This window comes from Notothenia rossii (genome assembly GCF_949606895.1).
Source record: "Notothenia rossii genome assembly, chromosome: 5".
NCBI lineage: Eukaryota > Metazoa > Chordata > Actinopteri > Perciformes > Nototheniidae > Notothenia > Notothenia rossii.
The window spans coordinates 32,627,822-32,853,251 of record NC_136903.1 but is presented as its reverse complement, the minus strand read 5'-3'; the positions used below and the strand labels follow the sequence as shown (position 1 = coordinate 32,853,251).

At 41.3% G+C, this 225,430-nt stretch overlaps 6 protein-coding genes across 24 annotated transcripts in view; 3 read left to right on the top strand and 3 right to left on the bottom strand.

The window, feature by feature from the left end:
- Positions 1-31,696: 31,696 nt before the first annotated feature.
- Positions 31,697-101,911, bottom strand: hipk3a (homeodomain interacting protein kinase 3a). Of its 4 annotated transcripts, none has more exons than XM_079682039.1 (18): positions 101,532-101,911; positions 97,423-98,417; positions 97,021-97,212; positions 96,639-96,820; positions 75,399-75,522; positions 56,034-56,153; positions 55,398-55,484; positions 54,844-55,028; positions 54,540-54,705; positions 54,109-54,232; positions 53,867-53,961; positions 53,578-53,735; positions 48,790-48,930; positions 48,357-48,710; positions 47,421-47,582; positions 47,062-47,336; positions 43,744-43,889; positions 31,697-35,890 (listed from the first exon to the last, which is right to left on the bottom strand). In XM_079682039.1, the coding sequence occupies exons 2-18, from the start codon at positions 98,413-98,415 to the stop codon at positions 35,378-35,380; spliced, it is 4,017 nt and encodes a 1,338-aa protein (XP_079538165.1). In that variant the 5' UTR covers positions 98,416-98,417; positions 101,532-101,911; the 3' UTR covers positions 31,697-35,377. The 4 variants fall into 4 exon arrangements, with proteins under 4 accessions (XP_079538165.1, XP_079538166.1, XP_079538164.1 ...); XM_079682040.1 differs by having other exon boundaries at positions 48,790-48,933; positions 53,578-53,732; XM_079682038.1 differs by having other exon boundaries at positions 48,790-48,933; positions 101,512-101,910.
- A 2,983-nt stretch (positions 101,912-104,894) lies between these two features.
- On the bottom strand, positions 104,895-124,065 carry tcp11l1 (t-complex 11, testis-specific-like 1). Of its 5 annotated transcripts, XM_079684198.1 has the most exons (11): positions 123,916-124,061; positions 123,665-123,769; positions 123,334-123,472; positions 119,756-119,888; positions 118,883-119,003; positions 117,852-118,072; positions 116,411-116,547; positions 110,914-111,089; positions 110,645-110,826; positions 108,953-109,125; positions 104,895-107,225 (listed from the first exon to the last, which is right to left on the bottom strand). In XM_079684198.1, exons 3-11 carry the CDS (start codon positions 123,467-123,469, stop codon positions 107,002-107,004), a joined length of 1,503 nt encoding a protein of 500 aa, XP_079540324.1. In that variant the 5' UTR covers positions 123,470-123,472; positions 123,665-123,769; positions 123,916-124,061; the 3' UTR covers positions 104,895-107,001. The 5 variants fall into 5 exon arrangements, with proteins under 5 accessions (XP_079540324.1, XP_079540323.1, XP_079540322.1 ...); XM_079684197.1 differs by having other exon boundaries at positions 123,665-124,065; XM_079684196.1 differs by lacking the exon at positions 123,665-123,769 and having other exon boundaries at positions 123,770-124,065.
- Positions 124,066-124,897: 832 nt separating this feature from the next.
- LOC307039588 (DEP domain-containing protein 7-like) lies at positions 124,898-136,830 on the bottom strand. 2 transcript variants are annotated; one of them, XM_079681814.1, is made up of 12 exons: positions 136,614-136,830; positions 134,475-134,660; positions 134,179-134,320; positions 133,979-134,074; positions 133,105-133,289; positions 132,706-132,907; positions 131,863-131,990; positions 131,161-131,322; positions 130,228-130,370; positions 127,755-127,880; positions 126,924-126,999; positions 124,898-125,338 (listed from the first exon to the last, which is right to left on the bottom strand). In XM_079681814.1, the coding sequence occupies exons 1-12, from the start codon at positions 136,678-136,680 to the stop codon at positions 125,142-125,144; spliced, it is 1,710 nt and encodes a 569-aa protein (XP_079537940.1). In that variant the 5' UTR covers positions 136,681-136,830; the 3' UTR covers positions 124,898-125,141. The 2 variants fall into 2 exon arrangements, with proteins under 2 accessions (XP_079537940.1, XP_079537941.1); XM_079681815.1 differs by having other exon boundaries at positions 131,869-131,990.
- On the top strand, positions 136,830-177,216 carry ccdc73 (coiled-coil domain containing 73). Of its 7 annotated transcripts, none has more exons than XM_079681808.1 (23): positions 136,849-136,886; positions 137,570-137,685; positions 138,780-138,819; positions 139,722-139,811; positions 140,169-140,309; positions 144,246-144,317; positions 144,473-144,544; positions 144,634-144,669; positions 144,861-144,935; positions 151,277-151,315; positions 161,718-161,853; positions 164,331-164,410; positions 164,603-164,725; positions 164,866-164,925; positions 165,149-165,253; positions 167,084-167,194; positions 167,387-167,527; positions 168,336-168,552; positions 169,079-170,448; positions 172,001-172,091; positions 172,268-172,401; positions 175,512-175,597; positions 176,740-177,216. In XM_079681808.1, the coding sequence occupies exons 4-23, from the start codon at positions 139,767-139,769 to the stop codon at positions 176,909-176,911; spliced, it is 3,306 nt and encodes a 1,101-aa protein (XP_079537934.1). In that variant the 5' UTR covers positions 136,849-136,886; positions 137,570-137,685; positions 138,780-138,819; positions 139,722-139,766; the 3' UTR covers positions 176,912-177,216. The 7 variants fall into 7 exon arrangements, with proteins under 7 accessions (XP_079537935.1, XP_079537934.1, XP_079537933.1 ...); XM_079681807.1 differs by lacking the exon at positions 136,849-136,886 and adding an exon at positions 136,966-137,067 and having other exon boundaries at positions 137,541-137,685; XM_079681809.1 differs by lacking the exon at positions 137,570-137,685 and having other exon boundaries at positions 136,830-136,886.
- On the top strand, positions 153,741-159,703 carry LOC307039587 (uncharacterized protein). Its single transcript, XM_079681813.1, has 5 exons — positions 153,741-154,739; positions 155,455-156,036; positions 156,126-156,269; positions 158,190-158,445; positions 158,672-159,703. The coding sequence occupies exons 1-5, from the start codon at positions 154,035-154,037 to the stop codon at positions 159,331-159,333; spliced, it is 2,349 nt and encodes a 782-aa protein (XP_079537939.1). The 5' UTR covers positions 153,741-154,034; the 3' UTR covers positions 159,334-159,703.
- A 39,242-nt stretch (positions 177,217-216,458) lies between the features above and the next one.
- The window catches only part of wt1a (WT1 transcription factor a), a 27,771-nt gene continuing 18,799 nt past the window's right edge, over positions 216,459-225,430 (top strand). The window contains exons 1-4 of one of the 5 annotated variants that reach the window (XR_013808637.1): positions 216,459-217,386; positions 221,030-221,152; positions 222,653-222,724; positions 223,321-223,423. Coding sequence is in view for 4 of the 5 variants with exons in the window: in XM_079684193.1 (XP_079540319.1) it covers positions 216,915-217,386; positions 221,030-221,152; positions 222,653-222,724; positions 223,321-223,423 (770 nt within the window). In the remaining variant the exon portion in view is untranslated. The remainder of the gene's footprint in view (positions 217,387-221,029; positions 221,153-222,652; positions 222,725-223,320; positions 223,424-225,430) is intronic. The other 4 variants (XM_079684193.1, XM_079684192.1, XM_079684195.1 and 1 more) reach the window with 4 other exon arrangements.

Sequence of the window (225,430 nt, the reverse complement as noted above, 5' to 3'; positions counted from 1 at the left end):
ACACGTACAAACTGAGAGCGTTCAGATAGATAGGACCTAAACCAGCCTAAAGCAGTTCCCTGTATGCCAACTAAGTGCTCTAGTCTTTGCAATAGGATATCATGGTCGATAGTATCAAATGCAGCACTAAGATCGAGCAAGACAAGAATAGAGACAAGTCCCTTGTCTGAGGCTATTAGAATGTCATTTGTGACTTTAACCAGAGCTGTCTCTGTGCTATGTTGTATTCTAAAGCCAGACTGAAAATCTTCAAATAAACCATAGCTTTTTAAGTAATCACACAGCTGTTTTGCGACTGCTTTCTCAAGAATTTTTGAAAGGAACGGAAGATTAGAAATAGGTCTATAGTTGGCTAAAACCTCTGGATCAAGGTTGTGCTTTTTAAGAAGCGGTTTTATCACTGCTACTTTGAACGATTGTGGAACATAGCCTGATAATAAAGACATATTCATAATATTTAGTAAAGAAGTGCTAATTAATGGAAAAACTTCTTTTAACAGCTTAGTTGGAATCGGGTCTAAGATGTTGATGGTTTACAAGAGAGAATCATTGAATTTAATTGTTCAAGGTTTATGGCTGAAAAGCATTCTAGTTTGCTATCTAATGTAATATTAGAACTTACGTTTCCGGGAGCTGTTGATAATACTATACTGGTCAAAGGCAAGAGGTCATTGATTTTGTTTCTAAGAGTAACAATTTTATCGTTAAAAAAGCACATAAAATCATTACTACTGAGTGCTATGGGAATAGAAGGCTCAGTCGAGCTGTGGCTCTCTGTCAGCCTGGCTACAGTGCTGAAAAGAAATCTTACATTATTCTTATTCTCATCTATTAATGAAGAGTAGTAAGCTGCTCTCGCTTTACGCAGTGCTTTCTTATATTCATTGAGAGTAATATGCCAAATTAAACGAGATTCTTCAAGTTTAGTGGAACGCCATATCCTTTCAAGTTGTCTCGACTTTTGCTTTATTTTGCGGGTTTCGGCATTATGCCATGGAGCTAATCTATGTTGTTTTATTTTCTTCTTTTTCAAAGGAGCAACAGAGTCTAATTTTATTTGCAGCGCATCTGTAGCACTATCAACAACATGATCAATTTGGGGTGGTGTACATTTTGTATAAGTTTCCTCCCTTACATGCAGACATGCTATCGAGTTAAGTATTGGTGGAATCTCTTCCTTAAATTTGGCTATAGCACTAACAGATAGGTTTCTGCTGCAAGAGCTTTTGACTAATGCTTTGTAGTCTAGTAACAGTACTTCAAAAGTTACTAAGAAATGGTCGGATAATGCAGGATTATGCGGTTCGACTAATAGTTGCTCAATTTCAATACCATAAGTCAGAACAAGGTCGAGAGTGTGATTATAGCAGTGGGTTGGTTTATTTACACTCTGACAGAAACCAACAGAATCTAATATAGAGTTAAATGCAACAGTAAGGCTATTTTTATCATCGTCAACATGAATATTAAAGTCACCTACGATAATTACTTTATCTGTTTTAAGTACCAAAGTTGATAAAAACTCAGAGAATTCTGATAAGAAAAAAGATAAGACTTTCTTTAGAAAACTGTTATCTTACAATGCTCTCATAGGGAGGGCCGCATCCTCCAGGTACGACCTTGGCGGGATGCTACCGTGTGGTACAACAGGTCGAGTTGACCAAACCATTTCTAAGCATAATAAAATCATTTGGTTTTACCATATAAAGTAACATAAGAAATTGCCACTACAGTGGATACCACCAGGTGCCCATGCACCCACCGGACATTCCCAAGACAGCAGTGATAACACCTTTTGGACTTTTTGAGTTCCTGCGGATGCCTTTTGGACTCAAGAATGCCGCTCAGACGTTGCAGCGCCTGATGGATTCGGTGGAATCTGGGTGTGACCCTAGATAACAAACTGTCCTTCACTGCAAACATCGCTGCTACAACCCGCTGCTGCAGATACACGCTTTACAACATCAGGAGGATACGTCCCCAGCTGACCCAGAAATCAGCGCAGGTTCTGGTCCAGGCTCTCGTCATCTCACGCCTAGACTACTGCAACTCCCTCCTGGCTGGTCTACCTGCATGTGCCATCCGACCTCTGCAGCTCATCCAGAATGCAGCGGCTCGTCTGGTCTTCAACCTTCCAAAATTCTCCCACACCACGCCGCTCCTCCGCTCCCTTCACTGGCTTCCGGTAACTGCTAGAATCCACTTCAAGACACTGGTACTTGCGTACCATGCTGCGAATGGATCTGGCCCTTCCTTCATCCAGGACATGGTTAAACCGTACACCCCAGCACGTGCACTCCGCTCTGCATCGGCCAAACAGCTCGCTGCACCCGCACTGCGAGGGGGACCCAAGTTCCCATCAGCAAAAACTCGTGGGTTTGCTATCCTGGCTCCAAAATAGTGGAATGAGCTCCCCATTGAAATCAGGACAGCAGAAAGCTTGCACATCTTCCGGGGCAGACTGAAAACTCATCTCTTTCGACTCCACTTCGAGCGATAGAATTACTAACAAAGCACTTATATACTAATAAAGGACTGGCTTATCTAAAGCCAGTTGAGTAGCACTTTAAATGTTTGGCTCTATGAAACCTGATGTACTTATATGATTCTGTTTTCTTCAAGGTTGTATCTTCCTGGTCGAATGCACTTATTGTAAGTCGCTTTGGATAAAAGCGTTTGCTAAATGCAATGTAATGTAATGTAATGCTGCGGGACCTGCCGTTTGTGTTTGTCTACCTCAACGACATACTCGTTGCCAGCGCTTCAGTGCAGGAGCACCTGTCCCACCTCCGAGCCCTTTTCACGCGGCTCAGCGAACACGGATTAATCATCAATCCTGCAAAGTGCCAGTTCGGGGTGTCTGACATTGATTTCCTGGGGCACCACGTCACCAAGGGCGGTGCGGCACCTCCGCCGGCGTAGGTGGAGGCTGTTGTGGCTTTTCCTCGCCCGCTCACAGCCCGGTCGCTCCGTGAGTTTCTGGGGATGGTAACCTTCTACCACCGTTTCATCGCCCGGGCCGCACACATCATGCGGCCGCTGTATGAAGCGTTGGAAGGCAAGACCCCCGTCCAGGCGACGACTGGACAGCAGAGGTGGACGTCGCTTTTGCTGAGGTCAAAACCGCATTGGCTCAGGCGGCTTTGCTGGCACACCCATCATCTGCGGCTCCCATCTCCATCACAACGGACGCGTTGGACTACGCGGTCGGCGCGGTGCACGAGCAGTGGGTGGAGGGCGCTTGGCAGCCGCTCGCCTTTTTCAGCCGCCAGCTGACGCCCAGAGAACGCAGGTACAGCGCTTTTGACCGAGAGCTCCTTGGACTTTATTTGGCCGTGCGGCACTTCCGTTTCATGCTGTAAGGCGGTGAATTTACACCGTTTGTCTACCACAAGCCGCTCACCTTCGCCATGTCAAAAGTGGCGGAGCCTTGGTCGGCACGTCAGCAGCGGCAGCTGTCCTACATATCAGAGTTCACTACGGACATTAAGCACATGGCTGGCAAGTCGAACGTGGTTGCTGATTGCCTCTCCAGAGTCGTCATTGGTGCCGTCCAGTTGGGCCTGGACTATACTCGCATGGTGGCCGACCAGGTCACAGATACCGGCGTCCAGGCTCTGAAGGTGGAGGGTGCGGGGCTGCGCTTGGAGGACGTGGTGTTCGGTGACGAGGGCGTTACCCTCGTGTCTGACGTCTCCACGGGCCTGTCGCGGCCAGTCGTTCCCGCCAGCTGGAGGCGCTCTGTGTTCGAGGCGGTGCAAGGACTGTCACACCCCGGCGTTAAGCCTTCGGTGCGCTTGGCGGCCGCGAAGTTCGTCTGGCATGGGCTGAAGAAGGACGTGAGGACTTGGGCTGGTGAGTGCGTGGCTTGTCAGCGCGCTAAGGTGCACCGCCACACGAAGGCCCCTTTGGAGCGTTTCCTGGTGCCTGAGGGGAGGTTTGACCACGTCAATATCGACCTGGTTGGTCCATTGCCGTCCTCTCAGGGCTTTTCCTACCTCCTCACCATGGTGGACAGGACGACCCGTTGGCTGGAGGCGGTCCCCCTCGTTTCGACGTTGGCCGCAGACGTTGTTCATTGCAACGTGGGTGTGTCGTTTTGGCACCCCGTCGGACATTTCCTCAGACAGGGGCACTCAGTTCTCGTCCGAACTCTGGAACGCCGTGGCAGGCGGTTTGGGGGTTAAGCTGCACAGGACTACCGCTTACCACCCTCAGGCTAACGGCCTCTGCGAGCACTTCCATCGCTCCATGAAGGCGGCCCTCAAGGCCGGACTTACGGACGGTAACTGGGTCGACAAGCTGCCCTGGATGATGCTGGGCCTGAGGACCGCGCCTAAGGAGGATCTGCAGTGCTCTACAGCGGAGTGGTCTTCCGACTACTCAGCACGGTGCGCCAAGGTCTCAAGTTCCCACGGAGCTATGCTCGGCTGGGCACGTCTTCATACGTCACGACGCACACAGAGGCCCCCTGCAGCCCCCTTACGATGGGCCTTTCCGGGTCTTGGAGCACGGCGACAAGCACCTAGTGGTCAACATGGGCGGCAAGGCTGAGCACATCTCGGTTGACCGGGTGAAGGCTGCTTATTTGGACGTGGACCGGCCGGTGGTGCTGGCTCGACCGCCGAGACGGGGCCGCCCTCCGGCTTTGATTCCTATCAGGGAGTTTGGACCATTTGTTCCGGTTCCTCCTCTGACGGGGGCCGCACAGGCGGAGGTCGCTGTGCCGGCTCCGGTGCGCAGGTCTCGTGGGGGTAGGCGTGTTGTTCCTCCCCGCCATACAGATTTTGTTTACGAGTGAATTCTGGGGGGGCTTGTGTGGTGACACCATGTGGGACCATAATTCACCTTGCTTATTGTGTTGCCACACGGACCCTTTAGTGGGAACACCTGTAGCTTTAGCTTCTATTCCTGCTAGCTCGTCAGGCAGAGCAGTTCATGTGTTAACCTCTCTGATATTAATGAATAATAAAGATTGGAACTCCATTCTTAATACACTGCCTCCGACTCCGTTTTCACGGCACTACAATATGTACATTTAAATACACATTTATTTATTTCAAGAGACTTTTATTTCATAAAAACACATTTATTTATTTCAAGAGACTTTTATTTCATAATGACACGTTTATTTATTTCAAGAGACTTGTATTTCATAATGACACATTTATTTATTTCAGGGGACTTGTATTTCATAATGACACATATTTATTTCGGGGGACTTGTATTTCACAATTACACATTTCCATTTCTTATATGCAAATCAACGGGGACTGGTTAGCTCACAGATCCAGACCAAAGCAACAGCACCACAACACTGACTCAATAGCTCTTGTTTCACACTCCAGTACTCTTAAGGCCCAGATACACCGGCCAGTCACCTGAGAAGTCACCAATGCCGACACCGACTGTTGCGTCGCCGGACTCTCCTGCGTATTTGCCGGCTTCGCGCACTGGAACACACCGCAAATCCGAGCCGAGCACGTATGAACTGCGCATGCGTGAGTGGCAATAACTCTCTTTACCAGCAGGCAGCGGTAGTGTGTATTCATCATTCAAAAGAGGCAACAACCGGAACAACCGGAAGACAGAGAAGAAGAACAGACTCCGTTATATAAACAAATAACAAATAGCGTTTTTCTTTCCATTTTCACTCTCGTCCATTGAAAACATGAACGAACAGGAGCTCTATAAACCGATGAGGTGAAATAGCCGTCCGTGTGTGTTCCATCTTCCATTTTAAATCATTTGTTTACCTCCCTCACTTTCGTTAACGCTTCTCATGCACTGATTCGCTAGCTGAACAGCCAATCAGTGTTATCCCTTTGTCCGACTTCCGGTGGTGTTCCTGACGCCGATTTAACATGTTGAATCGGCAAGAAAAGGCGTCAGGTCGGCAGAAAAGACCCGACGGTGCGGCGCAAACCACTCCGAATAGGGCGTGCCCACGCTCATGTTCGGCCTGACTCCCATTTACTGCCGATTTCGGGCCGGTGTATCTGGGCCTTTAAGTGGTTTGCAAACTGCCAATAAACCAAACCGGTTCCGGTTCAAGAATCATTCTTGTGCTTTTCTGGTGCTTAACTGGTTCTTCTCTGGTTCTGCCCCTTTTCCAACAAACCGGTTCCAGAGCCAGTTCCGGGCTACAGCCTGATTTAGCTCTGGTTCTTCCTGTTTCAGCCGCAGCGGAGCCGGCTCTAAACACCGAAAACCGGTTCTTAGCTGACAAGAACCAAAAACCACGCTCACGTCGGAAGGGGGCGAGATTAACCTGAGCCATAATAACAGTTTATGGCGAGTTTGGAAAATGAAAGTTGTAACAAGCAGTAGTGCTGAGGAAAGTGACTAGAACGCAATTCCAGACATTTGGAAAAAAATAACACACTTTATAAAGTCAGGAAACACTAACCAGTAACCAGGCTTCGTGTGATTCTGTTTATTCGTACCTTACCTTTTACCATCCGTTCGCTGTTATTGATCATTTTGGAGAGCAGGCAGACGTTTTGTTTTGCATTATAGCAGCTATCAGATGGAATCAATACATGGGCTGCACAGGTTATTATGTCCGACTATCACAAGTAGAATCATAATTTTGCAAAACAAAGATGGCGCTGCGGATGGCTGCTTCGATGTTTTGGTGCGCTCTGTTTTGTCTTGTTTTGTGCGTTAATTCAGTGTTTACATACTGTACAATACTGTACCGAACTCTTTCACCAGGGAAGAGCTCCTAAACATTAGAGAAACAACTTCCGCGGATTACTTTCCCACTTTTCTCTGTTCTTCCGTGGAATTACTGGACATTCTCGTAAAAGGTAGCCTCACCTGCATTCGAGCACTCAAACGCCACAGGAGAGGGAAACGGGCCGGGACACTTGTGCGCCTCCGGAGCCGCGGACTTCGCACGCCGCTACCCGGAATATTTCTCTCCAACATGCGTTCCATAAGCAATAAACTGGACGAGCTTCAGCTACTGGTTAGTAGAAACAGAGAATTGTCTTCATCTTGTGTTTTGTGCTTCACTGAGACCTGGCTGTGTGGATCGATTCCGGACTTGGAGCTGCAGCTGGGAGGCTTCCAGCTGTTCAGAGCGGATCGTGACACAGAGCTCTGGTAAATCAAAAGGTGGAGGAATATGTTTTTACACAAACATTGGCAGGTGCAACGATGTGACAGTGATTCTGCAGCTCTGTTCTCCCACTCTGGACACTTTTATCATCAACTGCAAACACTGTTATTCCCCCCGAGAGTTCTCCTCATTCATACTGGTCGGTGTTTACATCCCACCGCATGCGAACGCACAGGAGGCGCAACGCACACTCGCCGACCAGATACTGTGTGTGGAGAGGACTTATCCGGACTGCCTAGTTATTGTTCTTGGTGACTTTAACAAAGGCAACCTCAGCCACGAACTCCCAAAATATAAACAGTTTATTAAATGCCCCATCAGACAGGGGAATATTTTGGATCACTGCTACACCACCATCAAGGGAGTCTGACGCCGTCTCCCGAGCTGCGCTGGGCCACTCTGACAACACCATGGTCCACCTGATTCCTGCCTACAGGCAGAAACTCAAACTGTGTAAACCTGGAGTGAGGACATTCAGACAGTGAGCAGTAAAGTTATGGAGGAACTTCATGCGTGTTTGGACTGTACTGACTGGGACATGTTTAGGACTGCTACTCAAAGTCTGGATGAATATGCAGAGGCTGTGACGTCATACATCAGCTTCTGTGAGGACAGCTGTGTACCAACACGCACCAGGTTGGGTTTCAACAACAACAACAAGCCCTGGTTCGCACCTAAACTGAAACAGCTAAGATTGCAAAAGGAGGAGGCGTTTAGGAGTGGCGATAAGTCACGTTTTAGAGAGTCGAAGTACGTCTTTGGCAAGGCGGTGAGAGATGCTAAACGACAATACTCTGAGAAACTCCAACATCAGCTCTCAGCAAACGACTCTGCTTCTGACTGGCGTGGTCTAAAGGCCCTGACACACCAAGCAGTCACCAGAGAACTCGCCGATGCCGACGCCGACTGTTGCATCGGCGTGTTCTCCTGCGTCTTGGCCATGTGTCGCACTGAAACACACCGCAAACACTTCAGCCGAGTACGTACGAGCTGCGTATAAGTGGGTGCCAATAACTCTCCTTACCAGCAGGCGGCGGTAGTGTGTATTCGTCATTAAAAACAGGCAACAACCGGAAGACAGAGAAGAAGAACAGACTACGTGATATAAACAAACAACAAATAGCGTGTGCGTTCCATTTTCACTCTCGTCCATCGAAAACATGTTTTGTGCGGTACTGGAGCTATCAGCCATTGGAGTGTTGCTTGTGGAAGACATTCTCAAGCAACCGTTTCGCTTCTCATGCACTGATTCGCTAGCTGAACAGCCAATCAGAGTGATTTCTTTGTCCGACTGCCTGTGGCCGACGCACGGCCGATTCAACATGTCGTGCGTCGGCCGAGAAAGGCCAAATAAGGCGTGTCACGGCTGACGGTGCGGGACACACCAAATTGAGTTTGGGCGACAGGGCATGCTTCGTCGTCCGACTAACGAAAACGTTAGCCTTAAAAGCCTTAAGACAGACCACAAACTACGAGCCAAAAGCCTCCCTCTCCATGATCGACCGACGCCTTGCAAACAATCTTAATCACTTCTACTGCAGATTTGAAGACAAAGAGTTCAGTCCTGACACCATCCCCCATGACACCTCGCAAAAGCTTCAGTCTCACACCTCCACATACCCCTCCCCTTCAGTATCTCACTCCCCCACACCGCTGACCTACCCCGACACATCAGACTCTCTCTCAATCGATGAAAGGGATGTAAACAGACTATTCAGAAAACTCAATACCAGAAAAGCGTCTGCCCCTGACAATGTCTCCCCCTCCACCCTGAAGCTCTGTGCTGATCAGCTGTCTCCTGTGTTTACTGACATCTTTAACACCTCACTGGAGACATGCCACGTCCCAGCATGCTTCAACACCTCCACCATCATCCCGGTTCCCAAGAAAACAAGGATCACAGGATTAAATGACTACAGACAAGTCGCCCTGACCTCTGTGGTTATGAAGTCCTTTGAGTGCCTTGTCCCACCTGAAATCCATCACAGACCCCCTCCTGGACCCCCTGCAGTTCGCCTACAGAGCCAACAGGTCTGTGGACGATGATGTCAACATGGCCCTTCACTTCCTCCTCCAGCACCTGGACACAGCAGGAACCTACGCCAGGATCCGGTTTGTGAATTTCAGCTACGCCTTCAACACCATCATTCCGGCTCTGCTGCAGAACAAGTTCTCCCAGCTGCACGTGCCCGACTCCACCTGCAGGTGGATCACAAACTTCCTGCCTGACAGGAAGCAGCACGTGAGGCTGGGGAAACACGTCTCTGACCCCCGGACCATCAGCACCGGTTCCCCTCAAGGCTGCGTTATTTCCCCTCTGCTCTTCTCCCTGTATACCAACAGCTGCACCTCCAGTCACCAGTCTGTCAAGCTACTGAAGTTCAGACGACACCACCCTCATCGGACTCATCTCTGGTGGGGATGAGCCTGCCTACAGGTGGGAGATGGACCATCTGGTGATCTGGTGTGGGGAAAACCACCTGGAGCTCAACGCCCTAAAAACAGTGGAGATGGTCGTGGACTTCAGGAAGAACGCAGCCCCACCCGCCCCCATCACTCTGTGTGACTCCCAAGTAACTGCTGTGGAATCTTTCCACTTCCTGGGCACCATCATCGCCCAGGACCTCAAGTGGGAGCAGAACATCGGCTCCCTCATCAAAAAAGCACAGCAGAGGATCTTCTTCCTGAGGCAGCTGAAGAAATTCAACCTGCCAAAGACGATGATGGTGAACTTCTACACCTCCATCATGGAGTACATCCTCGCCTCCGCTCCTCCATCATCAAGTCAATCCTCACCTCCTCCATCACCATCTGGTACGCTGCAGCCACAGCCAAGGATAAGGACAGGCTGCAGCGTGTCATCAGCTCTGCACAGAAGGTGATCGGCTGCAATCTGCCATCCCTCCACGACCTGCACTTACTAAATCATTACATTATGTTTATCTGTGGGGATTACAATATTGACCTGTTGAATCCAAATAAGCATAAAATGCAGTGGCAAAGCGTGTCTATCACAACTGGACCTTCTGTAGACACAAACGCCCCCCCCCCCCGACCCCGACCCCCCCCCCCCCCCCCCACCACGCACGCCGCAGCAGCAGCCACCGCAGCTGCTCTTGTCAGATTTAAATGCACAACAATGCATACTACACTCAAGACAGACATTAACGAACCATTCATCAAAAAGTGTGTGGAAACAAAATGCAACCAGCTCAACGAGATGCATAACCAGCAAATAAAAAGTAGTCTCACTCACCAATGGTCATCATCACTTAAAGACGAAATCCATCCTCCTGTCCTTTTGGATGAATTTTTCGATCACCTGGTCATAAAGCTGATCACTACTTTTCAGATCCAAAAGAAGTTGCCTTTCAATAGCCATGGAAGCTAATGCAGAGAGTCGGGATTGTCCTGTTCTGTTCCGTGCATATGTTTTTATCCGTTTGAGGGCGGAAAATGTCCTTTCCACAGATGCAGTGGTGACGGGGATCGTCACAACCAGACATATCAGTGCATATAGTTGATGCATGCTGTCACAAAGTTCTTTTCGTTGGAAAAAGAAAAGGAGGTCAGATGGGTTCTTTCCCTGAAAATCTGTCATACAATACATCACAGACAGTCCTGTTTTCAGCCGAGGCAAGTCAAAGTGCGGCCCGTACAGTAGCTCTCTGTGAGGCTTGCGAATGCAGTTTCAGGGAAGTTGCTGTGAAAGCTGGTGAACTGTTGAGGGTCCAGAAGAGAAAGGAATGACAATTTTTCGTGATCTTTAAACCGATTTTGCACCTGATTTAAAATGTTCTCAAGAATGCCATTGTGCAGCTTCTTGTAGTGTGAGCGAGAATCTCCGTGGGCTCTCCATCCAGTTGGCAGGCCGGTGTCCTGCACAGTCTCATCATATATTTGACCAAAACGATCCCTCTACCCTTCAATGCAAATGCAAAACTCTTCCACCCTTGTCAGACAAAACTGCATGTTGAATGACTTGTTCTGTAAGATGTCGAAGAGCACATCTGCATGCGCAAATACCTCGTTAAAAGTTGAAAGGAAAAATCCAAATTCAAAGTTGCCCAGGTTTGATAGGTAGCCATCAGCACTGAGAATGGCAGCATCATCAAATTCCTCGTGGTGTTCAACTATTTAGTCAAACAGATCTTTAAGAGCATCCTTCTTTTCAAAGACAGTGCACACCAATCTTGATGCAAAATTCCACCTGGTTGGTGCCACCCGTGGCAGTCGCTTCTGGCATATTTCATCAAGCAGCTGCGTTCGTTTTGGTGATCTAGAAAAGAACGCAGCCAGGCCAGAAAGGTGTGAGAAGAAAATTCTGCATTCTTTAATTTTAACTACACCTTGAGATAAAACCAAATTAAGGGCATGTGCATAACAGTGTATGAAAAGTGCCTGTGGGATCTTTTCCTTGACCTTGGCTTGGACTCCGTTCAGCCCCGATGCCATAACGGCAGCACCGTCATAGCACTGGGCTACAAGTTTGTCCATGCATCCATGTTCCTCCAAGAAACCGAGGGCCATGGCTGCTACATCCTCTGCCCGTTTCTTCCCTGTCACATCCTCAAATTTGACGAACCTCTCTTTTACGCCACTGTCTGTTACAAACCGAAGAACAAACGATAACTGTGCAGCATTGCTGACATCCGTTGTTTCATCCAGCATTAAAGCTACGAAGGGTGCTTTACTTATTTCCTCTTTGATGGTCTCACCCATCACTTCGGCCACAGCACTTATCAAGTCGTTATGTATTTGACTCGAGGTTCCAATGAACACCTTAGAAGTGGACAAATGGTAGTGCAAGTCTGGATCATATTCTGCTATGAATGTAAGCAGCTCCAGGTAATTACCTCGATTGGCTGATTCTCTGCTCTCATCATGGCCCCTGAAAGGTAACTCCTGTTTCCCAAGGAAAATCGCACAGTGGATCAGACGTTTCAAAATCTCCCGATTTTTGTTCACCTTTTCGTTTTGAATGATAATTTCTCTACGTCTCTGTTCGTCCAGCTGTAGATCAATCCTTGTGTCTCCAAAAGTCTTCATGGTGACCGTTGCCTTAAGATGCCCTGCTGTGTTTTGGTGTTTTTGTGCAGCCTTGGTTAAACAGCTCAGATTATCTTAGCCTTTCCAATTCCATGCCCCCTTTTCGGTCCCAAAAAGCAAGCACTCCCAGCAGTAGAGCCTTTTGTGACTAACTGAGCCCGTAAGCCACGGGTATCTTTCCCAGTTGCTAGCCTGGAAATGGTGAACATAGCCTTTAGCAACTTGATTCAGCTCCAGATTTTCAGGCGTTGGGCGCCCTTTTTTTACAATGTCCGTCTTTTCAGTGAATTATCGTCTTGAAAAAGGAACCGACAATAATTCTGCAACAATATCTTCTTCACCTGTTGCCATGTCAACGTTAAAACGAATAAAACAGAAAATGAATTGTTACGTCCCATCTATATCCTGTGTCTCGCACCTGTCAGAACTAACAGGCCTTCTAGCATACCCTGCACCGTGGGAAACTCCGAAAGAATACGCCCATTGGCTACAAATCAATATATGATTGGTTGATCAAACTGTCAGAGTGTTCGCTCTCATTCATTTCAACGACCAGGGCCTTCTATCAAGGATACAGAATATCCACAGATGCAGAAACAGATCCGATTGGTTGCATTTCTTTTCTAAAATGCGTAGTGCAAGGTCCGAGAAGGACAAACAAATCAACGTAACACTGTTTATTACAGATCAACAACACAGATACGATTCTCCTTTATAAAATGTATTTACATTTTATTAAATTGTATTTATATAATGAAATCGATAAATGTATTTTTTTTTATCTGAGTTATCAGGGTATTCTCTGAATACCTTGAAGGCCCTGACGGTTCGCCACTGATAAAATGACAGAACACTTCATCAATACATTGTACAGTATGGGTTTGTATCCTAAAATTACCAGACCTAGTAGAATCACTTCTCATTCTGCTACATTAATAGACAACATATTCACAAACATTATGGAAAACAATACGGTAGGCGGACTATTATATAGTGACATCAGTGATAATTTACCTGTTTTTATTGTCTATCACTGCAGTTCTAAGAAACCTAAAGTCGCCAGCCATTTCAAATACAAAAGATTGAGAACTGAAGATAACATAATTGCATTTAAGAATGACTTACTAAATCAGAATTGGAGGGTAGTATATGAGAGAGACTGTGAGCCTCTCTGCTCACACAGGGTTCAAATAGGGACGGAAAGAGCAGGTTGGTTGAACACAGGCGTTTATTAACTCCAAACAAAAATATACGCGGGTCTCAAATGTTGCCCGGGTGGGAACCTTCACAGGTCCTTTGGCGACCTTCCAGGATCCCGCCTACTGCGAAACAGACCAGAACCAGGTTACGACATGCTTCTATTCCGGCACTGATTACCTGATTCCGATCAGCTGTCTGGCCTCCGGCCGAGCCACTCCCTTCACTCCAGCAGCCAGCGCCCAAACCACCCCCGCTGCCACATACCACCACCGCCCGACTCAGGCCGGGATCCCGCCGGCCGCAAGCTGACTCTCCCCCCCCCCCCCTCCGCCGAGCGAGAGAGGAAATCAGCCACGACCATCCGGTTACCCGGCCTGTGGATCACCTTGAAGTTGAAAGGCTGTAACACCAGATACCACCGAGTGATCCGAGCGTTGGCATCCTTCATGCGGTGGAGCCACTGGAGCGGGGCATGGTCCGACCAGAGGGTGAAAGGGCGCCCCAGGAGGTAGTACCGCAGGGCGCCGACCGCCCACCATGGCGAGGCACTCCTTTTCCACCGTACTGTAGTTCACCTCCCTCTGGGCGAGCTTACGGCTAATGTACAGTACGGGGCGGTCGACCCCCTCCACGTGCTGGGACAAAACGGCCCCCGCCCCACTGTTCGAGGCGTCGGTCTGCAACACAAAAGGGAGAGAGAAGTCAGGAGAATACAGAAGCGGCTTACCACAGAGGGCTTTTTTAACCCTCTCAAACGCCAGCTGACACCGCTCCGTCCACTGGACCGGATCTGAAGCACCCTTTCGGGTCAGGTCGGTCCGGGGACTGGTCAGCTCCGAAAAGGACGGAATGAACCGCCTGTAGTAGCCGGCCAGCCCCATGAACCTCCTGACCTCTTTTTTCGTCTTGGGCGCCAGACAGGCTGAAATGGCGGTTGTTTTCTCTATCTGTGGCCGCACCTGCCCGCCGCCCAAGTGGTACCCCAGATACCGTACCTCCCTCCATCCAACCGCACACTTCTTCGGGTTGGCCGTGAGCCCCGCCTGCCTCAGGGACTCGAGCGCCGCCCCCACCTGCTGCATATGCTGCTCCCATGTCTCACTGTGAATGATGACATCATCCAAGTAAGTAGCAGCATATGCAGAGTGGGGACGCAGCACCCGGTCCATGATCCGCTGGAAGGTGGCTGGAGCTCCGAACAACCCGAAAGGAAGTGTGATGAATTGGTATAAACCATACGGAGTGGAGAAGGCCATTTTTTCCTTAGACTCTGGAGAAAGGGGAATCTGCCAATAGCCTTTGGTTAAATCCAGCGTTGTGTAAAAGCGAGCAGTGCCTAGCCGATCCAGGAGTTTGTCGACCCGGGGCATTGGATAAGCATCAAATTTGGACACCTCGTTCACCCTGCGGTAGTCCACACAGAACCGGATTGACCCGTCAGACTTACGTACCAGCACGACGGGGCAACACCAGTCACTGGTGGACTCTTCTATCACTCCCATCTCTAGCATAGCCGGAAGCTCCGCCTGAACAATTTTCCTCCTGTGTTCAGGCAGCCGATAGGGCCGTGAACGAATGGCCACGCCCGGGGGCGTTTCTATGCGGTGGTGTATGAGAGAGGTGCGTCCTGGCAGCGTAGAGAACACGTCGGCAAACTGCCTTTGCAACGAAGCAACGTCTGCTCTCTGGCCCTGTGAGAGATTGTCGCCACAACAGACCGGGGCTACTTTGTTGCTTTTAATGACCTCCGGTCCCAACTCATCTCTCTCAATCACCGTGGTGGCCAGAGAAACCGACGCCACCTCCCTCCATGCTTTCAGGAGGTTAAGGTGGTAAATCTGTGTTGCTCCCCCCCTGTCAGAACGCACCACCTCATAATCTACGTCCCCCACTCGTCGTGTGACCACGAAGGGTCCTTGCCACTTGGCGAGTAGTTTAGAGCTAGAGGATGGGAGTAATACAAGCACTCTATCTCCCGGTGAAAATTGTCTCAGTTTCGACCCTCTGTTGTACAGGCGCTGCTGACGTTCCTGAGCCTGGACCAAATTCTCCCGTGAGATCTGCCCCAGTGAGTGGAGTTTTGCTCGCAGGTCCATAACGTACTGTATTTCGTTTTTACTGGTGCTTGGACCCTCCTCCCAGTTTTCCTTAACTAGGTCCAAAACACCCCGGGGCTTCCTACCAAATAACAGCTCAAAGGGACAAAATCCCGTGGAGGACTGGGGCACCTCCCGCACTGCAAACAACAGAGGATCTAGCCATTTATCCCAATTATGGCTATCTTCGTGAACGAACTTACGAACCATGTTCTTTAGTGTTTTGTTAAAACGTTCCACCAGGCCGTCGGTCTGCGGATGGTAAACACTAGTCCGTATTGAATGGACGCCCAATAGTTCATACAGCTCGCGTAGTGTGCGTGACATAAACTGTGTGCCCTGGTCAGTCAGGATCTCTTTCGGGATCCCGACTCGGGAGATAATGTGAAACAGTGCCTGCGCGGCGCTCTTTGCAGAGATATTACGCAGCGGCACTGCCTCGGGATATCGCGTTGCATAATCCACTAGGACTAGTTCAAAGCGATATCCCCGTGCACTCCGGTCTAATGGCCCGATGAGGTCCATACCAACTCTCTCAAAAGGCACCTCAATCAATGGTAACGGGCGCAAAGGCGCTCTGGGGATGGCCGGCGGGTTAACCAGCTGACATTCACGGCAAGATGCACACCACCGCTTCACATCTGCACGAATGCCCGGCCAATAAAATCGGGCCATTATCCGGTGTAGTGATTTGTCGTACCCTAGGCGACCTGACATGGGGTTATAATGAGCCGCCTGGAAAACCATTTCCCGACGGCTTTTTGGCACCAACAACTGGGTATTTATCTCTCCTGTCTGTGTGGCACGGCTTACACGATACAGCCTGTCCCTAACCACCGTAAAGTGTGTGTGAGTGAGTGCTGCGTTTGGGTGTAGCAGGGAGCCATCAATACTCACTCTACCTGGCCGAAGCGTGCTGAAGGGTCTCGTCCCTCGACTGTCCGAGGGGGAAATCCTCCACGGGAAACATCAGCGGGTCCAGAGGGACCTCCGCGGCCCCCTCCGTGTCCGTTTCCCCCTCGATGTCGTCAGCCGCCTCCGACTCTCCGCTAAACACAGCACACAACTCACATTTCCCTGCCGTCCGTGAACGCACCCCCATAGCCCCCGCTAGCTTAGCAAACCCCGGCCAATTCGTTCCCAAAATCAGAGGGTGCGTAAGGCAAGTGCTAACTCCAGCCCTGACTCTATGCTTTTTCCCCTTATAAGAAATTTCCAGCGTCACCTCCGGGTACTGGTGAATATCCCCATGCACACACCTCACCTTCACCCACGATGCTTCAATCAATGCCCCAGGCCGAACCAGATGCTGATGGATCATCGTCTGATTACAGCCCGTGTCCATCAGAGCCTGGTGTGTACCCCCCTGTATATGTACATACCGGTATACGGTACGTCCCTTCCAAATCGGGGGAGGCAACTGGCGGTCCGGCAACCCGAACCAGCTGTCCGACCTCCATGAGAGGACACTCCCGTCGGAAGTGGCCGGGCTGCCCGCACCGCCAGCAATCCTGCCCTGACGTCTGAGGAGCCCCCCGTGGTGCCGGACGAGCAGAAGCGTAGGCCGGACCCTGGGGAGAGATAAAAACAGGAGGGTAAGGTAGAGCTAGGGGGGAAAGTGTCGGGGCTGCGGGGTTGGGGCCGTGTGATGGTGGGGAGGGAAGGGCAGCTGCTCCAGGAAACCTCCTCCTCGGGGCTGGGACGGGTCTGCCCGCTGAGACGGCTGGTGGTCGGGGCTCCTCTTTCATGCTCCGTCGAGGAAGCGACGGCTGCTTCCAGGTTGGCGGGGCGATGGCACTGGACCCAATTCGCCGTCGAAGATGGCAGGCCGGCGATTAACTGCTCCAGCGCCACCTGCCCGACGACTTCCTCAGCGGAGCGCACCCCCGGCTGGAGCCAGCGGCTCGCTGCATCCAGGAGCCGCTGCGCGTAGGAGAAGGGCGGGTCAGCGTCCTCGAAGGGGAGGGCCCGGAACCGGCAGCGATGTCCCTCTGGCGTGCTGCCAAGCCGGTCCAGGATGGCCTTCCTCAGATGCCGGTACACATGCCGAGAGGCTGCTGGCAGGCTGTGGGCGGCTAGCTGCGCACTCCCAGATAGCAGAGGCAATAGCCGCGCTGCCCACTCCTCCTCCGGCCACCCGCACGCCGCCGCTGTGCCCTCAAAGATGTCCAGGTATGCCTCCGGATCATCCTCTGCCGTCAATTTCTGGAGGGCAATTGAAGGCGGTCGGGCCGGGTTGGTAGCGGGATCGGCTTCCCGAGCGGCCGGACGCTGCAGCAGCTCCCGTAGGAGAGCCCGTCCTCGCGCTGGCTCGAGGCGATCCCGAGCAGAGCCTCGCTCTGCTGTCGCTGTAATGCTGTGGTGGTCTCCTGCATGTGAGCGAGACGTTGGAGGGCCTGACCCAGCGGGGTTTCTCCTTCCGACATGATGTCCCTGTTCAGGTGCCACTGTGAGCCTCTCCGCTCACACAGGGTTCAAATAGGGACGGAAAGAGCAGGTTGGTTGAACACAGGCGTTTATTAACTCCAAACAAAAATATACGCGGGTCTCAAACGTTGCCCGGGTGGGAACCTTCACAGGTCCTTTGGCAACCTTCCAGGATCCCGCCTACTACGAAACAGACCAGAACCAGGTTACGACATGCTTTTATTCCAGCACTGATTACCTGATTCCGATCAGCTGTCTGGCCTCCGGCCGAGCCACTCCCTTCACTCCAGCAGCCAGCGCCCAAACCACACCCCGCTGCCACAGAGACGATATTGACAAGGCCTATGATGAATTTCTAAACATTTTTAAATCACTTTATGACAAAAAAGTGTCCTGTGAAACAATGCAGAGAGAGACACAAACAAACTCACAGTGCATGGATCACTAATGGCCTCAACAATGCCTGCAAAAAGAACAATACACTATATAGACAATTCATAAAATATAGAACTTCAGAAGCAGAAAATAAATATAAAAGATATAAGAATACATTAACCAATATTCTGAGGATATGTAAAAAAGAATACTATAATAAAATATTAAAGAATAATATGAAAGGTTTATGGAAAGTATTAAATAGAGTCATTAGAAATGGAGCAAAAAGTTCAGGTTACCCTGAGTTTTTTGTTGACAAAAATAATGTTATTAATAATACAGAAGATGTGGTTAATGGTTTTAATGAATTATTTGTAGATGTGGGGCCAGATCTTGCAGAAAAAATTAAAACCGTAGAAACAACTAAAGGGGAAGATACGGACCTCTGGAATGAAAACAATAGCTCTTTCTTCCTCACACCAGTCGAAGAAAAATAAATCATAGATACTGTACAAAAATGTAAAAGCAACTCTTCGACCGATTGGAATAATATTGATATGATTATAGTAAAAAACATTATTGAAGAAATTGCAGAACCATTGACACATCTCTTTAACTTGTCTTTTCAATCTGGTAAATTCCCAAATAAAATGAAAATAGCAAAAGTTATACCATTATATAAAACTGGGGATAAACACCATTACACAAATTACAGACCTGTTTCATTTCATTTCATTCACTCTCTCAGTTTTCCAAGATCCTTGAAAAGCTTTTTACAAAAAGACTTGACAATTTCATTGAAACACATCAGCTTTTGGACGATAGTCAATATGGATGCAGGAAAGATAGATCAACATCTATGGCACTAATGGAATTAAGTGAGGAAATAGAAAACTGCATGGACAATAAAAAACAAGCAGTGGGAATATTTATAGACTTACAAAAAGCATTTGACACCATAGATCACAACGTTTTAGACAAAACTGGAACGGTATGGCATCAGAGGGGTGGGATTAAACTGGGTGAGAGATTATTTAAGCAACAGACAACAATTTGTTGAAATTGGTGAACATAAATCAGAATACATGAACATAACTTGTGGAGTACCTCAGGGGTCCGTTTTGGGTCCAAAGCTGTTCATAATATACATCAACGACATTTGCTGAGTATCAAATATATTGAAATGTATTTTATTTGCAGATGACACTAATATTTTTTATTCCGGTGACAATTTGAAAGAGCTAATGGAAGTGATAACAGCAGAAATGATTAAAGTAAAACATTGGTTTGACACAAACACATTATCATTAAATATAAGCAAAACAAATATGATGTTATTTGGAAAACATAAAACAAATCCACTGGTGCAATTAATACTAGATAACGTAAACATAGTAAGAGTATATGAAATGAAGTTCCTTGGTGTGGTTTGAGACCACAACATCAGCTGGAAACCTCATATCACTCATGTAATCCCAATATTGGGAAAAGCCAGACAAATTCTGGACTACAACTCATTGTTTACTCTATACAACACACTGATATTGCCATATCTGATTTACTATGTGGAGATTTGGGGAAACACGTACAAAACCAACCTTCAGCCATTATGCACATTACAAAAAAGGGCTGTAAGAGTTATCAATAATGTTGGATATCTTGAACACACTAATGTATTATTTTTGAAGTCACACATATTGAAGTTCACTGATCTGGTTAAATTTAAAACGGCACAAATCATGTACAGAGCAAGACATAATCTACTTCCTAGGAAATTAAAAACACTGTTCATAGACAGAGAGGGCGGGTATAATTTGAGAGGAAATCTACATTTGAAACAACTCAAGGTCAGAACAACTCTGAGAAGTATGAGTATAACAATCTGTGGGGTGATTTTATGGAATGGTTTGGAGCAGGAGTTAAAACAAAGCACAAGCATAATTCAGCTTAAAGGATGTACAGAAACACTTTTTGGGAAAACTATGAGAATGAAGAGAGGTGATTGAAGATGAGAAATGTGTCGTATCTGTATGTAAATATGTAAGTAGGAATAACTTGCATAATGATTTAAAGGACAATCATTGATCAAGTAAGGGGTGGGAATTAATAAGCATTTGCTTCCTCCTGCTCCCTTTCGGACTCATATGATTTATTATTATTATTAATATGAAGACTTTTTTTTGTTGAATATATAAATATTATCATGAATGTGGATAAATACTGTATTTTAATAATATGGTATTCTGTTTTTCACATTTTTTATTTTGTATTTCTTTAATCTGTTCAAAATAAAGATTGAAATTAAATGAATTTCCATGTAAATGACTGCTTTATTTTGATTTGTATTGCTATTTAACTATATTTTATTACGGTGTAAAAGATTTTCTGTTTTATATTACATTTCTTGTTTTTTATATTTTACGTATGCACCATGACATCAAGTCAAATTCCTAGTATGTGCGAACCTACCAGGCAATAAACCTGTTTCTGATTCTGATAATGAAAAGGTCAAATGTGCCTGTAGAAAACGGCTTATGCCACAATAGGATAGCAACAAGTAGTCAAGATAGTCAGTTTAGCTTTGGTTGCTGTTGCATAACTCAGAATCAGAATACCTTTATTAGTCCCACAGAGGGGAAATTTGCAGCGTTACAGCAGGAAAGAGCCACAGACAGCTTAGTGTTACGTCTGAAATGCGTTAAAAAAAGTACTAAGTTACAATATAATAAACAAACAACACAAAAATATGCTAAAAAAAGTACTAAGTTATAATATAATAAACAATAAACAATATGCTAAAAAAAGATAAAAACTAAAAAAGTTACATAATTTTCAAAAATACAGACCAAAAACAAATCAAATCTACAAATCAAATCCTGTAACAGTTATTAGGATTTTGCTGCCTGGTATACATTACAGTTATTAAAGATGGCATATGTATATAAAGTATATATTGCACATAAAGCACATATTGCACATAGTTTGACGGTATTTAACAGCAGCAGTTACACAATCTACAAAATACAAGATACATACCTTGTAACAGTAACAAGGGTTTAGAAGCCAGGTATAAATTACACAGTTATTAATGGCATATATATATTGATTGATTTAGTGGCCAGGTATAAATTACACAGTTATTAATGGAATATTGCACATATTGCACAAAGTTGGTTTGTATTTAGCAGCAAGGGGTGTTAAAGTCTGTGTTGTGGTGTGTGTAGGAGGGTCTACTAGGGGCAGTGCTGGTTGTAAAGTCTGACCGCTGCAGGAAGGAAGGACCTGCGGTATCTCTCCGTGAGACAGCAGGGTGCAGCAGCCTGTCGCTGAAGGTGCTGCACAGTGAGGACAGGGTGTCCTGGAGGGGGTGGGACATATTGTCCAGCAGGGAGGACAGCTTGGCTGCCATTCTCCTGTCTCCCACCACCTCCACAGTGTCCAGAGGACTCCCGAGGACAGAGCTGGCCTTCCTTACCAGTCTGTTCAGTCTCTTCCTGTCAGCAGCCGAGATGCTGCTGCCCCAGCAGGCCACACCATAGAGTCGTAGAAAGTCTGAAGGAGTGCCCCCTGCACCCCGAAAGACCTCAGTCTCCTCACCATAAATAGTCTGCTCTGACCCTTTTTTTACAGAGCAGCAGAATTATCAGTCCAGTCCAGTTTATTGTTCAGATGAACACCCAGGTATTTGTAAGATTTCACAATCTCAATGTCTGCTCCCTGGATGTTCACTGGTGTCGGGGGGGAGTGTTGGCGCCATCTGAAATTCACCACCAGCTCCTTGGTCTTCGCTGCGTTCAGCTGGAGGTGGTTCCTCTGGCACCAGAGGGTGAAGTCCTGCATCAGCTCCCTGTACTCCCTGTCGTCCTCGTTGGTGATGAGGCCAACGATGGCGGAGTCGTCAGAGAACTTCTGCAGGTGACAGGTTGCAGTGTTGTGGGTGAAGTCTGCAGTGTAGAGGGTGAAGAGAAACAGTGCCAGCACCATCCCATGGGGGGCCCCCTTACTGCTGATGATGGTGTCTGATTGACACTCCCTGGTCCTCACGTATTGTGGGTACTGTCACTGTTGGTGAGGTAGTCCAGGATCCAGGAGGTGAGGTGATGATCCACCCCCGAGAGCTGCAGCTTGTCCCTCAGGAGCGCGGGCTGGATGGTGTTGAAGGCACTGGAGAAATCAAAGAACATGATCTTCACAGAGCCCCCAGACTTCTCCAGGTGGGAGAGGGACCTCTGCAGCAGGTAGATGACGGCGTCACCCACCCCGATGGCAGGCTGGTAGGCGAACTGCAGCGGGTCCATTGATGGTCTCACAAGGGGCCGGAGGTGTCCAAGGACCAGCCTCTCCAGGGTCTTCATCAGCTGTGATGTCAGCACCACTGGCCGGTAGCTGTTGAATTCCTTGGGGTGAGGGGTCTTTGGCACAGGTACCACACAGGACGTCTTCCACAGTTGTGGTACCCTCCCTTGCTTCAGGCTCAGGTTGAACAGAAGCTCCACAATCCCACACAGCTGATCTGCACAGGATTTGAGGAGCCTCGAGCTGATGCCATCTGGACCCCCCGCCTTCCTCGCCTTACACTTCTGCAGCTCCCTCCTCGCCTGGTAGGTTGAGGAGGACAAGGTGTCGTCAGCGGGTGGAGAAGAACCGGGGGTTGATGTGAGAAGTGTCAGTGAGCTGATGGCCGGGGGCTGAGTAGAGGTGGGAGAGGTAACAGGGCAATTTCCAGGCAGTGGGGACAATGGGGGGTGCAGCAGGGGGGAATGGATCGGGGGGGGAGGCGCAATCAAATCTGTTGAAGAAGATATTCAGGTCTGCGGTCAACTCAGCCGTCTCTCGCGTTCGCTTGGTCAAATTTTTGAGTGTGCAATTAATTCCGCCTTTATGGTAATCACTGTACAAGAGTAAAACAATGCATGTTTTTTTCTGCTTTATTTGCAATACAACTCATTTGTACCATACGTTCTTAATACAACTGACACTGTTTGACTCAGTCCTAGTTTGACTGCTACAATAAAATGAAGTAGGCTACTTTTACTGTGTACTTTTTGGGTAATACTCTCTCAAAACAACATCATGACATTTCTGCTACATTTGATTAGATAAAAGGATTTTTATCCATAAGTTCTTAATAAAATTGGTACTGTTGGACTCAGTACTTGTTAGACTACTTCCACAAATACAATTAAGTACTTTTACTGTGTGCTTGTTGAGTTCTACTCTGTCAAACTCCCTTCCAGAGTACAATAATGCATGTGTTAAGCTATCTTTGATGAGAGATAAAATGATATTTTGCCATAAGTTCTTAATACAATTGGGACTGTTGGACTCAGTACTACTTGGACTACTCCCACAAGTACAATAAAGTATTTTGACTGTGTACTTCTTGAGTAATCCTTTGTCAAACTCCCCTCCTGAGTACAATAATTCATGTATTCTGCTATATTTGATGAGGGATAAAATGATTGTTTGCAACAAGTTCTCCATGGAATTGATACTGTTGGAGTCAGTACTACTTGGACTAATCCCACAAGTACAATCAAGTGTTTGAGCAATCCCCTGTCAAACTCCCCTCCTGAGTAGAATAATGCATGTTTTCTGCTATATTTAATAAGCGTTAAAAGCGTTCACAATACTGGGAGGCTGTGGCTCAGTGGATAGTGTGCTGGACTTCAAATCAGGGACACTTCACCCCAAATTGCTCCTGTGGGGATTGTCCATACTGAATGTATGTAAGTCGCTTTGGATAAAAGTTTCTAACAAATGACATGTAATGTAATGTAATGTACAGATAATGTTAGACAGAGCATTTTAAGAGGATATGGTAGACAGATGACATCAACACTAGATCCAGATCAGTACTCCAGCAGCAGCATTGTTACCCCTTGGAAAGTCCAGACTATCCTGGATAGCTGTTCACAACTTTCCTTCAGCACAGTGACAAACCCCTGTCACTCTTGTTGGCCTGTTATGATGCTGCTAAAGTCCTTCTACTGCACCTTTTTAAGACTCCAATACAGGCATTTGTACTGTATGTGTTTGGAGAAATGACACAATAAATGGCCCAGATTTGTACACATCGAAATCTTGTAGTGCAGGAAGAAATACACACTGGATAAGCCTGCAGGTGATATAGGCTTTGTTTTGCAATATTTTTTCAAAGGTCACTTCTTATTTAAATAAATATCTGAAATATAGATATTATCTCTTATCAAAGATAGCCGAATACATGAGAGAATGTACTCAGGAAATGAGTTTGACCTAGTATTACTCAAAAAGAAAACGGTAAAAGTACTTGATTGTACTTGTGGTAGTAGTCCAAGTAGTACTGAGTCCAACAGTATCAATTTAACTAAGAACTGTTTGCAAAATATCATTTTATCTCTCATTACATTACATTACATTTCATTTAGCTGACGCTTTTATCCAAAGCGACTTACAATAAGTGCATTCGACCAAGAAGATACAAACTTGAGGAAAACAGAATCATATAAGTACATCAGGTTTCATAGAGCCAAACATTTCAAGTGCTACTCAACTGGCTTTAGATAAGCCAGTCCTTTATTAGTATATAAGTGCTTTGTTAGTAATTCTATCGTTCAAAGTGGAGTCGAAAGAGATGAGTTTTCAGTCTGCGCCGGAAGATGTGCAAGCTATCTGCTGTCCTGATGTCAATGGGGAGTTCATTCCACCATTTTGGAGCCAGGATAGCAAACCCACGTGTTTTTGCTGATGGGAACTTGGATCCCCCTCGCAGTGCGGGTGCAGCGAGCTGTTTGGCTGATGCAGAGCGGAGTGCACGTGCTGGGGTGTACGGTTTAACCATGTCCTGGATGTAGGAAGGGCCAGATCCATTCGCAGCATGGTACGCAAGTACCAGTGTCTTGAAGTGGATTCTAGCAGTTACCGGAAGCCAGTGAAGGGAGCGGAGGAGCGGCGTGGTGTGGGAGAATTTAGCAAGGTTGAAGACCAGACGAGCAGCTGCATTCTGGATGAGCTGCAGAGGTCGGATGGCACATGCAGGTAGACCAGCCAGGAGGGAGTTGCAGTAGTCTAGGCGTGAGATGACAAGAGCCTGGACCAGAACCTGCGTCACTTTCTGGGTCAGCTGGGGACGTATCCTCCTGATGTTGTAAAGAGTGTATCTGCAGCAGCGGGTTGTAGCAGCGATGTTTGCAGTGAAGGACAGTTTGTTATCTAGGATCACACCCAGATTCCTTGCAGTCTGAGTCGGGGAAACAACAGAGGTGCCGATTTTGATTGTTAGGTCAAGAGTGGGACAATCTTTTCCCGGAAGGAAAAGCAGTTCAGTCTTTTCAAGGTTGAGCTTGAGGTGATGAGCAGACATCCACCGAGAGATGTCTGCTAGACCAGGGGTTCCCAAACTTTTCAGCCCGCGACCCCCAACATAACAGTGCCAGAGACTGGAGACCCCCCACTCTCGCGGGAATATCTCCGCAATGGAGCGAGCTTAAGTTTCACTTTCAATTGCATGATATAGCCCAGCGCAACACCTCCGTCAAGCATGTTGCCACTTGTTTGCAACATTTTCAGGCGATTTGTAATCTGTAATATGTGTTTTTTAGGATTTCAAGAAGCATATAGAACAAACAATGGATGTATTTTATAAACATTTATCCATGCTGAAAGTAGATTTAGATGTGTTAGGAGTGAGATAGAGATTATTATCTAATATATGCATCTGATGAAGCATTGCATGAAGTCTGTTGATGATCAGAGGCTGTTGTTGGGGCTGCATAAACGTTTTTTTATTTTTGTTTTGTAGACAGACCATGCAGGCCTCAGAGAGTTAAACTTGGGCCTGTGACCATAGTTTTATTGTATTTTGTTTTGAAAATCCACAGCGGAGGTTTGTGTCGTACTACATGCGGTGTATTTCGCAAATCTCTCAGTAGCCAACAATCTGTGAGTCTGTTGGCTCGGACATAAACTCGTGTTTAAAATAATACTACATAATAAATGTAGTCTACATTTCATAATAAGAGGTATAAAATGAAGGATTATTTGAATTATTTGAAGTATTAAAGTAACGTGGTATGGCAGGAAAGTTCAATCTGGTATATTCCTTTTAATGTCACCTTATATATATTCATGTGTGTTAAATTAGAAGGGACAAAGTATCTTTTCCCTCCCCCAATATATTGAGGTGAAGTCCTTGTGTTTAGAGAGAGATGTGAGCAGGGGACACCCTTATTTGGGGATAGTGCCAAGACGCTGGAATGTTTCCCTCGTAAAAGAAGGGTGTGCGTTACACATGCTTGGAGCAAATGTGTGTGTGTTTTCATTGCAGTAAATATATGTGCTACATGATTACTGGTCAACTATACCTCTGTTCTTATTCTTTCATGTGCGGGTACTAAATGGCTACAAACATTGTGGAGAAATTAGCTGGACGAAGCTGGACGAAGACCAGACACCAAAAGGTGTCTGGTCTTCGTCAAACTGAAAGAGACTTTTTGTTTCCGGGTTTCTTCTGCTGTGTCGCACTGATTGGGTGCGACAGGCCATGTGTTGGTCTCTGCCAATAAGATGACCTCTGGGGGAAAGCACGTACACACCTCCTCCTGTGTTTTAGTATGAAAGCCTGTGTTTTCCTTTGGTTCGCGCTCTTGTTTTTGACCGGCCGTTCCTGAGACCTGTCTCACACGTGGTAGAACCTGAGCCCGGAGTACTCTGCAGAGTGCTTCGTGATTCCTTTGTATTTGTATTGTTACCTTGTATCATTAAAACAAGATTATTGTTTCACTTGCATTCTGGTGTTTCTTAATCCCTTCCTTTTTACGAATTTACCCAGCTTATCAAACGACACGCGGAGACGAGGTTGGTTTTAAACATCCTCCAAATCTCCAACAAAAACCTGAGAGGATTTAAAATCGCATTTGAACTAAATGCTTATACAATCTGTAGTTGTATTTGTATTGTTGATTTAATGTGTGAACGAGGCGATACAGAGAAGGTTAAGCTGTAATTATTAGGCTGTAATTTGTTATGTACTGTTAGAATGGGTAAGCAGGCCTATTGTTTTTGGATATTTGTGGAGTTAGGTGGTCCATGAGTGTTTTTTATTGGTTAAGCGGTCCTTGGTATGAAAAAGTTTGAGAAACACTGCGCTAGTGGATTGTCAAAGGGAGCCTCGTTGCGGGGAAATTATACAGATGGCTAGTCCGCCCCTGAAAATGTCTATGCAAACGTTATTATTAATAAAAAAATGTAAAATAAAATTATACAGAAAATTAATCCTTTTTTTAATAATTTTATTTTTATTTTTTTTTATTTTTATTTTGTAATCATCTCGCGACCCCCTTCATGAGTTGAGGAGGGAAAATGCAGAGCCTGAAACTCCAAGTTCTTGGAGAGTGCGAAAGAGGATCTGATGATTCACTGTGTCGAATGCAGCAGACAGGTCCAACAGGATGATGACAGAGGAGAGGGAGGCTGCTTTAGCCGTGTGCAGTTCCTCAGTGACAGCAAGAAGGGCAGTTTCTGTTGAGTGACCTGCCTTGAAACCAGACTGGTGCGGATCCAGAAGGTTGTTCTGATGGAGATAACAGGAGAGTTGTTTAAAGACAGCGCGTTCAAGTGTTTTAGACAGGAATATAGCATAAGTGGCATGATTTTGTTCTCAGGAGGGGACTTTGAGAGAGTATTACCCAAAAAGTACAAAGTAAAAGTAGCCTACTTCATTTTATTGTAGCAGTCAAACTAGGACTGAGTCAAACAGTGTCAGTTGTATTAAGAATGTATGGTAAAATGACTTGTATTGCAAATAAAGCAGAAAAAAACATGCATTATTTTACTCTTCTACAGCGATTACCGTAAAGGCGCTATTAATTGGGCACTCAAAAATGAATAGCTGCTGATTTGACCAAGCGAACGCGAGAGACGACTGAGTTGACCGCAGTTATGCGACAGCAACCAAAGCTAAACTGACTATCTTACTTGTTGCTATCCTATTGTGGCATAAGCCATTTTCTACAAGCACATTTGACCATTTCATTATGATTCTGCTTGTGATAGTCGGACATTTTGGGCACAAAGTGAACCAGATTGATGCATTTAACATCAACATTTAAAAAAAAATCTTCCCGGGGAAGCATGCCCCCGGACCCCCCTAGAGGATGTGAACCCCCAAATAAAGCAGGTTAAAATAATTAAATTGCATACATTTTCTTTTAGCAAACACTGAAAACGGTCCCACAGACCCAAACCGCGCACAAAGGTTAAAGCATATCATAATGTGTAATGAAAGAAATACCAATAACTGTATTGCATTGTTTTCTTACGCGCAATTACTTAATACTGTCTTTTTCGTCCTGCATTTATTGTGCCCCCTCAGAAAATAACTGGCCCCAGCCAGGCCCCCCCAGTCAAATTGGTCTAGAACCGCCACTGGCTGGGCTTTGCTGTTATCACTTGCTCAGTGTCATTTCATTTGACCAAATGTCTTTACATAATACATTTAATAGATTTTTATTATTATCCACCTTTTTGTTTTATGTCCTTTTATTTAAAACATTCTTTGAGACTTAATCTTCTGGTTCAAATTTCAATAAATGTAATTTGTATAATCACTCTCTTGTCTTTATTCTACATAAAAATGTTAGAGATTTCATTCAAATCTGTTGATTATTCGTATCTTCCTCAGGCTAGGAATAGTATGTTGAGTTTGTAATGCTAAATGTATATCATTTTCTCACAGGATATAGAATGAGACAACACAGTTTGTATCCATTGTGTATGAATGTTTCAGCTCTTCAGACCAACATAGTAAGCTGTGAGCATGTTCCTAATTGTGTTGGTATGCAACCTAGGTCTGCTCTGTTTAATAAAGCAAATCTGCCACTTTTATATTGTAGAATTTGTTAAATTAAAGCAGTCTTTAATTGTTTGTCCTAATCATAGCAATATATGCTTTTGAAATGTAAAATGTCTTTGAAAAGATAACAGTATACAGTTTATATTGTGTATCACCTTTAGCTTGAAAATACATAGATGTGTTTTTGTATCTATAAAATAAATAAATAGACAGACAGACACTTTATCAATCCCAAATTGGGAAATTATTTAACAGCAGCAGTGTGTTCAGGTATTAAAATATTTAAAGTTGGAATAAAGTATAAACTACACAACACAAGTCTAATGCATATCCATAAGATAAGTCCGATGTTCCTGAAACTCCCCAGGAGACACCAACACTAACGCGGCCGAGTGGACTCTGGAGTTTGCTGTATGAGTTGCACTGTATGATCTGTGGTGTAGTGGGCTGTCACTCAAAAACTGAGTAGCCAATGGTGACACACCCCTGAACGTCCCGGCCAACTGGGAGGTTTGTGTCAGAATCGAAAACAAAAAATGAGGGAGCGCAAACGAGAAGAGCTGCAGCGAGAGCAAAGGTCTGATCGTTGAGAAAGAAGAAACAAGAACTGCAAACAAAAAGATATGTTAAAACAAAGAAAAAAGACTTATAGTTTACATGATCACACAAATGATTTGTTTGCAACTTATAGTTTTATTTTTGAAATTAAATGTATTTTGCTTGACTCCGTTTTTTTTTCTCTTAAACTCTTGATTCTGAGAAAGTGTTGCTTTATCTTTATTAAACAAAACTAATCCCATAAGAGAGAGGCTAAGAAGTTATCTGAATGGCTTGTTTCACTCATTTCAAATTATAAATGTTTCAAACATCTTTTGCTGACTTTCACCAAATGGCAATATTTCTAAAAAATGAATATGTTGTAATTGCCATTATTATAATGGCCAGTAACAATAAGAACAACAGCTATTTAAATACAGTACATGTTCTATTTTAATAGGTTTGCTTCTTATTCCCTGTGAGTTGTCAAAATGGCGGCACTAAACACAGCCCGAATCTGAAAAATAGATCTACTGTATGTTAGCCTTCTTCTTCTCAGATTCTACATCAGTGTAAATAGCATAGACAGACTGTATGGTAGGAAGTCATATTAAAACTGAAAAGTTGTCTACAAAAGAAGATGCTTTGACAAATGTGACTCACTTGAACCTTTAGCCAATGGATTGCAAAAACTTTGTCAACACACATTTGTATATGCACAGGCTGCACACTGGTGTAGCCTAGCTATTACAATAGACTGTAGGCCTATAGTTACATTAATGACAGCACTGTTCCAGAAAATAATACAATGCAGCAATTCATTTGACTAATTATACGCTTGTGTTTGTCAAGTCATAACGACTGTGATAAAAAAAACTCACTATTTACCCCTGGCCATGTTCCCACTCTTTGTTGCAAGTCTATTTTAAATGGAAATATTTATTTCCACATCTCTCTAATAGGCAATGTTCATAATGTCCACCTGCTAGGCTTTAAACTTATCTAAATGCTTGCAGAGAAAGAGTTGTCTCCTTTTTTCTCTTCTCTTTCTCTGTCGCTGTATTCTTTTGTATCCCAAATATACTAACCCATGCATTCCTGGAGTCTTTTGTTGTGTCTGTCACCTGACTCAGGTTCCTGAGTCGTGGCTGTTGCTGTAGTCCTGAGTCGTTGGTCCTGAGTCGTGGCTGTGCCTGTGGTCCCGAGTCGTGCCAGTTGCTGTGATCCTGAGTCGTGGGCCCTGAGTCATGGCTTTCCCTGTTGCTGTGGTCCTTCCTGATGCTGACATTACTTTTTTGATGGCACCCGGGAGATTGATATCGACCTGGATCCATCTTCATCTTATATATGGACACATTAATGTTTCTAGCATTTGGAATGTTTATGTTATAAATATATTATCTTTTACATCACACCCTTTGCACGTCTGTCCGTCCTCTGTTGCTCTCCCCGAGATTTCTTAAATGCTTTCTCCATTAACTTTGGGGTTTCTTTGGAAGTGTTTCCTTGTCCAATGTGAGGGTCTAAGGACAGAGGATTTCATATTCATATTCTGTATAAACTGTAAAGCTCCCAGAGACAAATGCAGAATGTTTGATATTGGGCTATATAAATACACTTTGATACCTTGATAGACACTTTGGGGAATGAAGTTTATCAAATGCTTTCTTTGTTCCAAAATAGGACCAAACACCTCACACAGCCACTTCTATAAACATAGCTTCAAAGACTTCAACGATGAACTCTTCTGTAGCTTAAATAATCCCCCATAAATAATCAGAACATGATATATTATTTACATTCTATGACATAGGCTAAATGTGCCCCTAAATTGTAAAGTATTACTGAATTGTACACATCTATCACTTGATAGTTCAGGGCATTGGGAACACTTAAAATCAACATAAAAAAAACTAAAATGCTGGCCTCATTTAGGCGGAAAGCTACAATGTTTATATTAGCCTTATTTATTATGTCTCAATATTGCTGACATACTTTGAATCTGACGGTAATACCGGTAATCGACATGGATAAGAATAAAGAAAACAGCGATTGAAGCAAAATATCTTTTTTTATTCAAAGTGAATCTTGACATACCATACACCATCAATTCATAATTTGACACTCACTAATAAAAGAGTCACCAAGAAGGAACCTGCTTTTTGTGACAAGGTACATAAGGCTTGGTCACATTGAAACTCACTGAGAACTAGAGGGGGGGAAGAAAAACGACCGCAAACTGCTAAGATACACATTATTACATCCAAACAATAATCATTTTCCCAGTCCTCATATTTTTGTATATTGCACAGTGCAGTTGCTACATTGTCAAACTAGTGTAGCATTAAAGAATACAATTAAATCAAAAAAATTAAAATCATAAAGCCACACAAGATCTACGCATATTTAGAACAGTAACAGTTTCAATTTTAGCGAATCATGTCTACATATTTGTGTCTAAATACAATAACCCGATAATTATAGTCGTGGTACAAAATCTACCTAAAACGTGTTTTCGGAGTCAAATTTCACACAGCTTATTTTTAAGCCAAGAACCCGGAGGAGATGTTCAGTCCTATGTTTGTGGTGGATTTGTCATGCATTTGTGTTTATTCAGGCCCGTGTCTTTAAGTACTGCACATTGTTCTTTGTGAGCGCATAAAACATTCCATGATTTTCTTAGGATTCTGTAAATATGTTTCCAGAACTTATCTAATGCCAACTAACAAAGAACTATAGGATTTTGTGATGTGAAAATAGAGTAATGCAGTTATGATGTATATTTGTACGGCGTGGGATATCACCGAGGTGAGTTCATCTCATCACAGGTGCTGAGCTGACAAAGACTGGAGCCATATGAGAATCAACGCGAGGCTGAACACCACGGGGTTAAAAAAACAAAAACAAACAGAAGACTAAAGTACAGATTACTGTGCCACACATATTAATGATAACTCTAGGCTGTACTGCTGAACAGTGCATCCTCACGTTTGTCTAAGCATCATCAACACAGTAGCATATTAGACGAGCACACAAAACACACCCTTTGCTTAAGCAACATAACCATTACAATGTAATACATAAAGAAAAGCACCATGACAAAAAATATGTGCTCAGCTTCTCATCAATAATTAGAAACATCTGTTTTTTTACATGCTTTTTTGTGTTTAAGCACATTTCCTGGTATAACTACCACATTTTTAGTAGAAATATAACTTTTTTATTTATCCCAAAATATAAGGATTTAATTTGTGTTATAAAAAGACACTGAGCTTTTCTTTTTGTCATGTGGCAGCCATTGTACATGAGGGGACAACTTTGGACCTAAACTTTGAATATAATTGATGGATAAAGCATTTTGAAAGACGTAGAACACATGATGATCTCTCCCTATTGTAATAGCTGCATACAAGAACTATCAACATCTCAATCACAAGACGAGTGAAAACGCTGTGTAGCCATCATTTGCAAACCAAAAACAGAATTGTGTCACAAATACATTCACTATGTGAGAATAAAGCTTTGCATTTGTGTATATTCAGGCCCTGTGTCTTTGAGTACTGCAAGTTGTTCTTGGTGAGCGCAATAAAACATTTCCCTGACTTGTACTTTCTTAGGATTCTGTTAGAAGAAGAGGATTGTTTCTAGACCTCGTCTTAAGTCCAACAAACAAACAACTTTGGGGTTTTGTGATGTGAAAGTAGGAGCTGATCCCCTCAGAAGGAACTAGTCTACAAATGTGCGACTGCTTTGATATGGGTCAGTCGCTTGTTTAAAGAAAGGCACTAGTTGTACAGTACGAAGAGTTGCAAATACAGTCCAATAAAACGGAAATAAAAGCCACGTCATCATCAAAAAATTAAAAACATAAACGACATACCGGTTACAGAATCCAACAGTGAACCCAGCCTACATTTGAAATACTGATCTCACACACACACACACACACACACACACACACACACACACACACACACACACACACACACACACACACACACACACACACACACACACACACACACACACACACACACACACACACACACACACACACACACACACACACACACACACACACACACACACACACACCAAAAAGCAACAGAATATTACAAAAAAAACTTCCACTCCAGCAGTTTACAATCACTTCAAAACAAAGCCAATATACAGAGGCACTAGCATATAGGAATAGCATTCAATATACTATATAAGAGAAAACCCACTTCTATTGTATCTAGTAATCAGGACTACAATACAAAAAAGGCTAGAATGAGATTATTCCTCGAAATTCACAGCTACGAAGTGGCAGATAATCAGTACATAGCAGCTTATTATCTATAGATTCCAAATACGATTAGCCAACATAGCTCAGAAAAATAAAAATTCATTTTTTTTTTTTTTTTTTAAATAGAGATCTCACAATATATTCCAATTTGCAACAGTACGCTGGAGGTGAAAGGAGAAATAGTATTGACCATGCTTTTTATAGAAATGATTAATGAACAGTCTTTGGTACTGATTGGAGTAAAATACCAGCTGATATGACGGTAGACACAGCTATACTATACACTGGAAATCAACAACAACACAACAACAAATCAAGGCTATGCATCCACCCTGAAGGAATGTATTAAAAACTGACAACAGGCTTCAATACATGGACAAAAAAATAATTAATAATTATCAATACACTTCTAACACTCAATAGGCCAGCAATGATACTGTCAGTAGAAACACTGAGAAGCATTTAAAAGTCAAAACATAGTCTATGCCACTCCCAAAAAACTAATAATGCTAAATAATAAAAACACAGCAACCCAGAGGCTATCTAGATTGTATTGCAGTTACAGTAAACAGTGACAATACTGTTATGAATTAAGTACTATAGTGAATAGAAATTGATTATCAAAATATCAAATCACTCTTTTATGTACATTAAAAGCTCATTCAGTCAAAGCCCTAAATGTGCAGCCTCTAGTTAAAGTAAATCCATACTCTGAGTTAGAAAGCAAACTGAAAGTATTAAAAACACATAACCACAAGCGTTATTTATCCAATAAGCCCATCATGTTCAGAGTCAGAAGGCTAAGTGCTGCAAGCCCGTTTTTTTTAATGTACAATCTAAAAAGCTCCTGAAGTAACGTCAGAGACTCTGGGTCTTAAGGCACAAGGCGACGGCAGCAGTAAAGTCTGCCTCGAAACAAAACAGGAGCGTCCGATCCTGTTAATACACACTGGGATGGCTTAACACACAGATCTGAGCGGCTAGCACGCGCTACAAGGCAACAAAGATAAAGGGGGCTGGGGGGGTACCTTGACAGCAACAACAACAAATCCTCTCTCGCCAAAAATTAGATCTCTGATCACTTCTTAAACAAACGAACGACAGGAGGTAATGTGCAACAGACTCGTTCTTAATTATAATTTCCTTATCCTCATACTCTCTTGTGATGCTCTCTAATAAAGCTTTGATTAATAACTGTCCCATGATTTCGCAGGAAGTCCGTCACTTTCTGACAAACACAATCATTGACGTGATCCTACATTTCTACGTCCTCGCAAAATCTGAAAATCTTCAGCATTGCTTCTTTTTTTCTCTTGTACACCCTCCTTCTCACAGGTGTCCGTGTTGTGCTCTGCTGCTGGCTCTCCCCGCCCAGGTGGCAGCGCCGCTCCACTTCCCGTTGCCCCTCCTCACCAGAAGGTAGTGCTGCGGCCCCCCCCTGCTCCTCAGATATAGGAAAACTGGGGGTGGTGGCTGAGCTTGGTGGGGCTCAGAGGGAAGCCTGTGTAGGCGGCGGGGGAGGCCATGTACGGGTGTGGCGGCGGGAACGGTGGCTTGAACTGGTGGGGGTGGTGGTGGGCGTAGCCGGGCTGGTGGTGCGGGTGGATGGTCGGGGAGGGGAGGAGCCTGTGCGGGTGGGGGACCGGGTGTCCGGGGTGGTGGCTGATACCCAGGGTGACCTGGTGCACTATAGCGCCGCCCTGTGGGTGGGAGAGACCATAGCTGTGCTGGAGGAGGGGGGGAGGGCGAGAGGGCAGGATGGGGTGTGGGTGGTGAGCGTTGGGAGGGTAGGACAGCAGGGTGTGTGTGTGCGGGGCGGCGGAGGTGTGTGTGGGGCTGCTGTGCTGCAGGTGTGTGAAGGTGTGTGTGTGCACCGTGGGGGGGATGTAGGCGTGCGGTCGCAGCGGACCATAGTTGCCGTTCCACTCCTTGTTGCTGAGGTTGGAAACGTACGGCACCTGAAAGACATCATGATAAACACTCAGTCTCAGAAAGTCTGTTAAAGGAAAGGTTTCAGTTTTAGGGAACCTTTATTTCCTTTTATTGGTGAGAATAAATCAGAAGGTTGATTAATAGTCTAGCAGGAAGGGCCCTCAGATTTTGAGATACCCCTACCCGAGGTAGAACAAATGACAACAATGATTTTTCTTATCTTTAGGGTCTCCCATTAATGAAATTGATTGTTGTCCAATTTTATTTTGGGGGAAAAAAAGGTTTTTTTGGTTGTTCTTTAGAACTACCCCAATCCAAATTAGGGCCAAATTAGACCAGGCCGAATGTAGGAATGGTGACTAAAAAAGCCCATAACTTGAGAATGACCACTCTTTTCCTCTTCAGATTTGCTGAGGTATGAACCAGGTTGCTGTCCTACATCAACAAATAGTCAGACAATTATTTAACAAAAGAAATACTGAATTATAGTCCTGTAAACTTAGCTTTAGTTTAGATGGAAATTGTACTTTTTGGTGATGGGAACATAGGACTCCATAACTTTTCTCTCATTTATCAGAAAAACAGAAATCCCTAAAAAATATACCATCACTGAATTGTCTACGGTGCTATTGAACACTAACCAGTAGTTGTATGGAAATATCTGGTACAGTTCTATTGCAAATGAGGCCTACCTCTTCTCATATACAGTCACATTCCGAATGGGGGAGAAGTGGCATAATAGCCTATAAGTTAAGAATGCTCACTCTGATGGTCATCATATTTGGAGAGGGAAATACCAGGTGGCTGAACTACATCACCAAATAGTCAGAATAAGAGTAACCCAATAAAATCAAGTGTATTAGTTCTAAATTGCAAGCCTCTAAAACATAGGTGTAAATAGTACAGGTTTTATTGAAACTGGAACCTTAATTCAAAGTACAGCATACAAATCATCAAATAATTCGGTGAGAGGTCAAGTATATAGATACTAGAATATAATGTTAAATGTCAGGTTCCATGTGCAGAACCCCGTACAGGGAAGGCCAACAGAGAGGCACTGGCACTTTCCACTCTTTCCACACTTAGTATCTTTGCAATACTAGTGAGTAATGTCTCTCACTTCTGTATGTGCTGGGCGTTTTTGTAAATAGCACTGGTTGAATGGCCCCATCACTGACAATCCACCCCTTGCCAATAGGACTCCATAACAAGGGTTTGGGTTCGGGCTGCAACACCATAACGCTGTCTGAAACATTGCTCTTTGTACATGTTGTTGAAATGCATCCTCTGTTGGCGGCAGATTTTCCGAGGCTGCATCTGTTGTTGATGCAATTATGAACCTCAGTTCATCCAAGTTTGTGCACATCAGTCCAATTTCCTTTTTCTTTTTTCAATATAGCAGAAGCACAAATTCTCTTGCGACTGGCAAAGACTCTTCCAAGCTGGCAGAGAGTCCAAAATGGACCCGATCTTTGAGCTCGCTGAGATGGGTCTTGAGTTTGGTGAATGATGTTGTCTTTCCTATTCTGTACAAACTACTTGTTCTGCCACAGCCAGTGAGTGCATGACATGCTGGTAGACAGTTAGACATGTAGTTGCCGCACAGCTTCAGGACCATCTCCAACTAAATGGCCTTTTTGAGAAATTCCAGTCCGGTTTCCGTTCCGCCCACAGCACTGAAACAGCTCTGGTCAGGGTCACAAACGACCTGCTGATGGCGGCTGAACCTGGTTCCCCATCTCTCCTCATCCTCCTGGATCTGACTGCAGCATTCAACACTGTCGGCCATAACATCCTCCTTCAGCGCCTCCAATACACCATCGGTCTCTCTGACTCCGCCCTGAGCTGATTCCAGCGCTACCTGTCTGGAAGAACAGAGTACGTCTCCTTGAGAGGTGCGAGGTCCCAGACACACCCTGTCACCTGTGGTATCCCTCAAGGGTCGGTCCTCGGGCCCACTCTGTTCAACCTGTACACTCTGCCCCTTGGCCGTGTCATCAGCCAGCATGGAATATCATTCTATTGCTACGCTGATGAGACGCAGCTACAGTGGGGCAAAAAAGTATTTAGTCAGCCACCAATTGTGCAAGTTCTCCCACTTAAAAAGTTGAGAGAGGCCTGTAATTTTCATCCTAGGTATACCTCAACTATGAGAGACAAAATGAGAAAGAAAAAAAAATCCAGAAAATCACATTGTCTAATTTTTAAAGAATTTATTTGCAAATTATGGTGGAAAATAAGTATTTGGTGAATAACAAAAGTTCATCTCAATACTTTGTTATATACCCTTTGTTGGCAATGACAGAGGTCAAACGTTTTCTGTAAGTCTTCACAAGGTTTTCACACACTGTTGCTGGTATTTTGGCCCATTCCTCCATGCAGATCTCCTCTAGAGCAGTGATGTTTTGGGGCTGTCGCTGGGCAACACAGACTTTCAACTCCCTCCAAAGATTTTCTATGGGGTTGAGATCCGGAGACTGGCAAGGCCACTCCAGGACCTTGAAATGCTTCTTACGAAGCCACTCCTTCATTGCCCGGGCGGTGTGTTTGGGATCATTGTCATGCTGAAAGACCCAGCCACGTTTCATATTCAATGCCCTTGCTGATGGAAGGAGGTTGTCACTCAAAATCTCACGATACATGGCCCCATTCATTCTTTCCTTTACAAGGATCAGTCGTCCTGGTCCCTTTGCAGAAAAACAGCCCCAAAGCATGATGTTTCCACCCCCATGTTTCACAGTCGGTATGGTGTTCTTTGGATGCAACTCAGCATTCTTTCTCCTCCAAACACGTCTAGTTGAGTTTTTACCAACACGTTCTATTTTGGTTTCATCTGACCATATGACATTCTCCCAATCCTCTTCTGGATCATCTAAATGCTCTCTAGCAAACTTCAGAAGGGCCTGGACATGTACTGGCTTAAGCAGGGGGACACGTCTGGCACTGCAGGATTTGAGTCCCTGGCGGCGTAGTGTGTTACTGATGGTAGCCTTTGTTACTTTGGTCCTAGCTCTCTGCAGGTCATTGACTATGTCCCCCCATGTGGTTCTGGGATTTTTGCTCACCGTTCTTGTGATCATTTTGACCCCACGGGGGGAGATCTTGTGTGGAGCCCCAGATCGAGGGAGATTATCAGTGGTCTTGTATGTCTTCCATTTTCTAATAATTGCTCCCACAGTTGATTTCTTCGCACCAAGCTGCTTACCTATTGCAGATTCAGTCTTCCCAGCCTGGTGCAGGTCTACAATTTTTAATCTGATGTCCTTTGACAGCTCTTTGGTCTTGGCCATAGTGGAGTTTGGAGTGTGACCGTTTGAGGTTGTGGACAGGTCTCTTTTATACTGATAACGAGTTCAAACAGGTGCCATTAATACAGTTAACAAGTGGAGGACAGAGGAGGCTCTTAAAGAAGAAGTTACAGGTCTTTGAGAGCCAGAAATCTTTTTTGTTTGTAGGTGACCAAATACTTATTTTACCGAGGAATTTACCAATGAATTCATTAAAAGTCCTACAATGTGATTTCCTGGATTCTTTCCCCCCATTCTGTCTCTCATAGTTGAAGTGTACCTAGGATGAAAATTACAGGCCTCTCTCATATTTTTAAGTGGGAGAACTTGCACAATTGGTGGCTGACTAAATACTTTTTTTGCCCCACTGTATATATAAAGACAGACCCTATCCCACATGCATCCTCACTGTCACCATCATTATCACCGTTCCCATCAACATCCTTTAACACCTGCATTGAGGAGATAAAGGCTTGGATGCAACAAAACTTCCTGCAGCTAAATAGCTCCAAAACAGAGGCTATTTTAGTTGGCACACCAAACCAGGTCCAGTCATCCCCCATAACCCATATCACCTTTTCTGGCCAAATCATACCCCTCTCCACATCAGTTACCAACCTGCGTGTAAGATTTGACCGCCATCTGACCTTTGAAATTATGGTGGAAAATAAGTATTTGGTCAATAATAAAAGTTCATCTCAATACTTTGTTATATACCCTTTGTTGGCAATGATCGAGGTCAAACATTTTCTGTAAGTCTTCACAAGGTTTTCACACACCAAGGTGACCAAATACTTATTTTCCACCATAATTTGCAAATAAATTCTTTAAAAATCAGACAATGTGATTTTCTGGATTTTTTTCTTCTCATTTTGTCTCTCATAGTTGAGGTATACCTAGGATGAAAATTACAGGCCTCTCTCATCTTTTTAAGTGGGAGAACTTGCACAATTGGTGGCTGACTAAATACTTTTTTGCCCCACTGTATATGTATAGAAAACAAAAAATGTAATGTGTGGTCATGGTATTTGACAGGTATGACGGCCCACAGTCAATCAAAGACCTGGAGAGGCAAAGGAAAGGTGCAAGTGATGGAAGGCCTACACATGTTATCATTGGCAAAACAAATGTCCCAAACTACAGGAAGTACTTGAGGAGTATTGGATACAAGACTGCTCTGTGCATGTTTGTGAGCATTGTCGCTGCTGCCCCACAGAGACTACACTCAGGATTTGACGAAGGGGAGGAGGTGAAGAGCATCTGCACAGCAGGAGTCAGTAGTTTGACATCACTGTACAGTGATCAGGAGGAGGCAGTCACAAGGATGGTGCTCCATGCCATACATCTGCATATTCCCGCATCATTGTGAGGTCTGATCACACAGGTGTCGAAGTACTGCTCATATATTATGCAAGCAAATACATGTTTGGTTCATCTCTAGTGTACATGCATGCAGGTCATGGAATGAGAGAGAGATATGTCCCCATCAACACCATATGTGAGAAAATTGGAAAAAAGACATGTCTAACTGTCTACCAGCATGTCATGCACTCACTGGCTGTGGCACAACAAGTAGTTTCTACAGAATAGGAAAGACAACAGCATTCACCAAACTCAAGACCCATCTCAGCGAGCTCAAAGATCTGGCCCATTTTGGACGCTCTGCAAGCTTGGAAGAGTCTTTGCCAGTCGCAAGAGAATTTGCGCTTCTGCTATATGGAAAAAAGGAAATTGGACTGATGTGCATAAACTTGGATGAACTGAGGTTCATAATTGCATCAACAACAGATGCAGTCTCGGGAAATCTGCCGCCAACAGAGGATGCATTTCAACAACATGTACAAAGAGCAATGTTTCAGACAGCGATATGGTGTTACAGCCCGAACCTAAACCCTTGTCATGGAGTCCTGTTGGCAGGGGGTGGATTGTCAGAGATGGGCCATTCAACCAGTGCTATTTACAAAAACCCCAGCACCTACAGAAGTGAGAGACATCACTCACTTGTATTGCAAAGATGCAAAGTGCGGAGAGAGTGGAAAGTGCCAGTGCCTCTCTGTTGGCCTTCGCTGTACTGAGTTCTGCACCTGCTGTGCAGAAGTGTCCCCTAACGTTTCTGAGGAACCTGACATTTAACATTATATTCTAGTATCTATATACTTGACCTCTCACATAATTATTTGATGATTTGTATACTGTACTTTGAATTAAGGTTCCAGTTTCAATAAAACCTGTACTATTTACACCTATGTTTAAGAGGCTTGCCATTTAGAACTAATACACTTGATTGTATTGGGTTACTCTTATTCTGAATATTTGGTGATGTAGTTCAGCCACCTGGTATTTCCCTCTCCAAATATGATGACCATCTGAGTGAGCATTCTTAACTTATAGGCTATTGTGCCACTTATCCCCCATTCGGAATGTGACTGTATCAGAGAAGAGGTAGGCCTATGTCTAAAGAAATCTCATTTGCAATAGAACTGTACCAGATATTTCCATACAACTACTGGTTAGTGTTAGTGTGATGGAGTCCTATGTTCCTATCACCAAAAAGTACAATTTCCGTCTAAACTAAAGCTAAGTTTACAGGACTATAATTGTCTGACTGTTTGGTGATGTCGGACAGCAACCTGGTTCATACCTCAGCAAATCTGAAGAGGAAAAGAGTGGTCATTCTCAAGTTATGGGCTTTTTAGTCACCATTCCCACATTCGGCCTGGTCTAATTTGGCTCTTTTTCAAGGATTGGGGTAGTTCTAAAGAACAACCAAAAAAACGTTTTCTCCCACTGTACACTTAAATGATGATGATGTTGTTGTTTAAAGAAACAGAGCATTCTTTTTTTTGACATTGATAAACAAACAGATAAGTTTAAATACATGAAACAAAAACTATTACTCATATGTAGAATGCACAATGTAATGCCTCTTGCTTGTTAGTTAGAATGACAATGTATCAGATGAATATGATGCAACATCAGCTAAAGCTAACGTAATGGGGTTTGAGAAAATGTAAGCTAGTTAGCTAGCTAGCTAGCTAGCTAGCTAAACCACTGTCTGTGTTGGTACTTCTGGTTAGAGCTTAAGTGATACTACTTTGCATAGTGTCCCCAGCTTTAGCACACTGTACTTGCAAAATAAACAGTTTTAAAGCTTTTGAATTTACAGTTATTAAGTTATAACACTTATTCTAACGTTCGCCAGCCAATTTGATGGATAGATGGCTACCGTCAGCTAGATAGCTACTGTTCGCTAGCTAAATAGTACAATGACAAGTTAATTGAGTTCAGTCTCTTGATTAACTTGTTTTTATAAATGTGAACACTGTGGACCTTTGTCTGGCAGTGAGTAATTGTAAACTGTCCACATGAGTTGTAGTATGCAGTCTGACTTGCTGCTGTGATTTACAACTTGTTGTAGTTCCTCATATCATAGCCAGCTACATCCAAAGGCACTAGAGTTATTAAAATGTCCTCGTTAGATTTTGGGCCATCATCATTTGCCATCCCACCAGCCACTTATGGCGCATTTCCACTGCAACGCATAGCACGGTTTAAGAGTGCCGCGCCAAACCCGGCCTGTTTTTTGTTGCGTTTCCACTAGGGTTAGTTCCGGCTAACGGACTGTTTCACAGTTTTTCTGGCTCTCCAAAATCCAGGTTCTTTCCGGGCCAACAAACGGGCTGAGTATGCTAAACTAGAGAGAGAATCGCTGGCAAGGGGGCTACAACTACAACATAATGAACATATTTGACCGTGATTAAATTGTAATACACGTTTCAAAATGATGCCGAAGTAACAACATACTGATACCGGTTAGTAAAAACCATGAAGTAATGCTTTGACAAGTCTGCAGACAGACGGCAGGCGAAAAAGCTTTTAAAATGCGTGTTTTCTGAATGGAGATTGGATCGACCAGGCTGAGCTAACGTTGTATATGCTCCGTCCACACTCACAACAACGGCCTACAGACATAAATAAACCAGCGACTGTATTCGCCATGACACAGACAGTCTGTGGTTTGTACTTGTTTAACTTTTGTCTAGTTTCTGAACAGATATGAGGAGCTGTGAGCTCTGAGTGCTAACAGCTAACGGCTGATGTTGGTGTTGTGTTTCGCATTGAAGATGACGTCACGGCTCCGCCTACACTGCGTGACTATAGTTACTACCCCAGTTCCTAAACTGTAATGGAAACGCAGCATAAAGTGAGCCTGGCCTACCAAGGCCTAACTATACCGTACAAAGCCGTGCGAGGCCATACAGTGGAAATGCGCCATTACAGAGGATGAATGTGGTACTGTAAAACCATACATACATACGGAACTGACATATGTGTTTGAACCAGAAGTTGGAAAAGGGGCGGGACTACATAAGGTAAATATCAACAGCATTAGTGCTCTCAAGCAGTGAGCTGCTCTAAATAATCAAATGTTACTTATAAACAGCTTTGAAACAGGACTCTGAAATTACAGAAGGGTCCAGCTTCTGCCTCTTGGAGTGACTATTTGCCTATTAAGGCAACCTAAATAGATGTCCGGCTGCAGCATAATCCCCCATTATGTAAATGCAGACAAAGGATGGAAGTGAACTGACCTGTCCAAAGCCCAGAGGGTGCTGCTGCTGGTGCCCACTCATGTTTTTCTGCCGGGAAAGGAGGGGGGCGGATGGGAGGAGGGTGTAAGAGGAGGGAGTGCTCTGTCCTATGAGGCTGCAGCGCCCTTTGGAGCGGGACCAGGACTCTGAGGACGGAACAGAGAGAAGACAGAAGTGAGTAAGGCAAGTATACTTATACAAAAGAAAAAGGGGGCAGGTTTAGTTCACATGGCCTGCAAGTTGAAAGTAAAACTAAAACAAACACAAGCATGCACAAGAGAGAGAAAGTAGAGTTAGATGATTGTGTTCAATATAGATCATTTTAATGGTTTTATTTCAAAGTTCATAGGGACATTTTTTTTTTAAATCACACTATTTATATTGAATATATATTTAAATGAGAAAAATGTTGCTAAATAATTAATCCCCCAATATTGTGCATAATGTGTAAAAAAAAAAAAAAAAAGAAAATCTAATAAATTATTCTAAATGATGCAGCCCTATTAGCATACATTACAATAACTTATCAAGATGCCTCTCAAGCTACATTAATAATATAAACATGAAATTGTTAAATCAACATTGCATTTGTAATAGTGAGTTGTAGTTGCTTTAAATATAGTACATATTTGAGGATTGTGTCCTCAGAGTAGCTTTTCAAGGCAGACAAAAGCCGAACAGATTAGCATAGATGTGAGCGGCCCTCCCAAAAATCTCAACTACACAAAAGTAATTAGCACGGGAGAAATACAATTATGAATTTGAAAATGTGTTCTCCTAAGTGCTGATGGAGGACAATAAATGTAGCAGCACCAATCTGCAGCTAAATTGAACATTTCTGAGGGGGCTGGGCAATGCAGGGCAAAAAGATGATCACAAACAGAATTTGCATTCCACAAAAAAGCAGGCAAAACTGAATTGACCGCAAAATGTGGAGATTAGTCAATCTAGCTAATCTTCACATAATGCTCTCACACGGCCGAAAAAAACCCTGTTCCTTTTTAATCATAGGATCACTGGAGATGCTAAGAATTAGTAGTTGAATTCTTAACATCTGCCAAACATTACGTTAGCTTTACTGATGAAGAATAGCATCTCCATCACTCTTGTTTAAGGATTCATCCATATTCAAACTTTAGTTATAATATGACAGTTTACATAAGGTGGTTGGATCAGAAGTTAAAGGCAAGGGCAACAATAATTTGAGCTAATTCATTTATTTAAAAAGGACATTTTCAAGCATTAGATTTTATACATACTTATTATAATGTCCTTCTTTTTTTTTTTTTTTAACTTAAAACTGAATTTAAAGAAGACACACTAAGCAAATTTTCCGGTTCATATTTGCACTGTTGTCCTCCTGTGACATGTCTCCATGCTTTAATGTTCAAAAATCTCTTTATTTTTCTCATACTGTCTGTGCTGCAGCACCTCTTTTCACCCTCTGTCTGAAACCAGAGCCCAGTCTGCTCTGATTGGTTAGCTGGCTGGCTCTGATGTGATTGGTCAACTGCTTAGATATGTGTCGGGATTGGGAATGTTCGCCCCTTCAAGTACAATATGTTGGAGTGCTAGCTGATAAAAGCTTGAGTGTTACGTAGTGATGTCACCATGAGTAGTATGTTGGAGAGAAACTCCCTCTGGAGGGAACACAGGGATTTTAGCCTTTGCAGACCAATTACATGCACAAGAACCCTTTATAACATCTAGACATATTTTGTATTTTTTTGATGGCCAGTCTATGAATCAGTTAAATATGCAGAACCGAGGACAGTTTTAAAACTTCACTTCTGTGCATTCTGTAACCTTCAGTTTGTCTGATATAAGATCTCACTCAAGCTTCCTTCTTCTCCGGTACTGCTCATAGGATTTCCATAACAGCCATAAATACAATGGTTTCTGGAGAATGATGGCTAAGCTTATTGGACAACATGTCCCCCCCCTACAGGAAACCCTCCCCGCCCAGCATCTTCAGTGCCAGGCTGCTTCACCCGCGGTGTCTCACGGAGAGATACCCCACAAATACAGACAGCTACAATCTTGTGCATAATACCTGCAATGTGCAATATAAACACTTTCTTCCAATCTTCTGTGAAATAATCACTGTTCTGTGAAAAACATACATTTTTATAATATCTCAACACCTTTATATGTTCACTAAGCTTAGAAATGCTGCTACTTACCAGGGTGACTGTCAATTCTGCTGCTATTAAATAATCCTCAAACATGTCTTCTACTGCTAAATAGAGAATATTCCCATTCAACACAGTATCCTAGATTTAGACAAAATATCATAAACAAAGAAAAAGGAACAGAGATTTTTGGCACTCAGAAATGTCCCCAAGGGGGCAAAGCTGACTTTACTGTATTAGTTTTAAATTCACTTTACCGTTTATTAAGGAAAACGACATCTTGGGAAATTAAAAAGGTGAAACTGATGTTGGATCAGTGCCTTAGGGAACCAGCAGAGAAATGGCTCTGACGCAACACCAAATTAAATGCATCCATCTTTCCCTCCACTCCGAGGAGCCAACAGGAAATGTGTTTGCTGTCGTCTCTTTAAAATAAACGTTCTCTCTTCTTCTACTGTGTACAATTCTGCATCACTGATTTAGTAAAAGCATGCAGGTGTTGTCAGAAGGAAGGGGTTTGTTTGAAATACTGAAGCTGGAAGAAGATCCCAAATGATTTAACACAAAGCTGTAAATCCTAATCAGCCCAGCTGAGGAGATCCTTTATAATTTAACAAAACATGCTTGCGATTTTTAGTTCACTTGAATGCATACTAGTTGTAGACACAATTCAAATGATCATTAATGTACACATATTTAAAAGACACTGTCTAGAACTTCATCATACTTGTCTAAAAATATTCCACCTTATTCCCTAGAAACTTTCTTAGAATAAAACTACTACTTTGATGGAGGGAAAGTCCTAAAAAGGGCATCTCAGGCGATTTTAGCACGGCATGCTCTGGATGCATTTTTGCGGTTTTGGTAACGTGGCCAGTTCTCTGTTGGTGTCTCTTGATCACCTGTTAAAGCCTCTATGACCCACTAGGGGGCGGTATGCCCCCACTGCTTCCATATGACCTGTGGAGCAGACACCACCAAAGTGCAGGTAACAGCAGGCATGATGAGGACACATTTTTGTTATGGGTGTTAGTAGTACACAGAAAAACATTTCAATGAGAGCATTTCTCTTAGCTTAGAAAGAAAAACCAGTTTAATAATAGAAAACACACCTACATGTAATATCACCATAAGAAGTCATACAGTCCATAATTACAAAGAGGAATATTTGCTTCCTGTTTCTGACCTGTTCTCTGTGTGCGCTCCTCTGTCCCGTGACTGTTGTTGTTCTGCACTCTCATTGGTGGAACCACCATGGTCCTGACGCCGCGGGGGCTCCTGCACTGCACTGCAGGGGAAGGCAGTGGTGCGACCATGGCAGCCAAAGATGGGCGGTTGTTGTGGTTACTGTTGTCTAGGTAACGGTAGGGACTGTTGCCACGTGGGGATGTCAAGGTGTCTGACGTGGGGGAGCCCTCCACCGTGTCGCAGCCGCTCTCATGGCCGTCATCCTCGGACATGCTGAAGACAGAGGATAAGTCATGTTAACGAGACTGGAAATAAAGAGTGTGTTTGTGTTTGGAGAACAATATGAGGACACACTACCTGTTGGGTCTCTTGCAGGGGGAGATGGAGGGGCTGGACTGCAGGGAGTTGGAGGCGAAGGAGCTGGTGCTGAGGCTGCTGTCGGGGCTGCTGAGGGAACACACTCTCTCCATAGACACACTGGTGTTTCTGCATGCCTCACACACACACTCCTCTTTGCACCTACGGAGAACAACACATTGGTTAGAGTTATTTAAGCTCAGTAAAGTACAATTAATATAAACAAACATTCAGCTACTGAGATCTATAGATATTATAACTTTTGAAGAGGGCTGTAAAATGATTTCCTTTTCCTTTGAAGCCTTTTTTTTTAGTTTCTCCGAATTAAGTTTTGGATGTCTGCCGTCATATTTTATGAGACCAACCCAAAAAGAATTCTGAATGGGAATAAAGCGATTTAGATTAATTTTTGTATTAAATCCTTTTGAATGAATAGACCTGTCATCTTTAATAACTTAAATACATGTAGGCATTAGGGACATTTCCTAAAGGCATCAAATATGATGAAATAATAATTGCACCCTTGGGCCTATATCAAAATTGTGCCAAAACAGAAAAGGCAATACTTTAAAATAAAAACATTTCACATTTAAGCATTTTTTCTCCTCCTTTTTTGCAAAAGCTTTGTCACAAACTAGCCTCGTGCAGCCTGATAAATGTGAATGTTCAACCTGATCTAGGAAAAATCAACCCTAAAAGATTGTTTCTATTGTAGCAATATAATTGTAGTTTATGGTGCAGTTAGAGCGCTGCTAGATTGTCCTAGCAATACAGGTATGTGCTTCCCTTTTTGTACAACAAGCAGAAGTGTGATTTATTTTCATGTCTGAACTTTAACGCTCTACAGTCGTTATCACACGGATCAAACATGTTGGAAGATTAAGATCACTGGTTGATTTTGTTCATCCCATGTCCATTGCATGTAATGTTACTCACCCCCTCAGACGGCACCTCCGAGGCTCTTCGTCTTCCTCTTCCTCCCCGTCAGTCAGGTCACTGCGGATGCTGATCACACTGGCAGCAGGGCTCGGTGTTTCCCCCATCAGAACGGCCACGTGGCGCTGCGGTTGATTGGACCGGTCCTGCTGGCTGTTCCCATTTGGCGCCGCCCCTTTGAAGCAGCTCACTTCCTCCTCTGCACCATTTTCATCTGCGTTAGGGACTACGGGTTGCACCGGCGGCAGCTCCCTCTGAGGCTGCTCTCTGGGGGCCACTGCATGTCCAACAACACTGGCCATCTTGGGGGTCCGACATACTGATGTATGGATGTTTCTGGGGTGGGACAGGTTCCTTTAAAACAGAACAGTTGATGTATTAGACATCCATAAAACATTAAAGCAGATTCATTTCCACAAGGAACACATCTCACCTGTTGTGACTATGTCTGTTCCTCTTATTGGCTTGCTGCGGCCACACAACGTGAGCTATGCCAATGTTGATTGGCTGATGGGCAGAGAGTGCTTGCATCTGATTGGTCAGGAGAGGCTGTTGAATCACTGAAGTGTAATGGCTGCTGTGGGGGGAAAAAAATGTATGTTAAAAAAAAGGTACCAAAAAAGTGCAAGAGGAAGATAATGCAGCCCTATTATACTTTGGCTAAAAATAAGCAACAGTAATAGAAAATATACTGTGCTTTGATGAAAGCAAATAGAACCGTCTCAATTTATAACAAGTATTTGAAATAAAATAAAAACCCAGCTTTTTATGAAATGTCTCTCCTGGTTAAGCATTAGAGCTGTGCATCTTCACTGTTCTCACGATTCCATTACGATTATCCTGTCAACGATTCGGTCAGAAATCAATAACATAAATGTCTTGACATTAAATTACAAGCTAAAATAAATCAAGGCCTAGCCTCCCTATATCTGTGTGTGAAATTGTTCCATCCTCAAAAACAAAAAACTAATGCTTCTGCAGTCTAGCTGCAGCTTAGGTCTTCTGTTAAAAAAAGGACACTGAAGGTCCTGAATGTGGCATCACAAACATGACTTGAGTCTGAACAAAGCAGACAACAGGAGTATTTACAGCAGCATATAAAAACCAAAATAGTGCATGTGGGTGCACACTTACATTCTCTGTCTTACTGTTATATAAATCCCATTAATGTATGAGATTAAGTTAGCTTTATCATATCTTGATCAGAGATCAACATTTGTTTAAGTGAGTAATAAAGTTTCTATCAGGTCACTATCAGCCTGTCATTCATTATTATTATTATTATTAATAGGGAGGGGGCGGGGTTTGGAGGAACAGAGAGGAGACGGTGATCACGGAAGCTTTCCTCCTGCCTTCACAAACTTTACACAAGTATTTATCGTCAGAAAATAGCAAGAGGACATTCAGGCCCCGGCCCCACGAGGACGCATACGGCTAAACGCATAGGATTAACGCAAACGCAAAAAAGCCTCCGTCCACACACAATATTCACCGGATAGTGTCTGTCCACACGAGACAGCTCCGTTTAGCTCCAACCGCTGGAGAAGCGGCAGTACATATGCAAGAGCCTGTACGTGGCGCTGTAACTTCCTCCACAAAGCAGCGAAGAAGCATGGTTGTCATGGTTGCCCTTCTGTTTATTCTCCGCGGTGAGGGCCGAGGGAACCGGGCAGAGTTTTTCGCCAGTCAACGTGTATTAAAGTTTTAATCTTCCGGACAAAATTATAAAAGTGCCGGTCAAAGGTCTTCTTTGTTATTTATTGAGCTTTAAAACAAATGAATAACGACTCTATATAATATAATAAAACACACGGAGCCTCTCTTTTTCCTCCCTCTCTTCGGACAGCGTCAGTGTCTGTCTCATGCAGCAGCTGATCCAGTAATGAGTGACCCGACAGTAAAAATAAACATATTTATAACTAGTTTAGGTAGTTTGAGAGGTAATTAAAATAGCTAAGGGTGATGATCTGACTTGAAGTGTGTGTTTTGCTCCGTTCACCGCTGCATCACAGCGGGAGGAGCTGCAGGTGAGCAGAGCTGCGTGTCTCCGTCCTGTCAGATTAGACTTTACTCGCGTTTATGTCCATATCGAGAGAAAGATAAATCATCTGAATTCAGTGTGCAGTTTACTTTGACGCGGGGGGTATTGCGTCATTATCAGAAAATGATCGTATAGGGCGCACACACGGAGCCGTTGGACCCCCCAGAGCGTTGCGTATGCCGTTCTATCCACCTTGGGACCCGTTATCGTTTCCGCAGTTGTTTACTGTCATATTCAGTCGTCCTTGTGTGGCCGAACGGTCTATATGACACTAAACAGTAACGCAAATGACGGTTTTCGTCCTTGTGGGGCCGGGGCCTCATACTAGGGGTCGACCGATATTCCGCATTTGACCGATTATCGGTATCGGCCTTTGTTTTATCAAATTGCCGATAAAACTTTGGCTCTGATGCTAGGTGCTAGATGCTAGATACTAGGTCTAGCTGCGGCCGCGGACAGTACACAACACGACACTACACTACACGACACGCCCACCTGACACGACACTACGGTGGCTGAGAGGCACTACCGTTAAAAGCGAATTGACGAGATTTACATCATACAGCCCATGTAGTATAATATTTTACAAATTATGAATTACAGCAAACATGTGCAATATCTCCATTATTACAGCTCCGTGGGCTGGCAGTAAGGCGATATGGTCCGTTGTTATTGTGCATCCATGGGTAAAGAGAAACTCATGTAGTACTGAACACGTAACATGAACGTGCCGTGCGGCGCGGTCCCGTGGGTTAGATGCGTGTTCATAATGCATAGGAAAATAACTCTCCGAATAACGTTATTAGCACATTGTACAACTTGAGGAACGAATGTTTTTAATAAGGGCTAGACAAACGTTCATACTGGGTGGTTTATTTAGTTTAAAGAAAAATATCCAACGAGTTACAGACCATTCTTTCCCCATGTTAGTCAATGGGGAAAAGTGTTTCCGGGCCCAGCAACCTAAAGGAAGTGTAGTACTGCCGTTTGGCCAAAACGAATATTCTCATCAGACTCCGGCGCACTTCCTGGGGGCTTGGTTCAACCTCCACTGTCCGCGGCCGCAGCTAGAACCTTCTCAGCCACCGTAGTGTCGTGTCAGGTGGGCGTGTCGTGTAGTGTCGTGTAGTGTAGTGTTGTGTACTGTCCGCGGCCGCAGCTAGACCATATTGCCACTCTCTGTACGCGAGCAATGTCCCGCCCACAGCGCTATCTGATAGGCTATTACTGAAGTGTCAATCAACACTGAAGATTTTCCGGGCGGGAGCCAGCCAGAGAGGCGGGACCTTCTCAGATTACAGGCAGGTGCGAAAGAACGTAGACACAGACTGAAGCAAGCAGCAGCGCTGCGCGGCAGTGCCATACATGTGTTTCGAAGGTAAGTCAGTTGAAAGCCGAAGTTCAATAAACATCCCAATCCCCTATGCTGAAGTTGCAAAAACACCACGATCTTATGATCCAATTCTATCAGTTTCTCAGTTGCACAGGGATGCGGGAAGTCAGTCAGAGTTGGGGGTGCGTGCAGCGTCTCGCAGCGGAGTAACTGTGGTGCGGAGGGGGGGGGGGGGGGCTGCGAGTGGAGCCTCGCAGTTTTTCAGGTTGATATGTGAAGCTCATTAGCTAGCCAACATGTATCTAGCAAATGTTTAGCAAAATATTAGAAGTGACGCTACTAGACTAACATTAGGTCTACTGTAATAGCCTCACTTTTAATATTTTGCAAAACATTAGATAGCGCTAGTGTTTTTCAGTTGCTAGCAGCTTATTGGGATTGTATGCTAGATAGACAGGCATTGTTTTGATATAATAAATTAAGCATTATTGTTAGTTAAGCATGTCAGCCTGCAGCCCCACTTCTAACTCTCTGTCTCTCTCTAACTCATTGCAGATGGCTGCACTAAAGAAAAGGGCACAGAGAGGAAACCAGTTGTAAGATGTTTAAAAGTTAATTAAACATGATATATGCTTAAATGCATTTCAAAGATGTTGTGTTGGAGTTTGTGTTATTCTACATTTTGACATCAAGATTTTCTGATTTTACTGCAAATGTATATCGGTTCCAAATATCGGTTATCGGTCTCCTTGATTACTAATAATCGGTATCGGCCTTGAAAAAGCCATGTCGGTCGATCCCTAATACATACTCTGCAATCCAAGACTTGATTAAAAAAATCCATGTGTGTCTCTGAGCCGCAGCGACACGGACTGATTCAGAGCGGGTCATTCTGCTGTTGGTTCTCGCTGGTGTTGCTGGAGAAAGCAGACTGCTTGTCGCTGTGCCGCTGTCACTTCTGTTCCTTGATCCCTGCGTCACGGACCGATTTCATTTTCATGTGACAGAAAAAAACACTTTATTGTCCAGCCGCGGCCGGAAAATCAAGAAGCAACATTATTACACTATGATTGATTATGTTCTGTCACTGCATCGATGCAGAATCGTCCACGTCCGCATCGCGATGCATCGTAGAAACGATTAATTTCAACACCCCTATTAAGCATATTGAAAGAATGTTGTTTGTGCTTTTTCAGTGTTGTTTTGCCTTCACACTGCAACAGTGATGGTTTGTTTACACCGACGCAAAGAGAGTTCCCCCCCCCCACTGTGATTAGCAATAAAGTCAGTATGATGATGATTGCCCAACTCGCGTGACACTGTCTCGCAGAGCCAATCAGCAGCAAGAGTGATGCTGTCATCCCCGACGTGGCAACAGCACATAGAGCTCACAGTTCCCCATGTATGAACATAAAGTGTGTTTGTTCAAAAATGTATGTGTACAAACCACAGATTGTCTATGATGACATTGCAAATAAAGTTGCTATTTTATTAATGTCTATATGACGTTATTTTGAGTGTAAAACTTGCACAATAACGGGCGGAATCTTTGCTTCTCAACCGGTGTGAGCGCACCATAACAGTTGGACAGTGTCTTACTATGGTAACATGAAGTGTCATGTGGAACGTTTACCAACGGTAATTTCTTGTATTTTTTTAGACATTTAAAAGAACTGGCACACACCGTGTTTAGTCAATAGTAGTTTGTCTCAGAAAGCCAATTGTAACTTGTTTTTTTAGAGCATGCATACAAACTGAATTCAACCCAAAATGTTGATGCGTGGAAGTTTTACAACCTGGAATTTCCCATATTACAAGTTTGTCTGACTCAGAACGGGATGACTCACCCCCAGTCGCTGATTCTCTGTGGGCCGGCTGCGGTGTCGTTGGTTAGGGAGGACTGGGGAGGAGGTGGAGGGGGGTGAGAGGGCGGAGGTCCCACTGTAGTCATCTGCTGCCAGGCTGCTGGGATGAGCAGCTGCTGACCCCGGCTAGACCAAGCCTGCTGCAGGGAGAAGAGGAGAATCAGAGACCTTACATACCATCTGTTGATCCCATGATCCGTTTGAACTCCCCCACAGCAAGGCCTGATGTCAGGGGTCAGATGTTAAATCCATGTTTAGGTCGATGTCTTACCTGAGCAATTACACCAGGTCTCACTGGTAAGGGCTGTATGGGAGGGGCCTGGGTAACCATGGGAACAGAGTACCCTGCCGGTTGGTTGAGGTTACCTTGTAAAAATAAAATAAACAAGAAGAAGCATAAAACAAACAAAAAAGGCTGTGCGTAACAATTAAGAACACTTTAAATGCAATTTTTAAGATAACAAACATAAAATGATCATTATTATCATTGTAATGAGTGTGCAGTGTGCATACCTTGCATGGGGGGAGGACAAAGAAGGAGGGCAGGTGGAAAGGATTCTGTGCATGCAAACTGACCATTCCCAGTCGTTAGAGCTATCCCAGGATGCAACACTGAGGGAGCCGACTGGTTCATAGGCTGCATTAGAAAAGATCGGTAGATGGTGAGTCAAATATAACGTAGAAAGGGAAAATATGAACAAAGATGTATACAGGGAAAGAAGGTAAGCTATCATTCTTGAGTAGCAGAACAACTAAGAACATTTCTAAGATGATATGTTGTCACACGTTTGACCTTAAAGAGGGTGATATTAGGTCATCGGTGAATGGGCAAGATCTAGGCAAAATTCAATACAGGAAGTAAAACATGTCCAAGTCTAACTATAGAGAAAAAGTCCTAGTGGCTAACACACACACAGTATTTGTGTCCATCTGCAGTATCTCACCTGAGTGTGCACTGGTATGTTGCTGTAGCCTAGAGGGAGGCCAGAGGAGGCTGCTGTGGCAACAGGGGGTCTTGAAAAATGAATGGTGTTTTGATTCAGAACATCAAAAACTGAGTTGTTGGGCCGAGCGTGGCACATGTCCATGATGCGGAAAGATGACTGCACGCTGGAGAGAATGAGAGGAGGCAAATTACATAAATGGAAATAAAACTTCAGCCAACATTGCAGGGAAAAAAATACAAAGCAGACAAGAGTGTGTAGGAAAGACAACACATGTTGTGTCGATGTCAAATTGCAGCCTTACTGGTTGCTGTGTGGGTAGTCCAGCAGGTGAGTCATGGTGAGGAAGGGGTGATTGAGGACGCTGGCGGGAACAGTCCTGTCCTCAGCGTTGATCAGCAGCATGCTCTTCAGCAGGGACACAAACTCCCTCCTGTCAGCCTTCTCTGCCTGCATGTCCCCGGTGTCAGGACTCAGCACCAAGTTCACCTGAGGGGAGGAAGCACAGGGAGAGAAACACACTTCATGTGAGAAACATGCAGGGCAACAGGTGTCACAGTTATTTGAGTTGTGCAGGAATGAGTTTTATCAATTCCAGTTTCGTAGTCTAGAAGTCAATAGTTTTTAAACACAGTAGTCAACCCAAAATAGGTTGGCTACTCATGAATGTCGAAAGCTATGCGTTATAAAATGGTGCGTGTTAACAACTGACTAAATGATCTTAGCTTTCGATGATAATGTGCAGCCACACGAACTATCATAGCCTAATGTTAGCTTTTTACTTGCATGTATGCTTCAAAAACTGGAAAGTGTACCCTGCCTTATGTTTCGTGTAGGGTGATTTGAATTTGGACTCACGTGTGCGATGTCTTCCAGACAGCTGAAGATGTACTTTCTGGCCTCTTTGGATTTAAGTCCTGTCTCTTTCTCATGCTCTTCTGTTGTCTGGAGGAGGAATTCAAATGATTTTATTCAGAAACAGTTTAAAAATACAAGTACAATCATAACATACAATGGAGATATATAAAATAAGATGATAATCTTTGATTAGGGGCTGAGACACTTAACAGAAAACATTTAAAATATATAATACTAATACATCTAGAACTGGAGAGAGTTCATGTATTATAGAGAAACATAAACATTGAAATTAAACGTGTAAATGTGTGTGGTCAGAGTGTCAGGCAGTTGGGTTTTTGCTGGGAAGTACTTGGAAAGATAAACATTAGCCTCAAAAGTATTATACATGTATTTAGAGTGAGCTCAGCAGGTAGTCTAAACACGATTTCACATTTCCTGGAGCTTTTCTCAGGGCCTGCTGGCTCTGTCTTGTTTTGAAAAGCTTATGGATCCATTTCCTGTTGCAAATGCACTGCCACTTTATATTTTATGTCCCTTGCTGCATGGAATTTCCCGTGAATTTCTAATGATGTCCATTCTCACATAACCTGCATTTTCTGTCTGTTTGTGTTTGTGCTTGTTGTGTGCAAGTACTTTGAGTCTCCAGGAGGCGTAGGGAGAGTTGGACTCTTTGGAGAAGAAGCGAGAGGTCTTTGTCCCCTTGTTGAGCAGATGCTCGGCAGGCAGGCCCTGAGTCTGAGAGATGTATCGGATCTGAAGAAAGTGGAAAAATAAAAATGTAAAGTCAACACATGAGTAATAGATTTGAGGGTCGGAATGTTCATGCTGCGGTATGTTATATGAATGTTAAAGAAGTTATAAGATCATCAAGACATTAAAAAACTAAACGGAAATTAAATCTCATAGAAAAGTAATTTCACAGAACAATATGTTACAACCTTTGGGCTTCAGAAAATATATTCTCCCACAGACTCCCAAGAACCAGTGGGAAAACGACAGCACATTAGAACTTGCAAAAACAAAAACTGCTGTTTTCCAATCGGTTTTTCTACCAAATGCTAGCTTTGCCTAAGAGCAGTTCTGCTCTGCAATTAGTCAGAGGGCCACAGCTCCCTCTTAACAAAACCAGGAGCCACAGCTACCTCTTTACACACCAAGTTAAGGTACAGAACAGGCAGATTGCAAACCACGGCCCGTAAAACTCTGAAAAAGTTTTGTGAAGCCACCATTTTATTTGCTCGCATATTATTATCCCAGCGCACCAACGGAGAGAGTACTTTTGTGAAAGCAGTTATTATGGCAACACTAAAGAAATCATCGGAGCGGTGGAGTGGATGAGGATGTGTCGGCGCTAGGCTTGGGCGGTATGACGGTATTACGGTATACCAGGGTATTTCGAAATCCCGTCGGTATGATTTTCAATACCGTGACGTCACAGACTGTGCGCCAAATCACAGATGCTTTTCATTGTATTACACTGACACAGAGTTTTGACAGGGACGACATTGGTTGTAATGCACAGCACGCGCCAGCAGAGGGCAGGGGAGGGCAGTCCGTCTTTCCCGCTCTCAGAGCTCAGCACAGAGCTGAGCTGAGCAAGATGGCGGCAGCATTTGCCGGCCCCGAACTCGGACAACTAGTAAAAAAGAAAAATGCCTCTGCGCCTGTTTGGGACTATTTTGGGTTTACTCGTCGCCAGTGACTTCATCCAGCACAACGAGAGACAGAGGCACTTCTTTGGGAATGTTTAAGACGGGGTGAGTGAGTGTTGACATTTTTTAATCCTATGCAACTGGTTGATGGTTTTGTAGTCAAGGTCGGACGGTTTTAAAAACGAAAGCATTTACGTGCTAAACATTCACGCGAGTAATCCAATGAATCAAATGGAAATAAGGTTTTTAACACATGCACGGAATAATATTGCCAAACTAGTTAATGAATATAGCAAACTTTATTCAATAAGTCAAGTATTTACTCCTGGAAAATGTTTATGTATGATGATATATTGTTAACTTAGCTCAAAATGGAAACAACGTCGGACATCTACAAACGCGTCCTGTATCCGATCTCAAAATGTGCCATTTGCACAATGTGTCATGTATGCAGCCCTGGTTTTGCACTTGCGCGCACGTCACGGCACTTTGCGAGCCTCTACCGGCTCGGGCTGCATTTTGCACCGAACATATAATATACCGTTCGAAACATCTATTTGCCGCCGAACGCCACCTCGCTCAAGTCGACCCAAGTCATACCGTATACCACGGTATGATGTCAGCAAGGTTTGACGGTATGAAAAAAATGATACCGCCCAATCTTGCGATTTACTCGGAGGACGCGATCCACAAGCTTCCACTGAAGGCAGTTTCCAACTGCAAAATGTAGGAGCGTTGTTGGGCAAAGTTAGCCGGCCTGGGAACCGTCCACAACGCAAAGTCATGCCGGGACGACGACAAAGGTAAAATAAACTACATGCACTGCACTGTTTTAATCTGCACAATACTGGTCTCAGGTGAACTTTTATTTGCTCAGTAGATCGAGCTAGCCATGCTAGCTGAACTGGCTAATACTGTTAGCAGGCCGGCCCCAAGCTGGCCAACAACATCTAGCAAGCTAGCTATTCTCGGCCGCTATGAAAACATTTTGACTTGTGAATAAGTGTGCTTCATGACCATAGGTGAGGGTAGGAACGAAAATGGCCCGGTAGACAGAGAGCTTTGCCTTCTGGCTCAGCTCCCTTTTCGTCACAACGGTGCGGTAAAGAGACTGCAGTACCGCTCCCGCTGCTCCGATTCTCCGACCCATCTCACGCTCCATTGTTCCCTCACTCGAGAACAAGACCCCGAGATACTTGAACTCCTTCACTTGGGGTAAGGACTCATTCCCTACTTGGAGTGGACAGTCCATCGGTTTCCTGCTGAGAACCATGGCCTCAGATTTGGAGGTGCTGATCCTCATCCCAGCCGCTTCACACTCGGTTGCGAACCGATCCAGTGAGTGCTGAAGGTCGCAGACCGATGAAGCCATCAGAACCACATCATCTGCAAAAAGCAGTGGTGCAATCCTTAGTCCACCGAACTGCAGACCCCCTCCCCCACGACTACGCCTCGAAATCCGATCCATGTATATTACAAACAGGATTGGTGACAAAGCGCAGCCCTGGCGGAGGCCAACCCTCACCTGAAATGGGTCCGACTTACTGCCGAGGACCCGGACACAGCTCTCGCTTTGGGAGTACAGAGATTGGATGGCCCTGAGTAGAGACCCCCTCACCCCATACTCCCGCAGCACCTCCCACAGTGACTCCCTGGGAACCCGGTCATATGCCTTCTCCAAGTCTACAAAACACATGTAGACTGGATAAGCATACTCCCAGGCACCCTCCAGGATCCTTGCGAGAGTAAAAAGCTGATCCGTCGTTCCACGACCAGGACGGAATCCGCATTGTTCCTCCTCAATCTGAGGTTCGACAATCGGCCTGACCCTCCTTTCGAGTACCTTAGAGTAAACTTTCCCGGGGAGGCTGAGTAGTGTGATGCCTTGGCACACACCCTCTAATCCCCCTTTTTGAAAAGGGGAACCACCACTCCGGTCTGCCACTCCTTCGGTACTGTTTCCGACTTCCACGCAACGTTGATGAGACGTGTCAACCATGACTGTCCCTCAACACCCAGAGCCTTCAGCATTTCTGGGCGGATCTCATCCACCCCCGGGGCTTTGCCACTGTGAAGTTGTTTGACGACCTCAGTGACCTCCCCCCGGGAGATTGGTGTCGATCCCCCTTCATACTCCAGCTCTGCCTCTAACATAGAGGGCGGAGTTGTCGGGTTCAGGAGTTCCTCAAAGTGCTCCTTCCAACGCCCTAACACTCCATCAGTTGAGGTCAACAACGTCCCATCCTTACTGTACACAGCTTGGATGGTTCCCTGCTTCCCCCTCCTGAGGTGTCGGACAGTTTTCCAGAACAACTTTGGTGCCGCCCGAAAGTCTTTTTCCATGTCTTCTCCGAACTTCTCCCACACCCGCTGCTTTGCCTCGGCCACGGCTGAGGCTGCTGCCCTTCGGGCCTGTCGGTACCTTGCAACTGCCTCGGGAGTCCCCCGGGATAACAAATCCCTGAAGGCCTCCTTCTTCAGTCGGACGGCTTCCCTGACCACCGGTGTCCACCAGGAGGTTCGAGGGTTACCGCCCCTTGAGGCACCTAGGACCTTGAGACCACAGCTCCCCGCCGCGGCTTCGGCAATAGAGGCTTTGAACACCGACCACTCTGGTTCAATGTCCCCAACCTCCACAGGAATGCCCGAAAAGCTCCGCCGGAGGTGTGAGTTGAAGGCCTCCTGAACTTGGGCCTCCTCCAGACGTTCCCAGTTCACCCGAACTACACGTTTGGGCTTACCAGGTCTATCCAGAGGCTTCCCCCGCCACTCGACCCAACTCACCACCAGATGGTGATCAGTTGACAACTCCGCCCCTCTCTTTACCCGAGTGTCCAAAACATACGGCCTCAGGTCCGATGATACGATAACCAAATCGATCATGGACCTTCTGCCTAGGGTGCTCTGTTACCACGTACACTTATGAGCATCCTTATGTTCGAACATGGTGTTTGTTATGGCCAATCCATGACTAGCACAGAAGTCCAGTAACAAACCACCACTCCGGTTCAGATCAGGGGGGCCGTTCCTCCCAATCACTCCCCTCCAAGTGTCTCCATCATTGCCCACATGTGCGTTGAAGTCTCCCAGCAAGATTAAAGAGTCCCCTTCAGGAGCCCCATACAGGACTCTTTCCAGGGTCTCCAAGAAGGCCGTATACTCTGAACTGCTGTTGGGTGCATAAGCACACACAACAGTCAGAGTTTTCCCCCCCATAACCCGCAGGCGTAGGGAGGCAACCCTCTCGTCCACTGGGGTAGACTCCAACAACGAAGCACCCAACCGGGGACTTGTGAGTATCCCCACACCCGCCCGGCGCCTCACACCTTGAGCAACTCCGGAGAAGAATAGAGTCCAACCCCTATCCAGAAGTAAGGTTCCAGAGCCGACGCTGTGCGTAGAGGTGAGCCCAACAAGATCCAACTGGTAACGCTCCACCTCCCGCACAAGCTCCGACTCCTTCCCCCCCAGAGAGGTGACGTTCCACGTCCCCAAAGCCAGCTTCTGTCGCCCGGGTCTGGTCCGTCGAGACCCTCTGCCTTCACTGCCACCCTTCTGGCAGCGCACCCGACCCCATCGCTGTTTCCCGTAGGTGGTGGGCCCGCGGGACGGAGAAGCGGAGGTGTTGCCCACGTCGCCTTTTCGGGCTGTGCCCGGCCGGGCTCCGTGGCAAGCCCGGCCACCAGACGCTCGCCGACGAGTCCTCCTTCTGGGCCTGGCTCCAGAAGGGGACCCCGGGCTTCCTCCGGGCCGGGTATCCTCACTTCGTGTGTCGTCTTTCATGAGGTCTTTTGAACCAATCTTAGTCTGGCCCCTTGCCTGAGACCAATTTGCCATGGGAGACCCTACCAGGAACACAAGGTTCCAGACAACACAGCCCCCAGGTTCATCAGGGCACACAAACCTCTCTACCACGGTAAGGTGCTGGTTCTTCAGAGAGGTTCTTCATGACCGAAAGAACGAGATCGCGGGTACAAGCGGCCGAGATGGGTTTTCTCCGCAGGGTGGCTGGTGTCTCCCTTAGGGATAAGGTGAGAAGTTCGGTCATCCGGGAGGGACTTGGAGTTGAACCGCTCCTCCTTCGCGTCGAAAGGAGCCAGTTGAGGTGGTTTGGGCACCTAGTTAGGATGCCACCTGGGTGCCTCCCTAGGGAGGTGTTCCAGGCACGTCCAGCTGGGAAGAGACCAAGGGGTAGACCTAGAACCAGATGGAGGGATTATATCTCTTCTCTGGCCTGGGAGCGCCTTGGGATCCCCCAGTCAGAGCTGGTTGATGTGGCCAGGGAAAAGAACGTTTGGGGCTCTCTGCTGGAACTGCTACCTCCGCGACCCGACCACGGATAAGCGGGAGAAGATGGATGGATGGAATAAGTGTGCAATGTTCTGTAATTTGCTTCACTAACTCATGGCACTAATCGTGTGTTTCAGGCGAGGTGTTTCTCTCTGGATTGGAAACTAGTGAGCTTTACCCTCCGGGATAACACGAGATATAACGTAAGCAATTAGCATGCTAGCTGGACATAATGCTACCTCTGTGGCTACACTGAATGAATAGAGAAGTAAACAATAACTTACATTGTAGTTGCTATAATTTCATGTGTCATTTGCAACATTCATTCTACATGTTAATGGTAAAAGCTTAAACAGTTGATTACCTGCATGCCACAAATACTGATGTTCTAATATTTTGCACATTTAAATACAAATGTAATTTAAATTCAATTTATTTTTCCTTTTGTGTATTGATTGTTTTATTATTGATTGTTTTATTAATTTTACTCAGCCATGTTATGTTAGATGTCAATCTACTTACACTGTAACTACTCTGGCCTTGAAAGAAGGTTACGCATCGAACTGATGTCCACTAATCCCTATAAAACAGGGCTTCTCAAACTTCTTAATTCTGATGTAAATTAAAGTGGACCTAATATGCTGTATTGGACAAATATATTCTAGGGCCATACCTATACAAAACATGTCTGTGAAGTTTTTTGCTTAAAATAAAAAACAGTTCACCCATTGTAACCATGCCTCATATTGCTCATACCCCTCTTTTGCAACCCTGTTAGAGAAAAGCAAATTTTGGGTCCTTAGGTTTAAAAAAAAAAAAAAGAGAAAAAAAGAGGAGGCGGCGGAGCTAATGCCTGATCAGAATTCTACCGGCGATAAAGTGAAATTCTGCTGCGATAAAACGTCATCCTGATCTAAACCACATCAAAGATGATTTCTGAAACAGTATGGAGCTCAAATGTTTTTTCTCTTGCGGGTTTATCACAAGGTGAGTTCCTTTTTTTATTTCCTGCTTTTTAAAACACATGTGCTCTACAGTAAAGGTTAGCTCTGAGGGTTAGCGAGGCTTGCTAATGTAAACAAAGACGAGATTACGTCCAAACCACGTCAGGCATTGTTTCTGATTGCAATTTTCTGCGAGTTCCCCGACGCACCGGGGACACATATTTATGTATAAAAGACATCACAAAGTGCATTTTGCATGATAGGTCCCCTTTAACCTGTTAGGCCCGAAGCCTGTTTTTCAGGTTTCAGGCTCGAAAATTACATTCCCAGAACAAATGACCATATCTTCCCTTCTAAAAGGGTTAAATTAATAATCTTTTTTCTCAAAGTAATGATAAACCTGTGAGTTGGATGTAGAAAAGTCAGAATCAATATAGATGTTTTTTATTTTAAAGGAAATTCAGATTGAACATGGTAAATTATAGTGTCTGTCCAAAAGATATGTTGTACTTATAGTGAAAACTAACCTTGGATGATGGGTTAGTAGACTAAAAGCTTTAGGAATCCAAAGTACAACATATAATAAGTACCCTGTATCAAGATTAGGGATGGGTATCGTTAGGATTTTATCGATACCGGTACCGGTACTGCTTATCGGTATCGGTATTTTTCGATACTCTTATCGATACTTTTCAATAATTTGGTGTTAATAAACTAAAAAAAGACAAGGCGATGTGCCTGCAAGATTGCACCCAGGTAAACAAAACATATTACCCGTGCGCAGCAGCTAACCTGCCTGCGAGCCTTTGCTCAAGTCAGATTTACACACGGCGCGGCTGAAGCCCGCTAGCACTATTATTACTAGCAGTATCGCTAGCACCGTTTAAGATTCAATGAGTGTCTCGTTTGCAAATGCTTCATTAAGTTGATTGTGTTACCCACTTTACAAGCAACTAATTGAGTACATAGATTGCACCTTGCACTATTGCCACTAAAACATTTTTAAAGTGCATCCAGACCTTCGATCGCTTCGCTCTGTCCGTCATGCCTGCGGGAGTCTCACAACAATAATAAGAGTGCTGTTGAGAGAGATGAGGAGTGGCATTTACAGTGGCCAATCAGAGGGGTCTCAAACCGGATACATCACACGGGATGAAGGTTCCCAACCAACCAGAATGGTTTAAAGTTAAACTAAGGAAGTAGACGTAACAGATATACCGATAGCAGCACCGTTTGTCCAGCGGCTTAACAGTATACCGATACCGTCCAATCAGGTACCGGTATTGACTTACTACCGGTTCTCGGTACCCATCCCTAATCAAGATTGATGCAAAACAATTGATATTTGACCTTTTTAGACAGATTTAGCAAAAAAAAACCTCTTCTGGGGCCATCTGGTGGATTTTCCATATATCTGGCCCCCCTTGTTCGATTTTGACATCTCTTTCTGACCGTTAGAGCCAATAGAATCCAAGGGAAATCGCCCCGCACACACTCTCATGTTAAAAAAAAAAGGTGGCGTCTTTGCGCATGCTAGCTTGCAGCAGAGGGGAGAAATATCGCTGCTCTGATATCAAGCAACGGAAAAGCTGTTTTATTGCTTATGGATTATCAGAACATTTCAAAGGGGACGCAGTCACATTGGATATTAACCTATGGATTAACTACAGCATTGTTTTTATCGTTTTAATGCCATTGAAGACCAGTTTAGACCAGACAAAGACGAAGGTAAGCCATGTTAGCGTTGTGGGCTACCTAGCGCCACTTGTTTTGATGTACGTTTTTGTTGATGACGTCGCGAGTTTGTATATTTCAGTGTTGAGGTGGGCAACGTTAGATTTTGTGTCTCCTTGCGATCATAAACGATGTGTTGGATGTGCACCTAGGATAAGTAATAAGGGAGCTAGGAGTGATTATCGGTGCAGTAATAGGTTAGCATTTTTCGCTCAGGGGTCATTTAGATGCTTCTTATGAGACTTGTGTTTTGTTTTGGTAAAAATGGTTTGTATCGTCAGTTAGCTGAGATTATTCCTGTTAATCTGGTATAACACATTAATAGGTTCTTAAATATTAAGATCCCCTGAGACACAGTGTCGTGAAAAAAAAAATAAGGTACCCGTCGGCGGGGACCTTGGGGCTTAACAGGTTAATGTATATTTTCTTGTGTCTGACGCGTTGTGAGAATGAACGTGCATATATATTTACTTGTGTGCGTGAGCGTGACACGCATTGCAGACCGCAAGTTAACCGCAAGTTTACCTTGACTTTCTAACGCCATTTTTGCTGAGGTTCAAGGCATTGGTTACAGACAAACATTGCCATTTCTCCCACTAGTTCAAGCCATCATACTGTATGCATGTATTGAATGTGTGTGTGTATACAGGGGCGCCGTTTACTAGGGATGCAAGCGATTATTCGAATATTCGTTACAGTCTCCATAATCGAAAATTATTTTTAAAATTCGATTTTATTTATATATTTTTGTATTATTATTTATGTTTTGGTTTTTTTCTGGCTTAGTTTCAACCAAAATATAGACTAATGCTAATAATAGTAATAGTATTAATAATTGTAAATGGCAATTGGTCACACCAGTTTGTTTTACTGTAAACTTGGAGGAAGCCAGCAGCGCAGGCTGCTGCACTCTGCGCAGCACTGCTGCACTCTGCGCCAAAGTGCTGTACAGAGAGATACATAAAATATAAAATCACACAGCTCAGCTCACAAAACATTAAATAAATAAATACATTTAAAGTAAAAGATACAAACATAAAACAAACCAGAATAAACGTCACAATTAACAAAAAAAAGAGAAACATAATAAAAGATTAAGAAGGTCCACAGCAACGACAACATGAAACACCCTATAATTTACTGCAACGACATGTCGGGAGACCCCCTCAAGGGGGCCCCATGCATAGCATGCCGAAACTGCTTCTTAATTTCAGTTTTGTTGCTCTGCTCCGGGGTTGGGGGGGATGCATGCACCATGTCCAATGTTGTCTCTGTTGACAACCTACTAGGCGATTAAATTGATCTTGTATCTTGCTTATTTCTCCTCTTAGGAAAGCGGGCACGGGATGACAGCTTCCTTGACACCATCATGGCGATGGAGGACCGCCGTGTCATGGTCAGAAAGGAGAATGAGGACCTGCGTGCCAAGGAGATGAACGACGAACAGCTGCTGCATTCACACAAGGCCCAGGAATCGGACGACCAGCTGCTCATGGTGATGCTGCGCCATGCTGACTCGGCGGCGTGCCGGGCTGCGCGCCAGGTGGAGGTGTCGGCGCACCAGGTGGAGCAACAAAATACCTTTCAGGCTGGGCTTCTGGCAGTGCTAAGCGAGCTGATTAAATCCAACAGGCCTTCAATTAAAAAAAGAAAAAAAAACTTGTCGTTGTTGATAAACTGTACAATGACTTGTTGGGAGATGTGTGGCGCAGTGGGTGAGTGCGTTGGTGTTCGGATCAGGGGAGCACAGGTTCAAACCCCACTGCAGTCAGCATGTCGTTGTGTCCCTGGGCAAGACACTTTACCCCAAATTGCCTACACCTGGGACAGTTAATTTTGTATTATTGTGATTATATATATATGCCACTGTTATTAGGGAAGGAAGGGACACTTCACTTTGCACTAAGGTGTGTCTACTGCTGAGCCTACCTATTATTGTTATTATATATATAGCAAACAGTTATTGTTATTATATATATAGCAAACAGAACCACATAATTTGCAGTTATAGAATTTATGGATCACATTACTAAGGCAATAGAAAAGAAAGAATATGCAATAGGGATATTTCTGGACCTTAAAAAAGCATTTATAGGTGTTTTGTGTCTTCTAATTGTGACTGTTCTGGTGTCTTTTTTTAATCCTAGTACAGTTCTGTATTGTTGCAAAGACTGGCAGGTGATCACTTGTGTAATTTATTAATATTCCACTTATTACTTTCCTATCCATAACATTTGTAAGTATGTTGGCAATGAGTGTAGCACTGTGTGATATTATTCTGGTTGGTCGTGTGATTGCAGGATATAAACTGTTGCTATACATAGAATTGATACATTCTGTAGTTGCATTGTGTTCTTGTGGGTTCAGCAAATCAATGTTAAGATTTCCACATACAAAGAGCATTTTCTTGCTGCTTGTGTAGTTATAAAGTTCAGCTAGCTTTTTCTCAAATATGTCAATACATGACTCTGGTTTTCTATACACGCAGATTATCAGAAGGTTTTTAGATTTTTTCATTTCAATTTCTACTGTTATGCATTCCATAATGTTGTCTATAGCAAAATACATATTACTGACAGATCTACTTTTGTAACTTTTGTTAATATAAAGTGCAGCACCCCCCACCTTTAGAATTAGTTCTATTAGTAAAAAACATTTTGCATCCCTCGATTTCAACCATGTCAGCTTGTATCCTCACTAAGCCAGGTCTCTGATATTGCTAGGCCTGTAACTTGTTTCTCCAGTTGCCTTAAACAGTGTTTGATCTTTGATACATTTGAAATGAGGCTTTTAAAATGTAATATTGATCCATCCATTATTCCCTTTCTTTTGAGTTGATCTTCTGTGTAGTATTCACATTGGTTATGGATGTTATTGTAGAAATTATTTTCAGGGTCAATATCCTTTTCAATGTCTTGTGATTTATGTTCCGTGTACTTTAAACTAGGGCTGTCAGTCGAAATATTTAATCACGATTAATCGCATGATTGTCCGTAGTTAATCGCGATTAATCGCAAAATTTGTATCTGTTCTAAATGTACCTTAGAGGGATATTTTTCAAGTTTTTAATACTCTTAATCAACATATGAGTGGACAAATATGCTTTATGCAAAATGTTTATTATCATTTGAACAATGACAAATATTCTCATGAATATTAAACACAACAACCTCTGAACATTACAAATATTCGCCTCAATTCAATCTGGAACCTCTCTCATACAATAATACAATACAAAGTGTGTGCGTGTGCGTGTGTGTGTGTGTGTGTGTGTGTGTGTGTGTGTGTGTGTGTGTGTGTGTGTGATGGATCGTTGGAGCTATGTGCAACTCAAGGCATATGCTCGAACGGGAGCTGCCTGGATGCTGCAATCATGTTGCGCGCACTATCCGTGCTGAGTGTGCTGACCTTTCGTACAATGTCCCGCTGTCTGGCTACCTGCATAAAGTTAAGTGCTCGGCGCAGTTGTCGGCGAAATGTCACTCCTCTGTTTTCATTTAAACAGCTCCTTATATCCGTTAGCGCAGCTAGCTAGCACCATATGCTAACAACAACAACAATAAACGTAAGGTCTCTCTCTCGCGCCACACACACACCCCCTCCCGGTCCTCCCGATGGCCAGTCGATGCCTGCCGTGAGCGTGGAAGTGTGGTCTGCCGCAAGCAGGATGGCTGTCAGCATCAGCTTGTAGATGGCATTTTAAACTCGATGCGCTCTGAAACTACGGGGCAGCAGAGGACAAAAAATACACATGCGTTAATCGCGTTAAAATAATTAGGGGCGTTAATTTTTTTTATTGTTATTAAGGCGTTAACTTGACAGCCCTACTTTAAACATTTCAAGTCCAGTTTTTCATATTCAGCAGGTGAGTGGTTTTTGTCCAAGCTTATCATTGGTGTTCTTAGTGTGTTCATTTCAGTGTGTAGCTATTCAGTTACCTTATGTTGATTTTGATGTTTCATTCCTCAAACTGATCCAGCTCGGTGATGTCCCGGATAATGAGCACTTTCGCCATCTCTGCTGTTGATCCATTTAGTTTTGATACATTTTTTACAATTTGTCAACCATGTTGCTTGAATCTTGTTTGTTTCTTTAGTATACGTGCTCTCATTAGGCGCGTTCACACCGCGGTACTTTTCCCACAAAGGTTCATGAGAACTCTCTAGTTCTCATGAACTAAGTACAAATCGCGTTCACACCGGAATAAGTCCCTGAGGGAGGATTAGGCAAATGAAGCCGATGTCGTCACTTCTTCTTCTTCTGCTTTGGGTTTACTGGCAGACCGCAAACAACTTCCCGGCGTATACTGCCACCCGGAGTCCCCGGCCGGAAGTCCCCGGAGTTGGTACTGCGGTGTGAACGCGGCTCTTGCGATGTCCGCATTCCTCTTCGTAAGGTGTTCGTTAATGTAAAAATTGGTCCCTTTTAGTTTCCTTCCTTGTCTGAGGAGTGCATATTTATTTTTCCTGTTGATGAACCGGATTATTATTGCTGGTGTGGCTGTTGTGTTCTTGCTCCGCAGGGCATGAAAGGCCTCAATATCTCCGCTGTCAACAGATATGCCCTTGCTGTCCAAAAAGCAAAGCACCTGTTGCTCTAGCGACTCACGGTCCACCTCCGGAGCGTCGGCTCCCCCTCTCCCTGCTGCGGTGTCCTCTGAGGCCGCTGCCGCCCTGGCATAGCTCCGGTGTCTGGTCTTCAGACCGCTGATAATCAGATCGTTCATCCTGGTGTACTGTTCGAGGTCGGCCACTCAATTCTCCAGAAAAGTGATATTTTTGTCCATTTCAAATGTTCAGCTCCATGATTTTCTTTTGCTGGGCGGCGACTGAGTTGATTACGGCTGACAATAAGTCGAGAGATTTCTTAATCTCCTACACCTCGTCAGGGAGGTTTGCACTTTTCTTGGGTGCCATTTTTAAAGCCCCTTTTCAGTGTTGCTCTTTTGTTATGTTTAATTTTCGATTTCTGTCAGGTTTTGAGGCAGCACTCGATTGCATGTGTGCACTCACTTCCACGTTGCGACTGACATCTGACGACTAACAATGTTAGGCTGCAAAAATGTGATTGTCATGAAGGATGGGTCATAAACGGAAGAACCAGATGGCAAAAATAAGCAGCCGAATTGGGCTTTCTTCAAAACCCCCTGATTCTAGTAAAAATATATTGTAGAAGATTTTTTCTAATGTGTGGTCTCCTATTCTAAAGCTTCAGCTAGCTCATCAAGATGTCCCATTTCATATATTCCCATTATGTCTTATGACAGAACTTGATTAAACCTACACTCAAAGTACTCATCTTCAATTTCCCTATGTAAACTTGTGACGGATAGGTGATATACTTAACTACAATCACTACATTATTCAGACTCAGCTCTCTGAACTAAAGCTTCTTTTAATTGTGATAAAAACCAAGGTAATGCTCTTTTCAAAAGCTAAAAAGACACCAGAGCCTGTTGTAAATATTGCAACTACGCAAGGAATAAAACTTGAAGTGGTTACCTTTTACAAATACCTTGGTATCTGGCTTGATGATTGTCACTTTTGTACGTCATGTCAATAACCTGCTTAAAAAACTGAGGGTTAGGCTAGGTTTCTTCTACAGGAACAAGTCCTGTTTCTCGCTTGAGGCCAGGAAAAGGCTGTGACCTTTTTACCTGTGCTGGACTATGGTGATTTGATTTATATGAATGCACCTGCCAATTGCCTGGTCAAGTTAGATGCTGCGTATCACAGTGCACTGAGATTTGTGACAAACTGTAAAGCATTAACCCATCACTGTACCCTGTATGCAAGGGCTGGTTTGCCTTCGCTAACTGTACGGAGGTTCAGTCACTGGTACATTTTTATATACAAAGCAATGCTAGGGAAACTTCCATCTTATATCTGCTCCCTGATCTCACAGCGAATTGTAAGTGGCTACTGCCTGAGATCGCATGCTGTAGTTTTATTAAATGTGCCAACTGCTAGGACTGTCTTAGGGAAGATAGCATTTAGATGCGCAGCTCCACTGTCTTGGAATAGTCTGCAATTGAAATGGAAACTGAGCAATCTGGTGCCACTAAATGTTTTTAAAGCTTGGTTGGATGCTACTCAATCGGAAGCTGTTGGTACCTGTTCATGTGGATAGTTATGTAAATTGTAATCCCTGTAATGATGCTGTATGATGTCCTTTTTGTTGTTCTGTTTATGTTTTTATGTTTCATGTGGAACCTACTTGAGCAGGTCTCCCTTGAAAAAGAGACCAATGATCTCAATGGGATATACCTGGATAAATAAAGGTTTGAAATGAAATTAAACGATGTCAGTCGACATTAGGGTTATGTTGTACGTGCAAGATGTGCTTTTTAATGCTTTTGTTCATCATTTCTGGCATCAGTACTGTAAATAAAAAATCCTGGCGGTGCACAGGGCCTCTCTCCTGCTGACAGCGCTGTCAATCGAACACTCAAGTTAAAATAATCCGCAATGTAGTTTTATCCTAGCTTCTGTTTCAAAAGTAGTTCAGCCGGCTTTATTAACAGTCAGCAGCGGAGCATCGGAGCAGCCAACAGACACAAACCACGCCGCTTTTCTTTGTGCTGTTCGGCCCTGTGTTTCCATCACCCTTACATCAACATTAGTTTTGTGGTAAGGTCATTTTGGGACATGACTAAGTTTATAGCCTGCCATGCTGTTATCCTGCATTGGAAGATGAGGCAGCCAACAATATCAGGGTATATGCAGGAATCCAGAGTCAAATTTAATACCTTTTAAGACCTTTTTTAAGACCCTTTCCATACATTTTAAGACCTCATCGCAACTTTGAGTTCTAACCGGTTACATTGGCAACACACTTTACCTCACATTTACTATATTGATTGTAAGATAGCAAAACTAAACAGAGTGCAGACAGACTACTGAAGCTTCCTTTCCACATGAACTTCAACCTCTCTGTGAAGGTCAGGTTTAATGCAGTATGCTGCTTTTTTGCTTCTGTAGACTCTGTGCTCTTTCATTCCAATAAAACTCCTCAGAAACCATTGGAAACCAGTATTTGACCAATAAACAAAACAATTGACAAAACTTTGAACTATGAAATATGTTAAACTTTGGTGAGCTTCAGCGGGGTAATGCCATATAGGAGCTCCCTCACAAATACCCAGGGGTTAAATTGGGCTGGGGCTGTCCGGGGCTAAGCCCTGACACATAGGACGATGCTCTGACGTCATCACCCTCACACATTTGTCATATGTTTACAAAAAAGGATATATATGTTAAGACTTTTCTCGTTCTTAATATAGACTATATTTAGGGTCTATATGTGTTGACTTTACTTTAAAATAGCAGATCTCTGTGACCGGATATAGTTTGGCTTAGACCCCGGCCCCAAGAAGGACGCATACGGTAAAACGCATACGCAAGCGCAAAAAAGGCTTCCGTTCACACGCATTCGATTCATTAACGTGTCCGTTCACACTAGACCGCTGGAAATGCTGGAAACGATGTAGTACATATGTCAGGCCTGTAAGTGGCGCTGCTGCCGCCACAAAATACACCAAAAGCAGCGAAGAAGACCCCGAAGCATGGTTGCCCTTCTGTTTATTCTCCGCGGTGGATGGCGTGTTCTCCTGCTGTATCTCTCAGGTAGTCCACCAGCAGATGAAAAACACCCACCTCTCCGCCTCTTCAAAGGAACGAGGGGACCGTGCGGCAGTTTCCGTAAAAAAAATGTTCCGCCGGTCAACATGTCTGTTAAAGTTTAAATCTTCCGTACAAAATTAGAAAAGTGCCAGTCAGAGGTCTTCTTTGTTATTTATTGAGCTGTAAAACAAATTGATAACGACTCTGTTCTCTGTATAATAATATAATAATATTTAATAAACGGTGACTGCCTCTCTTTTCCTCCCCCTCTTCTGACAGCCCAGCAGCAGCAGGAGACGTGGGGAGAGGGAGGCGGGCTATTTCATCGTTATCAGAAAATGATCATATAGGGCACACACGGAGCCGTTGGACCCCGAGAGCGTTACGTATGCCGGTCTACCCACCTTGGGACCCGTTACCGTAGTCGTTTAGCCCCCCCCCCACCCCACACACAGAGCGGAGCAAGGCAACGAAACTTAAAATGATAAGCAGCATTTTACGGCGCGCTATGCATGGGGCCGCCTAGTGGGGTTTCCCGACATGTCGTTTCAGTAAATGAAAGGGTATTTCATGTTGTCGTTGCTGTGAACCTTCTTAATACCTTGGAAAATGCCGTTTAATACTTTTTAATAGCCTTAATTTTCGCTAAATTGATTTATCAACTTTTAATACTTTTTAAGACCCCGCGGACACCCTGAATATATATTAAATAGTGAGACGACTACAGGGTTGTTTAGGATCAGTGAACATCTCCCTCACAATTTTTTCGTTTCTCACTGGACACAGATTAATTACATGTTTTGATTGTGCTTTCCAAAATGTGCACTGATATTTAACTACGTGCCCTTTTCAATACCAAGCTTGATTGCCTTACTGAATTTGAAGGGGCCCAATTATGCTTAGTTTGAGTTTCATTTTTGTATTTTGTGCCTCTACTGTGACATGTTTACATACTTTAATGTTCAAAAACGTCTTTTTTCTCATACTGCCTGTACTTCAACACCTCTTTTCACCCTCTGTCTGTAACCAGAGCCCAGTCGGTTCCCAAGAAATATTTTAGTTTGCCCGCCTTGTCTTGATATCCTTTACAAAATTCCATGGAAATTCAGTGATCCGCTTTACAGACGGTATGTGTGTTTATGTGTGTGTATGAGAGCACGCACACATGTCTACGGCCCAGAACAAACACACTGACCGGCCAGAACCTGCTGATGGTGCACCGATCACTTGTGTGTGTGTGTGAACTTGTCTATCAGGCTTATGCTTATAAATACATTTTGCTGTGTAGAGTGGAACTGCAGTGAGCCTTGGCATAGCACAGCATACTTTTGGGGGCTCAATATTCACCGGGGTATGGGGGTGTGTGTGTGTGTGTGTGTGTGTGTGTGTGTGTGTGTGTGTGTTTGTGTGTGTGTGTGTGTGTGTGTAGTGATACAACAGAGCTGTCAGTGCTCCACTGGAGTCTCCTTAAAGGTCACATGTCATGCTTTTCCGGTTATCACCCGTCCCCTTGTTTGTTATGAAGGTTTTTCTGCATGTAAACGGTGTGCAGAGTCAAAACCCTCAAAGTACACCCTGTAGCGAGTAAAACTCTAAAACAGAAAATACCTCCCCAAAACGCCTCGTTGGTGAAACGTCATCATGACGTCATCATCCATTTTATTCTTCCGGGTACGTGCTTACGAAAGCACGTACCCGGAACTAAATGGGCCAATCCGTGGAGCCGTTACGTTACGTCCGCGGAGCCGTTACGTTAAGCCCCCGCTGATTGGTCCAAATTGACCAATCCACGTCACACACACACTCAGTGTATGCAGCCCTGCTGATTTCTTCTCCCTGGCTGCAGGCTGATAACAGACAGTTGGGATCGCGCGAAATTCTCTCTGCAGACCCATTCTCACAGCGTTTATCAACCTATAAACCTTTTTCTTACTCAATATCAAGCCACACTTATTGTTTTTATTTCGGCTGTTATTTTGTGTGTGTTCAGGTTGAGTTTGGCTGTGTATCGCTAAACAAGGAAATCACGGAGGACGGGGGGGAGGAGCTGCAGCGAGCCGTTTAGTGGAGAAAGTGAATACTGCTGAATACACATACTTTACAGAGATGCTGTATGCGAAACCAATGTGAGTTTGGAAAATTGCACAGTATTTTTCTATTTTAGTATACCTCAACAATGGAATTATGATCAGTGGAAATGGCCATGACATGTGACCTTTAAGGCAGCTGCTACTAAAAAGTGTGATCTACTATATAGCTTTCTTGCCAGTAAAGCCCACTGATGCATATTAACCCCAAGAGTTAGAGGTCCACTGCAACCCTCATCTCTTTAAATCCAGGCTGATATTTTTGCTGCTGCTTTTAAATAAATCTATTCATATTTTACACTACACTGTCATTTTTGTTCAATTGTATTCTATATCATAGTCTATTTTAGCTTATTTTATTTTTATATTATTCTGATCGTTTTTTTACGACAGTTTTTAATCACGTTATGATGTGATCCCGCTGCACTTTATGTAAATGCATTTTCTGTTATATTTTTTTGTAAAGCACTTTGAATTGCCTTGTGTTGAAAGATGCTATATAAATAAACTTGCCTTGCTTATTCAATTTTTGTCGACAATGTTTGGTAACATAATACCACAACTAAAGGATTGTATAATGTGAAGTTTCTTCTGTGTTATATGGATGATGAAAAAACCCTCCAATAACCGATACATGTATATCCGACAGTGGCTCAGTAAGTAGGGGCTTGGACTGTGAGCTGTAGGGTCGCCGGTTCAAGTCCCCGACCAGACCTAAATATGGAGTGTGGACTGCTACTTGGAGAGGTCACAGTTCACCTCCTGGGCCCTGCTGTGGTGCCCTTGAGCAAGGCACCGGACACCACCCCACCCCCCTCACTCCCATTGCTCCCCGGGCGCTGTACAATGGCTGCCCACTGCTCCTAGTACTTGACTTCTGGTACTAAGACGTGTGACCACTAAAGAGGGTTTCATCCCTCTGATTCTATTATATTCCTTTAATAAACCTTGTTAACCTGTTAAGCCCCATAGCCCCCGACGGCAGGGCTTTTTCTTCACAAAACTGTGTCTCAGGGCTTCATAATATTAAACAACCTATTAATGTGTCAGAAACTCAGCTAACTGACGATATGAACCATTTCTACCGAAACAAAACACAACTCTAATGCCAAGCGTCTGAATTAGCACTAACGCACTGAGCACATGTAAACATGATGGGCTTAATCCTAGTCTTCACAGAGTTGCGTACAGTCAAACAGGGTAATCCTGTAGTGGTCTGTGAATGTGGTGTGGTCCTTTTCCCATGCTCCCTCTCCCTCACAGGGGAACTTCATCTAATGTCCCAGTTGTGTAGTTCAGACTGTACAACACTGTGGGAATATCATAACACATGGCCAAGAACAATTTCCTGATTCACTCAGCATTAGCAGGATTTCATGCTGTATTTGTCGGCCTTCGCTCATACAGCCAGAGAAAAATCAGGGAGCAACAATAAACACGGGTTTAAGTGGATAATGAACGTACTGTTGAGTTTTGGCAACTGGAAAAGCAGACGCTGAAGAATTGTAAATGTTATATTTCTGTTCTGTAGTCTCTGAAAAAGGGATATTTCTGTTTATTTGGTCTTTTGTTAATCCCTCTTTCTCAGAGGGATATCTTTTTATCTCTCCTCGAGTCCTGTGTGCAATTCAGTATCTAGTGCATGCGTGCGTGGTGTGAAGAACGTTACCTGGTCGTACTCCAGCGCTCCAGGGTAGAGGGGCCAGCCCAGAAAGAGCTCGGAAATCACACAGCCCAGTGACCACATGTCAATGGCCTCGCAAAATGGCAGGCCCAAAATAATCTCTGGAGCCCTGCAGAGAGAAAAGAGAGAGGGAGAAGGTTACTCTTTTGGAGATGGTCACAATGTTAAAAAAAAAAACTTGTAAGTCACTCTGTCACAGCCTTGGGGGGACAACATGTCTATGTTATCACAAGAGGGTCGGGGCTAGGGTCTCTACAGCTGATGGTCTGCAGAAAATGTTCCTGGAAAACCAAAATGGTACAAACCCTGTAAAACCACATAAAATCAATAGTAGGGGGACTTGTGGATCCAAAACAACTACTACAGGGTATATGCAGGAATCCTGAAGTCAAATGTAATACCTTTTAAGACCTTTTTTAAGACCCTTTCCATACATTTTAAGACCTCATCGCAACTTCGAGTTCTAACCGGTTACATTGGCAACACACTTTACCTCACATTGACTATACACAGTATTTATTGTAAGATAGCATAACTAAACAGCTTGTGATAACTCCTTATCATAATTCAGATAGAACAAAGCACAAGAGAATGAATTGTTTGACCAACCCAATGCAAGGTTTATTAGAAAAATAAACCACTAGAAAGTAGTATTTGATTTAGGCATTCTTCCCAAGAGATAAAACAGACAGACTACTGAAGCCTCCTCTCCACATTAACATCAACCTCTCTGTGAAGGTCAGGTTTAATGCAGTATGCTGCTTTTTTGCTTCTGTAGACTCTGTGCTCTTTCATTCCAGTAAAACTCCTCAGAAACCATTAGAAACCAGTATTTGACCAACACTTTGAACTATGAAACATATTAAACTTTGGTGAGCTTCAGCGGGGTAATGCCATATAGGAGCTCCCTCGCAAATACCCAGGGGTCAAATTGGGCCGGCTAAGCCCCGGCATATAGGACGATGCTCTGACGTAATCACCTTCGCACATTTGTCATATGTTTACAAAAAACGATATATGTTGAGTGCTGTGTACCTGGACTCACATTCAGGTTCAGGTCCGGACTCAAGTCCAGAGGTTCAGGTCCGGACTTATAAGTCCGGACTTGTGTCAAGTTGTGTGAGTAACTAAAGTGAACTTATTGTGAGCTAATTATCAATTGAAAATAAACTCATAATCAACTCAAATTCAAACTCGTCAGGTTTATTGTGCGCCCTTCCAACTTGTGTTTACACCATGTCTTTTCTAGAACTCTACATGTGTTACTAACTACACAACACAACTACATACAGTGATGTACATACAAGACTCAATATGCAAGAGTACAAGTCTATGTGTTCTTGTTCAAGAACAACAGCATATTGACATTGTCTGGGTCAGGGGTCTGCAACCTTTTTGACCAAAAGAGCCATTTCGCTCCTTTTTCTCCCAAATATTTTTGCCTGGAGCCGCAAAACATATTTCATAGCTTGATAGCTAATAAAGTTGTATTGATTGTTATATCAGACAAAAACTACAGTTGTTTTGCATTTATTAGGCTATTTATTACATTATATAAAACTGTTAACCTCTAATAAGAAACAAAGAACTCCTATAAGGAGAATTACAAATAATACACAGGCCTACTTTAAGATAAATTAAACGCAGCACTTGGGGAGTCCTCTGCACATTTGAAGGAAACAAAATATTATTAAAATAGGCCCACTTTGAAATAAATAAAACATATAGCTGCACCCTAAAAAGAGTTAAAGGTAAGGTAGGTAAGAATGGAGAAACCAGCTCGAGTGCGCTAGAATTTGAAAATACACAACTGGAAAAAATAGGCCTCTTCCTTCAGACTTTCTTACAGAGTCCCTCCTCCAACACACACGAACGCGCATCATCAATGAGGCAACGAGATAAGTTTGTGCACAGATGGAAGGCTGACAAGCAGGTAGGCCATCCAGTTATTTTAGCCGGGTCTATCTATATAGATATCTATATATCTATATATCTATAGATATAGATATATATAGATATAGATATCTATATCTATATCTATATAGATATAGATATAGATATCTGTGTGTGTGTGTGTGTGTGTGCGCGCGGAGAGACACTGATGGATCGTTGGAGCTATGTGCAACTCAAGGCATATGCTCGAACGGGAGCTGCCCGGGCGCTGCAATCATGTTGCGCGCACTATCCGTGCTGAGTGTGCTGACTTTTCGTACAATGTCCCGCTGTCTGGCTACCTGCATAAAGTCAAGTGCTCGGCGCAGTTGTCGGCGAAATGTCGCTCCTCTGTTTTCTTTGAAACAGCTCCTTATATCCTCAACTCCTCTTAGATTGTATTTTCTTGGCTTTTTACTATTGTTAAATGTACTTGAATATAATCCTGATGCTTTTAATGTTTTGTAAAGCACATTGAGCTGACTTGTGTTGAGATGTGCTATATAAATAAATATAATAAATAAGCTTATCACATAACTGTCCCCATGCAAATAAATACGGTCTCTTTAACAACAGGATATAGAGGGCTCATTAATTTAACATTAAACCCACATGACGTGCATGCATCGATAATGCAACAAAGAACTAAATCTGTTTCGCCAATGGACTTTGCCACTTACGCAAATCAAGTGGGACTGGTAATCTTGCAGCGGTAGTGTTAGAGGTGTATAAAAACAATGGGTTATTAGGCCCGGTCACAGCAGCTGCAAATAGTAACCACTGCTGTGACAACCGCAGGGAAATGGTCTGTTGCCAGGCAACAACCAAACGCTCAGGACCATAATGTAACAGTATTACAGGGTGATAAATGGGCCACTGCTCGTTGTTGCGTATGTGTGTCACTGACGTGTGTGCTTCTCTATGTGTGAATGTATGTATGTGTGCAAACACATCAATGCGGATGTCCATCACAGTTACAGCGCAGGCTTTCTAAACGAGGAAATTACACATTGCCATTTCCTATTGCTCCTTTTAAGAGTAAGAGGTCCAGTTATGCAATACCAAACAGAGCTTTGTATTAGACTGCATCAAATATTTACAGAACAATCTTGCCAAGCTGTGACTAAGGCCCCGTCCATACGGAGACGATATCAGTTGAATCCGCTAACGTTCTCTATCGTATCGGCGGTTCGTCCACACGAGTCCGACACGGAAACTCGGATTCGGGATACCCTTTGATTAAAGCTCCCAAAGTGGGTAGGTCTGAGGACGAAACGCTTGCGGCTCCGCATGTATGCCAGTGTTTCCCCTTTATTAAAAATAATAATAATTGGCGACCCTTTTTCATTTTTGATTGTTTGTTATGTGGATTTGTAGTATTTGTGTTACTCTATGTTCAATAAAGGTGTATTTTTGCTAAATCTTGAGACATTGCCACTGTATGTACTGGCAGGGCCGATTTTAGGCGGTCGCCCAGGGCTCCAGATCTGGGGGGCACTGCGCTGGTAGCTCTGGGAAAAAACTATTTTGACCGTTGCCGCTCATCCTAATTTTCGGCCTTGATGTAACAACATTCATAATTAAGTAAATGTAACACCCTTTTCACCCGGTTACACTTTTCATTCGCCCTATACGATGGGCACTGTAAGTGATGAAAGTGGGGGATGTTGGCTTATCAAGCGCCCGCTGCTCACAGCCAAAGTGTGAGCGTGGGAGCGAGAGAGCTAGCGAGGGAGAGAGAGAGAGGGCGCACCAGTAACGGCGCTGTTGTTATTAGAATCTGGTGCTAGCTCCGCTAACGGATATAAGAAGTAGATGTTTCTACAACCAGGGTGGAGGAGAGCTCTCCTGTCAGACTGAGAGGCTCAGCGAGGTAAAAGGACTCTGATGCGGCTTTCACACCAGCGCTTTTCCCTTTCTAGCTCTGAGCTAGAGCTTTTCTGGTTCAGCTCCCGCTTTGTTCACACCACTCAGAGCCAGGATGGTGCTGCCGCTGCTGCGTCATGACGTCACCGTTTACATCGCTGATTTGCTCCTCAACGGCGCTCACAACAACAACAACAACAACAACAACAACAACAACGGGGGACTGCGTCGGGTCGATGATCGTGTTGCTTTTAAAGCAAAGCCAGATTAAATTAAATAACGACTTCTCCAACTTTATACTTTTCAACCTGTGCAGCCAATGTATGGATTCCATCCGATAGCTGCTATAATAAAAAACAAAACGTCTGCCTGCTCTCCACAATGACCAATAACAGTGAACGGATGGTCAAAGTAAGGTACAAATACACAGAATCACACAAAGCCTGGTGAGTGTTGCCTGACTTTATAAAGTGTGCTTTTTTTTATAAGTGTGTGTTTGCCTTCTAGTCACTTTGCTCAGCGCGACTGCTTGTAGGCAGGCATGACGAGACTCTTCAGTCGACCCATGTTCAGGGGAGGTGGGTTTAGTTTCCTGCACGCCTCGACGTAAGAGAGACGTAAGCGACGCCGCCTCATAGCTCCGAAGCTCTTGCTTCTAGACCGACAATTTTTTGGAGCTGGAAGTGAACCAGATTCCGGAGCTAAGAGGCGGCGCCGCTGCGGTGTGAACAGGAAAAAACTGTACTTTTCAGGCTATAACTCTGATCCGGCGCTGAAAACGCGTTGGTGTGAAAGGGGCATGAGTGTTTAGATAGTTAATTTTAGTCTAAGTTATCTCAGTGGGTCTCAAACGGTTTGACCACAAATTATGTAAACACATATTTCCAAGGCACTCCTTTATAATTATTAGGATACATAAAAACAGGTTTGAAATCATTTAAATGTATACTATAGGACAGTAAACCAAAAATATTGTTTAAAGTTGGAGAGATACAAAAATATGCATAAATAAATAAATGTTAACCAGGTCAAATAAGATATGAATGAACAACAAAAATAAAATACCGTAATTTTCTGACTATAAGCCGTGCCTTTTTCCCTATTTTTCTACGCTGCGGCTTATATTACGGTGCGGCTAATCTATGGATTTTTACAGCTAACGGCCACCACCTTTAACTCTATGGGCTCTGTGGCCGGTCCGCGGACCCCCCCCTTTAAGCGGCGGGTTCCAGCAGGAAAAGCTGGAGGCCGGAAAAGAGTGAGACAGGTAGCGCGCAAAAGTAAAAGTGGAACCGAGAGTGGTATGCCGCTGCTGCAGCTTATATTCAGGTGCGCCTTATAGTCCGAAAATTACGTTAAGTTACATTTATTTGTTATTGGCTATGGTAGGTTATTGGTTATGTTCACATACTTATTTGATTAATAAAATGTAAACCGATCTTTTTCATATTGGTGTTTTAGAGTTATACCCCCTAGATCAGGTCTCTAGTAATTCTGCTCAAAGTGCACCAGATTCAAGCATTTTACTTTAACATTTTCAAAAAAATCTTCCAGGGGGGGCATACTGAATACATTTGAAGCCATTTTGACGTATGTTACCGATGTCAATAAGTTTCTGTTTTTGAAGTGTATTTGTCTTTTGTAGAGATTTTTCATTTATTCTTTATATATAAAATCTCGCCTAGGGCAGCAAATTGTCTAGAGCCGGCCCTGGTACTAGGCCTCAAGAGCCTTTCTTGTACTGGCAGACACATAGAAACAAATTGGCGGGGCGCACTTCGCACGTGCACAAACTAAAAGATTCCACGCGCTCCGCGCTCACATTATGCTTGGCCCACGTGCCTTAGCACCGCTGCTATAACCAGGGTATATGCAGGAATCCTGAATTCAAATTTAATACCTTTTAAGACCTTTTTTAAGACCCTTTCTATACATTTTAAGACCTCATCGCCACTTTGAGTTCTAACCGGTTACATTGGCGACACACTTTACCTCACATTTAGTATATTGATTGTAAGATAGCACAACTAAACAGAGTGCAGACAGACTACTGAAGCCTCCTTTCCACATGAACTTCAACCTCTCTGTGAAGGTCAGGTTTAATGCAGTATGCTGCTTTTTTGATTCTGTAGACTCTGTGCTCTTTCATTCCAGTAAAACTCCTCAGAAACCATTAGTAACCAGTATTTGACCAATAAAAAAAACAATTGACAAAACTTTGAACTATGAAATATATTAAACTTTGGTGAGCTTCAGCGGGGTAATGCCATATAGGAGCTCCCTCACAAATACCCAGAGGTTAAATTGGCCCGGCACATAGGACGATGCTCTGACATCATCACCCTCACACATTTATCATATGTTTACAAAAAACGATATATATGTTAAGACTTTTCTCGTTCTTAATATAGACTATATTTAGGGTCGATATGTGTTGACTTTACTTTAAAATAGCAGATCTCTGTGACCGGATATAGTTTGGCTTAGTGAACGTGTGTCTCTTCCTTGGAGGAGCAGCATCGCCCGGACTCGGCTGCTCTTTCGCGGCTCCTCCGTGCAGAGAGTCTGCACTGCAGCGGTGCGACGTGCAGTCAGGGGAGGCACGGAATGGCAATCGGGAGAGTCGGGACTTAAACGCCGCGGACCGGACAGCTTTGATCCCCCCCACAGAGCGGAGCAAGGCAACGAAACTTAAAATAAGAAGCAGCATTTTACGACGCGCTATGCATGGGGCCGCCTTGAGGGGGTTTCCCGACATGTCGTTTCAGTCAATTAAAGGGTGTTTCATGTTGTCGTTGCTGTGGACCTTCTTAATATCTTGGAAAATGTCGTATAATACTTTTTAATAGCCTTAATTTTCGCTAACTTGATTTATCAACTTTTAATACTTTTTAAGACCCGCGGACACCCTCATAACTCCATCCTAGGGGAAACACTGTATGCCCTATACCAGGCCTATTCAACTGGCGGCCCGCGGGCCAGAACCAACTCCCGAGTGGCCCAGCCTCCCGTAGCCAAATTCCTACACTAGTGCAGACCATGAACGCAACACTCCGCGTTGCATAGAAACCACCAAACCACAACGCAGCACGTTTTTTGAAAGTGCATCTACTGGTGCTAGTAACGGTGGTCCTATGATATCAACTCTGAAGCGTAAACAGAGACAAAACGGTCATTGATCTTGTGGAGCAGATTCAAGTCAAGCTGGACCTTTTCGCGACCGACTTGAGCACGGCTCGGATGCTGCATTTTCCGACGCTCCCCAAACACATCACATCTCCGGCACAAATCACGGATGTGATGACAGATTTCATTGCGAGGTTGAAAGAGAACTTTGCCGGTCGATTGGATGGACTTGCTCTGCCCACAGAGGTGATGGGCTTTGCCAGAGACCCCTTCACTGTTGCAATAGAGGGGGACGTATCAACCAGAGCAAAGGAAGTGGTCCCCAGCATCGACAAGGGGAAATATACACTGGAACTTATTGACATGCAGCGCACTAACGGGCCAGCGAAGTTTTGGAGTGATGTCAAAAAACAGCAGTTCCCTAACGTTCAGAAAGTAGCGATCTTTGTGCTCAGTATGTTTGGAACAACATACAAATGTGAATCAAGCTTTTCACACATGAACTCAATCAAAAGTAGCACTCGCTGCTCACTGACTGACAGCACTTTTCACCAATGTCTTAGGATTGCATTGACATCCTATGAGCCAAAAATCACTGCTCTTGTTCAAAACAAAAAATGTCCCTTCTCCCATTGAGAAAGTCAGCGATGACAAATCACAAATGAGGTGATAGTAAGCACCTAGTTTACTATAGCAGGCGTGTAGTGTAGTATTCATTCATATAGTTACCCGTATCCCTTGTTATGGGTTTGTGCACTGAAGGGTACAGTGTGAGAAAAAGTTTTTAGAGAGTACTTGTCCATGGACAAGTGAGTTTGGCAATTTACTTGTCCGAATACATTTTCACTTGTCCAGAATGGACACAAATTGGGGCCACTGGAATCTTCTTCTTCGCCATCGTATTTCACATTTTCCCACGGTTTTTACGAAATCGCTCACGTGAGTGAGCGGTAAGATTTTACTGCATCACACATAGGGCTGGGTATCGTTTAGATTTTAACGATTCCGGTTCTGCTTTTCGATTCCAGTTATTTTCGGTTCTCGATTCCGGTTCTTTGAGAGGGTAAAAATAAGTCCCATGACAAACTGGGAGAAAAATATATTTATGAAAACATTAAGTCAAATCTGTATTCCTATTTACAAATCAGTTCATACTGTTAAATTTATTACGGTTATTGAATACAATTATATAAACATAATCTCTGCATTGTTTTGTTAGTTCTAAGTGGTGCAGTTTAAGAATGTACAATTGGCCCAGTCTCCTCTGATGTTACACTGCAACCTGCCTGTGAGACAGAGTCCAACCACACAATCTGTGTGTCCAACACATGTCCTGCAACACACATGCTGCAACCTGCCTGTGAGACAGAGTCCAACCACACATGTCCAACACATAAGCCTAATAATAATAATAATAATACATTATATTTATAGCCTATAGGCCTAGCGCTTTTCTAAAACTCAAAGACGCTTACACATGTCCTGCAATACACATGCTGCAGCTGCCCAGCTGTTCACTGTTTGTAAAAGTAAATAGATAGTATTTTAATTTCAATAATTTCTATACCCTGCCTTATAAACAATACTGACATCCCTGTGCTCCTCCGAGTATGGGGGTCCGGGGATATGATTACAGCGCGAGGACACAGGGAGGCTGCTTCACTTCATAAAGGAAATGGCGGTCAATATTAACAACAAAGGAGCTAAAAGTCCTAATAACCTTCATTACGTGTTAGAGAAAGAACATAAGAAAGTTTGACAAAGATGAGGCTGTTAAACGGGCAGTGAATCCGCTGTGTGTAGAAAGAGAGAGAGAGAGAGAGAGAGAGAGAGAGAGAGAGAGAGAGAGAGACGCTGAGCTGCACCATGCAGCGATCAGCTGATCCGGAGCAGAGAGAGGGAGCTGCGGTCCGCGGGGCTCGGCTTCGCCTCCTGTCCTCACAACTCTTATCAATCCCGGGAACGGACAATTGTTATTTGTTCCTACTCGGAACCGAGTTTTGCTTCCCAACCCTGCCACTGTGCTACACTTCCCGCCCCGCCCCTGCACAGAAAGCGGCGAGATGCATTTCATTAGGAATCGACAAACAGAACCGAAACTAACATTTCTAAACGAACAATGGCGGACACGTCCAATTTGCGAATGAGTTCTGCCTTTTGTAAACTGAATCTATCAATAATATAACAATAAATCCGGGCGAAAAACGTCACTTGTCCGCCGGACAAGTCAATTGAAAGATCTACTTGTCCGATATTGTAAATAACACGTCCCGGACGGTGGGACGTGTACTTTTTCGCACACTGGGGTAACTTGACAGTTCTTTCTGTATTCATTTAAATGCACTTTGTAATGTGTCTGGGTCAAATGTGACCAAAACGTATGATTTTTTTGTTATTACTTGAAAAGTGAAAAAATAGTATTGCTACAGTACTACCTCTTTGTGTTGCATTGGAGCTCTTTAGCTGTTTTTTTTGTATGTCAGGAAATGTATTAAGACTGGTATTATTATATTCAGTAAATAAACTTTGTGATGTGCCTGGTTCAAAAAACATAACCTGAATATTTGAATTCTAAAGCAAACAAATGTAATGCTACAACTGTGCACTTTTTTTTCAGATTCTGTTAAATTAATGCTAATTTGTTGTGTTTTTATGCACTTTTTGACCTACCTTTGTTAGATGAACAATGAATAAAAATTGCATGTTTTTCATCGCAGTAATATGTGTTTGTTTGAATGTCTGGCCCAGCTGAATTTTGTAGTTATAAAATCTGGCCCAACTGAATGTGTAGTTGAATAGCCCTGCCCTATACGATCATTCCCTGAAAACGATGACGCCATATCCCCGCCTCTCCCGTGTCATTGCTGATGCGTTTCGCGAACAACAATGGCGGATCACAGGGTTGCGTTGGTGCTCCAGACGCTACTGACCATGATACAGATTTTAGTGCAAGATATACAGCTCCTCTACCACAACCATCAGCAACAATAATAATATAATGTAATAACAATAATAATAATAATAGTTAGGGATGCAACGAATATTCGGCCGCCAAAAATTATCGGCCGAAAATGGTTAAAAAGGCCCTTTTGGCTTTCGGAAAAATATCACTGAATGTCAGAGAACAGGGTTACGTTGGTAAGCTAACGTGTTGTTGTGATGACGTAATCAAAACGCGGCGACAAGCACGGCGCGCGACCATGCTCGCGGCTGGCTCACAGCCAACATGTCTGCCGCTTGGAGATATTTAAAAATATCAGAGAAAGAGGCGCGGATTGCGATTTGTAAAACGTGTTCAGCTGACATTTCTCGAGGGGGTGTAACTGCAAAGACTTTCACCACTTCGGGATTACTCCACCACTTGAAATCAAAACACCCGGACAAATATGCGGAGTAAGATCAAATCACAAGCACTGACAGCGAGAGACTGTTCAGCGCTGCCTCTCATGTGCTTGATGAGAAGAGGAACAGACTTATGGCTGATAAAGCAGAGAAGCTAATGTTCATTAAAAAGAACCTCCCACTTTTCCTTAATAAGTAGACAAGGCTGGCTTATCATAAGCTTATCTAGTTCTACATGTCTACTCTATACCCACTTTCCTGAACAATTTTCATTGTGAGTTATAATTCACCATCTCAGGTTATCATTAGTGGGAAATGACAGCAGCACAGTGTTCAATATATTATACTTTCGTTATCTAAATGATGCAATGTTGTTTACATTGCCCATGAGGACAGACCACCTTATTTGCAGATTCTTGAAATTGTAATTTAATTTGTAATTGATTGTGGATTTTGTATCCAGTTTTCACTTTATGTATCTTTATACAATGTTTACTACTTTGCTTATGAGGACAGACAGCCTTATTTACAGATTCTTGAAATTCAATTGTAATTTCATTTGTAAATAGTTACATTCATGTGGATTTATCCAGTTTGCACATTTGTATGCATGCACTTATAGGTGCATTTGTTGTTGTTGAAGGCCTGGCTGTTACAGTCTTTATTTACACTATTTTGTTGTAGGCCTACTGGCCTAGATGTTTATGTAGTTTTAAAGCACCTTGGCTTTGTTCTGAATGCACTTTGTTGTAGTTATCCTACAGAGAAAAGAAAATGGACTTGACTTGGAATTAATGTACTGTATGCATTCAAAAGTGCTGAATAAATGTTTTATGGACCCATAATAGTGATTATTATTTAAGTTAAGTTAAGTTTTGCCATAATCATTTATTTTTCCATAATCAGGTAGCTGAACAACATTGGTAAAAAATGTATACATTATATATATATATATATATATATATATATATATATATATATATATATATATATATTTCTATTAATCATTTTCGGCCTTTCGGCATTCGGTTTTCGGCCGACCGTTTCCTATTTTCGGTATCGGTTTCGGCCAAGAATTTCCCATGTTGATATCGAATTCGGTTTGTTTTTGTCTCTGTGTGGACGGGGGCCTAAGAAAGGGATTGTTGTGTTCTTATTTTGAAAAACCCCACAGTAGTTTTAAATGGTACGATAAAAAGATGACCACAACAAATTGTGTTTGGACTCAAAGGATCAGATCAATTTTTCTTTTTTTTTCTTTCCTGTAGTGTGTTATATAGGTTTTTTGTGCATGTAAATGCCTGCAACGCGCTGGTTGGACTTTGTTTACATTTAATGACATCACTATGTAACAGTTGCAGCAGATTGGGCTCTGGTTTAAGACACAGGGTGAAATGAGGTGCTGCAGCACAGGCAGTAGGAAAAAAACCTTTCTGAACATTGAAGCATGTAAACACCTCACAGTAGAGGCACGGGATACAAATATTAACCTGAAAAGTAGCATTTAACCAGCAGAGGAAACGTAGATTCATTAGAATTATATTAAGCCTGTAGGGAAGTTAGCATAATAGTGTAAACAAGCTAAACACTGGCTGAACAAATACCACTTATTTCAAAATTAGGAAAACTTACAGACAGAAGATTAGCAAGCCAAATCAGTTGATTGCTCAAGTTTACAAAAAAATGATGAAATCAAATAAACTATGAGGAAGAGGAAAAAGATTTAAGGAGGTTATGGTTTAAATTGCACTTTTGTCTTACATCCATTTGTTGTTTTATGTTTGAGGTCAACAAGAAAGCAGATGTAGTTTTACAGCAAGATTTGGCCATTTATTTTGAATAACTTTACAAGTTTACAATAACAAACCTAAAAAAGGATAGTGTGTGTTGTTGTTAACAAACACAGGCCGTAACACACCCACAAACACACACCCCCTGTCAGGCGTTTGGCAGACAGACCAGGTTCCAGAACTAACCGTTTACACTAGAGAGCCGCAATTACACAACAAGAACAAACACTGCACACTGTATGGCAACACACCCCTGCTGTGTACAGAGAACTGAGATAACTAGGATCAAACACACCTCAGGCACGAATATATCCGAGTGTGTCCAACATGAGGAGATGGGACTCATTACAGGACGTGGGAACCCCGTACTGTCTACAAAGCGAATCCATGATAATGATATGCAAAACACTTCACACATTACTGAGGCGTGGGACGTGTTGGAAGGCAGATCAAGTTACATGAGTGTGACCATGCATGTGCAGGAGATTAGGGAAATACCAACAGAAAGCAATGACAAATAAGGGAGCGCAGTAAAAAGTGTTAAGTTGCCGCAGTTTATGAACAAACACGTATGCACCGTGACATGTACCGTGTATAGCATTTATATTTATATTGCATGAGCTTGTGTATGTGTGCTCCCTCTCCTCGCTTTTTTTCTTTTCTTTACGGGGAAAGTTTAGCTGTCATGAAACCAAGGTTTTGTGCCGTTCACAAATATTAAAGTGAATACTCAAAAAGTATTCCATGTTGTTTTGTGATGGGTGAAAACTAATGTGTGTTGTCCACTGCCGACTTCTTTCTGCGGATTGATATGGCTGCATTCAGTCCCTTGATCCTCCATAGGAATGGTCTGTTCTTCTTAACAGCGGTGTGTTAATGAGTATTAACAACCTCTACAATTTCCAAATTGACCTATCAGAATTGAGAATTCAACTAATCCGTGTAATAATCCATGCACGTCTGTCCGTCCTGGGAGAGGGATCCCTCCTCTGTTTCTCTCCCTGAGGTTTCTCCCATTTTCCCCTTTAAACTGTTGGGTTTTCTCCGGAAGTTTTTCCTTGTACGATGTGAGGGTCTAAGGACAGAGGGTGTCGTATTGCCATACTGATATTCTGTACAAACTGTGAAGTCCACTGAGACAAATGTAACATTTGTGATATTGGGCTATATAAATAAACATTAATTGATTGATTGATAATAATAATTTATATCCAATATAATGCCAATATCACAACATTTACAAATAACAATTTCTCTCTTAATCACATTCACGATTACTTTGAATGCAATATCAGATTCTAAATACATGTAATATAGGTTCTTTTAAGCTATAGTAGCTAATATTAGAAATTATAGATCAAATGTTTTTTATGGTGGTATGCATCTTATACATATTTACTCATTTGATTGATTACATTATTTGGTCACAATTTCTGTTTCCGTTCTTTCAGCTCAAGACGGATTGTTTACCATTGTTACTGTATGGCTTTAAAAATGTGCTTAACATAAGCTTAAATGTTCCAAACAACAATTATCTATAAAATAAAAATGTTGAATTTTTGAGCAGAGCCAACTCCAACTACCGACAGTCAAACCTCTGAGGAACTTAACCAATGTGTTTTTACAGGGTACAATGCCAAAGTTAGAAAGGCAAACGCTTTGTTTGTTGTCCACTGCTGACAGAGTATGTTGCACCGTCATGCGGCGCGGTCCGGATGTGTTTTTTCTGTCCTCCCGGGGCGTCATATCACATAGACCGGGAGCTTTTTAGGAGCGGAATGTTTCCTGTCAAGTCACTAGAGTAGCTGCAGTTAGCTCTGAAGGCCGCGCTGCTTTGGCGGTGGAATCCAGGTGGATACCCTTCTCAGCTGAAGCCACAAATAGAACAAATTCTGTGGTAAACACTGTTGACAGGCTAATTATACTTCTATAAGTGCATAGGTTTTAGTTACCCGTCTAAGAAAATACATGAAAAACGATCTGTGAGATGGTTGGTCTTTAATGTAATGTTAACTCGCACTCTGTATTGTAAATTATTCGTGCCAGTTGAAACATTTCTATTTTTAGGGGCAAATGTGGAGCAATACTTGCACTTTAGAGCCCTGTACTCTTGATTTCATTTTGGTCTTTGAACCATTGGTTCAAATAACACTTGAAAAATGTGTCGCAAGGCAAGAAAGCAACACATAAATTCATCAATTAATTCATAAATAGCATTGAAGCAACAAGACAATAGTTAATAGCACTATGATAGTAAGGAAACCTCAGTTTTATTCAACCATAAATATTATGCTCCTAAATCCTGGGCTCAAACAAAGTACATTTGGCAATTTATATTTCAAAAAACAGACATAGAACAAAATGTTTTCTACTATGTCACCAAGATAGAATTCAGAAGGAAATACATCTTTTTTGAAAATGAAATGCTTTTTAAAAAAGGAAAGAAGAAGGGATCGAAGGGGGTAGGATAACAGTGTTTGTTTCTGGACAACATCAGTTTCCCTTTTCTGTATTACTGTGGTTTATACCACAGTAGCAATATGGTAGAGACGGTAACAAGACTATAATTAAGCAGGTTAGGAAAGGCAGTGGTATTTTAGAAAAGCAAGTCCAACCAAGGACAATACTATTGACACATACTGCAAGTGTTATTATAATTGATGAAATGCAGGTAAAGAACAAGGAATCTAGCAACATGTTAATACAAATACACCACTGGTGTTTTATTCATATTGAATGTACTAGCAGCCGGTATGGGATGCACTCGGAAAAACAACATTAATCCACAAATACAGCTAAATGTCTTTATAACTGTTTTACTTCCCCAAACCAGGGGCGGTTCTAGAACATTTTACATGGGGTGGCAAAGGGGGGGCAAGAGGCCATGCCAGGGTGGCATGGGAGGGCGTACAGCACGTGGTATTTTATTGTTAAATCATGCCCTAACACAAGTGTTCTTAATGCACAAGCTACTGTGTAAACTAAATACTGCCGTGATGAAACGCCATATCATTGATTATTTCTGAAACAGTATGGAGCTCAAAGGCTTTCTCTCTTGCCGTTTATACCATAAGGTGAGCCAATCATCAAAACTCATCTCAACATGAGAGTACACCTCTTTCTTTATGTCTACTCAGGAATATACTTTCATGTTAATTAAAAAAGAATGGCAAATGTGCACACCATGTACTATTACGATGCGACTAGTGTAAAACAACACCTTTGTGACACATTAATCACACCTAGACAAAGAAAGCCCAACACAACCTGCCTAAATCTGTAAGCATGCTAAGATGATAGCCATCTTTCCTTCCACCTGAGCTGCCTAACTGAATTATTCACATAGCCCAGTGCTCCGTTTTCATTGTGGCAGCTGGTTGTACGTCACCGGCCCCCGCAGGAAGGGAACAGTCACCTCACCAGGCCCTGCTGTGTCATGCTGCCATGGTAACAACACGTTACAGCATGGCAAGCACTCAACAGCTTGTGCCCGAGACAGTGTTGTGCTTATAAAATCAACAAAGTTCAAGTTTGTGTCAATTTACATACAACAAAAGGTTTGCTATGATGGAATAAAGACACCCACTATAGCAGAGGACTATATTATATTTAGATTGCTGAAATTATATGGAATGCAACTTCATAGGAAACTACAAAAGAATATAATTTAATATAAAACCATTTAATTTAATGGAAGACAATTCCAAATGCTTACACTACCATTACTGGACATACTATTGCTATTCTTTGCTACAATATGTACTACTTGTGTTTTAAAATGTAGATTTTAAAAGAAGAATAAAACACTTTATTAACCCTAAGGGGAAAATCATTTTTTGAATCTGTATAAACACAGAAAAAATACACACAAAGCACAGAACATATACACATTGTTAGGGGTTCTGTGCCTTGCTCAAGGACACCTCAGCAGTGCCAAGGTTTTGAAATGGCCCCTCTCTATCCCTATTTGTATTTCGATTTGGGACTTGAACTAGCGACCCTTCGGTTTCCAAGCCAAGTCCCTCCAGACTTTGCCTTTAGTGAGAGTGTTAAGTGTCAACTTCAATTGTACAACTTATTTATACATTTATGTCTTTAAAAACGGACTTTTGCACCACACTGCCGGCAATGCTAGCCCCTATGGTTCTGAAAAACCCAGGGAAAACCCCAGAGCTTAAAGGAAAAATAAAACCTCCTCCTACCCATTGTGGTGAGGCTAGCATTTTTTTAACAGCCTCACTGTGATAACAATACAGTAGGGCCATTATGCAATGTGAGCACTGGAGACATGCTGTCCTGCAAACCACTCTCCTGATGACATGATGTTTGAACAAAATGACACACACACTGCCGTCGGAATCAAATGACATAATCATATAGGTAGGAAAAACATAGTGGTGACATCTCCAGATCAATGAGGACATTTGCCTCACCAGAGGCCTGTACTACGAAGCCGGATTTTCGCTTAGCGAGCTAACTTCAGGGAAAACTCTGGGTTTCCGGTCCTATGGTTCTCTTCTTAACGGGCTAGATCTCCATGATAACTTATGCTGAACGGCTAACCTGCTCCGGACAAGAGATCAAGTCAGTGAAAGCACCGCCTGCTGACCAATCAGAGCTCAGTGTGCAGAGTTTAAAGCTATCAAGTCATATTACAGGATAAAGGAAATACAGAAAAACGGCCGGCAAAAAATCAACTGACTGTGTGAACGTGAACATAGAATATCACCTCCCATCTTCAGAGCAATCTGACTATTATAACATTAGTTTTAAGAAAGCTTAATTAAATATCTGCCACAACATAAGTAACCGGATCAAAGTAACATTACGTTACATAGCCTACAGTCCACCGCACTGTGAGTGCAGACGTCGATGTGTCCCATTGTCACTCATATCACATCATAATTAGGCCTGTCACGATAATTAATTTAGTTGGACGATACATTTTTCTGGAAATTATTGCGATAAACGATAATATTGTCGGCACCGTTTTAAGACCATTTTAGACATAATGATAATATATAATAATAATTCAAGTACAGCCTTTCAAACATAACTTTTTATTGAACATTCAACATTGCAAATGAAATGTGAAATAATATTAAAATATATAAATTATATATAATAAATAAAACAAATTAATTAAATTATAATAAATGAATTAAATCACACAACCAAAACAATACATTAAATAGTCAGGCTGGAAAACAGAGCTCTCTCTCTCATATATATAAATAAATAAATAAATATGAGCACACATTATCTCACAAGCAAAAAAAACCTCCTTAAAAAAACAGTCAAGTGTACAGTCCACTGTCAAAGACCCAGATGCCTCAACAGGCCATATCCAAATCTGTTTTTCTAAGTTTTCGAGCAAGGAACACCAACATGTTTGCATTGTCGGGCGGGGGCTCTCCATCTCCAGCTGCCGTGTTTGCTCCCAGCTGGGAAAACGGAATGGGGTGGTTGTGTTTTAGGTGGTTTAAAATGCGTGGTATTGCCTGCTTTTGTCGCTACCTTTTTTAAACCAATGCGACACACCGCCCGGCTAATTCAAGTCCGTAGGTTCGCCTCGTTGATTTGGTTTGAATCCAAAATACTGCCACACCGGAGAATCGAGATGTGTAGTTAGGTTTTGTAACCAATTCCATTTCACTTTAAATTCCCCGTGAGTAAGTCACACGTTGTCTCCCGCTTGTCGCTATATTATTAATTTGGCTGCTACGCTGCTGCACGTGCACGCGGAGTGTCCTGACCTGGCTGTGTGTCAGCCCCGCCCCTCACAGTGCCCCTGGCAGCCACAGCGCTCCAGGCTAAAATGCTGGTCACATCTTTATGTAAACGGCAATTTATCGAGCTCAGAAAAGTTATCGAGTCCATTTTTACTTATCGTACGATAAGTCAATTTATCGATTATCGCGACAGGCCTAATCATAATGTATCATATTTCCTTATCTGAGTCAGCTGAGCCGTATCTGGCCGTGCAACACTTACAGTGTCACATACTGTATGCAGAAGTATTATTTTAAGCAACACATTAAGTTGACGAAACACTCGAGTCAAATGTAATTTAAGTCAGATCCACTCGTGTCTTAGACGGGGCAGTGATATCATAAACCTGTTAATGTACGCATTCAAACACTTTTTCTTTTACCAGTGTTGTTTAAGTCATGGATGTTTAAAGTTTAACTTCTTCATATGTCTAATATTATAGTTTACTTTTCCTTCAGGAAGTATGACGCTGCGCTGTCAGTACGCTTGACCATGTTTGTGATTGGTCAAATGCTGCTGGTCAAATGCTGCTGGCCCCTCCCCTTTCATGTGAATGCGCACTAAGCTGGACGGAGAAACCCTGGCTTGAGTTACCGAGTTGATAACCAGCGTCGTAGGACAGTTTAGCGAGAGCGCGTTTGTTTTGGATTAGGTAAACCAGCTCAAACCTATCCAGAGTATGTTGAACTGGATTCGTAGTACAGGCCTCTGGCCTAACAACACAAGAGTATATATACATATGTATACAACACAAGCTGTCGACATAGCTGAATCCACACCCCTACAAACAGAACAAGGGGGAAGGGAGGCAAATAAAGACAAAAAGGATAGATGAATGAAAGTGTTACCAATAATGAACAGAAACTGGCAAGAAGTAGAGATGTTATACTTAGGTAAAAGTACAAAAGTAATGGTAAAAACATAAACTTAAGTACCACATTTAAAATGTGTTGTTATGCATAATGGCCGTTTTCATTATCATAACAGCTGGTACCTAAAACAATCCAGAAAATACTTTAATATGCTATTTATGTCACTTAATTTTTGTGTAATTGCTGCTACAATTCTTTTTTAGCCACAGTTGTGTACTTATTTGTCTTCATTTTGATTGTATTACTAATATCTACTTTTCTTTCTTTTTTATTATTGCATTCCATTTTTAACTACTATGCCACTTTTGCTGTAACACTGTTCATTTCCCCACTGTGGGACTAATAGAGGAAATCGGATTCCAAATTGTAGTTGAGTAAGAGTATAAAGCATATAAAATCTATAACTACTTAGTCAAAGTGCAAGTACTTCAAAATGGTAGTAATGTTCAGTACTTGAGTCACTTTACTTCGCTACATTTCCCCTCTGTGGCAAACATACACACTGATATTTTCAAGTAGCCAGAATTAAAAAGCTAACCCAAGGCTATAAGCAAACTACCGCAAACGTTTCAAAGAGAAACTCCCTCTGGAGGGAACTTTGGGGTTTTATCCTTAGCTGACCATTTATATACAGACAAACCTATAGAAAACACACTACAGGAAAGGGAAAACCCTAAAAAGCATAACAAGGCACCTTTTACTGAAGCCATCGCCCATAAGTTAAAAGTGAAATGTTGTTCTGCGTCATTGCATCTGCAACTCATTTAGCCACTTGTTGGCAACCACTTTTTTTCAAGACAACTAAAAAAGAACATTCAAAAACAACATTACAGGAATAGAACATTCAAAGCTCCTAGGCTTGTGTAAACCAGAGACCTTATTTTAGGCATCTTACCACGAACCCTTTGACTTTAATACAAGGGAACCGGAAGTGCTAGAAAGCCAACTCATTTTCCTGGTTTCTGGGTTTCATTCCTTCAGCTCTCTACAGCGCAGCAGGTTAGAGTACGTTGTGTAACCTACATGAAGCATTGAGCCTTGGCAGCTGTAGTTTAGGCACAAGGACACATACGAGCACACCCAGACACACACAGGAATGTCTGATGTTTTTTCCTGGATCTAAATGTGGGTTTTCACATACCACATTCTCCCCCCGGCCTTCTGTGTCCCAAGTGGCCTCTCTAAGAATCAGTGCCAGCCCCAATTTTAACTGCACTATGATCTCTGCGTTGCCCGTGCTGCCCACGGACAAAACACATATGAGCACACACCAATGTACACTTAACCGGGTCAACTGCAGAACCTTTATGTTATGTAACAAGTATAGCACCACTCTCCTCGGCTTGCAAAGAAATGGGGAAGTTGCACCCAGGGTTGGTATTTTGGTTCTCTGTGGCTCTTCATTTCACATTTTGTTCAAAAACGGTTGAAATACCTGCAAAGACCTTGTGCTCCTTACAGGGCAATACAATCATGACTGTACAGGGTGTAACGATGGGTGTGTGCAGTGGCTGCAGAAATATCTCAATCATATTTGTCATAATTGCACAATATTTAAGGAGCTTCCAATAGTTGATCAGACTGGATCGACCGACTTGCTGAAACGTGTTGCTTAGTGCATAGCTGAATGACACTACCAGCCTGTTATTCATTGGTTAATAAAAAGGAATTAGTTTGCCTTACACCTTAGTTACTAAATGTTCAAAGTTATTTTGCACAACATTATGTCTTGAAGTTCACAATCCTGTTCCATAGGCAGGTTCCTACTCTCACCCTAGCCTGAGACGTGCCCAATATTTCATTTCTGCGTTCCTCGTGTAATGCATCAGCCGTAGAGTTCAGGGCGTGACGCGCTGAACTCGGTGCAATCATAGGTGCATGCAGGCAAAGGGCCATAAAGGAATACGTGTAGGAAAGAGTGAGGGAAACAGGAATACTAAGAGTACAAAAAGTGAAAGACGGAAACAAATACATATGGGTGTAGGGGGGGGGGGGCTGTTCACATCTTGGAGCGCCTTGTTTGCAAGTTAATACAGACAACTTGGCATTACATAAGAGAGAAGGCCTTAACATATAAAGCTGCGGAGAGAGTTTACTAAGCCCCGTGGGAAACACATATGAGACACACACGTAAAGAACCATTACCCTTGGGACTGAATCAGTTAACTGTGTTGGCATCTCATGGTGATAAGTGACATGCCATTTCACTCCAAAAGAAATATTCAGTGAATCTAACTTCTGAACATTTTGTACTATCTGCAACTGGCCGAGTTCCTTCTAAGGTCGATTGGATAGATAACTCAACTATGAAATGTCTCATTCAAAATTTGGCATGGCAATTGTTGTACTTTTTTACAAAATTAAGTATATAACAAAAACAGCTTCAGTAAGTAACAGAACCCTTAAGAAAACAAGGATAGGAAAACTATAAACGGGCATGTTAGTAATCTCCAGCCTCACCCATTGCAGGGTGACTCCCCTGCAAGTCATTTCAAGGTGTATGAGAGAAGAAAAGAAGCATGCACCTGTAGTATCTGGACTGAAGGTAAGTGGAGCACACAGCCTTGGAGACATGGCTGGCTGAGCCAAAATCGATGACTTTGACTCTGTAGGGCTGCCTGGAGGGATCAACCAGCATGATGTTCTCTGGCTTCAGGTCAGCGTGGATCAAACCGAGACACTTGAGCTTCTTTAAGGCTGTTGCCACCTGCAAGATTTACAAGAATAAAATAGATATTAGAATTTCGGCACTGTGATTCTGATGCCAAAGCACAATGCAGACATGTCATTATCTTCTATGGTTACTTGTCTTTTTTTTTACACTTTTAATTGATGTCTAACCTGTACTAAAACAGATATGGATACTGTATCTACGTGTATGGATGTCTGCAGCACATGTCAATTTACCTGCTGCAGAATGGGCCGGATGATTTTGAGTGGCAGGGGGCTGAACTTGTTCTGCTTCAGGAAGTCATAGAGGTTTTGCTCCAGCATCTCAAACACCAAGCAGGTGTGGCTTCGGTGCTGAAAGCACTCGAGAGCACGCACCACATTGTGCTCATCTGCGTTCTCGCTGCTCAACCGGGCCAGGATCTCCACCTGGAGGAACAAGAGAGAAAAACAACACAGACTCAGTAAGCACTGTCTTTGTTGTAATCAAAAAAAGGCAATATAAGAAGTGTTCCTGTTGTTGTGTGCTGATGTGAACCCCCCAGCAGATACAAGCAACCCCATACCATGCGATTCTTCAGTTGTTCACAATTTAAACTCAAACACAGAGACTGGTGCATTTTCTTTACAGATTCTCACCTCGATCTGTCCCTGGCGTGCATAGGATGGGTGGTTCTTCAGTATTTTGACCGCCACCACTTCATTTGTCCCCCGTTTCCAGCACTTCACTACCTGACCGAAGGTGCCCCGACCCAGAAACTCCAACACCTCGTAGCTGTTTTTCAAGGAGCACAGAACCTCGTGCTGAACCAACTGATAGTCACCATCAGCTGATCCGGTTCTGGTCACAGTGGCTCCTGCCGCCGCTTCGGTATTGCCATTAGGCTTGATGTCAGTGCCCCCCCCCCTTATTCCCATGGCGGGTGGTGGCTGAGTGGGCAGTGTCCCTCCACCCCCTATTCTTACAGTGTCTGCATTGATCCCGGTACTGGTTTGCAACATGGCCACAGCGGCAGGAAGTGAAGGTAGAGCAGATACCTCCTCCACTATTTGCATGACGCAGTGGTTCTCCCGCGGATGTTCTCCACCTTCGCTTGCTTTCTGTTCACATCTCTGGTTGGCGCCTGTGTCTTGAATGTTGACGTATCCTCCTCTCGCTTCTACTCTTCTGCCCTCTTCCTTCTCTACTCTGATGCAGGCCCTGCCCAGTGGACCGCAGTCCAAGCCACCTGCTGATGGAGTTCCACCGCTGTCTCTACGAAGCCTCACTTCCTGTGGGCCTCTGCTCTGGCAAAGGGATTCCTGGATCCCAGCTTCACCCTGTCTCTCTTCTCTCTGTAATCCTGCAGTCTGCAATTCACACTCCTCCCTGTCTCCAAGCTGCAGCCCCCTGTGCTGTCTTGCTGAATCGGCACCAGTGGAGGATGGGACAACGTTGTTGGGATAGGCAATACCGTAGTTGACTCCAATCACATAGGTCTTGGACGCAAGTCGTTGCTGAAAGGTTCTGCTGGTGTTATTACTGTGGTGGGCTTCGTCTTTAGGTCTGCTGGTAATACTGTTGCTGGTTCCTATGGCACTTGTTTGAGCTGAGTGCAGGTGTGATGGGTAGACCAAGACTTGTGAGGCCATACCTAAAGATTGGGGACAAAGAAAACACAGGCCATATGTATAATTTAGTCAAGGGTAAAGCAAGTTGACACAATACCGAAGATATAATGTGGGGCATTGATGATTTTTCTAGGAATATCCGCAAGTTAGCATTGCAAGGGCTCACACGAAAACGATAAGTTGAAAGGATCTTAGTTTTTGTTAGGCACTTAGGTACTTGATAGTTAATTTCATAAGAGAGCTGTTTTGTTTTTATGTGTTTTCTGTTTGTGTTTATAGTGTTGTTGGCCCCAGGAACAATAGCCAATGCTTATGTTGAGTCCGTTATGTCTGCAAATGGAGATCGTAATATTGATGAAGACAAAGGTTTATAGGCATTTTCTACATAATTACCCAACATGTTGACAACATTTTTAATAAAAACTCTATTAACTAAACTTTTGTGTAAAGAAAAGAGAATTGGAAGAGAAAGGTAGCCCCCTTTCCTATCAACTGAGCAAGACTGTGGTCTAAATAAAGCCATCATGTCACCCTCGCTGAAAAGGGAACTGGCCCACTGTAATGGGAGCTGGGGGAAGCCTGCTGCATCTCTGGCCTGCCCCTGCACGCTACACTGGAGGCTAGGTTTCATACAAAGTAGAAATGCCAAGCAAGCAGTACCCCAGGGGGAAATGATACATCAGTAAACATGAAGGGTGTTCTGTAACTCTGTGACATTATACCATCATTGAAATGACTGGAACTGACCCCCTTGATGGATAAACCTTCTTTCTGGGACGTGACTGGAATTTAGTTTTGTTAACCTTGCTATTTTTAAAGTTTCCTAATGAGATGACAACCAAGCAACATTGTCATGCTTTGAAAGTAAACTCAAATCAGGCAGGTCTTCCATTACATCCACATGTTGTGAGATCTTGAAGAGATAAGCAAGTATTTACATTCAAAACTGAAAATCGGATTTTATTTTGCACACATGCGATGTGATGTAATAAACACATCTATTGATGTGTGTACTTATTGGATTTGTATTTAATAAATGTGTCTACTCTTTCATTTGTCTTATCTGCTCTTTCCCGCTGTGGGGAGAATAAAGGATTTCTGATGTCACAGATAGAGTGTCATATATGAAATATTGTATCAATTACCAAACCATTTTCCAATTTCAAACAGCAGTATTTCAAAGTTTCTTAAAGGAACGTTCCTCTCCTCCAGCAAGTCATAACACAATGATAATAGGCAGAGGCCAAGCCTGTCAGCCACACTTCCTGCATATTTCTCCTAACAGGGACATACTGTCTGTCTGGGCTTACGCTCAAACTCAGAGGTCATTCGGGTTTTAAGGCTACAACACGTGTTACCAAACACACACATTTGAAAAGCTTGCCGTCTTCAGCACAATGCTGAGAGGCTGTGGCCTTCCTAACTACTGAAGCCCTCACACACACAAGCTCAGACAGGCAGAGAGGAGTGCCACAACGTCAACATGAGAATACAACACACTTATCAAGACTTGTAGGGCTGGCGAGTTTTAACCAACATACTGCCTACAAAAATTAACAAATGATGTTATGAACTTTTCTTTAAACTGAGGAAACAAACAGACAACAGAAAACAAATGGAGCCTATTCTAGTTTGAACTATATCGCCTGTTCTCAAAAACTGAGCTGCCTACTTATGTTCTAACTTCAGACAGAGGTCTCCTGTAACCTGGAGGTGGTTGTAATTAGAATTTCTGGATCAAGATCGTTTTCGAGAAAGATAGTATTTCCATTAAGTAGAGATCAATGTATGCATGGTATTCATAAACCGCTCCCACATTTGATAACCAGCTGAAGCAAGCAACTGACAGAAGTCCAAGGCAATAAAAGCAAAAAAAAACCTACTGTGACTGGTGTGGTGCAAATATGTTTACCCTGTGTATGCTTAACAAGGTGCTATAACCATCAGGCATTGAGGGGCACTGGCACAGCTGTGATACCTCCTGCTCGATCCTCTAACTGCCAACATAGGTAGTCTGATATCCCACACAACCACGATCCAGGCCTGAAATCGAGAGCTATGACACAAGAGGTGTGTGTGTGTGTGTGTGTGTGTGTGTGTGTGTGTGTGTGTGTGTGTGTGTGTGTGACAGTTGTACAAGTATACCAGCTGTATATGCAGTTTGTTACTGATCAATCTAGGAGACAGTTGACATATGGCAGGGGTGGTGTGTGTGTGTGTGTGTGTGTGTGTGTGTGTGTGTGTGTGTGTGTGTGTGTGTGTGTGTATTTGGGGGAAGGGCAACACCAACCTAGACACCTGTTAAAACGTATGTAGTAAATGACAAGCAGCTAAATAATGTGTGTGTTATACTATTTGGTGTATAGCTAACCCAAATGTAGCTTTATTAACCAACCTGGCTAATTTAAACCTACCGAAAGTTACCTATTATTTTTGACGTAAACGTTAGAATTGGTCACTATTTTTTCAAGGTAACATCTTAAAAACACTTTTTGCTACTTCTACATCACTACAATTCAAAAAGGTAAATAGTGTACTTTTACGTGACTACATTAATGTAATACCTTTAGTTACACTGAATATTTGGATTAATAATGGGAAATATAAACAATACATTAATAAGACTTTAGTTACACCTGGAGTAAATTCACAAGCTACCCTGCAGTATACAAAGTCATTAAAAACAGCTGCGCCTTTACAAATACCAGCTTTGATAACACTTTAATGATCAATAATTATAATCAAAACATATCATATATTATTTTGCAAAATGGGTACTTTTATTTTTGGTACTTTAAGTATATTTTGATGCCAATACTTTTTTTACTGTTACTTGAGTAACATTTTGAATGCAACACTTTTACCTGTAACAGAGTATTGCTACACTCTGGTACTTAAGTACAAGGGTACTTCTCCCACCTCTGATTATGAATAACTAATAATCGTCGTTAGCCAAAAACTAATTAGCCTTCACTGCTACAGTTGTCTGCAAAGGGGAACACACTGAAGTTGGCTAGCAAAACAGTTAGCAAACAAGCTAGCTGTAAGCAAAGTATTTTCAACGGTAAAATAAAACCGAAAACATAACAAGTAATGCTGAATTTGACAACCACTTACGTTAATATATGTTGACATACCTTCAATAAGAGCTATAAATAATATCACCCAGAGCGTCAAGGAACAGTCTAGCAACGTTGAACCGCACCACAGTCAAATCCTGCACCGACGCTGCTGCTGCTGCTGCTGCCATCTTGTTCAACGACGAGGAGACACCGAGCGACTTTCCACACATTTGAAGCTCGAAATAACGCAAATAACTGGCTATTACGAAAGCCAGCTGTATTTGATGTTTTCGACAGCCGTGTCAGGTGTCGACCAGCGTTGTTCTTGTCTCTATTCAGGACAAGGAACCTGTATTTCTAAACTTTTGCATGCTAATACGCCGCGTCCCCGACAGAGATAGCTGCTGGCTGTTAGCTGTTGCTGCTGGTTCGGTAGCTTGTTGCTTCTCCGCATGTGTGGAATGTAGGTGGGGGTGGGGGGGGGGGGTTGGTGGTTGTTTGTACGTGTATGTGTGCGCGTGTGTATCACATTGCACTGTGACAACTTTGTAAAAACATGTAACTGTACAGTTCGGAATTTATATCTTTATTATTATTATTAGTATTATTATTATCATTATATCACCATGGAAAACGTATTGTTGTTATATATTGTTCAATGTCCACAGTTTGACTTTTTGTGTAAATATTGTTACTTTATTGCACATTTTAACTTTTTCCATACGTCTTTTTATTCTATTTTATTTCAACTTTTATTGCAACGTTTTTACTTTAATTCTGTAAGATTACATCAATCTTTTTTGTCTTTTTATTTTATCTTGTATTGCACATTTTTTTCTTACTTCCTATGTTAATGTACATCTTTTATTTGTATTTTATTATTGCACTCTTTTACTTTAACTTCGTATTTCAACATAACTATTGTTATTTAAAGTCGTATTGAAAATTTCTATTTTAATTTCTTGTTTGTTTTATATGTCTATATAAATATGGTTATTTTATTTTGCACTGCCAAGTTTTGATTTAACTTCCTATGGTTACATTAATCTTTTTATTATATTTTTTTATCTTGAACTTCACACTTTTACTTTAACTTCTTGTGTATACATTTTGCTATTTCTTTTATTTAACCATTTTATTGGATTGCATTTCTACCTTAGCTTCTCATGTTGACATTATGTCTTAATTAGATTTTGTTTTATTTTGTATTGCACGTTTTTACTTTAACTTATTGTGTTTTTATAAGTATGTTATTCTAAAATGGAGCAACTGTCACAAAACAAAATCTCCTCCACAGGATAATGAAATTATTCTGATTCTGATTTAACTTCTATGATGCTTTAATCCACTAGATACATTAAGATATGTTTTCAAAAATATTCTTAAGATGTGTGTATTTAACCATTAATTCAACTTTATTTAATGATTCATAATAGTTTAATAAGTCAAAATCGGTCTACATTTATCCAATGCTTTTCAATGCCAGCAATACGCTGTAGCTTTTGTGCATATGACAAATAATTCCTTTGAGTTTTCTATCAAATAAAGAGTCTTGCACACAGTAACAGCTGGTGTGGGGGGGTTATAAAAGCACAGGGAAACTGGTTGTTTATGGGTCTCTGGTCATGTATTAAAGGGGAAGCATAGCATGTTGTGTTGACCATACCTATCTTTAGATCTGCAGTTGGTTTAGGTCTTGCATGTAACTGCTCTCTGTCTGGTTCTAATGCAGGGAAGGCCTTTCACTGCACCATCAGTGAAGAACAAATTCCTTATCTCATCTGTTTCACTACACTGTGGTCCAGAATCAAATCGTATCATGACATGTTTCTAAAGCACAAGCAATGTTACCAAATTTGGACAAACATGCAATTTATTGAATAAATGTGCAGGAGCATTGTTTAAAGTGACACACAGACATGTGTTTTTTCACATAATTTATTTGAGTATTACTATTTTATGATACTGTATACTTGCACGTATGCAGAGGCACATATTGATTGTACTTTTGCTGCACTACAATAACAAAATCTATAAAATATATGGTTATATGATATAACGCAATACTGAACTACCAATCTACCCAGTATTTTATAAAGTGTCTAAAAATGGCTTCATGTTTAAAAACTATTAACATGCTCGTACATGTATTTGTTAGAACATACCAATCTACCCAGTATTTTATAAAGTGTCTAAAAATGGCTTCATGTTTAAAAACTATTAACATGCTCGTACATGTATTTGTTAGAACATAACAACAGGATAATTTGTGATTCTATAATAATACAATACTGTAAAAAGAGCAATTTTACTAGTGAAAACATTTACTTTTGGTACTTAAAGGTGGGGTATGTAATTTATTTAAGAAATACTTTTTGTTATATTCTATGGAATGCTCTTAAGTTAAATGTAAGTGTATTATGATTGTAATTTGTGTACTTGTACTTACAATTGAATCCATTACTATGTGATGGAGTATTTTAGGACTGTAGTATTTCTACTGTACTTCTACATTAGTAAAGAGTTTGACCGTCCACCTCTGCCGAGAGTTGCCATAGTCTTTAAAGTGACAGATATTCTGCCCCAAATAAATACAAAACATATATAAAATGTGTTATTTTTTCTTTGGGATTATATTAAAATGTAATATCCTTTTAAAATAAACACCTAGCATCCAGGAGACAGTTTAGCTGTTATTTAAAAGTGCATTTGGTACTGATTGCTATACTTCTTAATCATCCCGTCTCGTCATGTTGTTGCAATTGTTTCTTTAACATGGTTCTTTTTGCACACTCATACACATTTTATAATCCTTTTCAATATAGTTGTATAATAGTTCCATATTTCCTCCTTTTTCACCATCAAATTCCTCTTACTGCTTATGTATGCACCATTATACACCAAAGAAATTCCTTTTGTATGTAAACCTAGGCAATCAACCTAATTCTGATAACACGAACACTTTCAGTAATTCATAAATGTGAAGTTGTAAAGTAAAATTAATAATTCAGCTTTTTCTGGTTAAGGTCTGCTATTCAAGTATTGTTTACTCTGCTTGTAGTTATTAGAAAACACTAGAATCTAAAATAATAACAAAACATGTCATATTAGCTTAAATTCGAGTTCTGGCTCCACCTAGTGTCTTATATGTAAACTACATGAAAACAGGATAAACAGGAAAAATAATGATTTTTTTTTTGTTATTACCACATTATATTCAAATGATTTTCAGCCAAAAAGCTATATAACAATGTGAAGTGGCTTCATCATACAAACTTAAAAAGTAATTAGTGTTATATTATCTGTTCACTTATTTTCAAAAAAGGAGTGTTTCATGGTGCCATTCAGTCCATAGGGTAGTTCGATTCTGCTCTAATACAAGCCAGGAACAAATATACACCAAAGACAAGCAGAAGGAGAAAAGCAATGAGTCATCTGTGTGGGATAAACAATGCTTTATTTGCATGTTGGATGAATATTGAGAGACAAGTATCAGTGTAATTGCAGTGAGCAGTAAATGTTGTAATTATTTGGGGAATAGGCAACGTCATTCTGCCTGGAGGAGGGAAGATAACACTGTCATTATTCTGTAAGAAGGTGGAGGGACTAAACATTATGGAAAGCTAAGTGTTTTTCAAAAGTAAAAACATCTCATAAATAGTTTAAATTAGTGAAAATAATAAAGACAGTTTAAGAGTCTGGTTTCCCTTGAGTCCTTATCAATTTATCCTAGTCATTATACTTTTAATTAACATTTGTAGGACAGACATTGTGCACATACAGTAGATAGAAGTCTTTTTGATAAAAAAAAACAAAACACTATATGTAGGACGTTTTTTTTTTTACAGATTCTGAGGACCCCTTTTGTTGCCTTTTCATTTTAAGAGTGGATCGTGTTATTTTGGTCACATTTTGATACTTCATGCTCCAGTCCTGTGAGGCATTTTAGATGTGGTTCCTGATGAGCCAGTATGAGCCTTCAGATCTGTAAGCAGGCTGCATTTTCGGACCATTTCATATACACAAAGGGTTGATAAAAGTCTTTACGTTTTTATTTTGGCTGGTAAAGACTCCCAACAGACTCGGAAAAGATGCTTCCTCTGAGCGTCTATTATACTGCAAGAAACTGAAATATTTGTTTATTTACTCTGATTAGCCCAAAAACAAATGACTAACGAAAAGGTGTAGTAGTGTATGTATCCTCTCTATTTCCCTTCAATTGCAATGTGAAAGACAGCATGCAGTCACCTGTGTGTGTGTGTTTCATCAGTCCAATGTGTCAGAAGTTTGAAAACTGACTGAATACTTGGCTATGGTTTGTACAGTATTTATGAATGTCTGAGTGTACCAGTCCCAGACAAACATGTATAAATGATGCATATTTGCCGCTACTGTCTTCAGAGTAAGAACGCTTTATGAACATTCTTAAAGCAGGAAATGACTCCTATCCCTGCCAGTATTTACTGTAGGAGAGCTCCAGAATAGTATTACCTGTTATGAGTTGTCATGAGATGCGCACAAAAGTTCTGTTTTAGATTCAATGCTGTTCCCCTTACAAATTCATCCTTTTAAAACATGTGTACCCTAACATAAATGTGAACATTCTTTTGGAGATGTACAAAAATACAGTCAAATAAAAATGCCCTTCTCAAATCTAAATAAATAAAAAAAAAAAAAATTCAGTTCAGTCAAAATGGTATCTTATAAGGAACAGTTCAATATTTTTGGGATATATAATGATTCCCTTACTTGCTAATTAGATGATGACTCACACAGTGAGTTTTCTAGCAACCAGAAGAGACACCAAAAAGTCAATGCTCCCACGTTTAGAAATACTCCCTCAAGTTAAACAACAACTTGTTATTTAGATTCAGGCAGGGGGGGGGGGGGGGGAGTGTGTGGGAGAGACTCCTTTTAGCAAACCATTTACATCCACACAAAAACCTATACAACACAATAAAGGTACAGGGAGACCCCAAAAAGCATAATAGGACCTCTTTAAAATCGTATCATTTTCATCAAGGCTTCTCTCCTTTCATGGAATGTGCCTGCACGCCTCTGCCTGAACCACATTTCCTTTAAACTCCTGACAGGTTGAGACATCTCTAGAGCTCCAATAAAGAAATAAGGACATTGGTATATGCGAAGAACATTAATAGAATATTTCTAGGCCTTAACGCAGAACTATAGTGTGCTTCACTCCGAGAACTGTTGGCCAATAAGGATCCTGCTCTGAGACGGCACACTTTAACACTAAGTATTGTTTTAGTTTTTATTCTAAAACATAGGTTTTGTATTAGCTTGGATAACACATTTTGATAATACTGAACTTAATGCAAGATTGTTACAAGGCCTGATATTTGATCAAATAAGCGACACTGAGTTAATTCAACAGAGATGGTAGTCAGCATTTTACATGTTGTCTTAAGGTGTGGGGGAGCTGTCTTTACCGACTGAACGCAGATTAGCCTCCTCAGCTTGTTAATCTAAATCTTTAACTAGGGAGGGGAAAGTGAAAAACTACACGGTGCTTTCCACTTCCACCCTACGTCTCTGCGCCGGGACTCTCCTCTGACGTGAGGACTTTACTGAAAATCTTTTGGTAGAATGGGGAGAAGACCAGCTTGTTGAAATTGACGAGGCGACTAAAGCGCACAGCGAGCTCCTTCACCTCCTTGCTGACCGGAGCAAGGCCTCCTGGGAGAGGAGGGGGGGCGTTATGTTGATTGGAGTCCAGGGAAGCCAGGAGATAGTTCTGAACACGAGACTCTGAGGAGAACAGAGAGGAGAGGGGATCTGTCACCAACATGTACATTGTAACCCCCGCACCCACACCATGTATTTTCTTTTGTAAGTGTTCAAATGAAGAAAAAAAGACGCATTCTTTATCTATGGCGGTCTTGGCAAAAGGAGCCCTTGAAACAGAGCCCCTCTCGTTCACCATGCTTTGTGGGTTCATGCTTGATGCTGGGTTTTGATCCTTCAAATACACCAAATGTCATGTCAGAATCATCTTTACTGCCATGTAGGTTTGCACATAAATGTGCTATGTATATGATGCATACCTAAACACAATTAGAGGAATTAAGTAAAAAATTCACAAAAATATAGCTTAAAAAGCTTTAAAAGCTATTTGTAAAAAGACAAGGTGAAGAAGAAATATAAATATACAAAAAAAGAAATACAATACAAGTGGCTGAGCTGAGCATAAAAGAAGTAGCAATTTAACAGGAATGTGCAAAATATACATCGTTGAACAATAAATTGTTTACGAATAGTTTGTAATTAATTAATTAATTAGGTTGTGAATACTTTATAAATCATGAATAAGCTTTTATAAGACATGAGATAAACAGGGCAACTGTGACCGGTTGCTTGCCAAATAGTGAGCCCACATGTATCTGTACTGCTAAGCCTTACGTCACGTCCACACGGCGGCGTGCGTTGAAGCTTCAACGCTTCTGCCCGTTCACTTTTAATGGGGTGACGCCACATTTTGCCGAAATGCATTGTGGGAGCGTCGCTACGCATTGCTCGCTGCAAAAGTTGAGCAATTTTCTACTTTTGAAGCTTCGGCGGTAGCGTCAGCCAATCAAAACATATGCCAGTACAAGCTCTAGCCAATCAAACCGAGTGCTTGTCTGTCCGGGGCGGGAGATTCATGTGATTGGTTGTTGGTCGAGTTTCAGACACGCCCGCCGGCAAGCTTCAACGCACGCCGCCGTGTGGACGCTGCGTTATATTGGCTACTTAGCTTACTTTGTCTCCTTCTTCATCAGCTTCCTTGGTATCTGTTGCTCACTGAGTTGATTCTAGCTAAGTAGCCAATATAAGGCTTAGTCCTCTTGCCAAATAGTGAGCCTGTGTTGATGTATGATAACTACGTTAGAACTGGTTTATAAATGGTTCTTAATGATTAATAAAGTGTTTAAGGGTTAGGGTTAACCTTAAACCCTTTATGAATCCTTTATAAGGGTAGTCTAATTGTAAAGTGGTAGCATTTATTCTGTATATCTTGAGGTTTTAATTTGTATTAAAACTAACAAATTAACTAGTATGTTTTTACCTTGTGTATTTATATTGTATAATCTGTAGATATACTGTATGTATTCTATCTTCCTCTTGGGAATACGTATACATTGACTGTTTGGTTATTTGTTTAACTCATTGATCGATGATTAATAATGGAATCTCAGTATTGATCAAAATAATCGTCATTATTATTTTGGCTGTAACAGTGCAGAATATGTATTCAGTGTATAAACATTTACTGTAGGTGTTATTTAACTAAGATTGCGAGGATATTATCATTTAAACTGGCACTTTGAAAAGTCATTGAAAAGTTAGGATGATATTTTAAGATGTACATTTATTCGACTTGAAGGCAACTATTTCATATTACTTTGTGTTATTGTCTACTTTTTGATGTTAATTGTTATATTTGATACAGATAAACATAACAAATCCCAATTAAACCCGTGAGTCCCTGCTCTTACCCATGAGCTTGCGGATGGTGTTGCCGGGCAGGATTGTGGCAGAGATCTGTCCCTTCAGAATGCTCTTCCGGTCAGGAGCGTATGGAGAGTAGCCGTGCTGACTCAGACACTTACTCAGCTCCACGCACATTTTCTCCCCGATGGTCGCCAACGCCTCCTCTGCATTGAAAGACCTTGGGGGGGGGGGGGGGGGGCAATTTTAGGTCAATTTTACCCGCAGCTGGTTTTTGATTGTATGTAACTTTTTTTCAATAAAATATTCAAGTCTTCCAGTCTGTGACTTTTCCTGAAAGTGTGTTATGTAGCACCCTCTGTTGTTAAAAATTGTCAATATGAAGTCAGAATGAAAAAACTGCCCAACATTTTTCCATTTACACCCATATCCGCTAGCGGGTAATATTTACCTTATAGAAAATGCAGCGTAAACATGACGTGTTGCTATAGCAACGCCTTTTGTCTACTGCGGTTCCTTATAGATAGAGAGATAGATTGAGAGAGAGATAGATAGATGGATAGAGAGAGGGATAGATAGATAGTTATAAATAGAGAGATAGATAATTATAGATAGAGATAGATAGTTATAGATAGATGGAGAGAGAGAGAGATAGAGAGATGTGTACCTAAACAAAACACAAGTCTAACACCAAGTGTTTAAATCAGAAAAGTAAACTATATCAGTGGCCATAATATAAAAAGGTAGGTTTTTAGTTTTGAAACATAATATTATTTTTTGTTTAGCTATATCATGCAATATTATTTTGTATACTTGGTGGAGGTCATTATAGGTGGAAGGAAATGGAGCTCAGGGAGAGAACAAAGATGTGTTTTGTTTTTTATGCATCCCAAAATCCTCTTTTCTTGTTGCCATAAATAGATATATAGAAATAGGTAGATGGTTGTAGTTATCAACGCATGTGCAATACAAGAGGTTTCGGTTGTAAAATGTAGTTTAGTTTGCAGTTTATTTTTTATATATTGGGCATCAACTCTAGAAACTACAAAACGGGCGCTTTTTTTGAATTTTACGCAAAGCTTCAGCCATGTCCCTAGCTGCCGCTACTCCACTAATGTCTCTCCCCCCCATCCTGCCTCCTTTTAGCTTGGGCTAGTTGAAGTTGAATGCATCACTGTAAGCTAGCACAGAGTTACAGAGTTTGCCCTGCTGGAGATGGGATTGATTAGCATTGTGTGGAAATGTTGGGCTTGATTATCACAGATATTTATTTAGAGCTGCATTTATTCTGCAGCAGGTGAGAACAACAACTTGGTAGCTGTAACTTCATCCGTTTGGTTTTACTTGCTGGGACGGCACATTTTAGTCAGACATCAGTTAAAAACATTAGCAGTTTTAGCAGTATCTGATATTTAAGCAGTTTACTAACTGCTTTTGGATAGCCATCGGACTATTTAGCTTTAGCTCAATTATAATTCTTATCAAAGTATGTTCACGTTGAACATACTTTGTTTATCGTTGACTAGTAGCAAGTTCGATAAAAGCCGATTCAATAGGCGAAAAACATTGGTAGGATAGAGGGAAACTGTTTGGTGAATATTAATATGTTATTTCATGCAATCCAATTTGTAAATAATCTAAATATTGTCTTAACTTATCATAAGATCATTTTGCCTGACACTCACCAACAAAGTTGTTCAACTTAGTTTTATTGCATTTATGCGTGACATTTAACTCACGGTGTGTTCATGTCGGCCAGCAGGGCACTGACAGTGTTTTTGAGAGTGTCCATCAGCCCTGGCAGGCCTGAGATAGCCTCTCCGGTGGTGGTGTAGATGATGAGGAGCACAGAGGAGAGCAGAACTAGCCGCTCTGCCTCCTGATACATCTCCTGGAACCGGACCTGATCCATCAAAATTGTCTGTGGGGAGGAGAACAACAGGAACACGGGTTCATGTATCAAACATCTATACAACCAGGAGGGAGACATGACAGACTTCATGCTCACCTCTGGGAAGGGGTCTGAGGCATGGTCCCACTTCAGCAGGCGTATATAGGCTTTATTATGAACATTAACAGCAGAGAGGGGGGCGGGGGGGTCAGAGGAGGCAGCAGTAGAACCGTCCGTTTCTCTCAGGCTTCTCACTGTGTCCTCAAGCCACTTCTCAGTGAAGTCTAAGGCATCTAAAGAACAGAGCATTTCAGTTTTAGCTTTACTAGATACAGCCGATCCCTGTTTTCCCACACAAATATATGCAATATCCACCCAAGAAGAAGAAGAAGAAAATTCTGTTTCCATTCTGTCATACACGCACATGTGTTTTTTTAATACAGGTACATACAGTAAATGGTAAATGGACTGTACTTATATAGCGCTTTATCCAGTCTTTAAGACCCCTCAAAGCGCTTTACATACTACATGTCATTCACCCATTCACACCCATTCATACAGAGCAGTGTACCTTACTCTAGGACCTAACATTCGCACACATTCACACACCGTTGGCCATGCCATCGGGAGCAACTCAGGGTTAAGTATCTTGCCCAAGGATACATCGACATGTTGACTGCATGGGCTGGGATCGAACCCACAACCTTCTGGTTGAAAGACGACCACACTCCCTCACAGCCACAGTCGCCCTTTACAGTACACACTTTTTACAACATGCACATAGATATACAAATAAACACACAGTTATATGCACACATGCACATGCAGTTGAGAGGTCAGAGCGGAGGCAGCCAGTCTAGATGGCGCGCAGGGCCGGCCCTGACCAATTTGCTGCCCTAGGCAAGATTTTAGCTGGCGCCCCCCCCCCCCCCCCCCCCAAATACAGACACTCACTATGACTCGCACATGCACGGTTGTGGCATGAGAAAACAGAAAGATATGGACACAAGATGTGTGCAACTCTATTTAGTATCCAATCCATTTGAACATGATTTAAGTGAGAGGGGGACCTCAACTCCTCTAGGGGGGTCCGGGGGCATGCACCCCCGGGAAGACTTTTTTTTTTAATATTGAAGTTAAAAGCATCAATCTGGTGCACTTTGAGAGTAACATCAGGAGATCTATGGATACATCTCTCAACACCCATATGAAACAGAACTGCAAGCAGATTTTCTTTTTCTTTATGGATATTTTACAAATCACTCCCCTTTCAAACTGTATTCTTGTTTATTAATAACAACTTTTCATAGACATTCATATAGTATTTTATACCTGTTTTTCGTCTATTCTCTTATTTTTTTATAGCTATAATGATCATATAAAGGTGTGCCTTTACCTCACTGAGCTGAGGTTATCAGAGCCGCTCAGTCTTTCAGGAGAGAGCTCTCTAAAGCTCTCCCCCCCGCGGACGCTTACACAGTAAATTCTAATGTTGATAAAAGCACACAGAAGCTGTATATGTTTTTTGGGAGTTTGATTTATTTTTAATTAAAACGAATACAAAATTAAAACCTATAATTGCACACTAAAACCATTATTTCAAAAAAAGAACAATTTCACATAAACCTCTGGTTTTTACGGGGGCTGGGGCAGTTCAATTTGATTTTTTTTGGGGGGGGGGGGTGTGTGCCATAATTTATGGGCGCTGTATGCAATATATGCGTAGTTCTGTTAGTATAAGATAATAAGATGTACTTTGTTGATCCAAAATCGGAAAATTGTGTTAAGAAATTAAAAAATATATATTTTTAAAATGTCGAACTCCTTTTTTTTTCTTACCAATTTTCGGCGCCCCCTATGGGTTGATGCGCCCTTAGCATTCGCCTATACTGCCTATGCCGAGGGCCGGCCCTGCCGGCGCCAGTGAGCAGTTGGGGGTTAGGTGCCTTGCTCAAGGGCACTTCGGCAGTGGCCCAGGAGGTGAACTGGGTTGGACCCTTCGGACCAAAGTCCAATCCCATACAGACTGAACCACTGCCGCCCTTACAATCGAGATCACACATTTCTGAGCCCGCATGCTATGTACTAATATTTGGAAGAATAAGCATTATGCAAATATTATATGACCTGTGTCAAAGCAGACGAGCTGTAGCACATGTCAACAAGACAAACATAGCATCAAATGAGATATGATTTATTATCTTGGAATGCTCTTTGAGTATAAAAGATGTTGTGAAGTTTTTGGGCATTTTAAGCATTAAAGTTAACGGTGGGGTATATAATTTATTTCTGAAACACTTTTTGTCATATTCCATGGAATGCTCTTAACATCCCGATAGCAATGAATATATTAAATGCTTTGAGAATAAATACATTAAAAAATTGTGTGTTGGAGGAGGGGCTCTGTAAGGAAGTGGCAGATTTTTCCCGGCTGTGTATTTTCAAATTCTAGCGCACTCAAGCTGGTTTCTCCAAAATTACCTACCCCACCTTTAACTCAATCTAATTGTTTCCAGATTCCTTTATAAGACTTCCAGTCATTAAGTCATCAAGCTTTAGGGGACACCACATGAACTAAAGATATTTCACTTGCTGTGTGTCTTTCCTTAGGTTCAAATATAAATAAATACGTTAATTCTGTACTTTTTTACGCTAAACAAGCATCGCAACACAAAAATGTGTAGTTCTGTTCCAAACATCTATATATAATTTTTCAAGTTTTCAATTGAGATTGGATGTCTTATGTCATATTTTATAACTCCATCACTATAGACGCAAAATCGATTTTTTTGTTATTGTGGTTGTATAAATGTAAGTTATGGAACTACAGGACGGTTGCTACCTCTCTTTGAGAGCATAACACAATGTATGATTGATGAAATGATTGCAGACGAAATGTGTTCAGGGCCGTGGGAAGTAGGGGTGCTGAGGGTATTGCAGCACCCCCTGGTGGAGGACAGGGGTTCGGCACTTCCACAATACAAAAAAAACGAATTTTCAGCTTTGATGTAACAACATTCATAATGAAGTAAAGATAACACCCTTTTCACCCCGGTTACATTTTCCATTTGCCCTGTACGATGGGCACTGTAAGTGATGAAAGTGGAGGATGTTGGCTTATCAGGCGCCCGCAGCCAAAGTGAGAGAGAAAGAGAGAGGGGATACCGCGGTACCGGCGGGGATTGTTGTTAGCTTCTGCTGCGCTAACGGATATAAGAAGCCGTTTCTACAATAATGTGGAGGGAGAGTTCTGTCCTGTCAGACTGAGAGGCTCAGTGAGGCACAGTAAAGGACTCTGAGGGTTTAGATAGTTCACTTTAGTCTAAGTTATCTCAGTGGGTCTCAAATGTTTTGATCACAATTTATGTAAACAAATATTTCCAAGGCACACCTTTATAATTATTAGGATAAATAAAAACAGGTTTGAAATCATTCCAATGTATACTATAGGACAGTAAACCAAAAATATTGTTTAAAACTGGAGAGATTTAAAAATATACATAAATAAATAAATGTTAACTGGTAAAATAAGATATGAGTGAACAACACAAATAAAATAAGTTACATGTATTTGTTATTGGCTATGGTAGGTTATTGGAAATTTTCACATACCTACTTATTTGATTAATAAAATGCAAACCGATCTTTTTCATATGGGTGTTTAGAGTTGTACCCCCTAGATCAGTCTCTAATTGGGAGCTCAAAGTGCACCAAATTGAAGCATTTTACTTTAAAATGCTAAAAAAATCTTCCCGGGAGGGTACCCCCGGACCCCCTAGAGCAGGGGTGCCCACACTTTTTTGGCTGGTGAGCTACTTTTGAAATGACCAGCTAACCGAGGTCTACCAACCAAAAATAAAAACCCAAATTGCAAGGGTTGCTGAATAACACGTTTTATTTTTACATGGGATAACTACAATAGGGCTGCAACAAACGACTAATTTGATTATCGATTAATCTATAGATTAATGAAACGATTAATCGACTATTCGGACTACTACTGTGTGCCTTGCACAATTTCTCAAACGCTCTTATTTAGCCATCAACTTTTAGATTTAGTTTGAGGTTGTTTTAGGCATGTGGAAACTAACAATGAAGACAATAAAGATGAATACTTGATTCAAAAATACATATATTATTAAATTAACTTAACAAATTGTGAACAAAATTAACATTGCTTTTTATTTGAATTAAATAAATAATATTTCACATCAAAAGAAACAACAATGTTTTAACAAATCTTATTAAATAATCTGATGACAGAACTGGAAACAGAATAGCTGAAACTTTAACAAAATAAATAACTCAGTTACCTCTAATCATTAACCCATGTTTGTATAATGTAGTTAACTCCGTGTGTTGCTGCTAGCATACATAACACCTGACGTGGAAACGTTACTCGTGGATGGGGCTACAGAGCTACTCGAAAGACAGTCGAACCCGGTGCATTCCTCCGTCCGAATGTGGTGCACTTTTGCTAAATGTTTAGACAAATTGCTCGTGTTACCGCCCTTACATGCTAAACACTTTTGGTGACGAGCATTGTCCACCTCAAGACGGGTAACATGTAACCACACCTTGGAGCGCTTCTCTCCACCATCTCCTCCGTGTGTTGCTGCATGTAGCAGATGCGTGTGTGTAAACTGCCCCGCCCCCTTGCAAACAGACGGGGGAGAGAGAGATCTCTTCTGGATTGGAAAGATAGAAAATACACCGACCATAGACGCATTTGTTTGTCTTTTTGCATGTTAGAAACGAGTTGGCGACACTAAGACTAAGAGATAATGTTTGTGTAGCAATAATACATGACCTTTCTCTTTCTCAACTCGCTACTCGGAGGGAAGTCGCTGTCATATGCCTTGTGAACACTCCGATAATGCCTCTCCACGTTACCTTTCTTTGGCAGAGCGACGCTTGCTTTACAAATAAGGCAAATAACCTTTGAATGTGACATCACAAAAAAAGATTCTCCCTCCCATTCTGTGTGGAAGTGGTATGTCTTTAGCTTTTTGCTCGTTCCCGCACTCATTTTGTTGTTTGTCTCTCCCGGCACTTGACTGATTTTGTATCGCTTTGCATTCTGTGTTAACAGACTGGAAAGCAATAGGTCGCTTTTTCTGTCAATCAAGTCAACTCCTGAATTAAGTGGCAGGGAGGCCAAAGGAGGAGGGATCAAAACCTGTTTTGTCTATTTTAACGGAGCTGGATTTTTTTTAATTTATGAATGACTCGCGATCTACCAGCATTGGTCGACCGCGGTCGACGTACTGGGCACCGCTGCCCTAGAGGATGTGAAGTCCACCCTCCCAATTAAAACATGTTATAATACTAAATAAAAGTGAAGCCTTGTTATATAAGCTGTCCACCATGTCAATATATTTCTCTTTTTGTAGTGTATTGGTCTTTTGTAGAGGTTTTTCATTACCAGCTAAAATCTTGCCTATAGGGCAGCACATTGGTCAGAACCAGCCCTGTTGTCATCCCCACAGCACCCCCCATTTGAAACATGTTCCCACGGCTATGAATGTGTTTGTTTGTTTTAAATGGTAAAACATATCCTTTAGCTAAATATTTGGAATAAAATGACTAATCTAATGAAAGAGAGATTCCTTACTGGGCTGTTTCTCCACAAACTCCTGGAACTTGCTCCTCTCGTACTCAACAGATTGCTGCATCAGATGAGGCCGGAGGCTGGTCAGGGCAAAGTTGGCCATGTCCACCTTCATCAGGTCCAGCACAGAGAATATTGCCCTAGGAGGGGGGAGGACAGAGGAAGACAGAGGCAGAAAACAGATCACTGTATGTTATGAAATAAAGAAATACCAAAGAGGTTTGAAATTCCATGTCCAACTTGGCTGGGGTTCATATTGTTATTCTTATTCATTAAAGTCTGCATAGATTGGTTAAGGAATGAGTCCTAAATCTGGAAATGAGTTAGCATTCTAGCACATCCAGTTCCCTTGTCTCCAAGTCAATGTTTTATATATAATGGCACATATTATGGGTCTCAGGAATATAACACTATATCAAAAACATATCTATGATGTGTTTAACTTGAAAAAAAGAAAAAGAGGGGGAGCTTGTGCCTGCTCAGAATTCTACGAGATACTCCGCTAAACGCTGCCGTGATTAAACACCATATCATGTTCCAAACCACATCAAGGATTATTTCTGAAACAGTATGGAGCTCAAATGCTTTTTCTCTCACAGGTTTACCACAAGGTGAGTTCCTTTTTTTATTTCCTGCTTTTTTACACATACTCTCTCCAGTACAGGTAAGCTCTGAGTGTTAGCGATGCTTGCTAATGTAAACAAAGACCATATTACGTCTTAAACAGTAGCGCATTGTTTCTGATAGCAACGTTTCTGATAGGGCCCGGGGTGTAAAGCCAGCCCATATTTCCGATATTAACTCATATCGGATGCAAATCTGGATCAGCTCTGTTGTACCCCCGTTTTTAGAGATGTGGGTACGGAGGAAAATAAAGGATGTTTTGTTTTCTGACACTTTGTGAGTTCACACCGGGGACACATATTTAAAAGACATCAAAAAGTGCATTTTGCATGATAGGAGACCTTTAAGACATAATATACGTTAGAAAATAGTTTTACGTGTCAAAAAAGGCAATTGCTAACATCATAACAGCAAACATTAGCCACTGTTATTGTGTTGTCGTGAAGTCAGGCAACTGCGATGTAGTTTTTATTGCCTAACGTTAGCTTTTTCATTCTGGCAATTGCATTTACTCTTCAACTACTATTAAAAGTGGTTGAAAATATGTTGAGATAATTTTCTGAAATAATCCAATGGAAAAATCCCATTGCTTTTTGTTGTAGGAGCCCTTGCGATGCTAACCTCCCTGTCGACACTCAAAAAGACGTCATCCCTGAACCACTCCATTGGGTTTGTGAGCCTGCTAGCTCACCTCTTATCATCCTCTATGATAACGTTGGCCCAGCACAGCCCAGCACTGTAATGGACTGGAATTAAATGTCACCTAATCTTAAAATAAACTGTTCCCTGGAACATACAGGACTAATAATACTTGGCTTACTTGAGCAGAGGCACAATTTCTGTGATCTCCTTTAGCTTTCTGATGTCCTCATCTCTGCAGGGGGCACACTGTGAGCCCATCATCATGACGATGAACTGGGACAGTTGACCAATGTCCACCGCTCCTTTCTCAGCCTGCTGCTGGATTAGAGGCAGATCCAAAACCTCCTCGATCTGGGTGCGCAGACGGACGTTCAACGGCATCACAAATGAGAGTAAAGTCTATATGTGGAGGTTATTGGATGATGATTGTTGTCAGTGGAAAGAAAAGACAGAGTAATCGGTATTAGGGACAGATATTCTACATTGGTATGGCATGTAGTGCTGCACAATCATTGGAAATCGTATTGAATCAAAAATATATTCACTCACTCGCCACTTGCAGTGTCTTATATAGGTTTTAGTGCATGTAAATGTTCTACAAAGGCCAAAATCCCAAAGTTCTCTCCAGAGAGTTTCTCTACCACCAACACCCCTTCTATTGGCCAGCGCTCAAACACATTGTACGTGACAGGCTAAGGGGTGGAACATCTCTAGACAGAGCAGGCCAGCTAACCAATCAGAGCAGACTGGGCTCTGGTTTCAGACAGAGTGTGAAAAGAGATGCTGCAGCACAGGCAGTATGGGAACATTAAAGCATGGAGACATGTCCCATTCTATATTGGAACAACTTTCACGAAAACCAATTTCCCCCTGGTATTATTGAAATGTTTCTGATTCTGATAAACTATATTATTCAGATTTAACAAAACATAATTGTTTGGTACAGATCCTCTTAAAAAAAAAAAAAGTATCACACCGTAATAATTTATTATATCACGAATGATAATTATAAATAAAATGACCAATGACCAACAATATCATTAACAGTTAATGAATCAAAATGAGTTATTTTTATAAACCATTCCCTTCTCAATAAACAGCTGCGGGATCATATCTGAAGAGTTAAAATAGGAACACATATTTTCAGAGCTTTGGAGTCATCAGGGACGTTTTTATTTCCAGGAGTAAAACAAACAACATCTGCCTCACCTCTTTGATCTCCGCCAGCAGTTTGATTAAATGTCCGTACGTCTGTGGCTCGTCCGTCAACTGAGCTTCCAAACACTCCCAGAATGCTTTGTGCATTATCTCTTTCACTTTGTGCTCCAAACTGTACAGGGGCACAGCAGAGGTTGTTACTACAAAACAGTGGTGGAAGACGTACTCAGATTTTCTACTTAAAGGTCACGTATTATACTCCTTTTCAATAATATACGATCGGTCTCAGATATATACAAAACATGTCTCTGAAATGCTGAAATCCCAAACAGACCATGCATGCCATATACCCCTAAAAAAAGTTTGCATTTTTTGGGCCGATTTCAGAATAGTATATATAGTTTTACTGGAATATAGTTACTGGTCCAATAATGTGAATATCATTTATATGTGATGCTCATAAGAGGTGGAGACCACTTTAATTACTTTTTTTATTATTATTTAAAAAATATATAATTCTTTTTTTTTTAAAGTTATCTAAATGAATAATAGTCTATTGTCCATCTTCAGAATCAGAATCAGAATACCTTTATTAGTCCCACAGAGGGGAAATTTACAGCTGCTGTAACAGGCTGCCACTCGCCCGGCGCCGGAACCGGAAAAATCTTAAGTCATTAGTTGTTTTATTTATTTTAATAATATGAACCTGCATATAACTTAAAAGAAGTGGAGTATATAGTTAACCATTTGCCTCCAAAATGTACTATAAGTATTTTGTACCATAAAATGAACATACTGAAGTCCCTTAACATTTTACTGAGGTGCCACTTGAGTAAATATACTTTCCCTGCTTATGAAGCAAGGGAGGAGTAACTCAATAACAGGGACTTTCAAATCAGTGACTCTACTTGACTCAATTCTCACCTCCCCTCAGGAGGCGCTGTAGGTTTGACTTGGAAATCGCTGTTGAAAATTATTTCATGGGCCAGAACCATGTTGGAGACTCCTTTGGCCGTCTGCATCAGCTCCTCCACAGACACAAACTTGGGGGGGCTGGCTGTGAGGGAAATCCATCTTTTAATGATTTAACAACATAAAACATCAGAGGGTAATTTCCCAAAACAATAATACCGTCATACCGCCAACAACCTGTAGTTGAACTAATAAGAAAACAAGGTGCATTTACTCTTATTTTGAAGCAGATATAGTGTAAAAACAGACATACATCAGACACGTTACCTCACAGGATATATATTACTCCTAATCGCAAGCTACTGTACAAATGTTTTATGTATTTAATGTATATATAGTACACTATGTTTATATGTTAAGTAGATTGGTATATTAGAGAGGATTCTTACTTATTCTGGATATGTTATAGTGTTTAGATACTCTGAATACATTTATTTCTTACTGAGAATATGTTGATAATGTTTTGAAATGTAAATTTGTTTATCTATATTTTATTTATATTCTATTCTATTTTTAAGTAATTGTGTAATTCTTGTAGATTGACTGTCAAAATGCTGCTGCTAAAGTATCCATCCATAAGATGGTGAATGTTTTATCTCTGGGTGTCAATGATAATCCAATTTATAACCGAGATAATTAAACAGTCCCAAATGCAGGGCTCTCGACTAACTTTTTTCACCATCCTCCCGGAACCGTCCCGAAATACAATCTAAGCCTTCCCAAAATTAATGTGGACCGTCCCGAATTTAAAATATTAGTTTTTCTACTACTTATCATTAGTTAAAATCATTCAAAGTGACCTTTAACATAAATAAAACATCATACAAATCATTAGATGATAATTCATCAACCTTTTTATTTGAGTAAATCAGTCAATCACATGACAAAGGCCAAATATATTTAAACAAACACACAAACGAGAAAATTACTAATATTGAATCAAATCAAGTCCCATCCAATTATCAAAAAAAATCCAACACTCTGTCCTGAAGACAGAACCCAGAGTAACCACTAACCAGGAGGACAGTCTGTAACACAGTCAGGAGACCTTTACAAACTGCCCCGCCCCCTCGCACACAGACGGGAGAGAGAGATCTCGTCTGGATTGGAAAACTCGAAAATCCATCATAGACGCATGTTGTAGTCTTATTGCATATTAGAAACGGAGTTGGATAAACTAAAACTGCCATATAATGTTTATGTAGCAATAATACATATGACATATTTTTTAAATGTCTCCAGTACCGATAAAAAGTCAGATAACGTCGGAGCTTAACGTTACCACTGTCTTTAATAATTCCGGCCCGGGGACCGTTTAATACCGGGGCTCGGTACCCATCCCTACATGGGGAGAGGCGCAGCATATTGCTAAGGACTAAATACGATGGAGGGTTCTCATCTCAGCCTTATTACCCATAGGGGATGAAGAGGAGTAAGTAAATAAAGAGGCCGGGGCTCCAGGGTCTGGTTCTGCTGTGCGTTTTTGTGATGTAACGGTAAAACATTTCAGAATTCCTCCACGGGATACCATTGTCATTTTACATCACTCAACCCGCGAAATACACTCTCAGTACATAGCCTACTGTAGATAGACCCGCCAATTTGCGGGCCAGGAATTCGCGGGCAGAGCCAGCTGTGCGGCTGGCTGACAGCACATGGGCACAGCGTATGTGTGTGTGTGTGTGTGTGTCTGTCTGTCTGTCTGTCTGTCTGTCTGTCTGTGTGTGTGTGTGTGTGTGTGAGTGTGTGTGTGTGTGTGTGTTTCGCGGGTTGCTAAATGTTTTGCGTGTTTATGTTGACAAGGAGGTTTAATAATTGTGTGCTACACACAACGTGCAGTCGATTTCATTTTCATCGCCGTTTGTAGTAGAGTTAGCAGGGTATTTTTATTTTAACTCTCGTCCCAAATTCGTCCCAAAATATTTTTTTATCCTCCCTGACACTATTTTTTTCGGCCCCGGGACGACGGGACGTCCTTAAGCTCGAGCCCTGCCCAAATGCAAAGTTCTGAATATACTTGTGGAAAAACCTTTATATTGATCGCCCTTATCAGGGCTATAAAGTTGATGTCTGAATAAATGAGTCCTAGTAGTCAGGGAATGACTTTTAAGAGGATGTGCTATGTACTAGGGATGGGAACGATTAATCTAATATTCGAAATTATTCAGGTATTCGAATATGAGTTATGAATATTTTTTTTGGGAGGGGTGCCTAAGTTGATTACATATGATCAAATGGAATAATTCAATGTATACGACAGTGCCATAGCTAAATGTGTTAGGTCAAAAGGTGTGTGTTGCTCCGCTCACCGGTCCCTCACAGCGGGCAGAGCTGCAGGTGCTGATCTCTCTCTCTCTCTCGTCCGTTTATACTTCACTTGCGTTTATGTCCAAATCCATCAGAAAGCCAAGTTATGTTTTAAGCATGAAAGCTGTAGGCCTATAGCTGTCATCTGTTCAAACTGTGATCACCAGTTCAATACATATGACAAATTTGACTTGGTTTCTATACTTATTTGAACATGTATTTATTTATTTTTAAAAATTAAAATATATATATATTTTTTTTATAGGATATGTACATTTTGGTTAGTCGGTTAACTGTTTTTTTGGGGGTCGAATATTCGAATATGCATTTGCTTTCAAATTCCCATCCCTATTATGTGCTGGGTAATTTATCTGCTGGACATGATACAAATGTGATTGTATTGGTATACATGTTCATAGTTTTGCTAACCCGGTAATATAGAATGCTTAAGATATATAACATATTATAAGTATAAACACTTTTTATCAGGTTACAAATTATAAGTATGTTCTTATTCCTTTAAGGATCATTGCAACCTATAGGCTATAAATAAATAAAATAAAATGTCATTTTATCTGAGACGGTGAAAATACTGTGAAAATAACATACTGAGGTATAAACTACATGAGCCATTTAGTGTCCGTGAATATGTCAGATAAACCTAAAAATGAAAAAGGCCTTGTTGGTACATATTGCCAAACCACACCTGTCCTTATTTTAAGTCGGGTTAGAGTGGGTCAAGCTGAGGGGATGATATTGCTGGAGCTGGGTTAACAGCTAAGAAAGGCAATCAGCCCACTGATGAGGGTAGTATGTTTTTACGAGAACATTAATGTTGGTTGTTGTTTAATTTCCCGTTGAGTGCCAGATGTTTTTCAATAACTGCGGAAAATTTGGTAGGTAGCAGATTGAAGTCAACTGAGGTCAAGAACTGGAAAGCTTTATCCTGAACATCCATGTCAAAAGAACTAAGACCAACTGCAAAAGTAGCTTCCTGGGCCACAGCTGTCCAACATCAATTATTTATCCAGGATGCTCGTCGCCCTGATAATATTTGAGCAAATATTCTCACATATGTACATCCTTGTTATTTTTAATCTGAGTTCACTTTCTCTTGGAATGTTTCTACTCCAATAAAACTGATGTTGGATTAGAAATACATGATCCATTTTGACTCATGGCTGTTTCTCTGTGTAGCTGCAGTAAATCATCCTGTTTCTCACCTTGGGGAGTGCTCCCTCTTTGTGGGCTCGGAGTATTTACCCGGATCCTCTTGCTCACTGTCCCCTCAGTGGCATGCTGCGTCCTCTCCTCCTTCGACTCCTTGTCTCCTCCAACTTGGTCATTCTCCTTTTGCATGCTCTGCAAGAAATCAGATGCAGTTCAAGTATCCAATCTGCAGTTATTTAAGGAGATTGCAGCACACACACATTAACTTTGATTTGTATAGAGATGCAGCCTTGCTACATCAGTGAACGGCATTTGTAACATGCTGGGATTTTATATTACATATGCAGGTTTGTTTTTATTGTCATCCATGCATGATGACATCACCTTTAAGGCAGGGGAGTCAGTGTGCCAGTGCGACGCTCAGGTGGTGAATACGGAAGAGGTAAACAGAATAACATCACTGTGCCTTTCTGCAGTAACGTTACTAACCTTGTAGTCAGCGGGAAAAATGAAAGAGCAAAGAGATGTGTTAGCTCAACTTCTGTACCGCTAGCTTTAGTCAACAACAACACAACCTCCTTATGACACAGCTAATCCTTCGTAACCCGGCCGACAATAGGGAAATTATCACTGACCAATGGTTTTACAACTTCAGCACTGCCAGACACCGTCTTCAACAGAAGGAACGTTTTGTTTAAAACAAAGAAACTCAAGCGTACAGAAGTCGCACCCTGTTCTCTTTTTACATGCGTAGGGTCGTCGCTAAGCTAACTGAGCAACACTTCCTGTTTTGGGCGGGGTTAACTTGACGTAACAGCCCAGCCCACTAGCGCACCCAAATAAACACACTGAGTTAGGATTTTATTATTCAATAATACAATTTATGTATGTGTTATTATATGTTTTATTCATAAAGTATTGACCTAGAAGACAATTGAAATGTTTGACAACATTTCTTTCAAATACAACATATTCATACTTTATTATAATCCCCCAATAAAACACCTATTTTTACCTTATTGCACTGTAGAAGTTATAAGAAAATAGAAAAACATCTATCTTTGACTATAAAACGTGTATGTCATGTATTTGCCAGCTAAAAACACAAACAAAAAAGTTGAAAAAACATTACTCTTAATGCTATGTTTCCACAGTAATACACTGACAACTGTTACTATGTCTGTATGAAGAAGATGAAGGTAGAACATCACAGAAAAGGCCAATACAGTAAGTGTTATACTTGTGAAAATGCAATACAGACAGTGGTGGTGGTCCTTGAAATCCACTAAAATATTGAGTTATTTCTGTGTAGACTTAAATGGTTGAAGTGCATGTATGGCATAGAAGCCACAAGTTCCGAATGGTAATTACTACAAGAATCAATTTGATATTAAAGGATATGTGCAATACACAAAGTTAAATCTGGCTGTTACCGATGTGAGCTACTTTAACCAAATGACATACACCCACCAGAAAAAACGTTATACTTAACATGAGACTCTTTTTTTTCTGATGGACTATCTCTCATTGATTCTATTCTATTTGTTTTGTATTACCCTTACACACCCAATTAAACAAATAAGCTTAATCACAGAAACACTTGTTATATGCAAGACAAACACTTATCAACACTTTATTTATTTTGTCAATAACAAAGCAAATACACACATATACAAGCAATTGTATGCTGAAAGAATCTTTGCCCTCTCCCATAAGATTTTTTGTAAGTCTCACATAGTTAAGTCAGTTAGCTTGGGCCGAAAGAAAATGACCAAAGATGGTAATAACTAGCTGCTGGTGAAACTGACTGTAGAAGACTGAGAGATAAAGACTATGTGCCCGTGTAATTGCCTTTACAAAACTAAAGCACATTAACAGCAGATTCACCAAAGTACTTGCTAAATATATCAGGGTGCGCTTGATAAAACTGTCCGAGTAGGCGCTTTTTCTCCTTGGCAGAGACCTTGGGGTCCTGGTGGATGCTGTTCAGTAGAGTCCACAGGGCCTGTTTGGTGGTCTCCTTTGAGTCAGTGGAGACCTGCTGACAGAACGTAAAACCTGAAGGATGGAGTGGGAGAAGTGTTAAGAAGGAAGGAGCTTTGATTAAAAGTGCCACATTGCACTCAATTAGTATTTTTGGCAACCTAGAGGCAATACAACGTTGCTTTTTAAGGGAAATGTGTTAGCAGGCAAATGCCGACTTGCAACTCCAGCAGGTATGTAGCATCAATTGCATTTTCTGGCCAACTGTCAAATGCATCTCTATATTCAGTTTTCTTTAAACTCTGTTTTGGTCTCCTCCATCTCTGTACTTTTTAAAGCATTATACCTTATTTGAGATTGATTAGAGCAGAAAGAGTGAACCAAAACAAATAAAGGTTATGGAGTGTAAAACCCAAAAAATGAGCTGTACAACACTTGGATACTCTGCAGGTCTGCTGGGAAACTCACATTTATGAGAAAGTTGTCTAAATATACAACTCTTTAACAAGTATGAGTTAGTGTTACACTACATTTCACCATCTACTGTCAATAATCCCCACTTCTGTTCAGTGAGTCCCTATAAGAATGTTGAACATTTCTTTAGTTTTTACTAAAATAGTAACAGTGCATTTTGGAAGTGGACACTTTACCTTACAATTAGCTGCTGCAGGGAATATTTCCTTCAAGGTTTAATGGTTGTAAAATAGAAATACATCAAAGTGCAATATGCAAATGTCTGTGATTTCTTAAATAATGTGTATTAAACAATTTAAAGGAGACCTATCATGCTACATTTGAATAATATATTGTAGGGCCATACCTATATAAAAAGGTATAGTTATGTTTTTTTCTTCAAAATACCAAACAGATCATGCATTTTTTTAGCCATGCCTCATTTTGCTCTATTTTCCTCTCCTCCACCCTCTTTGCATGCGCTGCAGCTGACCACGCCCACCTGCAAAGGAGGGGGCGAGTTTGAGCGTCATGTTACCATGCTGTTACCATGCCACGGCAACCCCCTGATAGGTGTAGAGTTGGCCGTATAGGCGGAGCTCCTCGTCACTGATGTCAGATTATTTTAAAATCTGTATCAGTCTGTATCAGATCCGTTGCAGCCCCGTTTTTAGAGATTTGGGTATGGAGGAAAAGAGAGGGTGGTGTTTTCTGACACTTGGTGAGTTCCCGGACACACCGGACACACATATTCATGTATAAAAAGAAGTACAAAAGTGGATTTTTCACGATAGGTCCCCTTTAACCTAATAATAATAATACATATTATTTATCAAGCGCTGTATCAAATGCTCAAAGACGCTTTACAGCGGTAAGAAAAAATAAGATAAGATAAGAAGTCTTATTAAAATCGATCAATAAAACCACATTTGTGACAAGGACATGTCATCAATCACACGTTAAAAGTCAGTCTAAAAAGGTGAGTTTTCGTCAGTGTTTTGAAGGCGGGGGCGTCAGTACAGTCTAATTTGTTGTGGGAGTGAGTTCCAGAGGGTAGGGGCAGCAGTGGAGAGTACTCTGTCACCCCAGGTCCGGTGCTTGAGGAAACAGAACCGGACCTGGGGTGACAGGTGCTTGAGGAAACAGTGACGCACTGTATATTTTTGTGTTAGATTGTCGTTGGATTGACCCTCATGAACAGCCTTACCGTTCACATCAGGCTCCTCCTCCTGTACGAGGCCGGCCAGCTTCTCACTCACTACTTTGTGCAGGGCCCCTGGTATCTGCAGAGAGGAGAGGAAAGTCTTAACGTCAACTTATGTAATGGCAGAGATTGGTTTGTCGATTAAATAACACTTCAAAAAGGTATTTTCTTGAACTTGAGTTATAGTCTTTTCAATTACCACTTATCCTATTCGGTGAATGTCTGAGACGGTCATTTCTTGCAACTCAAAATGACAACACAATATAGATGAGGTCAAGCGATCACAACATATGCTATTTAATCGACTTTTTTTAGGAATGCTTGTTATATAGCTTTAACTGAAATCTCATAACTGAATTATATTATGATGCCTTTCAGTTTTGAGAATGCTATCTCAAATGGTTAACATGGTCAAAAGTATACCTGCTTTAGTAGCATGATAGAATAGTCATTGTGAGCATGTTAGCATTTAGCTTTTAAGTGCGTAGCATCACATATCTTCTTAGCAACTAACATAGCTGTGTACACTCTTAAGTGACTTCATTTTTCACTCATTCACTACTCTTTCAAAAAACTGTATAACTGTTCTGTTGAAGTGAGCAGTAAATTAGATTTATGAACTATATGATTCATAGTACATTCATGTATCGACAGGCTTGGAGTCACACAAATGTATTTTTTGAAACAAAATGTGTTGCATTGTTGAATTATCAACTAAAGTTACTGTTAAACACAATTTTTTTTATTTAGTTGGGGGATTTTTTTCAAGTGCATTACATAGTGCATATTCACCCTAAACAGAGGAGAAATATAATATATGCAGACATTCCTTACCTTGAACATCTCCTTAATGTTGCTGAGCATGAACACCACCATCAGGTCCTCTTTGTCCTTAGATAGAACCCTGCTGTGGAGCATCGCCCTGAAGAAAGACCTCTTCACCGCCTGTCTGTTCTCCATCTTGACAATCAACCGCACATCTTTAATGTAAAATAAAGCTAGGTATGCACTGGCAATTGACAATTAGTGAGACATGTTGAATTTTGTTTTGAAAGTCTTAAAAATGATATCAGTACAGTCCATCATAAAGCAAAAAATCGTCTGTGCAACACGTGTGCTAAAAACATCCCAAAATAAAAAAGGTATGGACTCACAGGAGGCCATAAGGACGTGGACTTGTCTATCGTGCCATTAGAATGGGAGATAAGCTAGCTTTGTTTAACTGAATAGATCATAGGGGAATTGGAAAACAATAACTAATTGACTGAAACTATGGTCACGATATGGGAGGGATATACAGTTTAATTCTTACAGTACAATTTCCATAATTTTTCACATCAATAATAAATAATTAAAATGATCATGTTTCCTTTTAGAGGAACTGTATCAAACAAATGTGTTTTTTTAAGTCTGTAAAACACGTTTTTTGTCGGCCGAGATATATCTGCAGCTCCGCAGTACTTGATTCAAATTGTTAACAGATATTTAGCATTTAATGAACATTGTGGTGCAGTTTGAATAATGCACTAGTACAGCATTTCTCAAACTGTGGTCCGCGGACCGAGAGTACTGCAGGTGGTCCGTGGAAAAAAGCTGAATAAAATCCACTTTTTATTATCAAGGATTTTCGGGAACCACCTCATATGTGACTTGCTCTATTGAAATCAGTCGCATTGACCCCTGAAGACATATTTTGAGTTGTATACACTGTTGGAAAGAGGAGATTCCTAGCTTTCTAATGATATCAGGATTGTTTTTGTACTCCAAATATCAAGCAAAATATGCAGAGTCACCGTAAGGGGGTGAAAAGTTAGGACGATTCTAAGGGCCCAAACAATTTTAGAACATTAAAGCTCTCTACACACGGCGGCGTGAAACTCTATCCAAAAACCAATCACATGAATCTCCCGCCCCAGACACACAAGCACGCGGATTGATTGGCTGGAGCTTGTACTGGCATATGATTTGATTGGCTGACGCCTCCGTCGAGGCCGCAAAAGTAGAACATTGCTCTACTTTTGCAGCGAGCACCGCGAGAGAAGCTACGCTTTGCTCCCACAATGCAGTTCGGCGAATCGTGACGTCACCCCATTCAAAGTGAATGGGCAGAAGCGTTGAAGCGACAACGCACACCGCCGTGTGTAGGGGCCGTAAGAATAGATGTTTAAGTAACCTTTCATCAATCATCAATAATTAACATTAATAGAACGTTATATTGATAATGTACTCACTAAACGTATGATTCACTTAACTTATTTTCTTCCAAAAGTTAATTATCCAAAGCCTCTGTACACCCCCTTCTATTTACATGTAATGGTTTGGTCCTGCCTCAAACGCTGTGCTGCGCCGACACTTTCTAGCAGAGAGTGAGAGCATGTGAGGAGGGATGCTAGTACTTACGTGTGTACGATGTCTCAACGACTCACAAAGTCAGGGTTTCAAAAGAGAAAGGAGAGAAAGACAAGAGAGAGCGACTAAAGGGCGACAGTATGCCACCCAGTTTTTCAAAAGAAAAGGTGGGTGTGGTCCATGAGCATACTTGCCAACCTTGAGACCACCGCGCGGGGGGGGGGGGGGGGGGGGGAAGTTTCATGGGGCCCAAAATCCCTGTCGGCACCCCTGCCTATGATTACTATAGCCTTACATTCACAATGTCAGCGGGAGGGAGGGGGAGCGGCGCTGCGGAAGAGCAGAGTGCGAGTGAGAGGTGCCTGTCATCTTCCCTTTACATGTGTTATGCGTCTGTTTCCTGCAATATCGGATGGTGAAAGAGCTGGAGCTGCAGTTCATGTTCGCTGATGCAGCTGTTGTGTTCTATGATTGTGTGCTACAGATGTGAATATATGGTGAAGGACCAACAGAAAGAAAGAAGTTGCCCGCCGTCCTCTTTGAGAAACATACACAACGCAGGCAGACACCGGTCACACGTGCGACAACAGTATCAGATAGGCTTCAATTTACTTTTGATTGTCTATAATTAACTATAAAAAAATATCGGCGTTTTAACACTACGTTTATATATTTACTTATTTTTACGGTTTGCATATGAGGTGGTCCGCGAAAATCCTTGATAATAAATAGTGGTCGGATAAACAAAAAGTTTGAGAACCCCTGCACTAGTAGATATTTATAACATTATGGTCAATTGTTCAGCCCTAATATTGTTAACGATTAGGGAAATTGTTTGTTGCTCTACTTCAACCGACAACCAAAATATGTGACACGATGATTTTCTATTTGGAGAAAAATATGAATGCGCATTTTAAAAATTCATTATCCAACATAACATTCAGTGCCTTCTTCTCACCTCCTTGTCCAGTTTTATCCCCTGTGGGTCAGCTGCCAGGGCCATAAATGTGAGCACCTTGTGCAGCTGGTCTCTGCAGCCGGGGGGCAGCAGCTTCAGACACAGCTGCAGAGCCTCCAGGGCCATGTTCAGTTTAGCATTCACTGGGAGGCAAGAGACACAACATGTAAGAGATGTAAGATTATTAACATTTAAAGGTCTCCTATCATGCTATCTTTAGGCATATATTATGAGTCTCAGATATTAAACATGTCTATGATGTGTTTTGCTCAAAATACCAAACAGATCATGCATTTTAGACATCCCTCATATTCCTCTGTTTCAGCCCTGTTAGAGAAACACTGATTTTGTAGGGGGACCTAATGTCTGCTCAGAATTCTACCGGCAGATGCAGTTAAATTCTGTCGTGATTAAACACCATATCATGTTCCAAACCACATCAAGGATTATTTCTGAAACAGTATGGAGCTCAAATGCTTTTTCTCTTGCGGGTTTACTACAAGGTGATTTCCTTTTTTTATTTCATGCTTTTTTACACACGCTCTCTCCAGTACAGGTTAGCTCTGAGTGTTAGCAATGATTGCTAATGTAAACAAAGACCATATTACATCCAAAACAGTCGGGCATTGTTTCTGATAGCAATTCTCTGATAGGGCTGTGGGTGTAAAGCCAGCCCACATTTCCGATATTACGTCATATCGGCAGCAAATCTGGATCCGCTCCGTTGTACCTCCGTTTTTAGAGAATTGGGTACGGACGAAAAGAGAGAGGGTTCTGTTTTCTGACACTTTGTGAGTTCCCTGACACAGCGGGGACAGATATTTATGTATAAAATACATCTAAAAGTGCATTTTGCATGATGGGTCCCCTTAAAGATAAGTTGGGTAAGGGTCAGCATTACGCCTTTTTCTGGGATTCTGAGTCAGTTCTTACCCAGCAGGTCGGTGATGGCTGTGTAGATGTCAGTCATGTGTGGGGGCATCAGGGGGGGTCTGTCTGTGTGGCTGTAGTGTTTCACCAGGGTCCCGTACAGCAGCAGCTTACACTGATCCACACCACTCAGGGAGAGGCGAGACTGCTCATCACTGCTGCTGCCTGGGGAGGAAACACAGAAACTCAGACAATGCACTGGAGACAGAATACACACATTGACATGTATATTGTTAACAGAAGCAGTGACGTGCTTTCAACACAAACCTGAAGCACAGTATTAAAACATGAGAAAAACTTATCTAAGAGGCCCTGTTGTGCTTTTTGGGTGACAGATTTTTGCGCATGTAAATGGTCTGCAAAGGCTGAAATCCCAAAGTTCCCTCCAGAAATGCATTTTCCTGGTGCTCCAACACATAGTACATGATATATTTGAGAAACCAGATACTTGCTTTGCTATTGTAGTATAGAGTGGTGCAGTGATGACAAACAATGGAATTTCTGCATTGGATTTTGGAATATTGCAGAAGATCAGTATTTACTGACATATTTTATGTCATAGAACCAAACATAAACATATTTTATGCTTGTGTTAACCATGGACCTTATTTAAGGCGTGAATCGGAAGTGGTAAAATGCAAACTGATTTCAGGTTTAAGACTAATTCCTGCACCACTCTTTACTGATTCTCATCCAAGCCCTTGCCTCCACCGTGTTCACTGCTGTCCTGATGTTGAGGCTCGCAGAGAGGCAGCTCCCGGCTCAGTTCCACCACCGGCTGATCAGGGAGGAAGTCCAGACAGTCCAGAGCTGCACCGAGCCACTCGTCCTCCCTGAGGTCAGAAGGAGCACAATCAGCCGATATTTAGAACTTAATTAATTCATTAATGTAAGCGCAATATTTGGGAAAGGCTAAATATGTAAAAAAATCATTCTTAATGAAGTATTGTGGTGATAAAGAACGATATTCTATATACGTTTCAATGGTAATGTGAACAATGTTTCACAAATGATCGTTGCCTCTAATGCGAATCATGTGGCAATTGTCTCATCGGTCAAAAATAATTGCAATAAGTCAATTCGTGCAGCCCTAATCTTTTACAAATAAGACCCTACATTTAAAATCTTGCGCATGTAAAAGCACAAAATGTATTTTTTATCAAAAATACATTTTAAGTAGCAAATGTTAAACCGTTCAGTAAGTATAATAATACTAACTAAAATCTTACTATACTTGGGTATATGTGGTCAGTTAAACTACTACGCCCCTTTATGGTTTTATACACTATATTTAAAGGAAATTAGAATTCACAAGATTGACCCCATCTCGTATCGTTCTGAATCTTTAAAATACAAATGGAATGGAGTCTTAATTTTAATCTAATACATCTGATAACAATAACATGTGCCTACATAGAAACCACTTGAGGAGGCCGTTACAGAGGAATGGATCATTTCAATATGCAAACACATCTGTCACAAGCTGCCGTAGAATTGCGCACTATTTAGAGCTAAAAGGTTTTAAGCAGCAAGATATTTGGAGCGTACTGGGAGTCCCTGAAGGCCCTGAGGATCTGCCGGGCCAGGTGGTTGCTGCTGTAGATCAGGTTGGGGTTACTGCGAGGCAGCAGGTTGGATGGAGAGGGGGGGGCGGGGGTCTGGCACCACTGTAGCACCCCCTCCAGCAGGGGGAGCTCCACCAGGTTTAACAGCCTGAGCAGAGTCTGCTCCTGCCAGATCTCGTCCACCACTGGGGAGAAGAAGAGACACAAAAAAAGACAATTAAAATATACCTTTTTAGAGTTTAATGACTCCTTTTTGCACCAGTCTCCATTAAATATGGAACTTAATTACAGAACATATGGACATTCAAATATTGTCTATACTAGTGATTGTTATGTTAAATGAGCAGGATGAAATACTCAAATGCTGAAATGAATGTCTCACCTGACTGTGGTAGAGCGGTGTCGTCGGGCAGTCTGCAGGGAGTCAGGCTGTCCATCTGAGGGCCCAGAGACAGGCTGCCAGCAGCAGGAGAGAGGTGCTGCTCTGCCTGCAGGAACGTCTGGGTGCATTTGACAGGTGTTGAAAACGGAACATGCGAACCAGAGGGACATGTCTGCTCCTCCTGCCTGGAATACAAAACAGAGCCATTTCATTTTATAATATTAAATAAATAAATATGCAAATGAAACGAATCCTCAAGTAATATGTTAACGAGACAATATTGATCAAATAACAAACACTAACCAAATAAATAGTTGACTATTATTTCATGTACCCACATTTTATTTTCAGGGTGCTTTTTTCATAATTCCAGATTCATTTATTTCAAGGAACCTTTAAATACATTTGAAAAAAAAAAATATATATATATCTATATATATATTTTCCCGCAAAAAATCTTTAGGGGACCTAAGTCCAGATGTATTACTTCCAGGGCTTGAATTTCATAAATCCACATTTACTTATTTCGAACAGGTGAGTTTTATTTTATAATTCGAAATGTATTTATTTCAGGGGACTTGCATTTCATAAATCCATAATTATTTATCTTGAAGACTTATCTCAAAATTCCACATTTATGTATTTCGGTGAATTTTCAAATGCCTAAATCAGGATTAATTCACAACTGCTTTTAATTATTTAATAGACAGGCTAGACAGGTTAGAATTCAACTTGTTAACCATTTTGGAGGCTGTAGATATTTCTGACGTGGTAACGGACTGCATTATCTCAGGTTTTTTAAATGTTGTTATGTCACTAGTAAACAGGTAACTGTGTATGTAATGTTTGCTATGGAAATAAAATGATGTAGTACCTGTCTGTAGGAGAACTGCAGAACAGTCTTTGGATCCCCTTCACAAGCACTCCTTTTTCCAACTCATCCACCGAAGGAGAACACATACCTACAAACCTGTGTGTAGAAAGGCAGCATGTCAACATTCACAAAAACCTGAATACAAACATTGTGACTGCCAGAAAAATACGTTTTGTGTGTTTGCTTGTTTATTACTGTACCTGTAAAGCGCACTCTTGCTGTCCTGAAACACATCCTGCTTCTTGTCTTTGCCAAACACTTTGGTACCCACTGCCTCAAACACATTACAGTCCAATAGAGCCTGGCACACACACACCACTTTGTCCCGTGTAACATCAGCACCTGAAATTAACCAAGCAGAAAGGGGAAATGCATGGTTTTAGTCTATCAATAAATAGAAAATTGTCTCAAGTCCAATTAAAACCCTCAAAAGAAAATTCCCCGAATGATTTAATGTAGAATGGAATAGACACATTTAAAATCCACAAACACACACCCTCAAAGGCTTTCCCACAGCTGATGTGTTCTGTCAGCACATCCACAGCCTCTGAGCCCAGGAAGCAGTCGCTGTGAGACTTGAGGTGGACTCGCCGACGCGTCACTGTCACAGAGGACCTGAGGTGGGAAAGGATGCTGCTCCACATGGAGGACGACTGGACCGGTTTACTGGCCACACCAGGAGCTAGGAGGAAGGTACAGAGACAGTGAAAGCAGTGGATTTTTACAGATGTGTGCAATTGGTGGGGACAAAGGGGGTCCAATATTTAAAATGTGTCTTTGACATACACTACCAGTCAAAGGTTTGGACAAAAAGTGTTTTATTTATTTTTAAATGTTCTACATTGTAAATTTATACTGAAGACATCAAAAACTATAAAAGAACACATGTGGAATTATCTAGTAAACAAAAAAGTGTTAAAAAATCCAGAATATGATTTATATGTTGCTGGCTACTGCAGAATGCTGTGGTAGCCAATACCATGCTGGTTAAGTGTGCCTTGAAATCTGGTTTATTCACAGACAGTGTCACCAGCAAAGCCCCCCCCACACCATCTCACTTCCTCCTACATGCTTCACGGTGGGAACCACACATGCAGAAACCATCTTCCACCTTCTCTTCTCTGCGTCTCACAAAGTCACGGAGGTTGGAACCAACAATCTCAGATGTTGACTCATCAGACATAAGTACAGATTTCAACTGTCTAATGTCCATTCCTTGTGTTTCTTGGCCCAAACAATTCTCTTCTTCGTGTTGTTCATCCTCAGTAGTGGATATTTGCAGCAATTGGACCATGAAGGCCTGATTCACGCACTCTCCTCTGAACAGTGGATGCTGAGGATGTCTGCTACTTGAGCTCTGTGATGATTTATGTTGGCTCTAATCTGAGGTGCTTTAATTTGCGGTTTCTGAGGCTAGTAACTCTGATGTATTTATCCTCTGCAGCAGAGGTAACTCTTGCTCTTCCTTTCCTCATGAGAGCCAGTTTCATCATAGCGTTCGATGGTTTTTGCGACTGCACTTGAGGATACATTCAAAGTTCTTGACATTTTCCGCATCGACTGCCCTTTATTTCTTAAAGTGATGATGGACGGTCGTTTCTCTTCACTGAGTTGAGTGGTTCTTGCCATAATATGGATTACAACAGTAGTCAAATAGGGCTTTGCGCTGTGCACTAACCCTACCTCTGCACAACACAACTGACGGTCTCAAACACATCAAGAAGGCAAGTCATTCCACAAATGGACTCTTGACAAGGCACACGTGTTAATAGAAAACCATTCCAGGTGACGACCTCATGAAGCTGACTGAGAGAAGCCAAGAGTGTGCAAAGCTGCATCAAGGCAAAAGGGAGCCACTTTGAAGAATCTAAAATAAAAATCATATTCAGGATTTTTTAACACTTTTTTGTTAACTAATTCCAAATGTGTTCTTTCATAGTTTTGATTTCTTCAGTATTAATCTGAAAAGTAGTCAAACATTTAAATAAACAAAAAACACGAATGAGAAGGTGTGTCTAAACTTTTAACTGGTACGTATACCATTTTAAGTAGTGTTATTGGTTGATTGGAATGAGGACAGAGTAAATAATTACACGATCAGGAAAAAACAAGAAACTATCAAAAAGTGTCCCAAAGAAGTTAATGATCAGCGCATGCATCATTTTTGGTGGAGGATTCTTTATGACGATACATATTCATTAAGTCAATATTAACATTGCATTTTATGTTTCCTTACTGTGCAAATAAACCTTTATGAAAGTGTTTTGATTTTTTTACAAAATTATACTTTGAAAAAGCAAGTCAGCCATATTAAAAGTGGTGGGGCACCAGCTTAAATTACACTTAACAGATAAACAAGGTTACACGATCATTTGTGAGAACAAAAGCATGGAGAAGAGGACAGGCTAGTGGAGGAATGCAAAGACAGACATTCTAACTAACCAAAGTCAGCAGATTAAGGGTTGTTTGTTAATAGGTGGGGATTACAATTTTAGGAAAGATTTAGTGTGTTTTGTTTAGTGTATCCTAGTTGCCTTTGATAATAATCAGGCGCATGAAGAGCAGGCCTCCATTAGCTGCAGAAGTCCCAACACGTCGTTGAAATGCTTTACTTTATTGAAATTGATTTACTCACTTTGAGGACGCACACACAACTTGTCTGCCAGGTTCAACGCGGCGGCTCTTTCTTTAATTGAAGACATGTCTGCCAGACGATGGAGCAGCAGTGGGAAACGCACTTCCTACTTTGATAACAGGTGTGTAGACCACCAGGTGAAACAGAGCACGTCCATCGCAGAGGCCATTTCAGTAACGGTGCAATTATAATACATATCGCTAGATGGCGCCAATGGCTAAATCACAGTGGTCTCTCTCACACAGGACTTGCTGGCTGATCGTTTTATTCCAGGTTTGTTTTATAGCCTATACGGTCTGCTTATACATATTTCTATGTCCACTGTGTTGACTTGTCTTCAAATACATGTTTAAAAAAAGTCTCAAAAAACGATTGAATGGAAAATGGGAATAGGAAGTCAAAACAGTTCTGACTCAGTCAGTAGCCTAATGCCGATGCTGCCTCAATTGATTGAGTATGTATAGGTTTTTATTGTACCTTGAATTATTAAATCCAACAAATAGCCTACGTATATTTTGATAAGTAAATTAGCAATGCAAATAAATAGGCAATATGTGACCTTCTCGAGGAGTGCATACGAGTGTTAGCATTATCATCTGTGTTTTTAGGCAGGTATTGTAAATAAAGTTGTTCACACATTTAGCTGCTGCTGTCACTTCCGGCCTGTGAGCCGGTGTGCGAACATGGTCAAATATATCATTTAAATGACCAACAGCGAAAAGAAACTTGGCAAATAAAACACTTAGTAACCTGACAACAATGATCGTTACCGTACATTTGAAGAGCACTGCATTCATGAAAACTGCCCTTTTCCCACTTTTTTTATTTTTATAAACAATTTTAAATCAGTTAAAACATATTTTTTTAAAGATGTAGATATTCGAATTTTTCCTAACATGTTTGTCAATTTTTTAACCACCTAATTAGTTTTTCTGAACAACACTCTTCTGCTAAAGCTGTGCCTCAAAGGCAGTTTACTCTTGGCTTCTCCTGATGATAAGGCCCGAGGGCGCTCTTTGAAAAAAACTCGTCTGGCCTTCCCCTTGTTTGCTAGTTTGGCTAACTATTAAAGGTAATGTAGCAACATTAACAATTCAACATTTACCAGAATATTCCGTTAAAACCATTACACATATAAACCCCTAAAGACATGAAGATATTTTTTAACAAAAATATCCTAAAATGAATTTACTTATCGTTTGGTTTATGTTAGCAACTAGCAGGCTAAGGATAGCTAATATGTTGTTGTATTTAGCTAGCACTGAGTTAGCTTTTGGTTTGGTCTAATGTTTAAGTCTGGTGGTAATTAAAATAGAAAACAGCAATATTATTTATTTTACTTAAATGTCAGCATAATTTGGTTGATTTAAGTAAACATGGATAGCCTAACAATATCCTACATTTATTTGGACTTCAATATATTCTAACTAAAATAGGGGTTAGTAAACAGTTTACAGGTATTTTTCCTTCAAAACACGGTAATATACCCAGTGCTGTAATGTAACTGAGAACATTTACTCAAAAACTGTACTTAAATAAAACATTAAGGTGCTAATAATTGTTTACTTTTAGTTCAGTACATTTTTCATGCTGAACTTTCATTTGTAACTGAGTATTTTTACACTGTAGTATTGCTACCTTTGCTTAAGTAAATAATCTGAGTACTTCTTCCACCTCTGAATATACCTAATTTTAATGGAAAAGTAAGCATTTATTATAAGCTTGCTCATTTGCCTGTATTTGCAATATATTCAGCGAATGGAGTGTTTACTTTATAAAAAAATTGTCAATAGCCTTCTGTGGTTAAGACTCCAGTGGGCCTTCTTCTTACTAGACATTTTAACTGTCTTAGTGGGAAAGCACAGGTGTATTAACCTAATAACATAAAGATGTAATTGTTCCATAAGTAAGCCTTGACTATGGTACACTGAGCTACTGTAGCATGCACAAAAGGACCCTAAAACTATAGCAGCTAAATGAAATTCAGCCATCATTTGTTTTGTGTGTCACTGGGGCTTTCTCTACTGTGACATGATAAAATATCTCCCACCTCCCGTTTTATTGCACTTTTACACCAGTATTGAAGTACTTTAGCTATTGTATTGCTGTTATTTGTAATGTGAATGCTTGTATTACACTCTCAGGGCTTTTGTTTCTTCTCTTTAGGGCATTACAGAACAGTAACTAACAGTAACTCAACCCAAAGGTAATACAGACATTATGTTGCTTGATAGAAATATTCCCATTTAATAGCTTGCAGTTGTTTTAATTTGTCTTTTCGTGGCTTAGATATGGTGGTTAATACCTGCTCAACTGAATCACAGCAGAAGCAAATAAAGACAATGTGGTCTACTCCCTCCCTCCCAGTCATACACATACACATTCACAGTGTGCACATAAGACACACATTTGCTTTGACACACTAACACACATTTCATGTCCCCTCCCTCCTCAGCCTGGGGTCACTCTGTCATTTTATGATAGTAGCCAATTCAAGCAGGGATCATTTAATTCTCCAATGTGATTGATACCAGCTCAGGTTAAATGGGAGGAAAAAGGTCCGTTCTATTAAGAGATCAGTGGCTAGTGTAGACCTCCCACTTAAATAGTCACATTTCCTCTAAGCGTGTATGCAGTGTGTGTGTCACTCAGTTTCTTGGTAATGTTGAGGTGACACAGACAGTTGCAGAAGACCATCTACAGGTCAAATTAAATCACCTAGATAATTTAAAAAGCATTGACAGTGCAATTTGTCCATTCAGTGTTATTGCTCTGACCCCTATTAGTGTCAATGGGCTGGTTCATTTGAACCTCGATGGCTTATCAAGGTGTTATCTTCTCACTGCAATGGAAGTGGTGTAAAACAAAGGAAGAAAAAACCCTTATGGTCATTCCAAAGCCATTAGGTTAGATTGTAGTGATTGAGAAACATTACAAGGGTTTAATGTTCTTGCCTATTATTTATAATAAAAATAATTTAGCAGTAAAAATTGCATATGAGGTGCTAATTAGAAAGCGTGTGAGGGGAAAAGCAGAGTGTCACCGCTTATTAAACAGCCAATTCTATTAACCTTTTTCAACAAAATAGTATTTTTTCTTGATTAACAGGCAGCAAAGAACGACTGGGACCTTGGGCTGCCTTTTAACAACTCTATGGATCTCAGTACTGACTCTGGGACACTCCCCCCCCACACCACTGTAAGTTTCTACTACTGAGTAGAGGACAAAACAAAGAACATCCATCAGCTGATTTGTTTATTTATTTAAATATTACATTTAAACTTAAAAACATTTGATATAAACAATTTGGGGGTTTTGTCTAGGTTTATTTCTAAAAAACAGAACATGGAATATTTACTGTATAATGATTTGGTCTTTTTTCTTTTTTTAAAACACACTTTTTTTTTGTATTGTATGCAGGAAGAAATTACTTTTGAAAATGTTTGTCTTACAGCCTCGGCATGTAGTCTGGTTTTGTATTCTAATATTGTCAAACTAAGTGCTAATTAAGTATTTGAATTGCTAAATTAAAAGCATACATTTTCTTTTGTGTAGGTAAGAGGACTGATGTCGGGGCAGGAACTATCCCTGTCTAATTCTCGCTGTCAGACAGAAAGTGGAAGCACCATCTCACTACATTTGTTGGAGTTTAAAACCCATCTACTTGAAGCTGTGGAGGAGCTGCATATTCGGAGGGTAAAGTAGCAATTAATCAGTCAGTGTGTGTCTTTTTAGATGTATGCAGTATTGTATCTCCAACAGTACTTTTCAAGTACTTTTATTTTGAAGACACAATAAAAAAATGTCTTGGTCTTTCAATGTCAATAGAGCAGTGATTCTCCACCCTTGTCGCTTCTATCCTTTGAATTAGAGTTGTGCATGTGTGTGGCCCGTTTTCAATTGTTTTGACCAGTCCAACAAAAACAGATGTTCCTCCTTCTTTTATTTGTATTTTGAAAAACCTAAATGTACCCGTAAAAAATTGTTTAGCGATACTTGTCAATCAAATTAACATTTACTTTTAATAGAAATTGAATGAGCTTTGAATTGTTTGAGAAGCTATTTTTTAAAAGCTTTATATATATTTTTTAAATATCAACAATCAACCTCAACAAAACGGACACACAGACAAATAGCAGTAACATGCAGCAGTGGCTAATGAGGTATCTACTTTTCTACACTTGCTTAAGTTTTCTGCTGACCATCAGGTCCGAAGTTTCAAAGTTACAGACCAGAGTTGTGAGAAAACCCTTTTGGAAAACTCAACAAAAAAAAATCCAACCTATGCTTTTATATTACCATCAACAAGAAATTCAAGCCTGGAAACCTATTTAAATACATTTTGGCTTTAAGCGCGACTCAGCAAATGTCCTAGGAATAAGTGTTACAGTTTCCTGGAGGAAGCCATCTGCCCCTAATTGGCCAGCTAGATCTGACGCACTGTGTGTTGAGATAGGGGTCAAATAAGCCATTTGACTCCTGACCAATAAGTAGCGAGAACATTTGTTTGTAAAAATAACTAAAATAAATAATAATGCTTCCTGACCTCCAGCAAGTGCTTTCAGCCTAACAACACAGTGTGAGTGTGCTTAAAGGTGAAGCCAGCCAAATGGGATGTTAGTCGTTTGTTCCCATTTAGTTTTTATTGTTATAGTCATGTCAACTGGGACACGAGCGTAACATGTTATATCAGTGTTCCTCCTCGGGCAATGCTGCTACCAAGTACTTTTTATCTGTAGCGTTCATGGGGTGGAGAGGTTGAGAAGGATGCGATGTTGGTGCCGGACATTCCTGAGCAGGTCAAATTCCAATGGGTTTGTTTTCTTTTTTGAATACAAGACAACCCACTGCTTTTGTTTCTAAGAATGTGTTTACTGGTAGACTTAACCCCAAATGGCAAAGCACTTGGATGTTGCCTATACATATGAATTTTATAGAATACATTCTAATTATTCAAAGTGAGATATGAATTAAGACATATTTCTAACAGAGGGAATTTAATCAAATCGGAACATTTTATGACACTGAAAAAAAGCTTTGAAAGGTTTAAAACAAGAGATTTAACATTTGAAACTAATAAAGATTTTTTGTGTATTCATCTTATTTACACAAGACAGAAATTGTGACAGATGACAATAACATGCATAATGGAAGGAATTTATCAATAATTTCTGTTAAAAGAGGCCCCATTATGCTCCTTCCTGTGTTCTAAAGGTTTGTGTGCATGTAAACGGTCTGAAAAGGCTAGTTTCTCCCTCCAGAGCCAAGTTCCCTTCTGAGGAAGTTTCTCTCCCACACTCCCCTCCCTGCCTGAAACGCCTGCATTGGACTCCTTTGATTTCTTCCGTAACATAGTGACATCACTTTTAACACCCACGCTTCTACTGGCTAGCGCTCCAACACATTGTACGTGATAGTCTAAGGGGTGGGACAGTAATTGACCAATCACAACAGCCGACCAGCTAACCAATCAGAGCAGACTGGGCTCTGGTTTCAGACAGAGGGTGAAAAGAGATGCTGCAGCACAGACAGGATGAGAAAAACAAAGAGCTTCTTGAACATTGAAGCGTGGAGACATGTCGCAGCAAAATATGAACCTGAGCATTTGCTTAATAGGGCCCCTATCTGCTCTTTTATATTGAAACTGAAACAAAAAAGCATTGACAGTTTTAAAATTGGGATTTAGCTCTAACCCTAATGAAAAACTTAAGGATAACTTTGTATAAGTTATCCAACTAGAGTAACTAGACTATTAAATAAACCATTTCTATGGCCAGATACTTGCTTTTTTCTTTTTTAATGCCTAGTAAAAAGCATCCATTCAGAACAGCAGTAAACCAGTAAAGGGATAAAATCTATGGCAAATATATGATGTTAACAATCATGCATTTTCAAATAATTAGTTAAATCAAATATTATAAGTAACTTTTTAGCTAAATATAAATCATAAGTGCTCTTAGTTGATCTGCAGTTGCCTATTTAGATTGAGCTCTGCTTAATAACGCTTTCTCGTGTTTTTTTCAACACGTATAGACACAGTGAGGATTCCTCAATGGAAAAATAACAGCTTTAATTCCTGTGCACTCCTTTTTTTTTAAAAGTGCTGGTAGCATAGTTTAATTGGAACTTATAAAATAAACTCAGCGAAGTAACCAGCTCCCACATGCACATAAAACAGTCCTGTGGATATAGAGAGCAATTGACTTTTACCTGCCTTCTCCCAGAGAAGAGGGAGGATAGGGATGGCTTTCCACAAATATCGCCTCCCCTCTAATGTTCCTTTTTCACCATGTGCTTCAATAAAAGATACGGAGGAATGATTCAGGGGAACTTAATGCAGTTTGCAGTTCTGGCTCAACTCCAGAGTTATCCGATTTCAGTCTGTACCATGCCTGCTTAGAAGGTATTTTTTACCATCTACATTTTAAATGACAAATCTTATATTTGTTCAACAGTGGGTACAATTTATAATCTCACAACAAAGGGGATTGTGCAGATCAAAAGGCAAATTGCATAAGTAGACTATCATATTAAATAAAGAGGTAAACACATCAAATAAGTACACATCGATGGAAACAAAACTAAGTAACAGCATTTTATAAAGTAAGAAAATATATAAGAGTAATCGGGTAACAGGAAGTGAAAACATTATTTGTGTGTAAAGTCATATTATACAGAGTGTTGAAGTTGGCAGCGATTAATAAAATGACTAAATGGTATACGTAAGTATACACAGTATACAAATACATTTAACGTCTTATTTCCTTTGGCAGGTGTCTCCAGGTTGTCTGTGTGACTGGTTGTGAATGAATCCTTTATAAAAATGATTATGCGTGATTGCTCCTAGGATTATTAAGCTGTTATGTGACTAGAGCTTTCAAAAATAAACACGTTAGCGGTTGCAATTCATCTGGTACCCCTAATGTGTTAAAAAAAATGAATACAAATTAATCACATGACTAAGTGTAACCCCAACTTCGTCCCATAATTCCTGCGCACATTTTTGCCATGAATCACAAGACGGTAAGCAGCCATCACTACCTTGATGTAATGGCATACCAAATCTATGACAACTGCACTGGTGCGCTTTACGTGTGGTGAAGACGGAGCAAAGGCATTTTGACGAACCATGCTCCACAGAAGTGGAAGAGACACGGTCACCGCTATACAGTAGGAACAGACGTCATTCTCAAGCTGCATTTGTTACACGATTTCTTAATTGCTCACCTAGAGGTTGGGCGCAGAGCTTTGCAGTAAAAACATCTAGGTAGTTTTGTTTCTGTGGTTGCATTCCCTGCTAGCTTGCATCGCTTCATACAGCTCTTATCTGATTAGTTGCGCAACAAAATGTCAGCGGCTTTCAACATTGAGAGCAGCACTTGACGACAGTTTTAATACTACTGGCATCGGGCGGAATCGATTTGTCAATAGACAAAAACAACTAACCTGAGATGTATTAATAATGGAAAAACCCTTGTTTCTCTTACCAGTTTGGCATGCATTTCTCTTTTACAACACCATATGTGTTTTCGATTTATTTCCCCCTAAATACTAGTAAATAATAGTATTGTGAAACTTTAGATTAATCACATGATTACATTTTCTTAGTAATGATGCCTTCCCATTGTTCAGGATGCAGAGACTCGCTTCGAGGATCAGATCAGCAAACTGGTGCTGGAGAAGCAAGAGCTGGAGTGGGAGAAGGTAAAGCTGGTTTTACAACTCTAATATCTGCAATTCAAAACTTACATAGGTGGACATTCACAAAAGATCCGGCTCCTATCGTACAATTTATCCAGAATTTAAACTTTGTTCATCATCAATTACTTTGATTGGTTTTGTCTTTTCCTGTATGACAGGAATCCCTACAACATCAGATTGAAACAGTGGCCAACGAACACACTGAGTCATTCCTCAATGTGAAGAAAAAGGTATGATTCCACTATTTGTTTACAGCTTTTATATCTACAAAGATTGTTAACAGTACTTCCTGAACAATTCCTTCTTTTATGTCCTCAAGCTTCAGGCCAAAATCAGAAACACAGTGGAGGAGAAGGTATGAAGATCTTATTCCCAAAACGTCAATGAGATATTCAGAGCGTTTGATTTAGTTCATGTTTTCAGTGGAGTAGTAAATCCACTCATCTCAGCTGCACATCTCTTCTTGGCCCGTGGGGTAGATTCTCTAGTGCTGTGCTTGGGTATTTATTGTTTTTTGACACTGACGATAATAATATAACATTTCAGGGAAAATACCAGGTCAGTGCTGAGATAAAAGACAAGGAGATTAACAACCTGAAGGACGAGCTGAAGACGCTACAGGTAATGGGATGTGAAACATACACTGCCTCTTGTCTCAGGCCCAAATCCCTACTCACTTCCACTCTGCTTGCGTGTTCTCATGGAGAGTCCAGCACATTAGGGGCCGCTCAAAACCTGGTAGTGTGGATTAGAGTTTATTAACTTTCACCCGGAGTCTGCATCAGTCCTGATTAACCAGCTGTCCATGGAACTAATGTGTATATAGTTCTGTGCAAACATATAGCAAACTGCGAAATACATTTTATTTTTTCTTCGAGTTGTGAACAACTTCAAGGTTACATTGTATTTATTTGTTTTTGTACTTAGATCATACCAGTGTCTAGTTAAACAATTGTTAATTTGACTGAACATTTTTTATATTTTTATCGAAAGATGTTGCAAAAACCAAGCAGCTCATGGACATTAAGATTAAAGAGATGCTGACTCTAAACTATTGTTATGGAAAGTTAAGACAGGTCCTGTTGAAAGGGTCCTCCGTCTCAAATCTTGCCGCTCTATTTACACCCTCCACCTTTTAAGAAGGAGCCTCATTCAGCTGAGAGTGAGACTACAGACGGAGCGTGTTGGGGCTAGTTTGGAATTGGGCCTCTGTCTTATCTATGCTCATTTTCTATTTCTTATGACCCCAGGTTAGAACCCTGCCTGTGTTCCCTTCTAATGTCACCCCCTCTTTTTTCCCAATAAGGCCAATCTGGCCCAAAGAATAATAAGTAACTAAAAAGAAAACTGCCAAATGTTTTCTGGTTCCAGCATCTCTAATGTAAAGATGTAATGATTTTCAGTTTTGCATTAATGCCTTGGTTGGTTGGAGACTGGTAATTGTTCAATTATCAACAGACATAATAGTTAATTAAATAACAACAATTATTTAAAGGGGACCCATCATGCAAAATGCACTTTGTGATGTCTTTTATACATAAATATGTGTCCCCGTTGCGTCAGGGAACTCATGCAGCGTCAGAAAATAAAACCCTCTCTTTTCCTCCGTACCCAAATCTTTTAAAAAAACGGCTGTACAACGAGCGGATACAGATTCCATCCGAACTGACGTCAATTCGCAGCAGACCCACAGAAAGTTGCTAAAGTTGCTAAGTGTTTTGGACATCTTTGTTTACATTAGCAAGCCTCGGTAACACTCAGAGCTAACCTGTCCTAGAGAGCACATGTGTTTTTAAAAAGCAGGAAATAAAAAAAAAAGAACTCACCTTGTGATAAACCTGCAAGAGAAAAAGCATTTCAGCATACTATTTCAGAAATAATCCTTGACCTGGTTTAAACAGGATGGCGTTTTATCACAACCGAATTTAACTTTATCTCCAGTAGAATTCTGATCAGGCATTAGCTCCGCCTCCTCTTATTTATTTATTTCAAGCTAAGGACCCCAAATCTGCATTTCTCTAACAGGGCTTCAAAAGAGGGGTTTGAGCAGCATGAGGCATGGCTACAATGGGTGATCTGTTTGGTATTTTGAAAAAAAAACTTCCCACATGTTTTATATAGGTATGGCCCTACAATATATGTTTCAAATATAGCATGATAGGTCCACTTTAAATATAGGAATCAATAGTTAAAAGCTTACAATATCCGTATATAAATAATAAATACTCCCCACACAGTATATACATACTATAGAGCATGTTGACAAAGCAATCTCACTTTAAAGGTGAGGTAGGTAATTTCGGAGAAACCAGCTCGAGTGCGCTAGAATTTGAAAATACACAACCGGAACAAATCTGCCACTTCCTTACAGAGCCCCTCCTCCAACACACACGAACGAGCACATGACCAATGACGGCACGAGATAAGTTTGTGCAAAGGTGGAAGGCTGACAGGCCATCCAATCATTTTAGCCGGGCCGGCTCAGATGATTGGTCGTGCTTTTTACAGTACTACGGCTTCCACAGATGACATTTTTTGATGGATTTTTTTGTCAAAGTACTTAAGATATTCATTGCTATCGGGATGGTAAGAGCATTCCATGGAATACAACAAAAAGTGTATCTCGAGCCGGTTTCTCAAACTTACCTACCCCACCTTTAAAGAGCAACTTCCAGGTTAAAGACACCTGTGAATAAATGTGTAGGAAAATGATGAATACACTAGATTTTCTAAAAAATATACAGAAATATACACTACAGCGACATCTGGCGTCGTTTTTGTAAGAAATGTTCACTTCCGCATAAAAAAGCCTCGGCACGTGACCTGTGTTAGCTAACGTCACATCACAACATTGTGAAGTTAGCTATCATATATCAGGCTATAACTAAAGTAGCATTGATAATATAGTAACGTTACTGGCAGGACTGTTGATACTGATCCATAACAGAAACTAATGCGCAAGTATCAGCCGTATCTCGCGTTACCTAATGAAACTCCACACTACGTCTTACTGTGCTGTGTACCGGAGGGGAGCCGCGAGATACGGCTGATACTTGACGATCTGGCGGAGAAAGGTTGTGGAGCCTCCGTTGATATGCCGTTGTAAATGGCTTGATGGAAAGCAGGTGTGTAGTCGGGGAGGGTGCACAGCTGATTGCAGCAGGTGAGTGGAGGTTGAGCCGGGAGCCAGGAGTGAGAGCCACCACGCACAAACAAATAACACAGACAGGGGGAAACAAACAAACACAAAGGAGACGGCTGGAGCAGTACAGCCACCACAGCGTTACCAAATGCAACTCCACACTACGTCTTACGGTGCCGTGTACCGTAGGGGAGAGAGAGAGAGAGAGCAGCGAAGGGGGGGGGGGAGAGAGATGTAATCCGGTTTCCTGATAAAGCTGTGGAGAGTATGTGCTGCAGGGAGGTGGATGCACAACGCACCCAATGAACGAACGCTAGCACCGGTCCTTTTCCTGTGAGGGAAACTGTGGACTGCAACCTGCACAAACACAATACTGCACCATGATTACAAATGGTGAAATACAATGTAAAACTACCGAAAAATACGAGCTCACTAAAACACAACCGCTCAACTCAACGCAACTACTAACTATACCCGCGGTCAGAGAGCGGAGATGTTTACCCTTTGTGATGTAATATGACGCGTTTGACGTATGACCTTAAAAAAAAGCAGTTTTTAAGAGCAGAGCTCAAAATTGCTCCTTTCCTTCTGAATTCCTGCCCTTATGTCTCGTTAAACATATCAAATCCTACATTCACTTTTTTAATTGTAATTTTCAAGCAAGTTTAAAGCTCACATGTCATGCTTTTCCAGTTATTAACCGTCCCCTTGTGTGTTATGAAGGTTTTTCTGCATTTAAACGGTGCGCAGAGTCAAAACCCTCAAAGTACACCCTGTAGCGAGTACAACTCTAAAACTGAAAATACCTCCCCAAAACGCCTCGTTGGTGTAACGTCATCATGACGTCATCATCCATTTGATTCTTCCGGGTACGTGCTTACGAAAGCACGTACCCGGAACTAAATGGGCCACTCCGTGGAGCCGTTACGTTACGTCCGCGGAGCCGTTACGTTAAGCCCCCGCTGATTGGTCCAAATTGACCAATCCACGTCACACACACACTCAGTGTATGCAGCCCTGCTGATTTCTTCTCCCTGGCTGCAGGCTGATAACAGACAGTTGGGATCGCGCGAAATTCTCTCTGCAGACCCATTCTCACAGCGTTTATCAACCTATAAACCTTTTTCTTACTCAATATCAAGCCACACTTATTGTTTTTATTTCGGCTGTGACTTTGTGTGTGTTCAGGTTGAGTTTGGCTGTGTATCGCTAAACAAGGAAATCACGGAGGGGGGGGGAGGAGCTGCAGCGAGCCGTTTAGTGGAGAAAGTGAATACTGCTGAATACACATACTTTACAGAGATGCTGTATGCGAAACCAATGTGAGTTTGGAAAATTGCACAGTATTTTTCTATTTTAGTATAGCTCAACAATGGAATTATGATCAGTGGAAATGGCCATGACATGGGACCTTTAAGCATAAATGTAGAAAAAAAAACAACCTGCAAGATGCTCTTTAAGGTTTTATTTGTTGTTCTTTACCCTAAAATCTGAAAATAACTGATTTAAATGTAAACTGTTCAAAGACATAAGTACATAAAGAAAGCCTAAACCGAGTTAATGGGTTTTAGAGCACGCCTCACTCAGTCTAGCTCCCAGAGGGTTGGTCTTCAGGCCTGACACCCAGAGGTGATCTACAGCCCCCCCCTCGCTCCGCTGCACTTTAACAGCCCGGCCGCCTCACAGAGACAATAGACTATTTTTGATATTCTATCTGGGAGACACTGAGAGTGGTGTTGGGATAAAGCGGGGACCGGTGTTCATTCCTGTGACACGGTCTGGTGGACTCCTTTAATTTAACACACATCAGCGGCGGTCGGGATTGAAGTGATTTAATTGCCATACCTTGATGATTGCTAAATTACAATTGTGAGCTCCATTTGAATATCATGGTTCAATTAATCCTTAATTAAATCTAAATAATTCATCATAACAGTGTAAATTAATCTCAATAAATCAGATGGCTTGTGAACATCCATAGTATGTACTGTAGTTATGGGTCACATATATCTTTATTGTATTTAGTTTTATCTTTTTATTGCACATTCATACTTTACACTATGTTTCTATGCATAAATGTTTTTCATATTTTATATTATTCAAAAATTGACTAACGGTCACAAAACCCAATTTTCCCCTAGATTCTTGAAATAAAACTGAAATATTTTTCATAGTTCAGCTTTTATTAATAATTAAGAGTACACATTGAAGGTTACCATTTGGTCATTTACTGGGATTTTTCTTCTCGAACTAACCCCTTGTAAACCATTTGCAAAACCGAAATTGCCCCCCTACATCACTGGCTGCATATGCATATTATGAAGGAATTTTTTTCAATTCATTTTTTTTTTTTAATGAATAAAATAATCTTCATTTTAATTTACTCCTTCCCATGAATCCACTTCAAAGGTGAGAACATGAACCCCACTGATGCTGGTTTATATAATCTTGGTTGTTTAAATGCTCCCGAACATCTGATAACAGCACCTTATTTAAAGGTTACAATTTCCTTTGAGACAATATTTTCTAGTCCTGTTGAATCGCCGTGTAGCTCTGTGTTAGTCTGCAGCCCATGTCCCTTTCGTGGCGAACGCAGATTCAACCTGCGGTCCCTTTTTAGTATCATCTCCTCTATCTCCCCAATAAGGCTATTGGGGAGATAGTTCTCCCCAAGTGAATTCTTAACTTTTTGTCTTAGTTACATAACTGCCAAATATTCTCTGATTCCAGATTCTCTAATGTAGAGATGTGATGATTTTCAGTCTTGCATCAAAGCTTTGGTTGGTCTGCGATTGGTAATTATACATAAAAATAGGATAAATACATTCATCAAAAGTTAAAACATGCAATTGTTGTGTACAATTAATACCTGTTCCATACACAGTATATTAATATTAAATAAAACAATCACAAGGTTAGTTTTTTTCAAACTGCATTTTGTAGATATTTTACCCCCCCGCCCCATAAACCCTTTAGTTCCTATTGTCGATTCTTAAAACCTGAATTTCTAATTCTTTATTGACCTTGGATTCAGCAGCTGACAAACCAATCTCATACAGTTTAATACATTTGTGGAACCTTGATTGAATGTTTACACAAATGTGAGATTGTTGGATCAATGAGCAGAATATCTTGTAGCTGAAGATTTTTGGATTCTGACCAGGTTAACCCAGTGATTTTCAACCACTTTGCTGTGAGAGATCGTCAGCTGTGCCCTTGGAAATTGTCCAATTTCACTTAATCGGTCCAAAACAATATTATTTAGTTGATGCAAATAAAATCCAACAGTACCATGGTCCCAAGCAAGCTGATACGTCATCTCCAGACTAAAAACCCTTCACTTCAAAACAAGAACATGGGCTATTTTGTTTGCCTGCGTAAACAAACTCCCAAACTTTTATGACATAAAACAAGCGAAAGTTCTCAAAGCTAGCTACTTAGGAGCTGAACTCGTAACCAAATTGAGAGACTTGTCATTAAATTGTCTTCATGTTTTAGATTCAAGATTCAAAGGTTTATTGTCATAACATAAACACAACTATATTGTAATTATAAAATGTTTGAAAAACTTAGATCGCAGGTTCCTCAACAGTGCAGTTACAAGACATAAAAAAGACTAATTAGGCTTCAATGTGTCATATAGTAACTTTTTCAGTTATTTGTGTGCTGCAGGATTTTTTTTTTTGACTTTTTTTTACCACGGCTCAAAAGGCTGAAAAACTCTGGGTTAAACTACCTCAAATTCACTCAGAGTAAGCCACGATGCTCGGCTCATCTGAGATGAAATCCTTCATCTTGATTTTCTTCTTCTCTTTCGCAGTTACTGAAGTACAACTTGGAGAAGAAATCCAGTGAACTGGTAAGTACTTTTTTTGTTACTTATACAAATTGTTGATAGAGGAGGGGTGGGAGTGAGAAATATGAAAGAGGAGGATGAGGGAACGGTGCTAAGGAGGGATGAGTTCTGAGGGGAAGAGCTCATCAGGAGTAACGGATAGGGAGTGTGTGACACTTTGAACTGCCAGCACAGCACAGAAGATATCTCTATTAAAATGTTTTATATCTGGGCCTCGCTCGGTTTAACCTTCTTCATATAACGGCGGAGTGAGAGGGAGGCGAAGTGAGCCGGTGTAGAGGAGGGGGCAAGAATGAGAGTGAAGGGAGTGAGGGGGGAAAGGAAAGTGAAGAAAAGAATCCGCTCAGCTTGATACACACAATCAAACTATAACGGCAGTGTGAGGAGCGATAAGGCGCTCTGAGGCATGTGCTGAGGTCATCCCACAGAAAGAGACGTGCAATAGCTCTGTTAAAGTTCCCATGACATGGCCATTTCTACTGATCATAATTCCATTGTTGAGGTCTACTAGAATAGATTTAAATTGTGCAATTTTCCAAACTCACATTGGTTTCTCATAAAGCATCTCTGTATAGTATGTGTATTCACTCTGTCCTAAACGGCTTGTTGGAGCTCCTGCCCCCCCCTCCCTACGAGCCCACTGTGCTTTGATTGTTCAGCTCGCCCACTCTGTTCTGAGGAGTCCACCATCATTGCAGCGGAACATCAGTGGTTATGTGTTATAATGGCGTTTTTTAGCAACCAGGAAATGACAAACAGATGAGAATGCTGCGTGGGGTTTGGGTGCCGTGTTGGCGGGACGTTGCGAGGCTCGCTGCTGCGAGGAGCGGACAGTGTGAGCTGGCTTACTGGTGTGGTTTCCGGTTTGCTGCGTGGGGTCGGCGAGACAGCGAGACACAGCAAAACCAGGCCCGAGCTCACACACCCGCAGCCTGGCTGTGAGTCTGTGTGTGCTCACACACAGATTCACAGTGAGAAATCTGAGAAATCCGCGGAGCTGCGGCTGAGAAAAGATTGAGTGTGTGTGTGTGAGGAATCCGCGGACGTAACGTAATGGCTCCGTGGATTGGTCCATTGGGTCGTCGTTAAGTCACTTGGTTCCCGGAAGAAAAAAATGGGAAAAGAAAAATCTCCAACGAGGCATTTTGGGGCAGCATAGACAGGTCTTTTCTGTGTTAGAGTTTTACTCCCTACAGCAGGGGTGGGGAACCACCGGCCTCCGGGCCGTATACGGCCCACGAGACCATTTGGTACGGCCCTCGATGTAATTTATAAACACACGCAAAAAAGAAAAAAATTTAAGAAATCTAGACCGCAAAATAAAATAAACAAGCAAGTGCCTGTTTTCCTGGCCAAGGTCAGGGTCCTACAGGGTACATAACACGATAACGTGTCATCACGTGGTATATGGGGTATATGTCTCGTCTGACAGGGGTGCAGTTCAGAAGGAGAGCACCAGAACGCAGCTCCGGCACTTCACAAATTGCAGTTTGTGCTCGCATAAGGAGCCGTACACATGCCACAGTTTGTGCGTGGCTGTGTCTATAGTTGAAAGCCCAGTGGCAATCTGTTCATCTGTCATACTGATCATACAGTCAATAACGTTGTTGTTATTAGCATCTGGTTAGCTAGCTATGCTAACAAATCTAAGAAGCTTTTTCTACAACCAGTGAGATAAAGGCACATCTTTATATGATCATTATAGTTATAGAAAAATAAGAGAATAAAGTAAACAGGTATAAAATACTATATGACAGTAAACATAAGTTGTTATTAATAAACAAGAATACAATTTAAAGGGGGAGTGATTTGTAAAATATCCATAAAGAAAAAGAAAATCTGTTTTCAGTTCTGTTTCATATGGGTGTTGAGAGATGTATCCATAGATCTCTTAATGTTGCTCTCAAAGTGCACCAGATTGATGCTTTTAACTTCAACATTTAAAAAAAAATATTCCCGGGGGAGGATGGACCCCCCCTAGAGGAGGTTAGGTCCCCTCACCACTTAAATCATGTCCACATGAAACTAAATACATTTGCACACATCTTGTGTCCATATATTTCTGTTTTGGTGGTAATGCCACAACCGTGCACGTGAATGCATGCGCGAGTCATGGTAAAATATCTGGATTAAGAGGTTGCTTTTTCTTTGCAAATTAATGGGCTGTGATTTTAGTATTTTTAAGCAGAGGTCAATAATTTGTACGGCCCTTGGAGGATGTTGAAAAAATTGAAATGGCCCTTGAGAGGAAAAAGGTTCCCCACCCCTGCCCTACAGGGTGTACTTTGAGGGTCTGTGACTTTGCAGACCATTTACATCAGGAGTGTCAAGCAATCATCAGCAATATGGCTGCGCTCAAAGGGCCGGTTGTAACTTTAAGACTATATAAAAATACATATATAAATATATATAGCAGGGTGTCCGCGGGGTCTTAAAAAGTATTAAAAGGTGATAAATCAATTTAGCGAAAAATAAGGCTTTTAAAAAGTATTAAATTGCATTTTCCAAGGTATTAAATTTTGTAGCTTGTTTGCAATAAGTATATAAATTATATTCTAAAGTTTGCCTGAATTTAATCATTGCGTAGGTGTATAGTGTGATTCTGTGTAGTTATTTTTTTTTTTCATCCCGTTGGATTTTACGTCATCTGAACAGGACATTGCACGCTCACTGATGACTGCTGCTTGATAGCGCGCGAAGGTCAGTTTACGCCAGTTACAACATGGGGAAATGCAAGTTTTCATCCAAATGGTTGGAGGATACGGAGTTCGAACCATGGCTGAGGCCCGTGTCTGGGAATAACCGTGAGGCCTACTGCTGCATGTGTCGGAAGGCGATTAGTGTTGCCTCGATGGGGATCAAAGCTGTCCGGTCCCACATGCTAAGTGCTAGCCACAAAGCCGCTGTGGGACGCAGACAGCAGGTCTCAATCGCGCATTTCTGCGTAACATCACCGCCCCCACCCACTATCGCTGAAGCTACTACAGCCTCCGCCACTTCATCTAGCGCTACTGCTGACCTCCGAGTGATGCTGGGCGCCACTCCAACGCTGCAGGCAGAGGTTCTGTGGTGCTTCAACACCGTAATTAAACACCAATCCATCAATTCCAATGAAGGGATTTCCGATCTTTTCCGAGCTATGTTCCCAGATTCGGAAATAGCCAAGAAGTTCGCCTGTGGAAAAGACAAAACAGGGTACATAGTCCGATTCGGCTTGGCCCCTTACTTTAAAGAACAGCTCGTTAATAGCATCAACAAGGCTGGGCCGTTTGTGCTGATGTTTGACGAGAGCCTTAATCAAGCCACCAAGAAAAAACAGATGGACGTCCACATTCGTTATTGGGATGATGGCTGTGTAAGGGCCAGGTATCTTGGGTCGCAATTTTTGGGACACGGAAGAGCCGAGGACTTGCTGCATCACATTAAAGTAAGTGTATCTCTAGTCTACTTGCATTTCATGTTTAGGGCCTGCCTGAGCCACGGGTCTTTTTTTCTTCAATCCCAGGTCTTTTTTTATTTTCAAAACATATATTATGAATATGAGTTATGTGCTTTGTAAACGACTGAATCTTTTGTTGCACACATGGCTATTTTTGGAAGATTTGGCATCTTTTCAGACGCTCTTAGGCAATTAGCGAGTATTATTTAAGATGCGACTAGAAACACATTTTTACGACAAAAGTTATTACCGGGGGAAATGCGAAAAATATACATAAAGATCTATTATATGGTAATTTAGCATGCTGCTCAGAGTAATCTCAGTCAGCAGCAGTGCCGTATAGATAGAATAGATAGATTATATTATACGGCTCTGGTCAGCAGCAGCACAGCGTCTCTCCCTCTGGTGAGAGTGAGTTACTATGGTTACGGGAACGCTCTGTGTCTCTGTCGCCCTGAAACTTTCTCGCGATTCACAGTGGGAGGAGAGAACGGAGATACCACCAGTAATGTGTTTCAATTATAAAATGTAAGTTAATATTGCAATCTTGCTTCATGACATTTGAACACCAAATAAATGACTAATTTAAATGTTATGAGTGACAAACCTATAGTTGCACCTTACCGTGCATCTGAATGACCCTGTATTTCAAGAATACACTTTCAAGGATTGTTGTCATTAATTTATTACTGTTAATTCACAGGAATGTGGTGCACAACTGAAGATGAGGCAGCTTATGTCTGTCAGCATGGATGGACCCAACGTCAACTTCAAATTGGTGAATCTTCTACAGAAAGAGCACGCAGAGCTCTATGGAGGTGCTCAGCTTGTCCTTGTTGGAAGCTGTGGCCTTCACACTCTCCACAACGCAGTAAAGGCCGGTTTTACGATGTGGCAGCTTGAAAGGCTCCTGAGAGCAATGCACTACCTCTTCCACAACGTTCCTGCGAGGAGAGAGGACTTCACCAGTCTGACAGGGTCCTCCTGCTTCCCACTACCATTCTGCGGCCACAGATGGGTTGAAAATGTCCGTGTGGCAGAGAGAGCGGTTGAAATTTGGCCGATGCTACAGAAGTACGTGGATGGTGTCAAAAACAAGAAGATCCCAAACCCTGCCACAGCCTCTTATGACACCATTGCGGCAGCACAAGGGGATCCACTCATCATAGCCAAGCTGCAGTTCTTCTTTGCGATATCCAGGACCTTCAGCCCCTTCCTGTTAAAATGTCAAACTGATGAGCCAGTGATGCCCTTCTTAGCTAAAGACTTGGCTGAGTTACTGAAGGTAATAATAACAGTAATTAAACTGAATTTGATTAATCCACACGAATGGTTCTGTCATTGATTTCTTGTTATTTCTTTATAATATGGTAGAGTCTACTGAGACGGTTTGTGAAGAGTGAACTCCTAGAGGACATCACCCCCCTGAAGCTCACCAAAGTCGATGCAGCTGATGAGAAGAACTGGGTCTCCCCGATGAATGCTGACATAGGCCTTGGTGCTGAATCTGTCATCAAGGTAATTTTGATATATTTTCAGAGACGTACTGTATACAGGACTGTCTCAGAAAATTAGAATATTGTGATAAAGTTCTTTATTTTCTGTAATGCAATTAAAAAAAACAAATGTCATACATTCTGGATTCATTACAAATCAACTGAAATATTGCAAGCCTTTTATTATTTTAATATTGCTGATTATGGCATACAGCTTAAGAAAACTCAAAAATCCTATCTCAAAAAATTAGAATAGTTCCTCAAACCAAGTAAAAAAAAAAGATTTATAACAGCAAAACACAATCAAACATTTGAAAATGTCCATTAATGCACTCAGTACTTGGTTGGGAATCCTTTTGCACGGATTACTGCATCAATGCGGCGTGGCATGGAGGCAATCAGCCTGTGGCATTGCTGAGGTGTTATGGATGCCCAGGATGCTTCAATAGCGGCCTTTAGCTCATTAGCATTGTTGGGTCTGGTGTCTTTCAGCTTCTTCTTCACAATACCCCACATATTCTCTATGGGGTTCAGGTCAGGGGAATTTGCAGGCCAATCGAGGACAGTAATGCCATGGTCAGTACACCAGTTACTGGTGGTTTTGGCACTGTGGGCAGGTGCCAGATCATGCTGGAAAATGAATTCCTCATCTCCATAGAGCTTTTCAGCAGACGGAAGCATGTAGTGCTCTAAAATCTCTTGGTACACAGCTGCATTTACTCTGGGCTTGATGAAACACAGTGGACCAACACCAGCAGCTGACATGGCTCCCCAAACCATCGCTGACTGTGGGAACTTCACACTGGATTTCAAGCAACTTGGATTTTGCTCCTCTCCAGCCTTTCTCCAGACTCTGGCGCCTTGACTTCCAAATGAAATACAAAGCTTGCTTTCGTCTGAAAAGAGGACTTTGGACCACTGTGCAACTGTCCAGTGCTTCTTTTCCTTAGCCCAAGTCAGACGCCTCTTCCGTTGTCTTGAGTTCAGAAGTGGCTTGACCATGGGAATACAGCTATTGTAGCCCATTTCCCGGACACGTCTGTGAACAGTGACTTTTGATACCTGGACTCCAGCTTCAGTCCACTGTCTTTGAAGCTCCCCCAAATTCTGGAAGCGACTCTTCTTCACAATGCTGTTAAGGCTGCGGTCATCTCTCTTGGTTGTGCAGCGTTTCCTGCCACATTTCCCCCTTCCAAAAGACTTTTTGTGGATGTGCTTTGAAACTGCACTCTGTGAACAGCTTGCTCTTTGAGAAATTTCTTTTTGTGTCTTACCCTCCTGATGGAGGGTGTCAATGACGGTCCTCTGGACAGCAGTCAGATCAGCAGTCTTCCCCATACTTGTGATTTAGTTTACTGAACCAAGCTGAGTGTTTTTCAAGGCTCAGGAAACCCTTGCAGGTGTTTCGAGTTAATTAGACGATTCAAGTGATTCGTTGAACACCCTACTAATATACTTTTTCATGATATTCTAATATTTAGAGATAGGATATTTGAGTTTTCTTAAGCTGTATGCCATAATCAGCAATATTAAAATAATAAAAGGCTTGCAATATTTCAGTTGATTTGTAATGAATCCAGAATGTATGACATTTTTGTTTTTTTAATTGCATTACAGAAAATAAAGAACTTTATCACAATATTCTAATTTTCTGAGACAGTCCTGTATGTATAGATCTATACAGTTATGGGCCTACTATGTCTTTGCTCTACCTGTACACTGATCCAGCCAGTTTAATATGATAAATTGACCTTTTTACCATTTTATTATGCTAATGAAGGGACATTTGTTAAAAAATTAAATGAACTTGCATTACATATTGTGTAGTTTCAAATAAATGTATATTGAAACTCATTTTGTCATTTCAATGAGAGGTTGATATAAACTTTATTTTGTAAATCATCCTTTCTGCACAATTTACAGTCTATGTATTATTTGTCAGGCACTTCAGAGCAAACCAGGAGGCAGAGTAGGTGAGCTTTCTGTGCTCACGTTCAGGAAAGAGTGCATGAAGGGCCTGGCTGCAATGGTCAAGAAAGTGCAGGAGAAAAGCCCCCTCAAATTTCCAGTCGTCAGGAACATTGCATGTTTGGATCCCACAAACATGAGCAGGGATCCAGAGTGGTGCATCAGCAAGATGAAGAGTGTAGTCCAAAGATTCCTGGAGGACAAGCAGTTGGCAGGAGGAGTTTCAGCTGGTAGGAACAAGTATTGTTTAGGGACAATAGAAGCTTGTGTGGATTTAATTATTACGCATTCTTGTTTAAATTTGTTTTAGGAAATCTACAATACACTGTGCTTTTTATGTGTACAGATGCTGCGAGCTATGTATCTCTCAAACAACGGATGAAGCAGATGAATGTGGAATGAAATATAATGACATATGAATAATTACTTCTTTCCCTTTCTCTGTCAATGTTGTAGGTGATGTGATCGTCCAGCAATTTCAAAGATTTCTGTCTGTTGAGGGTAGAGGTGAATGCTTCCTCTCCTTCCAGCCATTTGAGCAGCGGCTCGATGTTTTCCTGCACAAAGCTCTCAGCACATACCCTGAGCTGCGGAGATTCTGCCAGAGCCTTCTACTTCTGTCCCATGGTCAAGCCACGGTTGAAAGGGGGTTCTCTGTCAACAAGGAGGTTGAAACTGTCAACCTCCTTGAAGAATCCCTGGAGGCACAAAGGTTGATCTGCGACCAGGTTAGTGTCTGTGGGGGCGTTCTAAAGGTGCCACTCACTAAGGAGCTCCTGGCTTCTGCAGCCTTCGCAAGATCAAGGTACAGGATTTACCTGGATCAACAACAGAAGAAGAGACAGAGTGCCACACAGAGCCTCAAGAGAAGAGCAGTTGAAGATGAGCTACAACAGCTCAAAAAGAAAAGGAAGATCCTAAAAGAAGTGTGCGGCGTCCTTCAGAAAGATGCTGATCAACTTGCTGAGCAGGCTGAGGGAAAAGCTGGATCTTTAATGGCTCAACTGCTAACAAAGTCCAACACCCTCAGGAGGAGGCACAAAGAGAAATGCATTGAGCTGGAACAAACCGAAAAAGAGTGGGACAGCAAAGCAAATGAATTGAGGCACATGCCATGATGGGTATTTGTGAACTCCTACATGGCATTACCCCGCTGAAGCTGACCAAAGTTTAATGTATATTTCATAGTACAACATTTTGTCATTTGTTTTGTTTATTGGTCAAATAATTTTTCTAATAAACCTTGCATTGGGTTGGTCACAAAATTCATTCTCTTGTGCTTTGTTCTATCTGAATTATGATAAGGAGTTATCATAAACGGTTTAGTTGTGCTATCTTACAATCAATACTGTATATAGTAAATGTGAGGTAAAGTGTGTCGCCAATGTTAGAACTTGAAGTGGCGATGAGGTCTTAAAATGTATGGAAAGGGTCTTAAAAAAAGTCTTAAAAGGTATTAAATTTGACTTCAGGATTCCTGTATATACCCTGATATAGGCAATAATGTATTATATTACATTATTGCCTCTGCATTGGATTATTATCGGATAGGTTAATAACTTCATAATTAACTACGTCTGAAAGCAGTAGTCTGGGGCAAATAATTGCACGTCTCTTCAGTGCGCATGTCACAAAATGATTCAAAAAGAAAAGTCAAATTCTGAAAAAAAAAGTTTAATTTGAGATGCATTGTGTGACATGTAGTTTATGGGCAACGTGCTTCTGTAAATCATCATGTAACCGTATAATAAACATATAATATTCTTTGCAAGCTCTTGTGGGGCCACAGAAAATGAAGTCACGGGCCGGATTTGGCCCCCGGGCCTTGAGTTTGACACCACTGGTTTACATGCATAACAAGCTACATAACACACAAGGGGACGGGTAATAACAGGAAAAGCATGACATGGGACCTTTAAACCACAATCCCTCAGTCACAAAAACAGTGACAAGAAGAGGATAGTAATCTGACAAAATGTGTAACTGCTTTTGGCCTCCTCGGATTTTGTGCCTGGCTTAAAACTTTGCAACCTTTATGAAGCATTCCTATTTTTTAAAGGATAACTCCTTTCGTTAATGAAAAGGTTCAAAATGCTTTTTATCCTTATGATTGGCTTTTCCCAGACCTAGAGCCAGCAGCAAATCAGCCTACCAGTAAAGATCACTTATTTACATGTTGTTTTTTGTTTGTTTAATTCATATAAATAACAAGGTTTGGAAATGACAATTCTGGGTCTTACAAGGAGTTATGTGCCAGGAAGGTAGGAAGTTAAAGCACTTTTGCATTGTGGCTAATTGGTATTACTACAACTCCAGGTCAGTCATGTCATTGGGACCAAGAATACTTGTTTCCCATTGACTGAAATTATAAAAAGGAGGTATATAAATCAGAGTACAATTTTTTTTAATTTTATTTTTTAAATCTAAATCAACTACCCTTTACAATAACTTGAACAGCCATCATTAAATCATTACAAGTTGTGAAATTTACTAAAAGCCAAATCTAGAGTTATTTTTCCCTCTCCATTCATTTGAGTGAGCCGGGACCAGGCGTGTGGCTACCGTGGTGAACCAAATTGTTGGCAGGGCTTTAGGAAATCGCACAAAAACAGTTTGCATTGTGTACGGGCCCTATCAGGGCATTTTGACTGCATGCGCCACTGGGCACATTTTAAAGGTATGAACGGGGACCGCCTCTAACGATGTGTCCAGTTCTCTTTATACATCCATGTGATGGGCGAGATGTATTTACGGTGACTTCCTGGAGCCTTTAGATCACTAAGTGGATTCTGCGACCTCGGGTTTTACTCTGCTCCTATTCTTTATTTTAGGACAAACTAACCAGCCGCTGGACGTTACTTGATACTTTAAAGACAGAGTGTGTACAAAATCTCCAACCAGGATGTGTGTGGCAAGGTTGTTCCCTAATGTTTAAACCATTGCATTCAGTGTCAAAACTGTTTGTAGGAATCAAAAATATGCTTTTTTTGTCAATAAACACAAGGCAATTTCACAAAAGCCAAATTCACGTAAGGCAATTCAGACCTATCTTGTCACATATCCCTCTTTGATACAACAAAAAAGTCATGCTTTTATTTTAAGAGGGGGCGTAGGGAAAGACATAATATTGTGCCCCTGGAGCAGTTTTGGGGTGTTGGTCTTCTTGCTCTAGGACAAACTGGCACCTCTCCATCGGTCCAAACTCTGTGCTTCAGTCGTGATCAGGTTGTAGATTGTAACAAGTATTACAATCTACAAGTATTCTAAGTTTTACGTGATTTTACATTAATAAAAACATAGTTATGAATATAATATCCAGTTTCTGACCATTAAACCACCCTAATCATACACACAGGTCCTTTTTAATAAGAAACATTTCCACAATGTATCCTTGTTGAGGATTGTTTCTTTTTCGCATTGTTTCTGTGCTCAGGACTTGTTTTTATACATAGGGGGCACTTGTTTGTTTTTTTGGTCTGTTTGACCTATACCTATTCCACAGGAGGTGAAACTAGCCCTGCAGACCCGGTCAAAGGACAGCCACCTGAACCAGCTGGGAGAGGTGGAGAAGCGTTTCAGTGCTCTGTCCAGGCAGTGTGCCGTGGTCAAGCAGGCCCACGAGAAACTGGAGCAAAATGGTAATTAAAGGATGTAGGATTGTAGGTATGGATATGTAAACAGAAAGGTGTCTATATATGCTGATGGATGATGGGTTACAAATTCTACTTTGCTGAAAGCCTGAAAACCAAGTGTTCACTTTATTAGAGGCCTTATTTAGCTCCGATAACAGCCTGGATTCTTTAGGGTATAAATGTAACAAGGTGCTGGAAACAACTCACAGAGATGTTAGTCCCTGCTGATTTGACAGAGTAGAGTGACTCGGCTTGTGCAGAGTTTTTTGAAGTTCTATAATTACTGCAAATATCCACTTTCACTTCATCCCAAATACATTATTTTTGGGTCAAATCTGGGTAATGAGGAGAGGTCACTGTCAAGTTTCTTTAAATGCTGCTCCAGGATATTCCATACAGAGAAAACTGGCTATGGAAAGACCTCCCATGCCAGCTACAATGTTTAGTGTTAGACTTCGCTCAGTTGCTACCATGGGGCTTTATTTTAGCCCATAACGCATTCCCACAACAATAATACTAGCAGCCTGTTGATATGGCTACATGGATTCATACTGTTGACAACAAATATGCACCCTGCTGTGAAATGAGACATTTGGCAGTAGAGTTACCAAGAGCTGTTGTAGCCCAGGTGCTTTGTGTGTTCTGATATGACCTTTTGACAAATAGCATGTTGTTTTGTTGAGTGGACATCCAGTGATTGGAATATTTAGTCTTTATCACTATTTATTGTTTACATTTAAACTTTGTAGTCTCAAAATCAAGCTTTTCATGTTCAAAGCTGCTTAAATCATATCTCTTGCCAGTTTTTCCCCTATATACAAATAGTGGCGGCGCAGCGCCGCTGCTGAAATATGAGCGCCACTGCTAGGGGGCGCCAGCATGGTACCCAAAAAAAAAAAAAAAAGGTTTTACTTTTTTTCTTAAAATAATAAGTGGCGACCCTTTTTCATTTTTGATTGTTTGTTATGTAGATTTGTAGTATTTGTGTTACTGGCATAGGCGGTCGCCTAGGGCGCCAGATCTGGGGGGCACTGCGCTGGTAGCTCTGGGAGGGAAAAAATATTTTTGACCGTTGCCGCTCATCCAAATGTTCGGCCTTGATGTAACAACATTCATAATTCAGTAAATGTAACACCCTTTTAACACCGGTTACACGTTTAATTTGCCCTGTACGGTGGGCGCTAGGTTAACTAGGTAAAATAAGATATGAATGAACAACAAAAATAAAATAAGCTACATTTATTTGTTATTGGCTATGGTAGGTTATTGGTTATGTTCACATACTTATTTGATTATTAAAATGTAAACCAATCTTTTTCAGATGGGCGTTTTAGAGTTGTACCCCCTAAATCAGGTCTCTAGTAATTGTGTGCTCAAAGTGCACCAGATTGAAGTATTTTACTATAAAATGTTAAAAAAAAAAACTACCCCCGGACCCCCCTAGAGGATATCACGTCCACCGCTCAATTCAAACATGTTCATACAATACTGAGTACATTTGAAGCCATTTTGACGTCGATTACCACTGTCAATAAGTTTCTTTTTTTGCATTGTATTTGTCTTTTGTAGAGATTTTTCATTTATCTTTACACATAAAATGTCGCCTAAAATCTCACCTAGGGCAGCAAATTGTCTAGAACCGGCCCTGGTACTAGGCCTAAAGAGCCTTTCTTGTGCTGACACATAGAAACAAATTGGCGGGGCGCACTTTGCACGCGCACACAATAAAAAATTCCACGAGCTCCGCGCTCAAATTATGCTGGGCCCACGTGCCTTAGCACCGCTGCTATGACTCCATCCTGGGGGAAACACTGCTTGCCCATTCAGTCAAAGAGAAATAATACTCTGCACTGCCACCGTTTTAAAGAAGAAACATTTTTACTTTTTGACTCCTTTTTAAAAAAAAGTTTGCTTTTAAAGGGGCCATTTTATGCTCATTTTCAGGTTCATATTTGTAATTAGCGCCTCTCCTGTGACATGTCTCCATGCTTTACTGTTTAAAAATATCTGTATTTTTCTCATACTGCCTGTGCTGCAGCACCTCTTTTCACCCTCTGTCTGATTGGTTAGCTGGCCGACTCTGTTGGAAGCTCACAACTTTGCCAAGTACATTGTAACATCTACATTGCCTGTTTTTAAACACACTTATCTCAAATTCTATTTCCATTTCAAATTCACTATCTCTGTTAATGTAAATGTAGGTATACTGCTGGCTCATTTCGCCTCAGTCATCTTTAATTTAATACTGAAGGTATTAGAACTGAAGGTATTAAATTAAACATTACATTACACATTTACTGAAATGCTTAAGGACCACTACATTGAAAATATTCAATATAGGTGAATATATAAGTTATTGTTGCTTTTCTGAATCTCTTCGTATCTCCCTACATGTGTGTCACTCTCACACATTAATGTAAGACTAATTCAGTTGTGTCATATAGAATGTATTAATGACGTCTTACCTTGTGTACTTCTTACAGTTGATGAGGCAATGAAAATAAATAAAAAAATGACAACTGCATGTGAAAAACAAGAGGCAACCATTGTTTCACTAAAAAAGGTATGTAGAAAAGAATGTTTAATGATTTAGCATTTTTAACTGCATCCATAGTCAATACTGTAATACTGTATTCAATCCATTACATGGTTGTCTAAGAAATAACCTGTAAGAAATACAAATGTATTCACAGAAACTAATCAACTTGGATTATTCTCTACTTTTACAATTTGTTCATGCATGGTGCTTTCTCAGGAGGTGGAGGAGGTTAGTAACAAGCTGATCAAAGCCAAGATGTCTTCAGTGAGATATGATCAGGCCCAAAGTCCTACAGGCAGGGAGCAGCATTTCCAGCAGCTGCACCAGAAACTCAACATGGTAACAATCAGTGAAAAGGATCATAACAGGAAGATAATAGCCTCAAAGCAATATGATACTGATCAAGATCACACTGATAAATAATCACACTTAGCAGGTAAGCTAAAAGTATTTCATTATTATTCTGTATTTCTGTTTAGGAAACTGAAATGAACAAGAAACTAAGAGAGGAAAATGAAGCTGTGAGAGCAGAAAAGCAGGTACAAAACTAGAGACAAAACCTGATTCTTTTTCTGCACTGATATTTGTGTGGGTGTGGTCATCTTGGAGGATTCATTTCTGTTCAAAATACAATTAAAAGGGTTTTTTCTTTCACTGGAGGAAGTGAAAATAAGCTAGAAGCACGCTTCATTGGTCGATGAAGTGTCATGTTGCATGACTTCATTATGTATAAAAAAAATGTATATGTGTGTGTTTGTATAGGAAGTGATGAGGGCTATGCAGCACGCCCAGCAGCTGCTGCTGTGTCAGACGCAGACAGTCAGCAGAGTCGATCTGGAGATGAAGACACAGAGAGAGCAGCAGCAGGTCACACACTTTCATCCTCTGCTGATTCATGAACATAACTGTTCATATTGTTCCCATAAACATCAATACAGATTTGTAGCTCACATGCTACTGCTGTCCATACTAAAAGTACTTTTTAATTAGATTAGATTAGATGTACTTTATGGATTCCAAATTGGGAAATTGTTACAGCAGGATGTTTACTAATAATAAAATGAACAGGAAAATATATAAATATCCACATTAGAAATAAAAAAGAGTTCTATTGAGTATCTATAGGACTGGCCATATACCCATCTTCCAGAATGGGGTTTATTTAAAAGACACCTACAGCTGTTTACAATTATAATGGGCTGTTAACAGGAAACAGAAAGAAATTATTTTTATGCTTTTCGGGTTTTCCCCTTCCTGTAGTGTGTTATACGTTTTGGTGAATGTAAATGGGCTGCAAAGGCTTACACCCCTGTGTTCCCTCCAGAGGGTTTCTCTCCCACACACTCCCCCATCCCCCCCTGCCTAAAACACCTCCATTGGACTCCTTTGTTTACTTCTGTAATATAGTGACATCACTTTGTGACACTCGTGTTACTATTGGCTAGAGATCCGACACATCACGTCATGATTTGTTAAGGGGCGGAATATATCTTAGCGATTGATGAATCACAACAGAGCCAGCCAGCTAACCAATCAGAGCAGACTGGGCTCTGGTTTGAGACAGACGGTGTTTCTCAATGTCGAGGATGCTTCCTTGGTAGGACATGTCTTCGGAGTCACTTCCTTCAGAAGCGAGGCAAGAATCCTTCCTAGCCTCGGAAAACAAGAATGGTGGAACAAGCTTACAGGTTACAGGTTACAGGTGACAGGTGAAAGGTGAAAGGTGACAGGTGACAGGTAACGGGTTACAGCTAACGGGTTACAGGTGACAGGTAACAGGTGACAGGTGTGCCTCATATGCGAGGCCCCGCCTTAAATGGAGCGTGATTTCCGCCAAAGATTTGGAAATTGGTCCCTGCACAAAGCATTGTGGGGATTTTAAGACCGCGGAGGATACACAAGTGCAGCCTCGAAATATCTCGCTACGATGGAAACCTGGCTTGGTAGAATTCCAAGGACCTGGACATTGGAACAGTCCTTCGGCGGGACTCGATGACGTAGCATCCTTGAAATAGTGGCTCTGGAGCAGCCTTCCTTGACATTGAGAAACACCCAGAGGGTGAAAAGAGGTGCCGCAGCACAGGCAGTATGAGAAAAATAAAGAGATTTTTGAACATTAAAGCATGGAGGCATGTTACAGAAGAGACACTACATACTGATATGAACCTGAAATTAGCATAATAGGGCCCGTTTAATTGTTGTTCAGTTTGATGCCTTAAAATAACTAAGTCAACATTTATTTTTATGATAGAGAATGTGGTGTATTTTTACAGGTCGATCCATGTATTGGCCTCACAAGGGCTTTTTCAGGGTCTATTTAAATGATTATGGAGTCAATTTACACAAGGACAGAAATAAATAACGGCCATAGTTTCTTCCCATCAATGTGATGAATGTGCTGTTGTATATCAACACATATACATAAGTGAATACGGTCCCCCCCCTCGCCTTTGTTTACCCCATTTATGGCTTTACACTTTATTGTTCTCTTTTCTTCTCTCTGTTCTCTCATTTTTTATTCGCCTATTCATTCATTTATTAAAATCATTATTAAAATGACACAAGCCAACTGATTTGTATTAGCAAAAAGTCCTTTCTCTATCCCTGCTCTGTTTAAGACCTTCTGTTCACGTTAAATAAACACATAAAAATGTAGTATTGCATTAAAAATCCTATGGGTGATTAATTTTACTGCAGGCCCTTAAGCAGGAGCACCGGGCGATGCGGGAGAAAAGCAAGGCCCTGGAAGACAAGGCGGCCCGACTGATGGAGAGCTACACGGCTTCACAGAACAGCTGGGACAAAGAGGTAGAAGAAAAAGTGTGGGAGAAGCAGTGTGATGTTGACATTTTTATATGACACAAAAATATTTTCACAAGGTAGATTATAATGCCAGAAAAAGAAAAATGGAAGTGATTTATTGTTGTTTGCTTTACTGAAACATCTTGAAAGAGAAATCATGTCCCTTTAAATCTGTCTCTGTGCTTTTGCATTCAACAGAAGGCCATGTTTCTGGGTCGCATCAGGAGTGAGCAGCAGGAACTTCTAACTGTGAAAGAGGCTAACGTCGAATTTCATCAGAAAAACTCTGAACTGTCCTCACAGGCTTCAGTGCAGGCTCAGCATAGAAAGGAATTGGAGGTACAAAACATTATATTCATCATAATTAAATCCTTCATTATTATGTTTATATTAATATTCATTCATTTTATTCTAGAATGTTGCATCTATAACAACTTAATTTTCCCTCGGGATAAATACAATATTCTTATAATTAGAAAAACAATAATTAATAATAATAATAAGGCTTTATTTTATAGCACTCTACCTACAGATGATGAGGCTCAAAGTGCCTTAACAATCTGGCAAATAACATAAGACAAAAAAAAAAGAAAGGATATTCAATTTAAGTTAGAGGTTAAAATAATCTGCACACATGAAACCTGTGTACCCACTCCATTCCGTAAACGGAAATGGACACAATTAATAAATACAGTACTAATATAAAAAGATGTAAACGAATAAATTGAGCAATTAAAATAAAGGCCAATAGAGAAGGGGCTATTGTTCATATAAAGTTATGTTAAAAAAAGTACGTCTTTTAAATATGTCTGTGACAAAGACAAAACAAACTTTGTTGTTGTGATATGAACTTGTGACAAAGGTATTTCAGTACCGTCGCGATGCTGATTAATATATGACTGAATTCTTAAATGAGTTAGTTTGTGAACCTGTATGTGGTGTCACCTACTGTAACAAGTGTGAATAAAAGCAAATGTAATTGAACAAAGGAACATCCAACATGTGTGGTTGATAACAAAAACACTTAACAACATCAACAAAACTCCACTACATCCATTAACCACACCTCTGATGGGGTTGTGTTAATAGGTGAAATAAAAGCAATTGTTTAGCTTCAACTCCTGCCTTTTTATTTTTCTATACACAGATGAGAGACATCAGTCCAAGCCACAGTGATTCTACAGAGGTCTTCTCCACTTTAGTGGAGGGAATCAGAGGAGAGGAAACTCTTAATGAACCCTTCTCCAGCGCAGAGCTTAGCTCTGGCAGCTTGCAGCACTTGGCCTCCATTCAGACCAGATACCCAGACTGTCTGGAGGACAGTGGAGCTGCGACAGAGATAGTCACCACTGGAGCAACTGGAGGTCAGCCAGCTACATACAAACATACAGTAGATAAACATACACAAATAACTTGTTTCATAGTGAGACATCAACACAGCATTTCACTAAGATCACACAAGCAGTTTGTTAAAGGAAAACAAGACAGCCATATTCTGAGTGGTGCCAACATGTATCATGGTAAATGTTTTAAAGCACAAAGCTAAAGTGGCAAAGTGAGGACATCTTTTTGTAGGATCCGAAAGTTGGCATCACAATTTTTAAGATGCATAGAAGCTTCAGACATTCACCAGTGGGGTATTGCCTGATATATTTGATCTCTTAGAATGCAACGTGAAAACCTCTAAAACCACCGTTTATGGGTATCCAACTAAAAACATCTTTAAACATATTTTTTACTTTGAGACAAGGGACCTGACATTGTTTTAACTCATTTCCAGGTTTGAGGACTAATTCCTAAGCCAATCTATTACTTTTATTCTTGAAGCTGTGGCATTTAATGACTGATACAATTTGACCAACTGTTGAAAATCCTTTTTTTTTTCAACAGTAGTTGCTGTATCAAGCCCCGTCCACAGGTCTATTGATGTTTCTGTGGACTCGCAGATCGAAGAGGGGGAAAGAAACGAGGAAGAGCAGTGTAATAGAGAAGAAGTCCTAGGAGAAAAGAGAGGAACGCTCATGGCCCAAACAACAGATAGAGCCGACGGAAGAGAAGATAGCCTGTTCTCAGCAGCAGATGCAGGGGACCCCAAACAGCCTGAAACAGAAACAAACGATATAGCAGAGGGAGAAGAGACATGTGGAGCGGAGGAGAGAGGAAAGACAGGGCTGCACACAGCAGAAATCCAGATACGGGTCCAGACGACTACTGATATGACTATGGAGAAGAGCAACACACAGCAGGTTGTTGACTCCATGGACGCTGAGCCACCTCTGACTGACTGTGAGCCCTCAGACTGCTCTCACAGTCTTCCTCAGACAGTCAGTGAGAAGGATGCTGACTACAGCCATATGAAGAAAGAATATGAGACCAGGAAAGAAGGACATTTGGTCTGTTCTGATGAGCAGCAAAGTCTCGGTCTTGAGACAAACGTAAATCAACAAATGCAACGTCTCGGTCATAATGAGGTCCAGACCTTTGCTGAGTCACTCGCTCATCCGCCAAGTCCCATTCCAGTTTTTGAGAAAAAAACGGAAGACAAAATATCCGAGATATCATCAGCCAATAAACCCACTGATCTTTCTGTACCATTAGCTGCTCAGTTGGATGGTACTGTCAGTATCCAAGAGTCGGAGCGAGTTACAACACAAGCGAGTAACCCTTCTGACATCACCAGAAACTTGAAGCTAACAGATGAAATTGGTGATACGCCTGTGAGGGAAGAATGTGTGTTGGTGACAACAGAGGTTGAACAACAAGCATTACCTCAAAGTCAGGACATCTCAGAGCAGAATGTACAGCTGAAGTCTCCTGTAGCCAATGGTGATGATGATGGTGATTCAAATGCATGTAAAAAGAAGGAAGACCAGTCAAATGCTGAGACACTTGATAACATTGAGGATCCTCTGGAAAAATCAAATTTGAAGGACATCTTTGCTGATATCACAATGGAAACTGTTGACCTTGAATCTCAGGTTGAGACTCTTAGCTGTCGGGAGCAACTGAAAAATGACAAAATAGAAGATGCAGGAGATGCAAAGATGACTACAAGTCAAACTGATTTGAAGCTGTTCGTCCATCAAAGTCATGGAAGTAATGCATTGCCGGGCAATAGCAGCATAAATGTTAATGAAATGCTGCATGAGGGTACTTCAGAGTTGTCTCTGCCCAGCAATACGACTTACAGGTCGTCCTTGGACTGGGCCGGTGCTAAGAGAAAAAATTCAGAAGCCTCCACCTTACATCCGTCTGCTCAGGTATTACAAAAAGAAAATGCTAGAATTACCATTTGGTGGCCTTTAAGTGAGATTGGGATTGGTTGTGGTATAAGGAATTTAACTTTAGTTTTTACAGCTTTATAAACTGTACAGAGCAATACTTTAAAGGTCCCATGTCATGCTTTTCCGGTTATTACCCGTCCCCTTGTGTGTTATGAAGGTTTTTCTGCATGTAAACGGTGTGCAGAGTCAAAACCCTTAAAGTACACCCTGTAGCGAGTAAAACTCTAACACAAAAAATACCTGCCCAAAACGCCTCGTGGTGAAACTTCATCATCCATTTGATTCTTCCGGGTACGTGCTTACGAAAGCACGTACCCGGAACTAAATGGACCAATCCGTGGAGCCGTTACGTTACGTCCGCGGAGCCGTTACGTTAAGCCCCCGCTGATTGGTCCAAATTGACCAATCCACACACACACTCAGTGCAGGCAACTCTGCTGATTTCTGCTCCCTGCTGCAGGCTGATAACAGACAGTTGGGATCGCGGCGAAATTCTCTCTGCAGACCCATTCTCACAGCGTTTATCAACCTATAAACCTTTTTCTAACTCAATATCAAGCCACACTTATTGTTTTTATTTCGGCTGTGACTTTGTGTGTGTTCAGGTTGAGTTTTGCTGTGTTTGGCTATCTATCGCTAAACAAGGAAATCACACCTCCACGGAGCTCAGCGCGATTCACAACTTATCGACCAATCAGAGCACACTGGACTCACAGGGAGGGGGGGGGGGAGCTGCAGCGAGCCATTTAGTGGAGAAAGTGAATACTGCTGAATACACGTACTTTACAGAGATGCTGTATGCGAAACCAATGTGAGTTTGGAAAATTGCACAGTATTTTTCTATTTTAGTATACCTCAACAATGGAATTATGATCAGTGGAAATGGCCGTGACATGGGACCTTTAATACTTGTGCTGTATTTGTGTAGTGTTACAGTGTATTTATTTTCAATTAATGTTTAAAATAAGTAGTTTATCCTATCTGGTTGACTTGTAAGGTGACACAAAACCATAGGTGCAAGGGAAGCGTATTTTGGTAGACTGTCCTAACAAGTTGCATCGCAAGGGCTCCATTGACATAATGCTATTGTGATTTTTAAATCTTACACATTTTGTCCAGTAGGATAGGATCTACATATTAACACCACATTGCTGCACGTCATCAGCGCTAAGCTAACGGCAGCGCCATGATGTTAAGTACTCTCATTAAGCCACTCAAACATTTACCAGTGGGGTATTATATTATACTGATGTACTTTATGTTCTAGGACAAAATGTGAAAAGCTCTTCAGCGTGTGTTAACCAGAGAGCTTATTTCAGGCATTTAACCAAAAGCTCATTCAAAAAAACGTTGAGTTCGAGACGATAGACCCAGGGTTTTCGAAAATCCTTATTGATTTCTGTTTTTTTTTACTCATAACTGAACCACTTTATTAATGGATACTACTATTGATAATGGATACACTATATAATTGGTATTTTTATGATGGCTTTTTTGCTCCATATCAAATATTTTTGTTTCTATTCAGGGACCTCCTATGTCTGAACAGAATACAAGTGATTCCAGTGGACTCAGACACTGCACCATACCCTTGTTTCTCAAAAGCAAGCGCACCAAAGGTGATGGTTGCATTTGTGCTACATTCAAAAATAAAGCATCTCTCCAAGTAGTACTGCTCCACTTTTAACCTCTTACATAGTGACCTCTCAGTGTACATCTGTATTTCATACCATCACCAATAATCACTCATTCTTACCCTCTTGCCGTTCTTGCCTTCTCACCTCATTCTTTCTAGTCCCCTTGGTGATTAGCAAGGTGTCGGATCTGTTGAATGCCTCCAGTGTCACTGGGACTGCAGCGTCCACACAGAGACAACAGCAGGGAGAGCGGAAAGATTCGGGAGAGACCTGCAGAGAAACAACAAACATGGTCAGTTACAGAACAGATTATGAAGTAACAAGCTGTTCTTTCGTCACACACTTAAAGAATGAAAATCAACAATCAGCAATCTACAGAAACAGGCTTCTGCTTGAATCTGATCCCAGTATTATTGCAGGGCCATATTCTGCTCATTTTCAGGTTCATATTTGTATTTTGTGCCTCTACTGTGACATGTCTCCATACTCTGATGTTCAAAAAGCTCTTTATCTTTCTCATACTGCATGTGCGGCAGCACCTCTTTTCACCCTCTGTCGGAAACCAGAGCCCATGTCTACTGTGATTGGTTAGCCCAGGGGTTTGCAACCTTTTTGACCAAAAGAGCAATTTCCCCCTTTTCCACCAATTTCTTTGTCTGGAGCCGCAAAACATATGTGATAGCTTGATAGCTTACAAAGTTGTATATATTGTTATATCATAGACAAAAACTACAGTTGTTTTGCATTTATTATTTATTACATTATAGAAAACTGTTTACCTCTAATAAAAAACAAAGAACTCTTATAAGGAGAATTAAAAAAGATACACAGGCCTACTTTAAAATAAATTAAACACAGCGCTTGGGGAGTCCTCTGCACATTTGAAGGAAAAAATATATAATTAAAATGGGCCCACTTTGAAATAAATAAAACATATAGCTGCACCCTAAAAAGAGTTAAGTGATTGAATTATGACTGAAGATCGTCAGCTGTCTTTCTCTTCCGTTTTTCTCCTCGATGCGTAAAGGCTGTAGCACCTTTAAAAACTTATCTCTACATATCAAACATGCCGGTAAGACAGCATCGTTTGCTGTGAAAGCATATAACTCAGTCCACGCAGAATTAAATCCTGTGTTCCTCCGAAACTTTTCTTTGATTTATCCATAGTTCGCTCATCGAGCAGGAGGTCAGGTTATTCGCCTGCAAGAAAAGGCGTAGGTGCGGGACCGTAGCAGGATGTGACGCATAGTTTAGTTGCCCAATTAAAAACCTTTTTTTTTAAATGTGTATGTGTCACAGTACCACCTCAAAATACAAGATACGAAACATTTTCAACCGTGCAACAAAATATAAATAGTCCTACAAATATTTTTATATTATTTCCTTCTTATTTTTGTCTAAGCTCAAGGGAGCCAGAACAGAGGGCGGTTGCCGACCCCTGACTTAGCCTATCGCGTACAATGTGTGTTGAGCACTAGCCAATAGAAGCGCCAGTGGTACATAGTGATGTCACTATGTTACATAAGTAGACAAAGGAGTCCAATGGAAGTGCTTCAGGCAGGGGGGGAGAAACTCCCTCTGGAAGGAACACATGGTTTTTAGCCTTTGCAAAACACTTACATGTTCAAAAACCTATATTCCACACTACAGGAAAGGGAAAACCCCAAGAAGCATGATAGGGCCTCTTTTTACAGCACCGATAAATAACATACCCCTTCTATACTGTATATGTATTATATATATATTTTCATTTGTATTGATGTGGATTTTTCTCATATTTCTTTGAAGAGATCATCATTCTGTGTGTAAATGTGTAATCTGTAAATGTAAAACACATTCCACAAATGCTACAAAATTGGGAAACTCCTCAAAACACACATTCAACAATTAAAAAAATAAAAATGTGAAAATGAATTGATTTGAATAAAAAGCATTTCTGAATATTTCATAATATGAATATTATAAGTGTATTCTAAACTTGTTGATTTGAATTTTACACAGGTGCATTTTACACATTCGGACACTTTTGGATGGCCTGCTGACATCTTAGTTTCCACATTTATAGTAAGAGTATAGTAACTGCTGTTTCTGTTTTCAAAGGCAATTAACACATATTCTTTAATTTATTGTGTAAATATGACACAATGAGGTTTTGTGTGTGTTTGCTGGTTTTTTGTATATGATCTAATTCACTTTTTTTGCATTTGTGGAAGGCTAATGAAAATGTACAGATTACAGCTTTATACATGGATTATCGATCTGTTCACACAAATAATATTGAGACAATTTAACTTCATATGATGTATGAGTGGATACATATAGATATATAATCCCAATATATAGCTATGTAGATCATATGATTTCAAGTAATATTAGTAATATTACATCACAGTAATACACAATTATACCTTGATGCTGAGCAGCAGGAAACGGCCACATTATGTGGTTCACATAGAAACACATGAGATGCTCTATCAAATAATTAGTTTGAGGTCATTTCGTTTCCACAGATTCTAAGCTTCATATTTTAAAAAAACTGTCTGAGTGGACCCCATGGGAAATGAAAGCTAGAGCTTAATGCATATGTCTGTTATATCAACCTGACATCTCTAGAAAGTAGACGTAAAGCTTTTTCAACATTGTTGTGGTGCAAAGAACTCAGAATGAGCTAGCACATAAAGGCCAAGGCAAAATGTACAGTAAGATATAATAGATGTATAAAGCTTTGACAAATGTCCGGCGGTGATTGAAAGGAGGTCGCTGATGTACCCTGAACTCGAAAACGTCCCGTTGATAGCCAGACAGACAGAATGAATGACCTGTGGAAGAACATGGGCCTAATGACGCCTGGGTACCTCTCCTCTCTCACTTACTCAGTCTTTATCCATGTCCTCACTCTTTCTCTTCCTCTCTCACTTCATCATCCATCTCTCACTCACTCACTTTCTCTGTCCTCTCACACGCTCTCATTGCCTCTTTTGTCACCATCACCGCAAACCGTCACTCTGTGCTTTATAAGATCCAGGTGCTGGCAATTGAGAGAGATAGAGTGGAACAAGCCTAGAGAATGAGAAAAAAAAAAACTGGTTTTACAAATTGTAGCGAGAGCCAAAGCCTTTATTTTCTGCAGACTGTGAACGCTGGGAACATCACGCAGAGTTCAGTCTGCGCCTGGATACATTCTCTGGGCTGGATACTGTTTCATATCAATTGCCACTGGTTATTGTCTGCCCCACATTTGTTTATTGGTTAATGTCCTTTTCACTAGAAAATGGAGCTGTCACTGGAGATTTGAGAAAGAATGAATTCCTTTTCCACAGCCTAAATAGAAGTTCACAGCTTGTGTTTGAGCTCTAGAACTTCAGTATTTGCCCTTTTTGGTGTCATTTTTACATACTGTAGGGGAGCAGAGCTTCTCTGTCCACTACTTCATTTCCAGTCAACACTTCTACAGCAGTCAGCAGACTGTCATGGCAGAACACCCCAGGGTAAGTCCATTTCTCATACATAAAGAGGACCAGAATTGCTATCGAGTTTCGATTTGGATTTGGATTTTGCAGTGGAACCTCTCGTGTGAATCACTAACTTTACATTGTCAAGAAGTCGTCAGTGTAAATTATTTATAAGATTTAAATAGTCCTCCAAAAAGGTTGCAAATTCAGCTACTGAACCTACCCAGGGAGAATGAATAACCGAGTGAAGAAAAACACGGGGGCAGTCTTTATGTCTAAAATCCATGTCCCACGCTAGTTAAAAAAGATATGATATTTTTACAAATAAGTTCCAAATTTTGGTTTTTACTCATTATTTGATCATGATATAAAGGTGATTTTCCTTATCGTTCATGTTGAGTGCATTGTTATAGGCCCCCACAGCTCAAATGTTGGCTTGTCATAGAAGAAAAGCACAGGTGCTACCAATAACCCTAACGATGGCTCCACTTTAGGAATGGGTCAAGAACCGGGATTGGCCAGTACTGAAATATTGATAAGCTGCTGGACAAACAGTGCCACAGGTGTTTTTGTTATGCTACGTTGGATGGTTAGGAACGCTCTGCTCAAAGAAGTACAGCATGTTTGACTGCTTGAACAAAGTGGCTGCTAACATTAGCATTACACCTACATATTTAGTGCAGTCTCCCATCTCCAAATGACACAGGTAGAGACGGCGAAGAGTCACAGAGCTGTCGGCAAGTTTTTACTAAAATAATTACAGCCCTTCAGGATAGTGGATTTTAGTATGTTCAATAGCCAATAGCTAGCATTGCGTTAATCACTAACTACTTGCTTGGTAAGTCGGCCTAACTTCAAACTTTTTAAGTTTATAGTTTTTCACTTGTTATGTTCTATAGTTTGGAGATTATGGATAAATATTGGTATTGATAAGCAGCATGGTATCGATAAAATCGTTATGATAGCTACCCTACTCTATTCAAGAGAGACAAGTGAGCCAGCAAGCACAATACCAGGACCCTGACATCAGAGTAACCTTCATTAAATTCAACATTTACACATGTGCTTTTCATACTGTGAAAAGTCCAAATCTCCTCGGTGAGAAAGGCCTACAGTATTAGGACTGGAGTCATAGTTGCATACCAAAGCCACCTAGTGATCTCTTTTTCTTACACCAGGTGTAGCAGAGCTCCCACCTCAGCTGCAGTTCCTAGCACAGACGGGGACCTGTCGTGCTCCCAGGAAAGGGAAGACCAACAGGCATCGTTCAGAACCCAGATCTCCAAAATCGAACAGTTCCTCAACACAGAGAGGCTTCGTCTGCCCAAAAGACGGAAAACTGACAACTAAACCAAAAATGCACTCTTCTGTTGAGGGATGCTAGTGTTTCTACAAAACTCCTATGTTGCACGTATTTGTTAACGTGATAAGAGCCTTTGCTGTTAGAAAATGTACAACTGGTATTGTTTGGGTGTCAATAATTGCCTGTTCATATTACTGTTATGACAAAATAAGAGAACAGGGGAGTTATTACTCCTCTGAATGTTTAAATATGTATATTGCTAGAACTAAAGATGTTATCTTTACATACAGTTGTGTATGTATAAATCAGTACTGAAATACTCAAGAATAAAACATTTCATTTCAAACTTTTATTTAACCAGGTGGTCCCATTGAGATCATCGATCTCTTTTTCAAGGGAGACCTGCAGGATGGCTGACATTTGGATTTATTTCATGGATTCATTTTTAGCTTGTTGTATCAGTTCTCCAAATACTCTACATTAAAAGATGTCAGACAACTATATTATCTGTTGGGAAGGAATTTGGATCTAACCCTGTTATGTCCACCTTTTTGAAATTACATTTTGATCACAAAGGACCGTACAGCCAGACTTCTGATGCCTCAATGACCAGAGAGACAAAACTTGGCACAACAAACCCTACAAACAGCACTCTGTCCTTTTATAGCAACATTTATTGAAGGAACAAAACGGTAAATGTTACATTTTGTTGAGTGGCATCAAGCCAGATAAATAAACAATGAAGGCCAAGCACTGCTGTCAATTAGAGACCTTTAACTGTCACCATACTAATTAGCATTAATTAGCGTCATGGCCAATCAGGGTTACATGTCTCAGAGGAGCTCTAATTGTGTTGGCACCTTTGGTTGACACCATGTTGTGTCAGCTGCTGTTGTTGTTGTTTGGGAAATTACTACTAAGGTAACAGCATCTTTTAACACCCATTAACATAAATTAAGAGATAACAATTAGCACCCGTCCCCTCTAAACCTAATCAACAAAATCAATTAGCAAATGTACAGTCTAATTAACACATCTCAACAAGCCTCTCGTTAACTTTATGTTCCCTAGAAGAGCAGATGGCCCCATGTGAGCATGAAGCAGCTGAACACAGTTGCTTGGCTTGTCATTCGTATGACTGCTGCATACAGTATTATGTGCTGTAGTAGATGAATAGGCTTTTGGATTTTCCCTGGAGGAATGCTTGGATCATAAACAGAGTGACAATACATTTCAAGTTTTTCCAGAGAGCGATTTGGACGGTTATTCTGTACACAGATCTATTCACTTATGGAAACCTCAATGATCTTCAGCCATTGAAATCACATGTTTTACTGATATTTTCGACATACCTTTTCTATGTTTTTTTGTTTTTTTACAAACTATACAATTAAATGTTTTTATATTTTTCGACATACTATTCAATTACTATTTATGACATAAATGAAATGTTTAGAATACTATGAGTTTTTCGACACAATATACTATGACTTTATGTCATATTTTAGACAAACTAAACTGACTTCTTTCACGACGTTTCGATATACTATGACTTTTGTTTCATATTATTGACGTCGTTTTTGACATAATTTACTCAACCTACTACACTTTTTTCATAATGTTTTCGACTTTATTACACATTTTATAAACAAACTATGATATGACTTTTTTTAATGTTTTGACAATCGATACTATTACTTTTCTGACATAGTATACTCTGACTTTAGGGATATTTTTGCCATACTATACTACAGTGGCGAACCGTGTCATAACTGGACCTTCTGTAGACACCCCTGTTTGTTTTATCTGAGTGTTCCAGGGTATTCTCTGAATATCTTGAAGGCCCTGACGGTTCACCACTCCTATACTATGAGTTTGTTCATGATAGCTTTGACAAAGTAAATTAAGCAGCCTGTCCTCCTACAAAAACGACCATATAGGCCGATTGTTCATGGCCTTATTACGACCCAGAGACATGTTTTAAAGTGTATGTTGTTTCTTACACGACCACTAGAGGTGCTCTAGTAGTCGTGTAAGAAACAACATGCTCCCGGCCCGTTCATTGCAAACGCTCCGGAGGGACGTTTATTCACAAATAACCCTCTCTGGAAAATCCTAAATTGTGGAATAGTTTGGCCATTAAAATGCTTTTGATTTGATTTCTGGCGAGAAGTGTATATTGTACTCTTAGAATCCACGTCCAGTCGATGTGTAGGATCTATAGTTTGATAGATATTACGAAGATGATTTGAGGTCTCGCCAGGATAACGTGTATGCAGCTTCCATTTAAAGTTAGCGTGGGTGAAAACAGTTTTTCCGGTCTCGAAGTTTTCATAATAAAACCGGATATATTCCCCTCACTGTCAAATGATTACACAGTGATATCTGCATTACTCATCCACTAAAAAACATCAGTTTATCCTTGTTAATTACACAATGTTGATTGGTTTAAATTGTGTACAATGTTTTTGTGTTTTTAACCTTCGATTCAGAGAAACAAATAGTTTTTTCGGAGTTAAGACACTGCAGTTTCCGAAGACACTACACTACCCAGAATCCCCAGCTATCGTTTGGGACTACAACATTCGCCTTGCTTTACAAACCCCGTGATTAGTCATCAAGCCCTGTGATTGGATGTTGGAGTGGCAGTGCGACAAGGTTACGCTGAGCGTCACAGCTCTATGAAATGGAATGGAACTACGGCAGACTTTCCAAAACTGGAATTGGAAGGGTCCAGACCAGCCCCCCCGCCAGAACTACACATGCTGGCTATTGTGTGTTTCCCAACATGTTCTATGGCACGTCTCTTTATAAGACGTTTTCGTATTTCCCACAATTAGAAGTTGCCAGTATTAAGCTGTGTACACCCTGGAGGTTTAGGGGATACGAAACACAGTGGTGTTATCAAATTTAAAACATATAATTAATAAATGGGTGAATTAATATACCCACATGACACCTAAGGTCAGAAGAGCTTTATTTAATAGCTGGTCTTATGTCTGTGACCCCTCCTGTTGTAAGCCTGAAACATGCGCTTGTCAAGGTTCAGAGGCAAATTTTGCAAATATGGCAGTAGCCATCGATCATCTTAAGATAAGATAAGATATACTTTATTGATCCCAAGTTGGGAAATGTTTTTGTTACAGCAGCATACTATTTTGTTCTACTCCACTACAATTCAGAGGTTAACCTGGTATTTTTACTCCACTACATTTATTTTAGTTACTTTGCAGATTCTGATTAATGATGTGAAATATAAACAACCCTTAAATCAGACTTTAGTTACACCTGAGTCAAATTCAGGGAAGGTGATTGTCAAGTGCCAAAATAAACTATCCAATCAATATATTGGACGTTAAGTACTTTGTCAGACTATATATTTATCTGTGGATAACCCCAACGTTTTTTTCTTATTCAAAAGAAGACCTTAATCTAAATTATTATTTAATGTTTAAATAAAGCCTTATTAGTTTGTCTGTTTTGCACATCCTCCTGTTAATATCTTTGTACATCCTGCACTAAACTGTTTTATTGTAGAGATCACTAAAGTATCTTCTTGATATTATATATTCTATATGTCTATCAAGCCTTCTACTTTCCCACAATTTTGTATGTAGGCTACTCATAATATTTAAATGTTTTCATCAAATAAAACGTATTCAACAACAAAATGTAATAACGTGCTTTAACCACTAGGCGGTGCCGGTTAAAAAACCAGTGGTGTAGTTAATAAAACATAATAAAATCAAACATAATATGACTATTAACTTTATTGTGAAATTAAAACAGAACGGTAAAGGAAAATACATTTTCAGTCTCTTGATTTGAAGCTTATGCATTGTACCATGAACCTGTATAGACCTGTAACAGTCAACTGCATGAGGAGTTGGAAAGGTAGTAAATAATATCTTTAAAAACTACGAAAAAATCCCTTTCTATCAGCTTTGTACTGTTATGGTGTAAATATAACCTATCTACCAATTGGATCAAATTTAAAAGTCAGCCGAATTAGTGTTGATACTGCGGGAGACGTATTGTGTGAAAAGAAATGGAAATGTTGTTTAATTGCTAATATATTTATGATCCACGTCACGTATTCAGTTTTGGCGGCATTTCTTACAGTTTGTCAAAAGGTCTTCTGATCAGGGCTCTATAAATAAATATCTAGGGCAGTTATGTAATATTTAATGCAGCCAAACCATGTATTATAATGCCGTTATGTGATGACTTCCAAAGAGAAAAGCAAGAACACTTGGAATAAAGTATTATTTTATTTTTAAAAAAGGTTTTTACGATTTCATATCATATAAACACCATTTCCCAAAATGCATTGCGGCTAAAACAAATATCAAAACCTCTGAAAAAAGAAAGGTGTGTCTCTCAGCATCGAAAAAGAGAAAAACCTATGGGAAAAAAACCAAAAGCAATGTACACAATTTAAACCAATAAATGTTGTATAATTAACAGATATCACTGTTAAATAATTTGATCATTGGTTTTATTATGAAAACGTCGACACCGGAAATACTGTTTTCAATCCGTAACTTTACATGGAGGCTGCCGCATACCCTGTTGACTTGATGAAGAAAATAGACTTCCGATCCCCCTGAGAACATTCTGCTCACGTCCTGAAATTAAGAGTCCACGTTTTGATGGTGGCACAAGGTCTCTGCTTGGTCCATCTTACTACACTTACTGATAATGAATACGCCTGAATGTTAATGTGCTCATAAAGAAATCTGGAGCGTTTGAGTGGCTCTGCCCACCACTGCTGACCCTTATCCTTATTGGGAGGAAGGGAGGAGAGGCGGGGGAGGTGTAGAATATAAAGGAGTTCATTTCAATACACTCACACACAAACGCATACACATTTGGTTTCTCTCTCACATACAGTTTCTCTCTTACACACACACGTACACACAGCCTCGGTTATGAAGTGTTGGCGCTTTGAAACAGTCAATTACCCTCCGGCTGGGGAGTATACCTGCTGTTAATTACTGCTCAGTGTTTTATATGGAGAGTAAATAAAGAGACCGCTGACATTGACATTCCATCAACGTGTCCCCCAGAACACTGTACTGTGTGTCTGTGTGTGTAATTTGATGTAAAAATAACCCTTCAGAGGTGGGCACCATGGGTAAAAAACGTTAGACATGAGAGACAATAACATTTTGTAATTCTATATCACATGCTGTATCACCTGCTGTTTTTCTGCAAAACAACAGAAGTTGTCTTTCCCAATCCCCCAGGAAGTGAGCCAAGCATTGGCGCACATTGTTTTTTAGTTGCACAACAGTCTTTGACATCATTTGGGCCCCAAAAGACTGTTTCCAATGTATTTACATTGGCAAAACAAATTTTAAACAATGTAAATCAACTTGATGATCCCAGTATTTTGGTACCCAAGAGTCAGGTGCCACTGAGCTATTTTTTATAGGAATTAATGGGGGCCTAAACAGCCACCAGAGATACAGAACACATATGGGATTATCTAGTTAACAAAAAAGTGTTAAAAAATCCTGAATATGATTTTTATTTTTGGTTCTTCAAAGTAGCCCTGTTTTGCCTCGATGACAGCTTTGCACACTCTTGGCTTCTCTCAGTCAGATTCATGAGGTCATCACCTGGAATGGTTTTCTATTAACACGTGTGCCTTGTCAAGAGTCCATTTGTGGAATGACTTGCCTTCTTAATGTGTTTGAGGCCATCAGTTGTGTTGTGCAGAGGTAGGGTTAGTGCACAGCGCAAAGCCGTATTTGACTACTGTTGTAATCCATATTATGGCAAGAACCACTCAACTCAGTGAAGAGAAACGACCGTCCATCATCACTTTAAAAAATGAAGGCCAGTCGATCCGGAAAATGTCAAGAACTTTGAATGTATCCTCAAGTGCAGTCGCAAAAACCATCGAACGCTATGATGAAACTGGCTCTCATGAGGAAAGGAAGAGCAAGAGTTACCTCTGCTGCAGAGGATAAATACATCAGAGTTACTAGCCTCAGAAACCGCAAATTAAAGCACCTCAGATTAGAGCCAACATAAATCATCACAGAGCTCAAGTAGCAGACATCCTCAGCATCCACTGTTCAGAGGAGAGTGCGTGAATCAGGCCTTCATGGTCCAATTCCTGCAAATATCCACTACTGAGGATGAACAACACGAAGAAGAGAATTGTTTGGGCCAAGAAACACAAGGAATGGACATTAGACAGTGGAAATCTGTACTTTGGTCTGATGAGTCAACATCTGAGATTTTTGGTTCCAACCTCCGTGACTTTGTGAGACGCAGAGAAGAGAAGGTGGAAGATGGTTTCTGCATGTGTGGTTCCCACCGTGAAGCATGAAAGAGGAAGTGAGATGGTGTTGGGGGGCTTTGCTGGTGACACTGTCTGTGAATAATTCAGAATTCAAGGCACACTTAACCAGCATGGCTACCACAGCATTCTGCAGTAGCCAGCAACATATAAATCATATTCTGGATTTTTGTTTACTAGATCATTCCATATGTTTTCTTTTATAGTTTTGATGTTTTCAGTATAAATCTACAATGTAGAACATTTTAAAATAAATAAAAAATGTTGAATGAGAAGGTGTGCTTTTGACTGGTATGTACAGTATTTGTCCAACTTTATTTCATCTAAAAGGTTGATAAAAGTCAAATGACGACACAGACATGCAGTAATAGACCTTACATGAACGCACACACACTCCTCCCTGCCCCAGCTCAAATACAGGGGCCTATACGATGCAGGAGATGTTGCAAGTTCGAATTCAAGCCAGATTTACTGCCGCGTTTTATTGAAATTCTGTACATGAGTAGGGAGGAAAGCAATATATTTGCCAATCCTCCAGCTAAATGGGTCTCACCACTAAACATTGTTGAACATCCCGGGGTTATGGGACTATGTTTTGTCATATTATACCTCTTTGGCTCAAAAGCCATCACAGTAAATCTGACCGGGGAATCGTATTAAACGGTGCAGTAGATGTCTTCAGAGACAGAGGCTGAGTGCAATCCTGGCACTCTGAGTGTACTCTGCAGTCTAAAAGTGAAAAAGTGCAGCTGCTCCTCTGGCCCTGTAAAAATACTTAAATGAGCAGATTATTATGGGGAGAGCGCCTATTACCTTACACTGTTGAATTGAGCTTCTTTTTTTGTATTTTCTCTGTATTGTTACTCTTCTAATTTGAATCACATTAACATTTATATATAATTGCAATTTCCTCTCGAAAGACATGAATATTGAATAGATGCCTTTTTAGCGGTAAGAGACCAACCTCTTCATTTCCACATATACTGTAGGTTCCAAGTCAGAATGACAGTCTTGAAGGACAATTCAACTGTGTTTTCACATTCTTAATTATCTTCTTATACTACAAAGTATGTGTGTATATATAGTTTTCACCATTCTGTCAACCTTTGGTTTCTGTTTATTTATGTATGACCTAATCAATTGGAAGCATATATAAGGGTTTCAGCACAAATTTGCATCAATCAACGTCAGCATTAACTTTAAATGTAATAGCGGCGTGCAACAAATTCACTCTGCGTACAATGTTAACGCACCTTAAAGCTCAACTATTATGCTATATTTGAACAATATATTATAGGGCCATATCTATATAAAACATGTCTCTGAAGTGTTTTGCTCAAAATACCAAACAGATCACCCATTGTAGCATGCCTTATACCTAGGGTTGGGTAACGAGAACCGGTTCCAACATTTCGATTCCAACGGCATCATTTAGAAATCTGAATTTCGGTTCCGCTTTTTGATGCCAGAGGAAACGTTTCTCGCCGCTCTCCGTAGCCTACTGTATCACTGCGGCAGGGCGGGGAAATGTAGCGTTGTACTTACACTTCCTACAGCGTAACCTGGGACCAGGGCCGGCCCGTCGCACTGGCGATGTTCGCCTAGGGCGCCAGATCTGTGGAGGCGCTGCGCTGACAGCTCTGGGGGGGAAAACAAATGTTTTGACCGTTGGTGCTCATCCTAATTTTCGGCCTTGATGTAACAACATTCATAATATAATGTAACACCCTTTTCATCCCGGTTACACTTTTCAATTTATGTAAACACATATTTCCAAAGCACTCAACAAAAAATAAAACAGGTTTGAAATCATTCCAATGTATACTATATGACAGTAAACCAGACATATCGTTTTAAACTGGAGAGATAAAAAAATATGCATAAATAAAATAGTAAAATAAGATATGAATGAACAACAAAAATAAAATACGTTATATGTATTTGTTATTGGCTATGGTAGGTTATTGGTTATGTTCACATACTTATTTAATTATTAAAATGTAAACCGATCTTTTTCATATAGGTGTTTAGAGTTGTACCCCCTAGATCTAGTCTCTAGTAATTCTGCTTAAAGTGCACCAGATTGAAGCATTTTACTTTAAAATGTTCAAACATTTCTTCCCTGTATGCCTGAGAAGGCAGATATGCTTGTTTTTCTCAACAATAACTGTTTTTAAATGGGGGGGTTTTCCTTTAAAAGTTGGACTGTTGCACTGTTGTAGCTTCAGTGGTTCTCAGGTTACAGTTGCATAGCAGTGAATATAAACAAACTGATTAATGTGAATATTACTGTAAACTAACCTGTGTAAAAGTTTCTCGAATAAATTTAATCGTTTTGGTGGAAGAAGCATGTATTTTTTTTTTACCCTGCCCCTCAAATAATCGGAATTGAGAACCGTTAAGAACCGGAATCGAAAAGTAGAATCGGAATCGGAATCAGAATCATGGAAATTCAAAGGATACCCAACCATACCCCTCTATTTCAGACCTGAAGTGCTGATTCAGGGTCTGGCCCTTTAAATGTTACCCAGCTGCTGCTAGCCACGCCCCTTTGGAGCATGCAGGCAAGCAGTTAGCTCTGTGAAGAGAAGGCTGTCTACCAGCGGAAACTCAGCCATATTATGTTCAAAACCACATCAAGCATTATTTCTGAAACAGTATGGAGCACAAACGCCTTCTCTGTCACGGGTTTACCACAAGAACAGTACCTTTTATATCCGGCTTCTTTACACATACTCTCTCCAGTACAGTTTTAGATCTGAGTGTTAGCGATGCTTGCCAATGTAAACACAGACCATATTACTTTCAGAACACATTGCGCATTGTCTCTGATACAGCACATAGCTTGACATGTTCTTTCTTCAGTGTTTACCGCTAGAACAGTTCCATTATATGTATTATATATATAACAACTTTACTTTAAATCCCTCTTGTACACATCCTGCTGAATACACAGACAAACAGCTGCAGGTGGGGATTCAACTAGCCCACTTTATATGGGGACGATAGGTTGGGCCGTGGGCGGAACGTTGCCAGGAGATCAATGTAAAGCCAGCCCACATTTTAGTAATGTCTTCATGATCGCAGCAAATCTGGATCAGCTCCGAAGTACCCCCGTTTTTAGAGATGCAGGTAAGGAGGAAAGGGAGAGGGTTTTATTTTCTGAACCTTTGTGAGTCTCCTTACACACCGGAGTCACATATTTATCTATAAAAGACATCAAAAAGTGTGTTTTGCATAATATGCAACCTGTTGTGTTCTGTGTATAGAGCTGTGTGTTTGTGGGAGCCCCTAGTGGCGAATGATAATAGCGCAGCTTTATCTATCACAGTAAATACTCATACAGGAAGTTGCGTCAGTCAGTTGGGAAATTACATGTGGCAGTCTCGTTTTGTTAGCTCCACAGTCTGGCTGCATCCATCTTCTGGAGACTTGTTAAGCGCATTGTCTGTAAGTAAATATGTTAGTTGAAACTATATTAATGTAGAACAGTGTTTATTTCATCATTTGATCGTATTTCATACCCTTATTATGTGACGTTAAACTGCATCTGCACCACTAGGCCTAAGCTAACGCCTCATGTCAATGACAATGTAATCCGTTAGCGTATTAGCTCGTCGTTAGCTTAGCCTCTTTAGCATACTAGCTCGTCGTTAGCTTAGCATATTCGCTCGTTGTTAGCCCGGTCTCTACAAACCCGTTCAAGGGAAAACGGTTCATCCCTCAGTTCAAATGCCATGCTTGCCGTCGCAAGAGCACGAGCAAAAGCCGAAGCAGCTGAAGCCAGAGCATCCTATACTTTGCGGGAGATAGCTTTAAAGGTCGAACAAGCCTGTGTACAAGCTACACTTGAAGCACTTCAGGTAGAGAAAGAAAGGGATGCTGCTAAAGCTGAATTGGAAACGCTGGAAGCTGGCCTAGCTGAGAGTGATCTAGGATCCGCAGCCAAAAAGCCTATTCCTCTCTCACCTCAAAAACGGCTGCAACATACGAAGGAATACGTGAGGGAGCAATCGCTTATTAAATCATCATACCATTCCAATATGGATGAAGCCCCATTTCACAAACATGTGACACGCCGATGGCAAACTGGACTTCCACGTGATGACCATGGCAGCCTTCCCATCAAAAACGAGCATGGGGTCTCACACATAGACGAACAGCCCTTCAATCAACACCAGCCTTTCACTCACCCACATGGGGCCTTCGGCATAAATCCACGTATTTCAGAGTACGATAGAATACCTACCAACCACGATCTTGCCAAGTGTCTGGCTCGCAACCAGCTTGTCACAACAGGCCTAAGCACCTTCAACGACAAACCAGAGAACTATTGGGCCTGGAAATCATCTTTCAAGAGCGCCATTGCTGGATTAGACATTACTGCAGGAGAAGAGCTGGACCTCCTCAGTAGATGGCTTGGCAGAGAGTCTTCAGAGCATGTTCGCAGGCTCAAAGCAGTGAACATCAGATGTTCGCCAGCTGGACTAAGTATGGCCTGGGAGAGGCTGGAAGAGATGTACGGCTCGCCTGAAGCCATTGAGCGAGCTCTCTTCTCCAAATTAGAGCATTTCCCAAAACTGACTAACAAAGAACCACAAAAGCTCCGTGAACTCGGAGATCTGTTGCTAGAGGTTGAAGCAGCAAAGCTGGATGGTTACCTACATGGGCTAGCGTACTTTGACATATCCAGGGGAGTTCATTCCATTGCCGAAAAGTTGCCGTATAATCTCCACGACAGGTGGATGTCATATGGGTCGAGATACAAGCATGACAACAACGTCCGCTTTCCTCCATTTCCTGTCTTTGTCGACTTTGTGCGCACAGAAGCTATGACATGTACAGATCCCAGCTTCAACTTTGCTGTTTCTCAAGCACCGTTAGAACCAAGAAAGGGGTCAGACAGGTTTACCAGAGCATCTGTATCTGTCAACAAGACAACTGTGTTCCCACCCAAGGAATACGGAGGTAAAAATAAATCAGTCGATGACAACAAGCTCTGTCCCATACATGGGAAGCCTCACCCGCTGAAAAAGTGCAGAAGCTTCAGGGAGAAGACCATCGAGGATCGCAAGCAATTCCTGAAAGATCACTCCATATGCTTTAGATGCTGTTCATCCACAGAACATCTCGCGAGAGACTGCAAAGCAGAAGTATAATGCGGAGAATGCCAGAGTGATCGTCATCTGTCAGCCCTCCATGCGGGCCCCGCGCCATGGACATCCAGGCCCTTCACCTCTTCTCCAGAGCATGGCGGGGAGGAGGACAAGGTCACCGAAGACTTCTTCGCTAAGTGCACTGAGGTATGTGGAAGAGGAGTTAGCGCAAGAGCATGCTCAAAGATATGTCTCGTCAGTGTTTACCCTGAGGGGCACCATGATAAATCAATGGAAGTCTATGCCATACTCGATGAGCAAAGCAACAAATCTCTGGCGAGGTCAGAGTTCTTCAGTGTCTTCAACATCCAAGGTGGTGAATTTCCATACACGCTGAAAACGTGCGCAGGGCTCAAAGAGACAACTGGACGAAGGACCCATGGTTACGTTATAGAGTCAATCGACCAGAAGATCAGTCTTCGTCTCCCGACACTCCTTGAATGTAACCAGATCCCCAACAACCGTTCAGAGATTCCAACCCCTGATGCAGCTTTGCACCACAATCACCTGAGGAAGATTGCGGACAAGATACTATCCCTTGATTCGCAAGCAGAAATACTCTTGTTGCTTGGTAGGGACATCCTTAGAGTCCATAAAATCAGGAAGCAAATCAACGGACCGCACAATGCTCCCTTCACCCTGAAGTTGGACCTCGGTTGGGTCGTAGTCGGCGATCCAATTGGTAGCCATCTGTAGTGAGCACGATCAAGACTGCCATCTTGGAAAATGGCCGCCCAAGCTACCTGCAGCCCTGTGGCAGTCAAGTGCAGGTAAAAGAAAGATTTGGTCATGACACTATGCACCAAGCTTTCGCAGCGACTTCTTCAGACAGTTCACTCTCGAGAATAGATGAGGAGAACCTGGGTCAATTCATATTTTTTCGCACTCCCAGCGACCACAAACTCGCCCCCTCGATAGACGACATGAGGTTTCTCCATATCATGGACAGCGAGGTCCATCAAGACAACTCCAACAGCTGGGTTGCTCCCTTGCCCTTTAAGACACCCAGACAAAGGCTACCAAACAACAGAGACTGTGCCTATAATCGTCTCATCTCACTCCGTCGGGCCTTGGAGAAACGTCCCCAGATGAAGACACACTTCCTGGAATTTATTGAGAAATTGTTCAATAACGAACACGCAAAGGTAGCTCCTCCACTGCAGGAAGGCCAAGAAGTCTGTTATCTCCCCTCCTTTGGAGTCTATCATCACAAGAAGCCGGAGCAGATTCAAGTTGTCTTCGACTCTAGTGCAGCCTATCAGGGCGTCTCACTCAACAACGTGCTTCTCCGAGGCCCAGACCTGAACAACACCCTCATTGGTGTACTCATGAGGTTCAGAAAAGATCTCGTCGCAATAACAGCTGATGTCCAGCAAATGTTTCACTGTTTCGTCGTGAAAAAAGAGCATAGAGATTTTCTGCGTTTCCTGTGGTATCGCAATAACAATCTCTTGACAGCGACATTGTGGAGTACAGAATGCACATCCATGTCTTTGGAAACAGCCCTTCCCAAGCCGTTGCCATCTATGGGTTGAGGAGAGCAGCGAGAGAAGAAGAAAACAACGTTGACAGCGATGTAAGAAGGTTGGTCGAAAGAGAGTTCTACGTTGATGACTTGTTAAAGTCCTGCCCCACTGAGGGAGAAGCTATCAGTGTCCTCAAGCGAGCTCAATAAATGCTTGCCGTTTCCAACCTTCGGCTGCATAAAGTGGCCTCTAACCGACAAGCCGTCATCGATGCTTTCAGCCCTGAAGATTGCGCCAAAGACTTCAAAGAGTGCAATCTCTTCAGCAACGATATGCCCCTGCAACGGACTCTAGGGGTGACATGGAGCATAACAGCAGATACGTTCATGTTCCAAGTTGCTGCTGAATGGAAACCCTTCACCCGGCGAGGAGTGCTTTCAACCGTGAATAGTATTTACGACCCCCTTGGTTTCCTTACCCCAGTAACTATACAGGGAAGGCTACTCCTCAGAGAACTCTCCATACAAGCTGAAGAATGGGATTTTCCCCTTCCAAAAGGCATGGAAGCAGATTGGGACAGATGGAGGAAGTCTCTTCAAGACCTTAAAGACCTCAAAATACCAAGAGCGTACACGTCTACCTCAAGCCCTAATGCCTAAAGCTCAGAGAACTATGCATCTTTGCGGATGCATCAGTGAAGGCAGTTTCAGCGGTGGCATACTTGAAAGTAGCCAACACTGCCGGACGAGTAGAAGTCGACTTCGTCTTCGGAAAGACCAGACTAGCTCCAAAACCAGACCTTTCTATACCTCGGTTGGAGCTTTGCGCGGCAGTTCTCGCAGTCGAGATAGCCAACATGATAGTGGAAGAAATGGATCGGAAGTTTGACAGCATCGAGTACTACACCGACAGTAAGGTGGTACTTGGCTACATCCATAATCAATCCAGGAGGTTCTACGTTTACGTGAAGAACAGAGTTCAGCAAATTCGTCAGTCCTCAGCTTCAGAACAGTGGCAGTATCAGAGTTCCCGTTAGAATATTTTTCCGCCGGTCAACATGTCCGTTAAAGTTTAAATCTTCCGGACACAATTAGAAAAGTGCCGGTCAAAGGTCTTCTTTGTTATTTATTGAGCTTTAAAACAAATTGTAATCCGTTAGCGTATTAGCTCTTCGTTAGCTTATCCTCTTTAGCATACTAGCTCGTCGTTAGCTTAGCATATTAGCTCGTTGTTAGCTTAGCACTGTTAGCATTTTGCTAAACTCTTGTTTTCTCTTCACTTATAACATAGATTAGTTTGTTAGCCTTCTAAGCTGTCTAACTAGCCTAGCATTACCATAGCATGGTCATTTATGTCGTGTTTCCGTATACCTGTCATGTATACTTATCTCATTGCAACTGTAAAACAATGTATTTTTCTTGTGTGTTACAATTTTACAATAAAGAATATAAGAATATTCAGGAGCTTCAGTAATCTCCAATTCAGAATCCCGTTCTCCTGGAATTATTTGAAGTTCATGTTTATGCTGACTGAATAGCTAGATTTCAGGAACATCTAGTGAGAACAGTACACAACCTTTAAGGTGTTTTGTTGAAAGCGGTTTCCGAGTTGTTGTTTTTTGACTTGAATTAACTTTTCCATTATACCAAACAATATCCTAATTGCACAACGAAACCTAATAAGCGAATCTGCCTCGTGACTTATATCCGTTCCTAAATGCAATGGGTTTTTTCATGGCTTATGCTACATCCTTCAATGGAGTTTCATGAAAATTGGGCGAGTATTTATAAGAAGTTTTTCTGTAATCCTTAAACAGAAAAACAAAATGTAACAGTTATATGACTATTAAACCGAATCAGCTATGGGATCTGTGTACGGTTAATCACTGTAAATCAGTTAGCTACCCCTTTCCCGTCTGCACTCATCAATTAAAAGAATAAACAACAGACATCTAAACAAAATCCTATCAGTGCTTTACTGTTTTCTACACACAGCATTTTTCAGGTTTGTACCATTTCTCTTCTGTGGTCTCTATCTCTGCACATTTTTACTGCGGTGAAACCTCATGACGCTGATAAATAATAGGCTTCACCTTTTCGTAGACTGCACTAGTCTCTCTGAGAGTGTGTCCTCAGCTGTGAATTACTTGTACCTAGGCTCACAGGCACACACACACACACACACACACACACACACACACACACACACACACACACACACACATCCACAGTCCGCTCGTCTTTCACCCGCAGAGCAGAGAAAATAATCTCCAAAACTTGACTTGCTGTCAAAGGTCAGCAGAGTTCAAAGGTTGCCCTCCACATCATTTATAGGCTCTTAAATAAGCCCAGGCCTCATTGTTCAGCCAAATCTCCCTTTTTTTAGCATTTATCAAACTCTGCAAGTTATGAATTATCTTCATGTCTGCGTATTGAGAGATCAGAGAAGCAGTGAAAGAGAAAGAGAGCATTGCGGGAAGATAAAGAGATATAAGAGAGACAGAAAGAAAACAAATACAGCAAAAGAAGGGGGGAAGAAGGGTGATACAACCAGTGGTCCTGTAAGTGGGCAAGGCTTCTCAATTCTCTTGTCTCTCTATAGTAATATATGACATGCATACTACACAGTTTTGCCTTCATGTAAATATAATAAACAATGCTATTTATTTGATAACTACAAATACAAGGAAGTAGATGGGTAATGGAGGAGAACGGGTGTTCCCCCATTTTTACCTATATTCCGCAAACTGCTCATGCTATTAAATAAGAAAAATGAAGGAATCAAAGAGAAAGGGATATGATAGACTATCGAAGACATTTCCAATATAAAGAAATTCTACTCAATTACATTTTAAGTCAGCGAAAAATACTGCTCTACTACTTGAATTACTTTGTACTTAAAGGTAGGGTGGGTGAGAATGGAGAAATCAGCTCGAGTGCGCTAGAATTTGAAAGTACACAGCCGAAAAAAATATGCCCTTTCCTTCAGACTTCCTTACAGAGCCCCTCCTCCAACACACACACACGTGCACATGACCAATGAGGGCACGAGATAAGTTTGTGCACGAGATTGAAGGCTGACATGCAGGTAGGCCATCCAGTTATTTTAGCCGGGCCAGCTAAAATAATTGGTCGTGCTTTTTACACTACGGCTTCCACAGATGACATTTTTTAATGTATTTATTGTCAAAGCATGTAATGTATTCATTGCTATCGGGATGTTAAGAGCATTCCATGGAAGATAACAAAAAGTGTTTCTGAAGTGAATTACCTACCCCACCTTTAATAGGCATTTGTGTAAAGCTACGGTATATAACCAATGTTTTTCTCAAAAGTAAAAATAAAAAGGATAACCACAAAATTTTTAGGCATGACTGAAGCAGCACTGATAATTGGCTGTTGGACATCTCATAAATGGGCTTTTTGCCTTGTGTTATTCACAAATGCAAATTGCTTGAATTGGACCACTTGGGCCGTATACTTAACCCAAAGAAACACATTAATTGATTATTAGCACAAAAGCTTTAAGCATTACTGAAAATAGAAAACCTGATTAGGTCTTCACAATAAATAATCAGATGTGTCCAGAGGGTTTTATGATGGCAAGAGATAGAACAAGTTTGAGCCAGATGCTAATTTGTGGCTTTGGCTAAGGGGCCCATATCATTAAATGTCTAGCAATAGGTGGGTCAGCAGTTAGATTGCCACCCCGTGCAGTCAACATATTGAACTTTCCTTTGGCGATGACCACTCACCCCCAAATTGCTCCCGAAGGCATGTCTACCAAAGTGTATGTAAGTCAGTTTAAATGAAAGCGTGAGCTAAATTACATGTAATGTAAATAGTTCTTAACATGCCAACCATTAAAGGCACCAAAGTAAGCAACATGTTCACATTGAAGTTTTAAAAAAAGGCTTTTATTTTAGTACTAACAACCATTTACAACATTTTATCTCCCACCAATTATCTCACCATGATATCAACAACATTAATCCTAACCCTAACCATTAATTGGTCTGTCTCTGATTCTGAATTCCTAGAAACCTAAGTGAAAAGATGCAATCTGGCTCTATTAGTCCTTGGAGAAAATATGACCTAAAAGGGCTCTGTGACCTAATGTGAGTAGAGTAGGGGTCTGTGCCATAAATAAAATCTTTGTGAGCCCTTGTGTCAGACACAGGCATAGAAAGGATGGGCCACAGAGAGGTAAAGATACATTTAGACTGAAATGAGAGATAGAGGATAGAGTGTTGTGACTGAGTTATCCTCCACGGAGGACCACCGTGGCGGCAGACATACGTTTCTGATTTCCTGGGGAGGCTTTAACTTCTTATGGGTACTTGGTCCTCCCACAGACCAACACTGTCACTGATGCCTATATATCTACAGGAATGTGTGTGTGTGTGTGTGTGTGTGTGTGTGTGTGTGTGTGTGTGTGTGTGTGTGTGTGTGTGTGTGTGTGTGTGTGTGTGTGTGTGTGTGTGTGTGTGTGTGTGTGTGTGTGTGTGTGTGTGTGTGTGTGTGTGTGTGTGTGTGTGTGTGTGTGTGTGTGTGTGTGTGTGTGTGTGTGTGTGTGTGAGGGAGGTTGTCTCTGAGGTTGTCTCTGCACATGCACTCCGCTCCAGAAGATGAAGCCATTTCGTTATTGATGGAGTAGGGCCCTAGGTTGGGTCACACAGACCCTGACACACACATACAGACTCCAGGAGGTGTTGGTGTGTGAGCCCCTCCCTCAGCGGGTTGCTTGCGGTCATTATGATGGAGAACTCTTTTTCACTCCAGGGGACCCTATAAACCTGTCACAAGCATGATCTCTGCCTCTTTTTCTCTCTTGCTCTACCCTTTCTCTCTGTTTCTTTCCTAGTTTAAATAACCGTCAGTTTAGCATTTTTTTGTTCGTTTTTCAAATGCTCTAGCAATAGGAGCCTGACTGTCTCAGCCTCACACACACATTCAGACGTGCATCCTAAATCATAGACCAAGAACGACCTGCCGAGCTCCATTATGCTACAAATGTATTGAGTTACCGGCCTTGAAATGTTAGAGATTGAAGGTATTTTGGTCTGTGACAACACTGTTTTGTTCTTCTTGTTTTGATGTGGAACCATAGCCTGAACTCGTAGATAACAGCTTCTGTGTTTGACCTTGTTTTCTTGGATTGTGTTTCAAAAAGAAGGGCACTGTGAGGCTGAAACAATAAACCCAGTGTAGAATGTAACTAGCGATTTTTGTATAATCATGACTAAAATTCAGATGCCTATTCATTTAAAAACTGACATCCTAAGCAGGAGTCTCAGATAGATTTCATGTAGCTGGATTTAATTAAAACATAGCATCAAGTGACTTCTTCTGACTTGTAGCTTACTTTTGGGTTAACCCTCTTCAGTTTCAGCAAGTAGCAAGTGAAACGCAGGAACTTGCCCTTTTTCTTAAAGAGTTTTATCATTTGTTCACGCACTGCTTACCTTCACAGTTCACAAGAAACTGACACCAAAGAACACGTCCCGATGGACCCGACTATTGTGTCGCTTCACGTCCCTTGCGTTTTGGCCAACAGTCGCACTGGAACACACCGCAAAGACTTCAGCCGACGGCCAAGTAGCACGTACGAAGTGTGCATGCGTGAGTGGCAATAACTCTCCTTACCAGCAGGCGGCGGTAGTGTGTATTCATCATTCAAAAGAGGAAACAACCGGAAGACAGACTGCATGTTAACCAAGAGAAGAAGAACAGACTGCGTGATGTAAACAAACAACAAATAGCGTGTGCGTTCCATTTTCACTCTACAGCGAGAAGCTCATGGGGCTTTCCCGAACCTGTGTCAAGAGCTGGAGTTAAAGGTGGGGTAGTTCATTTTGGAGAAACCAGCTGGAGTGCGCTAGAATTTGAAAATACACAACCGGAAAAAATCTGCCACTTCCTTACAGAGCCCTTCCTCCAACATACACGTACGCGCACATGACCAATGAGGGCACAAGATAAGTTTGTGCACAGATGGAAGGCTGACAGGCAGGTAGGCTATCCAGTTATTTTAGCCGGGCCGGCTCAGATGATTGGTCGTGCTTTTCACAGTACTACGGCTTCCACAGATGAATCTTTGTATGTATTTATTGTCAAAGCATTTAATATATTCATTGCTATCGGGATGTTAAGAGCATTCCATGGAATATAACAAAAAGTGTTTCTGAAAATAATTACATACCCCACCTTTAAATGAAATCTCAGGTTTACCTTCTTAATAGTTTGTTTGGGCCCCTCACTTCCGTTTAGCTTCTCATGCACTAATTCTCTAAGCTGAACAGCCAATCAGAGTGATTTATTTTGCCGAACGCCTTTTGCCGACAGCCTACCGATTCAACAAGTTGAATCGTCGGCGGAGGGTGTCGGCACGGCCGAAAAGACACGACGGTGCGGGACACACCAATCTGAGTAGGGCGAAAGGACGCTCATCGACGGCCAGACATCTATCGCCATCTATCGACGGCAAAAATAACTGCTATAGTTAGCTTACCTTGATAGTTAGAACGGTTGAACAGTAAAATTAGGCCTAAAACAGCATTGTAAACAGAAAGACGCCTTACTGGTACTCCCCCACTCATAGTAGGAGAGCCTCTTGTAGCTAGTTCGAATACAACACATGGTACTGACCCACATAGCAACTCTTTCAAAGGGACATTAATGTGCTTGTAGACAAAGCTCTTTTGGACTCCCTGCCTTCAATGGAGAAACAAAGAGTCTGACTGTAGCTGTTTAGCTCTGTATCACAAATGTAACCATGCACCCCTCATGCTACGCAAAGCGGTGGTCAGTCCCCTCCACAGAAATCCAGATAATTGATCATGGAGAAAATGTCCCCCCCCTTTATGTTTTTATTTTTGGTCTTGATCTAGTCGCTTGACCATTTCTGGTGGTGGTTTTGGTGCCATTAAACCTGACTTTTATGTGCTTTTACTCTGATTACCATCTGACCAGTCATGTGGTGCTAATGCAAAGTACACATGGGGTTACTGATGCTGTACATTCGCAGAAAATCTAACCCGGGTTCCATTTCAGTGCTGCATCTACAATAAAGGAGGCAGGAGAGCAGAAAGTGATAGCAGTCATGATTAAAAATGGAGAAGTAATCCCAGTGACTGGCCCATTAAACGCTCAGATACATCTCAGGTTCTGTTTGTTTTGATAGTAAAGCAGTGGGGACATATATTAATGTCCTTCTCTATTATGATTCCATTAGAAGAGCCAGTGCAATTTACCCACTCTCTTCAGACAATGGTCTCTGTGCTCTTCCATGGACCTAGTCTGTCTAGAGACACTTCGCCTTTTTATCCAGAAAAGGCCTTCCCAACTGGGGGACTTGTTCTGGATGACCCCTGGTATGCTTGGGGTGCAAAACCCAGGAGATAAAGACCAAATAAAAGAGCAAAACAAGAAAAGCCAAGATGGACATTTTAAGATCTCACTGAAGGGTACCTTCCTTGCCAAAGTTTCAGTTTGAACAAGGTCAAAGATATAAATATAGAAATGACAGGAAAATAGGTCCTATGAGACGATGTTTATATCAAATCTGTCTCAGTCACAGTCTAATTGGAACCAAGTACTGGTCTGTTGATTGTGAAATTGTGTTTTGAGTAGAATACAATAAAGTTGGATTTAGTGAGGACACTGTTAGCTTACATTGACACCATCTGTAAAATCATATTATTAAGGGAGACTCAATTGTATCTGAATGGTTATATTTTAAAAACTTGTTCATGTATTTCTAGTCAAAATGTGGGGTGCGACATAACATGTAAGGGCTGTCCAACATTAGTCAGGACGGATTAATCTAGACACATCTAGAAGGGGACTCATTGTATTACACTTAATTATTCATCTTCAAAAACACAAAATGTTTACAATTGAACAAAAGCCAACTATCATGTGGCTACACTTGCTGTTTCCGAACCCAACAGCTGGGACAAAGCAATGGTTTTTCTAATTGTGTCTATGATTCTAAAGTCAAGACCGTCAAGCCCCAAATCAAGACCAACATGTCACATGTCAAGGCCCCAGGTCAAAGCTATTGTCAATACTAAGAAGCCCAAAGTCAAGTCCCAATGTAAAGTCAGAGAAACCTTTAAAGGAATTAACAAGGTCCCGCCTTCAGCACTGTATCCTTTCCTGTCAATAGCCACATGTCCGAATTCATGCTCCTATTAAAAAAACAGCATGTTTCAAGGCCTGTCCGAGAGTTTTAAACGTTTTGGGGCACAATGCACCCTTCGTGAAATGCAAAGCCATTTTATTTGCTTTTGAGACAAAGGTTTTGCATATTGCCGTTTATGATAAACCAAGTCTTTATCCGCCTGTCGGTGTGCACTGCTGTGCATATTGTATTGCTTGACATATTAAAAACACCAGCATCATAATCGACCTTCACTTGGATGTAAAGGTGCCTGTCTAAAAACTACTACTTTTCAAACAGTAAGAACAATTTCTTAATAGGTTATTAGAATGTTTTTGAATGATGTAGATGCTAACTGAAGTTATTTTTCATTCAATTGTTCCCTTAAACCTGTTTGGTTGTTATGGTTGCATATTACCCACCACAACAATGCATATTTAGTAAAAGGGTGCCACGACAGCAGTTAAACCAAATAATGCGAACTCTTCGACCCTCACCAACATTAACAGAGAATGGGAACTCAATTCTGACATACTAAAGTTGGTGTAATTTATCAGAAATGTACATGTCCTCCTCCAGACTTGTTCTAAATGGAATATGCAGCTGTGTGCATGGCCTGTACTGCTTTTGTTGTTGAAACTTTCTACAGGTATTGTTTTAGTGTTTTAAAGCCAAGGTTAACGTTTCTATTTTGAGGCTTCACATTCACATAACCAGTCATTTTTAGAAACTGCTCCAATGGCTGATTTACTGATACACAGAGGTCAGCACTTTGATTTACTCACTTCCTGTCTTGTCTTTCTTTTTGTTTGAGAGTTTTTCCTATCTTAATGTTTTTTTCAAAAACATTTTCCATTGTAGATAACTCTTTTCCTCTTTTAGCACACTGACAGCTATTAATGTAACTTGAACTCTTTGTAAATAATTTGCGAATTTTAAGCAGACTTTCCTTTAGTAAAACAAACGTTTCAGAGGGGTAGATAAAGGTCGCAAGGTTGACTGCTGTCATGTAACTGCTGCTTCGTTCCTGATAATAGTCTTTTGATAAGTAATTGATCAAATGATGGATAAAGTGTTTTTGCTTTCAGATAACTATGTAGAGGGAGTTAATAATGAGAGTTGATGGTAATCTGTTAGTTGTTGATTGATGGCGTTCAGTCTAGCCCTTAATGACCTGTCAGATGGTGGGAAAAAATGAGGTTAAAGGTCATCGGATTCAGATCAGCGGAGCTCCTGCCCACTGCCACTGTGGTCATCTTTCCCTCTGTCTCTCTGATAAAGACCAACCATGTTTGTTTTTTCGTGTGGTTCTTCATGTCGGAAGTGAAGTTGGGCCGTCCTCCAAGAGCAACATGTGGAACTAGAAATAGGGGGTTGAGATTTGCATGGGAGTCCTGATGGAAAGAAAACAGACAGAAGATAGAGATATACTGTCAAGAAAGTAGAACAATCTCCTGCTTTTGGTATTTTTCCTGTGCTTAACCAACAAAATTATTGTATCTGATTTTAAGTAAAAATGTATTGTGGCGTCACATCTTTAAAGCTTTGTCACAGCATGAAACACATGAGACTATATCATCAAACCACAATGGCTATTATTACCCCTTAATACTGAGCCCCTACCCCACCACCATCATTCCCTGTCAGCCCATTTGTTATTAAAGTGCTGGAATGTGTCTGGTACTTTATCATAGGGTTAAGCGCTAAGCGTTCCCTCTGACTGAGCTACGTCCTTACCCCACCTTTAACAGACACACATGCTATGATAGAAACTAATATATTAGCGTGTATCAATTCAGGTACTATACCTTTGCTGTTTTGGGAGCATAAGTGTGTTTCAATTTGATATATTGCAGAATGCAGAGGATAACCCGATGGTGCAAGTTAAGCGTAGAACACCGCCTTCCTGGCTTCTTAACACAAGTTAGGCAACCAGCTGTGATTGCAATTGCTTGGATAAGCACAGCCCTATATTAAAGCTTTCATGTGGGCTCAACGTACCACTTGGCTGGTCTTGAAGTGTAGCCATGTTTCATTTAATAGGATTAATTGAGCAATCTGTAATGATTTGAAACTACGAACAATCTTTGCTAGCTAGTTAGTTAACCGTGATCACCACTTTCGGCTAGGGCACAGCAGCTGTTGCAGTACAGTGCATCACATGTAGTTAACTAAGGGAAGTAGCTGAATTGAGACATAGCAAGTCTACACACATGTATTGTAAAGCAACAAACACACACACATAGGGTGGTAGACCATGTAGCTAATGGATGGTCTGAGTGCAGGGGGGTGTTTGTCTGGCACTGCACCATGGCGGTCAAATCCAGTTAATTCCATTTCATTTCAGACACAAGTCTACCTGAAATGTGTTCGAGAAATGGTTTACAGGCAATATTGGGGTACATATCGTGCTTTCTATATCATTTTTGATGCTCAGCTTCTTATCTTGCACCTTCTTTAAAGTGGACCTATCATGCTATATTTGAATAATATATGGTAGCCATATACCTATATAAAACATGTCTGCGAATACCAAACAGATCATGCATTTTAGCCATGCCTCATTTCGCTCTATTTGCTCCTTTTTAGCAAGTCTTTGTCTGTTTTTGCAAGCGCTGAATCTGTGAGAAGAATCTTCTTCGCTGCTTTTGTGGCAGACTACAGCGCCATCTACAGGCCTGGCATATGTACTACAGCGTCTCCAGCGCTTTCGAGCGGCCGGCCGTGGCCCAACCCCCCATTCCCCTGATAGGTGGAGAATTGCCCATATAGGCAGAGCTCCTTGTTTCTGACGTCAGAACATTTTAAAATCTGTATCAGTCTGTATTTGGGTATGGAGGAAAAGAGAAAGGGTTGTGTTTTCTGACACTTGGTGAGTTCCCTGACACACCGGGGACCAGTGGTTGCGTTTGACTTTTTCGTTGTCCGTCATTTTGACGGTCAGGATCGTAAAATTTCCGTCATAATCCATTATTACCCGTCATTTTATTTTTCATGTTTTGATGATGAGATGAGACATATTTAATATTTATGTTTGGGTACTGAGCAGCAAATGTTCATTCATTAATTTTTTTTAATGATTCATACAGAACTTTTAAGGGCATGGAGAAAAAAAAAGATGAACAGAGACACCGACCGTGTGGTCACTTTTCATGTCAACACGAACATGAATGATTTATTTTTTCCTGCACTGACAGCACAGCAGAGTGGGGCAAAGGCCGCTAAAAACACCGCGACCATTGTGCCTAAACAGGCAAATATGAACCATGCCATCGTTTTAAACGCGACAATTACAATCAAAATATGAACAAAACATTTACAAGAACAACTCAATTGATCTGCTGTAGCCTAGCCTGAACGCTGACAAATCCGTTACTCATCTTAGCTTTTCTACAGATGTCGCAGAACATTTTGCCATCTTCCCTCCTCAGCCACTTAAACTCTTGCTCCCACTGAACCCGGTACTCCCGCTTGAACTCCTTGCCACTTGCTTACCCCTCTCCCGCTGGCTGAACGTTATCAGTTTTAGTCTTACTGGCTTGTCCTTCATCCTCCACCGCATCAATCCCTCTTTTTTCACCACGTTTATCCACACCATCACAATTACTGGGCTTTTAAAAAAAGCTTCGGACGATCTGCTACCGTGACATTTTGCGATTGCCAAAGCCGGTTAAACAACGAGGTAATCAACGAGGTCAAAAACAAGACTACAATAGCTACTTACTGTAATATACACACACTCGCCACCAACTGGACAGGGGTGTGAATGACTAAATAATAGTTACATACTGCAGTACAGTAGATCATCCTCAGTCTACCTGGCCACTAAGGATGTAATATAATGTGGGCCGCTGGTGGGCATTTTGGCGCTGTTCCGAGTTGTGCTCTAATCTGTCAAAATGACGGACTGCTTTCAGATTTTTCCGTCATTGTTCGAAAAAATCCGTCATTGATGGAAAATATTCGGTTAACGCGACCTCTGCCGGGGACACATATTCATGTATAGAATGGCGAAGTCCCTCCCCTTCCGGGGGAGCTCCATGGGACCTTATTTCGGAAAAATTATGTATTGAAGTCAATGGAGAGAGAAAGATTATCTTTTGAACCCGTTTGAATTGTGCCGCGAATTACACATATGATGTTTGTCAATTTAAAAGATAATTTTGCAAGTTGTAAAACTGTAAAGTAACACATTTTTTTGTGTGAAACGCACAATGAACTACATCTCTGGTCTCGCAGACAAGCACAACAACATACGTCACCAAGATGGCCGTCACTACTGTCTTGTCAATGAAACACGTCCAGAAGAATGTCATGCAAAGCTGCCTGCCTGCCTTCCTTTGATTTTCTCTGAACTGCCCGATCTTTTTAATGTTTAATATCAACCATTTGTGCAGATAGCATGAAGTAGAACAGATTGCTGATGCTAATGTAGCGTTAGCGTTTCTCCCTTGGGCTTACATGGTGTATTATAGAATTACATTACATTGCATTTAGCTGACGCTTTTATCCAAAGCGACTTACAATAAGTACATGAGACCAGGAAGATACAACCTTGATGAAAACAGAATCATATAAGTACATCAGGTTTCATAGAGCCAAACATTTCAAGTGCTACTCAACTGGCTATAGATAAGCCAGTCCTTTATTAGTATACAAGTGCTCTGTTAGCAGTTCTTTGTTAGTAATTCTATCGCTCGAAGTGGAGTCGAAAGAGATGAGTTTTCAGTCTGCACCGGAAGATGTGCAAGCTATCTGCTGTCCTGATTTCAATGGGGAGCAAATTCCACCATTTTGGAGCCAGGATAGCAAACCCACGTGTTTTTGCTGATGGGAACTTGGGTCCCCCTCGCAGCGAGGGTGCAGCGAGTCGTTTGGCTGATGCAGAGTGAAGTGCGCGCACTGGGGTGTACAGTTTAACCATGTCCTGGATGTAGGAAGGGCCAGATCCATTCGCTGCATGGTATGCAAGTTGTTTTGAAGTGTTACTGTGAAGGTAATACATATGATAGAATGATCATAACGGTGTGACAGTACTCTTCAAAGGGTTCACAAAATATGACTACTACTCTTACTGTTTAACATTTTGGGTTACTTGATGTTACTTGATGTTAAGGCTAATAAAAATGACAAGGCTAAGGCTGTAATGCTAACTAACATGCTCGCTACTAGCTAGGTAGCTAACTTGATCCAGCCACTCCTGGTCCTTTCATCAGACGGGAAGCGAAAGAACGAGCAAAACCCATTGCTGGTATGATAACAACCTGGTACTAAGCACACAGGCATATTGTTAAAGTGATCTTATCTTAGCTATCTCTTATTTGGTGGAGGAAAAAAATAAAAAATCAGTTATGACATCACTTACTCTGGGACTCTGGGATTTGTAGTCTTTCTAGTTGCGTATTTTTCATAGTCTTATATTTCAACAGTTTTACGACAAACTGCGACTTTTTTGACATGGAAATGATTTGTTAAGATTGACAAACATCATATGTGTAATTCGTGGCACAATTAAAATGGGATGGAAAGATACGTTTTCTCTCTCCATTGACTTCAATACATAATTTTTCCGAAATAAGGTCCCATGGACCAGAAGTAGATGGGCGTGACTTCGCCACTCTATAAAATACGTACAAAAGGGCACTTTGCATGATAGGTCCACTTTAAAAGAACCTTGAAGAAACAAAACTATGGGCTGCATGTCCGTGTTGGCCAGGGGATGCAGCGTTGCACCAGCCAGCTGGTATTTACCAGATGGAGGAGAGGCAGTAGAGGGTGAAGCGATACCAATCCTTTGGGGGGCTCCAATCTATTTTTGTAGCTATCTCTTTTTGACTAGCTTTCTTTATATGTACATAATACATATAAAGAAGCGTTTATAGCAGCAAACGTAACATAGGCTGAAAACTACACCGGATGATAGTAGGCCTAAGTTAAAGGCTTAAAAAACGGCAGTTGTTTAAATTAATCAGAATAACTGAAACAGCATTCATTTTTTAAATAAATACTAAGGCAGCAGAGGAAAGGACAAGGGTTCACTGCTTTAGGAGAATACTTAGAGATTCCCCTCTTTTATGTGAGGATAAGCCAAGAATGTAGCTTTTTTTTCTGAAACACTTTCAATTGACCAGCCGGTGAACCCAACACACGCACATATGCAGTCCTTCCGCTGTCTGATATCTGTTTCAGTGTTTTTCTCAGTTTTCCTGCCAGCATGGTCCTCTGAGCGCTCTGACTCCCTGTTAGCTTCTTTATTGTGCCAGTTGGCTGACTGACTCTGGCTCATTATGAGCAGGTGACAAGGACAAGATGAAGATGGAGGCGATGTTAGATCAGTGGAGCCTGAGAGCGAAGTAGTTAGTCCGCTGTGGAAGGTCGGGAGGAAACAGACTTCCTTTGCTTCCTACATGAAGTGCCCTTTGAATTGCCTTGAATCATTATTATTTTTAGGCTACTGCATACAGTATAAGTGTGTACGTTTCTGTATATGTTGGCAGGAAATATACATGATTTGTGCATTTGTAGGGCATATGAATTATGCTGTTTGTTGCATTATTGTATGTCAAGATTAGCACTACTTGCCTCAGTGTTATGAGGTGTCCTTAGACCAGGGGTCACCAACCTTTTTGTAACCGAGGGCTACTTCAAGGGTACTGAGTAATACGAAGGGCTACTTGTTTGATACAAACTTCCTGAATAACATAATTGCACGCTTCACCTTTAATGATAATACTATTATTAATAATAATCAGAATACATATTAATTTACTGTATGTGAATAACTGTCTGAACCCCATTGTTTTGTTATGAAAATGTATCTATATTTATACACATTCTCGCGAGATCTATCAGGGGTAGTTGTAATGCTGCGTTCACACCGGACGCGACTTCGCTCTAATCGCTTGAGTTTCACCGCTGCTGCCAGCTGTGTTTACTCGCATCATTCAAACAAGACGCGCTGGCTCGACAACTAAAACAAAATGAATATATTTTACCGTGATTAAATTGTAATACACTTTTCTAAATGATGCCGAAGTAAAAACATACTGATACCGTTTAATAAAAACCATGAATTAATGCTTGACAAGTCTGCAGACAAGACGGCAGGCGAAAAACCTTTTAAAATGCTTGTTTTCTGAATGGAGATTGGGTCGACCAGGCTAAGCTAACGTTGTATATGCTCATTCCACACGAATAACAACGGCCTACAGACATAAATAAACCAGCGACTGTATTCGCCATGACACAGACAGTCTGTGGTTTGTACTTGTTTAACTTTTGTCCAGTTTCTGAAAAGATATGAGGAGCTGTGATCTCTGTTTGCTAACTGCTAACAGCTAACTGCTGATGTTTTCTGGTTGAACGTCAGTGGCAGGCTGAGATCCTCACCACTGCTGTGTGTGTGTGTGTGTGTGTGTGTGTGTGTGTGTGTGTGTGTGTGTGTGTGTGTGTGTGTGTGTGTGTGTGTGTGTGTGTGTGTGTGTGTGTGTGTGTGTGTGTGTGTGTGTGTTTGCGGTGTGGTGATGAGGCCCATGATCGTAGCTGCTCATGCTAGCTTGTCTCAGCTAAAGGTGGAACGGAGATTTGGTGCGTAGAGTTCAACTCTGAACCTATCTGGGGTCAGAGTTCAATTTCACGCACCAAATCTCCATTTCACTTACATATGTACATACAAAATGTGTGCTTTTAAAATTTTATATTCAATATTGTCATTTTAAAAATTAAAAATGTATTCAATAATTTTTTTAGACGGAGCTCCATGGTGACTTGTGCTATTTTTAGAACATGCACGCGGGCGACCAATTTCCCCCCTGCGGGCGACTTAGTGCCCGCGGGCACCGCGTTGGCTACCCCTGCCTTAGACCAACAAATATTAAATAAATATTTTGTGAAATGTGCTTTTGTGTTTCCGTGCCTAGTCATGCTGCTTTCTCTCAACTCAGAGCCTCTTCTTAGTGCACTGCCATGTTGTACGCTATGAACAACACAGTGGGTACATTTTGACCTTGTAGCGTCAGATCACACACGTCTGCCGTGCCCTCACCGGAAGTAACGATTACACTAGATTGCTAGCTAGCCAGCAACCTTAACGTCAGTAAAAACTGCTTAGTTAACCCTTTAACATTAGCAATGGCTTCTTTTGACACCAGTATAGTGGATTGTTTATTAAAAAGAAGGAAAAAAAACACGTGTATGCATTTTATTCGTGAAGTGCTGTTTTGACCGGAGAAACGGCAATCGTGGCTAGTCCGGAAACTACTTATGTAGCCAAAATGACCATCCATCCTTGAGTGCGAGAAGTGTACAGCGTTCAAGACTAATGTTTTTAACGTTATGAGTGCAACACCCGGGTATTCATAGTGCTCGCATTTTGCCATGCTTTGCATTGAGATACACTTATGCACTCAACATTGCGCATGTAAGTACAGAAGTGCCAGACTCGTGATGTTTGACATCATAGTAACCAGTAAATGGAACTTGTAGCTAATTAATCTCCAGTTTAATTGTGTGTAAGTCAGAGGTTATTATGGCAACCTCTACACAGACTGCAACAGCCTCCACTTTCTCCACCACCACCCTGCCTTCAGCCCTTTGGCTGTGTCTTGGTTACTTTGACTGTCCACACTTTGTTAGATTTTGTCTTTGTCTAGATTATTTTATCTTTCAAATGTCTGATCCAGAGAACTTGAAATCACTTTGATCTGGTTAGATTGGATTTATTCCTTTTTTGTTTATGTTTAGGACACAGACATGAGTTATGAGTGCCTGGAAGGAAGGGTCAAGTGTTGGCTGAAGGCCGAATCTCGCTGTTTATTCCTTCTTTTTATAACCATTGTTTTACCACTGTCCTTATCAGACAGGAGTCAATCCTGGTTTTGTGTGTTTATATGAAAACATTTTTGAAATGTTTTCCTCTAAATTTCTGCACTTCCTCTGAACATGACCTGTGCAAACAAACAACCGAGTGTTCCCACAGTTTGAATAAATGTACATTGATGGTACAAACACTAGAAGTTAAATGAGGATAAGGTTTCTAAATGCTAAATTCTTCTTTTAATTGATGGAAGGTATGATGAAGGCCAATATAAGGCTGTAGTTAACAAAGCATTTAACAAAAGACTGATTAATTGCCAGATCTTCTCATGCTGTTAATACTGTGAGTTAAAATCAAAGAGTCAAATGTTTGGATCTATTTTCAGATGTATATTAACTCGTCTGCATCTTCAGATTGTGTCACAGGATTTGGCTGGATATTAAGGAGTATGCTGTGATTTGTTGCTCAAGCATTGGAGTAAAAATTAAATATACATTCTGATTTAGAAGTTCCTCCTTCAGCCGTCCACTCAGAAACAGAGATAGTATCTTATAAGAATTGTGTTCAACAGCCAGAACATAACTTACTTTACACAGCCAGTTTAAGCTGATAGCAAGCCAACATCTGTGTCTCTGTATATTTCTACCTCTCCCTCTGTCCTCTCTTTCACATCTGCCTTGGCAAAAAGGCAAGATGATTTAAAATGTTGATTTTTAGTGGAATAAAGAAGTTAAATACTTTTTTTTACTAATTACTCATTCTATGAAAGCTTGCAATCAGAAATAGATGTTTTCTTTTTGGACAGTGAGACAAGAAAATGCATTTCTCTTTAGTTTTATGCAGCTTTTTTGTGTCTTTCAGCTTTTTGCTTTGGAGCTTTCCACAGAATTGTTTTCAGCAGAAGCATTCTTGGCTAACTACTTGATTTGTCTCAGCAGGAAAAACTTGCATACCGAAATAATTAAATAGAAAGGTTACATTTGTGACGTTATCAGGAATACCTGTGCTTTTCTTCGTATGACAGGTCAAAGTATCTGATCTGAAAAAAATATTATTTAGCAAAAAAAGAGACAATTATTTTAATCTTAATCAAGGAAGTGTGTGTGTGTGTGTGTGTGTGTGTGTGTGTGTTGAAGTAGATTCAAGGTTGTCTGAACACCATGTGTACAGTATGAATAATTGAGGCTGCAGCTGGTAGTACCACTCTCTGGATCTCTCCACTATCCGCTGACTAAGAATGAGCCTTTAGTGCTCCCTTTATATAATTTGCAATGTGGCTGGTGTTTACTCAAACATGTTCAGAGATAGAGAGTCCGGTGGAATCCAGATCACCACCTGTGTATGCAGGGAGTGTCTCTCTCCTCTGAGGGTTGTGAATTTGAGACCAACATTGACCAAAGAAAACATTGTTCAGAGGTTGAAGGTCAGAGCAGCTGCACTTAGTTCACTCACAACCATCATTTATCATTGTCGGTGAGAAAAAATGTCTGAAAGCGTCAAAAAAGGTTGATACCAACTTTGGATTCGGACTCAACAGTTTTCAGAATTGCTTTTTTGTCGTTGACCTGCGTTTTCTTTGTTTGACCAGTCCATAACCTCCCCTTATCCTCACTCTCTGCGCCTCTTATCCCTGAGTCATCAAACCCAGGGAGTGTTTCACAGTTTGAGCCAACTTTACTATGCAAAATGTTAGACCGACTCCAAAAATCGTTGCTGATTGAGTTTCGTAACACCGGTAGCTCATCTTTCTTTCATATCCCCCTCCCCCCCCTGTTGACACCCTGCTTTTGGACAATTTCCAATTTCCCTCTCTCCTCTGAGAATGAAGACATAAAACAACGTGAGCGTTTTCTCGTCTGTGGGGCTGCTGTTTCTTCTGATATCCAAATGCTAACGGTACACTCGGGGTTTGTGGAAGTTACTTTTGGTGTCTTTGTGAGACTTGCAGTCTGTTAAAACATGTCTTTAAGTTTCACTCTTACTTGTGCTAGACCTTAAGATGAACGCTGGACCAAAAATAACTATCTATTCTTTTTTTGTGTAATCAGTTATTTTATTTAAATGTAATGTTTTTTTGTCAAAAATAGCACTAGGTTCAAGAATGTTAAAAGAAAAGTTGTTTGCCTTCACACAGGCTTCACACAACGATATTGCATATAAAGACACACAAAACATTTCTAATGATATGATACATATAATACCTGCATTGTAACTAGTAAATCTAATAGTTTTAGTATAGTGAAAAGTAAAATATTTCCTCCATAACGTAAAAGAGTTGAAGTATAAATAGCTAAATTGTTTTACTCAAGAGTATTTAAGTATTTGGGTAAATATTTACTTTTCACTGTTAAAAAAAGAAGCATATTTTGCATATGGCATTTATAAAACCTAATGCTACTTGTACAATAGAACAATTACAAAACTGTTTTTAATATAGGATTATTTCTGTCTGCATGTGTGGAAGTAGACGGAGAGGTGGAAAGAGCAGACCAGTAGAGGCCTAGTGTCAGTCCATAGTTTAAAAACGCTCCACCCCTACATGACTCCGCTGCGTTTGGAAAAACAGAGTATTTCCCGGGTCACTGGGATCTCTGTTTCTAGACAAAGCACTGGGAGTAGGTAGTGGAGTTTTCATTTGAAGATAATTTGTTGTTCATTCAGCAGGAATGTGTTCCATTGGCCGAGGGGGCCATCAATCTTCAAACCAGATTGGTCGACTAGTCAGATGCCTTAGTGCTCCTCTGGGACAAAGGCAGCCATGTTAATATGGAGAGTAGAAGTGTGTGAGATTGTGTTTCTTAACGTGAGTTTGTCTGTGTGTCTCCGTACTGCTGGCTTATTTCTCAGCCTGAATCCTATCAGAAATCACACGGCTTATCATGATGGATCAGAGTACATTTATCAGTAACACACAGGACAAAAGACACAAACTCGTCTTTGTGTTCAACTGTCAACCCCACTGGAGCGGCAGGGAGATTGTTAGCACGCTATCTGCTACACCAACAGTACATGCTGTTTTGAATATGGGAGAGCCTTTGCCCTTGGATTGTAAAGAGCACTTCAAATAAATACAGTAGCATCTCAGATTTTGAATTTGGGTGAACTAACAGACATTTTAGTTTTAAGTTACTGAAATATTCTCATTGTATTCAGGCTAGTAACATTAACCATGGCTTTTTTTTATTTAAGAGCCCAATCGGCATGCCACATTTTAGTTTTCCTGCTATTTCATCAAATCCTGTCATGAAAAAAGTCCACTATTACTGAACCTAAAAAGAGTGGTGCTGTGATTAAGTCATTCTTTAGGCCGACCCTGAAGGTATAATGGCAAGGGCTCCCTCGACAACGAACAATGGGATTTTTTCCATTGGATTTTGGAATATTGCATAAAAACAATTGGCGAACAACCAACTTTTACACTTTTGTTAACGAGGATAATCTCCAAATAATAACACCAATTTTATAATTTTTTAAGCAGAAAATCTAGCAAAAAGCTAACATTTGGCTATAAACAAACTACATCACAGTCACATGTCTTCAAGTCACCACCACTAAGCTAAAGGCGGCTAATATTAGTTTGGTTAGTGTTGACGTGAAGTAAACTCATTTAGTCACGTTTTAGCAACCGCTGCTTTTATGAATCTTGGGTATTTACTGCTATATTTTATTTAGTAGAACAAAATGTGAACATCTATTCATCCCATCTTAACCCTAGACTGTATTTCAGGCATCTTACCAAAGACATCTTCTAAAGAACGTTGATTTTTGGGCAAGGGAACCAGAAGTGCTAAATTGCTAACTCTTTTCCAGTTTTCAGAACCATTCCTGCACCACTCTAAATCTATGGAAGTTCAAACATTTCACTTCCTGTGTAACTGCGGATTTAAAAGCTTTGGGTGGAGCAGATATTGGAAGTTATGATCTCAGTCAATTTGAAGTAGATAAATAATAAAAAAGTAAATGATATATAAGTTTTAATGTAAAGAACATTTTGTATGGTGGCTTTTCTGAGTGTTTTGTGTTTGTAATGCAGAGTGATACTGTCAGTAGAAGTCAGCGGTCTAACAAAGTAAGATAAGTCATCGCCATTGTCATTCAGACTGGAGAAATTAATTGACTAAGGCATTTCTCAGAGTCACGGATCATCAGTTTTGGAAAACATACCTACATTTTTTTATTAAGTAAAAGCAAACCTAAAAAGGGTTACTAATTTGTACAAATACTTTGTTACAAGTAGACAGTAAGTCCTGCATTCAAAATCTTACTAAAAGTACAAACGTATTAGCATTCAAAACGACTTACGTTCTACCATTTTGCAAATATTGTATAAAAAAGGTGTAGCTAATTTTAATACATTTCTATACTGTCAGGTATCTTAATCCATAATAATACATCATCATTTATTGGCTAATTTATATTGTTTGATTATTATATGATCCTGCATAGTAACTAGTAACCAAGGCTGTCAAAAAGATGGTGTGGTTTAAAAAGTACAATATTATCGCCAAAATGTAGTGGCATAGAAGTATTAAGTGGCACAAATGAGAAATAATCGAGTTATGTACAAGAACCTCAAAGCTGTCCTTAAGTCTGGAACTTAAGTAAATGTACTTATTTCATTTCTACCATTGCAGATATATGCTGTATTAAACAATACATGTGCACATTTTACATCAATTTGAATGTTTTATACTATATAGTGTACAGAGAGAAAAGTATGTCATTCATACAGGCTCACACTTCATTAAAACAACATCTATTTTATTCCATACATTCACCCACTCTGGCTCTGAGGGAAGCATCATCAGTCACGTACGGGAGTAAATCTGTGTGTGTGTACGTGCACATCTGTGTAAGTGTTCATACATATGTGCACATGAACTCTTATTTCCAGAACACTTGTGAATGACTGAGCAAAGTAGACACACTGATTGTTCTCTTCATGACAAGCACTTTTCACAGCGCTCCTCCTCATCCCTTCTCTCTGTGTTCCCTTGCGGAGTTGAAGAGTTGAATCATAGGTCAGCAGCTCTTTGCTCAGAGAGAGACAGACTAGATTTCCAGATGGTGAAGTCACCATCTATCTCTGCTTAACTCACACTCGCACACACAGTTTGCACACATAGTAAATACCCTCTCAATGGTTGCACAAACTGTACACAACACACACACACACACACACACACACACACACACACACACACACACACACACACACACACACACACACACACACACACACACACACACACACACACACACACACACACACACACACACACACACACACACACACACACACACACACACACACACACACACACACACACACACACACACACACACACACACACACTGCATGCTGCCATCTACCTGTACCTGCCCTGCTTCCTCTGACGGTGCGTAAAACAAATTGAGACATGTCAGCCCTGTAATTGGTTCCAGGAGAAGAGCATGATGGGAAGAAAAGCGCTGAGTGGACACTTCCGTTAAGAGGGGGGAAACCCACTTTACAGTAACTGGGATACTTTGAAACTGCAGTGTGTGTGTGTGTGTGTGTGTGTGTGTGTGTGTGTGTGTGTGTGTGTGTGTGTGTGTGTGTGTGTGTGTGTGTGTGTGTGTGTGTGTGTGTGTGTGTGTGTGTGTGTGTGTGTGTGTGTGTGTGTGTGTGTGTGTGTGTGTGTGTGTGTGTGTGTCTCTCTCATGTGTGTGTGTGTGTGTGTGTACTGTGGCAGCTTGCCAGCATCTTTGGCCTGCTGAACGTCCATTTGTCTTAAATGGGAAGCACACAAGCTCAGAAAAATATGATCGTGCCCCAAACTCAAACAGAGTAGAAGACATTGCAACATTTGTCCCACTGGCATTTCCCTCTCATTAAGATTTATTTTGCATTGTTTGTTTTTTCCAATTTCATCTGTTTAAAGACATGACTAGAACATTATTCAGTTATCGTACAGTAGTTGATTTTTACAGTACATTCTCAGCCAATTCTCAAAAGTTATTGAGAATTGTCCAGGTACTATGGGTGTGTGATTCTGTGTGTGCATGTTTGTTCGTTGCCACGGCCACAAAACAGCTATCAAAACCAGGAGCATCCGTCACAGAGAGATAGGCCTAAATAGGCCTCTTAGATCAGAAGCTCAAGGACAAGACACACGCACACACACACACACACACACACACACACACACACACACACACACACACACACACACACACACACACACAGTATGAGAAAATGATATTGGCGCAAGACCTGAGTGTGGGCAAAGGCCAGAAAACAGTGATGGAATTATTTTCAGTTTGTTAACAAACTTTCTCTAAAGCAACAATATGCTCAGTTCTCATGAGTCAAGCACCTAAACTTAAAGGACCTAAAACACCAGGTTTGGTTTTGTTGGTGCAATTATGTTGCACATAAATATATTTTTTACAAGCCGTTGTTTTTTCATGAATACTTTTACACAGAAAGCAAATATGCAATGGAAAGGCGATGTCCTTTACCTTCCAGAACAAGCCCAAGCTTTGCCAGCATTCGCACCGCAAATCAGAGCTCATGTACAAAATCATTGGCATGACAGTTGCCATGCCAATGTAAAAAAGCAATTATTTAAAAAAACATTTACAATAAAAACAATCTTACATGCCCTGTTTTCTAGCATCAAAGAAAAAGAAAAAAAAGGTTGTACTGTAAGCTGTAGTTCATCTACGGCCACTAGCCGATACTCAGGTAACTCAAACTCCGTCTCAGTCAAGTTTCCATTGAAATGTAGTATCACAACTTTATGTCTATCAAATTGGCAGAGGGGAATGCTAAATAAACTGTGTTTTAATCTACTTTTGTTATTCAAAAATTAGAAGGTGGATGCTATAAGAAAAGATGGCGGTGATATTTCTGCCATTAAACCATTGCAGGAGAAGACGACACAATTAGATAATCAAATAAGCACATTAAATCTTAATCAGGTGTTAATAATGTGGAAAAAAACATGATGGAAGTATGACATTTTGTATGTTTGGTTTACTTATTTGAGAAAGCTTATAGTCTCCCTAAATAGAAGGAAGGTTCAGTGGAAGTTTAGCTCACATGCTTTATCATGATTTCAGTCTTTTTTGATATATATAATATGCAATACATTTCCGCCCCAGCTATGGGTCAACTCTTTTGTGCAATAATATTTATTCGTAAAATGTAAAGCAAATGTGTCCATATTTAATAGGTTTTTTATGCTTGACTTAAAATGGTGCATACAAATAGGTGTTTATAGATAGATTATTTAGGGAATTAAAAAGCTTTGTATTGAAGTATGTTTGGGGAGTTAATGGCCTTGATTGACAGGTGGCTAAGCCACTCGCTTAAACTCCAGCCACTCCTCCTTTGCCCACACTTGGATGTCCTGAATGTATGAAGTGACAAAGACATTACCTCATTGTTTTTCTGTCCAGCAGCTGACTCTTCTCAAGTTAAGTAGACACTGCTGTGTCACAGTAACCTTAGCTTAAAAACAAATCTGAATCATGCCTGTCAATTACTCTCAAAACATTTTAAAATGTACACACACTGCAGCAGTCCATCAAACGGGACATTATTAAGTTATAACTTTAAATGTATAACAACATGATGTTGATTATTCAGGGTAATTTTCATCTGATGACGTCCTTCATAATTGTTAGGAATTAGGAATGTGGTGTCTCTTTAAACGTACTTTTAGATTCATGGAAAACAAATGAAGGCATTCTGTTTCATTTTGCTTAGAAAATCCGTTTGAAGAGTGAAGTGCAATATATTGTGTCAGTGAGCTTCTCTGTTGCAGTGTGTGTGAGATGCTTCATCATAGGTGTCCTCCCCCCTCTTTGTCTTTAGGCCAACTTAAATTATGGCTGCAGGGTCACGCGCAGGGACAGGGTTCTGAGCCTCAGACAAGACGGTAAAAATAAAGAGTTACTTACTGAAAGAGAAAGGTTACAATTAAAACGAGCATAAACTACATGTTATAAATCAACAAATAATTAATTATAAAAATGAATAATAAATACATATAGTTATAGTGTTTATTTAGGAAATAAAACATTCAGCATTATTGGCAAAAGTTTCGTTTGGTGCCATGGTGCGTAATTAAAAGAGGATTTAATTGGTAACATATTCAGCAATTGTGCATGCTGCACAGTTTAATGTATGTCTGTACTACTAATCAATTTAGTAGTTGTATTAGTGTTGTTATTATCGGTTAGTTTTAGGGTGAACTGCAGGGTAAAGTCTGTCTCTTTCGACCACTTCAACACTGGGGGTAAAATATGATATTTGCATCAAATGAGCCGTTATCCTCCTTTTAAGCCGGCATCCACCCCGACACACACACACACACACGCACGTACACACACACTCCCACACTCCCACAAGAAGAAGAAACTGACTTTTCAACGGGGGTTATATGGACATTCATCATCGCAATTGATAATGAAAAATGAACAGAGAATAGAGAGAGAATTAAGGGGAAACCCGACCGACCGTGTCAGGAAGACTCGGAGCTTTATTATTAATACTTTGTTATCGTTTACTTTATATATAAACGTTTGAATAAATGTAGATTATTTTTACTGCGGGGTAGTAAACAAATATTTATTGAATTTTCACCAAATAATGTCTGCTTTACCTTTTACGTCAAAATAGGTCCGAGCCGAGGACTGTAAAGTAGTTTTCAGACCACACTAAATCATGTTTTAAATGAATGACGCACCAGTGTCACTGGGCTTTTGTAAATACACTTTTATCAGCTTTTGTCTAGATTTTAGAACAAAATATTAAACATGTAAACAACGAGTAGACCCGTAGGCCTTGAAGCCTAACCCCAGAAGAGGTATCCTCCCGCGGGCCGTTCATCAGCGACCGATAATTAATCTACTCACAACTTAAATTGGACCGCTTTGGTTCTAACAATAACAAATAATACAACTAATAATAATTATGCAAAGTAATTTTACTGGCAGGTTTCAGTATACCGTACAAACCGCAACAATTTTTTAACATTACGTATTTCATGTCATTTTACCTTACGATTAACAATATTCCTGCGCGGGGCCAGGACTCATTTCTGTATTTTTTTCCAAATCCTGTCTGAAATGTAGGGTTTGAAAAATACTATCGAGTCGAAACCTTTGCATTTTTTCGATTAAAAATGTGTTAAATGTATTTTTATTAAACATATGTAGCCTATCTATGACCCCTAAAATGGCTGGGGAAAATATCAGCCTCTCAGCAATAACCTAGATATAGCCTATAACTCTAATCATATCAAACAACATATTTCATGGGATGTTTTTTTCTCAAATAGCTGAGATAAAACAAAATCATAATGATGAGTTTTTCGACATAACCCAAAACACCCTAAAACAATGACACATATAATTTTTTTGTAAGACTTTGAATATATTTCCTGCAAAATGTTTGAGTTTGTGTGTGGGGTGCGTGTGTGTACTGTTCAGCATACACTAAGTGAATGAAGAGGGCTCCTGTCCTTCATCACCTCCTGACTCCACCTCCTACCCTCCTCACTCACTCACACACACACACACACACACACACACACACACACACACACACACACACACACACACACACACACACACACACACACACACACACACACACACACACACACACACACACACACACAGGCTGAGATTGTGGAGGGAAAAGAGGGCTACTCCTCCTCACTCCTCCACTCCTCTCTCTCCATTCACTGAGAAAGCTCTGAGCAGAAGCCTCTCTCCACCTTCAATGGACTCCATCTCTCTGAGCCCAACATTCTTTTTCTGCCGAGGGAAACAGTGAAGACCAACACTGATCATCAAGTTTTTTTCTTCCTCATCCTCCTCGAAAAAAGTTCCTTTGAGTTTGCTGCATCGCCATGAACTTCTGCCGGACTTAAGTTGCTTCCAGAGTGGCGTCGTAAACAACTGATGGGCGAAAACCGAACCAGACTTAAAATAGAATCCTGCAGTGTGAAGAAGATTTCCTAGACTCTCGTGGATTTAGAGGGTGAGGCTGATTTGGGGGAGGCAGACAGGTAGAAATAGGGAGGCAGATCAAATTTAAAAATAGCCTACCTTAGTCCTAGTTTTGCCCCCTGGACCACGATGGGTTCAGACGTGCGTGACCTCACCTCCATGCTGCCCCCCCTCTCGGGGGGCCCCAGCCCCGGCTGCCCGACCCTGCCTGTCAGCACGGCCCCTCAGTGGGCTCCCGTCCTGGACTTCCACCCAGCAGCCTCCCCGTACTCCTCCCTGGCTGCCCCCCACTCCTCCCTGGGGCCGCACTCCTTCATCAAGCAGGAGCCAAGCTGGGGGGCCACCACCGACCCCCACCTGCACGAGACGGACCCTCACTGCGGCCTCAGCGCCTTCACCGTGCACTTCTCCGGGCAGTTCACGGGCACAGGGGCCTGCAGGTACGGGGCGTTCGGGGCCCCTCCAACGGCACCAGCCCCCCCCAGCCAACCTCCATCTGTGACGGCCCCCCACCACCACCAGCCTCCCAGCAGGATGTTCAGCAACTCCCCCTACCTGACCAACTGCATGGACACACAGCAGGCGGCCCGTAGCCAGACAGGTAGGCAGCAGGTGTGTGTGTGTGTTTTCTGTCTGGGTGTCAGAATCATCATCCATTTTTTCCGAGACGCTTTGAAGGACGCTAATGAAATATGCCAAAAGTTTCCAAGTATCACCTGGACTATATGTTTTTGCATCCTTTAGTTTGCCTCCTTTTATTGAAGCTTTACTTTTTTTGATAACAAAGTTCATTTTTCCTAGAAATCAAATGTAAATTCAGGACATGTCACTGTTTAACTTACTCTCATCAACCATCAGCTGATATTAAATCTAAACATGACATTTCAAAACACCTCAGTCACATATAACCTAAAAGTGTCCGTATTACACCTGCACAAGATATATGAAACATTATTTCATATGGTTTAAACTGGCAGATGTGATGCCTTCACATCCTGGAGGCCTCACTTTTACCTTAAGTTCCCAGTACTGTCACTATCAGAATCAGAATCATGTTTATTGCCAAGTAGGTTAACACATACAAGTCATTTGCCCTTCTGTATTTGGTGCATACATAAACACAGTCAGACACAGTGTAAGAATCGGCCCATAAAATAAAACAAGGATAAAAGCTATTTGAAGTAAACTGTAATAACATATAAATGTTATTAAAGAAAAGATCCTTATTAAACCCTTGAAAAGATAATTGAAAATCTCATTGAAGAACTGGAGAGTATTGCATGCTTGTGTACACACATGGATGCTTCATTTTTGTTTCTTAGAATGTGGTGTACATTTAAGCATCAATAAAAAATAATTATTGTTAGTTTAATATTCAGAATGAATCCAAAGACATCTGTGCAACTCAAAGCCGTTTGAGTAAATGGGTAAGTTAAGACAACAGTTGCAATAAGTCATATTACATTTTTTATTTTGACCTTAAACAAACTTACATTTAGACTCACCGTGATGTTTCATGAGATAATAACAATTATCTTGGTATTTTCTAATGAATGAATACTTAGTACTTGACATATTCATCATTTATTTAAAAAAAAAATCATTTGGAGAGGTTATCTGCTTTTTAAATTCATATTTTGGAAATACATTTTTAAAAAAAATTCTTCAAAGTAGATAACAAATATTAGATGTTCACTATCCACCCCGACAAAAACTCTAACTATTAGGCTCGGGACTTTATATCATTTTGTCTACAGCAAGCATGTTGTGCCTCTGTTGAAGCTGCTGTACATACTAACTAACACTCAGGTAATAAAATACTTCATGGAATTACAAATGTTGGATAAATATCTCTTTTCATTTTAACTGTTCATTTTTAATATAAACCTCAAACATCTTAATAAAAATGTGTGCCCAGGTGATGTTTGACAAACGAGATTTTTTTCTCAAATGTTTCTCTCCAGAGTTAAAGGAATTCATACATGATTGTTGAGGCATCGCTGAGTTAATATCATTTGTCATTTCATCTATTTGAGTCATGTTTTCCTTACATTTAACAGTTTTTCACATTTGTATACACTAATAATTTAAGTATAAATACATTTTTTGAAAAATACCAATTCCTTTAAATGTTGATTTTATATGTTATTCACTACTGAACAGATACAATTGTTTTAAACATTAAGACATACATTATTTTTGTAGAATAAATGCTTTTATGTATTTAAATGGTTTTCAATAGAACGGGAAAGAGGCTATAAAGTTGAATTCATAAATGTTCCCATAATGTAAGTCATTATAAGGGCCTGGATCACTTTCGTCATATGCTTTTCCTTTTCTGTTTGAAAAGTAGTTGTATTTTTAGCTACAGAGTAAAAGCCAACTTAATGGGGGATTCATATGATCAACGATACATACTTTATAATAAAATCCTAACTGCTGAGTATCCTGCCGATCTCAGCTAAGCCCGGCTCTTCTCCATGTCCGATAATGAATCTGTTAGTGGTTCCCCAACAGATTAATTAGTAATAACATGCTTATCAAGCAGATCATTTAGGAATAACATTATAATCAAAGCGCTGAGCCGACCTTTCACCTGTTTTATCTGTACCCCCACCCCCCGCTACGGCTGGACGAGCACAGACAAAAACCAACAGCAGGACGGGGGTCTGATAGCAGTGCAGGGTCACAGAGACTATCACTGTGACCCCCCCCCCCCCCTCCACAGGAGGGATTTCACTTTTTGATATGGGATCAGGGCATCTACAGTATCATGCAGATATTTAGAAAACGTTTCTTGTTAAGTGAGGCCTGCCGATACGAATAAGAAAAACATTTATGAATCAAAAGAAAATCACGAAACACATTTCTGATATACTTTTATTTTTTGAACATGTTTAATTTGTTTTACAAATAAACTAGCTTTTACAGGTCTGCACTTTTTATCAGTTAATAGTAATAGTAGCAAAGATAACCTAAAACATGAGTGCTGCTAATTTTTAAAGATAATATATCAATTCTGTAGTCTTCTAATTATTAACGACAGGTAAAGTGTTCAAAACAAGCATTTACCAATATCACAATGTCAGTGAAAAAATAGGACGGAATGCATATTTTATAGTTGTGGTTTCCCAACATTTTTAATTTACAAATATTTGAACTAAATGTATATTCAGATTTTAAAAAATCCCCAAGAATTCTTGGGTTTTCCATTTTAATACAAATTGACCTCATCAATGAAGTCTACGTGTACAGTATATTCAGTGCTGGACTTCAAGGCAACAAAAGTATCCTACTACACACATAAAAACACATACACGGCCACACACAGACACACACGGCCACACACACATGGCCACACAGACACACACGGCCACACACGGTCACACACGGTCACACACGGTCACACACACACACACACACACACACACACACACACACACACACACACACACACACACACACACACACACACACACACACACACACACACACACACTCACACTCTCACACACACACACACACACTCACACTCTCACACACACACACACACACACACACACACACACACACACACACACACACACACACACACACACACACACACACACACACACACACACACACACACACACACACACACACACACACAGAGAGAGGAGTCAGACAGAGGTGAGTGGAAGATAAATGGACATGTTTAATGAGGTTTTTTCCCTCCTCTCAACCAATGAAGCACTGAGGAAAGTGAGTGAAAGTGCATCTTTTTATTTAATGAAGCATGTATGAGAGAGTGAGAGATAGTGTTTGAGTGTGTGTGTTTCTGTGTGAGTGTGTGTGTGTGCATGTGGGTGATTTATGGGAGTGTGTTGTGCCCTTTAGGTCAGTCTAAGTCATGAGTCAGGCTGGTCGGGGATATCAGCCACAGCTCTAGCCTCCTTCTGTGTGTGTGTGTTGTTTAATAAAAACATTAAATAACACACTTTTTTTCAACTAAACAAATCTATTTAGAGTATTCATCAGTTGGTGTTTACACTTTTAAAGCAAATTTTACAGTCAAAAACAATCATACAATAAAAAATGTCATTGCAAAATTAGATATACACCAACAGCATCTTGTCCTTGTGGCTGATAATCTAATAAGAAAAGTACAAATGTTTGTATCTGCTCCAAGCAATGTGTGATCTCTGATGGAATGTATTCAACATTAATATGCAGTGACTCTGCTTTTTGTTTCTGTGTCGCAGGTTACAGCGCGGTTGCATTCGATGGAGCCGGTAATTACGGCCACACTCCTACACACCACAGCTCGCAGTTCTCCAACCACTCCTTCAAACACGAAGATGCTCTAACACAGCAAAGCACTATGGGTAAGTGTCAATGGAAGCTGAACTTTTTGTGGGATTCATTTAGGAAAATTTGTTTGAGACACAAAAATAGTTTAAAATATGATGCTGTCCAACACACATGGAAAGTTGAAACCGTATAGAAACCGAAACATTTTTTAGCTTGGGCTCTATGTTGGTTGTCAGTTAATAGGAATTAAATCTAACATTATGTTGCTAGGAGCCTGGTAATACTGTATAAAACATCAATGTAATGAATTCATTGCAGTTGAATACATTTTAATGTGTGGTTTAAATGTAGTTTAACCACCGGGGGTTCGCGTGAATCCCACTTGAATTGTGTAATTGTATAATGGTTAATGCTACACTGCTAAGCTATTTGCCTTTTTACAGGCACCTGCCTCATTTAGTAATATAGAAAAACAAACTGCATTACCAAGATGTCAGTTAACTTTCTTTTTACAATTACAAATCATTGCTAAAGAAAATTAAAAAAGAGTAATAGTTTGAGGTTAGGATCTTTCTCACCAGCTAGCCTTCACTTGATGTAGCTTTCTTTCTTCAGCAGCCTCTGCAGTTAAGTGTAATAGCATGATAGCGTGTGTATTTTTTAGTTGCAATTTTAACAAAATGTACTGTATCTACACATTTCTATAGCATCATCCTTTTTGAAAACAAATGTGAAAAATCATGTCCAGGTACATTTCAAACACAATGTAGCTACATTTTGTAAGGCCCTATGCATACTATGTCCAATTATAAATTGCATTACCTCCTCAACCCAACTGACATTAACGTAGGCTAAAACAAATTACATTACATTTAGCAACTGTCTTACAAATGTATGCTGACTGTACCCTGTTCTAACTTGTTCTAAATTGTGTAAGAAGTGCCTGTGAGGGATTAATAAAGTATGTCTTCTTCTTCTTCTATATATTTTTCTTAAGTAAAGCTAAAAATACTACCATCTAAAATTACTTCATTACGAGTCAAACTCCAGCAGTCAAAATGTTACCTTGGTTGAAGAACACAAGTATTATCAGCTAAATGTATAAATGTACTTGTTATGCAGAATTGCTCTTTTTCCCAGTATTATTTTAGTATTAACTATTATATTATAATTTGTAAAATGCTAGGTAGTAGTTCAATTATGCATCATATTATATCATGTGTTTTGTATATGTAAAAACTAACTAATAAGTATGAGTGTCAACTAAATGTAATGGAGTAAAAATGGTATTTACCTCCGAAATAGAGGGGAGTAGAAGTATAAAGTATCATAACATGGTACATATATATTTAAGTACAATACCTGAGTAAATGTACCTAGTTACATTTCACTACTGATTATCCCTCTCATTCTGGATCACATTTTAGAATAACCTGACTATTCATTCTTATCTTTCAAAAGTCAATTTCCTAAATATAAATACAATGCATCAGAGTCTCTTTCAATAAGAGCAATAGTAGACTATATGTGTAAGTCTATGTGTATAATAAAGCACAGCTGCGTTTGTACGGCAGCTCCATGGCCCTCACCTAGGGAGTGTCTTGTCCCTTATCCTGACGTCTCGGCAGTGACCTCGTCTGTCGGAGGTATAAATCAGCCACATCCTGACTCACAAACTCCCTCTTCTCCTCTTCTCATCTTCTCATCCACTCTTTCATCCACCCATATTTAATCCCTTCTTCAAAACGTTATTTAGTAAATATTGAAATGTGTTGGTTTAACGAAGCCGTCACGGTAAATTCTGATGTTTTGTTTGGGCAAAGATAAGTGGGAGAATCTAAGCTGAGAGGGATTTTAGAATGTAGAGAATTGTCGAGGGAGCCATTTACTCTGATGCAGGGGAATCTCAGAGAGAAACGTAAAGTGCAGTGGCTTTAATTGTAAACAAAAAAAACTCCTGAAAAGTGGAGAAAAACAGGAGAGGGCAAGAAGGGGCAGAGTTTAAAAGGAAGTTTCTTCTCTGAGTGAATCACTGAGGAGTTTTTGTTTCATCTTTGTTTTGTATGGGTAATAATACAATGTGTGTGTGTGTGTGTGTGTGTGTGTGTGTGTGTGTGTGTGTGTGTGTGTGTGTGTGTGTGTGTGTGTGTGTGTGTGTGTGTGTGTGTGTGTGTGTGTGTGTGTGTGTGTGTGTGTGTGTGTGTGTGTGTGTGTGTGTGTTTATGTGTGTGTGTGTCCACAGCTGAGCAGCAGTATCCTGTTCCTCCTCCTGTGTATGGATGCCACACACCTTCAGACAGCTGTACAGGCAGCCAGGCTCTGCTGTTGAGGAACCCATACAACAGGTAAAACACATGCATGTTCTTATTTTTAGGGTGTTGTGGGGGTACCTGACTAGAACATCCATTTTGGGGACCACCATTTCTAAAGGTTGTACAACACTGACACAAATTGGCTAGTATCCTTGAGTGAACGTATACAGAAACTCCACCTTTAATTATCATTCAGACACAGTAGAGCTCACTGATTGGATTAGGAACAAACTCCTTGTACCTGCACAGCCAATATCTATTTGTGTAATAGACAAAGCGTAACAAATAAGGGGTTTCAGAAACCATTGTTGTTTGTCCCAAGCAGTAAGTAAGTGAAAGGTAGCAGGATGCAGTGTTGAACAGGGAGTCCACCTTCAGCAGGTCTATCTGCCTTATATCCACTTCCTTTCTTTTTTTGCCAACTCCGCCATAAGAAGAGGAGATCAAAAAATCCTAACTTGGGTTGTTGTTTATGTACAGACAAGTCGTTTTCTATTACGCAGATACCTACAAAAGTCAAGGTGCCACTGAAGGAAGTAAACTATCAATATCAGGAAGCTCTGTAGAAAAGTGGGTTGATTTATGAGGACATTTTCTGCTCGCCATTGACTGAACTATACAGGCCAATCCTGCATAGCTCATAAGCTATGCAAGAATTTTCTAATCAGGTCTCTACTTTTCAAAACGAAAGAAAAAAGGCTTAGGGTTAATACAATTCTTCAGTTGAGTCCCATCAAGCAGTTGTCCAAAAACAGTCTGTGATTCGCTGCAGAAAATGACAAAATGAAGCGCTACCTTTCAGAAATATATCCTCTCAACACACTGCTGTCTTCTGACAGAAACATATATTTTTTTATTTAATGTATCCTATCAAAAATGCCCTGAGGTTTTTCGAATGAAATGTTTTTTTCTCTGGATTTCTACTCATTTTGCGCGGTATCAACAGACTGTAGCAACTCATTTGCCTCACATACTAAATATTAATCCGCATACTAGATATGTATTCACATATAACCCCAACATACAGTGGGGCAAAAAAGTATTTAGTCAGCCACCAATTGTGCAAGTTCTCCCACTTAAAAATATGAGAGAGGCCTGTAATTGTCATCCTAGGTATACCTAAACTATGAGAGACAAAATGAGAAAAAAAAATCCAGAAAATCACATTGTCTGATTTTTAAAGAATTTATTTGCAAATTATGGTGGAAAATAAGTATTTGGTCAATAACAAAAGTTCATCTCAATACTTTGTTATATACCCTTTGTTGGCAATGACAGAGGTCAAACGTTTTCTGTAAGTCTTCACAAGGTTTTCACACACTGTTGCTGGTATTTTGGCCCATTCCTCCATGCAGATCTCCTCTAGAGCAGTGATGTTTTGGGGCTGTTGCTGGGCAACACAGACTTTCAACTCCCTCCAAAGATTTTCTATGGGGTTGAGATCTGGAGACTGGCTAGGCCACTCCAGGACCTTGAAATGCTTCTTCCGAAGCCACTCCTTTGTTGCGCGGGCGGTGTGTTTGGGATCATTGTCATGCTGAAAGACCCAGCCACGTTTCATCTTCAATGCCCTTGCTGATGGAAGGAGGTTGTCACTCAAAATCTCACGATACATGGCCCCATTCATTCTTTCCTTTACACGGATCAGTCGTCCTGGTCCCTTTGCAGAAAAACAGCCCCAAAGCATGATGTTTCCACCCCCATGTTTCACAGTATGGTGTTCTTTGGATGCAACTCAGCATTCTTTCTCCTCCGCACACGTCTAGTTGAGTCTCTACCAAAAAGTTATATTTTGGTTTCATCTGACCATATGACATTCTCCCAATCCTCTTCTGGATCATCTAAATGCGCTTAAGCAGGGGGACACGTCTGGCACTGCAGGATTTGAGTCCCTGGCGGCGTAGTGTGTTACTGATGGTAGCCTTTGTTACTTTGGTCCCAGCTCCCTGCAGGTCATTGACTAGGTCCCCCCGTGTGGTTCTGGGATTTTTGCTCACCGTTCTTGTGATCATTTTGACCCCACTGGGTGAGATCTTGCCT

What these genes read in the sequence shown, in the direction of transcription:
- hipk3a (XM_079682038.1), bottom strand. Translation starts at nt 98,415, where the DNA reads ATGGCCTCACAAGTCTTGGTCTACCCATCACACCTGCACTCAGCTCAA. An exon ending in GAGCGCTGGAGTACGACCAG is followed by an intron (nt 56,154 to 75,398) that starts GTAACGTTCTTC and finishes CACTTTCTTCAG; the next exon opens with ATCCGATACATCTCTCAGAC. An exon ending in CAGAGAATCAGCGACTGGGG is followed by an intron (nt 48,934 to 53,577) that starts GTGAGTCATCCC and finishes TTCCCCCCACAG; the next exon opens with CAGCCATTACACTTCAGTGA.
- tcp11l1 (XM_079684197.1), bottom strand. Translation starts at nt 123,469, where the DNA reads ATGCAAAAGGAGAATGACCAAGTTGGAGGAGACAAGGAGTCGAAGGAG. An exon ending in TGCTGGCGGAGATCAAAGAG is followed by an intron (nt 118,073 to 118,882) that starts GTGAGGCAGATG and finishes CTCCACATATAG; the next exon opens with ACTTTACTCTCATTTGTGAT. An exon ending in GAAATTGTGCCTCTGCTCAA is followed by an intron (nt 116,548 to 117,851) that starts GTAAGCCAAGTA and finishes CCCCCCTCCTAG; the next exon opens with GGCAATATTCTCTGTGCTGG.
- LOC307039588 (XM_079681814.1), bottom strand. Translation starts at nt 136,680, where the DNA reads ATGTCTTCAATTAAAGAAAGAGCCGCCGCGTTGAACCTGGCAGACAAG. An exon ending in TGCAGTTCTCCTACAGACAG is followed by an intron (nt 133,290 to 133,978) that starts GTACTACATCAT and finishes TTTGTATTCCAG; the next exon opens with GCAGGAGGAGCAGACATGTC. An exon ending in AGCCATCACCGACCTGCTGG is followed by an intron (nt 130,371 to 131,160) that starts GTAAGAACTGAC and finishes CTTGCCTCCCAG; the next exon opens with TGAATGCTAAACTGAACATG.
- ccdc73 (XM_079681809.1), top strand. Translation starts at nt 139,767, where the DNA reads ATGGATCTCAGTACTGACTCTGGGACACTCCCCCCCCACACCACT. An exon ending in CACTCCCCCCCCACACCACT is followed by an intron (nt 139,812 to 140,168) that starts GTAAGTTTCTAC and finishes TCTTTTGTGTAG; the next exon opens with GTAAGAGGACTGATGTCGGG. An exon ending in CACAGAGAGAGCAGCAGCAG is followed by an intron (nt 165,254 to 167,083) that starts GTCACACACTTT and finishes ATTTTACTGCAG; the next exon opens with GCCCTTAAGCAGGAGCACCG.
- LOC307039587 (XM_079681813.1), top strand. Translation starts at nt 154,035, where the DNA reads ATGGGGAAATGCAAGTTTTCATCCAAATGGTTGGAGGATACGGAGTTC. An exon ending in ACTTGCTGCATCACATTAAA is followed by an intron (nt 154,740 to 155,454) that starts GTAAGTGTATCT and finishes GTTAATTCACAG; the next exon opens with GAATGTGGTGCACAACTGAA. An exon ending in GTGCTGAATCTGTCATCAAG is followed by an intron (nt 156,270 to 158,189) that starts GTAATTTTGATA and finishes ATTATTTGTCAG; the next exon opens with GCACTTCAGAGCAAACCAGG.